Source organism: Lacerta agilis, chromosome 10 (assembly GCF_009819535.1).
Source record: "Lacerta agilis isolate rLacAgi1 chromosome 10, rLacAgi1.pri, whole genome shotgun sequence".
Taxonomy (NCBI): Eukaryota; Metazoa; Chordata; class Lepidosauria; order Squamata; family Lacertidae; genus Lacerta; species Lacerta agilis.
In genome coordinates, this window is record NC_046321.1 from 42165164 (window position 1) to 42453521 (window position 288358).

Here is a 288358-nt window from a genome sequence, read left to right on the forward strand (position 1 = left end):
AAATACTCTACTGCGCACATAAAATGCTTGCTGATGCCTTTAGAAGCTCCCAGACCTGCTATCGCACTTATCGAGTGTCTAACATATTTCTGTGAAAGTAACTTACACCAGTTCTACTGAAACTTTAAAAAAAAAAATCACAACTAAGATCTAAAGATAAATATACATACATGCATACATACATACACATGGAAGCCACACCATGTAATGCTCTCATTTCCAGAAGCAACACATGTAAATATTCATTAAATTGTGTGAAGTTCTCAGTATCATAAAATGTATTCATTTAAAAAAATACTCAAAAGCATATTCTATGCTCTGTGTACAACATAATGCAAATGCCAAAGCTCTATGGAGGGAACAAGGGCAAGTGATTCAAAAATTATTTCCTGTAAGCAGGAAATGAAGCCTACAGCTGCTGGCCTTGAATTGTTGGCATTTGCAGAATGGGCTCTTTAGTTATTAACTGATAAAGATAAGCACGCCGGTGATATTAAAGCCAAGGACTGAAGAGATTTCACCTTCTGATTTATGTGCTCATAACTGAAAGTTGCGTCAGTTCTTTCATGTTAATGCAGCAACAACTCACCTTTCTCTTCTAAAGTGACCAAGTCCATATATACAACATTTGCTTTTAACTCATTTTGGATTTTGGTTCCACCCCCCCGCCCCCAGAAATAGACTTCTGAGAAAAACAATCCTTCAAGCAATTTCTGGCAATTCCCCACAGAAACGTGAACAACCCTAAATCTGTTCCAGGGCCCCCAACCCTCTGAACATAATTTTGAAGAGTTGTGGGTTGCTGTAGATTCCCCCACATGCTGATGAATTCACCTATGGAGAGAACTGTCACCCTTAACATAATACATTCCTTCCACCCCTCCTGCAGCTACCCTGATTAGCCAAATTTACAGGTCACACCAAGCCAAAACATGACTTGGCAAACACAGGGGAATTCCTAGAGAGTTCATTCACGGTTTGGCTTGTATGCTGTCTGCACCAGGGCTGTGATCTCCCCAGGAACCCTCAGTTACCGGTAATACTTAAGATTAGGCGACTGCCTTGTAAAGATGACTTTCAGCAGGAACCCACATTGCCAAACATGATGCAATTCTATTGAAATCACTGAAATGGAAGTGCTTGGTTGCGTACACAGTTCCACTGATTTCAAGGGGACAAGACGATTCAACTCTCCTCATTTTTGCCACCTGTCAACTCCAGTGGTTCTGCCAGAGGAAAGTTAGATAGCTCTTCACTGTATGCAAATCAATGAATCGAGTGTGCAAATCACTGAAATTGAGGAAGGCTTTTCCCCACATAAGATTCTCTTAATTGTTTTAAATGAAAAACATTAAGTATTTTTTTGCATTTTATTTCATACTATGTACAATGGTTTCAGGAACAATACAACTGAATCTATGTCAGATCCCACATTACTATAAAAATGGAAAGAATGGTATCATATAAGCGTAGTTTTCTCATATGCAAGTCATTTATTAAGGACAATGGGCACAATCCACCATAGAATCTTCGGTTCTATCTGTGCCCTCCACGGGAGCTTATGCAGAACTACATGAGGGAAACACACCCAACATAATTAGTATTTTGCATTTATTTTAACTGCTTTTATTTAATCAAGCAGTCTAGCTAGGCAGCTGATGCTGTGTTTTTTTTTAATCATTACTATACTATTCAGCAAAGAAACATTATTCATTAAGTAAGCGAGAAAGCCATTGTAAAAGTAATTCAGAACCTGAATATAGCCTTAAAAAAAAGATTTTTCAAAAATAGGAAGGTTTACAGTTATGTATTAAATTTGGTCAAAATTGCCTGAATGAAAAGCCAAGTTTACTTAGTCAAAAATAGATTTATCCTTTAATACTCACAAGTTTGAATATGTAACTAATTTATACATACATATGTATAAGTGTAGAGGTGTTAAAATGTAAAAATGTACTGTTCAGCCAACCCCCTGGATTACAAAATTCAAGATCAGGGAACTGCACAAATGTAAATCTTCATTGCAAATCTACATTCAACAACCACAAATACTTAACAAGTGTTTTTGTAAACATTGAGAAAGGACATAATCCTTTCATTTACAAGCACTGTTTATGAAGTTAGCATCTTTTCACATAGGAAATAGTATAGAAGACTTTTGAATCTTATGGTATCCAAGAACCATCCATGCTCAAGACTTCTCAAAGTAAAAGTGATACAGATGCATTATTTCCATGCCATTCACATTCATCTGATTTCCATTTTACCAAAAAGGGGAAAAATGCACTTTGGCTACAAAAGTATTAAGGAATGTTATCTGGGGGCGGGGGGGGAAGGCTACTTTGGTAGAAGAAACTACAAAAATAATTAGGTTGTTGTAAAGCTTTGATGTAAGAGTATTACAGTACATGATCTGTTTTCCAAAACTTTAAAGCTTAATCAAAACAAAAACTTAAATATCCACCTCAGTGCTTGAAAGAAACAAAACAGGTATAATAAAGTGTCTCTTCAAAAATGCAGAAAAATAATTGCGCAAGATTCAATCTGTCAGCACAGTGGGGGTCACTTGTTCAATACTTTCACTTGTTCCATTGGCAGCAGCAACAGGCTTGGAGATATTTGGATAGGCTGACATGGAGTGACTTATTCCACCAGCAGTTTCATCTTCCCCAGTGTCTGAATCTGGTGTTGTTGCAGCACTGTTCTCTAATCCCAAGATCTCACAGACTGCTTGGGGCAATTCCTATGAAAAAAAAAATGTGGCACAGGTTGCTCTGTTAAGTTGTTGCTGCTGTTCGTTAAAGTTAACATGCTAAGTACAAAAGAAGCATATCCTTAAATGTATGTAAGTTTGAGCTAAAATATGGCTTTTATTAATTCTTGAAGGAAAAGATGTTCAATAGCAGTTGTAGGATGACTAGAAAATCCTTATCTTTTAAAATTGGTATAGGTAGATTTCACTTTATCTCTGGGCACAGTACCATTTTGAGTATTGCAAGAGTTTATGACATCATTATTTACTTCTTAAATTTGCATACCACCCTTCATTTGAAGGCATCATAGCCTACACACACCGTAAGGGTTTGTTTCAATAATTATCAACCTGGTTAAATCTCATTTGTTTATGCAAAGCTCATGAAGTATGCTCGACCTTTACCTTGCAATTTATCATCTGCATAGAAACGGCTTCTGCTTTGCAAAGTACGTCTTCAACATCCATTTTCATAGACAGTTCATTGATATGCTAAACGGAATAAAAGAATGACGAAATGCAACCAAGGATTGGGGTGGGGGGTGTCACGCTAAATGCACAGCTTTCTGAGCAACAGAACTTTGGCTCCTCGTGTTAGCATAACCTTAAGTAAAGAAATGCTAACTTGATTAATACACGTGCATAATTAGCATCTGGTTAAGATTGCAATATGTAAATTATGTCTGCTACTTGGATTTGTAGTTCCTCAGCACTGCACCTCCCCAGGCTCAGGGGCAGCCACCCAACAAAACCACCATCTCTATGCAGCGATGCTGAGAAGAGTAGAAAAAGTCTGGAAGGGACTGCCATCTTCCTGCACAATCTCCAGTAGTCTAGGATAGTTTTGCCTTGAATTGTGGGTTGTTGTGTGTTTCTGTGTGTCGCCTCTCCTCACACCATAACCTGAAGACAAGTCACTAGGTCCAACTAGAGCTTCCTATTTCTACTGGAATCATCGGACCTAGGGTAGCTCACCAATTAAGCACTTAAAACAGCCTCAGTATAAACAGTAAGTCCTCTTAGCTCTGAAAATCAAACAACCAGTCTATATGCTGTATGAAAGCTCTGCTTCATATTACTTTCTCTCAACTTGTTGAGTTAATAAATTACTAAGATCTACTAACTAAGCTACATTAAGCATCTTTCATCAAAGTAGAAATGTGGCCGAGAATTAACATTGTTCCATCTCACATAGGATTGCACAATGAAATGCTAATAGTATTCAAATACAGGAAACAAAGGATAGAACATAATTTGGATCTAGAGTAACATGCAACAGATACCTTCAGTATTTCATTGAAGCCATAATGCTTCTCCATAATTGCTTCTTTTCGGATTCAAGGATAGCGCAACAGATGAGAAGGTGGAAGTTCTGACAAGGCAAGTCTGTCCACATTACCTAGCAGAATATTTAAGATGCTGATGAATCAAGAACTTGAACATGATGCCACAAGTGTAAGTGTAAGGACGTTCAGTGGTTGCTCATGAGAAATCAGGTGAACGCAGAACTTCTAAAAACTATTTTTTTATTGTGCAGATATTTACAGTGGAGCAAAAGTTCAAAATGTCCATCTTATCCCTCTGCAGAGTCCAGGAATGAACCCTTCCGGTTCTTGGTCCAGCAAAAGAGGCGCGGGATCCTGAACCCCCGCCTCCCCCTTCCACGTCTTTCCTGTCTGCAAACTCGGGGCGCAGGAAACTGTCCCTGTTCCCCGCTTCCCCCTTGGTGCTCAGGCTCGGCGATCCTTTCAGAGCCCCTGCGCTGACTTCCTGTCTCCAACTCCCCCTCCCCACTGGAGGAATGGTCACTTCCTCCTGAGGAGGGGATGACGAACTGGTGAACAAAGGAGGTGGTTCCCTGTACTGCAAGCTCTCCCGGGATATTACCTGCCTTGGGGAGGGGGGTTTCCTGACAGTAAGGTACTAAAAGAATGGAACAGTTTTAACAGTCTCCCCAAACACTTATTTTTTCTGGCAACTTAAAATTACACCAGAGGGAAAAATTAGTTTTGCCAGCTAATTAAACTATTATCTAGACAGAAAAACATAATAGCTTGCTTAATAACTATCTATAATTAATTTCATGCTACATTCTGAAGATCTTGACAAGGGCAAATGGTAGAGCTATGTCCTGATAGCATCTGTCACCCTCCATGAATGTCAGATATTCTGGGTGGATCCGTAGGGTCTTTATGCCTCACTGAAATCAGGATCAGAAAACCAGCAGTATTCAAAGTGCAGTGGAATAAATGGGTTGATTGACTTAACAGAATTATTCAGGAATAAGTAAGTTTCAGGACTCTTAAAACTGGAATATGGATATACACTCTATAATTCAGGGAAAAAAGGAAATACAAACTCTGCCTACAGTGACTGGGTTGTATTTGCCAGGAAACTGTGTCTGATGCCACCAGCTGATATTCTGGGCAAATCACCTTCTTAGTAGTAGCAAAAGTGACAGAACCATGCAGTAGCAGATCAGGGGGTATTGGAGCAATTAAGTGGGTCCTCAGATGGTTATTCAGTGCTAAAGCCAGGTGTGGCTAGTCTTCTTTGGGCTAAGGGCTGCACTGATCCATAATCAACCCACAAGAGTGGGCAGCAATAAATATTTTTTAAAAAAATATTTAATGGACAAATTTGGGGAACAGCCAAAAACCTTTTGTCTTAACAGTATCGTAGCAGGGACTTATAATTTTAAACATTACTTGTAATTTAATTTTTTTTAATGGAAACATTTGAGGGGGCTTTGGGGGACCTACAAAATTATTATATTTTAAAGGTAACAAATGGGGGGTGATTCTTGAGATGCCACGGGGAGCATACATATGGCCCATGGGTTAGCCACCCTGTTGTAAGCAGAGACATTTCCTTTCACCCTGGTATGCTTTGTGCATTTTTACAAGTTTACATGGTGCTGATAGTAATGAGAACTTGGGAACTATTATACAATGTGCACCTTATAAAACAGTGTGCATGCAGGAGAAAATCCTGAATAGGAATAAAAACATAACAGTTGTGAGGAATAAGGTGCTAACTTCAAACTGCTCTCCCTCTCTGGAGGTATTCAAGCAGAGATAGGGCAACCATCTGTCAGGTGGCTCTTTAATTTTTTAATTAAACTTTAATTTAAATTAAACTTTGGAGTTTCTGCACCAAGCAGGGATTAGAATAGATCAGGAGTCAGCAAACGTTTTCGGCAGGGTCCACTGTCCCTCAGACCTCTGTGCGGGGCCGGACTATATTTGGGAGGGGGGATAGAGATCATTTACAAATGCTCCTCCAGTACTAACAGCAAACCAGAGGGGATAAGTCTCCCCTCTTGGTCAACTATGAACTTCCCCACCCACACAACCAGGTGGCAGACTCAAGGCCCAATAGGCACAGTCTTGCCACTGTTTATACATTGCTTTAACATGATGCAGTTTAGCTAAATTGTATGTATTTTCCTCCAGACCCATCTTTTCAGCATTTTAGGCGTTAGGTGCTAAATAAAAGCTATTTCTTACCTCCCATAAGCGAAGAATATCTTGAAAACTAAATTCTCTTTTAAATCTTATTAGAAGCCACCGGAAGCAAAAAATAAAGGTATCCTGAATCTTGAGATTCTAAACAGTTTTTAAAAAAGAACATGAACAAATAAATCATTGACAGAAATGCTGGTTGTGAATCGCTGAATTATGTTTAATATATTAATACATCTAACGCTTTTGCTGGCTACAATTGCTTACAAAAGTTAGTTGTTCTAGAGTTTATTGGGGTGGAAAACTGAGGAAAATAAGGACCGTAATTTTATTTGTTTGCTTCACTTATAAACCCACTTCCTTCTCCAAAGAGCTCAAAGTGGCACATATGGTTCCCTCCCTCCTCACTGAATCCCTACAACAACTCTGTGATGTAGGTTAGGCTGAGAGATTGTGGTCCTAGTCAAGTCTCTCTTTGAACATCAATTGTTAGTGGGTGTCTAATCATTGCTACCTAAAGGGCTCTGAAAATAAGGGTTAAAAACTGAGGACAGGCAAGACTGAAACAGTATCTAAATAGCACAGAACTCTCTTTACAACAATTGAGAAAGCAATTGGTGTAGGAAAAGTATTTAAGCAACTGGCTATGTTTGAATGTCCCAAGTCAGACTTTTTTGCTTACTGTGTTGACCAGGAATAGGAAGCTCTGGTTTACTGGAAATGCACACTGCCTGTTTGCTCCCATTCCTCTTCTGGCTTAAGTGTGATGAACAAACCAGGAAGCCAATACATCTGAACCATGATCATGAGCCAATCTGAAGAAATTGTTTGTTGTTGGCTTGCTGATCATGGATCCCTGGTTCGGATATAATGTGAAACCAATGCTTCCTGGTTTGTTTATTCTGGTCATGCCAGAGGCGTGAAGTGGGAGCAACTGGGCAGCATGCTCATGCTGCTCATTCTCAATAAACCACAACAAGCCAGAAAGTCTGACTTAACAGGGCATGCCAACATGGCCACTGTCTAGATTCTAGATAAGAACAGTGGTAAGTTTTCTCCTGGTGAAAGGTGGTTGGGGGGAGGGGAGAGAGACCCTTTGGCGATGCGGGAGCTCTTTAGGAACTCCAGTTCAGCTCTGGAGTTTTTGAGGAGACGTGGACCCAACACTCCCCCCCCCACCTCCATGACAGCCTGATTCCCTCGGAAGGAGCGCAACGAGCTGCAGCTTTCCCTTCGCAAGGCAAAACCAGAAGCCAGTATGACAACTAAATAAGAAACCAATAGGATAAACAGATGAGAAGTGAGTGGGGGTACTTGGGGGGAGGAATATTTACAGAAATATGACGTAAAATATAAATTCCCAGGTAACTTTGTGACCAACAGCTGACAAGATTAAAGACAGAGAGCGTGGAAAATAAGGTGGGGGAAAATAATGTATATACAGCCAATCAAGATGTAAAAAAGAACTGTCATGGAATGCTTGGTGGGAAGTCAAAAAAGAACTACTGTATAAGAATGGGAAAGGTGTAAATGAAAAACATAATATAATAATAATAATAATAATAATAATAATAATAATCAGTGGTAAGTTGTTATGAGCTGTCATACATACCCAAGTAACTGCAAAATTCACTATCTAGCAAGCGAAGTAAAGTACTCAGTTGAATTAGCTGTGTCTTCATACCCTGCATTTGCTCTTCAAAATTCTGGTGCTTAATGGGAAACAAATTGAAACAGCATCTAGAATATTTTTATTCTACATGAGGGCCAAGGTGAGTATTAAATCAAAACAAATACATAATAACAAAACTAAACAGGAATGTGATTTTGGTCCTGTTGGGATGCTAACAGCATTCCATGCAGCTCACTTTCAAGATCAGATATGGGTTGATAATTTTAATTTATTGAATTAAGCAAATTAGAATAATTTGGAGTCCAATGAGACTGGACACCTTCATTTGCCCCACCTGCAATAAAATAGGTCTCTTTCATATTGATCTCTACAGCCACAGCAGGCACAGTAATTCTTCAACAGTTTGACTTTACCCCCGAAGGCACACTCTTCCATTGTCTCTCGAGACAGTCAGATGCCAATAATAATAATAATTATTATTACCTACCCTTCACCCTAGGTCCCAGCGCAGGTTACAACATTGAAACACAGCATTATCTTTATAATTATGGAACATACATTTCTTGCTTATATATCTGTTGCCACGCTGCAATAGAAATGCTACATAAATTGCTAACAAAAGTTTAATGATAAACGGAAGTTACAGAAATAAGTTACACTCAAACAGTAGCTGAAGTTAACAACAGGAATGGGGATGAAAAGACTTACCATTTGATCCATGTACAATGCAAAGCACCAAAAGGCATCAACTTCATTCTCCATCACATATAAAATCGGAGAAAGCAGGTCACTCATTCCCTGAACATAGCCTTGTATTAAAGAGAGAGAGAACTTGTGATATGTGGCAAACTGTACCCAAAAGATTGAAAAGCAACTATTTAGTTTCTCCCATCCTCTTCCTAAACTACCGTATTTTTCCGTGTATAAGACTAGGGTTTTGGTTTTTTTTAAACCAAAAAAAGGTTTAAAATTGGAGCTTGTCATATACACGGGTAGTGCTGAGAGTGTTTTCTTAATTTGGAGTCCCAAAAATAGGGGGGCGTCTTATACACGGGAAAGTATGGTATTTTTATTCAAATAAGCATACCAGCAATGGAAACTTTTTGATACATTTATTTGATCTCCAAAATAAGGAGTACACAAGTACCGAAACTAAACAAGTTTGTTGCAGGTCCCACTTCTTGCAACCAATGGTAAAACACATAATTAATTCAGGCGTCTAAGACAGAATGTACATTGAATCTTCTCTGAAGGGTAATACAATAAATTACACTAGATCAGATACAGTAGTGCACATACATAAGTAGAATCCTACTTACCCAAATCAAAGTCATACATGCAATAGGTCATCAAGATGTCATGAAGCAATATCAGCCCAGGATTATCTTGACCTTCATAAAACTTGTTTGTTCGGTCTGTTCTGTTTACATCTTTTTCTGAAAAACAGTACATAGATGTAATACATTTTCAAAACAGCTTCTGCTAAGCCTATATCTAAAAAATGCAGGATGCTCTTCAAATTTCCAATTTCTCAAACACTGTGCTGAGCTTTGAAGTGCTTAGTAAAGACAACTAAATTCAGAGGATGTCATTTAAAATGCATTAAAGCAGCTTTTAAGAGTATTTAAGACAAATTCTTCCTGTCTCAAATAAGATGATTCTTATAAGCAGATTTCCAAACACTTAGAAAACGGTATACTTTTTATAGAAACCTCCTGATTAAAATGTAAAACATTTTCATTGAATTAACACACAGCAGAGTCTATTTGAGATATTTAAATGTAAAATGTCACTCAAATGTACTAGATATGTGGTGTTACATTAAATTTAATGGTGAGGAGTTGATATGTAATCAAGCCTTCAAGGTTTAATTGCTTGGTTTAGCATGAGAATGGTTTATTAGGACACTCCATTTCCCCATGTTTCTTTAATGGTTACTGAAGTTAGTTTATCTCAGGAGTCGGCAAAGTTTTTGTGGCTTGGGTCGGTTCACGGTCCTGCAGATGCCCTGGTGAGCTGGAGTGTGTGCACACATGCACACATGCGCAAACGCTATTTCTGGCGCTCCTTCCGGCACGGAGGAGGCATGTGCAGCTTCCCATTGGCTGCAGGAGCTTCGTGCAGCCAATGGGGAGCTGGCCAGTGCCATGGGAGGCGGTCCCCACTCTGCTCTGGGCCGGTTTAGCGCGGCGCATGGGAGGCCGACCGAGTGAGTGGCGGGGGTCCATGGGCCGGTCAAATGACCCCCATGGGCCACTTGTGGCCCATGGGCCTTGGGTTGCCGACCCCTGGTTTATCTGCTCAGTCTCTGAGCATATACTGTATAGTTTTACGCTACTGTAACATTCCACACACTATTAGAATTTGATTAAAACGCATTGACTAAGCTTGTTGTGTAAATCAAACCTAGCTATGCTTTACCAAACTGCAGAAGCATGTGAGGACACAGAGAGCATCTTGAAGCCGTTTTGCTCCTCTCTTGCCCTTTGTGCTGCTGCACTGTGCTGAGCTAAACCAGGACTTTTAGAGTTTGTGGTAAGTAAATGTGCTCAACCACAAGTCCTGCCTTAGACTACATGCTAAGCCTAACCCTGGTTTAGCTCAGCACCAGAGCAAAAAGGACTGGACAGGAGCAAAGTACCCTACTGTGCAAACTATAAGATTATAGTAAAGCTATGGGAGAATAAAGCTTCTTGTCTACATTCAACTCTGACACTTCTTATACGTTTTGTGTTATATTAAAAGGCAAAAAATAAAAAGCCTTCAAATGCCAAAAGCAAGAACATTAACTATTTCTCCTCTCAAAAGCGCATGGCCAAGTCAAATTTCAGTATTCTGAATGTGTGGTCAGCTTTCAATAGCAAAATACATGCTAGTCAGTAGGAAAAAAGTGGCTAAAGGAAAGAAATTTGGAAAAGCAGCAAGAAGGGAAAAGGTTAGATGCTCCTCCCTTTTTGCTGCTTTTAAACTAAAAATCTTACTCTCCTTACACTGGTGTGACTGCATGCCTGCTGTGATGCACATTAAACATACAACTTAGCTTTCTGGTCTCAAACTTTCCCTCTTGCCTTTAAGAGTTATTGCTAATGTTATAAAGCATTTAAAATGTTTGCCATTGCTAGTTAGAGCAGAGAATAATAAAGTTTGATGTTAGTTTTAGTTTATACAGGCTACTAAAACATATGGTCAGCAACCTGTAGAAACTTATTTAAAGTGAAATCAAGTTCAGCACACACTCAGCTTTCCTTTATTTCAGTCAGCAGCAAAATAAAATTGCATCAACTACAAGGATCGGAAAAGAAATGGCTGCACAGCATGCATGCTGACTTCAAGAGGAAATTAAAAACATTCCTGTTTATCCAGGCATTTGGTGACTGAAATACACTGTTTCATGGCAGCCCTTAGATCACTGGTTGAAAGAATGTTGAGTTTGTTTGTTTGTTTGGCTCATTTTTATTCATTATTAATCCCTTTATTATGATATTTGTCTTCTGTTCACAGTGGAGGACATGGAAGAGAAAGAAGCCATGAATTCTAACACACCGAACCTAACAGGTCATAATTTGTTACAGAAACAATGTCTAACAAACATGGCAGATAATTGAGATCACCTCAATTTTTTAAAAAGGAGTAAAAGTTTATCACTAACGTATCTCTTTGCCTTCTACGTTTCTTAAAATTACTGTCAGGGAACTATCCCCGACTCAGTGCAGAGTGGTGCAAGGGCTCTCAGGATGTTACAGAGAGGCCCCAGTCCCACCTTGCCAGCAGTACCTCCTCTAGCAGCGGGAGGAGTGGTGAGGCATCCAGCGAGGAGGGGGAGGTCTCTCCAAGGGAAAGGAGCAGAGGCTATGGGGATGCACGAGAGACCCAGCACTCACACAGTTCAGTGGGTGATACAGGGGGTGTGCAACTTCCGTCGCCCCAAAGGCGTCGTGGGGTGAAACGAAAAGATGGGAGGCAGGGTTTTCATATCCCTAAGCTCTTTTGTTGGGGTCAGAACCGGAAGCGACCATTCCCGGATTCTGACACCGCTCGATACAGACATGAACTTTTTAGCTCTGCACTGTACATAGTTTGCACAATAAAAACCTTAAAGGAAACAGCGGAGTTCTGGCTGCTTACTCATGAGCAACTAACTGAGAACCTTACAATTACCTATAAGACTCCTGTAGTCCCTCAGTCTATAGTTTCTTTTTTCTTGTTCTTCACTGACAGATTTCCACTGAAGCTTCATCCTGAAATACTCATCTCTGAAGAAAAAATGATAGTAGTAATGATATTCGTAAGCAGTTGTCTTGCAAGAATGCAAAGTTTACTCCACATTATGACATTGTTTTAAAGGAGCCATACTTACATTTTCCTTTTCTGTACATTTGTTCTTTCTTCCCTAGTACTGTGCCAAGGGTAATAACCCAAAAGAAACTTCCAGACTTCCTTTCTCAAAGCATGACAAAGGCCCTAAGCAGAACATAATAAAATAGCAATGGCAACATCAGGCGCTTTAATAAGAACAACTTTATTCAAATCCTGTAGCTGTGCAGGAGGTAACATTATCTAATTTTATTGCTACTGTTTCCTATGTTTGATTTCCTCTGGTCATTTGGGGGGGGGGTGTTCTTTCCCGTGCTGTGAGATCACGTAGTTTCTTCAACTTCTTTTTAGGATGCAGATTAAGACCTAACCTTTTATGTTTGTCTCCCCACCTTAATATTTTTCTGCATTTGTTTATAAACGAAGCATTGAAAAAAATGAAGTTATCAATCTGGAGGTTAACTAAATTACATGTTTTTCCACATCATTCCGCTTTCTAAACTCCCTGCCTCCTTCCCTCTCATGTCACATATTATTGACATGTAGATTCATAGGTCTTTGGACAGAAACCTACATTTTCTAAATTTATCTGAAAGCTTTAAGTGTAAATACTGAAACCATTTGCCTTTTAAAGCTATTACTCCGAAATATCTATAACACACTGTTCAGGTTAAATTGAAGTCACTGTGGGAAAGCAAATCTTAAAACATTACAAATAATTTCCAACAAGTTCTAAAGGTAGTCCTATTTGGCTTTACCTAGAGCCATCCAGAAAAGATTTAGGACAAGTGGCACTGTGCACAAGGATGCAATGTCTAGGTGTTGCTGGACTCCAACTCCCATAAGCCCCAGGCAGCATGGTCAAAAAAGAGTAGAGCTGTACTTCTACAGCACCCCTGAGGGTCATGAGTTCCCCATCTCAGCTTTAGGACAAACTCCTTCAAGACACTCGTGTTCTATCAATAACCATGGAATAAAAAGCTAATGCCGTAGTGAACTTAATTTAAACCTTGAACCAAGGCTGGCACATCCTAAATTCTGTCCTGAAAGATCTGGATTCTTTATTTCCTAAATTCTTATTTATGCATTGTTCACTCCCAACATATTTTCACAAAACTCTGCATTATTCAGTATCGGCTACTCAAGGACCAGTCCTGCAATTGGCAATATCGACACACATGAAAAGTAGTGAGCTTCTCCAAACATGGCATTAGAAATCCACAGTGTGAAATTACTGGTTTTGAAACAGACTTAAAGGTTTATATTCAAGCATGCTAGCTGTGTGGTTGGACTAAAACTCCTATCATCCATGGTTATGGGCCATGCTGGCTTAGGTGGATGAGGGTCAGGATCCAACAACTTCCGAGGAACACAGTTTAGCTACCTCTGATTTGATGGTAAGCCGCTTCGGAGTATTGCTATTTGCATGATTCAGAATTTCAGTTCATTTCAATAAGGAATCCAATACTGTATTGGCCAGAATATAAGCCACACTTCCCCCCCCCCAAATTCCGACTGTGAAAGTTAAAGTGCGGCTTAAATTCATGACCTTACAAAAATGGGCTTTTACATATTGCTGCTGAAACAGACATACTGTAAAACGGAAAAGGTGTGAGTGCTGTGGAATTTTAAAAGAGTGGCTTATATTGGGGTATTGTCTTTTTCTTTTTCCCTCTCAAATTTTAAAGGTGTGGCTTATATTTGGGTACAACTTATATTCGGTGCCAATACGTACAATTTTTTAAAGAGATATTCTAAGATATTACCCCTCTGAATATCATTTGTTTCATGGAGTCAGCATTATGATTCTCCCTTCAGAATCCATATTCTTAGTCCATTCTTCAACCGACACTGGCTGTCTTCTGTTCACTTCGGGTCGCTTTCCTAAATCGATCTAAAATATGCATCAGAAAAGCTGTTAAATTATTACCAATGCACTAATTTTTATCTTGGGACACAGGTAGCACCTTGGTCTAAACCACAGAGCCTAGGCTTGCCGATCAGAAGGTCGGCAGTTCGAATCCCCACAACGGGTGAGCTCCCGTAGCTCAGTCCCTGCTCCTGCCAACCTAGCAATTCGAAAGCACGTCAAAGTGCAAGTAGATAAATAGGTACCGCTCCGGCGGGAAGGTAAAGGCTGTTTCCCGTGCGCTGTTCTGGTTTGCCAGAAGCCGCTTAGTCATGCTGGCCACATGACCCGAAGCTGTACGCCACTCCCTCGGCCAATAAGAAGAGAAGAAGAGAAGAGTTTTGGATTTGATATCTCGCTTTTCACTACCCGAAGGAGTCTCAAAGCGGCTAACATTCTCCTTTCCCTTCCTCCCCCACAACAAACACTCTGTGAGGTGAGTGGGGCTGAGAGACTTCAGAGAAGTGTGACTAGCCCAAGGTCACCCAGCAGCTGCATGTGGAGGAGTGCAGACACGAACCCGGTTTCCCCAGATTACGAGTCTGCCCGCTCTTACCACTACACCAAACTGGCAAAGTGAGCGCTGCAAACCCCAGAGTCATCCACGACTGGACCCAACAGCCAGGGGACCCCTTTACCTTTAATTTTTATCTTAAAACCACTCTCTCTATCAAGAACACTTACCCGTGTAATGACTTCAAATCCTGGTTCTTCCTGTTGATTTATTTTTAAGCCTGGTATAGCATCGCTAAGAAGTCTGCCATTTCTGACGGAGGCCGCTGCTGAGTTGCTGGGTCACTTCCTCGTAAACTATCAAATATATAGTTGGTCACTTTCGAAAATCTTCCCATTGTTGCTGTGTAAGGATCAGTCTTCAATTTCTGAGAACAGCACAGGGGTAAACAAATTCTGAAACGGCTCACACAAATTTGTAAAAAATAAAATAAATTCTGATAGTACAAACATTCATTTTCAAAAGCAAGCTGTCCAAAGAGTAATAACTGATACAAGCTGTATCCAAAAGGCTACAGGAAGCTGAAAAAAATGCATCTCCAAAAGAACACATTACAGCCTCTTTCACCAATTCAGTGTTCCCACTGGGAAGAAGGGCAGGATACTAATAAGGACATTTTAAAAAGAAATCAAATACATACTTCATTTTGTACAGCAAAGAAAAATAAGGATCTGCCAGCATGAAAATTCCCAGGGTTGAAATTTGGTTTCCTTCAAGAATTGGGCATTTTAAAATCTTGAATAATAAACTGAATATTTAACAAATAGGAAATCACACAAACCTCTAATAAACCATAGGTTGGTTCATCAAGGAGATTTTCAAAGGACTGTGAAATACTCTGGCAGTTCACAAGAATTCTCTTGTCCTGATGGAGATCTGTGAACAAAAACAAACCGTTTCCCCTTCTAGAATCACAGTCTTTCTTTGGGAAATTCAACAATATAGCCATCACATTTGAGAAAAGCGTGAATTCATTGTGCAATATTTTAAGAGGATTATATGTGTGCATGTGCACACAGAAATATACAGAAAGAAGACATCACTATTTTAAAAGTTGAAAGTATTTGATTGCCACCGTCAGGCTTATTCAGGAAATTAGCTGGTTGGATTCACTATTACTAGCTTCTGAAACAAAACACCATTAGATTTATTCATTGTACCTGGAACACCTACCACCTATTCTGTTATTAAAGCCTTAGATAAGACTTTTAATAAATGCTATCGCTTCCCAGTGCTGGCATGGAAGGATGCAGCATTTGTGCCAGAGGATATGAAATTCAACAACAGATTGCATCTTAAAGTCAGAAAAGGTGATATAATCAGTCTTGATGACACGGCTGTTAATAAACCAGAACTGAGGTTTGCTAATACAGCCCAGAAAGCAAAGGTTGTGATGCGTCATACTTAGCTAACCCATCAGAATAAGAAAACCTCTTAAAGAATACTTCCATTTTAATTAAACTCATCCTAGTAATAATTAGCATCACTTTATTTGCTCTGAGCCGTTATTTACGATATTGTACCAAGGAAATATGGATTTTTCAGGTAACATTAAACTGAATTCAGAGTCCTTCAAAAGAAACGTTTGAAATCCTATTTACTCTCTTGTATACTTCCTTTCTCTAATTAAGCATTACTTCCTTGAAAACTAATAAAAGCTTCTGACAGATTGAGGGCCAACCAAAAATGCCTACTCATTTAGAGTATATTTTTAAGAGAATTTAGAAGATGTCCAGTCATTAGGGTCTGGGACTAAATACAAGATGTGGGCAACAATTTCAGTCAGTCAGATATTATTGTTAGTAGCCAATGGCCTAGGTTTGTATTTGTTCAGTGCAGCACAGAAATTCCCTCTTTCTCTCATATCTCTGACTAGTTGTACTGTGATCTTAGTTTATATACTACTGGAGAGCTTATCATAGGTGAACTGTTTATTACCAGTCTCCAAAAGAATTATTTATTTCTTATGACCTGGATCACTCATTTTGATCCAGCAGAGCCAACAGAGAAAAATCATTGAAGAGATTAGACCTGAAAGCGGGAAGGGTCAGATCTAGGAAATGCAAGGGGTAAGAGAGGGAAGACTTTAGGGGGGCCAGGTCAATTGCAAAAAGTTCTCCCAAATTCAAGGCTAGCACAGCTACAGGGCTGGCTTACTCTACCAGATATTTTTTACAATAAGGATGTTTTGTTTACAGAAACCTGGCCACCAGCATCTGAAGAAGTGTCTCTGAACTAAGCTGCCATTCTTGGAAAACTAAGAAGTGCTGCATTTGGATTTCCTAGAAGCTTTTCTGCTAGCTACTGCCACTGGGCAGAGGGAGAAAGAATGCTGGTGTGTTCTATTTTGCATCCCACCGTCTCCCTACTATAGACAGCCAGCAAGGGAAGGAGAATTCAGTATTTCAGGAGATTCTGTACCTGCCACTCCTTTCTCCCATCTGTAGTGTTACCTGCTTGCTATAGCTTGGGCTGACATCTTAAAATCATCTATGTATGAGTTTCTGTGCAAAAATGTCAACTAAAAATGCACCTTTTTTACCCTGGCTTTTAATACTTGAGGTGTATCTTTTTAATACTGTAACCTGCCCAGGGACCTTAGGGTGAAGGGCAGGCAATAAATAAATAAATAAATAAATAAATGCATCCTGTAGTAACATTACAGGTTCTTCGCAAAGTTGTGCTTGATATTACAATTAGTATTTCTTTTAAAACTCACAACTTGAGCCTATTGATGTGTTTAAAAACTATGACTAGAAGCATTATTTATTTACTGGCTGGGTTAAAAAAAAAAAAAAAGTTGATCAACTCATTATGATAGCTATGCAAACAGTAAAGCTAGAATACCTGACTAAATAGACTCCTCACAATGAATACTTACTCACAGAGCACCACATATTTCTAAGGGAATGAATCAATAAGGCGCTGTCTCCATGATGGAAGTGAAGAGCTGGGAGGACAACATCATCCTTTAAGCAGAATACCAAATAGGACCATCCCATTCCTTCTTTGTTTTGCTTAATGGACTTTAGATCTGCTAAACTGAACAGGAAGGACCACTTGTTCTCGTCCATTTGTGTGAACAGCAGCATCTAATGGGGAAAAGAATACGTTAGTTTCTTGGTTTAAAGCCAATATGCAAGCCATAGCATTGGAGATATATTAAAACGACCTCCAAGAATAAGTGCACTTAACATCATGGCAGCACACATTTCAACCAATGCCTTCAGAAAGCACCAGGCTTATTCTCTGGTAAAAAAAATTTGAAGTGGGAAGGCTGAGCAAATCCCCTGCCAAACATCTTGGGGAATCATGTCCATTACTGTCTATCTCAAGGGACATGGATGGAGCAATGGTCTGACAGTAAAACACAGTTGATATATTCCTATGTAACTTGACTAGGATCTGCAAATTCTGATGTATTTATTCATTCAACTCTTCTCGCCAAACCAATAGCATATACCTTATCACATACCGGAAGAACTGTCATTAGAAAAGCACCACAACTAATTTAGTTCCTATTATAACATTAACACCCAAAAGACAAAAAAGAAGAAGTATACTACATGCACAGCTGGCTTTGGTGCCGACTGACTATTCTCAGATAAGTTCCACCCTCTATTGTGTGGGCAGGGCGATCCTCCCCTTACCTGGCCAAATCTCCTGGCAACGCCTCCCCAGGCCGGGATAGGATAACTGGCAGAGGTAGGTGGAGACCTCCAGGTGTCCGGCTGAGGGGGGGGGGCGAAGCCAGGCTGTACTGTCGGGTCCAGGGGGGGCTGCGCGCAACCACACAAAAGGTGCCCCCATTTGATGTGGGGAGTGGTCATTACCTGCTACAGATGGAATATTTTTAAGAGTGCATTATTTTACAACAAATTCACCCAGCTTCAGAGCATTAAAGCCCACCTTTCCACCACAGACAGGTGATCAGCACTATCAGATGAGAGGAGCTCAACAAGCACAGCAATAGGTTTGCAGCTTTCAGCTGTGCAAGGAAAGGGGGCCAACCCAGCGGTCTCTTTCACATGTCGAAACTTCAGTGTCTGGGATCATCTATTGGAATAGCTTATATATTTTTATACACAGTATTCTTTATTTACCTCCATTTGACTGTGGTTTTTTTTTAAAAGAGACTGTGTTGACCATATCCCATTCTGCCTCGTAACTGTTTGGATGTTCTGTCCCTCGCGGAGTCTTCTCTTTAGGAGTCCTGTGCCCACTCAACAACAGAACTGGAATCCTAAATAAGATATCAAAACCATCAAAATAGTTTCACTTGCAGCTAGTGATTAATACAAATACCCCCCCCCAATATTCCTGTTGGGTTTTTTTTATTTTTAAAAAAAATCCCTTAAAAATGAGTATAGGTACATGTGCTTTTAAATTTGTTCATAAATGTTCTAGTATTAAGGGTGAGTAGTGTAGTAGCCAAGCTTGCCAATGATAGCAACTTGTTCAGGGTGGTTAAAAAGGAATTATGAAGAGCTCCAAAAGGATCTCTCTAAACTGGGTGAATGGTGAAAAAAATGGCAAAATGCAATTCAATGTAAGTATGTGTAAAGTAATGCACATTGGGGCAGACAATCTATGTTTCACATATACAGTGGTACCTCAGGTTAAGAACTTAATTCATTCCGGAGGTCCATTCTTAACCTGAAACTGTTCTTAACCTGAAGCACCACTTTAGCCAATGGTGCCTCCCGTTGCTGCTGCACCGCTGCCACCCAATTTCTGTTCTCATCCTGAAGCAAAGTTCTTAACCTGAGGTACTATTTCTGGGTTAGCGGAGTCTGTAACCTGAAGCGTCTGTAACCCGAGGTACCACTGTATGCCCATGGGGTCTTAACTGGTAGCAACTAACCAGGAATGAGACCTTGTGTTCATGGTGATAGCTCAATGAAGATGATGAGCCATAATCCAGCAGCTGTGAGAAAGGCAAATTACATGCTAGGGATCATTAGGTAAAACTGTCAATACTGTCATACACATCTATGGTATAACCACACCTGGAACACTGTGTACAGTTTTTATCTCCTCACCTCAAAAAGGATAACAGAGTTGGGAAAAGATTCCAAAAAGGCCAACCAAAGTGATTGAGAGAATGGAGCAACTACACTTCTGGGAAAGGTTGGGATTTTTTAGTTTAGAGATAAGATCAGCAAGAGATGAAATGATAGATGTAATGTATACAGATTCTTAAGTTAGAAGGGGGAAGTCATAGTATCATATAATTAAAGAACTTTAAAAGGGCATACTCCTTGCCTTGACAGTTCTATTAAATTAAATTTAAAAACAAGAACCACCATCATATTCACCCTTCCTTATTACGAGAGGAATATTGGGACAAAATAACAGTATTTCTGGCGGAGTCAAGGAACATGAGTTTGTAATTTAAAGTAACAGATTTCGATTGGTTATCTTTCACTGATCACTAACTAGAGAACATACAACATATTACTCAAATATTTTTATACTAGAAAATGTATAAAAGTACTGTACATGTCATAACCTACCTTCCATTCTTACTGATGGTCCCCATTAAGGCCATTTGAAACAAATAAATGTCTCATCCCCATTTCTCAGTTATGTATATTTTCCATCTGCAATAGATGGATCTCAACCAATACACTCAGTTTTATGTACCAATATTAATAATAGCATTTTAAAAAGCATCCATCACATAAACAGATCAAAGATCTATGGATCCTATACCCCACAATCAGATAGTACAATTAGGCCTTTGTGTTACTTTATCATGTAACAGCTATGGTTTCTCAGAATCAAAGGAAGATTTTTACTTTTTTAAAATCAATTTTCCAAACCTTTCAAAAAAGATTGCTGCAAGTAATCAACATACCTTTCTAGCATATAGTATATTAGACGAATCTAATGAATCATCCAGTGATCTCCAATCTACTATCACCTCAGTATCCTACAACACAAATTATGCAATTATTAAAATGACTCAATGCCATTAAGGTTTACTTTTTTCTATTTACAAAAATAGCCTCCATTTACTTTGCACACTATGTATTTTGGTCAGTAACACAGTATCTTTGCAGGATAGAAAGCAGAAGGTAAAGTCACAAGAAACATAATACACAAAATATTGATTTAATACCTTCTCTATGACTCTCAGTATCCCAGATAACAAACAATCCTGATCATCACTGTTTCCACTGGAGGAGTGAATGAAAACTCCTTCCTGTTCATATACAACCTAAAAAAAAAAAAAAAGTTAAGCAAAGTTGTTAAAAGCTTTTCTGACAATTTGATATCCTGAACTGGTTCTGGGGGCAGGTCCAACCCAACCTGGGGACTTTCAATAGGACAGAGGTAGGGAACCTGTGGCCCTCTATATGTTGTTGGACTCCTACTACAGCTACAGTCAGTACTGATGATAGTCAGTGTGGTGGATGTTTTGGTGCAACAACATCTGAAGTGCCACAGGTTCCCCACTTCTGAATTAGTGTGACAAGACCTAATCTTCTCAATATGTGACACAACCATTCAAGAAACTTGGTAGGATTTCTGTTACAAGAGGCTATGGTCGTGCCTCCTCATATGCTGATCCAGACAGGAAAATAAACAGAATTACGTGTTTGCAATGAATGCTGCATTAGAACTCAGAAACGGAGAAATAAATATCAAAATATTAATGCATTAATAACTACATCAGCTTCAATTACCTTCATTCACAAAGGGAGAAACCAATATTGGATAAATGGCAGGCAAAGTGTGGGTGAACTAACCTATGGTAAATGGTCCTTTTTCAGACAAACTATAGATTTAGTGTTATATGTAGAAGCAGCAACAAGCCTTGGCCTCAAACTCCTGTTTCAAATTCCCCTCTTCCTCTAGCTCAGTCAATCATGACATCAGAAGCATCCACTTCTACAATAATCATTTTTCATTATGTTCAAACTGCAGGGAACTCCAATTAGGTATAAGCTATGATTTGTTCAAACAACAAATTACAGGATCAAACCACATTTTATTGTCCTGGCCTGTTAAAACACCCGTAATGTAAACCTGGGGCTATGAGAAAAATTGCAACTCTCAAATTAACTTCATCCAGACTGCAAAGATGGGGTGGCAGAGAAACTGTACAATCTTCCAAATTCCACTCAATTTGGCTCTGGCACTACCCAGTATTGGCTATAGTCCTCCTGGTCAACTGGCCTTCATACAAAATGTCCCACAAGCTCTGAATAGATTAAAATAATAAGCAGATGCTTCTGATCTCCTCATGACCACACTGGAGGAGACAGCGTAGGGAAGTGCTTGAGTCGAAGGGTCACTATTGCTTGTGCATACAACACTGGACCATTGCTTATATCTGAACCAGGAAACCAACAACTAAAGATGATGTGGTGGTGGGGATAATGAAGGAAGGCAGGTGAGTGACTACTGAGTGTGTGAGTGACTAAGACAGAAAAGAAATAATTTTGCAGAAGCAAACTGAACAGAAGAAGCTTGTAACAAAAATTAATGCAACTCTTCCTGAATAAACAAATGCAAAAAAATCAAGAATACAATGTATATTTATTTATATTATTAAATTTGTATCCCATTCTTTTTCTTTCTAAGGAGCTACATCTATCCTATGTGGAAAAGCATCCAAAAGAGAGCCTGTTGGGCCATTGCAAAAAGCCCTAGCTTTCTGCCTACTTCAAACAAACACACACGCACACAAAATTTCAGCCTAGGAAGAAATCTGCATAACTCAGAAACTTGCTTATTGCCTGCATGTGACTTGGCAGTTGGTCCTATAAAGTTATTAACATACATACTGTTAACTTTGAATGTACAGGAAGGCTCAAATGCATGCTGAACCATGAAGGTCACTTTGACCAATCACTATCTCTGAGCCCAACTCATTCAAGGCAAGAATAAAATACATTTGGGAGTGAAAGACCACATATGCCACTCCAAACTCCTTTCAGGAAAAGGATAAAAATGTAACAAATCAAAAATAACAAACAGAGCAAATTAAAAACACAAATTCTACAAATTTTGAAGCAGGCAGCCTCAGCTTTCACTGTTACCATAATCTGTCACAACTGTTTTCAAAAGTATCTTTATTCTCCTTGGAAAGCATTAAACTGATACTTTGTGTAACAAAACAGAACAAAATGAATCACTGCAACAATCCAGAATGGCAGTTTCAATGTAACAGTGATAGAAGGAAAAGCCAGCTTCTCCTGCCCTCTCAAAATAGACAAATTATTAATTTAGTGTTCTTATTAATTCACTTGCATCTCTGCTCAGGTAGGTACACTGTCAAAGCACTTGTAGGATGGGTGCATATGAACAATTATATCATCTAATTAAACTATTCATGCAGTAAACAGGAATTAAGTTTTGCTTAAACTATCCGTTATTAGGAGAGTGGGACCAACAAAGAAAATGTAGCAGACTAGTTTTTAATTTCATTCTCTAGCACAAGGCACCAATCAGTTAATATACACAAGATTCCGGCAGAGATTGCAAGATAATTGAGAGTGAAAGCATGCATGCCTCAAGGAATTTAGAAGGGAAAAAGGTGTACGTACAAAGAGCTAGCAAAGGTAATGTAAAATTAAAGTCCAATACAAAATTGCCCTTGGGGCAGCAAACTAGATTATACATATCCCTGTGCCTTCCCCGTGTTTTTCAGTCTTGCTGCCCTGAGGAAAATGAACTTTTCTGTTATAATTTCCCTCGTGCTAAAATAGGTATGGCAATGGTCCAATATAACATCCTGGATAATGGTTTTTCACTAGGAAACATGTACAATCCTTTCTATCCTCTGTGTGTCTTAAAGAGTTAGGTCACTCATAGCTGGTTCATTAAGGCAACGGGCACTGCCCCACCAAACTCAATCTGTTCTTAGCCAGCCCTACCTGGCTACCTTGCGACTTGCGACTGGTTCAGCTTATTCATTGGCATTGGTTATCAGCTTCATTCTCCTTAGCTTCAGTGTTGCCCTTAGAGCAGTGGTTCCCAATTAGGGGTCCAGGGACCCCTGGGGGTCCACGGCACCATCCCCTGCCAAGGACTCACTTATCTTGTTAATTGCACAGTGAAAGCCAGTGCCTGCTTGCTGGCAGGGAAAAACTTGTGAAAGAGTTGCTGGATGGCAAGTGAGCTGGGTTTGGACAAAAACCTCGGACACAGTTTCTTCGGGCTCTTGCAATTAGAGGGGGGGGGGAGAGCGCGTGCAAATGGCTTGCTCCACAGGGCAGGTTGACATGCTTATCATTTAAAAAATGTAAGTGATCCCTTCCCCTTGCTCTCTACTTTTTAACAGAAAAGAAATTCTAACTGCAAATTTTATGGTCTTCTTTTTTACCTAAAATTCTTTGCTTATTAGGGGCCATCCCAAATTTTCTTCAAAAGATTGCTTTGCACAGGTAACTACCATAGAGTTCTCAAAATTTTCAAAAGTAGTGGGTCCGTGGCTTGGCTTTTGAAAAATAGGGAGTCCTCAGTAATTAGCTAATTGGGAACCACTGCTTTAGGGAATTCAGCAGGAAGGATAGGGCAAAACTAGAATTTGCTTTGCCAGCCATTGGCTCTGGCTCCACCTACAGTCAATCTCCCTGCTTTCCATCCCACCAATGCCATGGGCACCAGCCACCCCTGGGTTATGTACAAAAATACATAGCTTTATCAATCTACAGCTACAAAAATCCAATTGAATTTCAAGTGACTGACCAAGAAAGAGATCCAGGGTTAGTGATGGATAGCTCACCGGAAATAAAAACTCATTGTGCAGCAGTAGGCTTTTTTTAAAAAAAAATGTTCATGCTACAGATAAGAAAGGAAGTGAAAATAAAACAGCCATATCTCAATACCTTATACAGACCTATAGCACAGCCACATTTAGAATACTGTATCCTTTTTTGAGACCACAACTGCATACAATAATAACTGAAAAAGTGCAGAACATGGCAACCAAAATTTTCAAGAGCCTGAAGCAGTTTCCCATCAAAATGGCTAAAGAATTTGGAGCTTTTTAAGTCTTGGGAGAAATGTGAATAATGGGGGACATTATAAAAGTCTATAAAATAATGCAGGGTATGGAGGAAGTGAAGATATATTTATCTCACTTTTATAATACCAGAACTTACAAGTCATACAATGAAGTGAATTAAGTAGATTTATGATAAATAAAAGAAAGTACCTCTCCATATAATATGCAATTAATATATGGAAGCCACTGTGCTGAAGTCTCAATGCTGTCTTGGAAATGCAACACCAAATGTGTCTAAGTCACTTCTCCAAATCACACTGTTAAAGCAATCATTGTGAAAAGTACACCACGGTAGTGAAAGATTACCTAAATGCCCCTGCTCCTTCAGTGTTTCACATCCTGACATTAAAATCACCAGATCATCAACCTGCCATATTTCTCAGCTGCACTCTTAACTGCCCTGCCTCTTAAGAGTATTTCACTTTACAAGACAGCCAGTTAACCTCATGAATCATCCTAACAGAAAATAATGACACTCTTGACAGTAAATTTTAGCAATGCAACAGCTGGTTCCTGATAACAGTAGTTCAAGAGCCTTTAATGACACAAGACAGATTTAGTTTGGCTTCCTAATAGGCTTTAAAAAACAAACCAAACAAAAAACCCTCTTTTGGACACTGAGTACAAGAAGTGAGAAAGCAGCAAAAGGGGTTAGGTTTGGACAGGTTCCCTCTCCAGGAATGCTGGTGTAAAGCGGCTATCTTGTAAAACAGGATTAATAATTGAAAAGTGTAAAAGGAGGAATGGCAGTGAAGGCTGTGTAAATTATTCAGCCTTAGGAGATGTTTTCTTCCGAGGAAACCCGGGTTGCCTGCCACCTCCAGCCTGGAGGGCTTCACGCAGCCTCAGCGGAGCAGCACAACCCCCTGGCCTTACCAATTCCACGTGTAAGAACCTTACCTCTCTCAGCCAATCAGGTTAAGAAACAGCCCGCCTCCCGCCAAAGACCCCCCCCCCTTCCTAACGGCCCACCGCCAGCCAAGCCAAAGGCCTTTCCCCTCACCGCCAGACAGGAGCACCGAGTCATTCCCATCTTCTCTCCCCACCGCCCCCGTCAACTATGCAGTATCTGAGGGTCAGCGAAGGGGAAAGCAGCCTCTCCCACCCCCGGAGCCCCTCAGGGAACCCTCCCAGCCGCCACTGCCTCCCCACAGAGGGTCAAACGATCCCTTCATCCTCCCTTCCTCTTACCTTTCCGCTCCCAGGAGCCGCCATGTTGGCTACGAGTGTTTATGATGACGTTGCTCTCTTCACGTGCTCCCTAGCAGCTCCACAACAACTCCCCGCCCGGCCCCGCCTCGAAGGGACGCATGCGCACCGCGGCGGGAAGGTGAGTTGGGAAAGCGGCGGGGTGGAGGCTGAAAGGAAAGGAGAAGAGGATTCTGCGCAGTAGGTGTTGGCGGAAACTGACGGAAGTTGCCGAGATGCAAAAGCGGCTATATTGTAGTAGAGGCTCGGTGCGAATCCGGCGGCGTAGGGAGGCTTCGATTGGATGACGTCGTGTGTGGGCGTTCCCTCTTAAGGCGGATCTAAAGTGTGGCTCCTATTAAGGCGGCGATCTTAGTACGCGCGCTTTGGAAGGATTTCCGTGCTTACTATGAGACATAGCTCCATACACATTCTCCAGTAACAGTGAGGTGATCCCTGCCCATTACTGGGATTTTATTCTGATTACTCGGGTTGCCTCTTTGTTTCCAGGCTCAGTTTAAAAGTAATGGTTTTCCTCTTTAAATTGATTAATGGCCTGGGTCCATGCTGCCTTCAAAGGACACCTGCATCATCCATATGAACCTGAAGATAAGTTTCGGAGGTTTTGCTTCCTGGCCTCCACATCGCCACTGGAACTAGGGTTGGCAGGTGCCAGGGACAGGTGGCTATGTAGCAAAGATGGAAAGGGAGAGAAAAGAGGGCAGTTCACTCAAGAAAACCTACAAACTCTAGGCATCTAGGGCGCCCTGAACAACAAATACATTCAGCTCACTTTCTGTCTGCCTTGTGCTAAATATTAGCAGCACCTTGTCTCCTAAAGATTTGCTCAGTGTGCTGACTGAGCCAGTATGACAACGCAAACCGTGTCACATGCTACTATCCTTTTCAGTGTGAGACCCTCATAATCTCTTAAATCTCCTTTTATATGGTTTACTCTGCACTTTCTTCCTGCTGCACACAGCCACCACAACCACACACCTCAGTTTGGCTATTCAGTAGTCCTGGTGAGACCCAAAAGCACTGTAAGGTAAAGGGACCCCTGACCGTTAAGTCCAGTCATGGACAACTGTGGGGTTGTGGCACTCATCTCGCTTTATTGGCCAAGGGAGCCGGCGTACAGCTTCCGGGTCATGTGGCCACTTCTGGCGAACCAGAGCAGCGCACAGAAACGCACGGAAAAGCACTGTACCTACCAGTAAATCAATGAACACATATTAACATAACTTCTTAAGATCAGCATCCCAAGATCCAGATTTGCATACAGAGCACCTATTGTGTGTGTGTTGCAGTGAAGTTGCACATGAGTGGGAAAATCCATACCACCTTCTTGGAAAATGTACATCTAAACAACCCCTTTATTAATCACAAGTGCTAGAAGTGCAGGGGTCTTGCAGAATCTTGCATGGAGTATTAGTGAATTTGACACTGCTAACGTGTTATTTTTCAACTTCTAGAAAATAATTACAGCTCTTAGCTGATAATAACTTGAAGTAATTATTCTGTCATTTATAGCAGCCATTCGGGTAACCTTTTTTAAACTTTTTTTTTTAACACAACTATAGTATGGATGTCCAGAGTTCAATCAGCCAAGCACTCTGGCTGATAAGGTCAATAGCTGTGGCCATGGCATTTATCTCTATTTCCTAAATGGGAGAGATCTCTTCTAGAATATGGTTTCAACTTTCATGGGTCCATATTAGCATGTCTGATGGACTTATAGTTCATGCACTTTCACACTAGAGTGTGCAGTGAAGAAGAGACTCAAATTAATATCAGAACAGACAGCAATTGACAAAATCAAGTAGGAACATAACCACTTCTATTAGGACCTGCCCCAATTTACAAGGCAGTGCTTAATAATTCAAGTTTCACAACTCTGTATCAGTGTATAGAGGTGGGAAAGTTCACCTGAGAAAATACAAGTGACTCATTTCACTTCAGCCCCGCCACTAGGACACTAATATACCATCCTCTACTCAATTACCCACACAAGCATGCATGACAGACCTCTTTATGCCTTCTATTTTTCCTTCCAACTGTAGTATGTTACGAATCTGCACAAGTGAACTATTTTTACAGTGACAAATACCACCACACCCCCTGACTACTATGTACAAACACAAGAGAACAAAACAAAAAATACAAAATGAAAAGTTAACATGGAGAAAACATTTGAACTGGCAGTAACTAGATTAATCTGAACTGGTGTATGTGCCTTCTCAATGGTGGATCCCCATTTATGGAATGCTTTCCCCAAGGAGGCACTCTTGGCACCATCATTATGTTTTTGACACCAGACAAAACAGCTTTTTTATCACCTTTGCCAACACGAGAACAGGTGGTGATGAAGCGGGGGGGGGGGGGGGGAGAAAGGAGGAAACCACTAATGAAATTAGAGAAGCACTTAATCGCTCATTCCCTTCTTGGTAGTCGCACCTGACCTGTGGAATGCTGTCCCTTCAGATGTCAAGGAAATAAACAACTGACTTTTATAAAACATCTGAAGGCAGTCCTGTATCATGAAGTTTTTAATGTTTGATGTTTTACTGTGGTTTTATAATTAGCTGGAAGCCACCCAGAGTAGCTGGGGCAACCCAGTCAGATGGGAACCATAATAAATTATTATTATTATTATTATTATTATTATTATTATTATTATTATTATTTATTGAAATAAAGTGTTACTGTGCATTCCTACTGGAAGCCCTACTGCTTAACAAGTATGTAAAATGAAAAAAATCTACTGGTAATCAATCTAACCATTAAATGAACCCACAACTTCGTCTTACCCAATGTTCATCTATGTTTAGAGTTTGGAAGGTCTGGCACTTGTCAAAACATAGAAGGGAATGGTGGTTTCTAAACTCATGCAACACTCCTGTGGAAGAATGTGATGAGCTTTGACAAGTGCTTCTGAATGAAACTTGCACCACCAACCAGCTGAAGGAGAGCAAGAATGCAGTAACTAGGATCAAGGTGCATTTATGTTAGGTGGCTCAGAATCGTACCTATAAGAAATCAGATTTCTGAAGATGGGTTCTGCTTCTACCTACCTTCAGGATTACAAAGACTTCCCAAACCCCAGTCCAAATTAAGTGACTGGTGAAGCAGGAAGGTGCTGCTTGAATCATCTGGAATTATTCTTCCACCATAGGATTTTCAGACTGATACACTAATTTCTTGTCCTACTTTGCAGTTTGGTTTGAGATAGTTACAAGGGCCAAAGACTAATTTTTAGAGTCATTAACTTTAATGCAAGTAAAGAACTGGCAGAAAGAAGCCTTACCTTCTCAATCAACTTCAGATCCCTCTCTGTTTGAGCCTATGTCCATTTTGTTACTACCATGCTACACAGTATCCACTAGAGAAAAGTAGTTGTAAGTAAAAGGTACTAAATATGAATATTTAATGAATATAGAGTAGCTTACAGCAGCACATGGTTTAAGTCACAGTAACCAAACTAAACAGATGCACTTTAACAGATCATCTAACTTACAATTAAGGTCAAGGGTACAGAGCACAATGTACATATTAAATAGATTATAGCCATGTGTGGCAGCTAGTTTCTTCTCATAAGCCTCACCTGATTTTCATACAACTTGTGAAAGATAATAAATCCATGCAATGTTTTAGAAGACTATTACCCTTAAAGCTTATGTGCCAGGTTTGGGAGAGTGAAGTTAATAAGGTTGGTATCAAGTTCTCAGTGCACCTTTATTTTTAGGTTTGAACGTGAATATCGATCACTGCACTACTGAAAATTCAAAGCACCACGTGACATTAGTATGAGGATCACACAAGCCCGTTTTCTAAGGCTAAACCATGTACTCCATTTCCACACCAACATATACCCATTTACCAAATAACACCTTCAGTGAAATTTCCCTTAGCATTCTACTTTAGCTTTACTCTTCTAGTTCCAATACAAGAACAGTTCCAGGTTATTTTCCAAATCTCTGTTCCTTCAGAAGATACTTTCTATATTCTTATTTGTAAAACCAAGTGGATTTCAACAAAGCTGATACAAAACACATTGTGTTCCTTCCAATCTGAATGGCCTATTAAAAAAACAACCCAAAGACAACTGTTGCAGCCAAGTTATTTTTCACTTATTTTCATTTCTTTAACTGGAAGAAAAGCTTGACAGGAAGAAGCAAGGATAAAAGAACAGATGTTTCGTGGTCAGGTCTTGCTTAGTGATTATCAGATGGAAGCAGCCAAGTTTGTAAGATTCAATTCTTGTGTGACAAAAGCAGCTATAAAGCAGTTCAATATTTCAGGCATGTCAAACTTCTGTTAGAAGAAACAAGTGTAGAAGCAATTCACAACATTCCAACTAGATGTTTAGACCTTATGTGTTATAGAGACCTTTACTTGCCAGAAAGTTTCTCCCAAAATATGTGAAATTCAGAGCAAGCAAAAATAATGGACATAACCTAGCAAGGATAAAAGTGAGCAGTTAATAATGAATTTGTTTCTTTTTCACCAGCTGTTACTCACTTCACAATCACTGACAAGACTAATGTACATATTTCTGCACCTGCACTTGTAAAAGCAGATAAAATATTTAATATGTAATTTACAATTTATTTTTACCAGCATGGAGTACAGAATGAATATATCAAAGTAGTCAACACAGTTATAGGTTGACACCAACCCTGCAAAAATAGTATTCAGTATCTGCTAATTAAAAAGAAATCAATTTGCAATTTTGAAGTGATAACAGTTCAATCTACCACAAAATACAAAGGGCTGCAAAAAAATGTCTCATTCCAATAGTGTATATAAGTTATTAAATAATGATCTCATTTAAAATATAAATGAAGCCATAAGTCTTTCCCACATGCATTATTATTCATTATTGAAGAACTATGTAAAAAGGCCATTGGTTTGCTTTGTTAACCATTGTAGAAAATGCCAATTCTCTGGTCACATACTCCACTAGTTTAGCACTTAATGGTACTGAATTGTTAGAAATGATTTTGAATACTGTTAATTCCAATTCTCCACTGATAAAGAATGAGACTTTGAATACGGCAGTCTTCACTAAGGGGCAAGATACACAGTCTTATACAATTATCCAGATGAGCAGCAGCCTCCACTGGTCTGAGCTGCTGGTTCATCATCAATTATCTGTACTCCCCGCCTTCCAGTTCCTGACTGACTGGAACCATTGCCTCGTGCTCTCTCATCGACTTGCGCTGTTTCTATCATTCCTAGAATTGAAGGATATTGTATTAGGTTAGGTTAGTCACTCACTCATAAAAGCAATTTAAGTCACACTGGTTCAGTTTAGCATATTCATAATGTTTTACAAAAGAAGCAGCAGCAAGAGACTTCTGACAGATTTGCAAGCTAGCCATCCTAATGTTTATAAATGGAAGGCTAATGTCAAATGCCCAGTACGTTCTTAGGCCAAGATATAGGGTTGGATTCAGATTAACTCATGCTTACAGAAGGTCCACTGAAATGAACGGGACAACTTAATCAGGACTATCTACTACAAAAGCATAACCAATTCTAAATCCAACCCATAAGGTTCAGTAGCTAGGCTGCTGGAGGTTGTACAAGTTCAGTTGCAGTAATAGCTCACAAGTTTACCTACATATTTATTCAATAAAAAATGCATTTTGTTACCCGTGGCTAACCTGAGATAGTAAATGGGACTGGTAAATTACTATTTTACTGGAGATCACTAGCCACAGATAATTCAACACCAGCAGTCCCACCTGTCAGTGAGTATAGCAACAACTTTTCAGTATTGTTGGTTGTACAAAAGATCCTCAGGCTTTGACTTGGATGTCCATTGGGCATTACTTACGATACCATACCAGAGGAAAATTTCACCATCCAACTGGGACACAGTAACTCAAATATGGATGTTCTATGATGCAGAATGTAAAGTGTAGTAGCCCAGTGCAATTTTACCCAGGAAGTTGCCAACCTCCACTTTTGAAAAACTTGACTATCCAGCACAATTTAAAAAATAAATAAATCCTGGGCCAAGAGATGACAACACAACTTAAGTCTCAATATTTTAACATAGATGTAGTTTTCATTGAAATGCAAGAATCCAGCTAAGTAGGGTCCTTTACCATAACCTTTTAGGAATTTAGATGTATAGATTAAGCAGTACAGCCATATCAGCAAGTGTTATTTAAGAGAAAGATGGCCAATTCAATGTAGTAAGAGTTTAACATGCAATAAAATCCTACAATGTGCAGAAGTATTCAAAACTGCATACAGTAGTGATTAACATTCATGTAGCGCAAGGGTAGGGAATCTTTTCTGGCCAGATCCTTATTTCCACATTCCTGGAGGCAGATTATTAGCAGATAGGCAGGTTTGACCCAGTGGTGGGCCAAGCTTAGCCTGTGTGCTGGAGGTTCCCCACCCCTGATGTAGAGCAAAAACATCCATCTGGACAGAAATGCTGTGCCAGCTGCATCTAAATAGATTAAATGTTTATGAAACACATGTTATACCAGGTAGCCCTTTTTAATACTGGTTGCACTTGGGCTGCAATTAAAATTTCCCAATTTCACAGCAGTAATATAACTAGCAACTCAACACAAAATAACCTACTTTTACACAGGTCAAGAAAGAGTTCTTCTATGCCTTTGTTCTGTTTGGCTGATGTGTGATAGTGTTTTGCTCCCACTGATTCTGCATACCTGGAAATAAGGAAAGCCTTTAGCTCCCAAATAGAAAACAATAGCAATCTTCAAACATCATTCTACATTTTAAGGGAATGTTGTAGTTAAGTATAAAACTTAGATTCCCTTCAGCATCCAGCATAGAGGAAATAGATGAAATATATGTACAGTACATTAGTAGCCTTGCATGACATATTTAGGAGAAGAAAAGACGAAAGAGTAAACCCTACACAAATCCAACATGGAGTCCCTAAGATGGTTGGATGGCATCTTGTATGCCTCATTCCAGTATCTCCTGCAGCCAAGCTGGTGCCAAATATATTGCTCGGCTTTCCTTTGGACCACATCAGCAAGATGGGGTGGGGGGAGTGTCTTGTCGTCTGGGCACCCTAGGACCTTTATATATACTGCCCAGGATTGCGCTCCAGAGATGTCACTACAAAGCTGCTATTGCAGCAAAAACAACATGGGAGGCAGCAGTTACATGTTACTGGTTTCTGCAACCACAGCGGGTGCTGTGATTCTCCGACAGCTTGACCTCACCCCCAGAAACAAAGTCCATTGTCTCTCGAGACAGAAAATGCCAACACGGTAGTACATTGGGAGCCAATATGATGTAATGCTCAGACTGATAGACTAACAGCTGGAAGGTTGCAGTTCTAATCCCCACTCCGTCATAAAACTCACTGGGTGGACCTTGGGCCAGTCACTGTCCCTCGGCCTAACCTACCTCAACAGGCTGTTGTTGAGGATAAAATGAGGAGAGGGAGAAGTACACCACCTTGGAAGAATGGTGGGATATAAATGCAGTAGGTGCTATGTTTGAAGTTGCAGTTAATTAATATGGAGGCTATTTGTTAAACTGTCTTTCCACCAGATGGTTCTCAAAGTGACTTAACAGTAAGCTACAAAGGCTGGAACCCAACCAGCCCATGCAATGGAACTTCCCTTTCAAACCTCCTCCCCAATCAGTTTTGAACCCACCCCCAATCATATAAAGCAGATTTTGGAAGGCAGGCAGAATAAAGAAGGGGGAAGTCCCACTGCATGAGCCAAAGTCCCAAAGTCATTGTGTAGTCACCACTGGCTTCAACCTAAAGAAAAATACATATAGCAAAATGCAAAGATCAGGTAAAAACACATCAATAAAACTGATTAAGAACTAAAAGCAGTTGAACAAATCACAGCATGTGGCTACACAAGTCAGCTTATGTAGGCCCATGGCCGCTCTAAAAATGGTTTTGCCTTTTGGCAGAAAGTCACAAAAGGGACAAGATAGCCCTCTGTTGGCAAGGAAATCCAGAACCTGGAGCAGCCACACATGGGCAAGGGCTAAACTGCTAGAAGCTTAGCAAAGAAAAGGCACCCTTATGTATTATGAAGGGAGAGAGTAGTCTCAAGAATGAGGAATCCTTATGGTCAATATCATTTGCTGAGAAATTAACATGTCAGATCAGAGAGGCAAAGGGCAAAACAATTCCTGTTTGTTTTATAACATATGGCAAATGTTTACTGAAAACATAAATTATCCATACTGTGGCAGGAATCCATCCAACACTCATGGGAAAATATGGTATGATCTTTTAAAGTAATCCATGCTTTGTCATGCTTTATTACATAGCATGACAAAAGTTTGTAATTTTATTGGGACAAGTTGCTTGCTGTTTGCTATTGTAACTATTGTTACTCAAAATGTATCTTCTGTGCCATGAAAAGTAAATAAGAAACTTATTAAAAAATTTTAAAAAGAACTAGGGAGCTTCATCCCATGTTTCTATAAAGGAATATAAGCCAGCACTTCTCTCCCATGCCTGGGCAGAGAAAACCAGGATTGTCATTTGTCCAGTTTTAACTTTATTTGAATTAATTTTGGGATGCATTTTAATTGATTTTATTGTTTTTATGTATATTTTATTATTTATATGATGTTAGCCACTCTGAGCCTGGCTCTGGTAGGGGAGGGCGGGGTACAAATAAAAATTTATTATTATTTAATTCAATGGGGTTCATTTCTCAGGTACTTGCAGTTTGGATTGCAGCATTCTGTTGTAAAAATTGATGATGCACCACAACCAGCAACATATTTAAAATATATATATCATGGAATGCAGAAATTTAAATGAGAAAAATAGGAGTCACACTACCATGAAGAATACACTGTGCAAAGTTCAGGCAGAATTATTATTAACAAATGTAGTACAGCTGGGAAAAGAATGATAATATCTTCAAAGTGCTATTAAAACTGAGACTTCAACTTACGTTTCTGCTTCTTGAATAGAGACATGCCTTTCCTTGTCCAAATCTATTTTGTTACCTGTCAGGAATTCAAAGTTTCTTAGTGCCCAAAAAATGAGAAAGCACATCTGCTCAATATTTCCAATATTTCTAGTCTCTTTTTTCCCATTTCCAAGCCCATGAGACATTAGCTCCTTTGCTGCTACATCCACCCAATTGTTAGCCAGTTAACAACTTTAGCTCAACAACCTCACACCATACAAGATTGTTTATGAGATTGCTATGCAGTGAGAGTAGACAGAAATATTTCAAGACCTTTCTGTAGCCCCTTACACTGCCGCTAAAAAAAGCAAAAAGCACATTCCTCCACTCTGAACAGTTTGTAGAAGCAAGAACTCTTCAAGATGTGCTCACTTTTGCAATTCCACAGGAAACTGTGGTTAATGCAACAGTGGTTGGCAGTTTTAAGGAGATACTGAAGTTATTTACATGAAATGTCAGTATCACCTGTAGTATAATCCTACTTTTGGAAATCCTTCACCAATCTAAACAATTGCAATACTAAGTAAATTGTATCTTGTTCCCAAAGAGGTTTTGCATTGTTTTCTTCGACACGGGTATCTAGGAAACAATTCCCTATCAGGATTACAAAATGTTTAGAAATGTGTCATCTTTTGCTCAAGGAAGCTTTTCACATTATTGCTACCACCATTTAACCTTCTGCTTCACTATCACTTCACTTTTAAGGTGCACAAATATAGTTTCTTTTTACTGTGCACCAGTGAACACAACTGTGTACCCTTATGAAGCTGTAGAGAAGCACTTTGATCAGTTTTGCACAATAATTTAAAAGACAATTAGCACTTAAACTGAACAAGATTCCCTAGTCATTAAGCAAGGTGTGGAAAACCAAAAGCTTACCAACTATGCATAGACAAATTTCATTTCCCAACATTTTTCTTAATTCTTTGACCCAATTTTTTACCTGCAAGAGTGAAAAGAAATCTCTATTATTTCACTTCAGGATTATAGTAAGCACTAGGACAGAAAAGAATCTAGCATAAATCTATCTAACATTAAAATACAAGCAGGTAGAAATTCCCATCTTGCCTGGTTTCCTACATTGAAAGCAATCCTATCCCTGTCTACTCAGCACATATGCAAGTGTATAGGACTGCAGTTCAAAGAGATTTTAGGTATGTTGCACAACCATTACATGAAACCAAGTTGGTACCAAAGTTCTTCAAGTCTTACACCCATTTCCATAGCAAAAATAAAAATAAAAATATTAGTTTCAAGAAAATCTGGTCAACATGGGAGCTTTTGAGTTTACTTCTTCAATAGAAGGGGTATAGTTACCTTCTGGAAAGAGTCTTCATCTGTTATATCATACACTAAAATAGCTCCATTAGAGTCTCTGTAGTAAATAGGACCCAGTGCATGAAATCTTTCTTGCCCTGCTGTATCCTGCATGAAGCAAATACATTTATGTTAGTTGCTTTTTAAGCTAGTAAAATTAAAGTCAGTGCTATTTTGATACGCCTTGATAATTTGGTATGATAAACAAGAGTTCTATCTTTAGACACACAAGAAATGTAATCAATAAACACATACCCATATTGCAAGGTTTACTCTTTTCCCTCCAATATTTAGCTTCTTTGTTAGAAAAGATGCCTACAATAAAGAACATATGAACATTAAATACCTTATGCCAAAGTTAAACTGATTCATGATGTGTTGAAGAAATTCAGCAGTGTTACAGTCATAAAAGTGCACTCAATGCATTATCTACAATGAGATAAAGATATCTATCTACTGCGAAAATAGAATATACTGTAGTGAACAAGAGGCATATGTTTAAGGCAAGGCAAACAATACCAGTTTTTGGTGCTTGGTAAAAACTTACTTTTTCTTCCAGGCCTTTGCTTATCATTAATACCAGCAAGTTTGTCCCAACCTGGTTGCTGCTCTTTTTATTTTTATTTTATTTTTTATGTTTCATTGTTAACATCCATAATATACTTTTATGGAAGTCAATATAGGTATTTAAAGAAGTAAGCAGTTTTCTTACAAATAGTCAATTATGAAACCGTCATACCATGAAGACAGGTAAAAGCACAGAAAATCAGCTCAAATGGTAAAACCTCTTTTAACATTTTGTAGCACAGTACAGCTATCCAAGAACAAAATGCAATCAGGAGCATCAATTTTAAGAGCAATACATGCATTTAAAAGCTAGGTTTCTCCACAATATACTTAGAAGCAACTCCAAAGACTGAACAAAATGTACTTGATAAATGCCCAAAGTTCACAATTGACTCCATAGGCCTTTCCAAACTTGGGGCCTCAACACATGTATGTACGCATGATGTATCCTGCTAGAGCTGTGATGGTAAAAATGTTTCCCCATCTCATTCTCTGCCCCCTCCCCATCTCCAAAAAGCTATTTTCTTCCATTTTTCCAGAAAGAAATTGCTGCGTGATATAATAATTTTTATATAGCTTGCAGCAGTTTGTATTTTTTTTTAAAAAAAAATAATTAATTACAGTTCCTCTCTATTGTAGACTGATAGTACTTTTGCTTTATATATTTATATCCTGCTTTTTTGGGTGGTCTCATATATATTCAGACTATACCCTGGGCCTTAATTGTATAAGTTATTGTTTGGTGTGTAAAGTGCTGTGGCAGGTATTACTGTGCCTCTAGAGATAATATTACTTAAGCCCAAATATAAGTTTTCTTTTGTTGACCACACCATGACTCCTTTTCTCCAAATGGAAAAACCCAATAGTAGTGTGTTGAGGCAGGTCTGTGCAGAACTTATCTGAGGCACGGGGCACGAGTTCCCGGTCAACTGGGAGACACAGAGTGTTCTTGGCGTGACAGTGTAAGTCTGGCAGGGCCCTCTGGCCAGCTTAGCCCTTCAAGGCCCAGGCCAATTGTACCCCATTCCCCCACCCCTCTGCACAGGCCTTGAGGTAACTTGCTATTTCATCCTTGGTACAGCCGTACCTTGGTTCTTGAACAGAATGCATTCCGGGAGTCTGTTCCACTCCCGGAACTGTTCAGAAACAAAGGTGCAGCTTCCAATTGGCTGCAGGAATGTCCTGCAGCCAATCAGAAGCCGCACCAGATGTTCGGCTTCCGAAAATCATTTGAAAACTTTAACACTCACTTCTGGGTTTTGATCATTCGATTTGTTCGGGAGCCAAGGCGTTTGAGATCCAAGGTACGACTGTATTTTTAAACTGAAGGTTACCAGGGCAGTGTACAAACATTCCAATAAAAAAACCACATATCAATTAACACTAAACCGTTACTCAAAATTACAACAGAACATAGTTCCTGCAGTAGGCAGACCTGCCCTAAGCTCATTTATCCTGAAATGTCAGAAGCAACAGGTATGTTTTTACAGGCATCAGATGGATGTCCACATTGTTGTGCCTTTAGTGAAAGAAAGTTGCAACATAAGACAGTTGCACAACTTAGGTACCATAAATGAGATGGCCTGCACTGCATCACCACAGAACAGACCACAGCCACTTATGGTAAAACCACCAGCAGGGTCTTTCTTGCTCAGCTTACAACATGGGCCAACAGATGATTAAACACTCCAACACCAGGCATATTTACAATTATTGTTTCACTAAAATCATGACATTTACATTTAGTAACTATAGTACACAGTGCAGCTTTATATGCCAAGTTATACATAGATCATTTTAGGTTCTTAAATTGATGAAGTAACAACAGTAAGAAAATAAATAGCGTGTCTCTTTCAATTTCCTATGTTCTCCCTACCTATGTCTTCACTAGCAAACACAGCTGTTGAACTACAATAATTAATGTATGATCCCAAATTAAATCATATTAGGTCAAAGGAGAGTGCAAAAGATGCATTTCCCTAGCCAGAGAAACTAAGCTATCCTGGCCACTCATCTCTCCCCTGCTCCTAGTATTAATCACAGAGTAATATGAGACTACGTGGTCACATAATACTGGATTGATAGATGTTCTCTTGCTTGGGAAATAGCACTGAATCATGACACAGCTGCCTGTCCCTCTTCCCTCAATCCCTCCCTCCCAGCCTTACCAACAGGAAACACAGAAGGCACCGTACCTTACATACCTGCAAGACTGTGTTGGAAGGAGCATTTAAGCAAATATAAATAGTTTTGTTTCCCTGCTACTCACCACAAGTAGCACACTACGAAGTTACAGTACTACCTTTGGATATTGCTTTTAAAAGAAGGAGGGCACAAGTTAGTTCTAAGAAGTAAGCATCAAAAACCACCACTGTCAGTATGGTGGATCTTGTGATAACTCATGACTTCACAGTAATTTAAGTGACAGTTTTGATCTTGCATTAATTGTACTGTAACTAAGTTACCACGAACTAATGAGTCAATGTACAAGATGCAAAATGTTTAAATTCAAAGGAACACAGAATTCTGGTGAACACTACACTTGGGACTATGATTCAGCAAGTTTTCCTGCCCCTATTAAAACGAGTGATTTTTAAAGAATCAATAAACTTCTAATCAGATTTAAACTTTCTGAAACGGATGTGTTCGTTTCAGAACAACAATTTCATTGACCCCCCCCCCTTCCTTTTAACTATTTGATTTTCTGCTCTCACTTGCCCCAAATACTTGTAACAAGATAATATGCAGGAACAGTTACTAAATCTTTTTGTTGGGTGTTGTTGTTTTTTTACACAAAAGTCACTTTTGTTCAAAGAAACTGGAAAAGCACATTATGAACCATGGAGAACACATTTCACATGTTTGGTGCACTTATGATTTACAGATGCTCTTCATATGACATGTGAAATCAGTTCTAGAAGTGACTCTGGAAGTGTATGGGGTACTCAGCCACCAAGTAAGCAGCCTTGTTCAGTGTCCCTTGGCTACATATATTCTTTAAAATCCAATGTAACCTATATGAAGACTAGATTTAAATAGGTTCAACTATACATACAATGCTCCTAGATTTCACAACACACTGCTCTATATATAGTTAGTATATATATAGATAGAGCATGCAATGTGTTATATTCCAGAAAGATAGCCATGCCAGTTGTTTGCACCACAGAAACACATGCTCTTGTGGGGCACCTTAAAGACTAAGGGACGTATTGTGGCATAAGCTTTTGTGAAGCAGAATCCACTTATCAAATATACTTCTAGTATCTTTAAACAAAGAGGACTCCACAAAGGCTAATGTGCCCATAAAGCTTGTCAAGCATGAAGGTCCACACACACAATAAAAAAAAAAAACTTTTATGCTTCCATGTGTTCTCACTCAAATTTTAGCATCACAAGGGATAACGCAAAAGACTGTACCCTTCAGAGGAGAGAGGGCCATCCTCTGAATCAACACCCCCCCCCCTAAATTGTTTACTAGCTATTTGGCACTAGAGCTTTGAGCTAGATGTGGTAGGAAAAGAGTCGCGGCTTGTTCTGTGACACTTTCACGCTCTAAAAGTCTAAAAGCACTCCTCACTTCGGGGAAAAAATGAGATTGAAGTCCTGTATAACCGAGAAGTGACAGCCCCGCCGAGGCGTACACACCCTTAGGACTCATCAAACCAAACCTCGACCCGGCAGCCTGCGAGAACTCTGCCCGTGTTCGTATGCCTGGAAAAGTGGAGCAGCAGCGTCACCGCGCGCACCCTTCTCGCGCATTCAGACGAGCGTGTCGGGGTCAAGCCCCCGAAGCGGCCTCTCGCCGCCGCCGCCGCCGCCCCTGCTGCCGCTGCCGGGCTACCTACCTGTAGGGTGGTGATGTGCTTGTCATTGAACTTGTTCTCGCAGTAGCGGAGGACCAGCGAGGTCTTCCCCACGCAGCCTTCGCCCAGCAAGACTACCTTGAAGGAAAAGCTTCTCCCGCCGCCGGCAGCGCCGCCTCCCGCGCCAGAGGTCGCCGCCGACGCCGCCATCCGCAGCGAAGTGGCCGCCGACGCCGCGGCCTCACATCCGCAGCCCCGCTCCTCTCCTGGCAGGGGGGTGGCGTGGCGCCGGAGGGAAGCGGCGAAGGGAAGGGAGGCCCCGCGCAGAAGGAGACGGGGACACCGGAGGAAAGAGACACCCACTTCCCGGTTACCGGAGGGGGGGGGGGCGCCTCAGCCTGCCTCCCTCTAATGGCGTCTTCTTCCTCCTACGTCACGCGACGTGTGGTCACGCGACGCGACGCTCGCCGTTGATGCCACGGCCCTAAGAAGCCCCGCCCATTATGGGTGGGGCGAAGCAGCCGGGGGCGGGGTCAGAGAAGAGCTTCTTGGGGTTCTGGCAGGCTCCGCGGACGGGGACTTCCATGGGGGGGGTGCGGTACATCGCCCCATCGTCCTGGCAGAGCTGCTCTTCAATCATGTAAATTTAAAATAATAATGGTAATATATAAATGTAGTAGTAGTAGTAGTAGTAGTAGTAATAATAATAATAATAATAATAATAATAATAATAATAATAATAATAATAAAAAAAAAAATAAAGTGCCACCGGCAGCAGTTGCTGGGAAAGAGAAAGAGACTGGACCGTTGCGGAAGCCTGATGTTTCGCTATACGCTGTGCCGATCGTCAAGCCTCTGAACTGCATTGTAAACTTCGCTGGGCGTCTGGCCTGGGGGAAATGGTGGGGAGGAGGTGTGTTTGTGTGTTGCATTTATGAAACCTGGTCCGTGCTACACGCTTGCTCCGTGTAAGTCCCGCTGATTGTAACGAGGCGCAGTTGTAAGTACGGGTGCGCAGGATTGAGGCCCTTGAAGCTTTATTTCATTTTTTTTTTTTTTTTTAAAAATGTTTGCACCGCTTGACTGTAAAGAGAACCTCCAAGCGGTTTACAGGAGAAAATACACAATAAAATATAGAAAAAATTTAAAACTTTACAGATTAAAACTCGCATCAACTATTGAGAAAGGTGTCCTGATAATAAATGAAGTTAGTAGATGAAGCAAGGAGTCCCGTCCCGATGCGGACGTTGATTCCAGCACTAATTTGAATTGATGTCGGCGATTGGAGGGAAAGCTCTCGTGATCCATCGTTATAGCTTCAGAAGCGACTTTTGGGATTTCGATCCTGAGGACACCCCCCCCCCCGCGCAGCTAATTCAAACGGAGATGCTGCTGCTGGAACCTGATTACTAACGTGTGGGCAGTTACGATTTGCCTAGGGCTTGCTTTCGAAGGCACAAGCAAAATCCTTCATCTGTACTGCTCCCATCTGCTGCTATTTCCTACACTCCCCAAGATCTCTGCACTTGGCAAAGGGAGGACTTCAAGCCGAATTTGGTCCAGAATCCACCTGTTGTCACCCACCTTTGTGATAAATGGCGCAATCCTGTGATAAATTTTGTAGAAGCCCTCTAGCACAGTGTTTTTCAACCTTTTTTGGGCAAGGGCACACTTGTTTTATGAAAAAAATCACGAGGCACACCACCATTAGAAAATGTTAAAAAAATTAACTCTGTGCCTATATTGACAGTTGAAAAACACTGCTCTAGCATAGGAGCCAACTCTTAGAAGGGGCTTCCTCCTACCAATAAAATATTTGAGAGGGCCAGGCCTCCCCAAAGATTATGGGCATTGCCATTCAAATAGTGTGCCTACACCTCGTCGTGGGATCAATTATGTGGGGTGGGGTTTACCTGCCCCCCATATTTTATTCAAGTTGGCACACATGCCCTGTAGAAATGCATGTGATGTAAAACTGCCTTAATATTATATGCTGGGGAGTGGATTGGGGTGGGGGTGGAGTGCAATTCTTATTAATTCTGGACCTCTCAGCAGCACTGTGCCCTCCTAGGTCATGTAGCTGGATTGAGTTTACCGTACTTTTCCGTGTAGAAGACTATTTTTCAGTTAAAAAACAAACAAACAAATGTTTAAAAGGGGGTTAGTCTTATGCACGGGGCAATCTCCCCCCATTTTCTTAATTTTGAGTTCCCCAAAATAGGGGGGGTGTTTTACACAGGGGTGTGTTATACATAGAAAAATACAGTAAGTAGCATGGCATTGCAGTGGCTCTTGTCTTTAAAAGTATGATCCTAGAGGAGGAGACTTTTGCTTTGTTCCATGGTTTTTGGGCTGCCATAGGGCTCTGTTTTGGACCCAATGCTATTTAATGTCTGCCTGAAACTGCTGGGGAAAACAGTGCTGATGACATGCATCTTGATCTCTCATTCGCATCTAAAAGTCCCAGGGAGGCAGTGATCTGGATCAAAGGATACAACAGATATTGGATGGAATTATACTCCCCCGAAGGAGGACCATGCATGCACACAGCTTGAGGCAGGAGGTGTACCTGACATGCCCTAAGTAGTTTAGGGACAGATTTTTCAAGGAGTGCCTTCACCCATGTTAACCTGGCTGTGTCTTAAGGGGGAGGTTGGAGGCAGTGCTTGCTTGCTCACCCTTAAGATCAGTTAAGTTGGTAGACATGAAAGGCAGTGTAGGAGATTTGAATCTGGCTAGTACAAAGCTGCTTTTATTGGGGGAAGAGGTGGGACTGAATTTGCTTGTAGAACTAGCATTGCCTGCCTCTGTGCTTGCCTCACTAGTACATTTCTTCCAACCATTTTTAGACTACTTTGTACATTCTGCTATAAATTCCAGTATGATTCACTCCTGAGTTAAGACCTGGCTTTTGGATTACGTACTAATGTTCAGGTTTATCAGACCTTAACTTCGCACAGCTTTAACACACAGCTTTTAAGCAGTTGCATCTGCTTGCTCACAGCGACTCATCTTTCTAGAGCAATATATCTATACTCACGCTTATAGAAACAAAGGAAACAGTTATATCAGGCCCATCTATTTTAAATGAAAGTCATTCATCACAGAACCATTTTCAAAGCTTAAGGACCAGAAACAGATTGCGAAGAATCCATTTTTAGGAATGACCTTTAAATAATATGGTTAGATAGAACAGCCAGGTGCTCTGTCAGCTGAAGAAGCAAATTGATTTATATTGTTGCCTTTGCGCTGCATTGTTGCTAATGCGTTTTGAGAAGCAATCTAAAATGTTCCCTTTGCTACATATGGACAAATTGCTACTGAAAGAGACACTGCATTTTATAATTAAAGCTCTAATTTAAAAAATGCATTAACAAACAAGGAAAGTGCTCAAATGCCACCTGTAGATCTTTAAAAAGCCACTTATTTTATTTAAAGCATTTTTATCTGCTCTTTAGTCAAACACAGGCGACCAGAGCAGTTTGCAACCATGTGTAGTAAGATAGTCCCTGCTCTCAGATACATAATCTAAAAGACGGGACACAAAAGGGAAAGGGGTTGATAAGGAAGAGGAAATAAGCAAATTCACTCAGTCAGGTGACAATATCTGGAGGGTGACAGGTTCCCCACCACTGCTCTACATCTCTTGGGGGTGGAGGTGGGGGTGGGGTACTGGGTATGTAAAGACTAAATGGCTATGAAGTGGGGAAATGTGTCCTCAGCACACCCAGACCAAGGACAAATGGCTGTTAGTTTAATTCTTTATGAACAAAGCATACACTTAACAGTAGCTCCTAAGATGCACAGAACATACACACACTTCTGATGCCTAAGTAGCTGGCATCCAAGCTGGATTGTTGAAGCAACAGCAGAACCATGCCTCCACCCAAACTTAAGTACCCTTGTCTGACAGGGCAAGTGTAAGCAACCTGCAACATCTACATGGAAGTTGCCGCTGTGCCTGTCACTTCAAGCTTCCCCTCCCAGTCCTGGGGGAAAGAGGAGATTCTGCTGAGCCTCCCCTTAGGCACCACCATTTCCTCTACTTCTGGGCGTTCTGCCTTCTTCCTGCCCTGGCTGCTGCCCCCCCCCCCATCCTCCATCTCCTCCTGCTCAGACTCTCTGCCTCCCCCCAGCTCTGGTTCCTGCCTCACAGGAGGCACAAACCCCCACAAATTACTGCCCCCTCCCGTGGGTCAGCCTCTGTCCCCACAGCCTCTACCACCCTCTCCTCAGTACCCTGACAGTCCCTGACAAAGGGGGGAATCATATACAAGCAGAACATCCTAGGGTTGTTCAGCTTAGGGGGCGCAGTGTTCACAGTTTCTTAGGTCTGCAGTTTGAGAGGCAGGTTCTGTTCCAGGTACGTGAAATGGTACCAGGTTCTGTTCCAGATGAAATGGCTAAACACCTGGAATTTGAACCTTGAATGCTGTCGCTTTGGCCCGGGCATCGGAAAATATAGTAGCTGGTTTTCTAAGAACCCTCTTTGCCAGAATCTTTAACATGTGCTCCAGCTCATCCTGTGTATCAGGGATAACAGAACCATGCCATGTGCCCTTGTGGCTGTCTGGTGGATCATCAGAGATCATTACATGGCAGGTTGCCATACCTCAGATGCTCCCAGCCTCTCCCATCCACATGTAGGCCAGATTCTAGAAATCTTCTATGTGTATGTAAGCTTCCCTCTGCATTTGTGACCATCCACAAATATGTCGGAATCACAGCATATATCAGTTTGCATTCCTGAAGCAGAGAACGAAGTGTGGTACACTACTAGATGCTGACAAATAGGGCTTTAAAATAAATCTGATCACATTTTGCTCTGCCTAGATGGGTCAAATAACTTTTATTTATTGGTTGAGAACCTGAAATGTAGCAATTTCTGCTTATGAATATTGGGGGGGGGGTTCAATTCAATCTGCATTTAAAGGTGAGCCGACCTAATTCTTACTTTCCAAAGCAGTATGAAAACTGAAATGTAGCCATCCTTGCAAATCCACGCTTCGTCAAATTTTGCAATGCATTTCTCCAGCCAAGTAATGTGTACAAAAGTGCACATACAGTGAGGTAAAGTGCATGTATTAGTGAAAATAATGTACAAAAACACATTAGTATAGGGGAAATTGCTTGGTGAAAATGTGCATATTAGGCAAATTTGCATACAAACAAACATTAGGAGAAATTAGTATTTAAATACTGGATAATTTTCATGATAATTATTTTTTTTAAATTGCAAACTGATGTAGGGAACTGAATTGAAGATTGGGGGAAATGAGAAGATGAGAGAAACTCAAACTGACAGATCTGTACATCCCTAGTAATGAGAGAAGCAGAAGCATACCTGCTTTTATTTTCCTGCCAGTCAGCTTTATCCAAGAACACAACAAAGGACCAAAGTCCTGCAAATAAGGAAGTTTCCCTGAGCAGTCGAGAAACACAGCTATCAGACGTAGACCGGCAATGACACACAATGCCATAAATTGCTTTAGAATCCTAGGGGTTTCAGTTTAAAATACCTATGGTATCTATCACCTCAGCACTATTGTTCATCTTTATGGGAATGGGAGTCTCTGCAGATAGGCGGAAAATGTTTTGGAGGTGAAAATAGTTGGTAATTTCAGATAAACTGTATCATGGTTGCTATCTGCAAATTACAACACATAGCAGAACAAGAAGCAACTCCCAGTAAGAACACATTTGGGAGTGCCGGGGTGGGGAACCATTCATTTTAAAAACTCCAACTAATCAAAAGCAATTTCCAAATTCTATCCAAAAATAACTGCTTCCCAGTCTGAAGTATAGATCCAAAGTCACGCTAAGGTGGAAAAGGAAAAACTCCCTATCAGAAACAAGATGTGCTCAAGAATGTCTAATCTCCACAGCTTTTGACTGAGAAATTACGGTAATCTACAAAACCCAGAAAATATGACTGTACCTCTCTCTCCAAGTTGCTAATTATGTTATTTTGAACATTTTCACTTAAGTGCAGTTAATAATGCAGTCCTACATATGTACTGCTCAGAAACACCATTGTTTTTCAATGGGCTTACTTCCAGGCAAATGCACGCGGGGCTTGAGCATAAAATTCTTTATAAAAAGTAAATCCTTCTGATATAAAATATAAAAGTGATGCGTACTTGGGCCGGTCCAGCTCCTGGTGGCACGAGGAATCCAGCTCAGGTCCCATGGCAGCCCCGGAGCTTTTTCCCTCATCCCCGCTCTTGCTGGGCCAGGTGGAGTCTGGCTCTCCAGAGCCCGCCATGACCTAGGTGCTTCCTTGGTGTCTTGGAGGAAGGACAGTCCAAGCTGTAAGGTGAAGTTCATGACAGCATGCACTGCTCACCGTAAAGCTGTTTCTCAGAACGTTGCCTTACCGTGAGTGCTGTATCCCAGAGCATGCTGCAGTTGGGCCAATGTGCTCCCTTGAGCCCCAAAGAGAGAGACACGCTCACTGGGGAAATGGCGATGTTCGTTCCATGGTGGAGCTCTGCCCAGCATTGGTAGAGAGTGATGGCAAACTCTGTGCTCAGGTTCTGTATACCTGAAGGAGCGTCTCCACCCCCCACCATTCAGCCCAGACACTGAGATCCAGCGCCGAGGGCCTTCTGGCGGTTCCCTCGTTGCAAGAAGTGAGGTCACAGGGAACCAGACAGAGGGCCTTTTTGGTAGTGACACCCACCCTGTGAAATGCCCTCCCATCAGATGTCAAGGAAATAAGCAGCTATCCTATTTTTAAAATACATCTGAAGGCAGCCCTGTTTAGGGAAGATTTTAATATTTAATGCTGTATTGTTTTTAACACTTGATTGGGAGCCGCCCAGAGTGGCTGGGGAAACTCAGCCAGCTGGGCGGTGTGTGTATTATTATTATTATTATTATTATTATTATTATTATGTGGTTCATTGTGTCAGTATAAAAGTTGTCCTGCCCCTGCTCTCTATCCAGGTCTTCAAATATTATGTCATCTAAATGGAAAAGAAGAGAAGGCTAGCAATTATAACTGTTTTAGGGACTTTCTTATATACCCTGAACATATCCTTGGAAATAGACATTACCTTCACGTTTTCTTTGTTCTTTCTTCCTTCTGCCATCTTTCTCCAGATCAGGATGGCAAGAGATCTGCAGAGCCTACAGGGAAACAAAGAGCCACATGGGATATGTTTATTTTCTAAACCTCGAAATAGGCTTCAGACAGTTACAGAGAGACCTTTCCTAAGAAACCTTAGGGACTAAAATTACTCTGGAAGCAATATCTATATGCTGACGGGTCTTGCCTTTGTGTCCTCTCAAAGAGGGGTCCACAGGCGGAGGGGGAGGTTGTGGGCGAGGGGAAGGTCTCAGGGAGAGGGAATTTTTTTATTTTTTCTTCCCAGACAGGAAAACTTTTCTCAGCCTTAAAAAACTAGAAAAGAGAGAAATGGGGCTCACAGTTAGTACTCTCTAATGCCTCTAAGCTTGAGGAATTCAGTATCATCACAGAATGCAGATGCTGAGAGAAATCCTACTTACATGTCTATATTCTTCCTGTAATAAACGCGAAATGGTCCAACCATAGCTCACTACACCTTTAGTGACCAGTAAACCAGCAGAGGGAGGTGTCACAATGGCTTCTTTAAATGTGGGGCTGGTCCCTGGAAAATAGGGACACTTGGCAGGTCTCCTGAGGTGCCCAGATGGGAGACCACCAGGGAACCCATGATATGGTGCTTAGAATTATACAGACAAAAAGTACTATGTAAATACATACATACATACATACATACATACATACATACATACATACATATGTAAAAAGCCCCACACTCCCAGCATGCAATCTGCACTCTCATGCTGATCTGCTGAACAGCAGGCCTGGGAGAATTACAATGCAAAGCAAACAGATTTTTTATAGCTTCGTGTATCTTTTCTTTTTAAAATTTATTTTTATTAAAGATTTTCTTGGTTTACAAAAGTACACCCCTTGTCTCTTTTTTTAGGTTGTAGTCTTTCTTACAAATCAGTTACATTTGTTGTGAGACATAATGTTAAGTACAGTACAGTAGTACCTCAGGTTAAGTACACTTCAGGTTAAGTATGCTTCAGGTTAAGAACTCCGCTTAAGAACAGAAATTGTGCTCTGTCGGCGCAGCAGCAGCAGGAGGTCCCATTCGCTAAAGTGGTGCTTCAGGTTAAGTACGCTTCAGGTTAAGAACGGATCTCCAGAACGAATTAAGTACTTAACCCGAGGTACCACTGTATAAGGTTTCTTTGATCAAATTAGATTTAACGCCTCGGTTTTCCAGCTCCAGACCTGCCAGGAAATACATGAGAAAACCAGTAGGTGGCACTCCCCACTCTGAATCATTATAGAATTAATGTCTTTTTACACTTTTTAAACAAAAGCATTCAATTCAACACACAAAAAAAGGGCTTAAAGCAGACCAGGGCATACAGGAAAATCCGCAATTATCAATATTGCCGATTTTAACACTCTTTTTATACGAGCAAATAAAATAATGAAAGTGGTTTCGGTTTCCTTGGATCCTGTTTTCATTGAAGGAATGTGGCCTCTAGAACAAGTGAAATAATAAGGAAGAGGGTGGTGCCCCAGAATAAGAGAACAGCTGGTGTTCTTCCTTGGAATCATTTGCCTCCAAGATATTGCCTCTCCTCTCCTTCATCTTATGCATATTTTCTCTGTTGTTCTCTCTTCCATCTCTGTCTGGTTTGTGTGGGTGTTGTTTTCCCTTAGGTAGAACATGCAGCAGGTGTGCAGTGAGCACAGAGCAATCACAAAGAGACATGTCGAGACAGGCATGCACAACCCGGGATTCAGAAAACTAGGCACAGACCACTAGCCAAGGATTTTGGCTTGCCACATATACCAGTAATATGCTATTTCCCATAGTTAAAGTGGAAAATGTGCAGTCTTCCAAAATAATACTGGGAATGAGAGGAGACAGAAGAGAAGCAACTCTGCATTGTGGATACTAACTGGTTCCCAAAATGGGTGCAAGAAAATGCTTGTCTCTATTGCAGCAATCCTATTTCTGCTGCTGAAAGGCATTTTCAACTTGCCCTCCTGATATTTGCTGAAGTGCAACAGAAACCTGTAAAGCCAGTTTAACATTCTTCCTCCCTGACTGGTTTTGCTGTACCTCTTCTGAATGAGCATTGCTTTTAAGGGTTATATTGAAGCAGGTTTTCAAAACTCAATGGATTCCACATAGGGCATAAGCCTACAAAAGCACAAAAAACCCAAATCCGTATCATAAGCTGACCTCATACAGTGACCTCTCTTAAATGGCATGCTGGAAACATTTCACCACTATTTAGCATTCACATGAGAGTTCACAAAGTTGCATGTATTCAGACTTTGCACCTACTGGCAGGAGCATCCCCTGAGCAGTTTTATTTTCAGACAAAGCTTCCCTTAGCAGATTCCCCTTGCTCCCAAGCCCCCCCCCCCCACCTGCCAAAACTTTGGTCCGGACAGTTCCTCCAGAATAGTGTGGAACATGACACCAGCAAGTGTCCCTTCCATTGGTGGGACCAAAATTCTCCCACAGGCAAGAGTGCTTCCACTAGCGGACAATGAAGTCTGGATTTAACATAACGTTACACCTAGGTTAGTATTACAAACAGCATGTTCACAAAATGAACACAAGGGTGAAGAAAACCTTCAATGCAAGATGATCCCAGCTTCTTCACGACTCAGCACTTTTTCAAATAAAAGGTGAGTGTATTAAGAGTCAAAATCTGATTCATTTGCGAAGCATGTTGCCCCTGCCTAGCTTCTGAAAGGCAGCCTGTTTATTTTTTAAAAACCCAGATGCCCATTTATCAATTCTTTAACTTACTGGCTTCTTGGTGACCTCATAAGCTACTTGCCAATCAGTACTGGGGGCAGCCATCTTCTGCAGCAAAGTAACAGAACTGTTGTGTCCTCCGCATGTCTTTACCCAGACTGAAGTGCCTTCCAGTGTAACGTCGTGGTATTCTTTCCATGAAGACATGCATACAGAAAATGTTATAATACTGAATTCGAAATGCACGTGACAGAACAGCTTAAGGCTCACTATACATGACATGTACAAACCTGGACTGATTTTTGTATAGATATTTTCCACTATTTATTTTGACTGTACACTGATGCAGAGTGCAAGAGAAAAATATTTTACAGACTTTAAAATGTGTATCACAATTATCCATCCTTCAGAAGATAATTTGCTTTGCTTTTCAATAATAATTTCAGGATAATGAAGAGCTGCCTTAAAAAAAAAACACCTGGTGCTAGCTAAGGCAGAAACATTAGGATAAAAGTAACTGATGCTGTCATATAATGATGTCTGAGTGTTCTCAAAGCAATTTGTCTTCAATTTGGTTTTAATTATTTTTCTAAAGTTGTTACAATGGCTAAACAATAAAAACAAAAAACAGATTTCATTTTTAAGTCAGATTTATTCAAATAGGTATAATTTTATAAAACAAGCTCTCATCTGGAAAAGAAATTATATGCACTTTCAATACAAATAGCCCTATAGATCTCAAAGGAAGAGGCCTGAGGCAAAGAATATTAAAATGTATGTTCCCTCTTACGTAAAAAAAGAAAAAGAAAAAATCATTCAGTGTTAAATCTCAGCCCACTTACCCTCTCTCTCTCTCCGCCCCCCTTCCTTTACAACTTACTCACACTTTCCTGTGTTCTCACTCTTCTGACAATGGCTAAAATGTGTTCATCATCAGAGAGAGCTTTTCTCTGCCAGCTCTTTTTCCAGTTCCATCAATTTCTTCTTGCCTTATTCCAAGTTCCAACTTTTAAACCCCCCTTTTTATATCTTTGCCATCTTCCCACAAAGGAACCACTTTAAACTTTAGACATCAATTATGTTGCAGTATTAGAACTATCTCATGGCAATTACAACAAAAACAGCACAGATATTTTCTAAAGTGGACTTTTGTTGATGCATTCTACTATAAAAAACAATAAATGTTTTTATCTAAGGTACCACTTTTTGCCTTCCTTTGTTGTCTCCTTTTTTATACCTTTTCCATGTTCCCATAAAGCACAAACTTTTCACAATGGTTCTGTAACATTAGTGCAATTTACATGCTGCTTTGGGGTGTTATATTCACTTTATTGTGTCCAGTGTAATCCTACCTACACTATAAAATTCTTTCTACAATGAATGTTGCACAAAGTCAAATGTATGATTACTGTGTGAATGAGTGAAATTCAAGGCATCCTGTGTTTTGCTGTCCAACTTTTGAAATATTTTTGTGATCTGCCTTGTAAGGCCATGACCCCTATTTTACCTTACAAGATCATGATCCCATTGACAAGTTAAATTTGTAACTACCAACTTGAAAATATTGACAACTCTGTATGGATACAGTCTTAAAAGTAGTTTGTGGGTCATAACAATAACATCCTACAGATTTTCTTAAGTATTATATGCCAGATTGAAAGTGTTAGCATCTCTGACCAATATAAAACTGCTGTAAAACAACAAATATAAGAGTACAGAAAACACATCTGTTTGCAAACAAACTAGATAAATCAAAAGTATATTAGAGCATATTTTATAATCATACTATTTGAAAGGTTTTCATTAGCACAAGAGAAATTTCACATCCTGAGAAGAGTTGCATTTAGTTATACAGAAGTACAACTTTTACCACAGTTCATTTACTCTTTCTGTGTAAAGATGAGGTTTCTGAAAGCTCAGAAATCCAGTTTCAGATTGTGCACCTTGCATGGTCAAGCAAAGAAACCTGCATTTATTGATGACTAAAGTGAATCTGCAGGCTGCTACCTCCTTCAGGTTTAAAAAGCAAAACACACATCATGAAACACAGAAGTAAATGAAATGAATGTAAAGAATTCTGTTTGTTCAATATGCTCAGATAAAACCATAGCTAATAAGAATAGCTAAAGATATGGGCCAAAACAAGTATTCTGCCGATTTTTAAACTTTAGACACCAATAGTTTAGTGTAATTAGAATGATCACATCTTAGTTCTAAGAGAAACAACACAGATTCCTTCAAAGGCTGGTTTTTCTGGATGTGTTCTACTAAAAGAAAGAAAGAAAAAGGTTTTGATCTTATGAAGTCATTCAAACATTCGTGTCCTAACTGCCTCAACGCCTTTTGATGGTGTACAGAGAAAACCACCTCAAAAGTGTTTTCCACATCCTACAATACAATAAGAAGCTAGGAGATGTATAATGTTAAGTCCATTGCTTTGATTGTGAACACAGCTGTACTCAGTGACAGGTTAACACCTTAGTTTCCCATTTCCTTCAATAAATTACTAGGTGGTAGAGAATGAATTGAGATCAAGCATACAACCTTGTAAGCAGCAGATGAAGAAACTTCAGGCAGAACTGTATTCCATTACCAAAGCGATGTCAAATCAATACTGCCTCTTTCCAGTCTACTTTTCCTACAATAACAGCAGTTGCTACAGAAGTGTAGCTTCAATAGCCTGATGATTCCTTGTGGCCTGTGTAGCAGTTGTAGGAAAAGATTCGAGTCCAGAGTGCACTGTATACTCATAGGTCATTCATAGGTTGTTTTAATAAAATATATGGGAGTCAATGCTTTCACTTCAGCCTCTTGGCCAAAATCCCCATGCTGCTCCCGGCAACAACAAAGCAATGACTACAGAGGAGAAGAGATTCACCGCATTGTTGTCTAGGATAGGTTTTCCAGATATGTGTTTTGCGTCTTTTGTCTGATGGTTGACAACCATTCCAGTACGTGTGTCTAAGCCTGAAGAATGAAATACAATATAGAAAATAATTGGATGGAGAGGTCCTTTTCACCCAATAACGAGCATGTGTGTCATCAAATGAACGTCCACCAGCACCCATAGATTTTAACTATTTGTGAACAATTATACACAACTTAAGACTGCAACCCTACATACAATTTTTTGTCCCTATTTATCTCAATGACGCAAATTGGTTCTGAGGTCATTCTGCTTCCAACAAAAAATATGTTACTCTTTTTAGGATTCAAGCAGCATGTGTAGGAGTGAGTGGAACATGTTCCTTCTGGCCATGCAATTTGATTGTTTACATTTCCATTCCTCTCTGCCAAGTCAACAAAGGTCTACAGAATACAATTCCCCACAATATTTAATATTTCCACTGCTTATTTGTGGAATGGCAATTTTTCCAGTACTATCGTTAAATGATCTCAATTCAACTTAAAGCTGCAGAGATGAGGCAAAATAAACACACATAGAACAAGATTCTCAAAGTATGCCAAGTAATCAGAAATAGTTGAAGTCAATGAGAATGATGACATGCTTTGAAGTAAGCCTATGCTATCATTACCAAGAGCCATACCCACCCAATAGGGAGATTACATCACTTTCATACAAATCTCAAAATAATTTATTGGGGGGGACCTTACCGCTGTATTGCATGGTTGCTCCTAAATAAGAATCAGTAATGGATCCCAGTAAACCAGCCATTCCACCAAACACAATAATGGGCCATTGTGGAGCAGATATATCCAGATCATTCACAAACATCAACTGGGAAATGAAGTAAGCTACACCTACTGATGTGCCACCAAGCAAACTTGAGATTAGGCCCACTAAAGTAATGCCACCATTGGTACCTAAAAACAAAATTAAAAATCCAACGTAACTGGCATTCTAAACTTGTTAGAACATACATTTAATGAAGACTACAAAAACTAATGGTAGATTTATTATACACTTTTGGACTATGAGGAGAAATCTCCCCTTTTGCTTAAAATAAATAAAACTGACTTAGATATAATTTATCTTACACTATTTTTGCAGCAGTGTTTCCAGTGTTAAAGAAACATGGGAAACCACTATGTTCTACAATCTGTTTAAATTGCACTTCTTAAAGTCGTCATCAAACAAACTGCATTAAGTGCAGACACAACCATTGGGTTTTTTTAGTTGACAGCATTAAGAGATTGGGAACTGGTCACAGGCTTGCAAGATCTCTCCCCATAAATTCTTCTCTGCTTTTCCTTGTTAGCATTAACTTGAATGTCGCATTATATCACCACCAATGTTGACACTAACCATGGTCAGTGTCAGCTTCTAACTCTGGTTAAAAGCCAACCCTGGTCATCACTGCTAAAGGAAGGATGGAATTCACATGAGGGGAGGAGGAAGCATGCATACCAGCAAACCCACTCTTGATCTCTTGCTATCATTATGAAACCAAGAATGTCAAGTTTGTCCCAGCATTTATTCTGATGACACGTTGAGTGTTGTAACCTTAAAGAATCCAAACATGGACAATTTGTCTGAAGAAATAAGGGTAACTAAAATATAACTACCAAAATTCAGGGTAGATCTATTACAATTTTGAACACAAGGGAAGGTATCAGGCTAGATGGAGTAGACAACAGGGCTCGCTCCATATAAAACATGGCCCTTTTTAATGAAAAAGTTAAGCAACTTTTGTTAGAGAGGAAGAAATCAATACTGATGTCAACATTACTGTCTGTGCGACTGAACTACTGGACCCAAGTTCAGTGCCTCCCTCAACTGTAATCTCAACAAACCGGCTACTGGCATTTTCAAAAGCAGGATTTTTCAAAGCAACCCACTCTAGAATATATAATATATGCATACACAATAAGTTCCAGTCAAGCTTAAGGAAGGACATTATTCACTTTTGGAATATGAGCATAAGCTTCAGACTGTTCTTTTCTATCAAAAATTTCAAAATATTTCCTTCTCCTAGCAGAGATGAATTTTGAATACAGTAGTATTTCTAGTAAGGTTCTGATAAAAGATTAATGTGTTTTTCTGCAACAGGTTGCATAAAATCATGCCCAAATGGGACAGAATGACTCACAGGATGCCGTAACTCTTATCATTTTTGGACAGTTTGACCAGTTACACTCGGCTGTCACTGAATCAAATGTAGAAGAATACGATAACAAAGGGCCAAGCTACAGATGAGCTAACACAAAGCAGCCTTTTCAGGCCTAATTTAAGGCTACGTAAGCTATATTAAATGTACACCTCCAAGGTTTCCCAGGCCACAAAAATGAATTTAGCAGGCTGCCCACAAACCATCCTTAAACTATGGTACTATTTAAAAAAAACAAAAGGAGAACTTTCCTTACCTACTGGAACTTTTTCCCAGGTTGTTATCAATCGGGGTTCACTACTCATGACAGTGCCAATCTCTGAAGCCCACGTGTCTCCAGCACAGCTGGCTAAAGCACCCAGTAGCGACAGGCACATCCAGGATGCTGTATATTGTTTGGAAAAGTCTATAGGAATTTCGCCTGGACCACTTTCAATCATGTACAGCAGAGCCAATTCTGCAGGTACACCACCATTGCAGAATACTTGTACCCAGGTTCTCTGCCCACCTATGTACAGAAAGGGAAAACACAAGTTCTTAAGAGGAATTTCAATATGCAATATCCTTGGAAGCACACAGAAAAAGAATAAAAGCTAGACAGTAAAGTGTTTTATATTTCAATCATCATGGTTTCCCTTTGTAACTAGAAGTAAAGATCATTACTAGTGCAAAGTACTTTGTTCAGGTACTTGCAAGTCACCCACCAGAAAGAAGAGGGAGGCGAAAAATAAATTACATAGCGCATAGTCCGTACTGTGCACATCTTTATCGCCTTAATTAAAAGTCAAAATGCATTTTTTGTAATCAATTGGCTTTAAAATTGATGTTTAATTCTCACCTTCTTTGTATTCAGAATCTATTTGCTTCTTTACTTCTCCTTTCCACTTGGTGAGTTTGGAGGAAGTAATAAAAAACATGAACATGGCAGCGCAAAAGCTGTAATTCGCCACAGTGAGGATAAATCCAACTACTAAACCTAAAAGAGGGAAGAGATGGTGCCACAAGTTATGTACTCTGGAAAAATTAGTTCTAAACCAGCCTAGACTATGATGAAAATGTAAAGATAATATTGTTCTGTCTAAAGATTAAAGCAGCAGAAAATCCCAAAGATATTGCATCTTCTGTTTACCTATGCAATTGGTGAGATAATAAAATGCACTATAAAATAAAGTTCCTAGCATACATGTGAAGATTGCAACAAACTGTTGCAATGTGTCTTGTGCCTTTCCAGTATTCTAGCCCAGTGTTTTTCAACCTTTTTTGGGCAAGGGCACACTTGTTTTATGAAAAAAATCACGAGGCACACCACCATTAGAAAATGTTAAAAAATTTAACTCTGTGCCTATATTGACTATATATAAAGTAATTCTCTTGAATAGGAATCAAATAAACACAATTTTTCCCACGGCACACCAGGCAACATCTCGCGGCACACTAGTGTGCCACGGAACAGTGGTTGAAAAACACTGTTCTAGCCAGTCATGATAGATTACTCCATTCCATTTCCCTTCCTGCTGCCACTGAACTTGCTTTAGGGGTGGGGTGCAGAATTGTCCCTTTGCTTTCTTTGCCTTAATTTTTTCCCCCTATTTCTGCAATTCCCCGAAGCATGCCAGTATCTTCCTCTTGTTTTTCAATAGCCTTATTTTGGTTACACAGATAATAAACCTGAGCTCACTTTTAGTACACATGAGTCCATAACTACTTCATCATCTTTGGGCAGCAGCAGGAGTTCTCCCAGAGAGAGCACTTTTTGCTTTTTTAAAAATAGTAAAGTTCTGTTCACGTCCTTTCTTCCAACTGTTCATTTCCAATTTTTTTTTCTCATTTACCTTCCTTCACTTCTCCCTTTCTGGCACTGAACATACTGGTCATATGAGCCTCCCTCTGCCAAACCAACATCTACATTAAATTTCATTTCAGTTTTGATCTTCACAAGTCTTCATGCATGTCCCATCTATCAAATGTTTTTTTTTTCTTGCCTCATCGCAATATTCATTTTTCTACTTGCATAATAAATGCTGAATTGGAACAGCAGGTGAATAAATTAGATCCCATTCATTCCTACTCCCTTCAGAAATCTTGAAGGATAATAAAATAGACAGTTTTAGCTTCTGCTAGTTGAAATTATTATAAATAATCACAGGACTACAGGTGCTGATTCCCCTATTGGGAGTGAATCAATGAACACAAGCCTCTCCCCATCAACATATTTTCCAGCTAATATAATCGGCAAGTATTCTCCTTGGAAACCACACCTCATCAACGTTATACACCACACCTAGTCCATTGTAGGCAATAAATATACCATTTACATTAGCAAGGTTATGGTTGCTTTAAGTCAATTGGACGACATTTACATCATTTTGTGAATGAATCTTCCCTGCAATGGAAATAACTTCAGAATGTGGTAGAGACACTACATTATTTGCAAAATAGCTTATACAAAAAAGTAAGATGAAGTAGCACAAGAATATTAAAGCCAAAATGATGAATGGCAATACTGAAGATTCCACTGAAGGGTGGGGAAAAAAATCAAGAAATTTCTAAAACTATATGTAAGCACAACCAAACTTAAAGCAGAAAAACATACCTCCTATTGCTCCACTATGATCAAGACTTTTTTTCCTAAATCCTCGTGAGGCTATTAACAGGGGAATTAAGATTGAAACAAGCCAACGCCATGGAGAAATAGGCCGCAAAGTACCTACAGAGTAGTTTAAAAACAGCACTATGTCAGAATAGCAAGATGTCTTTATACATTTTTTAGCATTCTTTTACTACATGTGATATTATTGTCTCTTGTTTCCTTATGTACACAACTGGACTGAGTTTTCTCTAGGCTTTTCTTTCTGCACAAATATGGGTTAGGATTGAAGGGTGAATAAGTAGCTGTGAGTCTTTATGCTCCACTCCCATAGAATTCCTTGCCAACATTGGGGAGCCCTTCAGAGCAACAGCCTGTAAAGCATCAATCGGAAGGAACTTTTACACTCTGAATTTTACATGTAAATACAGTGCTACCTCGGGTTACAGATGCTTCAGGTTACAAATTCTGCTAACCCAGAAATAGTACCTTGGGTTAAGAACTTTGCTTCAGGATGAGAACAAATCGGGCGGCCCCATTAGCTAAAGTGGTGCTTTAGGTTAAGAACAGTTTCAGGTTAAGAACGGACCTCCAGAACGAATTAAGTTCTTAACCAGAGGTACCACTGTATGCATTTCTTATCTGCAGAGCCGTCTCATCCATTGGGGCTGGTGGCGCGGCGCGCCAGGGCGCAATGGCCTGGAGGGCGCCTCCGTCCTCCAGCCCCGCTGGCAGCGCCTGCCGGCAGCGCCCTCTGACTCCCGGCAAGGGAGCTGGCCGGCCACGCCACGCCCTCTGGCTGCCCAGCAGAGCACAGGAGCACAGCTCTGCGCGCCCTTCCAGCGCTTCCGGGACGGGAGGCGAGGGCAGCCGGCTCGCGCTCCCGCGCGCAGCCGGGTGGCGCGGCGCAGCCGGCCGCCCACCCAATGGAGCACAAGCTGCTCAGCCACGCCATCCGGATGCGCGCGGGAGCGCGAGCCGGCCGCCCTCGCCTCCCGTCCCGGAAGCGCTGGAAGGGCGCGCAGAGCCCCGCGCCGTTCCAGCGCCACGCCCCTCATCCCCCGCTCGCCCACCCCCCTCCCAAGGGGCGGCAAGCGCGGGAAGGAGGCGGCGGAGAGGCGGCATGGCGGGGGCGCCGGAGGGATAGCCGCGCCAGGGCGGCAGATCCCCTTAAGACGTCTCTGCTTATCTGTCACATGAAGTTATTTTTAGTTACGGAAATATATGTTAGGCAACACTTTAATTTGCTTGTACTCTTTGAAAATGAAATATTAAGAAAATATTAGGATTAGTAGCCAAGGTTAATAAAAGACTTTGTATGAGAGCTGTAAACTAAAATGTATCATGCATTAGTAGCAATCTAGACTTTACCATAATAGGTGCTTGCAGTCATAGACACAATCCAAAAAGATAAAGAAATGCAAATAAGTACACTCAGTATGATAATATTTGTCATCATTTTGAAATAATCTTTGTTGGAGTCGTCCCAGGAAAACAATATCATGGAAAGTCCAAGGCTGATCACCTGTGTATAGAAGAAACAAGAACAAGCTTTCAGATAATTGTTTTTGTTTTTTTTAAGTGCAAATTAAACAATGTGGGGAAAGGTAGCTTCCTCATTCAATAAAGGCGGAAGAAGCTATAGTTAAATCAGCCAGCTTCATAAGCCAGTTTGACGTTGGCTTCTTTGTCAAGCACCCATTGTTGGTTATATACTTAGGTTCCCATTTCAAATTCAATGGTAAGCCAAAATTCTTTGAAACGCAAAGTAATCATGACAGGCATCCTCTTCCCAGTTATGCAGGGGTAGAACAAAGGACAGAGCATGTAAGCCTAACATTTTGTTTGAGCTCATGGAGGCTCATCCATGTAATGCTGAACCTATGGTTCGTACTAGTCCAGCATCATGTTCTCGTGGTAGTAAACCAAATGTCCTTGGGAAGGAAGGCCACAAGCACTCTCTCCACTTGTGATTCCCAGCATCCGGTATTCAGAGGCATATTGCCTCTAGCAGCAAAGGTAGAACATAGCCTTATTCCCATAATCGGAGAACCTTTTCAGAATGGAAGGCTAGAACCTTAATTCCCCCACTGCCAGCCAACCACCTGTCCATCACCTGGTGTCACCATGACATCAGGTGACCCGTTTCCCCTTTGCAGCTTACCTTGACTGCAAAACACATTACAAAGGAAGAGCCCAGCTGATGCTAGCATGACTTGAAGTCACTACCAATCAGCTGATCAATGCTGACTTCGAGCTCTACTTTCAGCAGAGATTGGCTCCCCTCAGGAACTACAGCTGGCAGCTGGGGAACCAATCCCAGTGGGGCTTACATTTGAAAGGCATTAAATACAAGCCCCGCCTGCCAAGGAATAATCAGGACCATATTTTAAAGCTCCTGATTGTTCCTCAGCAACCGTGTCTTTACTTGCTTCATGCCCTAATGTCTTGTATGATGGTAGGTGTTGCATGGCTTAGGGAAACAACATTATGGGCCAGATTAGAATCCCTGTTGGGCCAAAGGTGCCCCATCACTGCCACTGGCCCTTTGTATGCTGAGAACCATAACAGCTAGCAGTTTCAAACCACAAATCTAGTGTCACTTTAATCAGATTATTGTGGCATAAACATGGAGTATACTCCACACTTTGTGTTGATTTATTTCATTGATTTGCACCCCACCTTTTGGGGTACAAATCCTTCCAAGGGATCTCACAAGTAAAATGAAAATGAATATAAAATCACAATTAGGAAGTATCCAACACATAACAATTCAGAAACATTGGCCCCGTGGGACAGTATGTGGTTCCTAGCCCTGTCTCTCTTGTCCTCCTTTTCCGGCTCTGGAGCCAGTGTGGTGTAGCGAGAGGCAGTGTTGTGTAGTGGTTAGAGTGCAAGAATAAGACTTGGGAGTCCACAGCTCAAATCTCCAAATCAGCCATGAAGCTCACAGGGTGACATTGGACCAGTCACTCATACTAACCCAACCTGCCTTACAGGGTGGTTGTGAGGACAAGCAGGGCTTTTTTCCCCAGCTGGAGCTCAACTCCAGCACCTCTCAGGTGGGCCCCATTGCCATTCTAAGAGAACAAAGGAGAAATTCATGGAGAACTCTGGCACTCTTTTTCTAGAAAAATAGCACTGAGGAAAAATGTAGGCCACCTTGAGCTCCTTGGAGAAAAAGGTGGGAATCACAGAATCGTAGAGTGGGAGGAGACCCCCAAAAGCAATCTAGTCCAACCCTTGGATTAAAAATTGGGATGGAAAGGTAGAGAAATAAACAATAGCCCACCCACTCTTGTGTGACGACTAAAAAGGTGGCGTGGCTATATATTTAGTGCTTTTATACCCCGCCTTTCTCCATCCTGGAACCCAAGGCTGCTTACATGGGAGGCTCCCTGGTGGTCTCCCCTCCAAGCACAGTTGTCACGTTTCGTGTTTTCGGACCACCGGCCAGGACTCAGCAAACCCCTAAGACTTTGGGGTCATGCAGGGCAAGCGCTTTCAGCCCGTCTACACGCATTACAAACAAGGAAGGGGCGAGGACCTCAACCTCGGCGGGCGAAGCATCCCGCTCTCCCTTGCGCGAAAACCGGACACAAAATGGCGAGCCGGGCACGTCGGAGAGGAGCCGCGGGAGTTTCTAAGCCTTGTGCCCAGACCGGGGTGCTCCACCGGGGCTTTCTACGCACCTCAGCACCGCCGGGGCCTCGCCTGCCTTTTGCTGACCGCGCTGGGGATGTAGGAACCGCCGCATCTTCCTCACCCGCGCGCTGCCAAGACGCAGAACAGCAGCAGCGTTGGCCGCCGCGCTTGGAAGTCCCATGGCCGCCTCAGAACAGCTCCCCCCGCCCCGCGCAAAGGACGTTTTGTCGCTTGAAACCAGTGGCCGTAGACTGACAATTTATAGACTCATACACGTTTTCAAGGTTCCAGGTTGGCACTGGACTGGCATTCTCTACCCGCGGCTCGCAGAAAGCAGTGGGCAAATCCAGGAAGGAGCTTAGCTTTGTGCTTAGCTGTATCCTTACAGAAACCAGTCCTGCACCCACTTACTTTGAATGAGCCCCATTTAAGTCAGTGGGACTTCCTTCCGAATGGATCCGCCTAGGGTTAATGCATTGTTTGGGGTGCGGGGGGGGGGGATGCAACTTGCTCTTGGAAGCTCCAGGCCTCTGCATACAAATAAAATGAGCTGGGAAGGATTAAGGCTGAAGCGGACATGTCTTTGCTGTATCCGCAGTTGCAAATCCAAACTAGCCTCGGTCCTGCTTTTAACCAGAAACATTGCCGATGGACTAAATTCCAGGCTGGTCGTAAGGCACAAACCCTCTTCACTTTGCCGCAACGGGATAGTTAACATGCGAATGGCAGTTTTGCCCCCGGAGGATGAAAGGGAGGGACATCGAAAGGAACCAGGAAGTTCTGTCTCTAGGCAAAAAAACGTATTGTCACTCTAAGCTTCTTCTATCTCTTTGTCCTCGAGTTCGCCACTTGTATATCTTATCTCTGTCATTTAGCTAGCTCCTCTCTATCTTTCTATCTCTGAGGCCTAGGGCAATTAGGCGTCTTCTAGCGCGCATGCGCAACTGCTTGAGGGTTGAAGGCGAACCATATTTTTGCTGCCCCGTGACCAAGGGCGTGGAGGCAACCGCGAGAAGCTTCTGCGTTGGCGACTGAGCTTTGCTTTTTCCTGCCCTTGCTACAGCCTAAGGCACGAGTAATTAATTACACGTTCTTCCTTCATCCGCAAGCGACACCCCTCCGCCCGTGCTTTGAACTCCTGCAGTGCTAACAGCTGCTTCTTGCCCACCTCAGCCGTTTCACCAGTGGACGTTTGCAGATGAGCTGCTTATTGAGCATTCAACCCGATTTCTTCACAGGGAGAGAGTAGACGACGTTGGCTGTTGGAGCTTTTCGCTCGTTCGCAAAGAGGCTAGAGGACGTGCTGTCAACACAAGCGTTGTCCTGCACTTTCCACTGCATTTTCTCATCGATTTCCTTATCCGATAAAGGACAATTTTGAGAGGAAGCGTGATTGCTGCGCAAGAGCTCCAAGTTGGCTTTAATTGTGCACGCTGGATTTGCCAGAATCTGATTGGTTCACACCTCACAATACTAATGGCCTGTAAGCGTCCAGAGATGTCACAGAACATAGCTGCAGAAAAGTACCCCCAAGGGGTCCTTGGACTGGTGGACCATTCACACATCAGTTTTATTAGTTCTGTGATGCTTCCCCAGCAGGACAAAAACTATCTGGAACATTTGTAGTATTAAAAGTTGCAAGATTTCTGCAGGAGGTTATGGGACTTGCGTTGATTGAGAACAAAGCAGTATGTCCACCCCAAAACCTTTGCACATACTAAGTAATTGAAAGCAGGATTGTGTATAACTGCCCCATAACATCATGAGCACAAATAATCATGAAAGCACACTGAAAAAAGACATGGAAGGACCTGCAGATGACACCTGGAATTAGTCCCCCCCACCAAACAAGAAAAATCCCCGCTTCCTCCACAAGCAGAAATCAAATTTATTTCATGCTCTCAATGAGATTCTCCCAAGCAATTGTGTGGTAAAGAATTGCCTTTCCTGCTCCCCACTTAAATATGAAAAAGCTTTGTATGTCTTAATTTTATTTGTATTTTGGAATCTTTAGATTATCTGTGTGATCCAACACAATGTGCAATATCATGTATCGTATCTAAGAAAATTGACAATCCTGTACTTATTTACCAGTGTGTAACTCAATGCGACTTAACAGTGCCTACCTTCTGTATAGTATATGCACTTGCACTTTTATTAAAAGAATTAGTATGTCTACTCAGAAGTAAGTTTCTTTGTGTTTCATGGGGTTACTTCCAGGTAAGTGCATACAGGATAGCAGTTTACGGTTTATGGTGAAAAACAAGGTTTGTGTGCTTTGTAACAGGTTAAGTTAGCTGGCAGAAATTCAACAGGTTAAGTATTTGCTATTATGGCAAATAATAGGAAAGCTTCACCATGGCTGTACACTTTCTAATTTTGTATTATGCTGCATCCCCCATGGCATCTACTTTGTACCTGGTGCCCCCAGTACTCTCCCAAAATACAAAATATGCCTTATAACTGTGCACTCTTTCATGTCTATGGCAATAATGGTGGACAAGTATGGTGTCATAGGTTTTTTTTGGGGGGGGGGGCTAAACCCTACAAATTAACAAACGGTAGGATTTTGATTATTTGGGATATGAAGGGAGAAATACTGCAGAGGAATTCCTGAGCTAGCCTAGCCAAACAAAAACAACAACAACAAAACGACCTGGTCATTAAGAAACAATACAGGGCCATTGAGGGTCATTGGCAATGCAAGAGCACCTCTTGAGGTGTGAACAGAGACTGGAGATTTGGAAAGTTGCCAAGGTAACTGGGTGTGAGGTGACAAGTGTGCTGGGAGGGGATTTTCCCTTCAACCCCTCTGGTGAAAGAAAATAAGAAAAGGAGAAGGGTCAAGGTGTGAATGAGGGACAAATGGTATGGTACTGCAGATGAGAGGCAAGGCCTTCACTTGTACTATGATTTTCCCCTCTTGGTACAGAATATAAGACTTCCAAGTATAATAGTGGAGGATTAGAGGAAGGGATTTTGAATGTGAATTTATTCCTTTTATGAATTGCTGCTTAAAGCTATGTTTATATGGCTGTCAAAGTTATCTCCCCTGGACTCCCCATGATTTGGAGTGTTGAATATTTATTTGTACTGCACTCTGCTATTGTGCACTCTATATTTTAATGTGCTCTGTGGAAATTATTGTAGAAGCAATGTTTTATTTATTTAACAACATTTGCATATTGCTTACTTGATAAAAAAAACCTATAAGGTTTTTATTTATTTTTGCCATGATAGTTGTTATTGCAGTTATGAAATGAATGGCTTTGAAACTTTGCAGTCATATTATGCACTATTTGTATTGGTAGTATTACTAATTATTGAGTTAGTATTTATATTTGAATTATTGTATTGATGGATGTTGAATGGTTGCCATGAAATAGTTATTGGATTTGTTTGAAATACTGCTTTAGAGCAATATTTGAACTATTTATATAGTGCTTGATACAATAGTCTCTAAGCAATATGCAACAAGGCTACAAAAAAAACCCACATCCCTCCATTACAATTACCATGAAGACATAAAGCTTACTTAAAATGTTGGCTGAAATGTCTTCACCAAGCATCAGAAGTTCAGTAGGGAAGGTCCCTGTCTGATCTCAGTCAGGAGGAAGTTTCACAGAATTGGGCCCACAATACTGAATGCACAGCTCCTGGTGGATTCAAGCCATGTGACTGAGCCCTGGGGAACCACTAACATAAACTCTCCATAATACTTCAATGATGGGACAGGAATAGAAGCATAAGGTGGTCCTTAAGGGATCTTGGGCCAAAATCAGTAATACATAAATTAATACACGAACCTTGAAGTTGCATATTGGTAGCCAGTACAAGTTTTTGAGTATGGGAGTTTGTGCTCGGGTTGTTTGTCCTTCTCAGCACTCTAGACTAGTCAAGGTATTTTTAACCAACTGGTGCTTCCAGCCAAGTCCTAAGTGTAGCACCACGTAGAGCAAATTGTGTGCCACTGCTTTAGATAGGATGCCGTTTTTACTTTAGCTATGATGTGCTCGAAGCTACTAACATGAGTTTGGCCAAACTGCGAGAGGCAGTGAAGGATAGGCGTGCCTGGCGTGCTCTGGTCCATGGGGTCACGAAGAGTCGGACACGACTGAACGACTGAACAACAACATGATGTGCTTACATTTGTTGTAAAATGCAGCAACACTGAGTGCGACTGTACTGCGAAAAAGCAGAATAGAAATAAACTGATTGACTTGAGAAATGCTAGAAATAAACCCCACTCATCATTTAATTTATGCTGAGCCTCAGAAAAACTGTATTATATGTAGGAAGGAATCACGGCATCAGCAGAAAACTGAAAATAAAGAAAACCACGAGTGTGGGACTGATATCTCCAAATATTCTTTTTGGGAATGGAGAACATGGTTTAGCACCGAGAGCAGAGGCTCCATATGACGGCAGATTATACCAGTCTGTCAACCTCAACAAGAATGTGACAAAATAGTATATTACAGTGTCAGCAAAGCAGCCAATAAAAAGTGTATTTCAGAGAGGTATACATGAATTGCAGACCAGAAAATTACTAGGGAGTGCATTTTAATCATCGGGATGAGGTGTGGTTTAAAGACTTCAAGATGGGGTAGGAGATGAGGTTCTGTTTTTCCAAAGCATTTTTATAATTTCCAGGTAACCCTGCACCCTTGACACACCGCTTACAAAATATGCAGGTAAGTTTAGCTCTCAAGACTGCGGCTTAAGTCTTCAGAACCATTTTTTAAATTAATACAGTGCTATTGTTTTTGCTTTTGCTGTATTTATTTGTCTGTTCTTTTAAATAGCAATTAATCTACTGGCTTATTTTGTGCGTCATTTATCAGTTCTTACGTTGTTTACTTTAACCGTTTTAAAGTTAATAGTTTTGACAAGAGAATTTGCAACCCAACCTGAAAGTCATTGTAGTGGAAATGTGGTATTAAAACCTTAAGCAAAAGAAAGTATTAAATAGTAAGCATGTCATCTCATGTGTTCTGAACATCTTCTAACTTTTTAAGGCATTCAGAAATTACTATCTATAAATATTACTCTCCTATTTTTCAATATATATCCTGGAAGTCCCGTTGATTTTTGAATGAACTTTCAGAAGATGTGGTTAAGATCCATAACCTTGATGAAGTCCTCAGAAATCACAGCAAACTAAATTTAATGCAAATAATAAGTGATAATCAACCAAGGCACTTTACATTTCAAGTACTGTAGCATAAAGCTACTTTAAACAGACATGGCTTCCCCCAAAGAATCCTGGGGGCTGTAGTTTGTTAAGCGTGCTGAGAGTTGTCAAGAGACTGCTGAGCCCATCAGAGAGCTACAATTTCTACAATTTTCAGAATGGTTTAACTCTCAATCCTTCTTCCGAGGGAACTCTGAGACTTGAGGGGAATAGTACACTAAATACTGTACATAGTACTAACATACCCAAAATAGACCCACTGAAATCAGTGGAATTAAATATGTATAACATTGGATATAACTCAAACTGACTGTGAGTTAATGATGGAATGTCTACTCTCATGAAATGCCTTCACATTGCTTTGAACACAGGTGTAGGAGTGCATTCCTATGCACATTTGCCAGGTGGGAAGCCCCACTGAAGTCTGCAAGACTTCTATCTAAATAAATAGCAATGTTCAATGGAGCTTCAGACTTTCAAAAGGCATGCACTGGAGCAGATTAAGCACTATGATCAGAACCCTTAAGAAAGCACACTTGTTATAAAACTCTCCCATTCTGTTCCCCACTCCTTGCTCACTTTCCCAATTGGATAACAAGGGAGAACGCATCCTGCTTCTCATGCTAGTCCTTACACTCAACTGAAGACCATTGCACTCTGTTTTCATGTTAAATAAAAAGCTGCAAAGCCCCATCAGCTCTTGCCTTTTAGTTCCTTCAGTACAGGGAGATTATGTAGGGATATTTTAGAAATGTCCACTATTTATTTATTACATTTTTACCCTGCCCTTCTTTTGGGGAGTTTGGATATGCATGGTCCTCCGCACTCCCATGATTCAACCTTCCAGGATTGTTGTGAAGATTAGTTAAACTGAGAGAAAGTTTAGATGGGAGGGAGGAATTTTAACTTTAGTTCTCTTGGTCTTTGTATGACATCCTTACCACAGTTTTTCCTAATGTAGGAAAAAGAAAGAAGTGTTTCCAAGTATAGGAAAAAAGAGAGGTTTCATTATCAGGCTATTGAAAATAGTCTGTCCTATTACTCTTTAGCCCTACTATTTGACCTTTGTATTAAGGATGAAATTTTTTTTTGAGCTGAATATATTATTTTTATTATATAAACAAAATTTCATTTTTTGTTTTTTAATTATACTGTACTCTCAGTCTGCATTTCACCCAATGGTCCCAGGATAGGTTACAAAAATGTCACAATTAAAACAAATGTAATTTATATTAAAAAGATAAAACAAAATAGCAAAACCAGTGACAAAATAACAGGACAGCAGTACATAGGAACGCAGGAGAAGGGAATACATCAATTCAGCAAAAGGCCTGGATAAGGAAACACATATTGACCAATCATTGAAAAGCATACAAGATGCATCTCAGAGGGGAAGTAATTCCACAACCTGATTGTTTAAATTACATGCTAGGATTTACTGCTTTATCGCATTTGTGATCTTAAGCACATTCCCTCAAAAAAAGGGGGCGGGACCAAAATCCTCAAAATCAGTGGGACTTACAAGAAACACATTCAGAATGGAAAGTGTAGTATTTTAAAATATTTTATTGATGAGCCCCTTAAAAAGATAGATGTTGTTCAGAACACATGTGATTACAGGCCCATCCCAAAGATCGGAATGTTGACCTGAAATATCCTGAATTAACACAACTCCATAAAACAGAGAGCAAGCTTCAAAGAACCTATGCTCTGTTAAAATATGCTGATGAAAGGAAGCCAGTTAAAGCTTACTAAGAAGTATCCTATGTACCTACGCGTAATACTCACAATTAATATTTTCCCACATTATTTTTTGTCTGCCAAGCAAAAGACATTTACAGTCTGATTCTATCAAAAATACTCTGAAAAAAGGCACACGGAATTCAGTGGAACTTGCTCCTAACTGTACATAACATTGCAACCGCTTCCAGTTTCATTTAAAAACACAGGTGCAAATAGGAAAAAAGAGTCTAGCTACTTTAAAATACTTCAGGAATACAGTGGTACCTCGGTTTAAGAACAGCCCTGTTTACGAACTATTCAGGTTATGAACTCCACAAAACCAGAAGTAGTGTCCCTGTTTGTGAAGTTTACCTCGGTCTAAGAACAGAAACCGAACGGTGGAAGGGCACCGTCGGCGGGAGGCCTCATTAGGGAAAGCGCCCCTCGGTTTAAGAACGGTTTCGGTTTTAGAACGGACTTCTGGAACGGATTAAGTTTGTAAACCAAGGTACCACTGTATTGGGTTAAAATGCTGCAACTGGGTACAAAATATCTTACTTCGGCCAGGAAGCTTTTTATTTTTAAAACAATTTGGCTTTCATGCCTACCTTGATGTTTCCTGATGTTAGAATGTCCAATCCCCCCGCCTCCCAGCAGAATTACTTCTACACTTGTAGAATTACCATTTCTGAAATAACATCTTTGGATTTTATTACTTCGTTGTCTTTTCAAGACCGGGAACTCAGTGACTGTCAGTATCTTAACCAGCAGCCTATTTCTGAGTGTCTTTAATATAAATCAGTCACTATGTTTGTTTAAGCAGTAGAGCGAGAAATATTATATGGAAGAATGGGTTTAAGAACAGAGCTACAAAGCTGACAAGGATTCCTCCAAATTAACCTGAGCGAGATAAGGGAAACCTGGATTGCTTTGTAGGCATCCTCTGTTAAAGGGATTTATTGTGCATATGAACTTCTATTTAATAAAAGAGTTCACTTATTCATAAAACTGTCCTGCTCTTGTAAAACTGATTAATCCTTATAGCACATCATGCGTGTACTGAACCATTAAAATTAATTGGGGGAGGGTGCATTTATATCAGTTGGGTATTATATGAATTCCATGGACTAGTAATATTGATGGCAGTTCTAATATTTAAGGGAACAACGCCCAAACATTTTATGTAGTTGGTCAAACTAAATTTGACCCATCCCATCCAGTTGTTATTTGCTCCACAAAGGGAAAGGATGCGATCTTCAAGCTCCCTCCCACCCATGGCTATTATTGATTCATAAAAAGTGAGAGATCCTGATCATCTAACATAATATGTGCTCCTTATTATATTTTGAAGTCTTTTAGTGAGCTCCCACAGACTATCTGCTTCTGATCATGCTTCCATGTTGTTATCTGATTCTAATCAGGCTTACTTAGAAATAGGCCCTAAAATATTTAACTCAGACTTACTTTGAAGAAAGAGTAAACATTGGGGAGATGTGATTCTACTCATGTACCATTCATTCTCTATAAAAATGTGGGCCTAGAGCTTAGATATTTAATAGCAGCCATTTTTTGCACTTCATGCACTTTTAAAATATTTAATATAAACTACATCAGACAATTTGCCACATTACAGGGCAGAGATATGCCGTGCATACTAATGAACGACTAAGTACAAATGGTGACTCACTGCTTTCCACCCAAAGTCAGCAAGATATAAACACATGATTGACCATCAAGTGACTAAGATTTGAACAGATGGGGGGGGTGAAGGTCCATTTAAGAATATATTAAGAAGAGCTGCATTGCTGGTTTAGAATGTAATTCTGTACTGTCATGGACTGGGTGGATGCAGAGGAGTGGTGCGAGGCACCAGCCAGGAAACACCCTAGGGAACCCCAAGGGGAGGAAGGCTCAGAGCCTGGAGATTGGTGGTGAGACAACGATGAGTGGTCAGAGGGAGAAGGAGCTGGCTGGGGGGGGAGGTGTCAGCCGCAGGAGAGGTGACAGGGTTTAGTGAAGATGAAGAGGCTGTGGCAGAGTGCAGTTCAGACTTTGAGGCTGAAGCAGAGGCTGGAGGGGGGTTGTCAAGAGGTTGCTGAAGAATCTAGGGAGTCTCCGTCCCCTGGGTTCCAAAAATGCACAGAAAAATGAAAAGAACAGAAAAGAGCTCAGTTGTGTGCACAGTTTGACAATGTGTGGGAGAAACTTTGGAGAGGAGCCTTAGAGAGGGGTGGGAAGGCGGGGACCTTCAGACCTAGCAACAGCTTCAATGGGGCAAGACCAAGGAAGATTAGCTTCACTGGCCTCAGGTGCTTTGTTGATGCTGCTGATCTACACCTGACTCAAGTCCTGACGTGTACGCATTTGCATTGGAGTAAGTTCAGTTGAACTCAGTTTGGACTTGTTTTCAAGCAGACATGCATAAGATTGCACTGTTAAGACTGTTCTAGTTTTTTGAACATTACTTTATTCTGTTTTGCTCTAGGTTTTATAGTGGTTGCTTCCTCTGTGATTTAACATCATACATCACTGTCCATAGGCTGTCACTAATTACTCTGATACTGCTTCTTGCTTTCCTGGATGGAGGATAGGGAAGTTGTGTCAGGCTGTGAACAGTGGCAGAGCATGTTCCCATGGTGCCTGGGACAGGTGAAGGAGCCTACTTTGCCTCACCAGCCGGAACACTTGGGGAGAGCAGAATGAGTAATGTGAAACAGCTATGCGCCCTTCAATCCCAGTATTGAAAGGTGCGTGGTGCGGAGGGCAAACGGAGCTGTGGCTAGCTTCAGTGGTGAGAGCTGGCCTGGCACAGTGGGCTCCATTTGCCCTCTGTGCCCCACCATGTAAACACTCCTCGCAAAGCCACTCGGGGGGGACGAGTAAGAAGAACACAACAGCCACACACCCTTCAATCCCAGCCTTGGCAAGGCTGGAGTCCTTCTCTTGCTGCCCTCCCCGAGCAGCTTTGCGAGGCTGGGAATCTGATCAGATCCACTCTCACAAACACATGCAGGGCTGGCTTGGGGAAGGTGGCATGAGCAGCATGTCCCCTGCCCAAAATGCGTCCGGGGCAATTGCCCCGGCTGCACCCCCCTAGCTACACCCCTGGCTGTCTACACACCATACCTTTAAAGCATATTCAAAGCATACCCCCGCACCAAGAATCCTGGGAACTGTAGTTTGTTAAGGGTGCTGGGAATTGTGGCTCTGAGGGAAACCATAGTTCTCAATATTATTTGGGGTGCATTTAAAGGCATGGTGTGTACACAGCCTCAGTGGAAGAAACCTAATATATCAAGGTAAAATTCTCAGTTGTTGGTCTGCACTTTTGGGGCCTCTGGCTGCGCCTATGACTGGCATTGGAAAGTTGTCTCTCAGAAGGTGCTGCTTGAGCTGAACATGGTCCCCTGCCCCTGCTCTGCAGGTTTTGTTTTGAACAAAGCCTTTGTTACTGGTGCAGTGGTACCTTGGGTTACATACGCTTCATGTTACATACTCCGCTAACCCAGAAATAACGCTTCAGGTTAAGAATTTTGCTTCAGGATAAGAACTGAAATCGCGCTCTGGCGGCACAGCAGCAGCGGGAGGCCCCATTAGCTAAAGTGGTGCTTCAGGTTAAGAATGGACCTCCGGAATGAATTAAGTACGTAACCAGAGGTACCACTGTACTTGTAAGTGGTATTGTAAGCATACAGGACAAAATGGGGATTGTATTGGTACACTGTCCATCTGGCTGCCTAACTTATATCAGGTTGGATGTAGGGGACTTCAGCTTCCCATGGCAGCTTTGGCTCAGGGCTTCATGGCCTTCCTAAGTGCCATGTGGCTGTCCCAGCGAGTTTTAAGCAAGGTACACACTTTGACTGGGATGGTTTCTTTGTTTGCCCTCAGGGAGATTGATGGTGATCTGGGAGTGGAGTATATGTCAATGGTTCATTTGCCAAACGCCATCATGTTTGTGTGTAAGTTGTTCTCTTGAAATGAAATAGTGTCTAGTCATATTCTCAGCAGTCTTACCGTATTTTGAAATCATAGCTCTTTTAAGGCACTGGAGGGGGTGAGAGACCCGTGAACCTTCAGATATTCCTGAGACACAACTCCCATAATTCCTGACCACTTCTGGCTGGTGGTGATGGGAGCTGGAGTCCAGTAATATCGCAGGCTCCCTACCCCAGTGCTAAGGCAAGAACCACAGAAAGCAAGCATGTTGCTTGTATAACAAGGCAGGGGGCAGCCCACGGGTTCCGTGTCAAAGTACTATTGCAGCCCACTTGGTATGAAAAGCGGGCCGCCCTGACCTATACATTCGTAATCATTTAAATAAATGAAGTTAATATCCTCCCATGCATATAAATCAAATGGAAAATCTCCATTGACTGGATTCAAGTCACTTGAAGTATATTGTATTTGAAATTGAGTATCTCTTCCAATAAGAATTCCACAGCAAAAGGCATCCTAGCATTGTTTTTGAAACGCTTACCAGGGATAAGCTTTTAGTAGATTAGCTCTGATCTTCCTTTGAAGCAGATTTGAGCATGCTAATTGTGATGCATAATGCAACACTCTTTTAAATTGGCACTGAATTTGATCCAATGACATTATTATCTAGATAGACATCTCCCTAAATTGCAAAGGAAATGATTTGCTGTCCTGAGCACCTAAGAGAAACATTTTATTGATAACTGCTTTAAGTAAGCAGTTTTAAGTAGGGGTGCCAACTTGAATAAAAAAAGTGGGGGGGGGGTTTAGGGGCCACATGCAGCTCCTCAGCTGGTTGTCCACAAGTGCTTTATAGCAGGTGTGGGGACCCGTTTGTGCACTAGATGTTGCTGAACTACAACTCTCATCAACCAGCCAGTATGGCCAATGGCCAGGGATGATGGGAGTTGCAGTTTGGCAACATGTGGAGGTTCAAAGTTTCCTAAAGCCTGCATTATAGGATAGGATACTCTAGGAACCAACGCCAGTCCTGCTGACTAGCAAGGTGAAGCTATCTGGTTCAGATGGGGCACATAGAGAAAAGTGGAAACTGGTGTTTTTAAATGGATTAGCCCTAGGGAAAATGCTGGTGGAGACATCTGAGCCCTGCTTTAGGCAGCAAAAGACCTTGGGACAGTGCAGCACTACCAGGGACTTCAATGGACAGTCAAACCTGAACCAAAACTCTATGCAAGAATGTTTCCAACATTCTAAGGCTGAGTAACCAGGCAAACCAGCCTTTGCCTACCAGATGCCCACCAGAAGCTCTGCACTACAACTTCCATCATCCTTGACCATACTGACTGGTGCTGATGGGAGATGCAGTCCAAAATTTCTGGATGGCACTAGATTGGCAAAGGCTGAGGTAATCCAAGTGGCTTCCCAACAGCAACAACAAAAGCAAGTCTGAAAAGCAGTGCTGGCCTACAGACTTCATCCCAAAATACATGAGCAGAGTTTCTAGGAAGCTTCCTAAATAGTCTGAGCCAGGGGCGTAGCGAGGGGGTGGGTGGGGGAAGGCTTGCCGCCCCAGGCAGCGCCTGGGCGGGGGTGACACTTGGGGTGGGGGGCACCGCCCTCCGCAATCGGCGCCACCGCGCTTGATGGCTTAGCCAGCCACTGGTGCCTGCTTTCCTTTTTTTTTCTCCCCGCTGCGGGGGCAGAGCTGCCGGGGCGGCCAGCGAGGAGGAGGGGTGTCACGCTTGTCACAAGGGTGATACCCCCCATCCTCGCTGGCCCGCCCCGCCCCTCGCGCTTGTGGACAGCTCCGCCTGGCAGCGGGGAGAGAAGCCCTTTTAAAAAAAGAAAAGGCAAGGCAAGCAGGCTGCTTGCCTTGCCTTTTCTTTTTTTAAAGGACTTTTCTCCCCGCTGCCGGGGCGGCCAGCGAGGAGGAGTGTCACAAGGGTGACACCCCCCATCCTCGCTGGCCCCCCCCTGCCCCTGCGGGTGGCTCCGCCCGGCAGCAGGGAGAAAAGCCCTTTTTAAAAAAAGAAAAGCCAAGGCAAGCAGGCTGCTTGCCTTGGCATTGCTTTTTTTTAAAGGGCTTTTTTCCCACTGCTGGGGCTGGAGCCGCAGTGACGTTGCGTCGTGACGTCACGATGCCCCGCCCCCAGGGGTGTCTCCGGTCGCCGCCCCGGGTACTGAGGAGCCTTCCTATGCCCCTGGTCTGAGCAACCTACCTACCAGGCTGCAGTTGGTCTGCAAGCAACAGGCACAGATGAGGATTAAAAGAACATCAAGGGAGTTAATCTGGTAATTGCTTCCCCCAGAAGGCTAGCAGCAACATTGTGTTGTCTTTCATTACTACTGCTGGATTTTGCAGATGTTTCTGGGTACTGTAGTTTACAAAGGGCTGCTAGGAATTGTAACTCTCTGAGGGGAACTACAGTGCCCAGAATTCACTGAGGGAAAGAATGTGCTCCCAATGTACTGTATAGTGTGTACACAGCTTGTGTTAGAAGGATTGTTTTCAAAGGATTCCACAGAATGTATTAAAATAATATACTTAAAAACAAAATATAACCAGCAAAAAATTAATAAGCCACTACACTGAAAGTGTGGGAATTAATCAGTATTCCTTACCTGTTCCAGAGAATGAATTCAGGGAGAGATGAAGGTAAAATAAGTAACTCAAAACCACAGGTTGAAATCCTGAGAAAATATCAAAAGTAGCATATTAACTAAGCAGCCAGCAGCAGCATCTTGATGGAGTAGTGGGATAGGTTTTCCTGCTCATTCTTTTCACTCACAGAAAATTTGTTCTGTTCCCCTTGTTTCAGCTATCATGTGCCACAGAACTTAAATTTTCTCATGGCTCATTTTGTTGGGGGACGGGACAGCACTGGGAAATGCAAGAAATCAGGGCGTGCTTAAGCCTCAGGCTTCACAGCAAAGCCCTGCCTGTGCAGGCATTCTCCTCCTCCAACCTCAGAGAGCCACCCAGTGTCTTTTCATTAGCAATGAAATAGCAGGCATGTCCAACAGGTAGATCATGATCTACCGGTAGATCACTGGATGTCTGTAGCAGATCACTGGTAGATCAGTGGCTCCCCCCAAAGAAACTAAAAAATTTTGGCTGCCCTAAAAAAACTCAACATCTTTGCCTTGCACCCCTAAAATGACCTGAACCACCAAAAACAGGGCTTTCCTTCCTAAAAAAAAGCTCAATGTCACTTTCCTCCTCCCTAAAGAAGCTCAACAAGTTTTACATGAACCCCCCAAAGCAGTGCTTTCACTTTGACCTGAACCCCCTCCCCAAAATGGGTAGATCACTGTCAGTTTTTAATTCTGTGAGTAGATCGCAGTCTCTTGGAAGTTGGCCACCCCTGAAATATAGGAAGGTGCCAACCAATATCACAGTTCGCTTAATATTTATAAGACAGATTCTACACATGCTTATTCAGAAATAAGCACCACTGTGTTTAATGCAGGGCCAACCCACCCATGAGGCTAGATGAGGCAGTCACCACCTCAGGCAGCAGGCTGGGATCAGCTGGGAGGGGCAGCGGATCCAGGCCTTGAGCATGCCATTCACTGCTTCCTGTGCTTGTCACCCACCACAGCCCCCTCTTCCTCCATTCACCCCTCCACTACTGCCTGCTCCTCTCCAGCCTCCTTTTTCCTCCCCAGCCTCATTCAACATACTGGAGCTTTCCTGGGTTGCCTCGTTGCAGACCCTCCGAGTGTCCCTATTTTCCAGGGACAGTCCCAGATTTACAGAAGCCATCTCAGTTTCTGATTTGATCCCGGAATGTCCCACTTTTCCTTAGGATGTCCCTATTTTCATCGGGGAAATGTTGCATGGTATGGAGCTATGCGACCCCTAAGCCAAGGAAATAAGCGACTATACAACCTTTAGAACATATACATACAGATATCTGTATAGGGATTTTTTTTAAAGTTTTTATATACATATGTTGGAAGCTGCCCAGAGAGGCTGGGGCAACCCAGTCAGTTGGGCAAGGTATAAATAAAACAAATTATGATTATTATTGAATAGGATGTCCCTATTTTTATTGGAGAAATGTTGGGGGGTATACATTCGCCACAGGTGGTAGTGACAGAGGGTGTGTATGCCATTTTCTGTTTCGCCTCAAACAGCAAAACATCCTGGGCCGGCCCTGGTTTCATGGGACATAACTCTGTCCTAAGTACAGACATGCAGCATTAAACTAAGAAGGGTTTTCCAGATATAAGTCCCAGTGAAATGTACTAAGCAGGTTAGAACTACATTTGTGATTTTCTGAAGTTTAAAATTGTCCTTGCCACTGTATCTAAACGTATCCCATTCAGGAGGCACACAGTACCTTGCTACTTAATTGTCACTATACAGTACTTCAATATTTCCTCTGAGCAAACACTTTCCTTTTCTCTATTAGATAATGCTGTGAAGCAGAAACTGATACTAACTGATAACAAATGAAAAGAGAGCTATCATAAGATCTGGGTACATTTTAGACATCTCTGCTGCAGAGTGTCCAGTATGTGGTATGACATTCTTTCAGACATAGGATTGCTCTAGTTAAAAAGTTATTATATGTCTCATAAGCATTCTCCTAAAAACAAGGAGAAACTTGTTCCTCAGTTTTGTAAAATAAAGTAAATCATTAATCAGGTTCCCACAGTCCAATCAGTATCTAGAAAGATATACCAAAAGGATACCAATTGTACATTTTAGGAGAACAGTAAAAAGATTCTGCTGCAGGTTTCAGTTCTAAGAATTTTTTTTATTTGCATATCCCAGGATAAAAAGGACAACTCTTAGAAAATGAAATTAAATTACAAGCTCATAGGATGCACGTTTACTCAAAAGTATGTCAAACTGTGTTCAGTGGAATGTACTGTTTGTGGAGCATGAATAGCATTGCAGTGTTTCCAAAACATTACTCTAGCTATCCAGTCACTAGAGACTGATGCTCACTGTCAACTTCAGCTTTCAGAGGGCACTTGAACAAGACATTCTCCATGGGCCCCCTCCCTTGGTGAGTCTACCACTTTGCTGTAGCAGATCCAGGGGGCTCTTGTTGAAGGGCCCCTTGCTGGGCTGTGAATCCTCAGCAGGTGCCTGACCTTGCTGACCCTTGATGCCAGCCCTGTTGACGCTGTACCTTTAAGTTGTCCAGTGAAGCATGAGACACTCAACCAGCCTCATCTTCCATCTCCTGTTCTTTAGTACACTCAACTTAAACTCAACTGCTTCAAATCCAGACTGCGTGCTGAGAAATATTTTTTTCTGTACAGTATTTTGTAATGCAATAATTTTCTACCTGTGTTCTTGCTGCTGCATGGAATAATGCATGAATCTGATCTTTGGAGTTGTTAAGTAAAGTATTTAAACTTATTAGCAGTATGTTCTGTTCATTGAGAGAGGAGGGAAGCAAAAGGTCTAACAGCCTATATTCCTCATGCTTCACTGTGTTGCGTGATTTTGTGGTTTTAAACTCTGCTGGGGGCTCTCTCCTGTTGATGAGTGAGTTTAGCTCACACTTTGGATCTAGGGATCCAGCCTGCTTATAATCTATCAAGGCAATGTGGGTAGGTAGTGATCCCCCTCCTGCTTCTACCAAAGTGAATGGAAGGCATTTTCCTTAGACCAGCATTATGGGCTGTGTAAATTCTGCCATCAATGTCTGCTCCTCCCTGTCCTGCAAATGTCTCCACAGTTTGGCTGCTACACTGGAGTTGTGTCAACATAGCGCCGTTGCATTGGTGTATCTGCGCAGTTGTGTCAGCATATCTCATATAGCAGTAGCATCAAAGGGCTTCTGCCATGTAAGCCACTTAGCCGAGTGACTGAAGCATGGGGTCCTTCCCCATACAGTATTTGCTAAAGTGCCACAAAACTCGCGTGTATTTGGAAAATGACAAAAAATAGTATGAGCTACACTGAGGTCTTGTAGCTTGACAGCTGACACCTTTTAATTATTCCAGATGACTTCATACGCCTCTTGAAAATAACAACTTCAGAACTTTTTCAGATGGGTGGGGTATAAATAATAAAGTATTATTATTATCACCATCACCATCATAGGTAGCCAGCTCACTGGAGAATGACAACCATTTCTCCAGAGTGCTTTATCCTAAACACAAAAAAATCTACTGGATTACACCAAAGCCTGCGTAGCCTGGAATCCCATTTCCTGCAGTGGGGAGCCGGATGTTATGGGGATGCCCTACCATCAAGCGATGAGGGCAACAACAGCTCTCACCTAGTGTTCTTTCTGTTATTTAATTATTATGATTAAGTTTGATTACCTGGCCTTCAGCAGCAGTTCCCAGGGCAGGCTGCAACCATTTAAATTAAAAAATACAACAACAACAGTTAAGTAACAGTAGGGTGGATCCCGAAAAAAAAACGGTGTCAAAGGTCAGGGAAAGGAGGCGCGTCTTCAGCCTTCTCCGAAAGCGGGTCAACGGAAAGGGGCCTCGGATCTTGGAGGCAGCCTAGAGCCATCTTTGCCTCGTTCCCTATCGAAAACTTCACTCTCAGTGAATCTGATACCACATCTCACGGCAGCGGATTCGCTTGGGGCCCCTAGATTCACTCTAAGCGTCGCGAGCGGAGTTTGTGTCGACCCTGCTGCTGTGTCTGAATCTGCTGCGCCCCAAAGGAGTCGCCTCAGTGTCCACTGAAACGGCCGCTCTGAGGGGATACAATTCCAGAACCGGCCCTTTCCCTTTAAACTTCTACTGTTAAAGCACCGTTATTTATTCTTCCTTCCCACGGACTGCTGTGTAGAACTTGCTGGTGAACAAGCAGGCGACCCCCCCCCCCCACCGCTGCCCATTGCCAACGCACAGCGGAGCACTACAACTCCCATCATGCCGTTCGACGTCCCCTTTGTGATGTTTTCGCTGCCCCTTCCCGGAGGAAAGAGAACCGCGGTGGTGGGGAGGGGGGCAGGAGAGAGCGAGCGAGAGAAGCCGGAGCTGAGCTCTCGCGAGAGCAGGCACCAGCAAACGGGGAAAGGGTGGTGTCGCGCGTACAAGTTTGGGGTCTGACTGGGCCGCGGCCGCACTCGGCCAAGGAACCGAAAGTGAACGGCGCGCTCGCTCGCGGTGGACGTCAGCTCGAAGTCGCTCCCTGCCGCGTTGGTGAGCGGCCGAGTAAACCCCCCACTATGGCGGCTCCTGCGCCTGAGGGGAAGGCGGCGGCGGCGGCCTCGAGCGACCTCTCTCCGCGAGAGGAAGGGGAGCTGGAGGACGGGGAAATCAGCGACGACGACAACAACGACGACGGGCCTCCGGAGCCCAGCAGCAGAGATGGCGGCAGAGGCGGCACCACCACCAAGGGCCCTTACGCCAGGCGTAGGCCGCCTCCCGACCTGCGGAACAGCCTCCTCCTCTCCTCGTCTCGCCGCTTCTCCCACTTGCGCCACCAGCCTCCCCCTGAGCTCGGACACCTCCATGGCCGAGGCGGCGGAGGCGGCTACCGACTCAAGGAACCTTTCCGGCCGCACCCGCAGCAGCCGCCTCCGTCGTCTTCGTGCTCGCGGCTGCCGCCCGGCTCTCACCAAGACCCCGGCCCCAGGCTCTCGTTCTGGGAGCGCAGCCACAACGCCCTGGACCGCTTCCGTTTCCGAGGAAGACCTTACCGGGGCGGAGGCCGATGGGGCAGGAGCCGAGGAGGAAACCCCCCGGGAAGACCCCCCGGGGGAGGTGGGGGAGGGGGCTACGGCGGGAACCAGGGCTGGAGGGAACCCTCTCCTCGGAAATGTATCCTTGCCATTAAGGAGAGGCAACTTGGCCTTTCTCTACTGCTTCTCGCAGGAAATGGGGTGGGGTGGGGGGTTGCCTGTCCTGGTCCCTTATAACACGGAGTAGTTTCGCCCCAGAGTGGATTGGCCTGTTTTGTTTTATCTGGTCTGGGTGGAGGCCGTAGTGACGACAGCAAAAAGGGCAAAACGGAAATGAATGCAGAGGGAGAGTGTGTGTGCGTGTGTGAGAGAGATTTAAGGTTCTGCGGAAGTGAAGTATGTGATCCGAGACAGAAGATGTCATCTTGTAACTTGGGAGGAGCCTCATTGACTTTCAGATGTGATGCCTGAAATACTTGAAACACTTAATGAGTGTTGATTTTACATTTAAGCAAGTTTGCTGGCCACGCAGCTGGCCTTTAGTTGTGTAACCGAAGATGGCGGGGAATATTCTAACCAAGGAATGCTTAAAGTTTGTCCTCGACCAAGAATATGTTTTTAATTTTTGTCTTTCTGTTTTTAGGATGAGAAATGTAAATTTCCTTGAAATGTTGAAGGCATAGGGGGAATAGTTCCCCCTTTATTTTGAGGGTGAGGAACGGAAACATGCAATTCTTGCATCAGTTAGTATATAGTACAGTGGTACCTCGGGTTACATTCGCTTCAGGTTACATACTCCACTAACCCAAAAATAACGTTTCAGGTTAAGAACTTTGCTTCAAGATAAGAACAGAAATTGTGCTCTAGCGGCGCAGCAGCAGCGGGAGGTTCCATTAGCTAAAGTGGTGCTTCAGGTTAAGAACAGTTTCAGGTTAAGAATGGACCTCCGGAGTGAATTAAGTATGTAACCAGAAAATAGTTTATTTACCTTGTGCCAGAATGACAATAAAGATGCTAGGCCTGCATGAGCCTCTCTGGATAGAGTGTTCTACAGTTCATGGTTGCTGCCTAACTGAGGCGGCTGGGAAATGGAAGCCACCCACATCTGGAGGGCCACAAGTTTGCCATGTCTGGTCTAATATTTAAAAACAACACTTTGAGCCCAGAAACTTGACTGGGAAACAGTACAGCTGATAAAACAATAACATAATTAACGTAACATATCCCAGTCAAAAGCTTTGCTGTCCTGTTTTGGACCAGCTGCGGTTTCCAGACCCTTTTCAATTGCAGTAATGTAAATGGGAGGTTACTAGAGCATGTGTAACTATTCCCAGGCTGTTTCCATCTAGGTATGGCTGCAGGTAACATAACAGTATAAGTTGATAAAAGCTTTTAGTATCTCCAGACAAGACCGTATGGAGGCAAGCGGAACTTACAAGCAATGAATGTACTGTATGCTCTTGTCAGAGCTGCAGTTAGGTGGCAGAAATTGGAGATTGCTTATGTTTGTCATTAAATTTAAATGTATATTCAAGGACTCTGTTGCTTGAGTAGCTTATCATTGTCAGAAATTCCAACAGTGATTAATATCTTGCACATTTATTATTTGAACAAGTAACTTTTGCTAGAGTCATATTTTTTAGTTACACATTGTCCAGGACGTAGTTCTTGTCCGGTTTACTAGTTTCAGTTTTGCCCATGAAATGAAAGAATAAAAAAGGCATATTGTGGGGGCATACAAAGAACTGTTTAGTTTGTTCTGTGTGAGCTGCATGTAGTAGTTTCCTCGTATGTATCTCTGTGTCTTTGTGGAATTATGTAAATAGAGAATAGGATAAAAGCTGAGGCTTCTCAATTGGTGATGCTGTATATTTTTACTCTTCTCCCAGTTTTATTCTTCTAAAGATGACACAAGAAGTTGCTTTTGCTTCTCTTTGGTTGCATTCTATTTAGAAGCAGATAGCTTGCTTCAATGCCAAATTAAGCTTGTGGTATGGTAGATAGAGTGGTGGACTTGGAATGTTGACACTTGGGTTAGAATCACTGCTTATTCCAGATAGTTCTGATGGTGAGTTGCTGTCTTTTCAGCTTTGCCTGAAAGTGGTTGTGAGAATAAAACAAGACAACCAAATGTATTTCTTGTTGTGATCACTGGAGGAAAGAAACTTAGGAAAAAGAAAATCGGTTTTGCCTTCAAGTCTCTGCATGTAACTCAGTCATTACAAGCTGAGTTCAACATGTTGCAATTGAAGCCTATGACTGGCTCAGTGTGGAAGTCTGTTTTGGCTAGCTTTCCCCCCTTGACTGCTATGAGTTTTCTGTTAGATCAGCATTGCCCAACCTGGGACTCTTCTTTTGGACTATAACTCCTATTAGCTCCTCACTGCATAGCTGGCTTAACACATGAGTAAGCTTCTGTTTTTGAAAAACCATCGGATTGTGTTACAACGTATTTTAGGATGCTTCCCAATCAGAGGCAGTTGTTCAAAAGAACCACTGTAATGAAGTAGTGTGTAGGCAGCTAATTAAAACCCTGAAGCCCTAGTTCTAGGGGAATGAAGAAAGTACATAAAATGATCACTGGCCACAGAATTGAGCTCCCGGAGTATATGGAGTTTCATTTAACAGAAACAACTTTCTGGTCTCTTATCGTTGTGAAGACATATTTGAAAGTAGGCAACATCTAGTGAAATCAGGCCTGTGATAGCTTAATACTGCTAGTAGTTAGAGGTGAGCAGCTGTGCCTGCACTACTGGTTGCCCATATTTAGGGAAAACCAGAACGTAGTAGAGCAGTAGTAGAATAAAGTATAAAAAGAAGAGGTCTATATATACACATATCCAAATAATTTTATATATACAACAATTGGACTCAATTTTTAGCACAGAGTGTAAACAGCCTTAAGGTATATCTGTGTCATAAATGAGGGCAATTTATTTCCCTTCAGACTCTGCACTAGACGCTGTCATGGGTTGCAAGCAGAGGTAGAGAAAGCTCTGTTGCACATCCAGAAGTCCTTGTGCTAGCAGAATGGTTTAGTTGGAGACTGCCTAAAATATCAAAGTTCACCAAACTAAGTTTTTTTGACCCCTTAAACTTAAGTAGATCTGCCACCAGCTTATTTAAATATGAAAGAGGCCAGCCAGAAGTAGTTGTCTATTGATAACATTTAAGATTGTGATGATAAATACTTTAGGGGAGGAAATCATCTGAGATGTGTACAATGAGAGTTGGCGTGTCCCAGGAGGGAAAGAAACCAAACTGGTTGTGGCAGTGGAATTGAGGTCAGGAAACCTCTTCAAAGGGGTGGTTTCATCCCTGGCATCAGATGTTTGGAAAGAGGACAAGAGAATGCCGGTTCACTTACTGCAGAATCTTGTAAGGAAGCACTGTGTGAGTAAACATGGAAGTTGTATGTATTATCTCCTGCATGTTGAAACATGATTGAATTGCTGTTTGGAATGAAAGGTTTCAGAATATATTTTAAACATGGGGTTACAGTAAATCACCCAGGAGCAGAAATTAGATTTCAGTGGCTACATGGTTTTGATCACTTCCTTACAATGGTGCAAGTGACAAATGTACTCTAGACCATTTTCTTAATAAATAAATTAGCCAAAAGCTTTGGAAAATCTCCATCTAGAAAGCAGAACTATTCATCTAAGAATGATAACTCTGTTGAAGAGAGTTTTGAGGATCTGTTGTTGAAATATAAGCAGATTCAACTAGAACTTGAATATATTAATAAAGATGAGAAACTGACTCTGAATAACAAAGAGGAAACTGCTCAGCAAGGCAATGATGAAATGGCCAGTCCTGAGGACCAAGTATCTACAGAAAATATCAGTATTACAAAGGATGCTGTAAATGAAGTGTCTCCTGAGGAGAAGAATAAAGTGTTAACCTTTCAGGCATTTGAACTGAAGCCTCTCAGGCAAAAACTGCCAACCCTAGCTGAGAGGAGCAAGTTGAAAAAAGTGAAAGATGGAGTAAAACAAGTGTCACATAAATCTGAATTACTGGATGCCAGTCAAGGTAATTGTTCTTTATGAGGATAAACTCATGGTTTTATCCTTTCTGTAATTTTTTAAAGTGCTTCTGCTTGTGACAGAGTAGCTCTCATTTTTAGAGACATTGTAATGTTGGCACAGATTACAGTTTGTTGTTTTTATTTAACTTTTACTACTGGTAAACAAGTGTTTTGAAAATGTGACATTTCTTAAGAATGTTTATATCTTGTTTTACTAACAGAATATCACTTAAGTAAAGGCAGCCAAGAGAATCAAACAACAATCTAACATATATTAAAAATACATTGTAAATCTACCGACAGCATACAAATCAATATGGCTAACCTGATCAAAAACACTCATCCACCCCACTCACACAGAAAACCAAAGACCACCACAGCCAACCACAAATGAACAACCACACCCTACGCCAACCCCGACCTCTCTCACCACCAAAGGAGCACAAGCGAACAACAGAGAACCTGCACAAATGATGCTGACACCAAACCCTACATATATTAAGTAAAGTAGAAACATCACCGCCCAACCCCACCCATCTCTCCATCCCGCCCACCTCTCCCCCCTTTTCTCCCTAATGTCTCAACAAACGAAACTGATGTGTAAAAATGTTACATGAAAAAATATGACAGAGACATTGTATATACCTTTGTAAAACAATAAAATCCTTAATAAAAATATTTTAAAAAATAAAATAAAAATACATTGTAGAAATAATGTGTAGGGGGAATTCCATGCCCTCATTTGTTTGATAACTTTGGCATGCACTTCTGTTTTATCTTTCCATTCCTGGACCATTGTTTCCCTGGGAACTTGGAACAGATTTAATCTAGACTGCTGTTTAGTACTGGAGGAAAATAGAGTAGTATCCTCTGGCACCTCCTGTTTTGTTTGAGATGTTTGTCTATTTTTCTACCTTTTTGCTGTTGGAAATGCTGCATGTTTCATTTGAGGGCATAGCAGGCATTCTTTACAATACTAGTGTGGACAAACCAAGCCTGGACCTGACTGTAAGAGTAGATAGTTTGGAATCTATAGTTTTGCTCTATGACGTGAGGTCTTGAGCTGATCTTGATATTGAGTTTGGGGGTGCCTGGGACTCTGCTTGAGTTTCTCTCATTGTGATGCTGATGCTTCTAGACCTTCAGACCTTCACAGAATTAGTGGAAGTATTACAGTGACCAGGGAGCATGAGTTTCCCCCAGTATGAAGTACAACTCTTGTGTGATGTAATAATAAAATAAGAGAAGACAAGAACTTAGGGGAATGTGTGCTTGCTTTTGCACACAGGGCAAGTATAAATTGGGACCATGGCAAGATTAAAAGAACCAGGCATATAGATTTTGCAGCATATTCTGCTTAATATACATGTTAGAAATTTATATGTAATATGACTGTTCCTTTACATGCTTAATTGCATTTACTTTGTCATTGTGCTTGATAAAATATATTATTTATATTTTTAAGCAGCAGATGAAAAAGAGCAAGGAGAACAAAATCTTAGTCCATCAGATGCTGCAGTAGAGAAGGTAAGTGAAGCCACTTGTTTTTTCCAGCCGCAAAAAAGTCACTTAAAATTTAGCTCTAGCCTAATGTATACTTACAGTGCAATCCTATGTATTGTTGTTTCAAAGCAAGTCCTACAATGTTAAATGTGGCTGACGCCTGAGTAAAATGTGTTTTAGGATTCTGTATGTAAGGTTTGAAAACCATCCTTCTGTGGGTACTGTAACTAGTATTTTGCATAGAGTGAATTTTTTAGTCAAAACCTTTTTAAAAATAACAGTTTAATGATGAATAAAGACCTGAAGTGTGTTTGTGCTTTTCATTTCACAAAAGAAATTGCTTGATGAAGAGGAGGAAGTGTCAGAGTTGCAGCTAAGACTACTAGCTTTGCAGTCTGCCAGTAAAAAGTGGCAACAGAAAGAGCAACAAGTGATGAAAGAAAGCAAGGAAAAACTTACAAAGGCAAAAAATGTACCACAAAAGATCAAAACCAGCACAAAATCACATTCGGCCAAAAAAACCAGCACTGCAGGTAAATGGTTAAATTGGTGAGCAGTGGCTTTCCAAGTTGAGATCTGTAATGTTTAATATTTGACAGCTTACTTTCTCCATAGATTTGTTCTGTGTCTTTGGAAAAATAAGTGTAATTAATCAATACTCTTATTTAAAGCTAAACAAGCACTGAGGAAACAGCAAACAAAAGTGTGGAAAAAACTGCAACAACAGAAGGAACAAGAAAGGCGTCAGAAGGAAGAGGAACAACGGAAACAAGAGGAGGAGGAAGAGAGAAGGAAAAGGGAAGAGGAAATAAGAAAAATCCGTGATCTTTCAAATCAAGAAGAACAGTATAATAGGTTTATGAAACTGGTTGGAAGCAAGGCAAGATCAAGAAGCAAGGTAAATTGACAGACATGGATTATGGCTTTAACACAGAGTGGAAGTACTTGTGTGTAATTAATGTTGCTGTTGGGAGTGGGGTGGGGTTTGCTCATCTTGGTAACCCATGATCTGATAGGATTAGATTAGATTAGGACCTGAGGGTCTTAGCTGAAGTCTCCTTGGATATGGACATATTGGTCCTGGACAACCTGCTGTCTTTCAGCCTGTTTTCAGCTGGGCTTTATGAAATAAGGGTTGTAAAACCTTTGGTAGTGCTAGGTAAGCAAAAAATGCTGAGCATTCTGGAAAATCAGAACTTTTAAATTCAAGTATATTATACACATTAAAAAACTGAAAGTCTTTAACATTGGGTGTTTTTTCTCAACCTGATGGTTTTCAAAGGAATTACAAATGGAAATTGATACAGATGAGTAGGAAGACCAAATTAGGCATAAAATTCTCACTAAGTAGTGAGGCCTTAAAGATTAGTGGCAACACTGCTGGGGCACTGTAAATATTAAACTCATTTTGTTGGTCATGTTTTTAAGTTGATTAGGAATGGTGGTGTAAATATCCATGATTTGAGAATTTTCTGTTGTGAGCAATGCCACAACCTCTTGTGTAAAATGGCATCCTGGAAGCACAAGGGATTATTTCCACTTGTGTTTTCATTGGGGAATAAAAGCAGCGACTGGATGTGCAAGGTGTTGTAACAGTGAGAAATTGCAGAAATTACTGAGTCCCTCCCAACTATATTTCTAACTGTAGCACATTCTTCCCCAGAGGAGAATCTGAAGTAGTTTTAAGTTCATTTTGAGTCCATAATACGTATTCATGGCTGATGGTGGAGTTCAAGTCCTACAACTAGGTTTTCGCAGGGTCAGCTCCAGGTTTGAAAGAGCTCTCTGCCAGATGCCCTCTGTACACCCCACCATAGCTGTCAGCTTTTTCCTTTTTTTAAGGGAAATTCCCTTATTCCGAATAGGATTCTTCGCAAGAAAAGGGAAAAGTTGACAGCTATGGACCCCACTCCCTTGGCAACACTAGATTGAGGATGAGGAACCGTCACCTATGTTGTTGTGGGCACCAGTAGAAAAGGAATGCCTTCTCTGGGGCCTGTTCTTTTAATTTTCTTTATTTCCTGGTGCTTCATTGAGTGTTTGGAAAGAGAATTTAATTTTGAGGGATTGGGGACCCTAGAGGAACACAGATAGCAGTGCTTCCCCTGCCACTACTGGCTGACCACCTTGACAACTTCTCTCCCTACCCAGAATACCATAGTTAGTCACCTGGATTAGGGAAGCAGCAGTGGCCAGCCAGCAACAGAAGAGAAGCACTGCACTCTACTACTCAGGGCTTCCTGGCCTATTTCCACCTGCCTAGGATTGTAAAGGCATTTCTCTGTCCGTGGCTCACTCTCTTTTTCTTGCAATGCTTCCAGTTGGGCCTCACACCTGATGTACACCCCAGGGAAGGGAAGGAACCCGGGGTCATTGGAGACAAGGATAATTACAGTAGCAGCAGCTGTAGCTGCTTCAATCAGCACTCAGTAATTTTTAAAAAAGAGGCTGACATTAGCCTTGTGATAGGCCATGCCATATGCTGACGCCAACTGTACCATTCTGTTGTCATGACCTAGGGGATCATGATTATTCACTTTTTTACAGGTTGGAAATGGTTGAGAGATTTGCCTTCCCACACACTTAAAAATAATTACAGTATGACGATAGCTTTGAAAAATGCAGTGTTTTGTAAAAACAAACTATTCTGCTGCTTGCTGTCCCATACTGAAACCACATTTGTTACGAGAGAAGATCCAGCAAATAGGGGTCAGTATTTTGCCACTGCTATTTTCCCCGTAGCTTTTCTTCCTGCATGTGGGCAGCTATTTGAGGCAAAATTGGCAACATTGCATGTGTTTAAGAAAGGAAATAAAATATATCTGAGCCTAACAAAACTTTTTTTGTGTAGTCTTCAGATAAAGACTTGAGACGATCATTAGATAAGCAATCTACTGAGAGTGCAGGAGGAATCTATCAATATGATAATTACGATGAAGTTGCCATGGACACAGAAAGTGAAACCAACTCTCCTGGTAAGTGTTAACTTACCTAATGTGTGGATTACAACATTTTATTTTTGCTAATTTCCTAATGAAGCCATAATTAAAGCTTGTGTACTACTGTTTTGATTTACTTATTTACCTAATGTTATGGCTGCTACATGAAAAATAAAAAATTCAATAGCTGACCCAGCATAAGAGCAGGAGCAGTATGCAATGAGAGAAATTACTGCTTACTCTATTGTTTGGATCTTGATGATTTTCATGAATTGAAGTACAGTCATACCTTGGTTTTTGAATAGCTTAGTTCTCGGAATGTTTTGGCTCCTGAACACCACAAACCCAGAAGTGACTGTTCTGGTTTGTGAACCATTTTTGGAAGCCGAACATCTAACGGGGCTTCTGCTGCTTCCGATTGGCTGCAGGAGTTTCCTGCAGCCAATCAGAAGCCACACTTTGGTTTTGACAGTTGAATGGACTTCTGGAACGGATTCCGTTCGACTCCAACATACAACTGTATCTAAAGTTACATTTGCGTAGGTTATATAAATAAAATCTTGCCTATTGTAACCTTTTATTTTTTGCTTTCCATAATCCTTTTGTAGCATCATCTCCAGTGCAGCATCCGTATTTTGAATGCCCTGCTGGATACTTTTCTCCTACCATTCCACAAATAACACTGCCTCTTGCAGCACAGACTTCAGTAAGTGATTTTTCAAGATGGACGTTTTGAAGTAGAAACATTTGAAACCAGAAATATTGTTAGGCCAGCCTATCTTTAAATTATGATGAGCTGATCTTCTGTGTGCATCCCTTCAGGCTGTCTTGCAAGTTATTTCTTCTGGTGTCTATTGAAATGGGACTTGGCCTGGATCAAAATTATTTCTAGTCCCACTCTTATTACTGATTAATGTCAGTACTAATACTCACTGAGCTTCTATATGCTGTGCTACCTATTTCTTCTACTGGAACTATAAATAAAAAATCCTGAGGGGATAGCTCCCCAGTCAGTATATAGCTAGTTAACTACTAAACTGTTGAGCGTTTTGTAGATTTGTGGCTCTTAAATGTTATTTAAGGAACTAAAATGGATCTTATAATTACTTACCTGGGAGTAAGACCAACTGCTTAGTGCAATCCAGTACTGGTGATTAATAGTTTTGAATAAGCAAGTCATTCTCTGTTAGTTTCTGTCTTGGAAAATGTTGATTTTTCAACTGCAGTATCTTGGCTTTTGGAGTTGCTGATGTTCTGTATTGAAGTGTAGCATGAGCCAGATGTGCTTGGTGCACTATTTGGGAAGGTCAAGTAGTAATTAAGCTATTTCCCTTTTCCTCTCCGACATTTTAAGGCTTTGCCACCAGGTAGCCAGTTGTATGTGGAAGGCATTTCAAGTGCTTCTCTTGAGCCACTTCCACCCCTTCCTCCACTTCCACCTGAAGAACCTGAACAGCCACCCAAACCGCCATTTGCAGATGAGGAGGAAGAGGAAGAAATGTTGCTACGAGAAGAGCTACTTAAATCTCTAGCAAACAAACGAGCTTTCAAACCAGAGGTATTTATCACTTCTGAATATAGCCACTAGATGTCAGCCCTGGTGTATTATGATGTGCATTACACCAGAAACGTTTCTTGTGTTAGTTTGGAAAAACAAGTGTGACTGGACAACTTGAAGGTGGCATGCAGTTCTTTAACCAGTGTAATCTGTTCTTTAACCTTAAAAGGAGTTTAAAGCTCTCTTAAGGTAAAGGGATCCCTGACCATTAGGTCCAGTCGCGGTTTAACCCACAGCGCCACCCACGTCCCTTATAAAGCTCTCTTGGTTAGGGTTAAATTTACTGTAAACTGAAGAAGTTGCCTCCCACTTGTTTGGTATTGTCCTAGCTATTTCAGCTGGATAATTAGTAGGATTATGACATTTCACATGGCTGAAATCTGAGTGAAGATTACTTTACTTAACGCCAATGGTGGCCATTTCCATGCTCAGTGGCTTCTATTGTCATTAAAAAATCTATGCCTTCTAAAATGGCAGCTTCTAACAGGTTGAGCAGGCTATATTTGTGTTACTTTTTTGCAATATCTGTGTATTTAAATGTTTAAAAGCCTTTCACAGTGGATTTTCTGATTATTTATTTATTTATAGGAGAACTCAAGTAATAGTGGTCCACCTTCACCACCTTTCCCCAATAACTCCCATGCCGTGCCAAGAAGTAATCTTTCAGCCGTCAGTATTAACACTGTTTCTCAACCTCGTGTAAAGAACACGAAGATTATTAGAGTACCAAGACTCCCACGAACAGTGATTACGGTAATGAAATATTTTTTACTTGGCTTCATATAGGAAGGCGCATCATGCTTGAGGTTAACATTGCCAAAGTAGGGCAAGAAACTAACATGCAAAATCCTAGGTAGTTGGTTTGTGCTGATTCAGCAGCTGGGAACAGTAGCATTGGAGGTGGGTTAGGTTGGTTCCTGTGTACTGTTTCTTTCAAAGAAGAGCAAGGCCACTATTCTTAAGAGTATTGCTCACTCAAAAATTATTTAACCTTTTATTTCTTTAGCTTCCAAAGCACAAGTCAGTCGTGGTTACACTGAATGATTCAGATGACAGTGAATCAGATGCAGAACAACCCATCTCAGCTGCTAGTGTGTTTGGTGGCCTAGAATCTATGATCAAAGAAGCTCGAAGGACTGTAGAGGTAAATAAAATGGATGTGGAAATGACATTCTTTGAAAAGAGCACATGAAACCTAGTTTTTAAAATCTTTATCTCCATTTGCTGTATACTGCAATGGCCAGCTGTTTAAATGAGACTTCCTTGTCTATAGGTAGGAGAACAGGAAGGACAGACCCTCCAAGTGTCCCTATTTTCTGCTTTTCCTTAGGACGCCCCTATTTCATGGAGAAATGCTGGATGGTATGGTGTTATCTGACCCCCGAGCCATCTGAAGGCAATCTTGTATATAGGGAGGGTTTTTTTTAAAAAAATGTTTTATTATGTTTTTATATATGTTGGAAGCAGCCCAGAGTGGCTGGGACAACCCAGTAAGATGTGTGGGATATAAATAGTAAAATTATCATTATGGAATGGGACACCCCTATTTTTATTGGAGAAATGTTGGAAGGTATGAGTAGACTTAATTGGTTCAGAAGTCAGGAGAAAATTTATTCCTTTCAGAGAAGAGTTCATCCCAGTCCTTGGGCCTGCCTTCTGACAAGGAGTGAAAGTCATTGCCAGCCTTTTATCTTTAAGTACATTTTCCTCCCTGCTCCTGATGTGAAAGCAGGAGCTTAGTACTTGTTCGCACTGATCCCTTTGGGTAGCCATACAATAAGCAGATCACTTGTCAGAGCTCCAGGTGTCCTTTCTCATGTTCTCATTCAGTGAAGGAGGTCCTGTTTCACACTCTTGCTGGTGAAGACTGTTAGATGAGCACAGGAATCGGCAGCACTGCACTGCTTTCTTGTCCTGGCCCTCATTTTTTCTTGGGGATATGAGGTAGTCAATGTGTATTTACTTTGGGCTCCAGCAGTGTGGCAGCAGTGTGCCTCTTTCAGTAGGTGTGTGCCACAGCAGGTTTTCCAGGGAATTGCCCATAATAGTCTGTTTACTCTGGAATCCATTGCAGAATGTGGTTCTGCTTCAGAGTATCCTTGTTCTACCTGGTCTTCTACCATTAAATGAAAAAGAGAAGTTGGACATAACTTTACAGAAGGAATCTTCATAGCTAGGTAGGAGAGCATGTAAGATCTTGCCAGCACTAGAGAAGGATTTGACTTTTGGGTGGCTGTGGGGGCAATTTGTTAGGGTATCCCATTAAAATAAGCTATAACTTGGACTCCTAATATCCTGTTGAAAGTGCCTTTTTGCTACTTATTTTTTATATTTCCCCGGCTATTCCAGTTCCATTGTGGATGTCTCATTCTTTCCTCAAGTCTTACACTTAGTTTGTTCTTACTCAAGGTTTTTTTCTTTCCAAAACTGGAAAGGAACTCTCCTTTTAAAAGAGACATAGTTGGTTGACCCCGCTTTCTGAATCAGTAGAGTTAATCCTGTTCTCTAGATAGAAAGGACCTTTGTGGTAAATCTAATTTCCCTTTCTTCAATAATTTCAGTTTTTTATTTCGGTTCGTATATAATATATAACAGTGTTGGATTCTTCTGTTATAGGCATCAAAACCCAAAGCACCTTTAAAATCTGAAAAAGAAAACAATCCTGTAAGAACCCCAGAGGCCTTACCAGAAGATAAAAAGATTGAATACAGACTCCTAAAAGAAGAGATTGCCAGGTATTTGGGCTTCACACAGTGAAAATCAAGAAAAGCACTTGAGTTGTTAGCAAAAAAACTGACTGATTTAAAAATCAGTGGCCTGATGTACTCAACCATATTTTTTAATTATTCTGTTTTGTTTATTTATAGCCTTGGTTTTATTTATAAATTATCTTGAGCTGTTCTAATTCAAAGTGGTTAGTGATAACAAATCTGATTTTACTTTCTTGAAAAATAAGTTTCAGATTTTTGTCTGAAAACTAAAGTTTTGAAAATGATGTGTCTTGAATTTTTTAGCAGGGAGAAACAACGCCTGATAATATCTGAACCCTTGAAGAAAAGTTCATCACCAGCAAACTCTGACGTTGAAGTTGATGGGGTTGGTAGGATAGCAATAGTAACAAAACAAGTTACAGATGCAGAGGCAAAACTCAAAAAACACAAGTAAGTCTCCTCATTTTAATGGCAATCCTCCGTAGCAATGGTTAGTATATGTTGTTTGTGTGTTTGGGACACTTCACTTTTAACTACATGCAGGTCCCACTATCTGCCCACTCGTTACGTAAAAATTCCCTTATCTGAACATGAGAACTTTGTACCCGTTCTATGCTACACATACTAGCTGATTTAGATATTGAAACAGCTGGACCTGCCTATAAACAAAACACTATGAGAGAATGACTTTCCTTAATCTCAGTGAAAACAAAACAACAGCTTTAAAGAAGCTCATTTAGTCCTCTTCTTACTTGTTTGCCTTTTGCTGGTTGGGGGAAGCCTGTTTGGGTGCTGTGCTCACTGATCCTGGCTCCTTAGTTTTCATTCCAGATGCCTCTCCCCAGCAGCCATCCTCGCTCTGCCCTTGTCTCCGATCCTCCCCTTAACGTGTGTGCAGAGAAGTTGCTCATGAAGGAGCAGCACCATGCATGATTGGAACTTCCTGCTAAGCAGAAGGATTGGATCTTGAATGGTGCTACTGCTTCACAAGCAGCTTGTCTGCTGGGAAACTGAATGGTGATCTCCCCACCAACCATGCCAGCTCTCCGCTTCTCTGTGTTTTTCTGCCAGTGCCTTCCCATCCTAGTGTAATGTTCCCTGCAGCTTCACAGCATTAAAAATCCCCCAACAATAACCTTAATATAAACTGTATTCTTAAATAATACCTAGATACTTGGAACAGTTTAGATGGTGGCTCTAATTTCACAACAGCTTTTGTATATAGAAATGAGTATAGGTGAAATTTGAACTCCATTTTCTTTTCTTTAGACTTCTCTTGATGAAGGATGAATCTGTGTTGAAACATCTATTACAGCAAGAGGCAAAGAAGAAAGAATCTGTTCGTCTTGCTGAAAGCAAGATTGCAAAACTTAATGAGCAGCTGCAAGCAGCAGAGAAGATACTAAATGCTAATAAAGTGTTCTTGAAGAAGCTTCAGGAACAAGTAAGTTGTCTTTTTCTATAGCACTATAAAATATGGTTGTTAAAGCGTAGTGTTGTAGGACAGTCACTTTTTACTAGACATATTTCAGACTAATTTGTTAGCTTATTTGGTTTATATCCGTGCTTGGGTTCAAATGTGACATCTGAAGAATGCATAAATATTTCAGATCCACAGAGTACAGCAACGAGTAACAGCAAAAAAAGCGCTAGCATTAAAATACGGAGAAGAGCTTGCTCGAGCGAAAGCACTGGCTAGCAAAGAACTTGGAAAACGAAAACTTGAATATGATCATTTTGGAGTAAGTATAGCCTTGAAAACTTAGTGTTAAAGAAGCGATCATTGTATTTAATGGACTTCCATTGTTACAGATTGTAGACCAGAAAACAAGAATATTAACTGAGAGCTGAAGTGAACCTCCAAACACACCTGTGCTTTATAATACCAGTTTTCAGTTCTTGGAGAAAACAAAAGGGATTGTTGTATTATGAACATTGGCCACAATCCAAGTAGCATTCAACTTTTTCTGCTTGCTAAGGAGGGTTTAGAGTTGTTTCTCAAAGGGCACCCATCCTTGCCACATGGAATTTGAAAGTGAGATTTTCAAATATGCTCATTTATTATCCTTACTATTAAAAAGTCAAAAATCCCATGGAATGCGCCTCAACTGTTGGGTCCATTCTGGGAAATCATAGCTTTCAGAGATCATGTTGAATATTAAAACTTGCGTCACTGTACCTAAAAGCTTGTTAACACTTCACTTTGTGCCAAGCCTCTGAAATGCAGCATTGCAGCATGATGTCAGAGACAACCCCCCTCTGCCCATTTCAGACCTAAGATTGGAACTGGGGAAGGCAGTGTGAGGGATTCTGTACAATGTGAAACATGCCCCTGCTCTCTAGGTAGTACTGAGCTCAGCAGGGTAAAGGCTTGCCTAGTAAGTGCAAAGAGAAAGCTGTCATTATGTATTCAAGGCTACACACTTCTTTCTGCCAGCTCAGATGGACAATAGGAGGCAGAGCTGGAGGCTTGACTTAAGAGTTTGTCAGGTGCTCGGAATATCCCATTAGAACAGAGACAAACTCCATCTGCTCCCACCAGCTTGGAGCTGCATGGAGGATGCAGAAACTGGCTTAGTCTGTGCCCTTGTTGGGAACCTGAAGTGGTCAGGAAGCAAGCAGACCAGTTTGGAGGTTGTATCTATTTGCAGACCAAGTGCACATGTTCCAAACACCTGACATGCGTAGAGTCAAAACAAATTCCAGACTGGGCTTTGGATTATCCATCCCCTCTCCACACTAGTCTCCTGGGGTTTGCCACCTTTGCTAAGGACTGAATGAGCTCTTCCCATGGAGAGCAAAATTGTGGTTTCTTTGAAATATACGTGAAATGACATAGATTAATTGAAACCCTAATAGTTATACCACTGGTAAATTATGGTGTGTTCTGTTTTTCCCATTTGTATGTGTGAATTGTCTGGTAAGAATTTAAACTACAAAGCTAGTCAGAAGTGTGTTTTTATTTATTTATATTGTCTGTAAATGTGAGGTATTAAAATTTTTGACTGTGTTTATTGCCAGCCAAACAAAATGTTGAAATTGGAGAAATCTCCTTCATCGAGCCCCAAGAAACATTCAGCAGAGCTGATAGCACTGGAGAAAAAAAGATTACAGCAACTACAGTATGAATATGCTCTAAAAATTCAGCAGCTGAAGGAGGCCCATGCACATCAGACTAAGGACCGATCAAATATTCTTCCCGTTACAGAAGAGGAACCTGAATTTGCACTACCTCAACCTTCCCTTCATGATCTGACACAAGACAAACTGACATTAGATTCAGAAGAGAATTATTGTGATGATGAAATTTTGTCCAATTCCACCAGAGAACGAAGGAGGTCTTTCAGAGAATCAAATTCTTCTACTAAACCTAACCTTAAGCACGTTGACACCCCCAAGCAAGAAACTTCAAGCAAACTTTCTAAAAAGGCACTAGAACAACCCGAGCTCTTTTTGGGTCTGAATATTGATGAACTGAAAAAACTTTATGGGAAAGCTGATGGCTTAAAAGATCTCTTGAGAGAAAATACCATGCTTATGGTTTCTAATGAAGAAAACTTGCAAGGGCAGGTAATTCAGTGTACTAATTAATTCTAAAATATCAAGATTTTTTAAATGAATTACTGTGGCTTGAGTCTCTGTATGGTTATATATTGCATCTTTCCCCTAGGAAATAAAAGTGGATGTAGACCCTTTCACAGCTCCAAGTAAACAAACAGAAGGGAAGCCATATCCGTTTGGACCTTATCATAGCCCGCTTCTTGTTTTTAAATCTTACAGGTATGAATACTGAGTTGATTAAGGATGCTATGTTGCATAGTGGCTTTGGGTATGGTTGGGGATTTCTGTTGTAAACTCCTTTATATGAAAGGATGGTGAGCTTTGGAGTAGCACTGGAGAACAGAGCTGTACAACTATAGCTACATTCATGATCCTTGAAGAGGAAGAACTCTGCAGATGTGAGAAATTAGAGCTTGGTAGCAAATGTTGCTAAATCGCTCTTGCATTTGTAATTGTTGCACTTTCATTTAGAACAGCAAACACCAAAATGTAGGCAATTTAAATGCATTACATGAAGAGGACACATACATATGTAAACAAAAAAACAAAGACAGCTACAAAATACATACAGAATACAGAGTTATTTCTTAAAAGTGGGTGGTAAGAGTTAAGAACTACCAGCTGACTTGGTCTTAAAGACTTTTGTGGATGAAAGAAAAACAAGCTTCTATTCCCTTTTGGGATGAACAGCAGGTGGTGCTACATATCTGCTTATGGTTATGATTATCTTTGAAAAGTGAAGTGATATAGGATTCAATTTTAGTACCGTTAGTACATGTTTGTGTGTTAACCATGAGCTAATTTTATTGGCCTGGAAATATTAAAATCTCATGTTGTTACTTTGCTTAGGTTTAGTCCCTATTTTCGAACAAAAGAAAAGCTTTACCTCAGTTCGGTATCCTACAGCAATATGATTGAGCCTAAACAGTGTTTCTGCCGTTTTGATCTAACGGGTACATGCAACGATGATGATTGTCGATGGTGAGTAATTCTCCCCTTCACCTCATTTTTTTAAATTGAATGATCTCTACCGCAGAGGTTATTGCCTTGGGATTCCAAGCAAATTTGTCATTTGATTAAGAAAGATTTTTGTCTGCTGCAAACCTAATTGCTTATGTTAAAAGAAAAGGAGCATTCACTTTTGTATCCTGGAAAGGATGGGAATGAGGGGAAAGGTACACAGATGGCTTTTTTGGCTGTGACAGTGGAGGGAATCCCTGCCCTTTGCTCTATAAACAGATCCAGGAAGAGGAGTACCAAAGTGCCTTTTGCATAGTTTTGAAGGCCTCGTGATACAAACTATTGGGGGGGGGATTCTGCCACCATTTTCTTGAGCATCCCTTGAATATACTGTTCCAAGAAAAATAGGTCATTTTCTGCCCACAGCAGGAGGGATTTAGCTTCTATATGAAGGCATCAGAACTTGCCTGTTCAGGTGTGGTTTTGCTGTAGTGTGTTTGTGTCCTGCTCTTTGCGTAAAAATAAATGAACCTGGAGTACATTTAAAGAAATCAGTACAGTGGTACCTCTGGTTACGAACGCTTCAGGTTACGAGCTCCGCTAACCTGGAAGTAGCTGCTTCTGGTTGCGAACTTTGCCCCAGGACGTGAACGGAAATGGCGCGCCGGAGGTGTGCGCACAGCGGGAGGCCCCATTAGCGAAAGCGCGCCTCAGGATAAGAACAGTTTCAACTTAAGAACGGACCTCCGGAACAAATTAAGTTCATAACCATAGGTACCACTGTAATGGTAAGAACATATATACCCAGGAGCAATGGCCAGTATTCTGAACTGCCAACAGCCAAAGCTCCAAAGCACGTTCTCATTCACCCAGCCAAGAAATAATATGCATGGTTAAATGCCCAGCGATCCTTTCTCCCACAGATAGGGTTTTGAAGCAAGGCTCTTGGAGAAGCCTTAATCAATGAAGTGGAGTGGGGTGGGGACACCTACAGGAAAAGAAAGCCATTGCTATTTGTGTGTGTTTTATACAGCACTTCTAATTTGCAGTCCTTTAGAAGTGTTAGAATAACCCATTTAGTCTCCTCATCAATTCTCATTTTATACACATTCTTCAATTTTGATGTTGCATGGTATTTGAAATCTATTATTATTATTATTCCTTTTCACTGAATTGAGTTGAGAATTACAAATTGGTTGCCTGAATGGCTGGACCCTGCCCTCAAAACACTTGTATTCAGCTGCTAGTAGCTGTATCATATTGACATATCTGTGTGACTTTCTTTAAACTTCTCAGATGACAGCTAACATTTGAATGTGAGGTACATTATGTCGGAGATGCTCTTCAAAGTTCACTTCACTTTTGAGTGATAAAAGGTTTGAGAAGATTACTGAAGTAGTCCCTATGAGTAATAGTGGCACCTGAGTATTAGGTGGAGTGCATATGTAAACTATCCTGTCTTTTATACCCTTGTCCTGCAGCTGCACACTTCTTAGAGTTTCTGGAAATGTTTTAAATGCTGTTTGAAAATAACATTCACTTTAGGCATGATGTTCACAGAGTCTTTGGTAGATTTTTAAGTGGGGTTATTTTCTATTTCAGGCAACACATGAAAGATTGCACTCTCAGCCGAAGACAGCTGTTTGAGGATGTTCTTTCGTACAATTTAGCTCTGATAGGCTGTTCAGAAAAAAGCACTGATGAAGAGATAAGCACTGCAACAGGTATGTTGCTTGTTGGTCTTGCCAGCAAAGGAATTCAGTTCTGCAATTAGGTACCTATTCTAGTTTCATAGCCAAAAGTTAAGGAAGCAAGCTGCTTCCTAATGCATGCTTCCACCCTGCACTGTATTAATATTAAACAAAAGGTGATTCAATCTGTAGTTGCTTTTTACTTTTCACCTGTGTGAGCTTTCAGCAAAGGATCATAAAAGTGGAAAGTATTTGCAGTTGTATTGATGGACATTGATGCCACCATTTTGAAACAATTTGTAGTGTTAAAAGTTTCATCAGAGTTCTTTGGATTTGGTCATGGATATGCAGTATGAATGTATATAGTTGAAAATTACTGATAATGATATGTGTCTTAGATATTGCTACCATCTTATTTCAGAAAAATATGTTGAAAAACTATTTGGTGTAAACAAAGATCGCATGGCAATGGATCAAATGGCTGTTCTTCTTGCTAGTAATGTCAATGAAAGCAAAGGTCACAGTAAGTAACTTTTTTAATATCTCAAGATCCAATCTACAGCAATATTCAGTGGGGTTTTTTAAAAAAAATTGTTGTAGCTGGATAAACAATATTTGCTTTGATGATAAAACATGATGTAAAGAATTTAATGTATACTTCAATTTATATCTCTCTTACAAATAGCCCCTCCGTTTACAACTTGGAAAGACAAAAGAAAATGGAGACCTAAGCACTGGGAAAAAACTCATTTGGACAGTGATATCAGCAGTGAAGAGGAACAGTCTTCTGGACCTATTAAATATGGTACCATTAATTATAATGCAATTAAATTTGGAATAAAAACAAAATAAAATAAAATAAATCCTTCCAGTAGCACCTTAGAGACCAACTAAGTTTGTTCTTGGTATGAGCTTTGGTGTGCATGCACACTTCCTCAGATACTCTGAAACAGAAGTCACCTACTGTAACTAAATCTGGAATGTTAAGAGTAATTTTGAAAAAGGGCAAAAAAATGTACTTGAATACATTTACTTTTCTCCCCTCTTTATTTGCCCTGTAATGATAAAACTGATATAGGCATATAAAACTGGTGTCACAGGTAGGTGGCACCATTTCCACACAGACCCAGTGAAACAGGTTTGAAAAAAAAAAACATTCTATTGGCTACAATGGAATACTTCTTTGATGCCTAATTTCAGCAGGGGGTGGGTTGTTCTAGGATCCTGCTGGAGCTAGGAAAGGCCTCTGAAAGTATATGTGTGCCTGTAGGTAGGCACTGTGTTGGCTTAGTGGTCAGGAGTCCTGTGCCTGAGTCAGTCAGTTGTGTTAGTTGAAAGAAAGTGTCCTGAATGTCTTGCACTGCTGTCACTCAAGATTCAGCACTGACACGTAACAATCAGTGTGCACATACATACTACTGTTTATGAGTGTATTGGGCTTTTAGTAGATTGCTTTTTTTCACACTGAAGTAATAACTTGCTGCAACTTAAAATGAAAGTTGGATTTCAAAACACGAAAGTTGTGACAGTCCTTTAAAAAAGAGAATTGTTTTTATTTTCAGCTCCTGCAGTACAAAACAGAATAAATCTTCCTGCTCTGGATGCTGTTGTGACTCCTGATGATGTTAGGTATTTTACAAATGAGACTGATGACATTTCAAACCTGGAAGCAAGTGTACTTGAGAACCCATATAATGTTCAGCTTTGGATCAAATTGGCCTACAAATATCTGAATCAAAACGAAGGGTGGGTAATTCTTTCTTTGCAAACAAATCAGTTGCACTTTTTGTCTCAAGCTTCTCACCTGTGCTGTTGGAAGCAAGCTTTGCCACAAGCATCAAAGGACTTTGTTTCTTTGGCCAATGTACAAATAGGTTATTGTTTTAAAGCAATGGTGGAGGGAATTGATTTGCTCTTTTATTGTGCACAGTCCAGAGTAAGCATAATAAATTATTATTATGCTTTAAAGTGTTTCATTTCAGCATGGAAATAGTAAAAAGAGGTTTCATTTTAATACAAATGAAGGATACAATTGATTGGATTTCTAATGTTAGTTTTCTTAATTCATAATGATAAAACGGAAGACTCCTTAAGCAAGATGGTAGAAGTCATTTCCAGATGTTTTACGTTTACATCAGGAACCAGCAGGTGTCTGAAAGTATTGACAATAAACTGCAGTTGTAGTATACCATCCACAAGTGCCTTAGAGTTACCTTGCAAGTTCCCTGTTCAGCAGCTTTTTCCCTTTTCTCTCTTCCTCTCACGGCTGCATTTCAAATCCCTCAAACTGTTTTAAATACAGAAGAGAAAAAGGCCATGTATGAAGTGCGGGGAGCTTCTGAAAGGGTAATGCATGTGCATGACTTGGCATTGTACCATGAAACAGAATGTAAAAATGAATGTATTGCTTTCCTTTCTTATTGAAGATCATCCTCAGAACGCTTGGATTCTGCTTTAAATGTCCTGGCTCGAGCACTAGAAAATAACAAAGAAAATTCTGAAGTCTGGTGTCATTACCTCAAGCTATTTTCAAAAAGAGGAATTAAGGAAGAGGTGCAAGAAATGTGTGAGACTGCAGTGGAATATGCTCCCACTTACAAGATTTGGTGGACAGTAAGTTTGATCACTGGAAAAGCTATATGTAGTAATTTTGAAGTTAGTACACTACATCTCACTTCCATGTATGTTTAATTTGAAGGCTTCCACTAAATTGCTTTTAAAGCTCAAAAAGAACTTTTACAAAAACTTTAAATTTAGGATTTCCTTTTTTCTGCCACAGGGAATATAGAATCCTATAAAATGTACCAGACAAATGGGATGCCCGCTTGGGGTTCCTTTCACATTACCTTACATCCAAACTTCTGCCACAATGTCATGCCTCCAGGATAATATGTGATATAGATGTGATACAGTGCAATTGGCTGTAGTTGAAAGCAAACATCTGGAATGTCTCTGTGCATACACAGAAGTGCTTTAGACAGTTGCACACAGCTCTTTAGATCCCAAAACAAAATAAGATGAATCCTCAAATGTTTTATCTTTCTTAACTGCCATTCAGTTTCTAAATCTGGAAAACTCATTTGATGGAAAGGATTATGTGTGTGGGAGAATGCTACAGTTCCTAATGGAGAGTCCAAAATGTGAAGAGAATCTGGATCTTCGGTCCTTTCACTTGCTGGAGATGTTGCTGTATAGAGTTCACCTAAGCCTCTTCACTGGGAAATATCAAAATGCTGTTGCATTATTCCAGGTACTTGCTTAGTTATATCATGTTACGGTGGTTATATTTTCATCAAAGTGATTTTTGGCTTTGGCGTCCACTGCTGTTTTGTCCTATATATCTGGTTTGAAGGTAATATCCCTGCTGCACTATTCAATAGCAGATGAGAGCAATTTCATATGGACCAGAGTGTGCTTCCCTACAGTTGTGAAAAAATGCTTGTAAATACATCAGATTACAAAATCTCCACTATTTTTACTGGGTGTTCTGGGGAGCAGGGACTTCAGTCTATACTACTGTCTGTGATTAAATGTTCCTCTGTCACATGGCCTACCAGTGTAATATATGACCGTTGCATACAGTTTTCAACATTTGTGTCTTCTGCTATCTCAGTCCTTCTAGAAATAGTTTTAACTGCAAATTTATTTATTTCACAACATTTATATGCTGCTTAATTGTAATAAAACCTTACAGGGTTTTTTTTTATGTGAGTCTTGCATACAGAACAAATCAGGGCAGGCAAATTTCTAAAACCTGGAATTCCCCAATTGTGACCATGGGATCGGTTTAGTGAAACAAAACATTCAAGCTTGATTGCTAGAATATATTTCTATGACTAGGCATAATATAGCAAGGTTGCCCGTTATTTACGTTGTCAGATTTAATCATCATATAACTTTCTTCTCCGCAGAATGCACTGAAGTCAGAAAGTGAACCGGTTTTGGTGCAACATCTCACCATAAGTGACCGCTGCTTAGCTTGGTTATCCTATATACATCTGATTGAGTTTGGCGATCTCCCCATCAAGTTCTATGATCCTGCCAATAGCAACCCTTCAAAAATAATGAAGAAGGAGCCTTTTTTAATACCTTGGAAAACAATTGGAGATGTGAAAGCTGATCCTGATACTTTGTTAGCTGTGTTTGAAGGTGAGGTTACCCATTTAAATTCAGCTGTGGTTTATTTCTTGAATTAATATTTATAGAATATCTAAAATAATTGTGCTATGGTTTACATATGCAGTGGACTGTGGCTTTTCATTGTTTAGTCTCTCGTGCTCTTCATTAATTCAGAGGAAGTCTGCTTATGTATAGGAAAAGCCATGACTTCTGTCCTGTACAAATCATTTGGGACCAATCCCATGGAGCTTGCTTCTGAGTAGAATCCATATATTTTGCAGCGAGACAGTTTATTGTAGTGGATCATGCAGACTGGCTTGAGAATTTCTTCCTATAGGTTTAAAAAATGTAATGTTTGCAGCATTGACAGCCATAAAAACAGCAGCACGAGGAACAGCAGGCTGGTTGGGGTGAGCTGTTGAATGGATGCTGGGAGGCAAGGAGGCAAGTTTAGCATGCTGTTGGGGGAAGTTCCTTCTCCACCTCCCTTAAATACCCTGGCAGATAGGTTTAAAGGAAAGGGCCCTTTACCTTGTTTTTTAGCAAGCAGCTGGGTGAAGGGCCTCCCCCTCCTTCAAAAGGGGTGGGGCTTGGGTGAACTATGGAAGGATAGGTGGGGTGTGTGTGTGTGTGAGAAGGGATAAAGGGAGGGGGGTTGATCAAGAATGTGGGAAGGGCAAAAGGGGCTTGTGAGCACAGCAAGTAGGGAAGGCAGTAGTAAATAAGAGTAAGAGGAATCTGTTTACAACGAGTAACTGAACTGAGAGACAGCTTCCTAATGTGATCCTGCATGTTTAGTAATGCACATGTATGTACGCAAAGGAAATTCTTTAAATGTCCATAAAAAATAATTTTGCTTTGGGAATAATCAGTGATGATTGGAAGACTGGCTTTGTTGCTTTCTTAACAGTTTGAAAGAGAACTCAGATCTTACTTTATTTCTTCCAGTTTTTAAAATTATTTATTTATTATTATTATTAGTTGGTATTTTTGTACAGTGGTATCCTTCGGGATATGTACGCAGCAAACCCGGAAGTATTTTTCCAGGTTTGCCACATGTGCATGCGCAGAAGCAGAAACCTTGGGATCTGACCCGTCAGCTTGAATAATTTACATCTTCACCTCTTAAAGACACTGAAACTATTTCATACCTAACTAAAAACAATGATTGAAATGAAGTGCATGACTACATTGTCTTTCCCCCCCCACAAAAAAACCCTACCAAAATTCAGGTGTATTTATACATTAACTTAAATGCTTTTTCTGAGGTAAAGCTTTGTATTTGTGAATGTGTAATCTTACTTGATGTTTGCTTGTTTTTAGATGCCATCCAGTCATGTACCAGTGAGAATTCTGCAGCTGATGAAAAAGTAGTTCTCTGTCTTCCGCTATATAGAAACATGGTTATTTTGCAGCAGCTGTTAGAAAGGTAAGTCACTGCTGCAAAATTGCTATCTTTTATATGCTGTGTTAAGCATTATGGGTTATATTCAACTAGGCTTTTGCTGCAAATTAGCCAAGGCAATTAATTTAAATGGGTCCACTCTGAGTAAAATTTAGTTGAATACAATCCTTTGTACAGAAATGCATGGTGAGTGACAATTTCCCATTTTTTGGTAATTACACAGATGAATATAGCAGCAATAAGAAAGGAGGTTCATGCCCAATGTTATGATTAAAAAAGAATAGGTAATAGGAAAGAGTGTAATAGTTCACAAGATTGTCTTGGAAGTTCTTCTTCTAGGTCACTGTCTTTTTTAAAATAAGAAAAGTAATTGATTGCTTGCTCAGTTAAAAAAACATTATTTTTTTTACTGTTTTCATTCAAGGTGGGAAGCTGCTATTGAGCTTTGTAAATCACTCTTGAAATTAAACCCCATTGACTGTCGGCTGCTAGAAGCACTAGTTGGTTTGTACTTGCAGACAGGCCAGGTGGAAAAAGCATGTGACGTGTGGCTTTCAGCATTTGAGAAAAACCCTCAAAATGCCCAGGTTTTCTACTTTATGTGCAAATTCTTCATTCTGCAGGTAAAACACCAATGACTTTATTCAGCTTTTTATAACAGGTTGGAGAGAGACCCAAGTTTCTTTAATACAAAATGGTGACTTTCAGTGAAAGGATTTGACCAGGAGTTTGATTTTCAGACTTTAAATTTTTGTTTTGCCTAAAGTTGTTGTTGCCCACAAATGCTAAAAAAACAAAAAACAAAAAACAAGCTGGAATGTGAATCTGAAGGGAGTGGTTTGTTGGACGATGTAGAACAGCCTTCTCCAGATGTTTGGGACTCTAACTGTCATCAGCTCCAGCTTGGGTTGGTGAGAGCTGTAGAGGAAAACATCCGGTTGGGGCATGCTGGAGTTAGAATGTGACACAGATGTTGCAACAGTTGTGTGAGACTCACATTTCTTTATCCTTCTTTCGTAATCTGCAAAAGGGTGAGCTGATGCATCTAATCTATGGAGAGATAAAAAAGTTCATCCTTGAATGTTAACCATTTGAAGCACTGCAGAAAATTAGGTAGCATTCTGCTTTTGGGTAATGGCTGCCCACCCTCCGCATCATTCCTACAGCAGCCTTGGTTTTGAAAGAGCCATTAAAATGTCTTACACAGAAGTTTGATTTGTTCTTCACATTTTGTAACTTTAGTCCAATGTCACTTACTCTCTCATGACAGAATAGATCAGATAGTATTCCTCCACTGTTGCAAGCCTTCGTTGCAGCATTCTTTGAGTGTGTGACTCGAGACAACAGTCCTGTGGATCTGTTACGGTAAGTCTGGCAAGCAAACTAATCATTCCATGCTGCTATGAGCTCGGTTTATGTGACGCGTTGTTCAGTTCCATTTATAAAATTTCTGTATGGTTACTTGTAAAAACGCTTACGTTACACATTGCCATTTTGCACAAACCTTAGTTGCATGCAGAACTTTATGGCAATGCTGTCCTTAGATTTCTCAGTACAGTGAAAAGCAATTCACATGTTATTTTATTATTTGTCAGTTTGTGTGTTGAGTGTAAGGCAACTTGGGCTTGTGATCTAAAAGTAGACAAATATTTTTAGAAAAGTGGTGCACAGCTAAGTCGAGAGAGGCTATTATTTCTTGAGATATTATTCCAGAATCTTTTAGCACCCTGTAATTATTGGCACAAACCCCATTGTACATATAAGGTAAAGCCAGGTTAAGTAGCTGAAACTGATGCTGCAAACAGGAAGATAGATTTCTGCAACACCTCGGGCTTTTGAAATAAGCCTTGCAGCACCCTAAGTTGGGGCTGATATGGGAGCCTGTGTTACCATATGAGTTTCTGTAACTTAATGAAAGCACTCCAATTGAGGTAAAAAGTGTGTTAGTGGATTGCACATAGTGCAAGGCTTCTTTACTTGCTATGTTTATATAGATATGTATATGTCCAGACACTTAAAATACAAGTTTTGAAAGGAAAACAAGCAAATAAGCATATAATAATTGCATAATTTTCAAAAAAATACATCTGATTATGACTAAATTTTAAATGTTAATGTTATAATTCAGAATATGAATAAACGAATAAGGAAAAAAGAAAAGGAAAACACAGGGGGGAAACCCAACATACTTAATATATTTAATATAGTCAATAAGGGGGGGTATTTAGATATTGATAATATCTTGCTTAAGAGACATTTTTTATTAGTAGTAGTAGTAGTATACCTGCAGGTGTCAGGGCGGATCACACATATTCATATGTTCTCATAAGATTGTGAAAGGATTATAACAAAGCCTTCTTCAGACATCTCTATAAAAGCATATTAATCATATCTTAAATACATTTCTTTGGTATCTCCTTCACTGTTTTGTTTTCACTTGGAATCAAACTAGATGCCACAGTAATCATGGCGCAAGGGAATGCAGAAAATCATGATTTTGAAACGCAGCTATGCTCTACGCTACAGATGGGGAAAGTAGTTAAGCTGCTACCATTTTCAGTGGCTGCCATACGCTTCTTCCAAATTCTAGTCTGGCTCTTACTCACTTGGAGATATGCATAGGTGGTGTGTCCACTCTTTGCTCAGATTGCTTTAGGTTAGGATTGTTTCGGTGTAGTGAACATTTGTCACACTGAATGAGGACTCTTTGTTCTAGATATTTTTTGAATTTCCCAATGCCAATTGAATTCACACCGCCTATGTATAAGGGAAGCTTTACAGAAGAGCTTTTAAACCAGCAAATTCCTTACTTGTGGCAAATATACTGGTGAGTTTTTCCAAAGTCTGATAATTTTTTTACTATTGCAACACTTTTAAAGTGAGGAACTACAGATTGTTGAGGAGGCAGCTAATCTTGTGTTACAGTATATAATAAAGAGCAAATATAAGGAGTGCCATGGTTGTCCTAGTTTCTGCCAGTATCCTTTAGACTTTTGGTATTTCTGTCATGAACATACACCATGCACTGCTTTACTTGCCCTTCCTTATGCCATTTAGCTTTGCAGTTTGGTGTTACAAACATCTGTTGTGATTTTTTTTTTTTACTTAAACACAACCAACTTCATGGTGTTTTAAGTTTAAAATCAGAAGACAGATGTGCGACTTGAGCCCTGTGTCCCACACTTTAGTTTTGAATTATATATAAATGGGAGAGAGAACTTCTTAGAAGTACTTAGGCAGCTGGCAAAAAAAAAAAACCCTTTCTTCAAATGCTTAGATTCATAAAGTGTAAGGAATTTCTACTACTTAAGTACTCCCATCATCTGCCTTGTTGGCAGCAGTATTTTTCTTGCAGACATTCAGTCAAAAAGAGATGGACAGCTGTTTTGCTGACTTACATTAACTACATTAATTTCAATATTAATTATTGCCTGTTAACCACTGGGAAGAGTTAAAGTGTTGAAACGCTTTTAAAGCTAGGAAACATTTTGTACCTCTGATCATTTTTTTTGGCTTATACTTGCGTATAATGTCAAGCTTCTCCATTGCCCTTTTCTTTTACAAAAGGCATGTAACCGTTTCAGAAAAGCTTACGCTGTTTTCTTTCAATGAAAAATAGCTTATACCAGTCTCTTCATGGAAGTTCTGGAGATGCAGTGGATGCTTATGAGGCAGCTCTGGGAGCAGTTATGCAAGAGGAAATAGTTCAGCAGATTTGGATAGAGTAAGTTTAAATGATGAGACATTATAACTGTAAAAGTAATGCATTTGGAAGTGTTAACACCTGGGTTTCACTCTTCTTTTTCAGTTACCTTGTTTTCATCAATGGCAAGGTTGTCAGATCTAACAATCAAGTTCAAGAATTCAAGCTTTTTACAGATCTTGTGAACAGATGTCTTGTTACAGTCCCCTCCCGTTACCCTATTCCATTTAGCACTGCTGATTACTGGACCAACTATGAATTCCACAACAAGGTATAAGTATTTTGGTAATTCAAACACAGGACGCTGTATATAAAACTCATTATGCTGAAATACATGTCGGGTTTCCTTAGCATTTTGTTCAACACAACAAGCTAAAATACCAGTCCTGTAAGGGAAATGAGAACTGAAAACATATACAAAAGCTCCTTGCTGCAGAGTGTGTGTGCACATCTGCACAGTGGCTAAATTTGTAGAGTATCAGCTTCTCTAAAATGTTTTGTAGGCTGGGGATTGGCGAACTGTAGAAACCTAGTGTTGCTGTATAGGGACGGGTTGTCTGTTACACTTTCCTTTCGGAGCTGACTTCCTTTAGGTTTCTTAGGCAGTTTGGAGATCATCCTTGTCTGACACCTCTGAAATGCTGTGTCACCTGGTGCTGTCTCTTCCGCCAGCCCTCCCTCCTTTTTTGAAGGACTCCAGCATTTGCTAGAGAAGTCTAAATTCCCTTGTGTTCTTCTTGCTGTGGTTCATCTTTGGGGCCACTGGTACCTGGAAGAGCTGTTTGTAGGTGCTACTACTAACTCAGTCCCGCTGTCTTCATCATCATATTCAAAAGAGAGTGCACATCAGTGTTGGATTTGTGAACAAGTAGGCAGCTTGAATTACCTAACTTCTTGAAAATTAACCTTTACAGGTCATTTTCTTTTATCTGAGTTGTATTCCGAAGTCTCAGCATTCCAAAGCATTGGAAAGATTTTGCTCTACCATGCCTGCTAATCCTGGACTTGCATTCAGGTAAGATAATATCAGCGGAAGCATTTAGAAGCAAGTATCTGTTTCCCCCGGTGCCCTTTAAATTTTTTACAGTACTTGCCATCTTCTAAGCTGGATGGCTGAGTGGGGCTTTCTTTGAAGGAAAAAAAAAACAATTTACAAAGTTTAGATCTGGAAATAAAATAGTCTAGAGCAGGGCTTGGGTCTCCAGCTGCTTTTGAACTACAGTTCCCATCATCCCTGGCCACTGGTCCTGCCAATTATGGATGATGGGAGTTATAATCCAAAAACAGCTTGGAGACCCAGGTTTGGCAAACCCTGGTATAGAGCAAAGAGAACTAATACATAACATGTATTATTTAAGCCTGTAGGAAGGCTTAGAAATCATATTAACAAAAAAAGGTGAGGAGAGGAATTCATTGTTGCTCTAAGGCAGAGCTTTCCAAACTGTGTGTTTTAATGCTCCTCCCGGGGCTAGAAAGGGGTTAGTTTGCTAGTAAAACTGAATTACTGTGTCACAAAATGATGCATGTCTAAAATGTGTGTCACCAACATGAAAAATTTAGAATGCCTTGCTCTAAGGTGATCATTACATTAGGGCAAGCATTTTGGTTTGCCAGATAGAACAGTCTCCCCCCCCCCCGGCATTACGTCTGGGTGTTTGTGGGACTCATTCTTAGACCAAGTATTCTACAGTAGGTTTATAAGAACACTGGACGAAGAGGCTCCACCTGTTATTCCAAAGTAGTATTATTATTATTATTATTATTACAACTACTATTGTTCTGAAAGTCATACAGAAAACGATTACTTCAAGTTATTGCTGCTAAAGGTGGTTCTTCAAGCTATTGAGTGATAAGGTGTACTTAGTTTTTCACGCATGGCTTCTCCATTTGGACTTTATTTTTGTTAAATAAACCATGATACAATATGATGTCCTGATGTGTACAACCGCAACAGAGGGTGTACTTTCTTTTTCCCATGACTGTACTCTCACTTGCACCTCTTCTCCCACCTCTCCCCACCCCCGTTCAAGCTTTTAAAAGAGCTTAGTATTATTGCTTTACATTCTTATTCAGCACTGCATGTTTCCCTTTGCTCCTTTGTCACTGCAGGCTGCTTCAACAACACTGGGAAGAGAGCAATGTCCAGATTCTGAAACTACAAGCCAAGATGTTTACATATAATATCCCAACATGCCTGGCCATCTGGAAAATGTAATTCAACAGTCATACACCTGTTAACAATAGATATATATATTTTTAAAAGGTTTGCTTCATAAAGCTACATTTGAAGTAGGCCTTCAAATTTGGTTTTATGCTAGAAAGCTTTTTCGTTATTGCAGTCTTTCCACAAACTTTGGTTTAGACAGATTCCTGGCACTAATGTCGTAAAATGAGGACTGTTGCTTCCTATACAAAAAATATTTCAGAAGTAAGTATGCCTTGTGTGTCTAAGTAAGGAAAATGTGTTGATGAATTTTATTGTTGCTGCTTTGGAATGTTTACCATTAAATTATTGACTTCTGTTTCCCTCCTCCTTTCTACCCTCCCCTTTATATATCATAATAGCAATATCCAGTGGTGATGAACTGATCATTGTCTGCAGTGTTTGTACATAATGGGAACAACTGAAATGTCTTGCTCATGTAAGATTGTTTATGAAATGTATCTTTTTTGTCTCTTCACTATAGATTATCATCATTGGGAGTTAGTCTGTTACTTTCCAGGACTTTTATAGTTCCATCCCATACTCTGTGTTCTTCCCATAAAGATATTTGGTATTCTGCAAAAAAATAAGTCATTTTTATTTCTTCCCTTCAGAGCCATTGCTGCTGAGTGCTTTCTAAAGGGACAGAGAGAGGTATGTAAGAAAAGCTTATTGAAATAGCCAGTTGCAAAGATACTTAACTAGCCTCACCCCTGGGTTTAATGAACTAGTCTACACCTTAAAAAGAAGAAGCAGCAGCTTGAGAACAGTGTTCTTGCTAAGCTAGCTTTAGAGTAAAAGGTCTGCTGTCTGCTCCTCAGAAATTGTGTCTTCTATCAGATGAAGGCGAGGAGGAAAAAAGATTATGGCTAAATCTTTTTTCCTTTTAGGTTACCCTATTTTTCCGTCTGTAATGTATAAGACGCTCCCTATTTTGGGGGACTCAGATTTAAGAAAATGGGGGGAGATGTATCCGTGTATAAGATGCTCCCTAATTTTTGACATTTTTTTAGGGGGGAAACCTAGTCTTATACATAGGAAAAATGTGGTAATTCTGTCAGGGGCTCGATGTGCTAGAGCCAGACTTGGTTGAAACACACTTTTTGCATTCCTGCAGCTTTCAAACACGGTAGTTTGCCAACACAAGGACACTTAGGATGTTAATTTAACATACTTAATTCTTCCCACTTGGTCACATAATGCTCATTTACTTTGCACATGTCAGAAGCAAAACCTGATTATTTGAATGAGACTTAGGTCCCAAATAGCTGTCTCCTTCCCTACGGACTAGAGAAGTGTCCAAGGAGTGCCAATTTATTTGGCAGTCCCTGAGCTAGAGAAGTGTGTCTGACATCTTCATTCTGTAATTTTTCACATGCTGATGAAGGCACACCCCTTTACTCTGTCCTTTGACGCCTAAGATATGTATTTGGGACCCATCTTGTTCCTTTCAGTATAATCTGTTTTTTAGTGGATTTCAATATTGTATTTTTAAAGTATTACACCCTGGGTCCTCACTGTGAAGGGTGGATAAGAAATCAGAACAATTAATTCCTCAGTAAGTGGGTGTAGGATTGCAGAGCCTTTAAATAACAAAAGAAGCTTAAATCCAACAAAAAAAGTCTTCAGTGACTTGATCAGTACAAACTTTTAAATATATGGCACACAGAAACTTGTTGATGTAGTAAACCAATTCAGTCAATTTGAAATAGGGACGGATAGGACTCTCTTAACTTGCTTCTAAGCATTTACAATGTGATCATCAGGCTTCCATGTCTCCTCTACAGCCTTAAAACTAAGCACTTTTTGAAGAATGTAAAGCTCTTAAATCTAGCAGTAGCCCTCAAGCCCTGCCATAGCTTCACCATTCCTAACCTGTGTTACAGCCACATAAGACAGAAAAAGTGCATGTTTTGCAACAAACATAACAGTTTTGTTGGGATAAGATTAGATTGATTCTTGTCTCTTCTTTACAGGTCCATCACTTATATCAGAGAGCCTTTCAGAAGCTACCTCTTTGCGCAACCCTGTGGAAAGATGTAATGTTTTCTCCTTATGTTTCCGTTTAAGGTTTCATTTCAATTTTCTGCATATCCCATGTCCATTGATGTGGTGATATTCCAGCTAAATCTTATGTCTGCTTCACCATCTCTTACAGCAGCTCCTGTTTGAAGCATCAGGAGGAGGTAAAACTGATAACCTGAGAAAACTAGTTTCCAAGTGCCAAGAGGTTGGAGTCAGCCTAGATGAGCTTTTAAATTTAAACACTTACAGAACAGAAAGCACGAATCGCTGAACACTGGGTGCAGTCAGTGCTAAGTCCTATTAAATGCCAAAATCATTTGAATGATTCTCCAGGCTGATCTCTGGCTTTAGGCCTCTGAAAAGCAGATGCGCAAAGCTGAGCATATCAAGTCTCTCTCTGGCCTGCTTTCCTTGAACCTGGAAACAATTGACATGATCGCCTCCTTGGATAAATGAATGTCCTCTATGGCCTGCTTCTGGGCCCTGCCAGACTCTCATAACATCATGTACGTAAGTATAGTTCATCCCAATGACAGACTTTAAATGTGTTAATTTTTTAAATTTTATTTTCGATTTTTCATTTTCTTTTGTGCGGTTCCTGATTTCACTTGACGCTCGCACTGATGCCTGAGAGATCTGTGTTTGGGGCTAATAATACGGGCTGAGTTTACAACAAAAAGAATTGGTCCACTTTGTTTTCCTCCCAACCCCACCCCACCCTCTTTCCAAATCCCTTTTTGTTTCGTTTTGGAGATTTGTTTTCATTGCAGGATATAAAAAACAAAAGCAGCCGCTCTTAAGGAAAGTAACTGCCATGGCCACAAGTATGCTTTTTGCACTTGAAGGCTCAATGAGGGTGGTTTCCTGCCCTTTCTGCATTCTGGACTTGTGGCAGAGACTTAAACTTGAAGATTAAAGATACAGTTGCAAATGCCAGTGCATCAGAACCTAAGAGTGGTCAATTTATTATGTGCAATTTTTTGTAAAAAAATTTTAATTTATAATAAAAGTTTAACAGTTAATAATATTGAACTGATTTGTATTAAAATACTACTCTGTAGTATTGCCATTGTTTATACAAAGATATTTTGAATATAAGTTTAAAAAAAAAATCTCCTGTTTCCATTGTCTTAATTAAGCTGGTGCAAATGTGGGGGTCGGTTGGTTTTGCTTGTCAATACATGCACAATAACTGTAGGCCACTGGACACATTTCCCATTAATTTCCCCCCATGGGTAGGAGCATTGATGGTTAAAATTAAAAATAAATACACGGGAGAACTGTAGCTAACTCCTGTCTGCTGCACACCCTGGAGCCACAAAGTGAAACAACTTGCATGGGCTAATCCGCAACCACAGTCACAGATTGGGAAGGGGCAGAACATTTTGTTAATAACAAGAGAGCATGCTGAATCAAGCCACTGGCCCTTCTAGTCCAGCATCTTGTTCTCACAGTGGCCAACCAGATGCTTATGGGAAAGCGCCAAAGCAGGACCCAGGCACAAGAACACACACTCCTCCTGCCGTTTCCGGCAGCAGGTATTCAAAAGCCTCCAGCCTCCAACCTCGGAGGCAAAGCATAGCCATGAATGGCTAGTTGCCATCGATTTACCTTCCACATATTTCTCTATTTTAAAGCTATCCAAGTTGGTGGCCATCCCTGCTTCCTGTGGCAGCAAGTTCCACAGTTTAATTACCCGCTGCATAAAGAAGTACTTTTTTTCTGTCCTGGGTCTTTCAACATGCAGATTCATTGGATGCCCATGATGCCTATGAATTCTTGTGTTATGAGAGACTGAGGAAAAACCTTTTATCCACTTCATGGCATGCAAGATTTTATACACTGAGATCATGTTGCCCCTTACCCTTTCTCCAGGGTAAGAGTTGCAAATGTTGCCGCCCTTTTCCTATGGGAGATGGGGTGCAAGTTGTTAATCAGTACCCCCACTCCCCAGTTGGACTGTGCATGCAGTTTGCTGGTTTTCCTGTCGCATCACTTTCAAATTAAAGAGAAATTGAACTACCCTATGGTCCAAATACTGTTCTTTGATAGCAACACCATGCCTGCCCTGCCTATTTAGGCCATTATTCTCTTAAACTAGATTAGAGAAGCTGAGGCTAAGGGGAAATGGTGTGTCCTGAGGTCAAACGCTGGGTCTGGCAGCAAACCTCTCTTTGAGGGATAGCACATGAAGTGAGGACAAAGCAAGTGGATACCAGAGAATCTTCATTTCATGCCTAAATAGAAAGAAAACAATCTGCCACCAGCAATTGAGAACCAGCTATGGACAAAAACCATGCAGTGTTCATCTGGCTGCTACAAACTTGTTACTCAGTCTTGTACAATTCTCTGCTGCGATTCTTCATAAGTGGGAATAAACCCTTTCATCCTATGTGGTGTTTCAGGGCAAACACCAATAATACCAATCACTTTTTGCATGTTACTCAAGCTGTATGTGGAGTGAAGACAACTGCAATAGTAGGGTATTTTATTTTTATAAACGCAAGCATAGCTTAGTTATTTTATAGACTTTCCATGGGGTAAATATCATTGAATCCACTGACAAGAAGTAGAGTGTGTTTGCTTAAGTAAGGGGTGCCTTTTTAGTCCTGAGGTGGGGTGAAATAAATTAAGCAAAGTTATATATTTTACTGAGTACACAGTAATACACAGCAGACACAGGTGTGGACTCTTCTCTATCCAAAAAAGGTTCTTCCATTTTGCAAGTAGCTCCCTGACTGGAAAAAGTTATGCTGATGCAACCTTTTCACATCAGGAGCATTCCTGTGACTTGATTCAGCTGCAAACTATTACTGGGAGTTTTTATTCCCCCTATACATATTTCTGGACACCCCTTCTTCTGGGGAGAGATTGGAGAGGTGTGAATTTGTGGTTCTTTTATTATTTTTTCTTAGTCTCTTGCACCTAAAAGGTTGCAGAGTGACTTGTGTTCAAAAAACATACACGAAAATGCATTGTTAACTATAAGGGGGGGGGGAAGTCATACAAAACATTAACAGTTCATACAACTTGTAAAAATGAAAACAGGCCTTCACATGCAGTAACAGTGATGGAGGTTTGGCAACCACACTAAAAGCAGACAATACAGTCTTTCAAAGGCTTGGAGAAAAAGTTACGTTTCTACCTGGTACTGAAAAGGTGTGCAGAGACACCAGGCAGACCTCACTGGGGAGAGCATTCTGCATGATTGTATTTCAATGGTTGAATACATGCTTTGCATGTGAAAAGTTTATGAGCTTTCCCCCTGCTTTCAGGCATTTTGGTTCCTTCTAATTTGGTGCTGGAGAAAGTCCTTTAAAAACAGATACTAGTATTTATACTGGAATACACACAGTTTAAAAACACAGCGATGCTAAATGGTCACAACCAGATTTCCTGTGTCAAAAAAAGTCATCTATTCCAGACTTAAAAGTTGAAAGCGAAGATGGTATTTCGATTAATTGGTGTAACTCATGAAGGTATTTCAGCTAAAGCAACAGTGATGCTAAGAAAGGAAGTTGTGACTGCAGATGAGGCTCTTCAATTGCATTGATAGCCTCTTTTCTCTATGTTTATATGTTTGCAGTAGAACTTCTGCCAGAAGTAATCTTAACGGTCCTGCCTGGCTGTCGGGCACAATAAAGACTTATTGCAACTGAAATCAAAGCTTGTGAAATTGCTGGCATGGAATGCTGAGATTTATTTGCTTTTCCGTTAAAGAGGAGTGTACTCCTGGATCATAAAAAGTTTTTTCACACTTGCACCTGTCGGTTCAGAACAGTCCCGGGCGAGAAGAAAGGGCAGCTTAAGGCCTTTCCTGTATAGGTAGAAAGAGGTCAAAGGAGGGCAAGCAGGATTATTATATTTTTAGCTGCCTTTCTAAGATGTGTGTGCATCTGAGCCTTCCATGCTGTTCACAGGTCGCTGCTTCCAGTATTTTTATATTAACAATTTGTGTGCTTTATTTGAGTGCTGTATTTCCATCTGAAGATGAAGTAGATGAGCTGATAGCTCGCTCCTCTGAAGCACATCCCCTCCCCTGTGTTGTATCCATGACATGGGTGTAGCCAGGATTTTTTTTGGGGGGGGGGTTGGCCAAAGTTGTTGAAAAATCAAAGTTGGGAAATCATGGGGGTAAATACCCCATGAAGAAGACATAGAGGGCAGGCTTCTGCTGCGGGGAGAACCTCAAATAATTGAGTCATTTCAATGATTTCCAATAATATTTGTGGATCTGTGATCCATGGGGCTGGCTTCCTCCTCACTTCTGAACTATGATTATTAAATCAGTTTTCCTCACTGGCATTTATTTGCACACACAAAATCTAATTTAAGTTCTCGTTTTATTTTTACACACACACTGTTGGAGTTTAGAGTTTAAAGAAAAAAAATGTGGAAGTATAGAATTCAGTACATTGCCACTTCAATATTATTTTACAATGCACCAGCAAGATTTAAGAATCATACTTTTAAAAAAGTACCCATACAGTTTGGATAGCGTAGCTGCCCTGAAATCATGTGGCCTCAAAGCAGGGGTAGGAATTTAACCAGCACAGCTATCAAAGGCATAAATCCCAAACATATTGCACTCTCTCCACAGTAATACTTTTTTTGACCCTTGCCCTGATCCATCCCATGTGGAATGGTGTCTGATGTAGTGCATGGGAACTGTAGCAAAAGTACAGAGCCCTGCAGTGCACCTGAATATTACCATGCATACTGTGGCGGTTCGCTCAACCTGCACAGGACCCCCAGACGTTTAACGGTCCGTTGATACCTGCGCTCACCACTTTGTCAATTAACCGCTACCACCAACCAGTCTGCCTGGTATTTACTTCACTCTGTTCAGTCAAGGAGAATATTGGAACAAAACTATTTTATTTGAAGTTTAGTACATAAGCATGCGGTTTCTGAATAAACAGTTCTTTCTTGGTTGTGTTCTTGTTAACAACAGTGCCCAATGATTTATCCCGCCCTTGTTCCTACTCCTTCCCTTGCCACCCTCCTTCCAACCTCTCAATACCCACAACAAGCCCCCAGACAAAGACCAAGACCCCAACAAAAGACAAGACCCAAGATCCTTCCCTGGGAGGGGTTTATATAGCCCACATAACTCCGCCCCCTAAAGGTTCTTACTGGTTATTCCTTTTAACTCCTTCTATGCCAATCCTAAGTTTGGGTGATTGTCACACATACTTATTCATTAAAATATTTATATGCTGCAATTTCATTGGGGGGGGGAATCAATGGGATACAATGAAAACTAAGAACACACACCACCAGCTAATCATAAAATTAAAAGTGTCTTCTTCCTTTGTATAAGCCTGGCATCATAGAAAGGTTTTCAGCAAAATTTAGAAATCTGTATTGAATGTTCCTCCTGAGTCTATTGGAAGAACATTGCACCAGAATGGGCTGATCAGGTGTGCCAACTTGAATATAATATTGGGGGCCAGGTGAGTTCCGTCCCACATAATCGATGTGAAACACACACACCATTTGAATGGCAATGCACATCAACTTTGGGGAGGCCCAGCCCCCTCAAATATTTAATGGGGAGGGAGCGAAGATACCTCCGCCCCTAGGAGTTGACTCCTGTGGGACTGATAACACTGAAAACTTGGTTTCGTGTTGTCATCGATGGGGCTCACAAGTATGAGGAACTATTAAGGATGCTTCTACAGGTCACCTGTATCATTGAGCTGGGGTATAAGAGTCCAGGTGGTTCCTGAGAGAACCCTGGACTCAAGTTGTTTAGGGCTTTGTCACTTAATAAAAGAGCTTTGAACCTGGACTTGGTGACAGAGGGGCAGCCAACGTAGTGGCTTCAACCATGGTGTCACATATGGATATCTGCCCCCATCAGCAGTCCAGTCATCACATTCTGCACCAGTTGGAGGTTGTGGTCTAGACTCAAGACCCACTTCTGTAAGAGCAGAACACAATTTAAATGTGAATGTATATTGGGAGAGAAACATGTTTCAGTTATTTTTTTAAGGTGCCACACTACATAAAATGTCTTGAGCACTATTTTACCAGTACCTCACCTCTACGATATAAAAGAATGGCATTTGCATACCACCATTTTGGCAAAAATTTCCCAGGTGCTCCTATTTTATGAGCAAATAGGCAGCCCTTATGGAGAAATGGCATGAGGGGACAGTTGTACACAGGCCCAGACCTGAGTGAGATGCCACTTCCTGCCATCAACCCCATTCACAACTACATAGGCTGATAAACAAGAAAAGGAACAAACATCACTTGTGCTGGGTGGGTCCTTTGCCTCTCTTCCGTAGTCCTGGGCCTAGGGGGCCCGACAGAGAACTAATCCCTGTTTCTTAGTAGGCTATACGCGACTGAAGGTCTTTTCCAATTGCTAATGAGATGCCTGAGTCAAGATGTACCATTACTCTGTTCCTCTAGAGCCGTGGTTCCCAACGTGCGGCACACGCCCCACAGGGGGGCAATTTGATTTTTAAGGGGAGGGGAATTCGGGAATCAGTTGGACCAAGTTAATGGCCTTTTAGGCTTCCTCCACGTGAATAGGAGTTCACTTTTTGAATATTAAGAATTATATGTCACATCTTGGGATCAGGATTTTAGGATTTAAGAGATGCTTAGGTGGGGCATGGCCAAAAAAAGTCAAGGACATGCAATACTATCCATCCCAGGATAGTACAGGCTGATAATAGGCTGATTATTTTCATTGTAGGAAAAGATAGCTGAGAGGACTACCTGTTTTTTTGGGGGGAGGGGCCACTTCATAAAATGTGTCTAAATATTCTGATTCTTAAAATCTGGTGGAATTGGGGTGTCAGAAGGGCCTTAGCTATTTGTACTCTTAATATATTGAGGCGTGCAGATCATGGTGCTTTTGTAGCATTTTCAACAACCCCAGCAGTAAAGTATGTACGGTATGTATGCATGCAAGTACAGTAATACATTTATATACCACTTTTATCTTCCAAGGATTTCAAGGTGGTGTATGTGGTTTTCCGCCTCCCCATTTCATTCTCACAACAACCCTGTGAAGTAGGTTAGTCTAAGAGATGGTGACTGGGCCAAGGTCACCCAGTGAGATTCAAGGCTGAATGGGGATCGGAACCCTGCTCTCCCACGTCCTAATCCAAAACCCTAACCATTACGCCACAGTGGCAACTTCAGAGCTGATATTAGTCTCTTTTTGGTGCTTTCTGCTGGAAGGAGATATTTGCTATGATCTGAATGGAATATTGGAGCCTTAGAATGTATTGATTGTAAAAAAACAAACAAACAAAAAACAAACAAAAAAACACCCCTGTGTCAAGATTTGTGGACTCATACTGCAGAAAATGGAATATCCCTTGGACACATTCCAAGATATAAACAACAACTTAATTCATAGAGCCTACACGAGTCAGTTGAGGACTATAAAATCCAAACTGGCACATTAAACACATGTTTATATCCCCTGTTCAGGGACATCATCAAGGAGCCTCACAGTTAGCAGCTTTTTGTCAGGGTTTATCAGGTCAATTTAGATCAAAGTGTAGGTTGCATCTACAGAAATCCAGCTGTTGACTAACTTCATCTAAGGATTGTCCTGATTTTTCCACGAAATTGTGTTGAATCTTTCTGAAGTCTTACCTATTTGAAAAGTGAGGCTTACTAATATTTCTGCCACTTATTTTAATCTTGTAACTAGCAGTGTGATTGGAAGTTCCAGCTTCCAGCATCCAATCGAGGTGACAATCCTGCCTGCCATTAAAGAAACCCAAAGATTATTCCTGCCTTAGTTAAATGAACTCACATATTATTGTACTTAATATAAGCTGGACTGACATGAGAAGATGAACAAAACCTGATCACTATGCATATGCATTTAAGGAACCGGATAATTGCATAAATGGCCCACACCCCCAAGGGACTTTGCATCCTTCCCACAATGTGATGGCAACTCTGTAGTATTCAACAGTATATTTTTGATGTTGCATACGCATTCTGTCCTTGAAAAGCACACACATTTACTGATCAATGTGTGTAATACATATTCCAGTTTGACTTCATTTGCTCGGTATAAGTAGGTTCCTTGTATTCTCCGAAAAAGTGCATTTTCTCCATGAACCCCAGTGGTTGTTTCATTCACATTCAACCCAATATATTGTTAAATTTGGTTCAGATGCCGTGGAAGTGCCAGGGGCACCACTTGCCTGAGTTTGGCTTGCTTTGGAAACAGCAGTCACCCAAGACTTGAGGATTTTATGCCAATTTTGAGTTCATTTTCTAAAATACAGGTTATGTAGCTAAGCTCCTACAATTAATACAAACTCTAAAATGAATACAAATTAGGAGCCCCAAAAAAGACATTTTCCAGAGCTGCAAGCCTGCATTTCTTCCTCTGCCTCAAAACCGCTACTTCCCTCGCTCTCTGGCCCCACCTACCACTTGCATGCGGCCACTGGAAGGGAAATCACGAGGGACAAAGTCCTCCATCCTTGTTTGTTAGTGCTTTTTATTGTTTCCAAATAGTGCCTTTAATGACTAAAAAGTGTTCCCTGAATGATTAGGGATATGCTTAGGTTCCTGCATACAAGTCTGCTTGTATAGGACAGAGATAATGAATGGAAGAGAAAATTTTCTAGGAAGGAGATTGGCCATGAATTTAACCCACAGTTAAATTTACATCCACTGTACTTCCAAGAAATATTGAGTAGGAATTACTGGTATACTCTAATTGCAAGAGTTCTATCATCTGTCATATACATTCTGTTTCCAGTCATGTTACACTTACCCAAGTTCCCTAGGGACAAATATGCCCTTTGTGCATTTAATAACTGAAAGAGGATGTGATTAAAATAAATAAATAAATATGTAACATACTTCTTGAAAAGCCTTAGAACCAGGCATAAGAATATATTGATTTTGGGGGTAGTGGTGGTATGATGATGAAGATCTAATTGTTAGAAAACATTCTCTGAGGTTCTTTTGCTAGCCAGTTAAGGTCACCCTTGGCTGGTGCACGGTTTAAAATCATAAATGTTAAATGTTTCTAAATGTCTTCCGTATGCCAGAGGAATTTTGGATGGAAAACTGGAAGCAGAGGGTTGCCAGGGAATTTAACTGGGCAATCTAGAACGGGATAATAATTTCCTAATTACTCTAATGACTTTCATTATCAAGAATTCCCAGTGTGTCCCCCAGGAAAATAAAAATGATGGAGTGTTTAATTTCAATTGTGTCTGTGCCCCGTATTTTTCTCAATGGGCCATGGCTTCTGAGCAGTGAGTCTCCGGTCTGCCTATCTAGCTGCATTGCTTTGATCATCTTTCACCAACGCAAGGTGAGCAGTTTACAGGAGACACAATAACTCACATCAACTGCCTGTTGGGGTCAACTCAGCTGGCAGAATTATTTGGCTGCCCTCAGCCTGATCTCGGTGATGGTGGCCATCTGGATTGGTTTGGGATAAGAGAACAAAGCTATGTCGAAATTACGATTTACTCTGGCTCCAGTGCACTCCCAACACCTGCATCAGGTAAAAGACACCCCCACCCCTACATAGCCCAAGTTAGGAACACTGTGGGAGGCTTTCTTCCAAATGTCTAAAATTGCTGGATTTTTAAAATTACGTTGCTGGACTCAAGGGCACCCACAGTAGTTTTTCCAGGGGAGGTGAGAAAAGTAAGGGGGAGTTGGGTGAAGCAGGCTCGTGGGAAGACATTGATGTCCACATTTTGTCTCATTTCTCCGTTTCGCCTCTCTCATGTTCTATTCTCTCTCTCTCTCTCAGTGAAAGCTGGGAATCTGGGGGCTATGTTTAGTTGGGGGGAAGGAAATTGCCCCCGTTGTACTCATCACATGGACCACCTTGGTTGGACAACAGTTCAAACTCTTGCACGATTTCTCTGCTCCTTCTGTATGCACACAACACAAAGTCTGAATGGAAACTTTTCCGTCTGGTTCCTGCTGATCTCCAGACAACTAAGGCAAGGGAGGGGAGTCTTTTTACAAGGAACCAAGCAGAGGGCCTTCTCGGTAGTGGCGCCCGCACTGTCGAATGCCCTCCCATTGGATGTCAAGGAAATAAACAACTATAGTATCTGACTTTTCGAAGACACCTGAAGGCAGCCCTGTTTAGGGAAGTTTTTAATGTTTGATGTTTTATTGTGTTTTTAATATTCTGTTGGGAGCCGTCCAGAGTGGCCAGGGAAACCCAGCCAGATGGGGAACTACAAGGACATAGATTAGAGCAAGTTTCCAACTATAAATATCTCGGAATGGCAGTACAGGCCACAGGAGCAAATAAAATGCATATAAATTCTGTTGGAAGCTCAGCCGAAAAATCCGCAAACTGTATTCTCAAATTCTACAGAACACAGGGGGGCTTCTTCGTTCCGGCGGCCCTTAAGTTATTTAAGGCCAAAGCGCTGGCTCAGCTCCTCTACGGAACCTTTCTAGGCCCGTCCTCCTCCTCTTTCTCTCCCTTGGAACGTGTACAATCTAAATTTCTCAGAGCCCTCCTGCACGTCCCCAAATGCGTATCCAACGCATGGATCAGACTCGAAACGGGAATGATGAGTGTGGAGGCTTCAATACGCCTAACATCAATTTATAAATGGCTGGCTCTAAATCTGAAACCCCAAGGGATTGCACCACTGATCCTTTGCGATCAGTTTCAGTCCGGGTGGCAGTTAGCGGTCCTGAATTCTCTCCAGAATATGGGCCTTTCCCCCCAAGCCTTCTTAAAGATGGATCCAAGGCAAGCTAAAGTAACAGTCAGACAACGACTCAGTGACATTGAAAGACAACAGGACTGTTCAAGATGCCCTGAATACAGAACAGGAGAAATCGAGAGATACATAGCTGCCCCGGCACCTTACCTCTCCTTTCTCCTGTCAAAAAACTCAAGAAGGGCGTTTACTCTTGCCAGAAGCGCGGCATTGCCCACGCCAGTGCTGGAGGGGCTCTATAAAAAAATCCCATACGCCCAAAGACTCTGCGTATGCCCACTAGGGGAAATAGGAAGCCCTGAACACTCGTTCTTCAGATGCCCTCTATATGAAGAAGCTCGAAGGGAGATCATGGACCCTATACTGGTGAGGTTTGCAAGCCTCCCAGAAAAGCAGTTATACAACCTGCTCTTGTTAGGTAAAGACCCGATGATTACCAGGGCGGTTGCCAGATTTTGTGTCCAAATTTGCAGATATAGACCTTCTTCTCAGCCCATCTAAGTTTCTCCTCAATGGAATCTTGAGCGAGCCGGGCTCAGCCTTCTGCAGCCACTATTTTAAATCTTTAACATTGTAATGCAATTAATAATTTTCTTTTAAATCTTGTTCAAAGAGTTTTATATATGTAACATCCCCGGAAAGTGTTTCGTCAAAGGGATCCGCTGTATTTATTTATTTTTATTTTTACTTTACCTCCTTTTTAAGAGCTGGTCTTTGACCGTAATAAAGAATGATTTGATTTGACCCAGCCAGATGGGCAGGGTATTAATAAACAACAACAACAACAACAACAACAACAACAACAACAACAACAACATCCACCTCCTGCAACCCAAATGCTCTCCTACAGGAATCTACATACCATCATTTATTTATTTGAAAACCTTACACCTCACAAAGAAATTCAAAGCAGCTTAAAGCAATGAAATATACATGCAATAAAAAACTAACAAAGTAAAATTCTTTACAGGCTCATACAGATCAGTCCTTTATTATAAACTGACACTATCAACATTCCCATGGCTCAACTACTCCAAGCAATAGGGTTCACTTGTAAATTCACACAATCTGATTGACTTCCTATTCCTCTGCCTATAGATCTCTCCTCTCCTCCCCTGACAGATAAGAGACATATTGAAAACAATAGAGAAACCTAGGATCTTAGCATAGCTGTGATTGGGCGGCAGGATGACACCAACCAAACAGGGAAGCAGCAGAGACTGGAGGTTTTGGCTTTGACTTCACACAATGGGATGAGTTACTTTGGTACTGTATTTCTTATCTCCCTTACTCATTCTGGAAGCTCTCAGAGTGGTGTGTGTGTGTGTCAAAGTAGTTTACAGTAAAGCAAATTAACAAATAATAGTACAAAACACACAACATAAAATGAAAGGCAGCAAAACACAACACACCCAGCAGCCATAATAAAGCAATATTCAGACTAACAAATGGGTAGCCCAAAGCAAAACCAACAGGTAAGGCAGCAGAACCAACCATCAGCCTCATTCAAAGTTTTGCCTGAGTAGCCAAACTTTCACTAGGGGTCAAAATGATAGCATAGGGCTGTGTGGGTTTTCTCCAGAGGGCGTACCTTACAATCCATCCCATAACTAAAACAATCTCCCTGGTCTTTGTACCCACCTACCTGGATCAGGTGCTTGGCTGTTGATTGAAGCATGGTGTGGTATGTACAGAGAAGACAGTACTTTACGTACCTGCATTCCAAAATGTTTTAGGCTTTAGCTAGCAAGGATAGAGAAAGCTGTGGCCTCTCAATTATTGCGGGACTCCAATCCTGTCAGCCCCAGCCAGTGTAGCTAATGATCAGGAATGAGAGGAGATATAATCTAGCAACACCTGGAGGTCTACAGATTCCCACCTGAACTCGTTGTGGGATAACCAGCTTATGTAGCCAACATGCTGAAGTCTAATTAATACATGAAGGGGTTAATACCATAGAGTAAGCCAGGCATAGGCAAACTTGGTCCTCCAGATGGTTTGGGACTACAACTCCCATCATCCCTAGCTAACAGGACCAGTGGTCAGGGATGATGGGAATTGTAGTCTCAAAACATCTGGAAGGCTGAGTTTGCCTATGCCTGGAGTAAGCAGTCCTACCTACTTCTGCCTCACCTTGAGAGGAATGAGATAGTCAAGCCTTTGGTCTCCTTCAGTCTGCCTGAGCAGCTCAACGTGTAAAGAGGTTTGAGCTAGTTGCTACAACTCAGACTGCATGATTTTCACAAGCCACTCTTGAGTTCCTATACCAATAATTTAGGAGCATTCACCACTCTGTCACTAAGTTTTACTGCCTGTGCAAGTTTTCTGAATGCTGTATTGAAAAGCACATGACTCTGACCTTTGGTGAGTTTGTAAGTAAAGCATTTTAAACTTACTTTTGAACTTAAAGGGCATATTTTAAAAGTTCAACAGCCTATATTTCCACACTTTGCTGCATGCTTTGTAATGATAAATATCTGTTGGGGTTCTCTCACCAAAGAGTACTTGCCCAAACTTGGATCTTGGCATTCAATAATTCTCCTTTCTATATATATTATTTTTCTTCAAATCAACACTAGGAACTTAAATTGTGTCTAGAAATGAGCATGCAATCTCATGCTCATATAGCACCTCAGAAATAAACTCTAGCCAACCTCAGACAAAAAAAAATGTGGTATTTTGCACTAATTTGATTTTCTGGATGCTTTTCAAGTGCAGTTTCACATACAGCATGATAATCTTGGTGGTGGAAAAATATTAATGGCATTCCTTCTTGTTTCCATGCATGAGTATACCTAAATGGGAAGAAATATATTTAGTACACCCCCCCAACAAATTGGCATTTTTCTCTTAAAGCGGGGTATCATGAAAAGCAGCACAAAATCTCTCATAATGTGAAGTCAGATTTGTTCAAACATAATGCAGAGTCAGCTTTTATTTAGACAAGACTGGAGGTTTTAAAAAACTTTTTACATGCTAGATCAGTCTGTATCTCAAAAGGAAGTTGCATTACTGTTGGCTAAATTGCTGGTCTACACCCATCAATGGATGTTTATTGCCCAAGGTCAAATACCCAATAATAGGTTACTACAAACAAATGTAAGTGTTGGTGAGTGTGGAACAGTTTTCTTAAGCTTTCTCTGATTACATTCCTCCTCACTACCTCTATTCTTTACCTCTTGGGGAGCCTTTGTGTTGGTAACTGCAATTCACCATTACTGGCTTATTCTAAAATTATAGCCCTTCATGCAATTCTTCATGAGAATTTTGTTAGGGTGACACAAACTTCCAACATGAAAAGCTATAGGCATGTGACATGAAAATCCCTGGATTATAATGCCAATATAGTGGTACCTCGGGTTAAGAACTTAATTCGTTCTGGAGGTTCTTTCTTAACCTGAAACTGTTCTTAACCTGAGGTACCACTTTAGCTAACGGGGCCTCCTGCTGCCGCTGCGCAATTTCTGTTCTCATCCTGAGGTAAAGTTCTTGACCTGAGGTACTATTTCTGGATTAGTGGAGTCTGTAACCTGAAGCGTCTGTAACCTGAGGTACCACGGTACCTCTTATATGTGAGAAACATTAGATTAGATAAATTTAAATGAGGGCAGGACGCAGGTGGCGCTGTGGGTTAAACCACAGAGCCTAGGGCTTGCTGATCAGAAGGTTGGCGGTTCGAATCCCCACGACGGGGTGAGCTCCCGTTGCTTGGTCCCAGCTCCTGCCAACCTAGCAGTTCAAAAGCACGTCAAAGTGCAAGCAGATAAATAGGTACTGCTCTGGCGGGAAGGTAAACGGCGTTTCTGTGCGCGGCTCTGGTTTGCCAGAAGTAGCTTTGTCATGCTGGCCACATGACCCGGAAGCTGTATGCCGGCTCCCTCGGTGAGTAAAGCGAGATGAGCGGCGCAACCCCAGAGTTGGACACGACTGGACCTAATGGTCAGGGGTCCCTTTACCTGTACCTAAATGTTATGAGAGAAAGAATTTTAGGTTTATGTTTTTGTCCTCTGTGAAAAAGGTAAAAATGTTCTGGAAATATTTGGAACTGCTGCCTATCTTCTGCGCATGTACGATACTGAGACACTCTTTCTGCTTAGCTGCAGGTTTTATTACAAATTCCATATATTTGAAACACCAGTAGAAAAGAAAGCACATCCTCTATTTACAATCACTACACATTTACATATATTATGTACAGATAGTGAATTTAGTCAAATATATGAGAAGAAAATAGAAATCTAGGAAATATATCAGTACAAAACTGTACATGGCTTATTCTCATTTTTAGTATGATTTTACTGTAATAATAAATACAGTTCTATATTTACAAATCTTTTTTTAAAAAGCTTCTCAAATGATTTTTATTATTTTCCCATTAAAATATCTCAATTATAGCTTTCAAACTTGCTTATGAAAATAGTATGCATAGTGGCCTGTTTTTGTTCTGAAGTTCATCTAACCTAAATTTATAATATAAAAGAATCTTTATTGAGCCAGTCTTCAGACTTATTCTTTTACTTCTTGTATACAAAAGAATATATATTCATGTGAGGAACAATTTCACTGACATTAAGCAGCACTCCATAACTGAACCACAGTAAAAGTAAAGCTAAATAAACATTGTAGTATGTATTGTGCCATGGTCAGATGATCTCTTGTTTAATCCAAAGTAGTTTTAAGAACAGAGCTCCAGTTGCACGCTGCATTGCTTCAAAATCCAAGGAGACAAAGGAATATGATAACCGTGCAGCCGGTGTTTGGGTGCATACTTTCCGCATTTGTTCATTTTCTTTCCCAAGGATGCATGTGTCAGCTCAGAAAAGTGATGCTGGATAAATCTGAAAACAATTCGGGCCTCCCAACCTATAGTATTCAATGTGGTTCTTCCAAAGCAGGTCTGCTATTGCTAATGGGACTTCTTAATGTAAAGTTCTAACTCAAATGCCTATAAGCTGTGCCATGTTCAACCTCTTTAACCAGTTAAGAGCGGCTCTTCACTTTCACACTTAGTTAAACAAGAACACTGAGGCCAGTTCATGTGTAAATATGTATTGTGCAACTAGGAGTGGTACATTTTTCATAAATACTTCCAAGATAATCTCATTTTCTTAATATTTGAAGTCCCATTAAAAAAAAGATCAGCTTAGTGGAAGTTTCATTGTGACCATTAAAAGATTCATGAATGGATAGTGAGAAATGTTGATCTATTTTGAATCAACAGAGCCAGTGCTGTAAACATCAATGGTTTTTGGATTTTTTCTTGAGTCTGAACCTCAACTGATTCAAGAGTAGTTGTCTGTAAACCAGACTGAGACGGTATCTGTTAGGCTTTAGGATGCCAATTTTCATTGCCACCAAGCCTTTGGCACCCAATAGTAGTAAGACAATTATTTCCCTCTTACTGCATGTGAAATGCACCCATTTAATAAACGTGTGATTGATAATTTTTAAACACAGGTGACTGAGACGAAGCTAATGACACGGAACAAACGTTACTGAGGACAGGTTACAGCTTTCACTCATTCGATATGATGATGGCACTAGTGAATTGTTGGTGGGAATATCATATGATATTCTGGTGCTTGCAAAGGTTACGAGAGCCTGAGTTGAATCACATGACTGTTTTTCTGCATCCTCTGAATTAACAGAGACCAGGCTGGCATGCTTGGGTGCTTTCCATGAAAAAGTCTGCTTTCGAAGACTTCCCAGGTCTTCCTTGAAGTGTGGGTTGAAAAGTATATAGAGAAGTGGGTTTAGACATGCAGGTAGGGGGACAATTACTAAAAGTATTGGTTTAATTACTTCTGGGCTAATAAAAGTAAGATTTAACAAGGAAGAAAATGATAAGATAGCCACAGGACAATAAAGAATGCAGTTAGTAAAAAGTAGCAAGGCAATATGCTTGACCATGGAACAGTCCCAAACATTATCCAATTCTCTCTTATCCAAACTACAGTAGAGCTTTGTATAAGCTATTGTCATTATAAGAAAACAGAGAGAGTTCAGCAAGACCAGTGCTACCATGTAACCCACAGCAGTTGGTTTCCCCAAAGGCAAAGGTATGCACAGAGGGGAAACCCCATACTCACTTCCCCCAAGTACTGGAATCACTGCAATGATTAAGGCCAAGACAAAGCAAAACAAGATGGCTATCCTCATGCTAGCAAGAGTGGCGCTGGTCTCAAACTTTGTGGCATGTTTCACGGAAAAGCCGCGCTCAAGAGCTGCTAGCGTGAGCAAGAAAACAGAAGCCTCTGAAGCAAAGATGGAGAGAAGTCCAATGGACTGGCAACCAAGTCCACCTTCCCACCAAGCTCCATACTGAGCAAAGACTCCAAAAGTTAATGCATCCATGCTGGCAAGCACACTACTGGAGACACCCATGAGTGTGTTCACAATGGCGATTAGTCCGATCAACAGCTTTATGGAGGAAATGAAGAGTGGGAATCTGAAGATCGTCGCAACCACCAACGCATTGCAAACAAAGGCCAAAACCACGATGGTCCAGACTCCAATTCGGATTAGCCAGCTCCCAAAGAGGTAGTCACAAGGCTTGAAGGGTCCTGCAAAGGCGAGACAGAAAAGATGAGTGCTTTTAGCTGCCGTGGCAAAAACACAGGCCTTCTCTTGGCCACTTTGCCCAGAGTGCCTAAGTCAGACACCATTTCCTCTGCCAGCCCTTTCGCAGAGCCCAGGAGAGGTGGTGATGCCGTTCGCATCCAGAGGTACCACTGTATTATTATTATTATTATTGGGAAAAGGAAAAGGGGGTTGTGGTGGTGCTGGTGCCTCTAAAAGAAGAATGGGGCACAGGAGTTTCTAGCAGCAGGGCGTTGACAGAGGCTCCATAAAGCATGGCCCTGGGTTACATGCATTTTGTCTGTTGTTTGAGAGAGGTGGTGGTTTTGAGCATTGCCTATTTTGTTCTGTGTAATGGGTTTTTTGTGGTGCTCACAACAGCTATTTAGATTTACCGGTACAAATGTGCCCCCAGGCCCCTAAAGGTTGGGCAGTGGCTCTCCAGGGCTTCAGGCAAGAGTCTTGCATAGCCCTACATAGCAAAACCAGGAATTGTATCTGGGATCTTTTGCATACAAAGCATGCACTGAGTTGCAGTCATGCACACCATGGAGCACTGCACTTTTTCATAGCTCCTTTTTCTAGAATATAGGGCGGAGTCTGCCAAGAGAGGAAGTGAAGGAGTTTTGAAACCAACCAACCAACAGATGGAAAGTAGCTAGATCAATCAATACCTGGAGAGGGAGAGCATTGCACTGAATGATGAGCTTTCAAATCTTCATCAAAGTCAAGAAGAAAATCCTCAAAGTCACGGTCATCTGTAAAAAGATGAGAACAAGGTCGGTGCCAGTCTTGTCTCACTTGGATAGCAGTTCCATAGCCTGGGGGCAGCCACTGAGAAGGCCCTCTCCCTCGTCCCCACTAAACATGCCTGTAAGGATGGTGCTACTGAGATGCACTTCCTCTGAAGATCTCAGAGCAAGTATATGGTTCTTCAAATAGCCTGGACCTAAGCCATATATATATCATTAACCTCTTAAGAGTTCAGAGAAAGTGTGGTAGCTTATCCATTACTTCAGTATTTCCAGAAGATGCCTTACTGTAACTTAGCCTGTAACTACCGGTAACTCTAAGGACACCTAACTCAAATAAAGAACAAATTCTATCCCACTTTACACATACTTCCCTCCCTTTCGTCTGGGTTGAATTTTAGATAATACACTTATTGGGCAGACATTTGTCCTCTTGGAGTCTGTAAAGAACAGAGGCAATGCTAGATTAAAAAAAACCAGTAAGACATTTTGTGTTAAATTCAGGAAATTGATTTTAATGACAGTAGCAACCATTAGACTCTAAGGCAGAGCTGGATCTACAAATTTTGTCACAGAAGGCAAAAGTCTGCATTGCTGCCCTTGCTCTCTTGCAGATGTGTCCCCCCATCCCACACCCCTGCCCGTTGGAGTGGAGAAACCTTGCTGGAGCTGGGAGTGAGAATCAAGAAGAATTCTAGATCCCCAACTCACCAAGCCCAGGATCCCTCTCCTTCACCACAAAAGAACTTGAATTCTACAGCTCCTCACCACCAGTGTCTGCCTACACAAAGCTGGGGGAAAAGAACCCAAGAGGAGGTAAAATTCGAAAACATTACTTTACAAGGGCAAAATAGGCATCTTATTGGAGGCTCATTTGTACTGGCATTTTACTTTAAAGGCTGAAATCAGAAAGACATATATTCATTTGATTATTAGTAGTCACATTCCAGTCAACAGTAAGTGGCATCTTTTAAAACTGATTCTTATTATTTACCATGTGTATGGAAAACGCCAACATCTTTCCTTTGAAATTCCTCAGCACTGCTGTTCTCATCCTTGTTCCACTGGTTTTGGATTTTGTAGTGGCCATCGCAAGCTCCAAATGCACAGCACTGATAAGCATAAGGCATTTCAATCACCCTTTAGAATTAACAGACAAGATTATGAGCATTAAAACGCCTCAGTGTACTCAACCTACATCCTTTGCAAAGTCAAGGCAAATGGCATTAGCATCAAACTGAAGCAACAGAAATGCAGGGCTCTGACTCATTAAACAAATGTCAAAAATTAAGGGAAAGCACATTCTTCCCATATCCCTGTACATTTCAGAACATTGTACACATGCCATAATTCCTTCTATTTTCAATGTTCAGGCTGTGAGCTCTGTTGCTTATGCAGCCACACAGCACTGCTGATGAACAAGAAGGAATTATCAGCAGATGTGTGTGTAAATCCCAAGGTTTGCAGAGTTACATTTAAAAAAACCCAGAAAAACTCTAAACGGAAAGGAAACTGAACAATATCCACATGAGGACTATTCAGTAACCATGAAATAATGTCTGCAGGGGGTGGGAATCAGAAAACCAGTGGAGAGTCAGATTGGAGTGGAGTGGTTATGAACATAGTAATGATTTATATGACCTGAACAGGAAATATAACTTGGATATTTCAAATGTGACACCAAACTACAGGTTGTTGTTGTTTGTTTGTTTGTTTTTTAAAAAGCTTGCATAATCCTTAGCTCAATTACATTGCTTATTAAATTGCACCTCACACTTTTGATCTTGTAGACTTATGCGAAAGGCTGGACTGGATGAATCCCCAACCGGAATTAAGATTGCCGGAAAAAATATCAACAACCTCAGATATGCTGATGATACTACCTTGATGGCAGAAAGTGAGGAGGAATTAAAGAACCTTTTAATGAGGGTGAAAGAGGAGAGCGCAAAATATGGTCTGAAGCTCAACATCAAAAAAACTAAGATCATGGCCACTGGTCCCATCACATCCTGGCAAATAGAAGGGGAAGAAATGGAGGCAGTGAGAGATTTCACTTTCTTGGGTTCCATGATCACTGCAGATGGTGACAGCAGTCACGAAATTAGAAGACGCCTGCTTCTTGGGAGAAAAGCAATGACAAACCTAGATAGCATCTTAAAAAGCAAAGACATCACCTTGCCGACAAAGGTCCGTATAGTTAAAGCTATGGTTTTCCCAGTAGTAATGTACGGAAGTGAGAGCTGGACCATAAAGAAGGCTAATCGTCGAAGAATTGATGCTTTTGAATTATGGTGCTGGAGGAGACTCTTGAGAGTCCCATGGACTGCAAGAAGATCAAACATATCCATTCTCAAAGAAATCAGCCATGAGTGCTCACTAGAAGGACAGATCCTGAAGTTGAGGCTCCAGTACTTTGGCCACCTCATGAGAAGAGAAGACTCCCTAGAAAAGACCCTGATGCTGGGAAAGATGGAGGGCACAAGGAGAAGGGGATGACAGAGGATGAGATGGTTGGACAGTGTTCTCGAAGCTACTAACATGAGTTTGGCCAAACTGCGAGAGGCAGTGAAGGATAGGCGTGCCTGGCGTGCTCTGGTCCATGGGGTCACGAAGAGTCGGACACGACTGAACGACTGAACAACAACACAACAGACTTATGTAGATACAGAAGCACAGAATGGCTTATGCTGACATACTGACTTTTTGTGCTACCTCCAGGCTGCAGTTCTATGATGGCAATCAACACTCTGGGCTGGACCAGGATACTGGTGCATTGCATCAAATTGTGATGCTGTTCCTGTTTGGCATTGGTTGAGCCTGACTGGTATCTTTTTACATGCTAGCTCCACCTCTCAAAAGAACAGACCATCAATAGCTCTTCCTCAGATGTTCTGGTTACAGTATTTTTGCATTAAGTCAATATGGCAAAGTATTTTACTGCCACCCTCAAACTACGTGCTTGATTCAATTCTTTTCTTTTTGTTTGCAGCTATATATTCCCTACATTTTTCAAAATGGGGGGTAGTTTATAAAGCAATGGTCAAGTGCTTGCTTTGGCAGGACAAATACTAAAACAAAGCAATGGTCAAATGAAGGGAGCTAGCCACTCTAAAACACAAATTAGAAATTTTTAACAGAGGCTGTTTATTTGGTGGGGGGGGGGAATATTGCTGAGAAGCAGATGTGTTTCAAAGTGAGCAGCTACCAGGGTGTCCAAAATCAATCATATTTTCTTGAGATAAAAAAGATGTAATAAGTCTATAATTTTTACCATGTATATCTTTGTTTCAGTGCTGTGGTTCAAAGCCTCTGAATAGGAAGTAACTCACATTATACAGTGACACCCCTCCCATTGCACATGAGCACAAGTGTGCCTTATTAGTTTTAATGAGGTACTCACTTGAGCTCTGGAAAGTTTTCAGATGATATCAAACTTTGTAGTGCATGATTTCCTGTTAATTTTAGATGAGTTAAACCATATAGGCCAGTTACAGGAAAAGAGGACAAAAGGTTGGATGACAGATCCCTGCAAAATTAAAGGGGGAAAAACAGTTTACTATTCCAGAAGGGTGGGGTTTTTTTTTCTTTTTTTGCCTGAGGGTATTTGTTATTGTCGCAGAGTATTAAATTCTGCAAACGATAAAACATAAAGACGATTCAGCTGACAAAAGATGCACCTTGGGTCACTGGTAATAAATCTGCTGATTCACCTCAGAGCCCAATGCACTTGGAAGGTCTCTTGTACAAGCCACAGGGAAAGGAATAGGACTGCAATAACATGTTATTGGATTATTCCCTTCGTTTTTATTGTTGGCAGCTCTTTGTGCTGAAGGGCCTTTACTGAAGTTATGTGTACTTGGATGTCAGTGTGCTTGCAACCTAACCAGATTGTCTTGCTTGGATTCTGCAAAATTAGTCAGCATCTGGGATATTAGCAACAGCAACCACAGAATTAAAAAACCAGCCATTGTTACTTATACTGATGCCTTCTAGCACAGGGTTGTGTCCAACTTTAGTCCTCCTCTAATGTTGATCTAGAGCAGTCCTAGAGTAGATCTACTGGAATTAAGGGACTCGACTAACTTAGGGTCATTAATTTTACTCTGAGTAAAACAACCCACAGTTTTTAAAGAGCAGGCAAACTTTTTCATGGTATGTTATTTGTATGTAATCATCGTTGACCTGGTTTGCACGACACACTAAGCCAAACTATGGCTTACCAGGAGAATGTGAATCTGCAGGCTCCTGGAGACCAGCTCCCAGAACCTTTGGTTCTCCCTGGTCTTTCTTTAAATTATTTTTTTATTCCTGTGCTGTGTTGAACCTGGGTTCATCGAAACTGACTCTCATGGTTAAACTCTCCCCTCATTAACCGAAAGTTGTAGCCAAGGTTTGCTCTTAGCTTTGGCTTATCGTGTTGTGCAAACCAGCCACTGTTGTGTCAAAAGCCAGAGCATAAAGTGAGAGAGAAAAACTTGCATCCTGGGAGTCATACTGCTTACTCTACATAGTAGAGCCTGCCCCACTCCTGATATCTATGTATGCTGCCAAGAACATGCACAGTGGCACCTACTGATGGGATGCTATGGTTCCAAGCACCTGTGCAGTGCCTATAGTCACTTGAAGGACTCATGCCACAGGCCATGTAAGTCCTCCTTGCCACTTTAGTAAACTAGGGAACATGTGGGACAACATGGAGGGCTCTAGTTAAATACTGTGGTAGGCAGGAGTTGAATCTAATTAGATTTAGAGCCAGGATCCAGAGTGATCTGGGTCTGATCCAAATTTAATCATGTGGTGCTAGACATTAGGCATCTGCTGCCCAAGCTCTCCTGTTCTGCATTCTCTCCATCACTAATTGGTCCCATAAAACAATGCAGAAATGCAAGGCCACTATGGCTGGCCAAACAAAGGCCAAAGCTACTTTGTTTTGCATTTTGTTGTTCATTAAATTGTCGTTCTATTTTACTCTGCACTGAATAGAGATTTTTTGCCACTGGGTATTTGAATGATCATAGTAGGACAGCACCAGACATAAAAAAGCAGAATACTTACAGTTTAATCAGAGACAATAAAGAGGAGAATGCATTGGCATGAATGACTGATATTTTGTTCCAAGCTAAATCCCTGCAGAAAGGGAAAAAAATTATATATGCTTAAAAATGCACAGAGATTTACTTTGAATCTTTTAAATTAAGCAACTGTTAACTGCATGAAATCATTCCAGTAGGCTAATTTTAGACCCGTGTTTGGACATTATGATAAGCCACAAGTCATGGCTTACTGTGAATGAGGAGCATGCTACTGCACACAGCCAGATTGCTTCTCCCTTTGTTGCCTTGGACCAACAAACCACTAGTCTAGGCTTAGTGTGCTTTATGAACCAGTGCTCACAGTTTGTTTGCCTCCAAGGTTTGTTCTTGGCTTACCTACTACGGTTTGTTTGGAAGAAACAAACCATAAGCACTGGTTCACACATCACACTAACAAGGCTCATAGTTTTTTGCCCTTGGCTCAAGAAAGGGAACACAGCAAGAGCACATTTTATGGCTCACTGAAATGTACAAATGTTTTGGGTTGCAAATTTGAATGCACACATCTCTTCCCCTTGATCCAGGATCTAGCTAACTAATAAGCAAATTATGGGATGATCTCTGGACTGGTTGAGATTCACTACTGCTGTTTGAACAAACCATGGTTTATTGGGGGGAGTGTTGGGTTCTTCTCTCACTCCCTTCACTCCTCAGTTACATTCAGATTGACACCCAACTACTAAATCACCATGACAACTGAACCAGGAAATGTAGGCAGTTTTAAGTTTACAATCAGCATCAAACCCTGATATGTAATCCTGGTTCACAGGCTATATTTAAACCATAGCTATCCAGTTCAAATGTTACAGGAAACTGATTTTATAAATCAGAAAGTGTCTCCTCAAGCTAGGCTTGTGAAAGGATGGCAGAAGGGGGGGGAGACTGCTCTAACAAACCATGGTTTGTGGAAGTGCTAAACCTGAACTGAACCTTTCTCTATTATCTTCTCAATAGACCCTCTTCCTCTTTCACATCTGCCACTTCTCTCATATGCCCATTTCTCTGTCTTTCCATTCTTTCTCCCACATTTTCCCTTTCATATCTCCTGGATGCATGTTGTTTTTTGCACCAATGCTTCATCATAATAAGAACATATATAAGAAAAGTCTGATGCCTGTGGAAAACCCAACATAGGATAATACAACACTGAATAGAATATTATAGAAATGGATCAATTATTACTCCCATTACATGAAGTGTGGCCGTCAATTTACACATTCTGCTCCTTGCTCTTTCATATTGCAATCTGTATACAATTCACTCAGCTTTTCCATTCAGCAGTGGATTTTGAAGTGTACCCACATAAGAGACTTCTACTGTATATGAGTTAAATCAAACTTCCTATTTCTTCATAGAAGTCTACAAGCGGAAGCTATTTCAGGGTTATAGTTTTTTTTTTTTTGTTCACGGCTGTGTGAATTCATTGCTGGAAATTTTCAACGTCAGAATGTTTGTTTTGCTTTGGCAAATCTAACCTGGCAAGCTGAATGATCAAAGGGGGGAAATGGAAAGCAGAATATGTAGGAGCAGGCAGAGGAAAGGAATGTGAGCTTCCATGTTTCTCAGTACCAAGGTAAATAGCTCTTTTATGGCTATACTCACAGTGAACGTAGGGCAACCAGCTGCTGAAACGTGCCCACTTTGATTTCATATATTTCATTGTGGTGTAAATCACTGTAATGGCAAAAAAATGGCTTTAGAGAAAACAACTTCTAGAGAACTTCAAATGCTGCCCAGGATCCCAGAACTACTTCAGATGTCCCAACAGTTTGAGCATAATCTAGTGAGACTTTGACTGCCTCCTCCTGCCCCTGATTTTCCAGTCCCCGTACCACATCACAAACTCATCTCTCAGATGCAAAAGTTGCTTGGTTTATAGTACTTGGGGCTGGTTATCAGGAAGCACAAGTACAAAGCCCCCTTTGGTTGAGTGTGCAGAACTAGTTGTATGTTTATTTGAATCCTCCTGGCCATTGTTTAGATTTCTTTTAGAGCTACATGTTACACGAAAAACAGAATTTCCAGTCTTCTCATGCATAAGAAACAACTTGCACTCCACAAATATGTATCCTATTCATCCTGTCTCTTTATTCAAAAGGCTTAAGGAGCTGCGAAGGCATCGTAAGAAGCAAGCTAGAAGAGAAGAGCATCATATCCTGGATCAAAGTTTAGAGCTTATCCACTCCACTGAAAACTTCATGGACAGAGTCATCTAAAAAACTGAATCATCAATCCTCCCCACCATCAAAAGCCCCTTATAGTTACACTTTTTTAAATTTTTTTGTAACCTTACATTTTCTGAAGGTTTTCACAAGCAGTAAAATGAGGCAAGTCACCCAGCTGGTTATATGAGAGGTCTCTGAAATACAAATACAGGAAAAAATATAAGGTGCCTAATTCTGTTAAATAGTAAAAATATATTTAGGGTTATTGCTTCTTTCTGGATTCAGTTTTCCTTCAAAACACAACTCTTCTTTTAATTGCTTAAAATAATCTACTAGATACTTGGTTTTAAACCATTTTTCTAGGTGGATCTGATCTTTCGAACTACAATCACAGTGAAATTTAATTAGCTTCCCAGACTACACTTTAAATTAAATAATCTTGCCTCTGACCTTTAGAACTGCCATATCTTTAACTGAGGAAAGTGGTTTGAGGAACTAGAACTAACTTTGAAATCAATCACTACGGGGGGGGGGGGGAGGGGGAGAGAAAGCCCTTCAAATGATTTGAGCCAAAACTCAACAAATTGCAGAATAACTGAAACATCTGGACTCATTTATAGTATAATATAGCTAATCAAAAACAAGCCATGGTAATTTGCAGAAATTGTAAAAAGAAGAAAGAAAAAAGGGAAATAGATTTGCATCCTGTACTCCTTTGTGCAGGGGAAACTCCCATCAGGCTTAATATGACTTTTGCCTCTGTAAAGAAAGAAATGAGAGTGGACACAGGGACATGTCCCTTGGTTCTTTTTTTTTAACCTTAGATGGTAAGGTTTTGTCCCTGGGCTAATATTCTTTAAAATTAACTTATGAAGTTAATTTTAAAGTTCTCCTCCTATGGGTGCGATGGGGAAGCGCCCCCCCCCCGCCTAAAGAGCATTTACTTCTCGTAGGATTCATCTCTACTCAATGGGAGAAGGGTATCAATGCCAAAGATAAAAGGGCACGCTCATTTAGCAGGAAGTAAAACACAAGAGGTGCACTTGTAACCTCATCAGGTGTAAGTTGCAGAGGCACAAAAACAGTAAAGTTATAAGTGGGTCATTTTGGCTACCAGAGAGATGTGTGTGTGTGTGAGTGTGTGTGTGTGTGTGTTAGAGTGGAAATTCTATCCCAAGGGTAAAGTAAAGTAACTGTAAAAATGGTCAATACTGTACAACGAAACCACAAAAAGCAGAAACATTGGAGGAAAGAACTGTTGGGCCACCCCGTGGATTAGGAATACAGTAGTAATCTTTGCATGTCAGATTCCCTGGTCTTAAGGACTGGTTGCTTCAGATATTGAGAAAAGATTCTCATGGAAGCATATGACCCAGGGCACACATTGCACATTTTAAGCTGTAGACAATTATCTTCCCTACTCAGATACGGTTCTACACTACAAGGAGAGCCTGCAAGGAAACTCCCACCTAGAGGCATTCTCTCTCCCGCCCACCCCAAAACAACAGGTGGGCAGTAGAAGCAGGGGTGGAGGGGACACAATGCCAGGGCTGGAATCAGCAGGCAGGCAGCTATTCTCTCCGCTTGCGTGATGGTTAATTGCATGAGAGGAATGCCGAAATAGAAACAAATGTGAAACTTGCAATCTGGACAAAGAAAAATATTCCGTAAGTTGAGCCAACATTTCTGAATGATTTTGTTTATACGTAGGCCTTTTCTGCATTTAAAATAAAATTGTCAATGCTTCCCCCCGTTTTTCTTTTTAAGAAACCCCACAAATATGAATTTAAATCAGATAATTCTATATATATATACAGTTGATCTGTGATGGTAACAATGCTGTCAGTTGAAACACATTTACTGAGTTTAGTCCTCTTCTATGCTTTGCAGGAAAAGATACTTCATTTTGCTCCCAAAGTCAGATGAGCAAAAGGTAGGCTCATAACCAGCAATATTTAATGTTACTGTGATAGAATTAGTACACAACTTTCTAAGAAGTGCCCACAAGAGCCACTTTGGCACTATGACTGTATGTTTTTAGCTAGTGTTATTAGAACGTTGGCTAAGCAAACTAATGCCAGATACATTCATCATGATGTAATCATTAAAGGAAAGTGCAGTTGGCCCATTCACAAAGAAGTAGACAGAATGATTACTTTTGATAGTGATTAAACTAACACTGCAGCATTCTTGTAAGCTACAATAATGTATTGGTTAATCATTATAAGGAAACAGGTCTCCCATACATCTCGGGAATAGTGTTCAAAAATCCAATTGAATAAATATGCCTTGGAGAGAAAATAAAGGTATGGAACATTAAGGTATAAGTGAGGATGGAGTCTGTCCCCATTTTGGTGATTATCAGAAAAAGAAAAACCTTTAACAAAATGGAAACTGGGCTTCCCTGGCCCCTTATGTATGCTTTCTGGACACGGGTGAATTTTAAAAATTATTTGAAAAGTAGGAAGAAGCTTGCTTAATTCCATACATTCTATCAATCCTATACATTCTCAATTTTCTCTCTCTTATGGTCACTGCAATCAGTTAACTGAGCATACTCTGACTCGTGATATTGCTTGCTCTTCTCATTTTACCAGGCAATCACTCCCACCATGTTTTACTTTTTTGCATTATAAAGCCATTGTCTCTGCACCACAATCCTGTGTATCGAGTATAGACTGTAGGCACTGCAAGCAGAGGCCATGCAGCATTTATGTTCTGCACTCTGCTTAGCTCTGGATCAGTGCTGGATAACAATAGTATTCATTTTATTTTATCTTGCCCTTTCTGCAAGGAACGTAACATGGCATACAGTTCTTATCCCACCTGCCCAAGAGCTGTGAGAGATGGGTTATAATGAGAGACAGCAACAGGTCCTGGGTCACCTAACGAGCTTTGTGGCTCAGTGGGGACTTAAGCTCAGTCTCACCAGCCCTGGACTCGCCATGCTCAATCTAGTGCTAGTACTAAATCTTTACATGACGCTGCAATATTGTTGCTAGGCTCTTTGCTATGCATCTGTTTAGGCTCTTGAATTACGAGAGCTAAATATGTGAATTTCCATGGTGATGATATAACACATTTCTGAGAATGCTGTATCTTCAAAGTTCCTAGGATTTAATGTAAATATGTCTTTTATACTTACAGTACTTGGAGGTTGGGTAGCTGATCACAGATTGTTTCAGGAAGGTATGTGATCCGAGCTCCTGTAAGAGTCCTGTTAAGAAATTACGCACATCTCCTTAGAGTGATTCATGCCAATGCCCACCAGGGGGGAGGGACTGAGAGAAGATCCTGTGAATGAGGCTTATGTGAGAATGGGCTTCTGAAAGGAGTATGGAGCATAGGAAGGGGTGTTCAGTTGTTTCTCCACCACGCAAAGAGTAAGATCGTAGTGTCAATGGGATCAAACTAGCTCAAATCCATGAAATGTGAATTGATCAAGGTTGCAGACTAGATTGAACATGATTGGTTGAAGGACAGCTTTTTTTAAGCAAGTCAGCATCTGCAATAATTAATGCCATCTGCTTTCAGCAGTAACATGAACTATCTGTCTGATACTTACAGGCTTTCTAGACTTGTTGTCCCGGTCAGGTCGGGAAACTCTGTTATCTGTGAAGCACCATTTAGTGTCCTAAAGTTACAAACACAATGTAATTAGTGGGATTTTTATTTTTTATTTTTTATTAGAAAGAGCAAAGGAGCTGTTGTTTTAGTGGTGAAGAGATTTTAAACTTATGGATACGTACAAGGTTCTGAGTTCAGGTAAGTGCTGAAAAGCAGACTTTTCCACAATCTGAATAGGGTTGTCATAAAAATGGCTGTGAGGAAGAAGAAGAGGACATATTTAACACTTAAGATTTATAGCTTTAAATACTTTTCTTGGGGGGGACGGGGGACGGGGACGTTTCTCATTAAAGCTTTGAAAAGCTAGCTTGCAATCTATGCATTACCCCTTCTCCTCTGGAGTTACTTCTTTCTCCCTTGCTTTTTGAATTTGCTCCCCAGATTACAATTATATGCTTATTTTGATTTAGACTAACTGTATGATTATACCTTAGTGTGCATTACTGACAAAATGTGTGGCCTAGGGACATCAGAGTGAAGGGCAGGAAATAAATTAATAAACAAACAAACAAACAAACAAACAAACAAAGGCAGGGGTGGAATTGAACACACCTTACACATTCAGAGTAAGAAATGAATAGGAAGATAGTGTTCATACTAGCCTAGCGAAACTCTCCCATCTTGTTTCCACACTAACATATCTCAGTTTATTAAGTAGAGATATGCACAAGCCTTGTGCCAACTTGCTCTGTTTTCCAAATGTGGAAACTAGGGTTATCAGGTTACGGAAAAAACAGGATCTGGAACCAACGTCAACCTGTTAAACACACTTTCCTGGTCTGGATATACAGCCATACCTTGTGTTGCGTTCCGCTCTTGTTACGGACTTTCAGCTTACAATCGCGGCAAATCCAGAAGTGTCTACTTCCGGGTTCGCTGCCTGCACATGCGCAAAGCAATCTGCACACTTCACGCATGCGCAGAAGCCCTTGATCATGTCACGCACATGCGCAGAAGAGGCGCTCTAGTTGCGGACATTTCGTGGTGTAAACGGCACCCCGAAACCAATTAAATCTGCAACTAGAGGTACCAGTGTAAAGAGAACTATGTAAGGCCTTTTAGAAAAGTAACTCTTTATAAAATGGCATTTTATTTGCTTTTTCATCTTCCAAAATGCCATTGTATCATGTATGTGTCTGCTGGGAGCTGGAGTCCAACAGTACTTGGATTCCCTAACCTTGATTTTAATGTGTACAAAAGTGGGGCGAGATTTCATAAAGTTTGAGAAGCAATGGCCTGCTCACAGAAAGTAGAGAAGCAAGATATACAACAAAATTTAGTAATTAATTTCACATTTTCTATTAAAAGTGAACTGATACTACTTACATTGCTATAAGGGATGGATTGCCCACAAATGCCTGTCCAGGTATTGACTTGATATTATTACTGTGAAACCCCCTGGAAAGGAAACAGAAAGCATGATAGACATACACACAATATGTGAAAGAAATATGTGAAAGGCACAGATCTGTAGAATGCTAGCAGGTGTAATATTGGAGGTCTTCTGTTTTCTAGACATTACGGCAGTAAATGGGGATGGGTGGATGGGCAGTCAGGATGGGGGGGGGGATTTTGTAACACCACCAGCAATTTTCTCGTCTTTCTTTTTATTCCTAAAAGCTGCAGGAAGTGAACTTGCCCATTCCCTCTAGTAAATAAACAGGACCAGCTCCCAAGAAAATGTGTTTCAGATCAGGGTGCTAATGAATGCGAATATACATAAAATCCCAGGGCATCCTGTACATTTTAGGCTTTCACAGTTTCTTTATGAAAAGTATTTTAGATGAACAAGCTAGAAAGGACAAGCTAAACAATGTAATTGCTGCCATTTAAGAAGGAAGCAAATTGTCTCCAAATTAATTACAGCATTTTATTCACATGAGTAATAATCTATTGTCAGAAACAAAGGCAGCAATGAAGTGTTCAGCAGGAACAGTAATGATTTGTGTGGGAAATGTTCATTTGTTCAATCAGGTATGAACAAAGCTTCCCAGATTTAAAATGAAGCATGACTTGGGCAAGACCATCAGCTGCTGCTATTAGTAGGAGGGCTCAGAATACTGGCTGCACAAGAAAATTATCTCTAGAGGAGAACCCTGAACAATTAAGGTTGAGGCAGAGCACAACACTAATTATTAATATTTTTTTAAAAAAGATTTCTAAGTTACATATAAAAACCCAGACATTTCCACAGTGCTTTATCATCTGCAACATCATATCATTGGGGGGATGGGGGGGATGTAAAGGAGAGTTTTTCAAGATTCAGGCAGTGAGCATGCCTACTGTAGAAGTTAACTATTTGTTCAACAGTGCAAAATTAATGTTATTTCAACATACAGTAACAACCTTACACTAAATTTCTGCCTACCATGAGAATTTTGAATGTGCAGTTGCATGGCCAGGTGAAAAAAGAACAGGCGTCCTCTTGAATATTTAAGTTGTGTAGAAGAGGTCCTTTTTAGCAGATGGAGTTTTTTTCTGATTTCCCTACGTGCAGGATGGAATGGTACAGACCAGATGCAGAAGCATCGAGTCAGCCTCCTGATTGCGTGTTTGAACCTTAAACAGGTGGGGGGAATAGCTTAAGAAAAGGGTTGCAGCTATCCCATGCTGTAATACAGTAAAGGCACATACCCCTTACCCCATTAGAAATCTCTTGGTGAGGAAAGTTATTAGTATCCATGATCCCCAAAGGAAGTCAACACATAGCACAGCGCTTTTCCCAGCACTGTGGCTGAGTATCTCATCCTGTGAGCATACTAGATCTGAGAAAGTCAGATTCTTATTGGGTTAGACACTGGCTTCCTCTATGTCAGCCTCCCCATCTCTTGGGGACAGAACATAAAAATGTATCATTTTGAACATGGTGTTTTGCCTTGATCACATGAAAATTACTGAATATATCCTAGAGGCGCCAGCCATTTAGAATCAGTATTACTGTTATCTTATATTTTCAGTGCAACCTCCGTTTCATGTATTCCCTGATCCAAAGACTTTACTAAAAACGCTTCCAACCATAAGCGTGGCATTGACTGACTTAGGACCTGCCTTACCCACAAGTTTAATTTGTGCTACAGATTAACTAAAGAGGGGAATGTGGGAATATACAAAGTTGAGTCTGGCTGGCAGTGACCATCAGGCCTGAGAAGCATTGATACCCTATTCTTAAAAAAAAATATGTTGTAGATCTCAACAATCTCCTGGCTTATGAGCAGGGGTACAAAATGGGAGGGGGTGGTGGCAACTAATATTTACAGAGGTTCCGCTCCCCTGAGACTGCATGGACACAAACACACCAGATATAGCAGTGGCAAAAGGTTATATTCAGGAGGGCAGATGAACTTTTTTTACTGTGATGTTCACAAGGGGGGTCCGCTGTTCGTTTATTTTATTCAGTTATTTCCAGCATTTCTGTTTTTCTCTCTCTTTCTTTCACTCTCTCTCTCTTCAAGCCAGTTCCCTAATGTGTATGGTACACAAAAGCATGCTACTAAAAACAGATAATATGGTCCCCTTGCACACAGCTTGAACAGTTGGGAGTTTTTAGTCAGAGGGGAAAGATGAAAGGAGAACTTTAACAGTCAAAGATGGAAGTTTTTAAATCTCAGGCAGAGCACCACAGAGTTCAGTATATGGAGGAGAAATGAAACAAAAGGTATCCTAAGAGCAAAAATGAGTTTAGCAGGCTTGGCTGGGGAGATGTCATGGAGGGAAGGATGAGAAGAAAAGGCTTTGCTGGCATCATCTTGTACAATTTGTGTTATAGTTTTATATTTAATCTGTACAGGAAACTCGAGCCTTTTGTTTAAGCTAGGAGTGGCTAAAGTGTGGTCCTCCAGATGTTGTTAGCTTCCAACTCCCATCAGCTCCAGTCAACATGGTCAGTGCCCAGGTCTTGCAGAATTTGGACTTCAGCAACATCTGGAGGGTTACTAGTGACCCAGCCCTGGTTTAAGCACTAGCCTAGTAGCCAGAGGCTACAAGGGATTGCATGTGGGCAAGTGAGTGAACTGATGGAAGATGGGCCGAGAGCAGAAATATAGTTGGGTGCTGTGGGAGGGCCAGAACTCTCCCAACCAGGTGAGTATTTTTTATTTATTTTTGTGGATTAGTAACCTTCCAGACTGTATTTAAAACACCGTGATAGTTCAAATGCTGTCTGCAAAGCTTTGGCAACATTTTCAATTGCTAGCAATTGTCATACTAGAGACATGCCACTCTGGAAAGAACCTGCTCTCTCTTTTCTTTGGCTATTACTTATGAATCACCATGTAAATAAATGAAGTCATTGCTGAGGATTTTTGGATTATAGCTCTGTGTGTGTGTTGCCTGGATTTTGGGATCTGAGAGCTGCTTGCTGAACAGGGGGAAATGTCGTGTGTGTGAAGCGGCCCTAACCTCATTGGCAGCCCTTCCAGATGATATCACAATTTATGTTCAAAGGCCTCGGGATTGATAAGGTCTGTTACAAGCGCAAATATCATTCATCTTGATTATAATGATTTCTTTTTGATGTCTACAAGATGCACTTTTGGCCATTCTGGTAGCATCTGGAAATACATACTTCTTGTGGCAGTAATGGGCAAAATTCAGATGAATTTTGGTCCAAATAATTTTTAATATGGAAAATGTTCCCATATGCTAAATGACACCCATACTGTTCATGGAGGTACATATAATGGGGGTGGGGGAATCAGTACTGGAAATCTGCTTGTGGGATGTGCCTTTGTGGAGTCAAAGCAGCAGTCAGTCAAACAACCAGGGAAAGAACTGCAGGAAAGCTTTGATGCCAATGGCTGCCTTCTGACTCTGGAATGCTTTGATATGGCTTTCAACCAAATGCAGGAACATACAGTTCAATTCTGATTATGTCTACTTAGAAATAAGTCCTATTGAATTCAGTGGAGCTTACGAGGTAAGTGGGGTTAGAATCGTTGCCTCAGGCAGCAATGCGAAACATACATGCTAAGGAGTAAGGAGTAAAGCCTATTAAATAAAGGGAAATTATTTCTGAGTAAATGCGTAAGATTGTGCTGCGATGGTATGGCAAAACACCATGTATACAATTGGGCAAAAGTTAGCCTTGACTACTTTCCACTGAAATCAACGGAACCAAAAGTAGTTGTGACCATTCAATTCTGTTTCATTCAATAGTGCTAAATTCTTAAGCGGGGAGAAGCCAGCTTACTTCATACCTGGACTTCCTCAAAACAAGGTTTTGTAGCCTACCGGTAATTCCTATGCTTTTAATTTTGCTGCCTATTATGGTATTTTGAAACCCTGTTCAATTCAAACATGTGGGTGCCTGGAGGGGTAAATTGCAACAAATAAATCCCCTCCTACCCGTTAAAACCCATCCCACAAGTTCAAAAGGTTAGACATGATGACTTGGAAAATACCCCTATACCCATTTAATTGTTCTGTGTATTTTGCCACAAGGAAACGAGGTGAATCAGTCTCATTCCAGACCCCTTTTCACCTCACATTATGAATTCCCAGAATTTAGGACGTTACCGTGCTGTTTTCACTGAAGTTCTTTCAATGGCATTATAAACAAGGGAATCAAGAATCCTTGTTAAACCACAAAAAATGGTCAATTCTTTTTTTTAAATAGCCAGTGAAAATAGCAAAATATTTTCATTATCAATATAGGCCTTGTGATATGGTTCCAATTGACCTCCAGATCTGGAAGAAATTCTGTGGGTAATTTATAAGTCTGATGGATGATGTTTCAAGGCTAAAACTGCAGACACCTCACCGGAATAATGCAATTTATTTAATGTAGTGGCTTGGCTGAATAAGGCTGAAACACTTGACAACCTTTTAAATAAAATAAACTGCTGTGCAAGAGCTGAAGATCAGTCCCCCCATCCCATACCAAAACAAATTTGATCACCACAGAAATCTGCTCAGGTTGTAGCTATTTTTTGCAGCAGGTGCAAGAAAGACTACCACCACTCCCAGGGTTTCCCTACCTGAATTCCTAAGGCATCTGGACCACAGACCCAACCGAGGAACATAGGTCTTCCTAGGTTGGAAGTACAGGCAAGATGGACCTCACTTTTCAGTGAAAAAGCTGTGTGTGTAACACTACGGAGGTAAGTGGGGTTTTCCCCACACTAAAATACTTGTCCTCTCTTAATAGGTTGGCACCATTTATTATCGGTTGTACCAGGAAGCCACATTTATCTTTCCTATACTCCAAGTTGATGTTAAGAAGGCGAAAAAACCAGACATGGTCAATAAAGCCAACTTATCAAGAAATGATTCTTATTGGATTTGCTTGAGTACATTTTATACAAACTTTTGGGAAGTGTATTGGCACCTCCAGAAATCACAACACAATACAGAATGCCTTGAAAGCATATCTTGCCTATTGTATCTGCTTTTTGATGGGACCAATATTAGTGCCATGCCATCGCAATGTAAAGAATCATATTCCCCAATCTTCCACCCAAATACAACAGAAACAAAATCTGCATGTTAGTTCCAGAAAAACCTCATAACTATGAGGATCAAAAAAATAACAATGTCAGGAATTACATTAGAAGTATACTAGAAAGTAGAATGTCTCCACTGGGTATGAATAATGTCATTATTTACATACTGCCTATGTTCTGTACAATCAATTCAGTCTTGCCCCAAGCTCTACTCAACAGTAGACCAATTAATGGTCATTCATTCATTTCAGTGAGTCTACTTTGGGTAAATGTTGGATACAACTCAACCAATATACCAAAGTTCAGGTCTTCTGTTTGGCTGCTATGACTCTCAGAATGGCCATTTCGCAATCTCCCAGAGTAGACTAGTTAGTTCGTACTGGCTTGGCTACATAGCTGCCCTAGTTTAATCTTCAGAAGTATGCAGAGGAGGGTCCAGTAATAATGCAGAAGTGTTTAGGATTCCATCTTTCACCTTTCTTTCACTGTGATGTGGTCAAGTCAAGCTAAGTGAGGCTCCAAGTCACTGGCGTAGGAAGGGCGGGGCGCCCCGGGCAGCGCGATCCCAGTAGGGTTCCATCTCGGCTCCCCCCCCCACCCGCATGAAGCTCTGCCACTGCTCCAAGTCCTGGCCATGAGGAGAAGAAGCTTCTGTAGAGCTTCTGTAATACTACCAGCTAAGGCAACAAAAGGTGCACTTGAAGCTGGAAAGCCAGAATGATTCCCACCCCCACCCCCCAGGTATGAACGATGTGTTGCTAGTCCTGGCACTTCTAGCAAACATGGATATACAGTTATGCTAGCAAAGCAATTAGTATTTGAAACAAAGCAATCTACAGGAGGAAAAGGGGATTCTAAGAAACTTTGCATTAAGTACTTACAGTTCTTTCAGGTTTCTGAGTGCCCTGACAGAGACAGGGAATTCATCCAGGTTATTGTAATTTAAATCCCTAGATGTTAAAAAAAATCAAATCACAATAGCTATATTAGATATATGAATGAATTATAGAGTATTCATTCATATTTGCAAGGAAATATTTTATCTGCATTGTATTTATAGGTCTATAACTTCATAGAACTTCAAGAGTAGGAGATGAGTAGGAAATGTTTATGAGCATTTGTAAACACTCCATCCACAGTATTTATTATGATGTTGTGCTTAGTTAATTTATTCCCAAGAAATAATCTTAGGTCCACTTCCCCAATTGAGTATGCCAGAGTGACAGCTGAGTTCTACAAGCTTTATAAAACAGTTTCCTAACTTACTCTTACTGGAAAACACACACTTTAAAAAAAAGCATTGTCTACTAATAGGAAAAAACAATTAAAAAATTTAGACACCAAAATTTACTTTTATAGTGTCATCACAAATGTTCATCCTGAACCTGTAGTAATCCCAAAATAATGTTTGCCTTTTATTTTTTTATTTTTGCATAATGTCAGTGAAAACACTGAAAACAAAGCACAACAAATAAAAGGTCAACTCACAAAGTCTCTAGGTTGTGGAGGCCATCAAAGCATTTCTTTCCCAGGGAGTAGATTCTATTGTTATGGAGATGCCTGCATTAGAACATTAAGAACACAAGTCAGAAAAACAAGCAACATGCAGTACTGTAGACATAAAAGAAAACATTTTGATGCTTAAAAATCTGAAAGTCCTGTTCTTACAAAGGTAGGAAATGAGAGGGAATGCTTTCCACTTCCCATCTTTCCACTAGCTTTCACTTGGCCTTTGCCTTTAAAAGCTAATTTAAAATTCTTCCTAATGTCTCAACAAATGAAACTGATCTGCAAAAAAATGTTACTTGAAGAAAAAAAGAGAAACATTGCACATACTTTTGTAAACCAAGAGAATCTTCAATAAAAATAAATTTTAAAAAGCTGATTTAAAAATTACGGACTCAATTGGTATAGTTGCAATAGTTGCAAAACCAATATTTAAGTGTCTGGTTTATGTATACTGCAACTAGGCAGGTTATGTTTGTAATTTAAAACAAACTTCTAGAGCACACGTATCTAAAAAAATGTTTAGGTTGGGAGAGAAGGAATTAAAAAAATTAAGCATATATGACACAAGGAATGTGCATGTAGACCTGCAAGAATGCTTGGATAAATTAATCAGCTATTTGTTTGTACACAGTGCAGTTTATCACAGTTAAAATTTATGCCAAGTTAGGTTCCACGGTTTACAATGTCTTTGTATCTGGGAGGTTCCTCTGCCTGCTGTTGAATTGGAACTGCAGCTACACACTCAAGCTGTCTTGAGCCAAGCCAGCTATACCCAAGTTTTGTTTATGTCCCCCCCCCCCCGCCTTCTCCTAGCCTCGTTTCCAGCTGAAAGTGGGGTGGCGCAAAAGTTTTGCTTTTCAAGATCTTCTCTGTTATCATTCTATATGTGCTGCTGAAGTGAGCACATTTTGCTTTTCTATAATAGGCGATTGTGTTTTTCGTTACTACAAATTCCATGGGTTACTACAAATTCCGCATAGCTATACAAAATTTTCAGAAAAAATGTAAACCCGAGTAAAACTACTGAAACCTAACAAACCACACCCACCACAACCTTGATGGAAAATAGGCCTGTCTCCCATATTAAACATATCCTCTCCCCCAAAACAGCATTGCCAAAAGCTACTATTACATTTACATTTTTATTGACAGTAGGCCCAGTTTTTCTCCCATTGAAGATGGTATCAGATTTCATGTTGACCTGAAGTGTTACATAACTTGCTGAGTTATGCAGGCTTAAACTGCAAAGTAACAGGGCAAGGGGGAATTCAGCAATAGCTCTTTCAGACAGGGTTCTGTGGGGGGATTATATGTGAATTATACATATGAAAGGATAGTGTCAAAAGCATGTATAGTATTTGGGTATATGACACAAAAAGAACAATATATTCTTTTTTTCTTTTTCTTTTAAATAACTATTAGCATAATCACAGCCCATGAATTTTGCATGTTGGCCATACCCATTCTGTATTTTGGAGAGAGAAAGGGGGGTAACCAGTGCTTTGCAGAGCCTCACGCCCCTCCCCTCCATTGCAGGAGCGGCAGAGAGTGTGTTGCCTCAGATCAGAGGCGTAGGAAGGTCAGGTGGTACCCGGTGCGAAAAATTTCTTGTCACCCCCCCCCCCCCGCAAAAATGGTTTTACATTATTTTTATATTTTCTTACAAAGGAATAATAACAAGTAATAATATTAATAAACTTTTATTTATATCCCACCCTCCCTGGCCGAAGTCGGGCTCAGGGTGGCTAACATCAGATACATAACATTGGTATAAAATCAAACAATAATTAAATTACCTCCTAAAAACAACTCAAAATCAAATTAAAGTCTAATTAGATGGCTTTCCACAGGGTTAGGGTTGGGAACAGTAAGTGCTCTACTGAACTGAAATTTCAGCCCTCATGACATAGGAAAACAGCCAAGTAAACAGCTATTTTGGTGGAGGAGGGTCAAGATATTAACCGATATGCATGAAATATAATCCCTAGTATAGTAAGGTAAGACCTTTGGAGCAGGCTTAAAAAAAAAGTTATTAACTGCCCTAGTAGGGCAGTAATTGTTCCTTGATAATCTGTCATCCCCTCCATGATGGAACTTGGGGCGGGTCGCCCCCTACGCCCCCCTTGCTACACCCCTGCCTCACATGCCCAAATGCCTTGGGCTTTAATCTATGAACAACGAGAGCATCAGAATCATGCTTTCCCATCACCCCCTGGTGTGCCTGCTATTCTCCCCAACACTACATCTTGAATTAGCACATCCATATAGCAGCCTATGTACATGGAATCCAACACATGTAGGCTGAGGCTAAATGTTTTGCTGCACTATGACGCTGTGGTATCAAGATTGCACATCTGGGCCTACACATGATGGAATGTCACAATTCCTTAGAGGCCTGCATGTAGTTATTGGGTGATGGGACATGTAGACCAGGGAAGACCAGACTCGGAAAGCTCAGTCTGGATCTTTTCACCGCATGTAGACTCAAATATCTACATATGGATAATAATTTGTATCATTCCATTTTGTGCTTCTATAGGTGACGGGAGAGATCTTTTTGAAACCCATAATAAATTGTTTTTAAAGTGATCCAGTCAAGTGACAGACATTGCATCTCAAGTGTCTATCTGTTCTACTGAAACAGCAAGTGCAATCAAAGCTTATTCACCAGCATTTTTTTCAGTACTGCAAATGGCAATGAATTCGAATTTTGTATCTTTTTACATGGGCAAAAGAAGCCATATTATTCAAGAGTGTGTGTGTGTGTGTGTGTGTGTGTGTGTGTGTGTGTTAGGATTCAGGAACAAAGTGAAGAATGAAGTATTTACAATCTCAACATCTATTTCATTCAACTAGCCACATTAACCAACTGTTAACCAATTTTTGGCTCTATCAATCATGTCACATTTTTGCTGCTCGCATCTACTGAAAGCACATTCTTTCTCTCTTATTCAGTTTATATTAAACCAACTACTTCAAGATGCAAATAACAAAGTTCAAATGTTACACTTTGAAATGCAATGAAAACTTACAGAACCACCAAACTGGAGAGGTTTCCAAAAGCGTAATCTGGAATGTGGTATATTTTGTTCAGAGCCAGTGTCATTGCCTGAAGCGCTGGCAAACTCCTGAAAGCTTGCACTGGAATTTCTGTCAGAGAGTTGTCATCTAACCACAGGTGTCTCAGTGAAACCAAGCCGCTGAAGCAGTTGGGGGGCACGAGGCTGATATGGTTAGCATCAAGGCGTCTAAAAAAAACAAACCAGAAACGTTGTTATTATTATTATTTTGCAGGAGAAAAATCTGCAAATGAATGAATCTAACAGGGAGCAAGCAGCAAGTTTCTGCTTTTGAGAATAATAATATCCCAGTTTTTCAATACTTTCTTTTATCTTCCCTTTTGTGTGCTGCAAACAACTGTAAACATTTAATCACACATTGATTAACGTCTGTTGTGGGCCAGATATGGAAGAGAATTGCTTCATGGACCAGATTCAGCTTTGTGGGCTTCCAACCGGCCATTTCTATCTTGAAAGCACACGGGTTAAGAATCATAAACCATTTTGTAAGCTAGAAAGGGCTACAATAAAAATGTGACTTGCCATTCTTAGCACTATTATAAATTGCCTCACTGAATCAATGTTTTAAATATAAAGGTGATGGCCCATTCTCCATGTGTGGTACTGGGCAGCTCTACCGGTGGTAACAGAAACGTAAATGTGTGACAGAATGGAGGGGTACTGAATCATCCTTCCTCATATGTTTTCCAAATCCAACTTTCAATTAAAGGTCCCTTTTCAGTTAGCAAATTCTTTATTTTACCTTAACTCAATGTTCTTCCTGAGGTGAATCTAAAGGCACGAAAGAACTCCTAATTGCTGGCTCTGGTTGTTGCACCAGGTTGTCCACCAGGGTGGACTTTAGTAATACACCATTTTTGTATTACTAATACAAAAATGTAATACACATTTTTGGCACCCTCCCTCCTCTTGCCTTCTGCTTTGCACATTCTCTCAAGTGCACTGCATCATAGTTTTGCGCCTCCTCAGCTTGGCACCCTGTGGGGGGGGGGGGAACCACCTGCACCGCCCCTAAATCCAGTGCTGAGACCACTTAACTAATCTAATTGTAGAATCCTGAAGAAAAGCAACAGGGTTTATTCCACAATGCCATAGTGCAGGTGTCACCAGTTTCCTTCAACAAACAATGCAGGCTTATAGCAAAACCACAAAAGTCCTCAATGCACACAGTCTATTTGCTACTGCATAAGGTAGTCAGCACAGCAGATGTAATTTCTCAGCACTGTTTAGCAGCTAAGATAGATTCTTTGGTGGTTTTTGAAACGAAGGTTCCAGCACAGTGTGATCAGCAGATCCTGTTACCTCACTTGCTCCTAGTTCCATTGCTTTTGCATCCAAACATTTAACAGTCTTTCGCTTTCCTGCACTTGCAGGGATGGAAAAAGGAGGACAGGGACATAAATCCAGGGCTCATCCCTTTAAACCTGGCATAGAGAACCTGTGGCACTCTATTGTTGCTGCTGCTGTCTGGGCCTGATGGGAGTTGGGAGTCCAACAGCATCTGGAGGGTCAGAGGTCATATCCCTCTTTAAAGGAAAGCAGGACTTAAAAAATAAATAAATCTATAGTCTATCCAGTATCTGCATCAATATTCCTTTTACTGGATTTCATAGATGTATTGAATTACATTGCTTGGAGAGCGAAAAAGGTGTTATAGCACAACCCAAGGACCCAAAACCAAAATGCATAAGGAACAATATTTGATACAACATTACAGTTGGAAGTAACTGCTCCTTTTAAAAGTATGTAGTAGTTTTCTTTCATAGAGTCATGAAATTGTAGAGTTAGAAAGGACCCCAAGGGTCATCTGATCCAGCTGCCTGCAATGCAGGAATCCTGCCCACAGCCATCCCCATAGCTGTCAACTTTTCCCTTTTCTTGCGAGGAATCCTATTCGGAATAAGGGAATTTCCCTTAAAAAGGGGGGAAAGTTGACAGCTATGGCCATCCCTGGGTGGGCTTGAACCACCAACCTTCCGATTAACAGCCGGACCTATTGCACCATTGGGGGCTTTGTTCTTTAGATTAGCGGTCTCAGAAATGAACCACAAGAAATGGTTAAGCCCAATAGGAATGAAATGCCTTCAATGAATCAACTAAAAAAGTCACAAAAGAGTTAGTTACCTTCTGAGCTTCATAGAATTGAAGCCTTCCTGGGCAAGGATGAAGGAACCCAGAGCTGATTTTTTTTTCTATCAGGTACTTGTTTACATAGGAATTATTACTGGATTTTTTGTGGTTTTGAGACTGGATTTAATTTGGTTATTATATTTGAAATATTGTTAGAGTACTTTTACATGCTAGCAACTTTGAGTTCCTCAGAAAGTAAGGGAATAATAAACTAGGCAGAGAAAGAGGAAAACACAGCACTGGGAGGTGGGGTATTTCTGGGAGCAACTGCAAGTTTTGCTTCCATTTTTTTATCAACAGCAGTTTAGTGTTGCATTCTAACTTTACACTGTGGTTAAAGCCCATGGGCTGAAGTTGCCTTTTGTCAAACAAGGCTTAGTTGAGATTAACCACACGTCATCTGCTTCAGAAAAAAATGACAAGCTGCAGTTAATAAAATAATGAAAGCAAAAGCTTTTGGTCTTCTTCTTGCAGCCATACTGGTGGGAGGTAGGTTGTTGGTACACAAGCCCAAGGCTCATTCTGAGTCATTCCCATCTCAACCATGGTTTACAGTGATGCCCAAACTAGCTCTCTTCTCAAGTATGGTTTAGGTTTACAGAGAAGTCCAAACCAGCTCCGTTGTTTAGGAAATACTTTGCAGGCTAAATAGGTTATGTCCAGATAAATGATACAAAAAAAGAAAGAAAGATGAAGTAAAAATATGCTTAAATGTTTTCTTTTTTCACTGAACTAAAAAAAAATGCAAGCAGACCAAGTAATCTTGTACAAGGCACAGCTAGCTCATTTGAAAGAAACTGGGCTTTATGGCAGGCCTGTTAATCTCTTTATTTAAAGCTGCTTCTTCATTTTCGTTCATGTAAAATGTCAGGTCCTTTCTATCTACTTGTTCACAGTATTTCTACCTACTGCACGAGAACAAATAACAATTTCTGTGGCTTTATGCCAGGCTGGCAAATAACTGAGACAAGGTCAGTTGGAACAAATTTATAAAAGTTCAGTGTCAAAGCCCTTTTACAATTAAATTTTCAATATGAAAACTGACATGGCAGGCTGCAGGGACAAAGCTTCCAAAACAGCTCACAAGGTCTGTCAACAAATGGGTAAAGCTGGAAATGTTTAGAAATTCCCCCTCTGCAAAGGCAACAAGAATATTTTGTGCTACGTTTCCAAGTAAGATATACTTTGAATGGAAATACAAAGTTTCTTTGCATTTAGTCAGAAAGGCATTTCTTGTCTGTGTGACGTTTCTGTCTAAGCCAAGGACTTTAGAGTTCACCAGCTTGACAGTTACACTGATTAAAGCTTCATTTTAAAAACCTTTTCTTTAATCAATTCGCACGTGTGTGTTTTTCTCTAGCAGGGCTAACATCCTGCCTTATATATGACCTATCTCTTTCTTCTAGCACTGCTGCTTATATTACCGGTAGTTGGGATTGCAGGACATTAGGCATAAGCCTGCATGATATGCATGAGCAGCGGGCATACTTTGTACCAAGGCACCAATAAAATCAAGATTTAACCCTCTTAAATTAAACAATAAATGATGGGCTGTCTGCATTTTACAATAATTTACTTCAGGGCCAGCTCCAGTGTCATCTGCAGTGCCATCAAGTGTCATCTTGCTGAACGGAATGGTCCTTAATGTGCACAGGAGTGATGGGTGAAAGGAGGCACCACTGCACACCTGACCTCCTGGCAGCAACGTCTTGCCACTTGCTAGGAGAAGGTGAGGTGGTCAGTGCTGTGTGAGTGCATCAATGTGCCTACACAACATCCATCACAGCACCCCTTTCTCTCCTGGTAAGCATCAGAGGCCAGGTGTGTGATGCAGTCCCTCCTCACTGACTACTCCTAAATGTGCACAGACCTGTGCACCGTCTCCACTGAAATATTCAAAGTAATGACTTGCAGAGCAATCCAAACCCTTCTTACACCAGACTTGTTGGGGGCGGGTGGGTGTTGGATGGAGTGGAGGCACCTTTTGGCTAAGCTCTACCAGCTGAGCCAGCTTCTTGTTAGCCTCTGCCAGGAAGTGACCCAAGCGATGCTCCGTGGGTGGTGCTGACCTCCTCCATCCACATGCTGGAGTATCAGCAGAGTCCACCACAAATGGAACATTCCGAGGGAGGGGCAGAGGCAGGGCTGAGCTATTCAAAGATTCGCTGGATCCTGAGCTGGTCTCTTTGCTGTCAGGAGATACCATTGGGCCAATCTTGACCCAACAGCTGTGCCTGCCTAGAGCTGTTGCAGGGCTGGGCCCAATTGTCCCCTCCCTACTTTCTTGGCAACAGCAACTTTGGATTGTGCCCTAAATTGTTCTATTGGTGGCAGAGGTATAGTTGGTAAGAGCACCAGTGGTCAGCGCAGCAATTGGTTGTAAGCAGCTACAAGCCATCTTACATTTTCATTTCCCACAGTGAATAATAGAATCAGTAGAGTTGAAAGGGACCCTGAGGAACATCAACCCTCTGCAATGCAGGAATATGCAGCTGTCCCATATGGGGATTGAACCTGCAACCTTGGCATTACAGTGGTACCTCGGGTTACATACGCTTCAGGTTACATACACTTCAGGTTACATACTCCTCTAACCCAGAAATAATGCTTCTGGTTAAGAACTTTGCTTCAGGATAAGAACAGAAATCGTGCTCTGGCGGTGCAGTGGCAGAGGGAGGTCCCATTAGCTAAAGTGGTGCTTCAGGTTAAGAACAGTTTCAGGTTAAGGACAGACCTCTGGAACGAATTAAGTATGTAACCAGAGGTACCACTGTATTGGCTCCCCACACTAACCAATTGTGTTATCCAGACTGTGCCTCAACATTGCAGGAACCACTTCTACCATAAAGTTTCAAGGTGATTTATATATTGGAACAGAAAACATAATAAAAATAAAAGTAGGTAGGATCAAAAAGAATCTCTGACTAAAAGTAATCCTATATAAATTCAAGACAAATAAAACATCCAACTGCCACTGCAAACATTAGTATAAGCACTATTAAACAGCCACTAACAAAGCCATCAAACCTCACAAAATAAAAATTAACAGCTAAATGCCTGGGTGTGGAAGTACATTTTGACCTGGTACTGAAAATATATCAATGTTGACAACAGGCAGGTCTCCCTAGAGAGAGCATCCCACAGTTTTTTGGAGGGTGGGCACTCTGCATGCCCTTTGGAGTCATTCATCTTTTTTTTTTTTAAAGAGTTTAGTTATGCGTATTAAGTTTAAACCTTTAAATGTTACAGGATATATACCTAAGCTTACGGCAAGCATGCTGTACACATCTATACAGAAGTAACTGTACTAATTTCCCATTCAAATCCAGCAAAGTTAATTTTTAACATGCCAAGCTAAGAAGCTACTGTAGCATGTACTACTACAGAAAATGCAACCCAGTTAAAGAGTTCACAAAGCAGTCTTAAAACCTACCGCCACAAATGTTCCTTTGTTATCTAATCTTTTCTTTTATTCCTAAGTACCATTTTTCTAGTTACAGATAATAAAACTTTTCATTAGTGATTGTGCTTCCTGTCATAATGTAAATAATGCATGCTGATCTATAAAACATGCAATGAAAACCTTAACGTTTTCATTCAGTTGTTTTAGTTGTGCTGATCAAAGTTTTGGCACTTTCAAAGCTAAATCCATTAGCTCATAAACTGTACCTTATTTATAATTTAAAATATATGGCTAACATGTGGAAAGTTTAAAAGCAGCTATTGTGCTCAAAAGAGGGCCAATTTAGGGATACTTTTTTATTATTTCCTACTATAGATAGCATATAAGCAAGAATATAACATGAAATTGATCATGAACTCACTTAAAATGTCCAAATCTTGCAAGGAGAATTCACGAAGCATAAGGAATGCAATCTAGTGTCACTTTTAATAACAAATTGTGCGTGCTCTGGCCATATGCTCTGCAGCTTATGTAGAAAATATTATACTTTAAGAGTTATGACAATCAGTCTTTCTCATTTATTCTCGTTATATCTAGGAATAAAATACTGATTCCTTATGCTACTACAGTGCAATTTCTGGGCTACAGCCATGAAGTACATTCACCTCAGAGAAAATACAGGATCTGAGAAGCCATAAAGGGCATTGAAGGAGGAAGTAAGGAATGAGAACTAAAGATGCTCAGAGGCTATTCTTAGCTTTCATCTAAGGCCTAGATGTCAGTTTGGGGCATTCCAAAGAGATGTATAGAGGTAGGATTTCCTCACGATCACCTTCATAGGTGATTTTTTTTTAAAAAAAACCTTTCATATTATTTGTGAATTCTTAAAGAGATGCTATACAAAATCTGCGCATGTGCACCTGACACTAGAAAAATTTCCACCATGAATCACATGGAAAATATTCCAGGAAATAGCCTTATTAGTCTGTTGCAGTTTGAGGATAAATCAAATGCTCTATCGTGCTGAACTTTCATGTGCAACCGTCTGCTCAATGAAGTCGAATATAGTTTTGTTTAGGCACGCACTAAGAACCAGAGGAGTAGATAAAGTGGCAGAACTAAAAGCAGTGTTTTCCATTACAAAGTGGTGCCTTGGTTCTTGAACGGCTTGGCTCCCAAACAAATCGGCTCTCCAACGCCGCAAACCCGGAAGTAAGTGTTCTGGTTTGCGAATGTTTTTTGGAAGCTGAATGTCCAATGCAGCTTCTGCTTGAATGCAGGAAGCTCCTGCAGCTAATCGGAAGCCAAGCCTTGGTTTTCGAACCATTTTGGGAGTCAAATGGACTTCCAGAACAGATTAAGTTCAGGAACCAAGGTACCACTGTACACATAATTCTGGATGTCTCTCACATTCCTGATTGAATAACACTGTTGTTACCTGTGAGGAAGAGTTCCATGTGGACAGCTAAATACCGGTACATAGGCATATGTTGCATCAAAATTTAAAAATATTGAATTGATTTCAAAATCACTGTTGAGCTTGCAGGAAGAGTTTTTTGTTTTTGTTTTTTGTAAATTACCCCACAGTCCAAAGAGCATGAACACCAGTCTGCCTCCACACACACAGGTGGAATCTAGACATATATAAAAAATGTTCTGAAAATGCTTCTTGAAAAATATATTGAATTTGCCATATCTCACCATCACGATCTAGTGTCACATTTCTATCATGCACTTTACAACACACTTAAAACATTTTATTTGCAGCTGTGTAGCTGAGTACACAGACTGCTTAGAAGTTTCCCCAGAATTCTTCCTTTTGAGTAAATCAAAAAGCCCAGTTCCTGATCCTTGGGATTTTTTTTTTACACAGTTCCCAGTGCATCTCAATTAATTCACAGGTTTAGTCTTTCTGGGGCTCTCATATTTCTTCTGGGTCTATCCCCTGGTTGTGGGTCCGAAACCCGCTTCTGCAGCTGCTTCCAGACACAATTTCAGGATCCCAGCTGTTTCCTCTCTGGCACATGGGGAATCAAGCATCCCTAATGCACAGTGCTCCCTTTTAACAGGATGCAACTTCAAGCAGCTCATGAACTAAGAGGCCACCCCTACTCCCTGCTGCTGCTGCTGCTGCTGCTGCTGCTGCTACAGCAGCAGCAGCAACAACAACAGGTCAATAGATTTTCATGGCTGGTACAAGCAAAGTCAGGATGGGCAATGAAGAGATGGGCTTGCAACCATGGGAACCCAGTGTCACATTTGGGAACCCAGTGTTCCTAAATGTTGTGGGGCAGGCAGTCCCAGCATTTCAGCACTTGCAGAGGAAGTTATATACAAATCAGCATAAGGATGCAGTTAGTAGAGGGCTTTCAAGTGAAGGCGGAACAGAGCTTGAAAACTTGACCCACCTTGCCTTATGCAGAATCTCATTGCAGCACGTGGCTGGAGCAGAGGCTACAGATTGATGGACCAATGGTCAGCCTTGGTATAAGGCAGCTTCCCATGTTCCCAAGAGATATTTAAAAAATCAGTACCTTCATGCAAATTCTGTTTTATGAGACCTGCCAGCCAGGAAACGTTCCCTACCCCTGATCTAAATAAGCACTGGCCATTAATATCTAGGTCATAAATGCCTGGTGGTTTAAAGGAATAGGCTACTTATCCTACTCATCCTAGTCCAAAATGCCTATCATCCTCTCAGACACTGGTAAAAGGAGGGATGGGAAGAAAACCTGTTTGCCCCATGGTGATCTAGTAAATTAATTCTGCATTTGGGAGTAGAATGTGTCTTTTCAGGGGGCCAAATGGATCTGTTTGTGCTAGATGGAAGAATAGGCATAGCTGTAGAATTCCGGGTAACCTGTAGACAAGCAATAAGATTGGCATATGAGCAAACTGGGGCAAAGCCATCAGAATTCAAACAAAACACCTTCAAATGAACTAACTTCTAAACCATGTCATACCTTAAAAGAAAGCTCCCATTTTGTAGAAGCTCCTAGTTGGATTTTAAGGCTTTCAACTCCTTTTTTAAAAAAGAAAAGAAAAGGTTTCCCCGGTTTTGAATAGTTTCAAAGGAATCCTCATTGTAAATCGGAAACCAAGACGCAAATCACCTTATGGTTAGAAAATTACTAGGCTGTATGAAACGAGAAACTGAATCTATGCACACCTTTATCAGACAGGCACTAACTCATTTTGGAAGAAACAAATAATCCTGGTTTTCTTTTCTTCAAAAAGGTCACATTTGCCAACGATCCTCTTTCAACTGATAGTAGCCTCCTCTGTACATGTACTTATCATTCCTATCTGCTGTCTGCTCCACAGCTGTTTAAAGTTCCTACTGACCACTCTCATTCTCTTTTTATTTTAATTTTGTCACCAAACACCCTTACACAGTCAACACAACCTCTCGGTTTTCTCTCCTTCTTTCTCCTTCGCCTCCTCTTTTCTATCTTCTGGAAAGGCATTTGCAACAAAGAACGAGAGATAGTGAGATAGTTTATTTAGAAACTCTGTTGAAAATTCGACTCTCTTTCAACACCACAAAGAACCCTTTGTTTATATGGCTTATCATATAAATAAACACTTACTATTTAGGTTGTTGGAGGAAGCAACACAGGTTAGCCTGAAGCACAGACTTAAAAATCACTAAAATTGGAATGAAAGTTTCTTTCCGAAATGCATTTCTGCTGTAGTATTCGTTGGGTCTCGTTTGTCAGATTTATTTCAGCAATCACGTGGACCGTAGGCTTACTTTCATTTAAAGTAAAATATTGGATAAGACAGAATTCTAAGTTGACACACAGGTGCAATACATTGCTCAACCCTTGTTTTGCAGTCTTTGAAACACAAGAGGAAGAGAGATTATGCCTTTGTGGCATAAAATACTAATTGTACATTTATTATTTTAATATATATTGAATGGGACACTCTCAATGGAGGGCTTTAGTACATCTGAATCTGTTCTATCTGAAAGAGAGACCAAAATGCTCAGGGAAGCAATTCTTTATTCAACTATTTTTTTTGTTTAAGCAGTAAGAATTATACTTTGAAAAAAGTTGTGATCTTGTGCTTCATTTGTATACTATTATTTCTGCCATGTAGTGTCACTTTGTACTTCAGATTATGCTATTTTTTATAATTAATGAGAGCAGAGGTTATACAATGACATACTTTGGCATAATCACCATTAACAACCATGTAGTGTATTATAGGGTATATGTATATACTTACAGAGACTGGAGAGAGTGCAGGTTCTGGAGTGCTTCAGCAGGAACTTGCTTTAGCAAATTATTCTGAAGCATTCTGCGTTTGTATAGAGAGAGAGAGAGAGTTAAACAATTTTAGCCTACAAACCAGAGGTCAGTGTTTAGTATATTACACTGGTATAACCCGCCTAGAAGGAAAATGGTTAGTAACATGGATGTGAGATCTGGTCTCCAAAACAGAGTGTACCACCTGCTAGTTACCCATATTCTGAAAGCAAGGTATAGAGATAAAACCAATACTTTGTATAATTTGAGAGCCAGTGTAGCATTGTGGGGATAGCTGGGAGACTCTCTCTTAGCCTAAACTATCTTACAGGGTTGTTTTTAGGATAAAATGGGTAGGGGAGAGAAATACATGGAGGAAGGTAAGATATTAATGAGATAAATTAATAAAATGTAAGTGTGTGCCTCTTCTCATCATTTAAAGAGCTGTCCAGATTTCCCACTTGGATGGTTGTTTTCAGAAGGTGATGCTTGAGGTTTACTCTTATGCCCCGTGGAGTCTTCAATGCGGGGTTCCTCATATTTCAGTTTTATTCCCTATGCTGTTTAACATCTAAATGAAACCACTGAGCGGGATCACCTGGAATTCTGGAGTAGATTGTCAGCAATATGCTGATGACACCCAGCTCTACTTCTCCTTTACATCCGCAGGTGAGGCACTTGTCTTGTCTCTGCAATGGACTGGATGAGAGCCGACAAACTGAAGCTTAAGCTGGATAAGACTGAGGCTCTTGATGGGGTTACTTTCTCTCTGAGGGAGCAGGTATGCAGCTTGGGGATTACTTTTAGATCCTTTGCTGTCGCTTGAGGCCTTGGGGGTGCAGAGTGCCTTCCATCACCTTTGGCTAGTGGCCCAGCAGCATCCCTACCTGGACAGGAATAGCCTAACTTTTGTTGTCTATGCTCTGATAACCTCTAGGTTAAATCATTGCAACACATTATACATGGTGCTGCCCTTGAAGACAGTGCACAATTCAGCAGCCACTTTCATCACCAGGACAAGATGATTTGAGCATTTAATGCTAATCCTGGCTTGAACGCACTGGCTGCCAATTAGTTTCTGGACCCAATTCAAAGAGCTGGTCTTGACCTATAAGGCCTTAAATGGCTCAGGACCACAATACCTTAAGGACCACCTCCCCCCCCATATTAATTTACCTGAACCCTGTGGTCATCATCTGAAGCCCTGTGCCAGCTACATTACATATATTTAGGCACCAGGTGAAAACACTCCTCTTCTCCTTTGGCTAACTAAACAATATATGGCCTTTTGGACTGTGTTATGTTTGTAGGGTTATTGTTTTTGTTTGTTACTATAGCATGTGTTTTGTGTTTTTATATTGTAAACTGCCCTGTGATTCTCAGATGAAGGGCGGTATAGAAATCTAATAAATATTAAATACATAAGAACACAGAGAATAAAATGCAGCTTAGAAAAAACAACCTAGAAAAATAAGAACGAAAACTGGAATTACACATCTGCAGAGCCCTTGCTAAATAAGTATGTTTCAAGGAGGTGTAAGAATATAGTCAAAGGCAGAGCTGCTTAACTTCAGAAGGAAGATGATTCCACACAATGGGTGCAATCATGGATAAGGTACTCCGCTTCTCAAAAGGAATATGTTTCAGCCAAAAGCTAAAACCTGCTTGGTTTCATAAAGACCTGCTTGGAATGTACTTCACAGTTTAACAAAGTTAAGTTTGTTAACAGTTAAGTTTATCCTTATCTGACTACATCTACCAAGAAATAACATAAGATATGGGCGTTACGTTTCTTAAATACTATGGTATTTGCAGTAATTAATCTACTCATTTTGTCCATCTTCCTCCCCATATAAATAGAAATAAAAGTGACCTCCTTTTTTCCATCCTCATTGGAAATGTCTCTGAACTTTGAGAACTAAAACCTGCCCTTCTGTAGGAAGTTAAAGAAACAATTACAAAATGAGATCTTTATTTGATATTATACAGAGACATGAACTTTATGAGTGAACTCATTTTGGGACATCACCCATCTTTCAAAGTTTCAAAGTTTAATAGAATGAAGCAAATGCCTTATTTTTTCTAAAAGCATTAACCATCTTTTTCTGATCATACTCTGATCAAAATGAACAATTCAGGGCTTTAGTATTAGGCCCTGAGATCTTTTATACAAAGCACACAGAAATGTTGGTTTACTTACAGTACTTTAAGGCTGAAAAGCCCAGAAAATGCTCCTTTGGGGATGTGTGTCAAGCCATTTCCTGCCAGACGTCTGCAGGGTTAGAACAAAAAAAGATAGATTTTATTTTATGTGGAATTAATTTGGATGTTAAAATACACAGGACAGTTATATTGGAAGCACCAGGGCTAGAAGGAGTTGTTTAAGAGCCCAGTTTTGTCATCATTAACATTCCGTGTGAAACATTTTGTAACTACACAGTCCATTTACCGTCAGCTGAGCAAACGCATTTGCTTCAATAAACCTGGCTTGCAGTGCATGCCTAATTGTCCAACCTGTTCTGCTTCAGTAGCAAACAATGCAAAATTACAGAATGCAGATTGGCTACTATTTTCATAACTTTACATTTGCCCCAGTAGACATGAATTTCCCCCCGTAGACATAGAAAGCACACAGATAAATTGACAAGCTTCATTAGCTACAAGAGAGCACATGGTTACAAAAATTGTGCACGTTCCTTCACAGTGTTGTGCTTTAAAAAGCCAACTGGTCATGAAGGGATAGAAATTACATGTGGAAATGAGTTGATGATCATTTGCCTTTCTGTGTTACACACGTGCTTCTTAAAATAATGTTAACTGCTGCTGGGGGAAAGTATCAGAGGAATTTGATAAATGTCATGTCAACTTTCATTTCAAATACGGTACATCACTGACAGTAGCGGGGTAGCAAGGAAGAGGCACTGCCCACCTGCTCTCTTAAGGGAGAAGCATGGGCTGTTTCAAACAGTAGTTTTGAAAAACACCTTAAGCACCTGAAGACAGCCTCCAGCACTCAGCAGTATCACCCCTGACCTGCCACTAGCTAATGCAATGTGGTGCACCCACATTATGGCCATTTTTCCCACCAGGTTTTTTCCCCACCATTTCCCCCACCTTTTAATTCAGCCAGCACTTTTAATTTTAATTATTTGCTTTGGTGCATTTAAATGTGCACCCAAATTGCTTTCCCTTAAAAAGAGATAGATAGATAGATAGATAGATAGATAGATAGATAGAGAAGATAAATAGATAGCAAGGGCTGATCTGGTTTGGGGGAGGGGTGTAGGATACTTTATATTCTAGGTTCTGTGTTTTTATGACATCTGTATTTATAATTATCGAACCACATCTGTGTGTTTTACTGATTTTTGTGAATGTCCAGAGAATTTTGGTCTACAGTAGTCAAGAAAAGTTAACACCAATTTTATTCCATGCATTGTTCACTTTAGTATAATTTGTGTCAGTGGGACAAAAGAAAGTTTCAACCATGGGTTGGCCTGGTTTTATGTGGTCATTATTTTATTTTAAATCGCTGCTACCCATCTGGTATAGTGAATAATGAATGAACTAGTTCAGGTTGCAGTTGAGGTTCTCCTTGGAAGAGCCAGGATTGCCTGTACTTCTCATTGCCTTAGGTTTTGAATCTCACGATTTAATTGATTTTCAGTAAAAGCAAAGCATATTTACTCAGAAGCAAGTTCCCACTGTCATGAGAATTACAAGGTCCAAGATACAAAATAAATGTTCATAAATGTACCAGGTAAACACATACATAAATATATAAACCACGTGTCTGAAGCAGTACAGGAAAACAGTCCTAAAGCCATTTTGACTCTTTCAGCGACCTCAAATATTCCTCTGCAGTCTGGATGGAAATGGGAAACGCCTCCCCATTGTCTGTGTGCTCAGAAATCCTGCCTTAAGGGTACATTTGGGTATGAATACGGTGAACCTGTGACCTGGACTCAGAAATTAAGTATTTATCATCACAAAAGAATGGCCAGGTAAACCCATTGACAGGTTTCCTGCCAGACAGGATTCTGCTGTAGACCGCCCCTTCTGTGATGTATGTATGATGTATGGGGGGGGGGGGGGTCTTGAGCTATAGGGTGGCAATTTCAAAAGTCTATATAAGGGCTTGCACACCTTTGTTCTGAGTTCCTCATCCCTCCTGCATGGAGGGGGGCTGGTGAGCACCCTGTTGCAAGATCAGACTTACTAGCTGCTTTGCTTCTTAGTATTCTCTGGTTCGCCTCTGTTATTTTCTCCTACCGATAGAGAACCTACATAAGGATTCTATACAGGCTCTTAGGCACCCCATAAGGGAAAAGGAGCAGTTTTTTCTTATAACACACTGGTATCAGTGTGAATTACTCTATAAGTAGACAAACCCATTTCTAACGTACCTTTCAGGGTACAGGGCTGTTTGCAGATTTATTTAAAACAAACAAACAAAGCCAAACACATACAACCATCATAAATGTATGCTGCAGAACAATTCCTGACAGAAGTTAGCCCTTGCAAGCCTATAACACCTGTGCTCAGAGATGTGCACAGATTTACTACTGGGCCAAGCTCTAGGCATATAAAGCTCGTAACAACTTGGGACCAGTTTACCTATGAGATCGCTTTACCCCACATGCGCTCACTTGACTGCATCGATCAGTGTAATTGGCACCACTACAGGTGCTACATAATACCAGTTCCGCATTTGTCAGTTGTTTAGTGTGACAGCACCTGAACTCTGGAACTCCCTGCCCATTGAGATCAAGCAGGTGCCTTCACTGTATTATTTTCTGGACATGCTAAAAAGATTATTGTTTTCAACAAGCCTAGCCATATGCTTAGGAAGATGAGGGAACTTTAATATGTTTTAGTATTTTAACTCCTGTGTGTTTAAAAGTGGGGTTGCTTTTTTATTGTTTTATCTTTTTGTAAACCACACTAAAATTTTTAATCAAGCAGTGTATAAATCTTATAAAACAAACAATAAACGCAATTTCAAAACAATGCAAATTCCCAAGTTGCATCGATTTTTGTATACTCACGATAGCCACTCTGACTAACACAACTTCTACTAGTTAAAAATATAATAAATTCTATTGATTTTTAACATTTGGTAGTGGCAACATTGTTCCCCAAAGTGCTATACTAGCAGCAGCGGAAAACTATTGGTATGAATGCTTTAGCACATGTCCAAACTGAAGCAATGCTTCCATTTTTAAATAAGCAACACGACAGAAATCTAAACCATAACCTACATTTTATTTGCTTGGCTGCATCTCGTTGTCTGAGACAACGGAGGAGCAAATGGACTGTAAACAGGAACCTCGGTTAAATTAACTAAAGGACTGGCCACTGAAGAGGCTGAGTCAGATTTTACAGCTGTCTGAACAGCCTTACGCATGAGAATTCAAATGCATTTGGATATCCAGTTTATTATTGCTTTGAAAATAGTTAGCTTTTATAATAGTTATTGTTGCTAGAATAATCCTCTGTCAGAAAGAGCGAATGCATGAAACTAAGAAAAAAAATACTTTTTGGCTATTAACCCAAACAGTTATATGAGAAAATACATCAATTTTTAAATGCTGTGTTCTGTTGAGCAGGGCTTTTCTATTTTAACTAATATTGTGGAGTTCTTACTTCATACCAATCCTGTCTCGTGATGGTGGAATTTACTGCTAGGGGTAAAAAGGTAAAGGGACCCCTGACCATTAGGTCCAGTTGTGTCCGACTCTGGGGTTGCGGCGCTCATCTTGCATTAATGGCCGAGGGAGCCGGCGTACAGCTTCTGGGTCATGTGGCCAGCATGACTAAGCCATTTCTGGCGAACCAGAGCAGCTCACGGAAATGCCGTTTACCTTCCCGCCAGAGCGGTACTTATTTATCTACTTGCACTTTTATGTGCTTTCGAACTACTAGGTGGGCAGGAGCTGGGACCGAGCAACGGGAGCTCATCCCGTTGCGGGGATTCGAACTGCCAATCTTCTGATCAGCAAGCCCTAGGCTCTGTGGTTTAACCCACAGCGTCACCCACGTCCCTCTGCTAGGGGTAAGAGCTAGTATTTAATCTACCCTGCTCCTTAAGTCCCGCCTTCCAGGTGAATATAGAGGAAGTACTGCTTCATCCCCTCTCAGAGCACCATAACTGCAAGCGAGTTTTACAGGTTGGCTTCAAAGGACATCTTTACCCTGCCAGCAGGTCCAATGGTTCTGAAAGGTATTGCGTCTACTCCCTTTACCTTTAAAGGTACCCAAGAGTGGTCACTGAACCTTAACTGCCTATTAACTTCCTGCCAATGTTGCCAATTAACCTGTTTAAAAGCAACCATCCAAAAAGGACATCTGCTGGAAACCTAGTACAGAACAGGTGAAATAAACCAGCCAGCAAAGCCAACCAGCTGACATGCAGAAGGTTTCTACTCGCCCCCCTGAAAAACAACCAGCTAATGTCCATACTGGATAAAGGGTGGGAGGGAACCGCAAAACTGCAGAAGTTTTGCAGTGCAGCGTGCATGGGCACATAAGAGGCACAATGTCAGTTGCCCCTCCCTAAGTGGCTGCAAATGCCACCTGATGCAACTGCTTCAGGCACAGTGCCATTGTTCGACTTCTACTGTTAAAAAACCCCAGCATTTTTGTTCTGAAAATTGTAATTGCATTCTTTTACACTTGTGCTGTGTCTTTGTGCTTCATTATGGAATTACCAAATAGTCCAGGAAAGAATGTTCTCACTAATGCCCCCCACCAATTGATTAACAAAACTGAAATCACACAAGAGTCACACATATTCGTCATTAAAAATAAAAAGGCATGAGGCTTAGTTTGTTGGTTTGTACCTGTGACTGAGACAGAGCTAACTTTTAAGGCAGCTTTGTCACCTGGTTGGCAAAATGGTTGTCACCCGAAACTAATTCTCAAATCATTCTGTTGAAAGGGAGAGGGGAAACCAAACAGACAACCCAAGTGAACTTATCTGTGCATTATTCTCCTAAGGGCACCTGCTGTAAAGTTGTTGAGCAGTGTACTAAAAACTTCTTGGAGCTTTGCCCACACTGCTTTTGTTTGTAAAGCCCAATTTTTCAGTCTTAGAAAGGAAACTAGATATGTCTTATTCAATGATGCTGTAACTAGCCCCAGCAGCCTTCTGGCTTTCTCCTTTAGAGATGTAAAAGTGGCTGCAGGTTCTACATAGTTTGTGTAATTCACTCAGTCATAGGCAGCTGAAGGAGACTGGCTGGCGAGACTGTAAAACAGAACAATGCATTGGCATTCAGAGCACTGATGCTGCAGTCAATAGCTTAGGATTCCCAACAGGACGTCCTCACACGAAGCGGCATTATGCATCCCAGTGCAAGTTTGGACCCTTTTCTAGACAGAAAGTGTGTTATAATGAGAATAGAGGCCATCCCAGTATCAACTGATCAGGTCTCACATTTGGAGGGAGATCCCTAGATACAATCCCCCTTGCCCCCATGATTATAGACAGTAGCTCATATTGCATGACACTACTAAGTCAGGAAAACTTTGGGTATTCAGGAAGAGGAAGTGATACATTGATTTGCATCAACAAAACTGCAGCTGTCCACGATATGTGGGTTTTTGTGGCTTGCCACTAATTAGATGCCACAAGCTGAGTGTCAGAGGGAGAAGCAGAGGTACAAACACTTTGCTTTTAGTGAACCTCGCCAGGATACCTGTGCCTTGAGTTACTGTTGATGTAAAGAATGAAAATCCAAAGCATTCTCAAATTCTTAGTTTTGTGGTCACTTTGTTACATGCAATCATATGTGCATAGAGTGGTTTCCTCTTCTGCCTGGCCATCATCACTGCTGATCAACATTCCACTTGTGATCCTGTGTTTGATTAACTAGTTTTTACAGCATAGTGTTTTTTCTTTTTTTAAAAAAAACAACAACAACAGAAAACACCAAATAGAACAAATAAAGCTACGCAGGGTTCTGTGTTTCATAGTCAGCCTTGAGGGATGCTAAAAGCTAAAGAGTAAGGAAACAGTAATTAAAAGTGATTACAACAAGACGACTTAGTACCATGAAATGTGAATGCAAGTGTCCTTGACACAGGCAGAACCAGACAGCAGGTTTTGGTTTTGATTATAACTTCACTTGCTATTTTAATAAACATGAGCTGGTATTCAAACTTTTAATATCCTGCTGCTTAACTATTTCCAAATAGCAATCCAGCTTTTTTAAACAACCCTTAAAAAAATTAATTTCTACAGCCTTGTCTCTGCTTAGAAAAGTTGTAGCCTCGTGGTAACTCTTTAGGTTTTTTTTTTTGTAAGTTTATTTCTAGAATCACAAGCAATTGGTGTTTTCCCCCCCAAGCTAAGTGTTTCCGCATGTGCCAAACGTGTCAGAGCTCACAGCTTTTTCTGTGCTGTGTTATCTGGTTCCCAGAGAAGTGCCTAAGAATGTTCTCTCAACTATGTCAGTCAAAGATACAAAGATACATACAGCTCTTCCAGGAAGCGGAGATTGTGCAGCGGGTTTGAGGACAGTCTAGAGATGTTGTTCATACTGAGATCGCTGAGGAAGGAAAGAGACAAGAGTCTTAATACAGCACACGTAACTGCAGTATACAGCTTATGTACATTTTAAAGTAGCACATTAACAAAACAACAAACAAAAATAGGTCCCTTTCAAAGTCAGATGAACTAACCAGAAGTATTTAAGCCATTTATTGCAGATGATCCCACAAATTTCTATGGCATTGCTTTGAAGCAAATGGTTTTAGAACAGCAGGTGTGGCTTATTAAATACAATTTTTAAAACTACTACCACATATTTTTGGTTGAGCTACTGATTTCAATACACCACAGTAAGAAATTAAAATAGTTGACACAATCAGGTTGCTTCTTGCTTTCTTACAAGAAAATTGATTCCTGTGGTAGATAAGCTGCAACACGATAAAACAATATTTAAATATACTTTAAAACAATGTAGTAACCTGTATTTCACTCTTGTTAGTTGCAGATTGCAAAACAAAGGAATTGTGCCCTATATTACTGCCCTAATACTATAATAGCAAATATTTTGACTCACAGAAAACCAAGCACCCCCTACATTTCTCTTTTTAATGGGCTCCCTTTGCAGATTCTCAAGTTGCATTAAATAAGTGAAATGAACCACAAAACAAGGGTGCAATCTGATCCTGCTTGTAGCACACTTCCTGGTGGGGTTCCACAGTAGTTCCTGGCACAGGAAACCAACAGGTTTTCCTAAGTCACATCAACCTCACTTTTATGCAGTATTCCGTTTAATTATACTTTTTTTAAAAAAGCCTGTCCCCCCCCCCCCCTCATGCTAGTACAGGGTAATTACCGTTGCTTCACTGGGAAGGCTCCACTAAAATACATGGGAGCTATACAAGACATTAAAAAGGTTTGTGCCCACTGTGGGGCTTTCCTGCACAAGCCACTTATGAATGGGAGCTATCCAAGCAAATGGACCTGTGTTATTTTTTTTTTTAATGAATCACTTCCCATAAAGCATCCTGAAGCAATTTGAAACATCAACAGTAATACATACACACACACACACACACACACAGAGAGAGAGAAATCTTTCATGGGTGGGGAGAGAAGTGAAGGGAGGACTCCCCCCCCCAAGCAGTCCAATGAAGACTGAGCATCCTCAGTGGCCATGGAATGCTGACTGGTTGCTTGAAGTGGGGTTGCGGGGGAAACAGAAAATACCCCACTGAAGGGGAGAATGGAACGGAGTATTACAGAACAATGCATGGCTGACTGGCCTGAACCCTGAACAGCAGCACTCTACTCAGCACCACGTTTTGCACTTGTATAACTCATTTATTTTATTATATTTCTATATCACCTTTCTGCAAACCACCAAAGCTGTGCGCAACAGATCAAAACCAATTAAAAACGTTAAATGAACAATAAAGAATAAAAACATTGCAAACAGCAACACTATTTTTTTTAAAAAAGACCAAATTAAGAAGTGTATAATCATTAACTAGTATAGCATAAGTATTGCTACACCCAAAATCAGCATATTAAAAATACAAAAATTGCTCTAATCGCCATTTTTATTCTTAAGAAAGTGGCAATTGCCCTGATACACTAACAGTGTGGGCTGTAATCCAGCTACAAGGGAACACAAGTTTGAGCCACTGATTGTATTGGAGGAAGTCAGCCTGAAACTTAGAACATTTTGCTTCAGCTGACTCAGGTTGTAGACCTGGCAGCTAATGATACTTAGTACAGAACATCTTTCATTTTGTGGGAAATGTTATATTAAGCAGGTGTTGTGGGTGTGCATTTTAAGCTCTTATCATGCTGATTATTCAGACCAGAGGCTAACACTGTTTTTAGCCAACATTTTAATGCAGAAATACATTTTTACATATAGTTTACAACTATTAATTTGACAGCATACAGTTACACAGGGCAAACTTGGGAATAAATGAGTTTTATTGTTAAGAAATATTAATAATTACCCATTTTCAGCTCAATGTGTTGTTTAGCAGTCACTTCAAAAGCTAATTTATTAAACAACACCAGAGTAGTTATTAAATCCCCTCTTTTGTTGTAATATTTAATCATGCCTTTATTTCTCTGGCTACTACCCCCTTTGTTTTGGCAAAGGAACAAAAGATTTTCTTTGGCAAAGGAACAAAAGTACAGCAAATGAAATCCCAGTCAAATTAATTATATTTTAATGGACAATAAGATAAAGCCTTCGGGTGATGACGTATTTTGTACATATACCAGCAACAGTGCTTTTAAAAAAATGAATACTACACATTTGAAGGGAAATGTTCTTAATAGGGCCGATTTCTGCAAAAACAAAGACCCTACAAATTTGTACTGTGACAAATATTGATACATGCCTAAGGAATTAGTTCCAGTTACAGGTGGGTAGCCGTGTTGGTCTGCCATAGTCAAAACAAAATAAAAAATTCTTTCCAGTAGCACCTTAAGAGACCAACTACCGGTAAGTTTGTTCTTGGTATGAGCTTTCGTGTGCATGCACACTTCTTCAAATAAGGAATTAGTGTCCAGTTTGCAGATTTTCATATAAAAATCAGATCGGGCTAAGGTAAACAAAACAAAAAGCCACCCAGTTGCAAAAATCACACCTGGGAACAACTGTCACAATCTCACTGCTGCTGTGCCCCAAGTTGCCTGTGGGTGGCCTTTGGAACCAATTTGGGAAGGCGAAGTCCTGGCATCTGGCCTCATGCATGCACTTGCATCCTGCTATGGTTGGATGCTGCACTACTTAAGCCCACCCCATCTTCCCCTCAGGACCAGACTTTCTCCCATCACCTGTTGTCATTCTCAGAGAGGATTCTTCTTTTCTGGAAGCCCCCTCTACTTCTGGCAACCTGCCTTCACCAACATACCAGACCTAGAAGTTGTGGAGATTAGGAGACTTTCCAGCACTGCTGTAGCGCAGCCCTCAGAAACTCAGTGCTATCCTCTTTGACTGGCAGGTGACCTCCATTAGGAAGCTGGGTCCCAAGTACTCAAACCTGATATACAGTGGCATATCAGCATTCAGTAGGCTTCTGACCAGTGCAGCAACACTCTGACCTACTCGAGGGTTGAGCTACATGATGACAAAGCTTTTCTTTTCTGCTAAGTGTACTTAAACTGGCTACTTTTACAGTGAATAACAAGCAGATTTTGGATGTCAGTCTAGAACGTCCCCAGTCTGGTTCCCCGCCCTGCACTCCAATTTGCCCTAAATGTGCTGTTACACCTTTGGGGGACAAATAGCTGTTTTCAGCAGGGTAACATACTCCAGATCAGGGCTCCAAGCATGTTTTTTTCTTCAAAACAAATCATAGTTTATGTATACCTTTTTTTTTTTAAAGGAATGTTGTTAAAACATGTAGTTTCGCTCTTAGCCTCACTTGCTAGCTTTTTAACTTTGTCTACCGGGTTTATTGTGTACTCTCCAGGGTCCTGATGCTGTGGGCACCATTGCAGTTGCCTGACTAGTATTGTATGTTCATTTCTGCCATTCTCATAGCATTTTACCCACGTTAACCTGGTGCAGATGTAACACTTCTCTTAGCCATAGTTAAGAAATCAAGGAAAGGGTCTCAGGGTTCTGAATTCTTTGTTTCTATCCTGCATGAAATCTTCCCTCCTTCTTTCAGCAGTGAATATGGTACAGTGCTATGCCTAATTGTGGTTGTAATGATAGGTCAAAACCTTATAGCTGAAACTGGTTTGCAAACCATGATTTATGTTAACTATAGGATTGCAGAGCTGGAAGGGATCCCAGGGGTCATCTAGTCCAACCCCCTTCAATGCAGGAATCTTTTGCCCAACATCGGCCTCAAATCCATGACCCTGTGATTAAGAATCTCATGGTTTGCACTTATCAATTGGTTTGCACTAGTACAAATGCAATGTGGTCTTGTGCCTTTAGCAGCTGTGGGGTAGGCAAAAATTTAACAGAGTAAACCCTTTCTAGATGTTGTCAAAGGCCTTCTCAGCACAGTGGTAGGAGTATTCTAATCTTATTAGGTATACTGACACAATGTCACCAATGTGGTGAGCAATATATTATCAGGGCAGCTTCAAAAAAACGCCCCCACAAATTCATATTTTTTTTTGCTAATAGTTTTCAAGATATAAATACCAAACAATTACTTTATAGTAATGAGAAAGGACGATGAAGTGACTGGTTATCATTAAATCTAATGTTTCTAATATTATTTACATTATAGACCAGGGGTGATTCTGTCCCCAGAAAAAGGACAGTACAATAGGGTTTGGATAGGCACAGATACTAGCAACTTCTGATTGCACTGATCCTTGAAATACCTCCAGGTAGCCTACCTGTCTTCTCGCACAGGTTACTATTGCCAGGGTAAGACTGTTCAGCAAAAGTCTGGTAGTATCAAGAGCCAGTTGCACACATGTACAGAGAGGGTAGTCTGTACTGCTAGACAACGTCTGCTGGGCTATAAACAAAATGAGACCAGGACACTGGTGCTACTATGAACTTAAGAGGTGAGAAGCGGGGAGAGGCAGGCAGTTAGGGAAAGGGGGAAAATGAGAATAGGAGAAACAAATGATGGGCCTTTCCTACCTCACCTGGCTGCTGCCATGTCATCCAGGATGGAGAACAACAGGCCTACAGGGGTGGCGTATGTGAAAGTTGTGAGTGTTTGGCTGGAAGCTGGAGAGACAGTGACTTGTCTTGCTATGTGCTAGATTTGGTGCTCCCCTGGAAACCGAATGGGGAAATAAGATCTGTTGGAGGGGTAAAACTGCGAGCTCCTCCATCCTATGCTCAGGTTATATATATGTGTGTGTGTGCAACTAAAGCTTATTTATCCTAAAGATACCACAGTTTCTTTGACCACAGTACCCTGGGCCAATATAGGAACCTCTGAAGCATCTCACTGCTTAGAGACTGGGGTTGTGTGTAACACATCCATAAAAGCAACCAAGGCTATTTCAATGCTGAAACCTAGCCATACTCTAATAAAGATAATCAGAAACATGAATTAATACTTGTCTCAATATCCCCAGATATTATTAAATTAATTATATTTTTATTCTCCATACAACTCACAAGAGTAAATGTTTTTTGGGGTTGTTTTTTTTAAAATGAATTTATGAATAGTTTGTAAGTGCTTTTCTTCCTCTTTTCTACACCAAAATGTTAACTTGTTTGTATGGGTGATATTTGCAGAAACGCATCTGAAAAGGGCATACACCACATACATATAAATTGGAGTTTGACTAGTTGTTAAGAAAGTTGAAAGGGAAACAAGCTTCTCGAACTTTACACAGGTTGGGATAAAGGTTTTGGACAAGGTTTCAGATTCGACAAAATTCTTGACAAAATTTATTCCGCCACTCCCATCTCCCACATTAAAAAACTATTAGCAGAAAGGCTATTGAAAGGCTGCCCATGATCCCAGAGACTTTTCTGGAAACAGTTCTGTTTAATTCTCATGCCTGCACAATAGCAGTTTGGCACAATCAGTTATACACAAATGTCTCTAAAAGGGGCCTTACCTCCTCTTTTCCAAGGCCACTTGTTTCAAGGGCTCCAAACAGCAAAGCAAGTCAGTGGAGGGTATGTAGGGAATGCTTGCGGTGGGGGGAAGAGAAGGAGCTTCTGCTGAGATATTTCAGAGTCAGGTCTCTTTCTATAGTGGGAGGGTTTCCCTTTAAATCTTTTTCAATAGGTTATTGATGGCTTTGAAACTTAAATGGCATTTGTCAACCATCAGTAAATCTTTAAAACTTTTTCTGCAAATAGCCCAACTCTAGGTCTCAGCTTTTCCCATTAATCTGTATGTAAGGCCACTGAAGGCTTTTTCAGAGTTTAGATAATGCCTAGATTAAAAGGTCCATTCAGAAGGGAAAGCTTTAGCATTCACCTTGTGTACATAGCCATTTCACCAGTGGTATTCATGGGTTGTTATTTCAACTCTGCATTTGTCTTGCAAACAAGACATATGCCACAAAAGGCTTGGTAGAGACATTCTTTAGTGAATTATTGAAATCTATTTGCCTATTTGTCATGGCTTGTTATTTTTATTATGTATAAGCAGTTTGAATCCGGGAACTTTAAACTGACAATTGTTCAATTATGTTGCTATTTTAAAAATGAAAGGTACAATTCAGCAATGATGCTGATAAAGGACAAATAGGGTGGTTTGACTTACATTTCTTTTATTGTTCCCAGATGAGTTCCAACATCTTAGATGTTGCATTTGATGCAATTAAAAAGAACTTTGGAAAAATTGTTTTAGTATGTTTTGTCTTTTCCTTGTTTTATAGACTTCCATTGTTTATTCATTTTGTTCCTTTCATAAAAAGGATGCAAGAGGCGAAAGATTAAGACATTTTTAAATAGCTGGAAGCATCTTCTTCCTGCTCTCCAAATCACATAAACTGAAAATATTTCAAGATTGAAAGATTTGCAGCACTATTTGAGACGCCCTTAGAGTTAGCCCCACAGTTCCATGTGAAGGTGCTACTGCTCAACATCTTTAAGTGGACTTTAAAGACCTTTTTATTGCTGCTTTTAAAGGTTAGAATGAGTTTGTGTTTAGTTTTCTGGCATGGCCATGCTAGTCCATGCTGGTTTTAGTAACATTTTGCACTGTTCAAAATTTAATAATGTCTTTTTAATCTCTCTTAACAATTGTACAGCTTAAGCCATGACACCTGAGGGACAACTGCTGCTGGAGAGGCAGCCCAGTTCCTCAGATAATGTTGAGCAGAGAAAAAGAGATCCCCACCACCACCAGCTATCAAATCATTTCATGATTCTAGGATTGTGATTAATAAAGTTGTAGCAAACCCAAGTTTGGCATCTGCCTCATTATTATTCCACAGGAGACAATAGGAAGAAAATGGAGCAGGGCACCCAAAGCAAATGGGGGTCATGATCAGGGCCGTCTTAAGCAGTGGCGGAGTAAGGCTCCGCGGTACCCGGGGCGGCAAAGGAAACGCCCCGGGGGCGGGGAGTCGTGACATCACATTGTGACGTCATGACGCTCCGCCCCCAGGGCGTTTCCGGGGGTGCCGGCGCCGCTTCTGCAGCCCTCTTTTAAGCCGAAGAGCTCGCTTTTAAGCTCTCCGGCTCAAAAGGAGGCTGTGGAAGCGGCGATCCGATGACAGAGTGCGCCTGCGCGCGCAGGCGCACTCCGTCGTCGGGCCGTGCGCTGCCGCTCCCAGGGTGACGGAGGGAGCGGCAGCGCGTGGGAATGGTGGGAGGGGCTGCCTCCTGCCACCCCCACGTGCCGCCGTTCGCTCCGTTGCCCCAGGAGCAGCAGCACCGCACACACCGTGCGCTGCTGCTCCCGGGGGGACGGAGCCAGCGGCAGCGCGTGGGGCTGACAAGCGCCGGCCCCTCCTGCCACTCCCCACGCTGCCGGTCACCCCGGGAGCAGCAGCGCTGCACGGACGGGGTGCTCCCTCGGCCGTGCGCTGTTGCTCCTGGGGTGACGGAGGGAGCGGCAGCGCTTGGGAATGGCGGGAGGGGCTGCCGCTTGTCACCCCCATGCGCCGCCGCTCGCTCCGGTCGCCCCAGGAGCAACAGCGCACGGCCGAGGGAGCACCCCATCCGTGCAGCGCTGCTGCTCCCGGGGTGACCGGCGTTGCCTGGGGAGTGGCGGGAGGGGCGCCGCTTGTCGCCCCCACCTGCCGCTTGTCGCCCCCACCCGCCGCTTGTGGCCCCTGTCGCCCGGGGGCGTACCGCCCCCAGCGCCCCCCCTAGCGACGCCCCTGGTCTTAAGCATATCCAGCGCCGTGGTGCAAAGCTCCCTCCAGCGCGCCTGACCCGTTTCCCAGAGGTTTTTTTTTAGGGAGGATGGCGCTGCTGGTGGGGCTGGAGGAGGCGGGCAGCAGCTGGAGGGCGGCTCCTCCGGCGGGGAAGAGGCGGAGGATGGACACAGTGCCTCCTGGCTCAGCTGGATGCTTTGTTCCATGGTCGCCATGGCAGACGGAGGCTCCAGATGCGGCTCTGCTTTGGTGCGGCATGGCGGAGGTGGGCGAGGGCGGCGAGCTGATGCTGGGAGGTGCTGCATCCAGCCTCCGCCTCTTCCCTGGAGCCCCCCAGAACTAGCCTCTATGGGTCAGGATAGGGGGGGGGAGCACAAAATGGGAAAGTTGAAATGAGGCAGAGGAAAGCAGAGACTTGGTAGATAGAGGTTAACAGAATCACAGAGAAAGGGGAATCAGGGAAATAAAGAAGAGGAAGCTAATGGGCTGAAGAAGAACAAGTATCTTATTCCATTTCCATATTTATGTTTCACCTTTTTTCATGTCAGGTGTCTAACAATAAAACAAACTACAGTACTTAAACCTCTGCATGCAACTAATCTAGGTGGGTCCAGTCATTAAGTCCCCAAAGTACTTGACAACCTAGAACTATTCAGTTTGATACATGACCTCAGAAGGAAAGAACCATCAAGAAGGACTGAGTCAATTTGTATAAGGCAATAAAAGCTAAGCATATTTCCCTGTGTGTGTGTGTATCAAAATTTAAATATGACTACGATGAGTAAATGGTATAAATTAACAAATGTATTTCTTAAATAAAATACTAACTATGGCTGATTAGTAGCACATTATCCATATTCCAATCACTGGTAATAAATTTAAGGAACTTAGGAAAATACAATGTCATATTCCAACCAAGACACTTTTAATATTTAAATACAGATAGCAGAACCTGTATTCAGTAATACAGATAATAATTTAGTTTCATAATCTTATTCTTCCCAATTTGAAACAGAATTGTTAGTTAAAACCTATCCTATGTCAGCATCACAGTTTGAAATAATGTATTCTCTGATGATCTGAAAAGTTATACAGTACTATGCTCCCAAAAGTTACAGTGTCTGCTGTTCCATTCCATATTCAACACGATACTATTGGCTTGCTAATTACTTTTATCCAGAGGGATATTAGTTTTATCTTCTGAAGCAAAACAAATTAGACAGATCATGGCTGATTAGAATGCAACAGTAAAATCTCCTTATACTTTCTATTCCACTCCATTTCTCTCCAAAATAGGGGTGATGTCAAATTCATAGGTATTTCCCACGCCAGTCTGGACTCTGTTTCTAATAAGTGCTGTGGCTGGAACAATGGTTCTTACACAGTGACTGAAGTTCTTTAGTTCGGTCATTGTGCACAAAAAGAACAGAGAACTCCTTAGCAAGCATTTGATGAAACATCTAGATTTCCATATTTCCCTAATTGCATTTTCTAAATGTGTGTGCATCTTATCTGACCAGAGTTTAAATGTTCTCATTATTTCACTGCTATGGCAAAATAAGAATGTGAAGGGCTGGAATGATAATGATGTCTCAATTTATACACTTGAGGAGGAAAAATGATTTAAAAATAAACAAAAGTGGGTGACAGGAGTCCTGATATTGTGTATGCCATAAATGTGTTATTTGAAATAGTGGCTTTCTAAAATGCTTCAAAAGTTCTGCTTTAACTCTAAATGTTTCACCCTGTTAATGGGTTGCACTCTCATTTTTTTCTGTTCACAGAATTTTGCAAGTGTGTTTGTTTCTTCGTGAAAAGTTTTCCTAAAGTTTGTGTGCCACAGACAAAACAGATGGAAGTTGGCTGTGCTATTCCTTTATTTATTGTCAATTACTATATGTTAACAGTAGGTCTTGTATTTAGATCCATTTAAACTTCACTATGCAGCTGCCCATTTGAAAATAAAATGGTTGCCTTCTTCACTTCAGTGGGCGCAATACAAAACATCCATTGAGCTTTCCCTTTATTGCAGCTGCCAATGCCCAGCCCGACTTTTAACAAACCAACCAAGCGGAATAACAATGCGGCTGTAACATTTTATGGTATTTCTGTTAGTTCTCTCTTTTGAGACCGAAGGTGTTAATTAGGAATCAAAGAATACTACCCTGCCAGCCTTCTTTCACAATCTATATACTGGTCACTGCAGTTTTCAGAAGAGAAAAATAAATCTAATAAAGGGACAAAAATGTTGTTTGCCACACCAGTAACATGTACTTAATATGCTTTGATCCTGAATACTCATTCTCAAGTCTGAAATGTCTGGGTGGGAGAGAAGAAACTTTAATAAGAGTTTAATTTGCTGGTGAAAATTGATGTTCTTGTTACAAGAACATTATCAACAGCTCTTCTGTTCTTCTATTAAAACATAAACTGTTTTTAACGAAACATAGTTCTCTCTCTGCCAGGTATTGAAACTAAGTCTCAGGCTTTCTGGCATTACCTATCAGGTATGATTCAAAAATTTGGAGAAGATACTGCTTAACAGATGTCAAGAGTTCCGCTTCAAATAAATACAAAAAGTCTTATGTGGTAGAGTAATATGTAAAACTTCCTTGTTCATATTCCTAGTTAGAAAGGCAGCTTTTGCACTACAGATTTGATAATGGTGTTCATGTATTCCACACTCAAAGATATCAGCATGAAGTCATTACCTTTAATCTTCCATCAAACTTAAAACCTTGAAATAAAACTTTATGAAGTCAGCACTGCTGGGAATTAGTCAAGCTTCCTAGCTCTCCCAGCAAGAGCTTTTACTGTTAGATGTCCCAATCATGCCAAAATCCATTAATCCTGCTGGAGGAAGACAGAAAGAAGCTCAAGTTGTTGATTTAATGTTAATGGATTGAATGGACTTCCAAGGCAGCCTACTGGGTTGTCTAAATTATAAAGCAAACAAAGCAATTTAATTTAACTTATATTTGAAATGTTAAAAACAAATTCATAGTGTAGCTTTGGGAATTAAAATTTTTATGAAACATGTTGACCAGTACATCATTTGAACAGGTTGATTGCAAATCCTGTGGCCATATCTAGTAAGCTGAGATGACAAAGCAGCAAGGATACTTCTAGGAGACATGGGAAAAGGTAAACAAAATTAAGACAAAGTGTGACAAAATGAAGAATAAAGCAAGCCATTAGGCTGGTCCAAAAACAAGGGCCAGCTTTCGAAACACTTTCGGTCTGTGACAGATATGTAGTTCAGCAAGGACATGTTAGCTTCCAGTTGCGCAACCAGAAGTTGATGTGACCATGAAACGGCTGGATTCAGTTATTGGATTGGCATGCAAAACAACACCACCACCACACTCACTCACTCCATGGTGGTACAGCCTATGTCAACATAGCAGAAGGACATATGGACAGAAACCACAGCTGCCATGGATTCAAAAGGCAGAGTGATAAGATCCTAATTCAGTGTTGCACCCCAGGTAAGTTACTGGATTTGCACATGGCAGAACTGGGTTCAAACTATATACTCTACCACAAGCTCATGGGGGACCCTGGGCAAGTCGCTATATCTGAGCCTCAGTTTCTTCACATCACATGTTTGCCTATCTTTCAAAGCTATTGATGGATGGGATAAATAATCTATAATACTTTACAGAGGGAAAAGTGGGGTGTGAAGTTGCCACCCATAAACTGGTAGGTGGTGAGACTCAAAGCTCTGTTTCCTGCAGGGGCGGCTGCATGACCTTAGGTAGTACAGCTGACATAGCAGGCTTGAAGTCACCACCTGTCCTCTGACAGCTGGTGATATAAATCCTTTGCACTTTAAGGGTCTTGATTGTGCCTTGGAAGCTTTATCTATACTTACCCCACTCCTGACATCACATAAGATGTCAGATGTGGGGTAGGTGGCATGGTTTGGGGGAAAATGGCCTCATGACCCAAAATGAGATCTATGGCAGTTCATCATCCCTGATCTATATACATATAGTCCGCCCCCCATTATTATTTTTTAATGAATATATTCAATTACTTCAAAGATAACACAATAAGAACTTTGGAGCTCTAAGTCTTTAATCTTCATCAGTTTAAGAAGTAGCAAGGAAATATTTGGTCGAATGTGTTAAGAATAGAAAACCAAGCTACTCATGTACCATGATCTTTGGAATTGCTGCTAGCAAAGGGACCACGTGCAAATTCTTCAAGCCAAGTACCGGTAGTTTAACCAACTAAGTTTCTTTAAAAAGAAAAAAGAAAAAAATCATAAACACTTCCTCTCTAAAGCAAACAAAACTGGAGAACTGCTTCAACTAACATTTCCTGTATTTCATGGTATTTCACTTGTCTTTAGTAAATGTAGCTGAGTCCCCAAAGATATGAACAGTAGTTGCTCGGTCCCAGCTCCTGCCCACCTAGCAGTTCGAAAGCACGTCAAAGTACAGTACAAGTATGTATGGGAACCAATAGGAGCTGTTCAACCACCTTACAGGGTCCGCCTCCTGGCGCGACCTAGCCAATTACAGACGAGCTTGGTGGGTGAACACTCCTATCGGAAACAAGTTAACTAACAGAGTTTAGCAGCAGCTAGTCAGTCTGGCTCGGGCAGGCTCATAGGCAACATGGCTGTTCTTGAAGTCTAGTTCTGTTTTCAATAATAAAGGACTTTTGGAACCTACACAGCCTCTGCCTCTTGTTCTAGCTTAGTATGTAACAAAGTAGATAAATAGGTACCGCTCCGGCAGAAAGGTAAACGGCGTTTCCGTGCGCTGCTCTGGTTCGCCAGAAGCGGCTTTGTCATGCTGGCCACATGACCCGGAAGCTGTACGCCGGCTCCCTCGGCCAGTAACGCAAGATGAGTGCCGCAACCCCAGAGTCGGACACGACTGGACCTAATGGTCAGGGGTCCCTTTACCTTTACAGTGGTAGCGTTCCAGAGGTCCGGCTGGATCCCGAGGTTTTCGCAACTGGAGAGACTGCTTCTGCGCATGCGCGCGTGGCAAAAACCCGGAAATATATTTCCGGGTTTGCTACTTACATATCCCAACGTTTAAGTAACCGGAGGGATACTTAAGTGGCGGTACGACTGTACCTACACTTTGTAACTCCCTTTTCATTCAGATAAGCCTATGTAGACACGTAGAAGCTGACACATGGCATCTTCGTTACATATCTTTAGGCACCAGGCAAAAACATTATTCTTCTCCCAAGCCTTTGGCTAATTAAACCATCTATGGACTGTGTGTGTGTGTGTGTGTGTGTGTGGTGGGGTATTATTGTTTGTTACTTTGCTATCTATTTTTGTGTTTTTATAGCGTAAACCACCCTGTGATCATCAGATTAAGAGGGGTATAGACATTTAATGAATAAATAACAAATAGCCTGTTTTTAGCTTTACTGTTGATTTTAATTACGTTATGAATTTTTAAACTTGGCCTTCTATTGACTTTAATTTTTGCTTTATTTTTGTAGACTACTTAGAGGTTTTGTTTACAATCAAGCTGCAATATAAATGTTGTTAAATAACTAAAATGAAAGGAGTCCCAAACTATCCATATTTATTTATTTAAAATAATTCTATATTGTCTCTCCTGCATTTGAGGCACCTTAAAATATTAAAACACAATAAAGACAATTACAAAACATTACGACCAGATAATTCCACAGCAGCATCTTCACACTTAAATTTCCACCAGCTCCGAAAGGCTGCCTTTCAAATATAGGTCTTATAACCCTATTTTAAAAAGTTGTGTAATGACTCTGAACTGAGCTTGAAAAAGACCGCCAGGGGTAAAGCTCTCAACTTGTCTGGTCCTGCTTAACAATCTTGATGCCCTGTCCTGAACTAACTGAGGTATCTGGACCATTTTCAGTTGTGGTTCCACATATACTGAACTGCACATATACTGAACTGCACAGACTTCAACTGCCATGCCATGAACAGCCAGGGTTGCTATAAATTAGGGTGAGGGAATCTCAGCCCTATGGATGGATGAGGCCCTGCAGGCTTGTCTGTCCGGCCCTCTGAACTGTACCCAGGCCATGTACCCCTCCACAATCCATACTTCCAGGACCCTGCTCTGCACTGTCTAAAAGTATTTTGGCCCATTTTGAAAGTATCCCTTAAATATTGTAAAGCCTCATGCTTACCTAGATGAAGATAAGTTTCTGTATGCACACATGCATATTGGGGTCCAGACCCTCTACCACTTAAGCTCACTGCATTGTTACTGAAGGGGGTTAATCATCCAGACCTTATCTGTTTCATGATCAGTAGTCCACACTCAAGCTTTCTCAGTTACCATAATCCCAAACCCAAAGAATTCTGCTCTGTTTGGCAACAATGGAACTCGCCTCAAGACCTCAGCAATCACGATAATACTATTCCTTAAATTAACAACAAGGAAACATAAATGGTATTTTTAAATGCCTGCAAACAATTAACAACCCCACCCCCATCCTATTCACTTGGATACAAATCCCACTGATTTCGGTGGAAATGATTACAATTGCAGTCTTTAAACAATAATGGGCAGAGGCTGCCGAGAGTATAAAAAGAAAGCTTTCCAAGCTGCTCCAAATCTGAGTTGCAATTTTAATGGTAAGCATTTGAAAGACAAACTCCACTGGGGGGAAAAAGGCCAAGTTAACAAGGGAACACTTGAAGGAAGTCTAATCTCAGTTGGCATGTTGACTGGGAAGGTCAGCTTCATGCACGCGTTCACAGCTGGAGTCGGGCTCCCTCTGTCAGGCCAATTGTCCTCTGCACTCCAGATACTAAGCCAAACTGAAGGTGCCTTCACTCTGCCAGACCCTTGCATTTTACTAGTTTAAAGGGAGTTTCCTTCCCCCACCACACCACCCTGTCAGTTTACATATCATTTCCACAGAGCAGTCACCACAAAAAAAGGAGCACCGGGTGTATGCTATGCAATGACTTTTTCAGTCTCCCCTTAAAGTCACACAACCCTGACAATGCATATAAAAATTCCTTTCCAGTAGCACCTTAGAGACCAACTAAGTTTGTTCTTGGTATGAGCTTTCGTGTGCATGCACACTTCTTCAGATTCTCATACCAAGAACAAACTTAGTTGGTCTCTAAGGTGCTACTGGAAGGAATTTTTTTTTATTTTTTATTTTGTTTTGACTATGGCATACCAACACGGCTACCTACCTGTAAATGCATACAGATTAAGCAAACAGGGAATGCAGCATGTTAGTTTAGTTGTGCTTTATTTAAGTACAAGATGGCCCAGTATTTAAAAGCAGCATAGTTTGCCAATTTATACATGTCAAGGAAAACAGAATTGACTAAAATGTATTTCTATAATGCTAGCATCCTTGAGCTTAGCCACCATGATCTCAATAACCTTACCATGCATCATAAACATTTATGACACATGGTGAATTTATTTACTTACCTTATACTATTAAACTTTTGTTGTGTGGTGGTCTCGTGACTAGATACAAATAAACAAATCTGATCTATCATGATTTATTAATTGTAAACTAGCCAAAACAGTGAATTGTACAGAGATGTTAATCAGATGTAGAAACTCCTCACTTTACTGCACCTTTTTGATATTTTTTTCACACAGCCAGAATTTTCCTTAGATTGCACATTATTCTTTCACTGGCTTTTTATATTTTTGTTTTCAATGGTCCAGATAACAATCTACTTTTTAAATCGTACTTAAAACGTTTTTAGAGAAGAATAAATGTTTAAACGAAAATGAGAAGAAGTAAAATCTCCCATCACACTTGCTTTTTTCAGCTATGCTTAGGACTGAAAAGTGTATGGAAATGGGTTCCCCACCCCACCTCAGAAGGATATATATTGTCATCCTAAGGACAGCACTTAAATTCATCTCAGAAAAGTTCAGTCTAACAATAAAAATATTTTGGAATGGTTCTTTCTATAAGCAAAATATAATTAAATACAGTATATATTTAATTATATGGTTTGCTTGGTATTCAACTCTGAGCAGACAATCTGAAGTTAATGGCTATGGCTTACAGGGTAGATCTACACACAGGGGAAAAAACGCCATGTAAAAATTGCACGTATTTTTTCCCCTCTCCTGAGCCATCTGGTGTTGCAGGTTTATAACACATTAAAACATTGGTTTTTTACTAATGTAGCTGAGTCCTTAGTTTCATTTATTTCCGTGGGTCTACTCTGAATAGGACTTAGTTGATTACAAACCTTGCTCTCCCTTTTCCACTGCCCTTGATATAGCTCAAATTAGTCTGCTCATTGGCAACAGCAAAACACACACTTTTGTTATATATCCAGTGTCTTTTGGGGGGGGGTGCAGTGGTACGCATACCCCTAAACATTTTTTGAATCTTTGTACTTTTGTCCATTTACTGTATTTATTTTTCTCAATTTGAACTATAAAATGGTGATTCTCTTGAGTCAAAATGAGAGTAGCCCTAAACTATTCTGGGTTGCTAGAACTAGGATCACAACCACAGTTAGCCACAAAACCATAATGGAAACCTTCTTTAACTGTGATTTGGCATGTACTCTGAATGAGCTACACCACTGATGCTTAATGTTATTTGGAACACTTGAGACCAGATAGCAATCAAAGCAATCCGAAATACTATGGGGATATGATTGACTGTGGGCTATTTCTTATCACACCTTCATGCACAGTATTTTAGTATTCCAAAGGTACCAGCATCACATTTTTAAATGCTTGAGCAACAAGATGTTCAGGAGTTTTCTAACCCTACATTGTGTCTTTTAGTCATCAATGAGAGTTGGCAAATGGATTAGAGCTATGCCACTACATAATTAGGCAAACTTCAGTTTAATCACAACATCATGCAAATAGCAAAGGGTTATGTCACTGGATCCTGTTATTAAGTACCGGTATTGTGCAGGATGACTGAAATAATGCAGACAACCTATCTTGTAGGGCATTTCCTACCTCAATTTTTTCAACTCTTCAAAAGAAAAAACATACACTTCAGAATCAGCTATGCTTTAATATAGCTACCGGTAATTACTAGAAAGCCAATTTTCAAAAGTAAGTGGCGCAGTTCATAACTCCAGCTTTCCCCATCCTCTGGTTTTTAACAGTTCAGTCCTGGCCTACAAATTCTATGTTACTAATGCCAAAATCCTATGACACTTTTGTTGTTGTTGTTGTTGTTGTTGTTGTTCAGTCATTCAGTCGTGTCCGACTCTTCATGACCCCATGGACTAGAGCACGCCAGGCACCCCTATCCTCCACTGCCTCCCGCAGTTTGGCCAAAATTAGTTGGGTGTAAATCCTATTGAACTTAGCAAGACCTCAATAACCTTAGCAATACATTATTTGCTTAATGTATATGCACACCATTCTTCAAACAACTGGTCCCCGGGGTAGCTATAGGTTGATCCTATTTTAATTTACTTCTGACTACATATGTATAGTTCCAACCTATACATTCACTATCCTTGATTCCAAACAGCACAGATGAAACACTTTACAATAAATGTGTTTTGCCATGTTCTACAGCAGGGGTGGCCAACTTCCAAGAGAATGCGATCTACTCACAGAGTTAAAAACTGGCAGTGATCTACCCCCTTTTGGGGGGTTCAGGTCAAGGTTGTTGAGCTTCTTTTTAGAAAGGAAAGCCATCCAAGTTTTTGGGGGGTTCAGGTCAAAGTTGAGCTTTTTTTTTTTTTGAAGGAAAGCCCTGTTTGGGGGGCTTTTTTTAGGGGAGCCAAAGTTGCTGAGCTTTTTTTGGGGGGGAGCCAGTGATCTACCAGTGATCTACCACAGATGTCCAGTGATCTACCAGTAGATCACGATCTACCTGTTGGACATGCCTATTCACATGAAAGAAAGCAGTGTTTTTATATACCGTACATTATCCATCAAGTCTCATCTGTAGGCTGGATAGGCTGATGACAGATGTCTGAGGCACTACAGTGGTACCTTGGTTTCTCGAACTTAATCCATTCCGGGAGTCTGTTTGACTCCAGAAACCGTTCAAAAACCAAGGCATGGCTTCCGATTGGCTGCAGGAGCTTCCTGCACTCAATCAGAAGCTGCAGAAGCCTCATCGGAAGTTTGGCTTCCGAAAAACGTTTACAAACTGGAACACTTACTTCTGGGTTTGCGACATTCGGGAGCCAATTTGTTTGACAACTAAGCTGTTTGGGAACCAAGGTTAACACTGCACCTGAATCCTCAACTTTCAGGAAGGCAGAAACCTTTGCCACTTGGCTGCTATGTCACATTTTGACTGTGTCCTCCTGCCTGTCCCTGTGGTGTACAGCATCAAAAAATTTCCAGAGGAGCAGTTGTGTTTGTTGGTTTCAGCAAAACAATCAGTCTTGTGGCAACTTATAACTAACAAATTTATTCTGGCATATATATTTTGCCACTCTTGTTTCCAGTGAGGAATTGTTACATAGAATGAAGTTCTTAGTCAATAGCTTTATTTGGTTAACAACAAACAAAAACATTCAGCTAGGAACATTAATTTGTACCAACAGTGGAAAATAAGGAGGTGAGACACAAGGTTGTGTGAAATAGGCCACGTTTATTCATTTAAAATGGACCAGCGGTGGGAGGAAATGGTGTGGATAGTAGCTGCATATGGCAACTGTGGTCAAGTCAGCCCTGCTAAGAATGAGGAATAGCATTTCATCCCCTTTCCTTATGCCCTATCCTGCTTCATAGGTTGGCCCCAAAGATGTTCCCTAACCACAGCCTCAAAGACAAATCTGTTACTCTTAAAGATGCCTAAGGAGGCTCAGCAAACCTTATTATTTTTGGCCTATGTGGCCAATTAACCTATTCAATGGCTGCCACCTGCTAAGAGCACCAGCCACCAAATCAGTACAGTGTAGGCCAAAAAGTAAATCAGCAAAGCCAAAAAAATCCTACTTGGTCCCAGAAGGCAACTAGCAATGCCTACAGGTATACTGAACAAAGAGCAAGGGGTGGGTGCCAAGGAATGGAAGAGGCTGTAGGAAGGAGAGGTAGGCTTAAATAGTCCAACCTTAGCCCACCATCTCCTTTAGCATTAACACGTGCTAGGACTCTTGAAGCTTCCCCTTCTCTAAAGGGCTGCAAAGGTTATTCAGCACCACTTCAGCCTTCAGGCAAGGAGATTTGTTATAATGGTTTGAAATAGCATTATTTTCTCTATGAAGTTGACCTCAATAGTAAAGTAAAAAGATACTGGGTTAAATGGAGAAATTTCACTACCAAGAATTACTACGATGACCGATAAAGCAAAGCATTGTTCCAAACAATGGTTGAAGTTGAGAAAGAAAAAGGGTGGTAATCACAAAGTTTCACCCAATTAAACAGTCCTTGATGTCATGTTAATAGCAACAAATTGATGTCTTTTCTATTCACTTTCATGAAAAGTAGCACTTTTCTCAAAGTCCTACAATTATTTTAAAAGCGCAGCAATAAACCTTTATCCCGTTGTATCATGCCAAAACCTATACAAATGGAATTTGCACACTTTTTCAAGCATTAAACTGGTGGATATAAATGTGACCTAAAATCCACAAGACTGAGGTGCAGCATCGCCTCCTGGGTTTGGAAGAAGAGTTTTCACATATCAAGGGGGCCTCCAGTATAAAAGTCTCATACTCTACTGTGTCCAAATCTGTTTTGTCTTGAGGAAAAAAAAGATACCCATCATGTTCAATGCCTTTGACCTTCTACCCAGTAGCCACACCAGAGAATATTAGGGGTGGGAATCCAATGTCAGATCAAAGTAAAAACACTCACCAGGTTTGATAAGCAGCATATAGACAGGGGTGGGGGACCTTTTCCAGCCTGAGGTCCACATTCCCTCATAGGAAAACTTATGGAGGTCACACACCTATAGAGGGTGGAACACTGAATGCAGAAGGCTACATTGCTGCCCACATGCAGAAGTCAGAGATTTCTTCACACACAAGCACATCTCTCCATCCCAGCAAGCAAGAGCAACTTCCACAGTTGAAGGATGTATTACAGCCAGGCAGAGGCACTCAAGAAGGAAGCAGAGCAGAGCCAGAGAGCAGTGTGGCCTGGGCAGGGCAGGGCACAGCTTGGAAAGCATCCCAAGAGCCGGACAGCATGCCTGAATGGCCACACCCACCCTCAAGTCAAAGCTTCCTTATCTCTGATATGGAGACTACAATTTCCTTGGCTAGACCGAGTAGTAGATCCAAAACGAAGCATTGATCTGCCTTCCTGGGCACCTGCTCTGGTCTTAGGCAGAGATCAGTTAAAGATTAAATAAATACTGCACTTCAAGCCATGCCTTGGGGAGAGGAGGAGAAGCGAAGGTAAAGACTCAGTGTATCCAGTCAGTGCTACCAAGTTTATGTTCTTGCTTCTTATTTTTAACACTCATAACAATGCATCATTATTATACAGTGGATTGGTATAAGTACCAAAAGAACATAAGATAGGGTTGCCATATTTCAAAGAGTAAAAACCAAACACCCCAAAAGTTGTTGAGCCTGGTGAATCAGGCCAGTGGCCCATCAAATCATACAAAATACTTATATATGTACCTTGCACCTATTTTGAATGGACAGAATAATGCATTTAAATGGCTTATATCCTATTTCTAATAAACAGATGTTTAAGGCCGTATCTTGTATAACCTTTCTTGGAGTAAGCCCCATTGAACTGATTAGGATTGCACTGTAAAGCAACATCTACACAGGTGCTTTGGCAAGAAATTGATTGTTTTTCTAGGATGCCCCTTGTAGTATGGTTTCTAAATACATACATCCCCTATGTGCATGGATTTGGCTTTGAAGTGGTGTCTCTGTGCCACCTCAAGGTATAGTAGAGTGAAGTGAGATCATCCAGTACACCTGTATTGCAATGCCCTAGACAGCAGATTCTCAGTGAATGTACAACAATAAAACAAAGCACGCAAGATAATTACAGGCTGCAGTTGTAGCTTAATTCCTATATAAAAGCACTTTTCATGTATAAATTTTGATATCTGAAAGCGTATTCTCTCAACCATACTTTTTTCTACTCAGGCTCCATAATCTACAATTGACACATACATATTTTACCTCTTTGTGCCAAACAAAAGAAATGCTGTACTCTGACAGCACAACAAGATACTAATATAAACATACAGCACACACACACACACACGGCACTGAGCCTTTGGGCTTGCTGATCAGAAGGTCGGTAGTAACGAATCCATGCAATGGGGTGAGCTCCCATTGCTCTGTCCCAGCTTCTGCCAACCTAGCAGTTTGAAAGCACACCGGTGAAAGTATATATAGGTAATGCTGCAGCGGAAGGTAACAGCGTTTCTGTGCACTGGCACTCATCACAGGTGTTCTGTTGCACCAGAGCAGTTTAGTCATGTTGGCCACATGACCCAGAACGTTGTCTGTGGACAAGTGCTGGCTCCCTCAGCCTGAAAAGCAAGATGAGCACTGCACCCCCACAGTTGCCTTTGACTGGACTTAACCATCCAGGGGTCCTTACCTTTACCTTACATGTACTGTAAATCCTGACTGTCTCTGCTAAGAAGTAACCCACTGAGTTCAACCATACATACTACCAGGCATGTTTCTATAGGTACAGCCTTAAACATATTTCAAACTCTACCATTTTCCGTCTCTTGGACCTTTCCAGCTCGAATGTGCAAACCAAAGAGTACCAAGTGTTGGAGAGCTGTAGCAAGTACCACGCTCACTTAGTTTGCAGTAGCCCCGCTGAATGTAATAGAATGCATGACTGCAGCCTACAGATTTGAAAGCGACATGGATCATACTGAATCCTAATGGTGTATTTTTACAAATATTTTATGCCATAGCTCATGATGCTGGTTGCAATGCTGAATCAGATTTTTTAGCTCTTGAGGGTGTCTCAAGACTGCAGGCTCCATGGTGAATTTGGAATTTTGTTGTCTATTGGTGGTGGGAAACAGGCACACATCTGTCTAAAACGGGAGTGCCTCAAGTTTGGGAATTACACAGCGCTGCCCATCTCCGTTATATCTATGCAATCAAGTGGTGGACAGACACGAGGCTGTCAGATATCTCCACTTTTAAAGAACTGCCTTCTGATTCCATGTCATGTTAGGGTGGGTTCCACAAAGTGCAAATGGGTTGTTGGCAACAGTAAAATCTATTGGGTTTTCAATGGAAAGGTTAAATCCTTAAATGCATAGGCTGGCAATTTTTATGCTATTGACATCCTGAGGTGTTGTGAAGGAATTGCATAAGTGGGAGTGCTGATCCCCAACACCCATATGGTAACAAACCTATTGAGACGGACACCTTTCTGTGAAACTCCACTGCTCCTAAAACAAACTCAAACTCCACAATGTCCTTAATTGTTTTTAGCGCTACGCAACAGTCTCTCAGAACAGCTCATCTGCATTTTTTAAAGCAACTAACTGTGGATCCGGATCACAGAAACAAACAAACAAAAAACAACAACAACATTTTCACAAAGTTCCCTTTGAGAGGGACAAACCTAAACCAGTAGACACACCACAGGGTTTTGCTTAGGTTACTAGATCGCTTTAAGCAGAATGTCTTATTTCGGATACCGCTGTCCCCTGCTTAATCCAGGACATCACGTCCTCAACAGAACATGCTCTGGCACGCGACCATCGCGCAAAGGACTGAGATAGACGATCCTTGATCCTCCCCTATTTTCTTATACCTTATTCTAACTAAAGAAGCCAAAGTCTGCCAATTGAAATAGAATAATAGATCCCTCTCTTGGCATGTTCCCCCCCTTCCTCCGTGTTTCAGTGGGTCTTAGATTGTAAACCCTCGAGGTAGGACCTGTCTTATCCTGTTCTTCGTAAAATAGCACACGCGATGGCGTAATCATAACATCACCCCCTATACCTAGCCTCACCAACGACTAAGGTAGCGGCTTTCTCATTGCCCCTGCCCCCCCTCTTCGTTCCCACAGCTGCCAAAAAAAAAAAGGGCGCCTGCCCCGCGCGCCAAAGTCACTTACAGGTAAGAGGTGAAGACGCTGATGGTTTTGCGGGCACGCCGGCCAGCCCAGGTCCGAGCATTCCACTCTCACGAGCATCCCTCTTCCTCGCAGTGGCAAGCGGCCGGGCAGCTCCTCTGGCGGCCTCCCAACGGGCGTCCCTCCGCCGGCAAGCGGCACCACCGTCGCCGAGGCCCCCGATGAGCAGGAGCGAGGAGCAGCGCGCGGGGGGGGCACGGCGGCGGAGCACCGTCGCGGCGCACTAGGAGGTGTCCATGGTGCCAAGCAGCGCTGAGGGGGGTGAGAAGAACGCGAAACGGCGGCTGCCTTTCCTTAGAAGCGGAGGGAGCCGCTGACATTCCCCCCTCTGTACGACCGGGGGCTGCCGCGCTCAGAGGCGCGCGCTCGGCTTTGAGGTGGAAGGCGACTCTCGCTCTTCTGTGATATTATAGCCTCAAAGTCGGCGAGGGAGAGGTGACGCTTAGAATAGCTGGCAGCTCAGGAAACTGCAGTTGGAGGGACTGCGGTGGCCGTGACTGCAGCGGCGGCGGCGGCGGCTGCTGCTTCCATAAGCCCGAGCCGCTCTTTGTAGGAGCATCTCAGTTTACACGCTGTTTTTTTAAAGAGCTGGAGTCTGAACCGCGCGCGCCCGCTGACGTCGCCCGCGACGTCGCCCCTCCGCCGCGCTCCCGCTCCTGCCAGCGCCGGAGAGCGGCGGGGGGGCGTGGTTGCGTGAGCGACAGAAAGCTCGCGAGGGGGGTGGGGCTTGTGCGCTCTCTTGCCAGAGCCCGGCGGGAACAGAAGCTGGCCAAGGCAAATGCAAACGCCTAGTGGGAGTTTAGGCGCGCTTTCCTCCCCAGCTCCTTTCCCGCCCCTTCTTCTTGCTGCTGTGCCAAGCGGGAAAAGGCCAGCTTGGCAGCGCCTGAGAGCTGCGAAGCATAGTCGTTGACGCAACTAAAGCCCGGGACGACCGTAGTTTTCCCCTCGTCGTACACAAACCCGCGCGCAACTGAAGCCGCCCCTCGTCGTCAAATGTCAGCGGGAACTTGTAACCATTCCCGCCCGCCCCCGAGTATTTCACCTCTCAACCGCTCCATTGGTGGGGGATAAAGCAGGTGCAGCTTTTCTTTTCTGACCAACCTTGCAGCTGTTAAAGAAACAGGAGATCAACACGTGTGAAGCGTCACTTCCCAAGAGCGTTTTATTTAAGCAGCCTGCTGATTGCATATAAATATAAGTTCAAGGCATTCGCAGGAAGATCTATCTGGTGGCATAGCGGGGGGGGGCGGCAGTGGGTAGGGTTACTTGCTAACTCACCGGGGTATCACGGAGCTGCTGTTTCAGATATTTATCCCATTGTGATGGCGACCAGATCGACATTATTTCCTTATACGCAGGACTATGGTTTTGTCTCTCACATCTACCTTCCCCAAGTGTAAGACAGGCTTTTTCACACAGTCCAAAAACTTAAGAGTTGATGGGGGAAAACAACCACAGTAGAACAAAGTCTACTTGTTAATTATCAATTTATATAGGAATATATATAACGTTCAAATAGCACTTCCGCCCTGATGGGCAAGTTGTGCATCAATTGCAATCTGTTATGGAGGACGATTTGAGCCTGCAAACCCTGATTCATCTCAATTGTTTGGCACTGGATGAAGTTTTAGCCTATTCCTTGGCCAAATAGGAGGATTTGACCTCCCCCCCCAACTATAAACAAATAACGCTGTGTATTTTTGTGGGTCCGGTATAGGTTCTTGGATAGGAATGCAGGAATCTGAAGGGAAGTAATCAAGCAAAAGAAAGAAAGAAAGAAAAAGAATCTCTTGCTCTGTACCACATTTATATTTATATTGAATATATATTTCCCTTTCCTCAGGATGGCATACACAGCCCCTGTCTCCTACACTAGTTTTATCCTCACAACAACCCTGTGAGGTAGGTTAGGCTGAGAAAAAGCGACAGGCCAAAGGTCACCAAGGGAGTTTCATGACTCGGTGGGGATTTGAACGCTCGTCTCCCCAATCCTAGATAGACACACTTATCAACCACAGAGAAATGGCAAGTGGCATATGGGGGAAAACCTGACTCAGATGTCCCAGTTATCACAAGCAGATATAAATCAAATGACCTTCAGAAGGAATATGCACCACTGCAAAGTAGTCTTCAGTTGAAACTGGGAATTTCTGAAAATCCTCAGTAACTTGGAGTAAACAGGACACTTGCATTAATTTCTAAAATGGCAGTTGCCTGAATAACTGCACTTCATCTTAGGCAAGATAGCAGCCTCATTCATTGTGTGTTCCAACAGTCATCAATGTACTTTACCAAAGAATACCACCACACCTGCATAGTTTTAGTCAACTGATAAGCAAATATTTTTCAAACATATGGTTAAACACTATTTGCATTCTTTGCTGGGTTGTTACAGGCATATTTAATTTGTTCCAAAAGAGTATAATGTCTGCTGTTTACCTTGCTCTTTTCATGCTGAGGAAATAATGCTTTAGGCTTGATATCTCTACTTCCTTTTGATAAATGCAGTTTGATTAATAATTGAGGGAGGGGAAATGATATTTTGCTTGGGTATTATTTATTTTTTATGCATATGTTTGATTATCTAATAGGCCAGTGTGCAATATTAACATACCTTTATTTAGTTGCTGCTAATACAAATATTAACCTCTGAATAAGTCTAGTGTTGGGGTGGGGTTTTTGTCCTTATTGGAAGCAGGATGTGATTGGATTGGAATTCTTTTATTTTGTGCTGCATGCCAAATATTTGTACTATAATCTGACCATATGCATCATTTGAAGTTCTATTTATGTAGACCCCCCCCTCCACAATTCCACATGTATGAAATTACACTATTTCCACTCTCATATAAGACATTATATGTGGGAGATGCTCTCTTGGGGTTGCTAGCAGTGTGATTTACTAATCTTTCTGGAGTAGACTTTTTATGTGCATGGAAGACACATTACTAGATTGCTTCCTCTGACCAAGCCAGCCATGGAACCCCTTTGTGGGTTATTCCACTATCGGAGGTGAGGGGAGGACACTGGGGATAAAGGTTCCCCTTTGGTAATGCTAAAGCTTTGCAACTGACACCCAAGAAAGTTTGCTTGGTATTGAGTCTGTTGTCTTTTTGGTGCCAGGTAAGTCCTTTTACATTTTCCCAGAACAATTAGATCTGTTGATTTCTAACTCTGCTTTTGCTGTTACTGTTGGGGTTTTTACTTACTGATTTTATCATTATTGTTAAAATTTTGAATTTTACTCCACTTTTGGTTGGATTTGGGAAGAGGGGTAGCCAGTTAATCAAGAATAAATGCAGAAGAGTATTATTATATGGTTGGGGTAGATATATAAACGGATCATATGACTGGGATGTAACATGCAAGTGTATCTCTAGCCAATGAACTTTCTACAAACCTAAGGAATTTGCCTTGCCCAGGAAAATACTGAATGATTGCTTCGTTAGCAGTTCATTTTGATTCCTGTTTTCATTTAACATTTCCTATAACGTTTCCTGTGAAAATTGACATATTGATGCCCAGAGATACGCTTTCCATCCTGTGTGATTCTTTGTAATTCTATGGTCAGGGGAAATGGTCAATAAATATATCAAGTTAAACTTTATTTATTAATCTAAAAAATGCACACCCTGCCCTTCTGGCACCACTCAGGGTGACTAACAACAATTAAAACCAACCATGCAATGTATAATACAACAACCCCTCCCCTAAAATACAATATAGAGAACAGAGCAGGGAGGTTGTTTTTACCAAATGGAAGGTTTTCCTTTCACATGAGTGCATTTGGTCTGATGATTCCCATCACATTGTGTTAGGGGGAAATAGTAATTATTCCTGAGTTAAACCTGATGTGCAGCTGAGTAGAGTTACCCTACAATGGTGAAGCGCAGTACCACAGAACAAATAACCACCAGCTTAGTGATACCTTTGCACTGGTAGGATTCTTTCACCAGCTACATCATGGCATGGGCAGAGTACTAACATGATGGTGCGGCGGCAGGAGCATAGCAAGGGAGAAATGCAAGTTCAGGAGAGTGCAAGGGTTCCCACTCACTGCAGTGGTGTGACATATGCCTGAAAACAGGTATCAAAACATTACTATAGAAGTCAACGGATTGCCTTCCTCCGCATTCTTCTCCCTTCTCCAGTCACAACAGGGAATAGGATTCTGTTACAGCCAGTCTCAGGAGTATACATGACCCACTCGAGGAATCCTGATCTCATATATTCAGGATTGTGTTGCATGATCTTTCTTCATCTGTTTCTCATGTCTATAGAACCTAGAGCAGGGGTCAGCAAACTTTTTCAGCAGGGGGCTGGTCCACTGTCCCTCAGACCTTGTGGGGGGCCAAACTATATTTTAATAAAATAATAATAATAATAATAATAATAATATAATAATAAAGAATTCCTATGTCCCACAAATAACCCAGAGATGCATTTTAAATAAAATGACACATTCTACTCATGCAAAAACATGCCGATTCCTGGACCGTCCGCAGAACAGATTTAGAAAGCGATTCGGCCAGATCTGGCCCCCGGGCCTTAGTTTGCCTACTTATGACTTAGAGCATGCAAGGGAGAGCTTTAGTGATGCGTATGCCAGTGAAAGCACATGGTTTCAACAAAATGGGAAGCTTCCAACAAAATGGGAAAGCCTTCCTGCCCATGTCTGTCTCTTCTGTGCCCTTTCAAGGACTACACACTCATACCAGGCACCCCAAAACTATTGCTTTAACTGACTAGGGCCAGAAAGACAAGGTAATTCAACATGATGCGGAATGGGATGGGGGATGCTGTGGTGTAAGCGCCTTGTGAATAAAATGCCACTTTATTGGTGCCCCCTTTAGTTTTGCCACTCTTGAGAGACCAATGCCCCATATAAAATGCACCTGCAGTCCTCCAGACCACACACAGGTATAGTTAAGCTCAATTCACTTTTTTTTCTAATGCTGAATAATATAAACCTATCAGCAAATTCCAGTGGGCGATAAATGCCACGCCTTGAGAATTTGATACACTGATATCCAAAAGCCCGATACATTTGAGCCTATACTTGCATTACTCTTATAAAACTATCACGTCTGATTCTTCGAATCAGGCTCTTTGAAACAGTGTGTTTTAATCAGATTAATCGGTGAGTCATTCCAGCTCCTCCTCAAGCAAGAAGCTGGGGGTGGGCCAGGGGAGTGGCCAGATACAATACGAATTGTACTGTAAGAAGTTGGGCACTGATATACAAGTATTTGTTCCAGTACATTTCCTTGGTTGAAATGCAGAGCATTCACCTTAAAAAAGCATTTGTAGTTTAAATTTTAAAATGTTTTACATTTAAATTATTACAACTTGCCCTTTGCAGTACTAGAAGTGGAAGGAAAAGGAAATGGGATGGGTTCATTCCAACTTCACGTAATTAATTAAAAAACAAACCAACAAGTTATTTGCTATCATTATGGTTGGATACGTCTCATCACCCTATCTACCAGAACATTATTATTCTAACAAATTCAGAGGTATGCCACCACTGCAATAAAGTTGCATATCCCTCATCCGCATGAAAGCACCGAAAGAAAATACAAGTGCTAATTTGCAAATAAACTTTCAAAACTGTGGCAAGGGCTTGAGGTTTCCCCACCCTCCCCTAAGCTAGTTCTGAGATGATTTCTCCAAGTAAGCTACAGTGCTCCAAATTGCAACAGCTAGGTGAGAGTTCTCACTGTGCTCAAGTGGAACCCCTTAGCTCAAGTGAAGAAAGTTCAATCTGATTGGGGAGTCATTTTTCACAGAACAAGGAGCCTTTCATATCTATTCTTCTTCCTAGTTATCTAGAATGCATATTATTTTCTTAGGAAACATACCAAGGTTCAATAATGATAATAATGGCTTGTTAAATTTTGTTCAGATTGCATAATGGTGATTTTTTTTTAAAAGAAGCTGGAGAAAAGAACTCTAATCTCGATTTGGGACCTTCATTAATGCTTCTTTGGGACACACTCTGTACTTGCTTTTATACTCTTCTACTTCCTTCTCAACCTATATTTCTCTGCAGTTAGTATAGGTGTTTCTGTACTCTCTGTTCACTAACAAAACTGAGGCTGTAAATGCCACCCTGAAAATTTCACGAATATTTAAGCTGTTTAGTTTTTAATTCAGAGCTAGAGCCATCCAATATATTACCAGTTTTACAAGCTATATATTTAACTTCTACACTATGCAAGACGTATGTGTGTCCAGATTAAAAAAACAACCAACACGAATAATTTAAAAGGATTTTTTTAAAAAAATGAATTCTTGAATTTGCATGTGAGAAAAAGGAAAAAAAAGTTAAAAGCATGAGCTCCCTCTGCTGGCCAAATAGAAATTCTGAGTTACATATTGTAGTATGAAATCAGCCTACTCCAAAGCCTACTCTGGAGTAGGCCCTCAAAATTAAGAACATGATTTGGAGCAGGGGTGGCCAACTCCCAAGAGGCTGTGATCTACTTTCTGAAGTAAAATCTATCCCCATTTTTTTTTGGGGGGGGGGTTCAGCTCAGAGTTGTTGAGCCTTTTTTAGGGAGAAGGAACGCCCCCCTTTTTAGGGGTTCAGCTCAAAGTTGTTGAGCTTCTGTGGGGGGAACCAGTGATCTACCAGTGATCTACCCACAGACATCCAGTGATCTACCGTTAGATCAAGATCTACCTGTTGGACGTGCCTGATTTAGAGAAAGAGGGTGATGGGTTTAGACTGTTCAGTTTTTACTGGTGTCATTGTAAAGGTGGCCTATAACATTCATGTAACATTCATATTACTAGTGGGGATATTTAAAATCTGAAATGCTATTTTTTGTGTAAGAGTGCTGAAATAAATAAACAAAACCCCAATAAAACCTATATCTTCACACAAAAACTACATTTTCTTTATCCCTAACATGGAAAGAAGACTTTGCAGAAGTCTCCACTTAAAAAAAAAAAAGAAGACAAAATATCCCCACCTCATAGTTTGTTCCAAGTGTGAGATGATTCTAGCAAAATGAAAAATATGGATCTTTTAAGATGATTCACACACAATCTTTGAGGAGGAAAACTAAGCCTTCTTTCCTTTTCTCCTAAAATCTACTAAAATATTTTTATGATTTTGTGTTATGTTGTCATAGGCATTACTTCTATATGGACATAATCCCAGAGAGTTGAACATGAAATAATATTACTTTTTGTGCCTTGTTGGTAAAGGTAAAGGTAAAGGGACCGCTGACCATTAGGTCCAGTCGTGTCCGACTCTGGGGTTGCTATGCTCATCTCGTGTTACTGGCCGAGGGAGCCGGCGTACAGCTTCCGAGTCATGTGGCCAGCATGACAAAGCCACTTCTGGCGAACCAGAGCAGCACATGGAAATGCCGTTTACCTTCCTGCTGGAGTGGTACCTATTTATCTACTTGCTTTGACGTGCTTTTGAACTGTTGGGTGGGCAGGAGCAGGGACCGAGCAACGGGAGCTCACCCCATCGCGGGCGGGGATTCGAACTGCCGTACTTCTGATCGCAAGCCCTAGGCTCTGTGGTTTAACCCATAGCGCCACCCGCCCCATACCTGAGGCCAAAAATGTTGCTGCAACTTTGTAAGTGCCATGAGAAATGTTTCTCGCCTCAACCCTCTGCATTTCAGCAGATGCAAGCAAAACATATAGGCAAAGAGGCAGAAAGTGCTGTTGCTTCGCAGTTTAGGGAAGTTTTTAATCTGTGATATTTTAATGTATTTTAATATTTGTTGGAAGCTGCCCAGAGTGGCTGGGTGACCCAGCCAGATGGGCAGGGTACAAATAAATTATTATTATTATTATTATTATTATTATTATTATTATTATTATTTGCAAGCGCTCTCTCTCTCTCTCTCTCTCTCTCTCTCTCTCTGTGCTTTTGTTTTGATCATCTTTGTCTTAAAGTCATGGACAGCAGTGGCAGACAGCAGCATATTAAGCATACTGGGAATTGCAGCTCTGTGGGGTAAACTAAAGTTCCCCCAGGAAATTTTGGGGGAAGTCATGTGCTTTACATGTATGGTGCAGATGTTGACCACAGTGGGTTCCACCAACATTGTGGCTTGAGCTTCTCCATGCAGTGTGGCATACAGCCTGTCTTTCAAGCATGGTGGCACATCAATGGGGCAGCAATTTGCTGCAGAAACTGTTCACATAAGAAGGCAGCTGTGTGGGAGATGGGGCAACTTGATCGAGACAAGCAGCCAAGCTGCTTCTCAGCTCCCACTGCAACTTCTTCCTACTTCTTTATGTACTGGGAGGCTGGGACTGATCAGGGTAGGGTGCAGACAGGTAAGATTGGTTTGGTTAACTACTTAGATAAATTACTGTGAGCATGGTAAAAGCAATGGAAGGTGATGATTTCATTTATTGCACTCTAAAGCAATGCAGGGAGGGAAGAGGCAGAGGTCCTTGAGGCCACTGCTGAACCAGTGGTAGGGAATAAGCTGGGGAGGCAGGGGAAGAGGGGACAGAGGCCACCATTGCCATTAAAGGGTGCTGCTGTGGAAGTAATCCATGATGAAGCACCACAAAGGGGAGAAGGGACAGCAGAGACGGGGCAGATGAGGACACTGGGGGCATCCACACAGTGCAATTTGTCCTGGGGCTGACACCTCCTTAGGGGATGGTACCTTCAAACGAATGCTCATTATGGGAAAGACTAATAAAAAAATACATGGGGTTGATTCATTGCTTAGTCACACTTGGACAATGTTGCCTAAAACATTTCTGCTTTAACTTCTTCTTTTCCCCCCTAGAGGAATGCATTCTACTAAGTAATGCAATATTAAGGCCTGCAGAAAATGCTTAGTGTGTATATTTTTTTACAAACATAGTTTAAAAATATCATCTGTTGCTTGTGGGGCATGTTGCCATTACCTTTTGCATAAAGCAGACATTGATTGCTTTGACCTCAAAATATTAGAAAAAGTATGATGGTCTTCACTGCTTAAACTACAGAATGCCGCATTACCCTTATGCACTATTCAGGAATGAGTTTTAATATCATCCATGCCCACTTGGAAAATGAGAGTTACTGGTAAATGTTGAGCTAGAGAGCTAGAGTATGATGAATTGAATGAAAACTCAATGGGAACAGAAATCCAAGATTCAATAACTCAATTTGTTTTCCAAGGCAACTCACTCTGAATGTTTAAAAGGCAGAGTAAGATCTAATTTACTCTGCCTTTTGAATGTTCAGAGAGAATTACCTAGAGAACAAATTGAGTTATTGAATCTGGAATATCTCTTCTCTCAGAGCTTTCAGTCAGTTCTAGGCCATTATATTTCTGTGCATTGCATTTCTAAGCATGTTCCCCCCCTCAGAAATACATGTTCTCAGGGCTAGCCCAAGATATTACATTGTCTTGGGTCAAGGACAAGATGATACATCCTGCCCCCACCCCATTTCAGTTATAGAAGCCAACTGGGCTGACAGCTGAATCTTCAATCTTCAATCTTCATTGTCAGCAGCAGATAGACTTAAGGATCACTGGGCTGGCTGTATGACACACACACACAACTCTCCTCCAACGCTTCATTGCCCCCCTTCCAGCATGTCACTCTAGCACACACAACTGTCCACCACCTTGTCTGCCTAATGGCAGGGCTGGCCCTGGATGTTCTTAGTTGTCAGGGAAGATTTGTGATCCCTCACCTGTACAAACATATCAGCATATACAGAAATTGCATGCTGCATTCACTTGTCGATTGTCTCAGCTATGCCCTAGCACTGATGGAACAATCTTCTCTTCCCCCTCACTTTTTGAGGACTCTAATGCATGATACGATCTATGAAGCAACATATTATTTCCAATCTGCTCTCTCTCTCTTAGACTGAAGTAAAGAATGGGCACTGCTGTGTTAGCCCCCTTGTAGTGTGGCTCCTTGCCATGGTGCAAAGATACTGTCAGAAATGCTTGGTAATGTGGGGGGAGTTCACAGCTTCCAAGGCCAGCACTTACCTTCCTGGGAACTAGCGTGGGAGGGAGTTGTATTATAGACTTCTGCTTCCCAAACCAGGGCTTTCAAGCAAAAATTGACCACAGACCAAGGCTCAGATCATGACTTCCCCCAGTTTTTGGTAAACCAGGGACTACAACAAGCTAAGACTTCCTTTGTAAAGACTTTGCTTTATGCTACTGGAATAATAATGACCATACTGTTCGTTTGTTTGTTTCTACTCTTGATGTGTTTCTAGTATTTCATTGATAATCTTTGGCTTATTGTCATTGCTTTATTGTTATTAGTCACTTTGAGATCTACAGCAAAATGTAGGTTATAAATCTTTTTAAATACTTAAATAAATTGCTGGCTGCTGTTGGGTTATCTCGCCAATGCTAGGATGCATAAGTTTGATTCTGTGAGCTGCTATATCTGCCTGGATGAAGGCTCATAGCACTGTGATGGAAAGTACCTAAAGCCAGGTGCTATATAGGTTTTCTCAGTAGGAAATGGCTTTCTCACAACAGACCTCCAGATATTGAATTATATTGTACTTATACACAATAGGGAAACTGAAGAGTAGAGGTGATCTTCCTACAATCATGCTGCATTGCTTAGATGCAACAGTTATTTTTTAAAAATGTGTTGAAATAAAGAAAAGAAGAAGCAGAGCAAATGTATGAGCACAGAGTAAATATACAAAAATCTGTGCTATCCGAAATGTGCTCCTGTTCAGCAAAGGACATTACAATTACTGTTCAGATGCAGGCTTTCATTTTTCGACAAAGGGTATATTAGTATTAAGAAATGCATTTGATAACATTCACAGCCCAACACATGTGTTGCACTAAGGTCCTTGGAAAACATTTCCTAAACTTACTGACAATTCAAACAAAGTGAAGGTGCATTGCCAAATCTGATAAAAATATCAAACGGATATAGAAGTCTAAAAGCATTACTGATCACTTTCCAAGGTGCAGTTGGTCTAGCATTCTTCCACCAGATGTACTTAGACTTGTGTGTGTGCCTTGTAGTTGGTAAGTGGGTTAGAGATATTAAGTGTGTTCCATTACCAGTTGGTTTTTATCTTCTCAAATGGGAATTACCATTGGAAAAATAAATTTCACTGCTTCCCTCCCCCCTGCCTTCCCTCAGTCCTCCATTCTTTTCTATAATGCGATTATAGAAGCTAATGTCCAACTTCATCCTATAAAATAATTTTGGAGATTGACTGTTAATTCCTACATGCATGCTCTGGGGTCTAGTAATTAGTACACTGGTGGTTTGGAAGGTATTTCCTCTGAAGTCAGACAGACTGGAAATTCAGGGGGTGGTTGTTTGAATTTTACCAGAGGAATTTACGGGAAAGCAACTGGTTCAGTTGCACTAGGCGCGGAGCTTGGGGGTCTCTGCAGGGGGTGCCACAACTATGATACAGTATAGAATTGAAAGCGACATGCGGGGGTGAAGACTTTTGGTGTCACACAGGGCACCACTGAAACCTGAGACCTCGAGGTCCACCACTGCTTTCACCTTGCTTGAGCATTCTGAAAAGCCACTCTTCGTGCTGTATTCAGGTGCAGCCCTGTGTACAGTGCATTGTGCTTCCTGTTTTCCACTTGCACATCAATATATAAACAGGAGCAACAACAAAAAGTTGCAGTGTGGAGTGCTTTGTTCACTGTTCCTGTGAGTCAACCATGCCTCCTTTGTGATACTCCATTCCATCCCTCCTCCCACTGATTTCCCCACCCTCCCCTACAATCAGTATTCTGTGACCCATGTGCACAATCAGTCCTCTCTGGACTGGTTTTTAAAGACGTACTTTCCCATTTACACCCCCCCCCCATTTTATTTTATTTTTAAACTACTGCAAACTTTAGGATTTCCTCCAGTCTGCTGACATGCCCCTTCTGTGCAGTGCCATGCGGTTCCATAAGAATCCATGCTCACCTCTGAACTTTGAAAACAGAGGAACGTGCCTTTGTCATGTGGCATGGGGCAGGAGAAAAACACCTCATTCTTTATTTTCATTTCGCACCTGCTCTGGGCACATTCAGTGGAATTTAGTTGCTGCCGCTGCCTTGTTAAAAAAACCAACATCCTTAGTTATTTCAGCAGGAGAGAGCTTGTGCTTAATTCTCTCACTAGAAAATGTCAGCTGAGATGCTTAACTGGGTTGTGGTGATACGTTTATTGTATGGTTTAACAGTGCAATCCTAGCCATGTCTACTCAGAAGTAAGTCCTTTTGAATTCAATGGGACTTATTCCCGGGCAAAAGCAGGCAGCATGACCAATTGAGTTTTAGTCCAACTAGACCTGGAGAGTCACAGGTTTCCGTGCCCTGTTTTCTTCCATTTCTTTTACATTCCATTGCCATTTAATTCCAGTGTTCCTGTTTCCCCCCTTTTACATATATGTTTTCTCTTTACATCCATATATGCCTGACACAACTGAGGACCACACTCCATACATCTGAAGTGGGCTCTAGTCCATGAGTGCTTATCCCATAATAAAATTGGTTGGTCTTTAAGTTGTCACAAATTTTCTTTACTTCCCCCATTTTCAAAGACTTAATACATCAACCTGATTTGTTAGTAGTTTGTTTCCACCTCTGAAAATGGATTGTCCAAATGTCAAAGGATGTAGCAGATGCTGTTTGAAATACAATTACTTCATTATTTACAAGTTCAAAGAGATTCAACCACCAGAAATTTCTCCTAGCTTCCTCCATAGGTATAATTTTTCCAACTTCTTCTTTAAAAAAAAAGCATTTCAAGTTTCATGTCGGATAATGGGATTTGCAGCCATACATAAGAAATAGGAATGGATATAAAGATCCAAGTTTTTGAAAGCAGAAAATTTTAATCCTTTGTAATCCTACATAGAGCCAAATTTTGTATGCTACTCAGTTTCACTTTTAATAACAATGGGGACTACAAAGTATTATGCCCACAACTCCTGTGTCTTTTATAAAAAGAATAATGCAAGCTGGAAAAAATATGCCTAAAATACCCTTATAGGGGGAAAGGATGCTGGCAGTAGTTTAAACTCCATTGTTGTTAACTAGAAAAAGACATAATTTAATCACTTGCTCTCTAGTCAATCCCTGTTTGCCACTTGCTAGCAGATGGAAATTTAATCAACCCCAGCATTTAGTATGGCAGAAGACCTTGGCAGCGTGCAGTATCTCAGCGTGCCTTGCCTAATCTAGAATGGTGGTGTTCCAGAAAGAGTTTTATATTTTTTTGCATAAATAAAATCAATTTAATTCTTGTTGGCCTCTAGAGGTCACAAATGTAACAGGATCTGATCTTTTTCCACTCATTTCCAAAACAAAGGAAAGATTATTTTTTAGCAGGGCATCACATTGTGTTTAGAAGATATTTTGGTATGTTTAGCTCTCCAGAAGTTGTTAGGCACCCATTTTCCTTCATCATTGGCCATGCTAGCTAGGGCTGATGGGAACTGTAGTCCACAACAGCTGAAGGGCCACAGATGCCCCAGCCCTGATTTAGTAAAAGGGCACCAGTATTTGATAACTTTTCACATGAAGGTGAATTGAATACCTACTTACCTGGTAGGAACTCACTGGAGCTTACGTCTCAGTAGATACAGATAGATTGCGCTAGCAATCTGTTTTGATATTGTTAATGTTTATAGCTCACTTTCCTGGACCAAATCCACCCAAGGCAGAAACCAACAATGTAACAATAAAATGCAATGCAAAACAATAATGTGACATAGTGTAACATGTGTGGTCAAAGTTATGCAACAAGAAAATGCCATTAGAAGTAAAATGAAAATGGTCAAGGGGCAGCCCTGCTTCTGCCTGGCCAGTTGAATGATTCACTTTGACACAAACACTTTAGTTATGCCAGCTTGACTATATAAAATGTTTTATTCCTCCAGCTCCAATTCTTCTGCTACTTCTCATCTGCAGTAGATTGAAGGACATGCAACATTGCCAAATGAACCAAAACAATTTAACTATCTCTGCTGAGTATCCCATTGGACTGTTTATAGGCAGAGGGGAAAGCAAAGAGAAAACAGTTTCAGAGGAATGATGAATCTTATTTGTAAATTATCCAGGGATGTTATTGTAGATTTATGGCTTTGAATGAAATAGTTTACAGTAACTAGCATTAGTGAAATGTAGAAAGCCTTGATGCATTAGCAATGGATTGGCAGTTTAGAGGCTTCACAGTAAGCACATTGTGCCACTTGCTCAGGAAGCTTGTGGTAGTAATTATAAAGCTAAATAACAAACTAAGGATGACTTCTTTGTTTATTCGATGTTATCTATTTCTGTCAGTAAGCCAAGCTGACACACATGGACTCCATTCCATTACCACCACCCCAATCTTTAGCATTCAATGCCCTTGCACTGTGCTTGGACCTCATTGGGTATTGCTATTTAGCCTACATTAGGAGTGGTATTTGGAAAACTGAGTTTGGCGAATAGCGACTTGAAGATCTACTGCATAACACTGTCTCGAGAAATTGAAACACTCCCCCATTGTTTTCAGAGCACCGCCATTTTAAATAACTAGTTTGATCCCAGAGAAAGACTTCAACAAGAAACCTCATGTTAGCAAATTTGACACCTTGGCGTTGGTCTCAACAAATCCTAGGACTGCCAAGCTCACTGAAGGAGGTAATTGTCTCTCTGTTTACACTTTTATTCTTGCTATGCCCATTAATCACCAGCACTCTCTATCAAAGAGTGACTTACACCTGACCAGCAGATCTGGTGTTTGAATTCTCTGCTTGTCCGGGCTCGGCAAAGCACTATGGCACACCTATGTTTATCTCTAGCATTGATTGAAATGCCAGATTCACTTTGTAAGCAAACCACTCTGTACTCAGGATGCGTATATACTGTATCTACCCATGTAGGTGACCACTTCATGTATCTTCTTCCCCTTAGATACCACAAGACTTGTATTTGATGCAACATACTATCACAGCTACTCTTTGGAGGCTAAGGAACACCTTCCCTTCATAAATGAATACAAAAGACAATTAGATGCCCTTGGCTACCACTACACAGACTGGCTACCACCCCAAAGGAGCTTGAGCCACAATTGACAGGACCTTCTATAGGCCTCCTCATTTATGTTAGGACCCAAATGTCATGATAGCTGGGGAATGCTAGCTGCTATGAGAAGTCTCATGTTGTCTGGGAATCTCCTCGAAGTCTTTCATGAACTGTGCAATCAGAATGCCTCCCAGGAATGCAGGAAGACACTGTCACATTCATTGGCCACTGTAACTCTTCCTTTCCCTAGCCAGCAGTGTCACAGAAAAGGGGCTCTGTCTCCTGAGTACACAGAGGTAGGTATCAAGTGGAACTTGGTCAATCCACACTGATGTGAGACTGAGGCCAGTAGCTGTATGGTAGGTGAATTGGGTGGCAAAGGATTGGCAAAGAAAACCTCTTGACCATGGATAGGCAAACTATGGCACGGGGGCCAGATCTGGTCCAATCGCCTTCTAAATCCAGCTCATGGACGTCCAGGAATCAGCGTGTTTTACATGAGTAGACCGTGTCCTTTTATTTAAAATGCATCTCTGGGTTATTTGTGGGGCATAGGAATTCGTTCATTCCCCCCCCCCAAAAAAATAGTCCGGCCCCCCACAAGGTCTGAGGGACTGTGGACCAGCCCCCTGCTGAAAAAGTTTGCTGACCCCTGCTCTTGACTGTTAGCTTGCCAAATGGCTCAGTGCAATGGCCACTTATACCTGCCAGCAAACCTATGAGTCTCAGAATATACAGAAAAAGAGGGATGGAGGCATCTTAAAACATTGAGTTAAAATAGAGGTATCGCTGGCAAGCAGGGATACTTTGCTACAGTGGCAACATGTGTGGTACCCTCCAGATGTTTTGAACTCCAACTCCATTCATCCCGAGAGAGGATCACCTATGGAAGTTTTAGACCAGCAACGTCTGGTAGGGACCCATCAGCCACCCCTGCTTTAGTAGCATGCTTATGATGTCAGTAAAGGTAAATCAAGTATCTGTCTCGTCTGTAGCTGGATTTGTAGTCCTGTCCCCCACAATTTATCAGTCTCAGATGAGATGTGGAATCTACTCCAGGTTCCCCTTTCTGCAAGAGAGAACTAGGTATTTTAGTGCTGTCTCATATCCTCCAGGGTTCATTTGCGGAACCTAAAAAATGTGTCAAAACATTCAGTTGGTAAATCCTCAAGGTAACAAGATCCAAAGGTGTTCTAAGTTGTTGGGGTTTTTTTTTTGGTTCCCTGAAATCCATTCCTATATGCATAAACAAAGAAATCAACTGGAAATATTAAGTAGATGTACAGTATATTCAAAGTACTGCATTCATCTGTGGTTAATAAATAACTACAGATCTCATTTCAGTATTCTCTCTGATCATCATATGAAATAGCATGATTCGTAGTAACAAGTTCAGACAGCTGTGGTTTTGTTGAGCAGAACACTGCGGAGATTCACCACATGAAGTTAGGTAAGCCTTTCTCTTTCAGTAATACTAATGGTCCAAATGCTTGCCCTTTCTTTTTCCAAGAAACCACTTCCAGGAAATGTTTCCTTTGCTTTTAAAATGAAAAACGATACAGCAAAAAAAAAAGTAACTTAGAAATAATAGGCTGGCTGGCACCAGGTACTGTAGGAATTAATATATTCACTTGACTTAAAAATTGGCTTATTTATTATTAGCTGCTGTCCAAAAATACTCTGGAAATGATTGCTGATGTTAAATAGAAAAGTATTAAACAGTTTATCACTGTCAGAGCAATTCAGTTTAGACATCCTCGCTATGAAAGTACTCTCCTCCTGCCAGGGAATATCTGTCATAATATACATGGGAAACAATAGTTTTTAATGATCGGAGGAAGGGCAGAGAAGTAGTACAGGAATGTTCCATAGATTTTTCCATTGCATTTTTGCATTCCAATTGTTTTCTTTGCCATAATATTAAAGATAATGCCACTGAATTCTGTCCAGATGTGCTTGTATACTTTTACTTCTGGATGCATGCAGGTGAAAAAGCCACTGTTTACATGAGCGGGGAATCCTAACATTTGTTAGCCCACACATCATTTTCAGTCTCACAACTTGCAGTAAGTTCTCACTCACCAAAAACCTGGTCTTCTTTCTTCTTTCTTTTTTCTTTCTTTCTTTCTTTTCTTTCTTTCTTTCTTTGTCTTTCTTTCTTTCTACTTTCTTTCTGTACAGTTGATTGCTGTGAGGTTGCATTTAATTGTTAAAGTGCAAGTTACTTTAATTATGAAGATGAACTTGAGGACAAGGGCTAATCTTTCAGCTTTGAACCCCATAAACTGGTAGTTTTCTCAGAACAGCTGAATTGGTTAAATAAGCCTTCCGTAATGATCATGGAAAATGCTGCTATCTGGCTCCTTTCCCCAGTCCTGGGAGTTAGGATGTGTTCCGAGAAGCTCAGTTCAGCTTGAACTCTGTACATTCCCTGGAACTTAGCGTGTGATTTGACTTTATTCTGAGCAACAAGTTGTCACTGCAGTAAACAGGGAGAGCCCCTATGGTGTGCGCCAGAACTGCTTTCAGCACTTATCAGATACAAACATGAGGTTTGTATGCCTAATTGATTCCCTGAAGTCTATTGCCATTCCTGCAAAGCTTCTAATTCAACCATTAATCATCCCTGCTGGAAAAAGAAGCTTTTCATTTGCTTTGTACAAAATCTTCTGAATAAATTAAAAAGGACATCCATTCAATAGTTTTCTCTACTTCTCGACTTAGGAAAAACAAGTTATGTAGCTTTTGCACAATGCCCAAGTGAAATTTGGTTAGTAACAAAATCATAAGACAAGTGCTTATGAAGTAGCAACAGGAAAATACAAGCGTTTTTGGAAAAGAGGAAGCCTCTTATCATGCTGACGATAAGTTAACATTGTATATTATTAGGGAGATATTTTTCAATTGACTGAAACACAATTTATTCATCAGCAAGCAGTTCCACATCTTTGTTTTTTTTTTTTAAATGAAATGGTTTCATGCTTCCCTCAGGTTTAATCATTTAAAGTATACTGAGAAAACCAGAGTGTAAAATATCCCAGCTTGACTTTCATAACTTGTCTTCGTTCTACTTTTGTGTTCCTCTTCCTCCTGAAGTAATTGCCTTCTCCCTAATGATCAAATGCATTATGTGATTTCAAGGATAGTTCTGAATATACAGTGGAAATGTTTATTCTTACATGTGCGTTTTAGAGATCTGGGACAGTATGTGCCTAGGAAAATATTCTTTTTGGGAAAAAGCCACAGCAGCCCATACATTTCCCTATATCTATAACCTACTTTCACACATTCAGAAAAAGTAGGAGCGAAAATGGAATCTACATGGGTGGTTTGATTAGGATGTATAGTAAAAAGCCTCACTGAGGCTGTTACACAAGCAAAATACACTGATAATTTATTTCCTTGGTCTATTGTTTTATGAGAACTAGCTCACAAAAAGTCTAAAATAAAAGTAAAATACAGAGCACAGAGTCGCTTGGTTTCCATTAATATCAGCCAAGCTTCTTTTATGAATGTATAGCTTAGAAGACTGTAAATTATCTTTGAGTAATGTGGATTTTAAAAATTACCTAAAATGAACAATAATTTGTGCATATACAGTGCTGACTTCAATACAGTTGAGAGTATGATGCAATTTTCTGGTGTGGGTTAGAAATCTCATTTATTATTATTATTATTATTTATTATTATTATTATTATTGAAATTTCCATACCGTCATTCATCCGAGGATCACAGGGTTATAAGATTTGACTATTACAAAAATTACGCAGATATGATTGTGGATTATTGCCAAGGTGCTAGTGAAGCTAATACTTGCATGCTGTGAAAATCATCAAGAAAAGGAAAGTCATTTCACTCCATATGTACTGCCAAACTCTTTAAAGATGTTGGCAGCTATCAAACTAGTCTTATTGTTTGTCTTTTGTTGCTGGGGTGAAGTCAGCTGTAGGGCCTGAACCTTGAAGATGCCAGTCAGTAATTCAGCCTGTGTGCAACCATTGAGCTTTGGTCAAAGCTGAGATTTGCAAGATAACTAGCGACATCTACCAGAATTACTTTGTCCCTGAAAGTCATGTGCTACTTGAATAAAGACAAGAACTTCCAGGCAAGATCTCCTTCGTTGGTCTGAGCACTAAAGGGCCTCAGCTTGCTATTGATCTTCAGAGACCATCTTGCCCAGCCTCATTTCAGAAGAATGTAAGAGGAACCCTGGTGGATCATATAAAAGGTCCATCTAATCCATCACCCTGTTCTCACAGTGGCCAAGTAGATGTCATGGCAAGTCCGCAAGATGGACATGAACACAACAGCACTCTCCCCAGTTGCACTTTCAGCAACTAGTATTAAGGGGCATACTGCCTCCCCTACTTGTAGTAGCACAAAGCCATCATGAGTAGTAACTATTGACAGCCTTATCCTCTCTGAATTTTTCTAAACCCTTTTAATAGATACCCAAATTGGTGGCCATCAACACATCCTGTTGTGTGTTCTATAATGTTCCCCTTATTCACTTCTATCCAAACTACAGGTAACCCCACCCAAGGGTTGTAAACTTTCCCCAGAAAGGAGTTGCTTGAGGTGTTTCACTATTGGGTTGTATAATGGCATTATGATACTCGAAGCTTTATTTTCAATCCCTTTCCGAATGATCCCTAACATATAATTTGCCTTTCCATAGCTGCCACAGCCTGTATTGACATTGACTATGATCCAAATATACATTTTCTGGCCACTTCAGGCTTTGCTACCATACAGAACCTTTGGCATTTTGACCAGGTCTTGACACATTGCATTTCCTAAGAACTTGAATGAAGAAAAGCCAGGCCAATAAAATTGGGGTGGGGGGATCTTGCAATATATCTGAAAATGTTTAGGACAGGCCCATTGCCAGAAATGTTATGGTGCAAGTGGCAACAGGTACACTGGGGGCAGACATAATCAGTCAAAGTGAAAAAGCATATATGCACAAGTATATTTAAAATTGCTTAATTTATTCATTTAAACTGAATGACATTTAAAGTACCATGTAGTACTCAATTGCTTATCTATGCATTAGGTTCCAGGGTGACCACTTGCAGAGTTCAAATATCTTATTAATATATCTGAAAAAGGTCTAGGACCAGAACACAAATGAATTTGCCTAGTTGTTGAGATCATCTAGGGAAAACCAACTCTGGGTCTGTGAACCTTTTTGTTGGTTTTTGGTTTAACAAACCAAAGTTCACCCAAATAATTTTGACTCAGACCTTCCCAAATTGTCAGCCTATTCAAAATAAACACAGATCTAAAAAAAAAAAGGGGGGGTCTTACCACAGCTGAATAAAAATTTCCAGTAAGAAAAAACTTCACAGTTAAGTAAAAGCCCAGTTATTTCTGTAAGTACATTTATATTAGTACTTATTTCATAAGAGAATTCGTGTCTCAGAAATGGCCTTCATAATGATGCTTTCTTTAATTTATTAAAAACCGTCCCCTCTAAATTGGCTTTCAGTGTTTTCCGGTGATCCAAACTATTAGGAAATAATTCTGTGCTCTCTGTTGCGCTGCCTTCTAATCAGTTACAGTTTCAGACATTGCATCTTTGCCATCAGCAAAAAAATTGCAATTCCACCCTAAAAGGATGCATTTTCCTTGGTAAATTTTTTTTTTGCACATCTTTCATTTCCCCCAATTATGCAAGAGAATCTTGAATTTCAACCACTGTCCAGAATGTTGCAGTATTAACAAATATTTTCCATTGCAATGACAAAGCTTTAGAAAGTTTTCAGTTTAGTTTCTTTACTTTTTTAAAGGGTGGAGAAGTCATGGTATGTTTAAGTTGGGAAAAATCCTTCAAGGAGAATATCAGTTATGTGTTTTTAAAACTGGCCTGAAAAACAATAGTTTTCACTACAAAACTGCAAGTAGAAATGTGAACTACTATCCGCCAATGTTTAAATTTGCCCATATAATGTAAACACTTGATTTTGGCAGGTCTGATACTATGGAAGGGTCGTGGAATAAGTGCCAAGAGGATAGAAACAACGAGGAAGCAGAAGATGAACTGAATCTCCCACTGAAATCAGTGGGAAACAAAAACAAATGGAAACAATGTCAATGAACAATATTAGATAGGAAACAAATGTGATAAAAAGTTTTAAAACCCCAGTTAAACAGAGGGCCAGGAAGAGAGTGAGACAAGAAGATGCTCTGGCTCTTTGCCCCCTTCGACCGAGAGGAGGTTTCTTTGCAAGCACTTTCCTTGCAGGGAAGTCCCCCAGAAGCCTTCAGAGAAAAACCTTTGCATACCAGCTGTTGCGCTGAGGATCCAGTCATTTGGGGTGCTGCTTCAGGGGGTAAGCATGAGGAGGGAAAGAGAGGCCAGGTGGGAAAACTGCTGGAAAAGAAGCATCTTACAGTCCACATCCAAAGGCCTACCCCCATCTCTACCTTCTCCTGGAAGACACAGCCAGTCAGGTAAGCCTCTCCTACTCTCTTCGGCTTTTTGTTGCTTCTCCTTCTTCCTGTCCAACACCTACCTCTCCTTTCTGACCAATGTGCCACTCCAGACACCCATGGATTATTTGGGCTGCCTGACCCAACCTGTGGTGATCTGGGGCTGTTTCAACCAGACTCTAGCAATTCCTGGTCCCCCCTGAATTGGCTCGATTCAGTTTGGGACTCAGGCTTCAGCCGGATCAGGTGCACAGCCCTCGCTTTAACATATAAGCACCAGAGAGTGTTAGGTGAGCAGTTTGTCTATATCCAAATGTTATTATGGAATACACAGTGGAGAACGATGAGATAATTCATAGCAAGGGATTGAGTTAAAATTGTATATCTGGGAAAAAGCAGCTAGTGTTCATAATGCTATTTCCAGCTGAAGATTTGAGATGGCATTCTACGAAAATGGATGAGCTAAAACAGAAAGATGACAACTGGTTTTATCTGAAAGTTAATTGTTTTAAGGAGGTTCCCCCGCCCTCTCTGAACAGCAGGTTCTCATTCTCATAAGCTTACACTTCTCTTTAAACAAACAAAACAAAAAAAACCCTGTTGTTTGAACTGTGCCCATTTTATAATTCAGCCTTGTAGTACACCATGCTTAACATAAATAAGGATTCTTCCAGCTATTTAATGACATATTTTTGGAAAACACCAACATGTGTCTTGCAGATTTGTGATCTGCAAAAATTCCCTTCCATGCCAGCACTCTGGAGATCATGTTATTGGTCATGGTTCAAGACTGCTGGTTCCCTCAATTTCTTTACCTTTTCAGCAGAAACAAAGAATCTGAAAACATAATTAAACCAAACTTGGACATGGATACAAACAGCCTTATCAGTTGTGCTGTTCAACATAGTACAGTTAGGCTTCTTATTACAAAATTTTCAAACCACTAATGAAATCACCTTAACTGAGCAAACAAAAATGAGTGTGGCGTTAAAACTACAACACTTTGAAGACAATGGGTGTCTGTTATTTGTGACCTCTTTCCCTTTAGGTACTTTCCAGAGGATTAAAAAAAAACCAAAACTACGTGTTGCTCATAATGCACTGCCATCAAGTACCTACATTTTTATGAGGAAAAAAGGTCAATGAAAGAGTGGCTTATGGGGAAGAAGACTTGCTTTCTCATCATTAATGATATTACAAGTGTTTGGAACCCGAACGTCCGTCGTGGCTTCTGTGGCTCCTGCAGCCAATCGGAAGCCACAGAAGCCACGACGGACGTTCGGGTTCCAAACAACATTCGCAAACCAAACACTCACTTCTGGGTTTGCAGCATTGAGGAGCCAAAACATTCGACTTGCAAGGTGTTTGACTTCCGAGGTGCAACTGTATAGCATTTATACAACAATTACATTAGATTAGTCAAATGTGCTGTATGTGGGGCTGCCTTTAAGACTGACCTGGAAGCTGCAATTAGTGCAAAATGTGGTGGCTTGACTACTCAATGGGGTGGACTATTGCTGCTGAAAGAATAGTACCGGCTGCCAACTAGCTACTGGGATAGATGTTCATGGTGTAAAAAGGTGTACTGGTATACAAAAGCAGAGAGCTTGGAACCAAAACACCCAAAATATCTTATCCCCTATTATCTTATTACCCAACTGAGGAACACATTCTGCAGGAGACAGCATCCTGCAGACACCATCCTACCAGAGGTCCATTCTGTATGGTCAGAATGGAATCTTAAGTGTGACAACACCTACCTTTTGGAACTCCCTCCAATTATATATCAGAGAGGCTCTTTCCCTATTGTCGTTGTGTATCTGCTACTGACATTCCTCTTTCAACAAGCCTTCTACCTGAAGCTCTTTATCCCATTTAGTGCCTGTATTGCTCTTTAATTGTTTAAAGCAATGACAGCACACACACAAAAATCCCTCTCTCTCTCTGTGCTATATATGCAATTGTTCAAATTGATTTTATACCGGTATGTAACAGCATATATAGCACACACATATATGCTATTATATTGTAAGTCACTTTGGGATGCCTCATGGTAAGCAATTCATAAATGAAACAAATAATAATGATATTCTGTCCCTAGTAATAGAAGAGTGGTTATTGCAGAGGACATATTTTTGGAACCTGAAGTATAAAACCCAAAGAAGGACCTCTTGTAGTAAAAACCTGCTGAGGACCTCTGTGGTTTAGCCTTGGGAGTTTTCTAAGTCAACTGGGAAAGCATGGGGGTAGGAAGACTGAAAATTAGTTCCTGAGCCTAGTTGAGTGCTCAGAACACCCGCATCATATCCAATATTAGCCTGGTCATGTAATTCACAGCAACCGATGACTGTTTGAGAGCAAAGGCTTAACATTAAAGAAGTTCTGTGCATCTGCCTACAAAGCAGTGCGGCCAGCTTGACAGCACATGTGCAGAACCTTATATGCTGAGCTAGGGAAGAATTTCTGGAGAAAATGGCAATTTATAATTCAGCCAGGCATTATGAGCTAGACAAATTTGTTTTCCAAATGAACTTTATGAACTCCAGCTCTAGCTCAAGCGCTAAGTTGTAAATATTATATTTTTTTAAAAAAATGCAGTAAATTTATGCATGCACTAAAATTATACTCATTTTCATAAAGGAAGGAAAATGAAAAACTGAGATTTGATGAAGTGCAATTTATATAATAAAATAACCCATCACGTGTAAGAAGTGTAAGAAGGGCCTTTATAATATCCTGTGATATTCTTTCACAACCATGTGTTTGTTTATATGTTGCAATGTAGTTAGGCATCTGTGAAGAATTTTTCATATGAATAACCGGGGGAAACACACATCTGTAACACAGACTATATAAAGTCTTTGGTATACCAGCAGGCAGGAAAATGAACAGTCGGGAAGGGGAAAGAGAAATGGCAACAGGTGCCAGGAAGTGGCACAGCTAGCTGCTCAGGCACCTGGAGCGTCATGTGCCCATTCCGCCCAGGGGCTGGGCAAGCCACCCATTGGGCGGGGCGAGCTGGTGCAGGGCGCACTGCATCGAGCCTCACCACTGCCCGCCCCCCAGCTGTAGGATGGCTGAGGGAGAGGTGGCAGGAGATGCAAGCCCCATGCTGCCATTTTGGGCGGCATGGAGCCTGCAGGTGCCGAAGCCACAGCGTCACTCCCAGGAGAGACATGTGGCTTGGGCATGCTGCAGGCCCCGCGGTTGCCGATCCCCATGGTGTGGCACCTAGTGTCCCCTGCCCACCTGCCCCCTAGCTATGCCTTTGCTCTTGATTGATTCCAGCAATATAGTTTGTTGTTCTGTTAGGCATTCATTTTGGGCTGATTGCTTCTATGAATTAACCTGACAGTTAAAAATGCCGCCCACAGACTCACATAGCCCATAGCCACTTTATCACCCCTCACTAGTGATTACACCTGGGGACCTGCATCCACCGCAACCCCCTTCCTACGCCATTGGTGCCAGGGAACAGTTGCCAGGGACAAGAAGGCAGGGTAGAAAATGCTTGGAAAGGGGTAATGAAAAAACTAGGTGGGAAAAAGAGCGTTCTCTCTCTAAAGTAGAGTGACCAGACAGCTTTAGAGTTGAAAGACTGCTTCTGAAATCCACCTGATCATTGTGGGGCAGAATGGCTATGAGGACAAGTGAGAGTGGGTCATCCTGCTTATGTGAAAGTTCCAATCACAGCCAGCAATTGAAGTATATTGTTGCATGCCACCCCAATCTCCAAGTGATATGACGTTCCAGGCGTTTACCCAGGGTTCGGCTTCCTTCAGAATGAGGCACAGCAGAGGCTGTGGTGTCTTTATGATACATGGTTTATTTCCACATATCTACAACCTGAGCCTATGATGGAGGGGCTCACAGCATTAACACCCCAAGGGGGTGTGCTCCATAGCCAAAACCTTGGATTCAAACAGGGGTTAGGCATGGCTATGTCTCCAAGCTGCCCAACCTGCAGCCTTGCTTATCGCTTCAACTTCACACAGACATTGACTCTGGCCTTTGTGTGGTGTAGTGGTTAAGAGCGGTAGACTCGTTATCTGGGGAACCGGGTTTGCGTCTCCACTCCTCCACATGCAGCTGCTCGGTGACCTTGGGCTAGTCACACTTCTCTGAAGTCTCTCAGCCCCACTCACCTCACAGAGTGTTTGTTGTGGGGGAGGAAGGGAAAGGAGAATGTTAGCCGCTTTGAGACTCCTTCGGGTAGTGAAAAGCGGGATATCAAATCCAAACTCCTCTTCTTCTTCTTCTTCTTCTTCTTTCTTCTCTTCTTCTTCTTCTTCTTCTTCTTGCTAACTAACTAACTAACTAACTAACTAACTGATGGCTTAGGGAGGGAAGCCCATCCTTTTGTCTTCTGGTACAGAGCCACTTCTTTTGTTACATTAATGACCCATACTGGGGAGTGGAGGCATTATCAAGAAACATGTCTGGCTAGTCCAGCAATTGAATCCTTGTTGGATCCAGGAATTGGGAGGGACTCAGGGATACAGCCTAACCGCCACCCCAACCCCCAGGCCCGTCTCATCCATTGGGGCTGGTGGCGCGGCGCACCAGGGCGCAATGGCCTGGAGGGCGCCTCCGCCCTCCAGCCTCGCTGGCAGCGCCTGCCAGCAGTGCCCTCCGACTGCCGGCGAAGCAAGGGAGCTTGCCGGCCACGCCACGCCCTCTGGCTGCCCGGCAGAGCACAGGAGCGCAAGCTGGCCAGCCGTGCCGCACCCTCCGGCTGCTCGCGGAGCGCGAGCAGCCCGGCTGCGCCGCGCCATCCGGCTGCCCGGCACAGCGTGGGAGCGCGAGCTGGCTGCCCTCGCCTCCCGTCCTGGAAGCGCTGGAAGGGCGCCAGAGCCCCGCGCCACTCCAGCGCCACGCCCCTCATCCCCCGCTCACCCACCCCCCCTCCCAAGGGGCGGCAAGCGCGGGAGGGAGGTGGCGGAGAGGCGGCATGGCGGGGGCGCCGGAGGGATAGCCGCACCAGGGCGGCCGATCTCCTTAAGACGGCCCTGCCAACCCCCATAATACTACCTCCCTATAAGAGCAAGATAAATGTCTCCAGATGTACAAACAACCAGTTTGCTAGTTTCCTATTGTAGTGTATAGGACAAAATCTTCTGGTTTTGAATCTTGGGGAAAATCAAGTGATGCTATCTGCTGTTGTCCATGTTGTATTATAATCTGTCACAAATTATCACTGTCAGTTAGTAGCGGCCAGTTAGTAGCGGCACTGAAGTTCAAGTCAGACACAATACCATCTTATTTGCTGACTTTGCAGTAATCTTTTATCTTAGAGTTTATATCATCTGTAGTAGGAGCACCACATTCAACTTCCTCAGTGCTAGTTTCAAGAAGAGTGCAGTCATATTCTTGTCTTCAGTTACTTTTGGTGTACAGACGTCTTTCAGGAAGAACCCCTCTAGCTTTACTTTCTCCTTAGCTTTTACCGCCTTTCGTTGTGGTACTGGGCTCCAGAGGGTTGTTGTTGTTTTATCATCCATCACTCACTAGAAAAATGAATACATTTTCTAAATAAGATTAAGATGTGACTGTAAGACTTAAAAAATTAAGTGTATTTTACATAACCTCCAGTCAACTTGGTCTATTTCATGTACACATAAAAAAAACAAGTCTAATGTATGAGTTACCGTATTTTTTCGTGCATAACACCCCCCCCCCGTGTATATCTCCTATTTTGGAGGACTCAAAATTAAGAAAATGGAGGGAAATTGCCCCTGTGTATAAGACTACCCCCCCCTTTTAGTAAAAAAAAAACCCTAGTCTTATACACTGAAAAGTACGGTATTTCAAAAATGATAAAATTCTTCAAAAAGAAAGTATAATATTATCCAAAATCTATAAGATATAACAAAAGCTAATCTGTATAAAACTGTGCCCCTCTGAGGCCTGCATAGTTGACCTAATGATAACACTATGTGGTTGTATTGGTCAAACATTCTTAAACATAATTTTTTATGGTCTTCAAGTAATCTGCAGATTGAAGGTAAAATAAGGTTACCAGATTTTTGTCAATGAATCTGGGGACACTTTTCAAATTCCTACTAAATACTGTACATGGATTTTGTCAGGGGACTGACTTGTAAATCCGGGGACTGTCCCCGGAAAATGGGGGTGTCTGGTAACCTTAAGGTAAAAGGCAGATAGAGCTAATGGCAGGCAGGCAGCTTCAACATCCCACTGAAGATTTAAATAACAGGAACACTGATTATTTTATTTTATTACCTGCCCTTCACCCCAAGGTCCCAAGGCAGGTCACAACAATTTAAAATGCAACATTAATGAACAGTTTAAAGCAAACTACAACCACAAGAATAGGGCGGGTCCTAAGAATATACATCTCAAGTGTCAAAGGTCAGGCTGAAGAGATGTGTCTTCAGCATTCAACAAAAGCTGTACAGTGAAGGTGCCAGATTCACCTGTGTGATGAGTTGGTAGAATTCAGCAAAAGTTAACTAATACAGCTTGGCTGCACTGAATATAGATATATGGAACCAGAACTGAAAGCAAAACGAATAGCCTGAGATGCAGAGGTTTAAAATCTGTTTCTGATGTGGTCTCTGTTGTTGCTAGCACAATTTCATGGTCAAAAATATTTCATGGTCTAAAATGAAGGCTGCTAGATCATGTAAACAATATTTAGGAAATGAATAACCTCAGAGTTAGTTCAACAATAACATGTGTCCCAAAGCTAGTCAGAACCCCTGTTTCAGTACCAAGAAGTTTTAAGCAATCAGAGTTTAAACATAAAGCCCCTGCTTGCTGAGAGAGAGAGGAGAGAGAGAGAGAGAGAGAGAGAGAGAGAGATGTATGTATTAAGGACATTTGTATTAATTAGCAACAGCCAGTTTAATTGCTTTGGAAATGGAGCTTAGCCCAAGAATGTTGTGCATTTTATTTTCCTCGGCAGGAGGCTGTGCATACATTGTGTACTGTGAGGATGGGATTAACACACAGTACAAGAAATTCCTTCCAAGATACTTATCTGTTTTATAATACTCTCAACATACGTATATAAGTCCTGCGTGCTGCATGTTACAAATGTTACCTCACTCAAGGCGTTCTTTGCCCGTGCGCCATCTTTCACATCTTCTGGAAGAATTCCCTTAAGTTTGTTTTACGCTCCTTTCCAGCTCCTTTCTGCGCTTTGCCTCCCACCTTTTACCTTCTCAGAAAAGCTTCTCGTTTGCAGCGGAGACTGGAGAAATTTTTAAAGTCCTGGGAAGCTTTGCCGCTTATCCTGAGGAGCTCGAGGCTTCGCTCTGGAGGTAAGAGTGCTCCCCGCGTTCGCGTCTCTATCCTGCGCCTCCCGAACCTTCAAAGAAAAGCGGTCCGGTGTTTCGCTAGGAGAGTCGCTTTCGAACGCCAACGGGAATTCCAGGTCCCAAAGATTCTCCTCTCTGGGTTTGAGGCTCGTGGCGCCTTCACCAGCCTCTTTTTTACCTCTCAGAGCTCAGAATCTCTCCAGAGGGAAGGATCCTGTGCTCCTTCCCGGGTGGCGGCAAAACCAGAAGTCTCTCCATTCGCATGTTACAAATGAATGAGACAATAAAATGATGTGGGTCTCCAGTTATCTGTCCAGCAGTGGATCCATCTTGAAAAGGTCATTCCATTAACAAATATGTCCACTCCCCTTCCCCGAGGGGATGGCATTGTGGGAGGGCATCCAGGACCTCCCAGTGACCTAGCTGGGTGGAGAGATGCCGCTCACATCATAGGGACTCCCAGCCGCGTCACACCCCCTTGCCATGTACCGGTAAGTCCCTATCCACAGCTAAACCCCTAGCGCAGCTATTATATGGGGCTCAGATTTAGACTGGCACTTACCTTGGATCTACGGAAGCGGTCCAATCAAAGTTCTTAAGGCAATTTTTTTTCTGTACCACCCTGTGTCCCAAACGCATCATTGCACCTAGAAGCCAATCTCCCCTCGGTAGAATTACGGATCTGGCGCAGGACACTTAACTTCTGGCTTTGCCTAAACTCAAATCCCCCCGGTCTAATATCCCTAGTGTGCAACAAGACTGTCATAAGAGTACCTGGTCTAAAATTGTCTATTAAAAACTGCACTCTTGTGGTTTATCCCCACAACAGCTACTCACCGTGGGTCATAGTAAAGCAAACACTAATTTGTCCAATTTGTCGACGCCTAAATGATATTGAGCATCAGAACAACTTGGTCACAACAAAGAAATTTTGCCCATGGTATGACCATTTCCCATCCTCCCACTTTGATTCTCTGGCACCCTATCTGTATAATCTAGCAATTCCAAAATATAGGCATGCCTTTACCCTCGCAAGACTGAATGTATTGCCCTCGATGTACTTGAGGGATGATTCCAACAGATTCCACACAAAAAATGCCTATGTCCCTGCAGAGATGACAGCGCCCAATCAGTGGGGCATGTCCTCCTGACGTGCACTCTTTACAAAGACCTGAGGAACGAGATTATCACCCCTCTTTTATTGTCCATTCCGGGTTGCCCAACCACTGCCACAGTGTCTTTTCTCCTGGCAGATCAAGAGGAGCAGATGACTTGCAAAGGTTGCAAGGTTTCTAGCTGGGGCAATTGGAATAAGGTCAACTATTTGACTGCTGATTCAGGACCCTAAACTGTGTTTTTATATCAACTTTTTATTTCATTCTGTGTATATGGCAATGTTCTTTTGTTGCTATGGCCAATGGCTGATGCAAATAAAGTTTCATTCATTCCCTATCCACAGAATAACTGGATACTATTGGAGTGGAAGGCAGGAAGAGATTTCTCCTGTGTTGCAAAAAGTCATAGAAACGAATGCGCTTTTTATCTTTTTTAAAAAAAAGAACACCAGGAATTTATTGTGAGAGAATAAACCTGAAAACCATGCAGTCCAATTGGATGCCTGCTGGTTGATGCTGGAGTTCTGATTGCTTTACTCACAGACTTCTCTTTATTCCCCCAAATGGAGAAGATTGCTTATATTTCCCCATGTTTCTGTGAAGACTACACCTTTCCCCACACTCAACCCTCAGGTTTAAAAGCCCAGCTAATTCCAACAGGAAAGCCTCCTAGTATAAGATTAATGATTTGTTTTGGTTTAGAATTGGGCTGAACAAATCAAGCAATTCCCCCAAACAAGCAGAAATTAGCCTGGTTTATTCCAATGCACTTGGGAGCTCTGTTTGGCCCATGCATGCTCCAATCACTAGGAGTGTGACGGGGTTTGAGCTCCTACCCTCAGTGCCCCCAAACCACAACACCCACTTGCCACTACAGAGCCACCAAATAAATAATGACAGCAGGGTAGGAAATATCCAAACTGCGACTGAACACAATATGTTGCTGTAGATTGTATGGAAAGGAATTGTGCGTTTCTGCCTTTGACTTACTTCCAACCTTGAGCCTCACTTTTATTCTTGCACAAAGATTCAGAAATTGCAGAGGAACATTTTAGCCCAAACAAAGGTGGGGATTCTTAGTTTGCTTCCTCCCATCTCATGAAATCCACCCATGTTTTGTAAGCAGAGGCTCCTTCAAAAGGAGCACATAGGGCCAAGTCCCAAATGTTCATAGCCACGCCTAACTCTTATTGACGTCAATGGGAATGTTGCTGCCGTACAAACACAGACCTGTGTTTTTCCTAGTGTGAGGTCCTCTCAGACTGGTGCCAACATTGTGGAAAGAGAGGATAGCCAAATGAACTTTGGAGGTTCACACCAAGCCTTTCAAAATGCTGGAATCCAGCATATTTGTTGTAAAATGGGGGAGGGGAGGCGCATCTGATTTCATAGATGGAATAGCCTTGCCAAGTATTGAACAGGTACCTGCTATGTGGCGCTGAAGTGAGCAGAGCGCATCTGCCTGTGTCAGTAGAAAGCCTTTCATCTTCCAAGAGTGCATTTCAAATCAGCATCTGGCTATAGCTTGTAAACAATAGGAACATTAATAAAAAAAAAAGTCATAACGTGAGAGTCTGTCCACAATATGAACATTTTGCCCCAGCTCCAGCAAAGTAAATGTTATCAATTTTCACAATAAAACATTTTAGCCAAAGTCTCTTAAGCATATAACTTTACAACTTTCATAAAAGGGACATAAGAGAGAGAGAGACATAAAAGTGAAAAATGTGTTTTGCAATGCATCTGCCACTGATATGGGTGTTCAATTAAATGGACCATGCAAGAAAGGAGGGAAAATTTGTTACTGGGATGTTGCCAGTGATATCCTTTGACACTTCGGCAGTCTCATGTGGTCTTGATCAAGCAGCTTAGAGCTTTGGAAAATCCCAAACCAATAAAGGCTGAAAGTAGAACAATCTGAGTGCACTTGATACACTGGGGGCTTATTAGTCTGGTTGTTACGTTCGAAGGGCTAGCCCTAAATTATGGTGTTAAAAGCTGCTGCATTCCAGACAGGGCCACTGTGTGGCAAATTTGCATTCATAGGACTGGACCAGTGTCCACCGTGTGCTTGCAGTGAGATTCAGGTATGTCCCAGAATGCTGGTTTCCTTACTGATCTAATTCAAAGGCAGCGGGCAGCAAATCCTCACCTCACCTCACCTTCATCCTATACAAAGACAGCAAAGTAGTAGAGACAGGCATGTTCAGGACCACCCTCAGGTGACTGAAGTTTCATCCTAGGTGAGGAAACCTAGTTTGCTGAGGGCTTCTCTCAATATTACGGTTTTTAGTTGTTTGTTGGTGGAGTAATGGATGGGGAATGTGGAAAAGTGTAGCACTGGGAAATTTTCTCAGAGCAGAAGCGATAATTTCCTGTGTCAGAGCACCAAGGTACCTGAAGATACCTCCTTCTTAGTGATGTGAAATGATAATGAGGCTTTCATGTTTTACTGTTGTTTGTAGCAGATTAGCGCAGTGGAAGTGTGCACATATAAATCTTTTAAGAAACAACAGTGGTGTAGTGGTAACTTTTAACTGCAGGAAACAATATTTTTGGATATATATATATATATATATATATATATATAAATACACACACACACCACACACACACAACTGCCTGCACTTTTGAACTGTTCTTGGAGATGGTGCTGTGGAGCTGTCATGATGAGCTCTTGCAGATAATAATAATAATAATAATAATAATAATAATAATAATAATAAAATATTTATACCCCACCCATCTGGCTGGGTTTCCTCAGCCACTTTGGGCGGCTCCCAAAAGAATATTAAAAACATGATAAAACATCAAACATTAAAAACTTCCTTAAACAGGGCTGCCTTCAGATGTTTTCTAAAAGTCAGGTAGTTGTTTATTTCCTTCACATCTGATGGGAGGGCGTTCCACAGGGCGGGTGCCACTACCGAGAAGGCCCTCTGCCTAGTACCACTACACTACTGTTGCTTCCTAAAGAGTTGGGTAAGGAATGATGAAGGAAAACCCACCTTAAACACACCTTGGTCAACGCCAGAGAGTCTATGTGGGGCCGAAGACATGTATCCTTCTGATCCATGCTGGAGTTGTACAGAACGTTTAGATGCTGCAAAAATGTGCATCTTGAGCATTTCCTCCTTTAAGATTTGAACGCAGAAAAAAGCTCTCGTGTGTGCAAGCTGTGGATGCTGGCCTGCCTTCTTCCACCCGGTTAGCAGAACCATCGATTTAAAAGCCAAAGCTCTCTAAAAACAATATAAAAATTGCAGGGTGATGAAAAGCTGCTGCGAGAGATGAATCATACGGGACTTCAGAGACTGAAGAAGTTTCTTTCTAATCACTGATTTGCACAAATAACTTCATACTAGCCTCTTTGTGTTCAGGACCACCTCCCCTTCCCAGGTTGACTTTCAGAGACTTCCATGGATGGCTCAGTGAGAGTTGCACGGAGCGAACACAATGAAAGAAATCATGCTTCGGTGAAGTCAGTGGAAACAATTGAGTGGGGACAGGATTCCTTCCAAAATTCTTGCTGGCAGCCGCACAGCTTCAACAGCCTCTTTCTGCGTGTGGGATGTCAAGAACATCACACCCTTTTGCCAGACGATGAAATGATGGATTTCAAGGCCTGTGCTACATCCATGATAGATAACTATTGGACTGAAGCATGGATGGTCCTCTAGCTGGTGTTGGACAAGCATGGCCAGTGGTGAATGGTGATGAGAGTTGGACTAAGAAGAAATTGCCACAATGATCAAGGGTCAATCTTTTCCTCTTCCCCGGGCAACAATAATCCCTGGCACGCAAATGAGACTTTCTGAACAGGTAAAAGATACCGGTGACACATCTCTGACTCAGGCTATGCACCCATTATCAGCTTAAATTGTGGTGAGGTCATTTCCCCCTGCTGTGTTTCTAGTAACGTTTGCATATTGCTGTTCATGCCAGAGAGGGGTAGGGATATTTTCACCTGGTGTGCATTACCTGTTTGATTTCCCTATACACACCTCAGCTTAACTGCAAAGGAATGTGTCTTGTTTTTTCAAAGCTCATCAGTTAGCAGCAGTGCAGTTATTCCCAAAAAATAAAGGTGCCGGAACTCACCATGAATGCCTTCCTTCTTCTCTTATAATCGCAATGGCGCCCACATGAGAGGTGCCAGAACTGAGTTCCGGCGAGTTCCGGCTGAAGAATAAAAGCCCTGATTAGCAGTATTCGTTATGAAACAACAGGATAAATACGGATTGTGGCTAATGTCATGCATACTCGGCTTCAAACACCAGCGGTGAGAGCACCCTCAGAAGGTGCCCCCTCCTTTGAGACCTGACACATATTGTGGTAATATTTCCACTCTTGAAGTCCAGGCGGTACTTTCTATAAAGCGAGAGGCTTTGTAAATCCGGCATCCTTACTAAACTCATGAGGAAAAAGCAAAAATTTAAAATAAAATGGACAAATACTAATTGTGACCAGAGATGCAAGAGATGTTTGAATGAGATCCGTGCTAGAGATTGCGAGAGATCTGTGGCAATTTAAAAAGAAAATAACACGAGAGGAATGTTGCGGAATGTTAATCCTCCCGTATCCATCTTAGGCATGTCTATGCAGAAGCCGAGGCAGCCTGGGTGGCAGGGCAGAGCTGAGGAGCCTCTCTCCTGATGTTGGTAACCCTAACACTAACCTGGGCAGGGTGACAGCAGGGCAGGGCTAAGGTTGAAATTGTGCAGGTGCTGGATTGGCTCTGCTGGTGTATGCACACAGCTATGCTAGGTTGCCCTGCTCTAACCCTGCCCCAGTAAATCCCCTTTTCAATTTCTTATTCTATTTAATAATCACGATGAAATGTTTTCCCCAACAGTAAGCAAGCAATCCATGGTCACATAACAAAACAACCAACACCAAACTGGGATAGCACCACTAATAGTCAAAAAACGAGGAAGAACTCCAAGTTTTAGAAATTTTGTCTATTAGAAATTTAATTTATTACAATAAAATAATTTATTTGCACCTGGAGTTCGTCTTATTCTTTTGTTTTGTTTTGTACATATGAAAATACACATTTTTCTTAGCATGCTTGTTAACGCAGAATAAAAAGGTAAAGGACCCCTGACATTAAAGTCCAGTCAGAGATGACTCTGGGGTTGTGGCGCTTATCTCGCTTTACAGGCCGAGGGAGCCAGTGTTTGTCCGCAGACAGATTTCCGGGTCATGTGGCCAGCATAACTAAGCCGCTTCTGGTGCAACCGAACACCAAAACCAGAGCAGCACACAGAAACGCCATTTACCTTCCCGCCAGAGCGGCCCCTATTTATCTACTTGGCTTTAGCAGAGGTAGAAACCTAACTTCTGTTAGCCTTATCTAGGCTGCCACAGCTTTCCCTCAGCCTGTACAGTTCCTGTATTTCTGTTGTGTGACTCACTTTCCACAGGTCTTGACACCTGCTTTCTGGTACCTATAACCGTTTTTCTCAAGCCACAATGACACATTTTTTTTACAGAAGGTTCCAGGTCACAGCACCGTGTGGGACAGGAATTTCCCTTCTAAATAATCAGTGTGAATAATAATGTATTTTTACAATTTTAGGGGGTCCAGAATTCAGCAAAATTCTTGATTCTGGAAAAAAAATCCATTATAGTTTCAACAGAAACACGCTGACTTCCTAGCTTTGGTTTTAATCAGGTTCAATCCACCTTTATTAAAATCTGTTGTTTTTTTTCTCTCTGACAGGAAAGTGGAAATCCTATATTCAAAAGACTATCATATTGCTGGAACCCTGGGTACAGTGGGATGAAAGTCTGGTTAACCAGGCTGCCAAGATATCAAGCCACTTGGCAATAATGATGCACAAAGGATCTCATTTTGTGATTTTTTTTTTTTACCTCTGCTTTAAAACTAAACAGATGGCACAATGGCAGGAGCTGTGAGGGAAAGCTGAACAAGAGACTTTTCTGAACTCAGACCAGTATTACAGCCAAGATCAAATGTGCCCTTTAAGGAACAATGGCAAGAATTTGTTCTGGCTGGCTGGAAAATATGGAATCCTCATCCCACTAAATGCAATTGTGTCATGAGAGAAATTGCTCTCCCATAAGGTAGGGAACTTTGTTCACTGCACTGGTTTCTAGCTAGGTTCCTGTGCTCAATTCAAGGTGCTGATGGTTATCTACCAAGCATTTAAGTATCTGAACTGCAATTTCTGAGGGACTGTCTTCTCCAAGCTTAAACCTTCCTCTCCAGGTTCTTAGGGCCCCTCTCAGAATCCCCAAGCCCCACTAACCAAGAAGCAAGGCTTCCTCTACCTTACACATCACAATCAAAGAGGCCAAAGGAGGACAGAGGTTTACATAAAATGTGCATAGGTTAATTTATATGTATAGATGCAAATTTAGAATTTACAACTATAATTTAAATAGAAGGGGAAGACTATGGCTGCCCAGTTTGCTACCGAGGTGCTAACCGTTGATGGTCAACTTCAGGGCCACTGCGCTACCTTTTTATTTTTTATTTTTTAAACTTTTTTTTTAACCCTGGACACGCCCTTCAAATCAGGACTCCTTCAGATAGAGGAACTATTCACTGGCAGCTCTCCAAATGTAAAATGGGACTCCCTAATTACCAGCCAAAGTCTGTGCTCTGATTCTTGAAGGTTTGGCAATCGGAGGTGTACCTAGGCTGCCTTCTGCCCTTGGAAAGAAGTTGTATTGGTGGACCCATCCGTCTCTCGCACCATTTGCAGGGAGCAGCATCAGTGTCTGAAGCCAGGAGAGACCATGGGCCCAGAAACTCAAAAAGTTTGCTTTTTGTTGCTCTGTGACTTCCTCTGTGTCCACTGATGTTGGATCTGCTGCTCTGCCCCCTCCTCCTGGATAGCTCAGTTGGTTAGACCCTGGTGCTGATAATGCCAAGGTTGCAGGTTTGATCCCCGTATGGGACAACTGCATATCCCTGCATTGCAGGGGGTTGGACTAGAATCAGAGCCTCTTACCCATAGGCGCTAGGGGTGCGGGGCACCCGGACTCTCAGGGGTGCCAGGCTGAGAGTCTGGGGTCCAAGAGAAGAGCCTGTCCATCGGTTGGAGCACTGCAGTGGGCTCTTCTGCTGCGGATGGCTCTGTGCCACGAGTTCAGGGGTGAATGAGGCAGCGAGGCGCTGAGGCAGCTGGTCGGCTCCGCCTCCTGTGCACCTGGGACTGGGCAATTTGGGGGCGGCAGCGCCGAACAGATCTTTTACCCCGGCGCTGCATATGCTTAAGACAGCCCTGACTAGAATGATTCCTCTGTCCGTCCATCTTCCTGTCTCCCTCTGCTCATGCTTTTCCTTCTGCCTCCTCCCTCCCCTCCCTCCCTCCTGCAACTCTCACCCTCTCTGTCTTTCTTCCCTCTGAGCTCTACTGGACATTCCACTCACACTTCTATTAGCACTGCTGGCTGAGTGAGGAGGGTACCCTGCAGGGCTTATGCAATGGCCCACACCAGTGACCAATTCTTCTCCTGATGTGCCCAGGGAGCTTGTGCATCTCGTCTGGCTGCCCAGAGGAGCAGAGGCACAGCCTGGGGAGCACATGGATGGGTGGGCTTCTAACTATTCTGAACCAACATGGAGAAGTAAGATTTTTGCACTCCCTTGGGCCTGCACCCTTGGCGGGGGGCCAACCTAACCAACCCATAGGTACACCCCTGATGGCTGTGTGTATGTGTGCAGCATATTTTTCAAAACCAAAGTGCCGGTACTCATATATTGATAAAAGGACTGTGGGTGCCAGCAAATGGCTTAGGGTGATATTCTCTCTGATTAGGATGATCTATTCCCCCCCCCTGCACTTGATATTGTAAATACTGAGGTTGGTGAGGATATATCATGATCTGGTGCTTGACATTAATGGGAATCATCTTCTCATGATGTCAGCTGCCTAGATCAAACATGGAGTTCTAAATGTTAATATGGGTGAGTTTGGGATATCTGGGGGAAAAAACTTTGGAAGTTTTAATTCATTTTGTACTTTCAGTTAGGAGAAGAAAGCAAAACAGACTGCTTTGTGGTATTTTTATTGGCCTCTCTGAATCAAAGAAGGATTATTTTTCTCATGGGAGAACTTAATTTTGCAAGTTTTCCAGATATCTCAAGAGCCAAAGGTTGACATAGATTAGATATCTTTCCGAAACAATAGTCCAACTTTTAAAAGGTATTTCCCCACTTTACTACCACATGGATTCAGCTGATCCATATATATGGTATGGCTATGTTTTATGGCAAAGCCCACTTCACCATTCTTGCTATAAATAGACACCCACCAAACCATGTAAAATCCTGACTATTTTCTTGCCCCATTCTCTGTAATGGTAAGGTTGGTGCATGAGTCAGTGGTGATCTCATTTATGACTAGCCACAAAGGGCAAGGCTAAACTCATGGACACTGCAGTTGCTTTCACCTATGCCACAGCAGCGATGGGGAACTTGTGGCCTTCGAAATATTGATGGACCACAGCTCCCATCATCCCACACCATTGGCCAAGTTGGCTGGGACTGATAGAAGCTGGAGTCCAGCAAAATCTGGAGGGCCACAGGTTCTCCAGCCCTGACTTTGAGTTGAGTTGCTGTGGGGACAAAGTAGCTGCTATTGCCTTCTCTGCTGTTGTTAACTCCATGGACTCTAATTCTCCTGCAGTTTGGGGGAAGGCCTGTGGGTCATTGGCAAGATACATGCTTTGCACACACAAGGTTCTAAGTTCAGTAACTGACACTCCTTATCACAGCTGCTCAGCTAGCAGACCTGGGAAAAGACCTCTGCCTGGGACCCTGGAGACCCACTGCCAGTCAGAAAGATGTACCAATAGTCTGACTTCATATGTTCATAGTCTCTAAAGTGAAAGTGAAGCATAGAAACGAATATTCTTCCTGAGATGTTCTTTGCGCTGCGTCCATAACAGCTACATATGGCAGCTGTAGTTGGATTCTGAGAGTGCTTCCAGACACTCACTATTTCTGAGTAGGACTCAATCACATTGGAGCTGTGGTGGCAGGGAGGAGAGTTCACACACCCGCACCACCATTCCCATTATCTGATGCAAATTAGCCTCATCGCCTGAGCTGCTACTTGCAGGCAGGGTGGTGTGGGATAGACAGAACCTGTATATTTTTCCCTCCGCAGTTAATAGTGCCACCAGGGGATAGTTTGCACTGGCCTGGGACCCCTTTCCCCTAGCTTATGTTCTCAGTCCAAATCACCCCTCTTCCTCGAAAACTTTAAAAAAACAACCCAGTAAAAAAAGAAAATACTGGGAGACCTAATCCCAGATCTTCCATTTCACATGTAGTTTGGCCCCCTAACATGTAGCACTGCATAATACAAATGTTACGGAAACATATGTTTTTATTAAGCAATGTGAAATTCATAACTGAAAGCTATATTGACAAATAAAGAAGAAGAAGATAACACACAAGCAGTTGTGGTTAGGGGTTATTGGTTTCAATATATTTCAAAGCACTGATGAATGGTGAGAAAAGGAAGAAGAAATTTGCATCCTTTGAAGAAGGCTTGAGAAGGTTCTGATAGGATTTACAAGCTGGGCGTTACTGAGGTCAAGCAAAGGTCTAAGAAAGGTAGTGGGAGTGGGGGAGAAAGCATTCTTGAAAATAAAAAAGAGAGAAAGAATAGGAGGGAAGAGGTGATTTGGAAGGTCAGGATGATCTGGCGAGCTTTCTCTTTATAAAAGTTACAAGGTCCTCACAAAAGAACAAAATGGAGACAGAAGTGGGAGGTATTTGTGACCTGAACTGAAAATGCAAAACAACCCAAAGTTTAAATGTGGATCTCTGGCGCACACACACCTTTCCCTCAAAAATCTGGCCAGTAAATTAAATGTCTTGTCATAATAAGTTCTTGAACGTTCTCAGCTGTGATTTTAAACCGTGCTCGACTATATGTTACAATAAATGTCAGAAACTCAACATTGATATTTCTGGTAGTTCTTCTCATTACTAGACCAGAGAGAGAGAGAGAGAGGAGGAGAGAGAGAGAGAGAGAGAGAGAGAGAGAGAGATTTTTTTAAAAATCTTCCATTTGCCAAGGCCAAGTACCGGTAGATGTTTTTGGCATAACTAATGTCCAAACTTCATCCTTATTTCTGTCAAGTCAACAATGATATTAAAGTTGGCAAGTACCCAAAAGAAATTTGGACATTTACTGGTACATTTCAAGAACCCCGCAACCTTCAAAAATCATCCAATTTCACCAGTAATCAATAAGTAATCAATTCAGACTATTGCAGTTTGAGGCAACAATGAATTCCAGACAAACAGTCCACAATTAGAGGTAAAAATCCTTTATTTAGTTTTAAACATTTTGTTTCATGGAATTACACCAGGATACCTGTTGTGCTGGTCTTTTGACACATAAGAAAGACAGTTCCCTTGTTCATTCCTCTGCACAATTCTTTTCCCCTTATGATATTATGGTCTTACTATTTATCTCCATGTTGGTCAACACCCTCTCAAGCACTGCAAGCCAATATATGCCCAGAAGCAAGAAAAGATGGATTTATATTGAACTACAAGTAATTTTTCAGGGTTCTGGGCAAGGTATGGTGATGGTTGCTCCAGGAATGCCAGTGGTAAATATCAAGCATTTTGCATCTCAGTTTGCTACAGTGGCACAACAATTGCAGGAAGTATTATGAGTACTGTACATTATTAAGAGGGTTGGACTATATGACCCTTGTGGTACCTCTATGATTACAAGAGACTGAACTTGTTAGACTCATTTTATAGTAAACCACACACTTTGTAAATTGTTTTGGGTTCGGTGGACGAGTGCACCTGTAGGGCATATGTGAATGTGTAAAACCTACTCACGTTCACTTGAAAAGACACCATCAAGTTGTTTCAGATCTGTTGTTCTTTAATCTCTACTATTTAATACTCCTTTGGAAAGTTAAAACTACTTTGCCTTATTCATTTTCCTCCGTACTCTTTCAAACCCTTTCTCCTGAAAGGCTTTCAAAGGGAAGCAAAATGAACAAATCCTTAGCTGATTAAAGGAGCAAACTTTTCAAAATGCCGCTGTTGAGACCTCTTCAACTGAAAGTGAAATTAACATCCAGCATAGTTGTCTGACAGCACATGAGCTACTCATACGCCGTAGCACAACTATAAATAGAGTTTCTCATTTTACATTCATATAAAATTGTGCCAGTTTTCTATGAAGAGGCACTATCGTGTCTTCAATCCTATTTAATATCTGTATGAAGCCAGAGTTGTCTGAAGTTATTTGGTCGGTCAGGGATGAGTGGGGCACGATGTGTCCCCAACCAAAAGTACTGCCCCTCCCCAACACCCCTTATGCCCTGAATCCAGGACTCAGCCACAGATCCTCCCTGCTTTCTTTATAAGCTGCTGGGATAGGTTTTTAGGATGGGGGGGGGCAAGGCGACAGATCTGCCGGTGACACTCAGCTCTATTTTTCCATAACATCTGAATTGGGAAAGGTCATGGAGTTCCTGGACCTGTCCTCAGATGCAGCAGTGAGATGGACTAGGAAAAACAAAATCGAAAATTCTTTCTAGTAGCACCTTAGAGACCAACTGAGTTTGTTCCTGGTATGAGCTTTCGTGTGCATGCACACTTCTTCAGATACACTGAAACAGAAGTCACCAGATCCTTAAATATAGTGGGGGAGTGGGGAGGGGTATTACTCAGAAGGGTGGTGGGAATGGGTGATAGGCTGATAAGTGTGGAAAACCTGTTGACGACTCTAAACGGCTGCAGTTAGTCTTGCAGGGAAATGCAAGGGGTGAGATGGCTAAAGATGGCTTTGTTATGTATAATGAGATAAGAATCCAATGTCTTTGTTCAAACCAGGTTTCTCCATGGTTTTAAGTTTGGTGATTAGTTGCAATTCAGCCACTTCTCTTCAGCCACTGAAGGAAAAACAAACTGACTTTGAATTCTGAACCACAGACTGAGGCATGAATCCAGAAGGTACGTATGATCTTCACAATGTTGGGCAATAAACTGAAGCTGTATTTGGAAAAGACAGAGGTGTTATGGGTCCCAAGTCCTCATGTCCAGGAGGTAGGGAGAAGGCCTTCTCCGGATGGGATTGGTTCTCATTTTGAAGGATCAGGTCCATAGTTTGGAGGTGCTCCTGGATTCAGTATTTTCACTGGAGGCTCAAGTGGCTAGGAATGCCCCCCCCAATTCTGGTTGGTTCACCAGCTACAGTTCCTATTGGAGAAAGATGAGTCTTGGCCACTGAACTCCATGCTCTTGGATTCTTGAACTGTAGATTGGATTATTGAAAAGCACTTGAAGATGACTCAAACACCTGAGTTGGTCCAAAATGCAGCACCCAGATTACTAGCTGGGGTTCCCATGTAAACATGTAAACTGTTTTAAAACAGGTGCCAGTTCATTTCTGGTCCCATTTCAAATTAGTATTTAAAGCCTTAACTATATCAGGCCCCAAATATATGGAAGAGTGCCTCCTTCCCTACAGGCCCTCTTGTGTGCTAGGATCAGCCGAAGGGGCCTGCTTGGTTGTTATGCCACCCTCCGAAAATCGGGGGAGGGGTGGCACAGGATAGAGCATTATCTGTGGTGGCCCTTCAGCTGCAGAACTGCCTTCACACAGAGGTATACATGGCACCTTTATTATACAGCTTTCGGTGGATGCTGAAGATATACATGGCTGTTGGCACTTGAAATGTATATTTTATGGATAGGGACCCACCTTAAATTTTGTAATTTGAAGTTATTTAAAACTGTTATTAATGTAATATAATATTGTGTTTCAGTATTAATATTGAATGAATGAATGAAATTTATTTATTGCTAAAAGCTATAAGCCATCACAAATCAACACAACTGGGCAGATGACCACAATGTATAGAATACAAATAATTGGTTTAAAACTGCACTGCAACAACAGAAGAACAGACATACAAAAACGCAAAAATCACACCTGCATAAGTTAAGAACTCCACAACCCACACTCCCCATTTTGGTACTTGTCTTGGTGCCTGGCTCTCAACTTACTTGCAGCCAAGGCAAATTTTGCAACCAATGCAGCAATAGATACATTATTGCCAGCCAACAAAATATAGATTTGCTCAAGGGGAGGTCGGCTGGAAAAAGAACGAAGGATGTAATCAAGGAATTTTTGACTGGGGGATATACAGTGGTACCTCAGGTTACATACACTTCAGGTTACATACTCCACCCACCCAGAAATAACGCTTCAGGTTAAGAACTTTGCTTCAGGATAAGAACAGAAATTGTGCTCTGGCGGTGCAGCGGCAGTGGGAGGTCCCATTAGCTAAAGTGGTGCTTCAGGTTAAGAACAGTTTCAGGTTAAGAATGGACCTCCAGAATGAATTAAGTACGTAACCAGAGGTACCACTGTATATATAAAGGGAATCGTAGCAAATAGTTTTGAAGTATTGATATTCTGTTTTAATTGTTGCAACCAAGCCTGGGACCTTGGGGGTAAAGGGTGTGTAACAAATTATAACAAAAAGTGCCATATATGTCTGTCTCTCTCTCTCTCTCTCTCTCTCTCTCTCTCTCTCTCTCTCTCTCTCTCTCTCTCTCTATATATATATATATATATATATATATCTTCTTCTTCTTCTTCTTCCTCTCTGGCAATCACTCATAGCTGAGTAAGATTGACTTACATGAACATGGTCTTAACATTGAGTCCATAAGTGACTGTGGAGGCCAATTCTGGATCCACACATCCTTCCACATAAGATCCAGTTACAGGTGGGTAGCCGTGTTGGTCTGCCATAGTCAAAACAAAATCGAAAATTCTTTCTAGTAGCACCTTAGAGACCAACTGAGTTTGTTCCTGGTATGAGCTTTCGTGTGCATGCACACTTCTTCAGATACACTGAAACAGAAGTCACCAGATCCTTAAATATAGTGGGGGAGTGGGGAGGGGTATTACTCAGAAGGGTGGTGGGAATGGGTGATAGGCTGATAAGTGTGGAAAACCTGTTGACGACTCTAAACGGCTGCAGTTAGTCTTGCAGGGAAATGCAAGGGGTGAGATGGCTAAAGATGGCTTTGTTATGTATAATGAGATAAGAATCCAATGTCTTTGTTCAAACCAGGTTTCTCCATGGTTTTAAGTTTGGTGATTAGTTGCAATTCAGCCACTTCTCTTCAGCCACTGAAGGAAAAACAAACTGACTTTGAATTCTGAACCACAGACTGAGGCATGAATCCAGAAGGTACGTATGATCTTCACAATGTTGGGCAATAAACTGAAGCTGTATTTGGAAAAGACAGAGGTGTTATGGGTCCCAAGTCCTCATGTCCAGGAGGTAGGGAGAAGGCCTTCTCCGGATGGGATTGGTTCTCATTTTGAAGGATCAGGTCCATAGTTTGGAGGTGCTCCTGGATTCAGTATTTTCACTGGAGGCTCAAGTGGCTAGGAATGCCCCCCCCCCAATTCTGGTTGGTTCACCAGCTACAGTTCCTATTGGAGAAAGATGAGTCTTGGCCACTGAACTCCATGCTCTTGGATTCTTGAACTGTAGATTGGATTATTGAAAAGCACTTGAAGATGACTCAAACACCTGAGTTGGTCCAAAATGCAGCACCCAGATTACTAGCTGGGGTTCCCATGTAAACATGTAAACTGTTTTAAAACAGGTGCCAGTTCATTTCTGGTCCCATTTCAAATTAGTATTTAAAGCCTTAACTATATCAGGCCCCAAATATATGGAAGAGTGCCTCCTTCCCTACAGGCCCTCTTGTGTGCTAGGATCAGCCGAAGGGGCCTGCTTGGTTGTTATGCCACCCTCTGAAAATCGGGGGAGGGGTGGCACAGGATAGAGCATTATCTGTGGTGGCCCTTCAGCTGCAGAACTGCCTTCACACAGAGGTATACATGGCACCTTTATTATACAGCTTTCGGTGGATGCTGAAGATATACATGGCTGTTGGCACTTGAAATGTATATTTTATGGATAGGGACCCACCTTAAATTTTGTAATTTGAAGTTATTTAAAACTGTTATTAATGTAATATAATATTGTGTTTCAGTATTAATATTGAATGAATGAATGAAATTTATTTATTGCTAAAAGCTATAAGCCATCACAAATCAACACAACTGGGCAGATGACCACAATGTATAGAATACAAATAATTGGTTTAAAACTGCACTGCAACAACAGAAGAACAGACATACAAAAACGCAAAAATCACACCTGCATAAGTTAAGAACTCCACAACCCACACTCCCCATTTTGGTACTTGTCTTGGTGCCTGGCTCTCAACTTACTTGCAGCCAAGGCAAATTTTGCAACCAATGCAGCAATAGATACATTATTGCCAGCCAACAAAATATAGATTTGCTCAAGGGGAGGTCGGCTGGAAAAAGAACGAAGGATGTAATCAAGGAATTTTTGACTGGGGGATATACAGTGGTACCTCAGGTTACATACACTTCAGGTTACATACTCCACCCACCCAGAAATAACGCTTCAGGTTAAGAACTTTGCTTCAGGATAAGAACAGAAATTGTGCTCTGGCGGTGCAGCGGCAGTGGGAGGTCCCATTAGCTAAAGTGGTGCTTCAGGTTAAGAACAGTTTCAGGTTAAGAATGGACCTCCAGAATGAATTAAGTACGTAACCAGAGGTACCACTGTATATATAAAGGGAATCGTAGCAAATAGTTTTGAAGTATTGATATTCTGTTTTAATTGTTGCAACCAAGCCTGGGACCTTGGGGGTAAAGGGTGTGTAACAAATTATAACAAAAAGTGCCATATATGTCTGTCTGTCTCTCTCTCTCTCTCTCTCTCTCTCTCTCTCTCTCTCTCTCTCTCTATATATATATATATATATATATATCTTCTTCTTCTTCCTCTCTGGCAATCACTCATAGCTGAGTAAGATTGACTTACATGAACATGGTCTTAACATTGAGTCCATAAGTGACTGTGGAGGCCAATTCTGGATCCACACATCCTTCCACATAAGATCCAGTTACAGGTGGGTAGCCGTGTTGGTCTGCCATAGTCAAAACAAAATCGAAAATTCTTTCTAGTAGCACCTTAGAGACCAACTGAGTTTGTTCCTGGTATGAGCTTTCGTGTGCATGCACACTTCTTCAGATACACTGAAACAGAAGTCACCAGATCCTTAAATATAGTGGGGGAGTGGGGAGGGGTATTACTCAGAAGGGTGGTGGGAATGGGTGATAGGCTGATAAGTGTGGAAAACCTGTTGACGACTCTAAACGGCTGCAGTTAGTCTTGCAGGGAAATGCAAGGGGTGAGATGGCTAAAGATGGCTTTGTTATGTATAATGAGATAAGAATCCAATGTCTTTGTTCAAACCAGGTTTCTCCATGGTTTTAAGTTTGGTGATTAGTTGCAATTCAGCCACTTCTCTTCAGCCACTGAAGGAAAAACAAACTGACTTTGAATTCTGAACCACAGACTGAGGCATGAATCCAGAAGGTACGTATGATCTTCACAATGTTGGGCAATAAACTGAAGCTGTATTTGGAAAAGACAGAGGTGTTATGGGTCCCAAGTCCTCATGTCCAGGAGGTAGGGAGAAGGCCTTCTCCGGATGGGATTGGTTCTCATTTTGAAGGATCAGGTCCATAGTTTGGAGGTGCTCCTGGATTCAGTATTTTCACTGGAGGCTCAAGTGGCTAGGAATGCCCCCCCCCCAATTCTGGTTGGTTCACCAGCTACAGTTCCTATTGGAGAAAGATGAGTCTTGGCCACTGAACTCCATGCTCTTGGATTCTTTTTTTTTTTTTTTATAAGAATTTATTGACATTTTTTCTATAACAACATATACCCACACCCACACTTACAATTAAACAAATGCAAAACAAATAAAACAAATACAAACAATGTCAAGTTTTCTTATTGCATCTTTCTAGAAAAAAAAAATTTTCTATTTCCATATCTTGACTATTGACTTCCCCTGCCTTTTCACCTTCGAGTTTATATCCTTAATTTATTTTATAACCATTTCTCCTAAAAAAGAAAAAAGAAATTAAATTCAGTTGTATAATTACAATCAATTATATCTTCAACATTTTACTAAAAATACATCATCATAATGGTACCTCGTCATAATTCTTCTTCATTTATTCTTATCGATTTCTTATCTTAATATACATCTTGATCTCAATCCTCTTAATCCATAAACTTATTCCACTTAAATTCACTTTACTTATACTCCACCTCACAGATCTTCACAACTCATTCGATCAAATCTATCCCTTCTATCCTTAAGATTGCTGCTAATAACATGATAACTTGAAATATCTCCTTTCATGTTCAATTAAAAAAAAATATAACAGAAAATTGTTGACAGTATTCACCCTCCGATTTCAGTTTACCATATCAGGCTACCTTAAGTTTTACTTAATGCTTCACCCCACACCCCCTCTGTCCATTATTCTTCTCCTGGTGGCTTCAGCACTAAACTTCCATGTAGCTTCCCTCTCCATACGTCCACAGATCCAGGCACAGTCCAAACCTCTCCTTGCCACGAGTTCAGAGGTATCCATCTCATCATCTCTCAGCTTCTTCGGTTCTTTGTAACATTCCTTTTCTTCTTGTAAATACCTTAATTCTCTGTCCCTGGCCCCCGAGCTCACACCTCGGGGACTGGATATAAAGAATCTTGACGTCGCCTTGGGGCTGCCACCCCCAGAAAGCGAATTTCTTCTCCGAAGTAGCTCACTCATTTCTCTCCAACTTTCCATCAACCCTCTCAGCTCCTTGGCAAGGCATTCTTCCAAAGTGCCAAAAGTTTTGAAAGCCTCCTCTGTGGGCAATTGGTTCCATTTCAGACCCCCACACAAGACTTTGACTTTTCTACAAAGCAGTTCCACCTTCAAGGCAGTGAGTCTCTGTTCATCCGTTAGTCCAGAGTTCAATACCAGTTCAAGGACGAAACCCAACATACTGGCAGAGGAGGAGGAAGTGGGTGTCATATTTCTACTCCCCTCTTTGTTCGTCGCCATTTTCCTGAGCTGGAGCGCAAATACCGCAACTTTAAATGGAGATATTTTCCTCTAGTTAGCTTCCCAAAAGATAAGTTTGCCAGTCTCATGTGTCAATTTTAAATACATTGTAGCCAGTTCTGTAGCAGTAATCACTCAAATTGGTTAGATTCTTGAGCTCGAAGGGAGGGAGGCAGGCTGCCCTTCTCCTTCCCCCCGGATCGTCTCAAAAACACGATTTCTACTCAAATTCTTTACTCACGACCACCGGGTTCCTTTAGCTCCATTCTTCACAGGTAGAACTTAGACGCTCACCGCGGGCTCTGTCGCCGCATTTGCATCCCGGTTGGGGCATGTCCCCGAAGCCCGGATCCGGTTGTCCCTTCACCCCCACTCCCCCTTTACAGGGGGAGCGAGGGAAGGGTTCGGAGCCTCCGCGGGCGCTGACCATGCTCTTGGATTCTTGAACTGTAGATTGGATTATTGAAAAGCACTTGAAGATGACTCAAACACCTGAGTTGGTCCAAAATGCAGCACCCAGATTACTAGCTGGGGTTCCCATGTAAACATGTAAACTGTTTTAAAACAGGTGCCAGTTCATTTCTGGTCCCATTTCAAATTAGTATTTAAAGCCTTAACTATATCAGGCCCCAAATATATGGAAGAGTGCCTCCTTCCCTACAGGCCCTCTTGTGTGCTAGGATCAGCCGAAGGGGCCTGCTTGGTTGTTATGCCACCCTCCGAAAATCGGGGGAGGGGTGGCACAGGATAGAGCATTATCTGTGGTGGCCCTTCAGCTGCAGAACTGCCTTCACACAGAGGTATACATGGCACCTTTATTATACAGCTTTCGGTGGATGCTGAAGATATACATGGCTGTTGGCACTTGAAATGTATATTTTATGGATAGGGACCCACCTTAAATTTTGTAATTTGAAGTTATTTAAAACTGTTATTAATGTAATATAATATTGTGTTTCAGTATTAATATTGAATGAATGAATGAAATTTATTTATTGCTAAAAGCTATAAGCCATCACAAATCAACACAACTGGGCAGATGACCACAATGTATAGAATACAAATAATTGGTTTAAAACTGCACTGCAACAACAGAAGAACAGACATACAAAAACGCAAAAATCACACCTGCATAAGTTAAGAACTCCACAACCCACACTCCCCATTTTGGTACTTGTCTTGGTGCCTGGCTCTCAACTTACTTGCAGCCAAGGCAAATTTTGCAACCAATGCAGCAATAGATACATTATTGCCAGCCAACAAAATATAGATTTGCTCAAGGGGAGGTCGGCTGGAAAAAGAACGAAGGATGTAATCAAGGAATTTTTGACTGGGGGATATACAGTGGTACCTCAGGTTACATACACTTCAGGTTACATACTCCACCCACCCAGAAATAACGCTTCAGGTTAAGAACTTTGCTTCAGGATAAGAACAGAAATTGTGCTCTGGCGGTGCAGCGGCAGTGGGAGGTCCCATTAGCTAAAGTGGTGCTTCAGGTTAAGAACAGTTTCAGGTTAAGAATGGACCTCCAGAATGAATTAAGTACGTAACCAGAGGTACCACTGTATATATAAAGGGAATCGTAGCAAATAGTTTTGAAGTATTGATATTCTGTTTTAATTGTTGCAACCAAGCCTGGGACCTTGGGGGTAAAGGGTGTGTAACAAATTATAACAAAAAGTGCCATGACTTCCGGCGGCGACGCCATCGCCGGGTGGTCGAAGGCTGCTTCGGGTCCGAAGCGCCTTGTCCATCCCGGGGGTTAGGAGCCGCGCTACCGCAGCGCGCGGCTCCGGTTGGGGTGCGGGAAGAGCGTCCCGCACCCTGGGCTCCCCGGCTGCGCCCGCGGAGGCTCCGAACCCTTCCTCTGCCCCCCTGTAAAGGGGGAGTGGGGGTGAAGGGACAACGGAGCCGGGCTTACGGGGATATGCCCCAACCGGGATGCAAATGCGGCGGCAAAGCCCGCGGTGAGCGTCTAAGTTCTACCTGTGAAGAATGGAGCTAAAGGAACCCGGTGGTCGTGAGTAAATAATCTTGGCAGAAATCGTGTTTTTGGAACGATCCGGGGGGAAGGAGAAAGGCAGCCTGCCTCCCTCCCTTCGAGCCTAAGAAATTAACCAATTTGAGGGATTGCTGCCACAGAACTGGTTATAAAGTATTTAAAATCGATACATGAGACTGGCAAACTTTTTTCTTGGGAAGCTAACTAGCGGAAAATATCTCTATTTAAAGTTGCGGTGTTTGCGCTCCAGCTTAGGAAAATGGCGACGAACAAAGAGACAGGAGAAGAAATATGATACCCACTTCCTCCTCCTCTGCCAGTATGCTGGGTTTCGTCCTTGAACTGGTATTGAACTGGTATTGAACTCTGGACTAACAGATGAACAAAGGCTCACTGCCTTGAAGGTGGAACTACTTTACAGAAAAGTTAAAGTCTTGTGTGGGGGTCTGAAATGGAACCAACTGCCCACAGAGGAGTCTTTCCCTGCAAGACTAACTGCAGCCGTTTAGAGTCGTCAACAGGTTTTCCACACTTATCAGCCTATCACCCATTCCCACCACCCTTCTGAGTAATACCCCTCCCCACTCCCCCACTATATTTAAGGATCTGGTGACTTCTGTTTCAGTGTATCTGAAGAAGTGTGCATGCACACGAAAGCTCATACCAGGAACAAACTCAGTTGGTCTCTAAGGTGCTACTAGAAAGAATTTTCGATTTTGTTTTGACTATGGCAGACCAACACGGCTACCCACCTGTAACTGGATCTTATGTGGAAGGATGTGTGGATCCAGAATTGGCCTCCACAGTCACTTATGGACTCAATGTTAAGACCATGTTCATGTAAGTCAATCTTACTCAGCTATGAGTGATTGCCAGAGAGGAAGAAGAAGAAGAAGAAGATATATATATATATATATATATATATATATAGAGAGAGAGAGAGAGAGAGAGAGAGACAGACAGACATATATGGCACTTTTTGTTATAATTTGTTACACACCCTTTACCCCCAAGGTCCCAGGCTTGGTTGCAACAATTAAAACAGAATATCAATACTTCAAAACTATTTGCTACGATTCCCTTTATATATACAGTGGTACCTCTGGTTACGTACTTAATTCATTCTGGAGGTCCATTCTTAACCTGAAACTGTTCTTAACCTGAAGCACCACTTTAGCTAATGGGACCTCCCACTGCCGCTGCACCGCCAGAGCACAATTTCTGTTCTTATCCTGAAGCAAAGTTCTTAACCTGAAGCGTTATTTCTGGGTGGGTGGAGTATGTAACCTGAGGTACCACTGTATATCCCCCAGTCAAAAATTCCTTGATTACATCCTTCGTTCTTTTTCCAGCCGACCTCCCCTTGAGCAAATCTATATTTTGTTGGCTGGCAATAATGTATCTATTGCTGCATTGGTTGCAAAATTTGCCTTGGCTGCAAGTAAGTTGAGAGCCAGGCACCAAGACAAGTACCAAAATGGGGAGTGTGGGTTGTGGAGTTCTTAACTTATGCAGGTGTGATTTTTGCGTTTTTGTATGTCTGTTCTTCTGTTGTTGCAGTGCAGTTTTAAACCAATTATTTGTATTCTATACATTGTGGTCATCTGCCCAGTTGTGTTGATTTGTGATGGCTTATAGCTTTTAGCAATAAATAAATTTCATTCATTCATTCAATATTAATACTGAAACACAATATTATATTACATTAATAACAGTTTTAAATAACTTCAAATTACAAAATTTAAGGTGGGTCCCTATCCATAAAATATACATTTCAAGTGCCAACAGCCATGTATATCTTCAGCATCCACCGAAAGCTGTATAATAAAGGTGCCATGTATACCTCTGTGTGAAGGCAGTTCTGCAGCTGAAGGGCCACCACAGATAATGCTCTATCCTGTGCCACCCCTCCCCCGATTTTCGGAGGGTGGCATAACAACCAAGCAGGCCCCTTCGGCTGATCCTAGCACACAAGAGGGCCTGTAGGGAAGGAGGCACTCTTCCATATATTTGGGGCCTGATATAGTTAAGGCTTTAAATACTAATTTGAAATGGGACCAGAAATGAACTGGCACCTGTTTTAAAACAGTTTACATGTTTACATGGGAACCCCAGCTAGTAATCTGGGTGCTGCATTTTGGACCAACTCAGGTGTTTGAGTCATCTTCAAGTGCTTTTCAATAATCCAATCTACAGTTCAAGAATCCAAGAGCATGGAGTTCAGTGGCCAAGACTCATCTTTCTCCAATAGGAACTGTAGCTGGTGAACCAACCAGAATTGGGGGGGGGGCATTCCTAGCCACTTGAGCCTCCAGTGAAAATACTGAATCCAGGAGCACCTCCAAACTATGGACCTGATCCTTCAAAATGAGAACCAATCCCATCCGGAGAAGGCCTTCTCCCTACCTCCTGGACATGAGGACTTGGGACCCATAACACCTCTGTCTTTTCCAAATACAGCTTCAGTTTATTGCCCAACATTGTGAAGATCATACGTACCTTCTGGATTCATGCCTCAGTCTGTGGTTCAGAATTCAAAGTCAGTTTGTTTTTCCTTCAGTGGCTGAAGAGAAGTGGCTGAATTGCAACTAATCACCAAACTTAAAACCATGGAGAAACCTGGTTTGAACAAAGACATTGGATTCTTATCTCATTATACATAACAAAGCCATCTTTAGCCATCTCACCCCTTGCATTTCCCTGCAAGACTAACTGCAGCCGTTTAGAGTCGTCAACAGGTTTTCCACACTTATCAGCCTATCACCCATTCCCACCACCCTTCTGAGTAATACCCCTCCCCACTCCCCCACTATATTTAAGGATCTGGTGACTTCTGTTTCAGTGTATCTGAAGAAGTGTGCATGCACACGAAAGCTCATACCAGGAACAAACTCAGTTGGTCTCTAAGGTGCTACTAGAAAGAATTTTCGATTTTGTTTTGACTATGGCAGACCAACACGGCTACCCACCTGTAACTGGATCTTATGTGGAAGGATGTGTGGATCCAGAATTGGCCTCCACAGTCACTTATGGACTCAATGTTAAGACCATGTTCATGTAAGTCAATCTTACTCAGCTATGAGTGATTGCCAGAGAGGAAGAAGAAGAAGAAGAAGATATATATATATATATATATATATATATATATATATATATATATATAGAGAGAGAGAGAGAGAGAGAGAGAGAGAGAGAGAGAGAGAGAGAGAGAGAGAGACAGACAGACATATATGGCACTTTTTGTTATAATTTGTTACACACCCTTTACCCCCAAGGTCCCAGGCTTGGTTGCAACAATTAAAACAGAATATCAATACTTCAAAACTATTTGCTACGATTCCCTTTATATATACAGTGGTACCTCTGGTTACGTACTTAATTCATTCTGGAGGTCCATTCTTAACCTGAAACTGTTCTTAACCTGAAGCACCACTTTAGCTAATGGGACCTCCCACTGCCGCTGCACCGCCAGAGCACAATTTCTGTTCTTATCCTGAAGCAAAGTTCTTAACCTGAAGCGTTATTTCTGGGTGGGTGGAGTATGTAACCTGAAGTGTATGTAACCTGAGGTACCACTGTATATCCCCCAGTCAAAAATTCCTTGATTACATCCTTCGTTCTTTTTCCAGCCGACCTCCCCTTGAGCAAATCTATATTTTGTTGGCTGGCAATAATGTATCTATTGCTGCATTGGTTGCAAAATTTGCCTTGGCTGCAAGTAAGTTGAGAGCCAGGCACCAAGACAAGTACCAAAATGGGGAGTGTGGGTTGTGGAGTTCTTAACTTATGCAGGTGTGATTTTTGCGTTTTTGTATGTCTGTTCTTCTGTTGTTGCAGTGCAGTTTTAAACCAATTATTTGTATTCTATACATTGTGGTCATCTGCCCAGTTGTGTTGATTTGTGATGGCTTATAGCTTTTAGCAATAAATAAATTTCATTCATTCATTCAATATTAATACTGAAACACAATATTATATTACATTAATAACAGTTTTAAATAACTTCAAATTACAAAATTTAAGGTGGGTCCCTATCCATAAAATATACATTTCAAGTGCCAACAGCCATGTATATCTTCAGCATCCACCGAAAGCTGTATAATAAAGGTGCCATGTATACCTCTGTGTGAAGGCAGTTCTGCAGCTGAAGGGCCACCACAGATAATGCTCTATCCTGTGCCACCCCTCCCCCGATTTTCGGAGGGTGGCATAACAACCAAGCAGGCCCCTTCGGCTGATCCTAGCACACAAGAGGGCCTGTAGGGAAGGAGGCACTCTTCCATATATTTGGGGCCTGATATAGTTAAGGCTTTAAATACTAATTTGAAATGGGACCAGAAATGAACTGGCACCTGTTTTAAAACAGTTTACATGTTTACATGGGAACCCCAGCTAGTAATCTGGGTGCTGCATTTTGGACCAACTCAGGTGTTTGAGTCATCTTCAAGTGCTTTTCAATAATCCAATCTACAGTTCAAGAATCCAAGAGCATGGAGTTCAGTGGCCAAGACTCATCTTTCTCCAATAGGAACTGTAGCTGGTGAACCAACCAGAATTGGGGGGGGGCATTCCTAGCCACTTGAGCCTCCAGTGAAAATACTGAATCCAGGAGCACCTCCAAACTATGGACCTGATCCTTCAAAATGAGAACCAATCCCATCCGGAGAAGGCCTTCTCCCTACCTCCTGGACATGAGGACTTGGGACCCATAACACCTCTGTCTTTTCCAAATACAGCTTCAGTTTATTGCCCAACATTGTGAAGATCATACGTACCTTCTGGATTCATGCCTCAGTCTGTGGTTCAGAATTCAAAGTCAGTTTGTTTTTCCTTCAGTGGCTGAAGAGAAGTGGCTGAATTGCAACTACCGTATATACTTGCGCATAAGCCGACTTTTTCAGCCCATTTTTTGGGCTGAAAAAGTCGCCCTCGGCTTATGCGCAAGTGAGGAGGGCGGTGGGGAAGGAAAAGCAGAGAGAAAGAGCTTCTCTCCGCTTCCCTCTCCCTCCCCCCACCCCACCGGGAAATGTGCAGGACGGGGGCATCTTCTCCGATCCCGTCCTGTGCGTTTGCAGCTGTCTGCGAGGTGGTTGGGTAGGAAAAGCAGAGAGAAAGAGTTTCTCTCCGCTTCCCCACCCCCCCCACCCCACCAGGAAATGCGCAGGATGGAGATCTGAGAAGCTCTTCTCCGATCCCGCAGGATCCCATCCCGTGCGTTTGCAGCTGTCTGCGAGGTCCTAGCGCCTCCAGACACAAGCTGGAAGGGTAAAGACGCCTCTGCCTCCACTCACCAGCAGAAAGGCACAGAATGGAGGATCGGAGAAGCACTGCACAATGCTTCCCTCTCTGTCAGTTGGGGGGGGGGAGAGAAGTGGAGAGAAGCTCTTTCCTGCAAAAGGCACAGGACAGGATCAGAGAAGCTGGGGGCACTGGCTTGCCAAGGGTTAAAAAGGATTGAGTGGGATTCCTAGAGAGGTCAGGAAATACCAAGCCCACCTACAAAAGGAGGAGGGGGCCTTTGTCTCTCTCTTCTGCATGTGCTGCATCCCTGGCGCCTCCTGAATCCAGTGAGTCTCTGCTCATCTTGCAAAGGGTCCATTGGGGAGAAGAGGGGGTCCCTGGGATGAAGGGGAGGGTGCAGGGAGGACCCCCAAGTCAAGGAACAGAGGCTCTTGCCCCCCTCCTCTCTGCAAAGCCCAGGAGGAGGCAAGGTGACAGGAGCTCTGCAACTCTTATCTTCCTTTGGATCCATTCACAGCTTGGCTGTTTGGGAAGGGAGGGTTCTTTGCGGAGGGAAGAAAAGGGCCTGAAAATAAACCCCCTCACACTCAGGAATCAGTCCCATTTATTGATAGAGGTTGTAGGGGGATGGAAATATTGGACATAAAATACACCAAAGAAATAAAAAGGAAAGCCTAACTGTTGGAAGAGGGGAGGGGGCAAATAAAAGAAAACGCTTATTCCTGTGGTGCAGAGTCAAGCCTATGGAACTCCTTGCCCCTGTTTTTCTTTGAAATAAATATTCAAAAACATTTAATCTACTGATGTCTCAATTAATGTAATTTTATTTATTTTTATTTTTGAAATTTACCAGTAGTTGCTGCATTTCCCACCCTCGGCTTATGCGCAAGTCAATAAGTTTTCCCAGTTTTTTGTGGTCAAATTAGGTGCCTCGGCTTATATTTGCGTCGGCTTATACTCGCGTATATACGGTAATCACCAAACTTAAAACCATGGAGAAACCTGGTTTGAACAAAGACATTGGATTCTTATCTCATTATACATAACAAAGCCATCTTTAGCCATCTCACCCCTTGCATTTCCCTGCAAGACTAACTGCAGCCGTTTAGAGTCGTCAACAGGTTTTCCACACTTATCAGCCTATCACCCATTCCCACCACCCTTCTGAGTAATACCCCTCCCCACTCCCCCACTATATTTAAGGATCTGGTGACTTCTGTTTCAGTGTATCTGAAGAAGTGTGCATGCACACGAAAGCTCATACCAGGAACAAACTCAGTTGGTCTCTAAGGTGCTACTAGAAAGAATTTTCGATTTTGTTTTGACTATGGCAGACCAACACGGCTACCCACCTGTAACTGGATCTTATGTGGAAGGATGTGTGGATCCAGAATTGGCCTCCACAGTCACTTATGGACTCAATGTTAAGACCATGTTCATGTAAGTCAATCTTACTCAGCTATGAGTGATTGCCAGAGAGGAAGAAGAAGAAGATATATATATATATATATATATATATATATATATATATATATATATATATATATATATATAGAGAGAGAGAGAGAGAGAGACAGAGAGAGAGAGAGAGAGAGAGAGAGAAACATATATGGCACTTTTTGTTATTTTTTTTTATAAGAATTTATTGACATTTTTACTTATAACCACATACAACCTTAACCACACCTACATTTATACACATACTAAACAAATACAATTACACATCTAATACAAAAATTGCCATGATTTTCCTTCTTAATCAGACATCTCAAAAAAAAAAATTTCTTTTTCCAATCTTGACAGTTGACTTCCCCTGCCTTTTCACCTTCGAGTTTATATCCATAATCTACTTTTTAACCTCTTCATTTAAAAAATTAAACTTAATTATATATATAAAGAAGAACATTCATCTTAATCTTCATCTTAATCTTAATCGTCTTAATCTATAAACTTAAACCACTTAAATCGACTTTATTTATACTACATCCTCATAAATCCTCACAGATCATCCTCATCAAATCTATCTCTTCTATCCTTTGAACTGCTGCTAATAACATAAAAACTTAAAATATCTCTTTTCATGTTCACACAGATAATAAAACAAACTATTGTTGACAGTGTTCACCCTCCAATTTCAAAGTACCATAACAGATTACTTTTAGATTTGCTTAATACATCACCCCACACCCCCTCTGTCCATTCTTCTTCTCCTGATGGCATCAACACTGAACTTCCATGCATCTTCCCTCTCCAAACGTCCACAGATCCAGGCATAGTCCAAAGCTCTCCTTGCCACGAGCTCCGAGGTGTCCAACTCTCCCTCTCTCAGCTTCTCCGGTTCTTTGTAGCATTCCTTTTCTTCTTGTAAATACCTTAATTCTCTGTCCCTGGCCCCCGAGCTCACACCTCGGGGACTGGATATAGCAAATCTTGACATCGCCTTGGGGCTGCCACCCCCAACAAGCGAATTTCTTCTCCGAAGTAGCTCACTCATTTCTTTCCATCTTTCCATCCATCCTCTCAGCTCTTTGACAAGATTTTCTTCCAAAGTGTCAAAAGTTTTGTTAGCCTCCTCTGTGGGCAGTTGGTTCCATTTCAGACCCCCACACAAGACTTTAACTTTTCTGTAAAGTAGTTCCACCTTCAAGGCAGTGAGCCTTTGTTCATCTGTTAGTCCAGAGTTCAATACCAGTTCAAGGACGAAACCCAGCATACTGGCAGAGGAGGAGGAAGTGGGTATCATATTTCTTCTCCTGTCTCTTTGTTCGTCGCCATTTTCCTAAGCTGGAGCGCAAACACCGCAACTTTAAATAGAGATATTTTCCGCTAGTTAGCTTCCCAAGAAAAAAGTTTGCCAGTCTCATGTATCGATTTTAAATACTTTATAACCAGTTCTGTGGCAGCAATCCCTCAAATTGGTTAATTTCTTAGGCTCGAAGGGAGGGAGGCAGGCTGCCTTTCTCCTTCCCCCCGGATCGTTCCAAAAACACGATTTCTGCCAAGATTATTTACTCACGACCACCGGGTTCCTTTAGCTCCATTCTTCACAGGTAGAACTTAGACGCTCACCGCGGGCTTTGCCGCCGCATTTGCATCCCGGTTGGGGCATATCCCCGTAAGCCCGGCTCCGTTGTCCCTTCACCCCCACTCCCCCTTTACAGGGGGGCAGAGGAAGGGTTCGGAGCCTCCGCGGGCGCAGCCGGGGAGCCCAGGGTGCGGGACGCTCTTCCCGCACCCCAACCGGAGCCGCGCGCTGCGGTAGCGCGGCTCCTAACCCCCGGGATGGACAAGGCGCTTCGGACCCGAAGCAGCCTTCGACCACCCGGCGATGGCGTCGCCGCCGGAAGTCATGGCACTTTTTGTTATAATTTGTTACACACCCTTTACCCCCAAGGTCCCAGGCTTGGTTGCAACAATTAAAACAGAATATCAATACTTCAAAACTATTTGCTACGATTCCCTTTATATATACAGTGGTACCTCTGGTTACGTACTTAATTCATTCTGGAGGTCCATTCTTAACCTGAAACTGTTCTTAACCTGAAGCACCACTTTAGCTAATGGGACCTCCCACTGCCGCTGCACCGCCAGAGCACAATTTCTGTTCTTATCCTGAAGCAAAGTTCTTAACCTGAAGCGTTATTTCTGGGTGGGTGGAGTATGTAACCTGAAGTGTATGTAACCTGAGGTACCACTGTATATCCCCCAGTCAAAAATTCCTTGATTACATCCTTCGTTCTTTTTCCAGCCGACCTCCCCTTGAGCAAATCTATATTTTGTTGGCTGGCAATAATGTATCTATTGCTGCATTGGTTGCAAAATTTGCCTTGGCTGCAAGTAAGTTGAGAGCCAGGCACCAAGACAAGTACCAAAATGGGGAGTGTGGGTTGTGGAGTTCTTAACTTATGCAGGTGTGATTTTTGCGTTTTTGTATGTCTGTTCTTCTGTTGTTGCAGTGCAGTTTTAAACCAATTATTTGTATTCTATACATTGTGGTCATCTGCCCAGTTGTGTTGATTTGTGATGGCTTATAGCTTTTAGCAATAAATAAATTTCATTCATTCATTCAATATTAATACTGAAACACAATATTATATTACATTAATAACAGTTTTAAATAACTTCAAATTACAAAATTTAAGGTGGGTCCCTATCCATAAAATATACATTTCAAGTGCCAACAGCCATGTATATCTTCAGCATCCACCGAAAGCTGTATAATAAAGGTGCCATGTATACCTCTGTGTGAAGGCAGTTCTGCAGCTGAAGGGCCACCACAGATAATGCTCTATCCTGTGCCACCCCTCCCCCGATTTTCGGAGGGTGGCATAACAACCAAGCAGGCCCCTTCGGCTGATCCTAGCACACAAGAGGGCCTGTAGGGAAGGAGGCACTCTTCCATATATTTGGGGCCTGATATAGTTAAGGCTTTAAATACTAATTTGAAATGGGACCAGAAATGAACTGGCACCTGTTTTAAAACAGTTTACATGTTTACATGGGAACCCCAGCTAGTAATCTGGGTGCTGCATTTTGGACCAACTCAGGTGTTTGAGTCATCTTCAAGTGCTTTTCAATAATCCAATCTACAGTTCAAGAATCCAAGAGCATGGTCAGCGCCCGCGGAGGCTCCGAACCCTTCCCTCGCTCCCCCTGTAAAGGGGGAGTGGGGGTGAAGGGACAACCGGATCCGGGCTTCGGGGACATGCCCCAACCGGGATGCAAATGCGGCGACAGAGCCCGCGGTGAGCGTCTAAGTTCTACCTGTGAAGAATGGAGCTAAAGGAACCCGGTGGTCGTGAGTAAAGAATTTGAGTAGAAATCGTGTTTTTGAGACGATCCGGGGGGAAGGAGAAGGGCAGCCTGCCTCCCTCCCTTCGAGCTCAAGAATCTAACCAATTTGAGTGATTACTGCTACAGAACTGGCTACAATGTATTTAAAATTGACACATGAGACTGGCAAACTTATCTTTTGGGAAGCTAACTAGAGGAAAATATCTCCATTTAAAGTTGCGGTATTTGCGCTCCAGCTCAGGAAAATGGCGACGAACAAAGAGGGGAGTAGAAATATGACACCCACTTCCTCCTCCTCTGCCAGTATGTTGGGTTTCGTCCTTGAACTGGTATTGAACTCTGGACTAACGGATGAACAGAGACTCACTGCCTTGAAGGTGGAACTGCTTTGTAGAAAAGTCAAAGTCTTGTGTGGGGGTCTGAAATGGAACCAATTGCCCACAGAGGAGGCTTTCAAAACTTTTGGCACTTTGGAAGAATGCCTTGCCAAGGAGCTGAGAGGGTTGATGGAAAGTTGGAGAGAAATGAGTGAGCTACTTCGGAGAAGAAATTCGCTTTCTGGGGGTGGCAGCCCCAAGGCGACGTCAAGATTCTTTATATCCAGTCCCCGAGGTGTGAGCTCGGGGGCCAGGGACAGAGAATTAAGGTATTTACAAGAAGAAAAGGAATGTTACAAAGAACCGAAGAAGCTGAGAGATGATGAGATGGATACCTCTGAACTCGTGGCAAGGAGAGGTTTGGACTGTGCCTGGATCTGTGGACGTATGGAGAGGGAAGCTACATGGAAGTTTAGTGCTGAAGCCACCAGGAGAAGAATAATGGACAGAGGGGGTGTGGGGTGAAGCATTAAGTAAAACTTAAGGTAGCCTGATATGGTAAACTGAAATCGGAGGGTGAATACTGTCAACAATTTTCTGTTATATTTTTTTTTAATTGAACATGAAAGGAGATATTTCAAGTTATCATGTTATTAGCAGCAATCTTAAGGATAGAAGGGATAGATTTGATCGAATGAGTTGTGAAGATCTGTGAGGTGGAGTATAAGTAAAGTGAATTTAAGTGGAATAAGTTTATGGATTAAGAGGATTGAGATCAAGATGTATATTAAGATAAGAAATCGATAAGAATAAATGAAGAAGAATTATGACGAGGTACCATTATGATGATGTATTTTTAGTAAAATGTTGAAGATATAATTGATTGTAATTATACAACTGAATTTAATTTCTTTTTTCTTTTTTAGGAGAAATGGTTATAAAATAAATTAAGGATATAAACTCGAAGGTGAAAAGGCAGGGGAAGTCAATAGTCAAGATATGGAAATAGAAATTTTTTTTTTTCTAGAAAGATGCAATAAGAAAACTTGACATTGTTTGTATTTGTTTTATTTGTTTTGCATTTGTTTAATTGTAAGTGTGGGTGTGGGTATATGTTGTTATAGAAAAAATGTCAATAAATTCTTATAAAAAAAAAAAAAAAGAATCCAAGAGCATGGAGTTCAGTGGCCAAGACTCATCTTTCTCCAATAGGAACTGTAGCTGGTGAACCAACCAGAATTGGGGGGGGGCATTCCTAGCCACTTGAGCCTCCAGTGAAAATACTGAATCCAGGAGCACCTCCAAACTATGGACCTGATCCTTCAAAATGAGAACCAATCCCATCCGGAGAAGGCCTTCTCCCTACCTCCTGGACATGAGGACTTGGGACCCATAACACCTCTGTCTTTTCCAAATACAGCTTCAGTTTATTGCCCAACATTGTGAAGATCATACGTACCTTCTGGATTCATGCCTCAGTCTGTGGTTCAGAATTCAAAGTCAGTTTGTTTTTCCTTCAGTGGCTGAAGAGAAGTGGCTGAATTGCAACTAATCACCAAACTTAAAACCATGGAGAAACCTGGTTTGAACAAAGACATTGGATTCTTATCTCATTATACATAACAAAGCCATCTTTAGCCATCTCACCCCTTGCATTTCCCTGCAAGACTAACTGCAGCCGTTTAGAGTCGTCAACAGGTTTTCCACACTTATCAGCCTATCACCCATTCCCACCACCCTTCTGAGTAATACCCCTCCCCACTCCCCCACTATATTTAAGGATCTGGTGACTTCTGTTTCAGTGTATCTGAAGAAGTGTGCATGCACACGAAAGCTCATACCAGGAACAAACTCAGTTGGTCTCTAAGGTGCTACTAGAAAGAATTTTCGATTTTGTTTTGACTATGGCAGACCAACACGGCTACCCACCTGTAACTGGATCTTATGTGGAAGGATGTGTGGATCCAGAATTGGCCTCCACAGTCACTTATGGACTCAATGTTAAGACCATGTTCATGTAAGTCAATCTTACTCAGCTATGAGTGATTGCCAGAGAGGAAGAAGAAGAAGATATATATATATATATATATATATATATATATATAGAGAGAGAGAGAGAGAGAGAGAGAGACAGACAGACATATATGGCACTTTTTGTTATAATTTGTTACACACCCTTTACCCCCAAGGTCCCAGGCTTGGTTGCAACAATTAAAACAGAATATCAATACTTCAAAACTATTTGCTACGATTCCCTTTATATATACAGTGGTACCTCTGGTTACGTACTTAATTCATTCTGGAGGTCCATTCTTAACCTGAAACTGTTCTTAACCTGAAGCACCACTTTAGCTAATGGGACCTCCCACTGCCGCTGCACCGCCAGAGCACAATTTCTGTTCTTATCCTGAAGCAAAGTTCTTAACCTGAAGCGTTATTTCTGGGTGGGTGGAGTATGTAACCTGAAGTGTATGTAACCTGAGGTACCACTGTATATCCCCCAGTCAAAAATTCCTTGATTACATCCTTCGTTCTTTTTCCAGCCGACCTCCCCTTGAGCAAATCTATATTTTGTTGGCTGGCAATAATGTATCTATTGCTGCATTGGTTGCAAAATTTGCCTTGGCTGCAAGTAAGTTGAGAGCCAGGCACCAAGACAAGTACCAAAATGGGGAGTGTGGGTTGTGGAGTTCTTAACTTATGCAGGTGTGATTTTTGCGTTTTTGTATGTCTGTTCTTCTGTTGTTGCAGTGCAGTTTTAAACCAATTATTTGTATTCTATACATTGTGGTCATCTGCCCAGTTGTGTTGATTTGTGATGGCTTATAGCTTTTAGCAATAAATAAATTTCATTCATTCATTCAATATTAATACTGAAACACAATATTATATTACATTAATAACAGTTTTAAATAACTTCAAATTACAAAATTTAAGGTGGGTCCCTATCCATAAAATATACATTTCAAGTGCCAACAGCCATGTATATCTTCAGCATCCACCGAAAGCTGTATAATAAAGGTGCCATGTATACCTCTGTGTGAAGGCAGTTCTGCAGCTGAAGGGCCACCACAGATAATGCTCTATCCTGTGCCACCCCTCCCCCGATTTTCGGAGGGTGGCATAACAACCAAGCAGGCCCCTTCGGCTGATCCTAGCACACAAGAGGGCCTGTAGGGAAGGAGGCACTCTTCCATATATTTGGGGCCTGATATAGTTAAGGCTTTAAATACTAATTTGAAATGGGACCAGAAATGAACTGGCACCTGTTTTAAAACAGTTTACATGTTTACATGGGAACCCCAGCTAGTAATCTGGGTGCTGCATTTTGGACCAACTCAGGTGTTTGAGTCATCTTCAAGTGCTTTTCAATAATCCAATCTACAGTTCAAGAATCCAAGAGCATGGAGTTCAGTGGCCAAGACTCATCTTTCTCCAATAGGAACTGTAGCTGGTGAACCAACCAGAATTGGGGGGGGGGCATTCCTAGCCACTTGAGCCTCCAGTGAAAATACTGAATCCAGGAGCACCTCCAAACTATGGACCTGATCCTTCAAAATGAGAACCAATCCCATCCGGAGAAGGCCTTCTCCCTACCTCCTGGACATGAGGACTTGGGACCCATAACACCTCTGTCTTTTCCAAATACAGCTTCAGTTTATTGCCCAACATTGTGAAGATCATACGTACCTTCTGGATTCATGCCTCAGTCTGTGGTTCAGAATTCAAAGTCAGTTTGTTTTTCCTTCAGTGGCTGAAGAGAAGTGGCTGAATTGCAACTAATCACCAAACTTAAAACCATGGAGAAACCTGGTTTGAACAAAGACATTGGATTCTTATCTCATTATACATAACAAAGCCATCTTTAGCCATCTCACCCCTTGCATTTCCCTGCAAGACTAACTGCAGCCGTTTAGAGTCGTCAACAGGTTTTCCACACTTATCAGCCTATCACCCATTCCCACCACCCTTCTGAGTAATACCCCTCCCCACTCCCCCACTATATTTAAGGATCTGGTGACTTCTGTTTCAGTGTATCTGAAGAAGTGTGCATGCACACGAAAGCTCATACCAGGAACAAACTCAGTTGGTCTCTAAGGTGCTACTAGAAAGAATTTTCGATTTTGTTTTGACTATGGCAGACCAACACGGCTACCCACCTGTAACTGGATCTTATGTGGAAGGATGTGTGGATCCAGAATTGGCCTCCACAGTCACTTATGGACTCAATGTTAAGACCATGTTCATGTAAGTCAATCTTACTCAGCTATGAGTGATTGCCAGAGAGGAAGAAGAAGAAGAAGAAGATATATATATATATATATATATATATAGAGAGAGAGAGAGAGAGAGAGAGAGAGAGAGAGAGACAGACAGACATATATGGCACTTTTTGTTATAATTTGTTACACACCCTTTACCCCCAAGGTCCCAGGCTTGGTTGCAACAATTAAAACAGAATATCAATACTTCAAAACTATTTGCTACGATTCCCTTTATATATACAGTGGTACCTCTGGTTACGTACTTAATTCATTCTGGAGGTCCATTCTTAACCTGAAACTGTTCTTAACCTGAAGCACCACTTTAGCTAATGGGACCTCCCACTGCCGCTGCACCGCCAGAGCACAATTTCTGTTCTTATCCTGAAGCAAAGTTCTTAACCTGAAGCGTTATTTCTGGGTGGGTGGAGTATGTAACCTGAAGTGTATGTAACCTGAGGTACCACTGTATATCCCCCAGTCAAAAATTCCTTGATTACATCCTTCGTTCTTTTTCCAGCCGACCTCCCCTTGAGCAAATCTATATTTTGTTGGCTGGCAATAATGTATCTATTGCTGCATTGGTTGCAAAATTTGCCTTGGCTGCAAGTAAGTTGAGAGCCAGGCACCAAGACAAGTACCAAAATGGGGAGTGTGGGTTGTGGAGTTCTTAACTTATGCAGGTGTGATTTTTGCGTTTTTGTATGTCTGTTCTTCTGTTGTTGCAGTGCAGTTTTAAACCAATTATTTGTATTCTATACATTGTGGTCATCTGCCCAGTTGTGTTGATTTGTGATGGCTTATAGCTTTTAGCAATAAATAAATTTCATTCATTCATTCAATATTAATACTGAAACACAATATTATATTACATTAATAACAGTTTTAAATAACTTCAAATTACAAAATTTAAGGTGGGTCCCTATCCATAAAATATACATTTCAAGTGCCAACAGCCATGTATATCTTCAGCATCCACCGAAAGCTGTATAATAAAGGTGCCATGTATACCTCTGTGTGAAGGCAGTTCTGCAGCTGAAGGGCCACCACAGATAATGCTCTATCCTGTGCCACCCCTCCCCCGATTTTCGGAGGGTGGCATAACAACCAAGCAGGCCCCTTCGGCTGATCCTAGCACACAAGAGGGCCTGTAGGGAAGGAGGCACTCTTCCATATATTTGGGGCCTGATATAGTTAAGGCTTTAAATACTAATTTGAAATGGGACCAGAAATGAACTGGCACCTGTTTTAAAACAGTTTACATGTTTACATGGGAACCCCAGCTAGTAATCTGGGTGCTGCATTTTGGACCAACTCAGGTGTTTGAGTCATCTTCAAGTGCTTTTCAATAATCCAATCTACAGTTCAAGAATCCAAGAGCATGGAGTTCAGTGGCCAAGACTCATCTTTCTCCAATAGGAACTGTAGCTGGTGAACCAACCAGAATTGGGGGGGGGGCATTCCTAGCCACTTGAGCCTCCAGTGAAAATACTGAATCCAGGAGCACCTCCAAACTATGGACCTGATCCTTCAAAATGAGAACCAATCCCATCCGGAGAAGGCCTTCTCCCTACCTCCTGGACATGAGGACTTGGGACCCATAACACCTCTGTCTTTTCCAAATACAGCTTCAGTTTATTGCCCAACATTGTGAAGATCATACGTACCTTCTGGATTCATGCCTCAGTCTGTGGTTCAGAATTCAAAGTCAGTTTGTTTTTCCTTCAGTGGCTGAAGAGAAGTGGCTGAATTGCAACTAATCACCAAACTTAAAACCATGGAGAAACCTGGTTTGAACAAAGACATTGGATTCTTATCTCATTATACATAACAAAGCCATCTTTAGCCATCTCACCCCTTGCATTTCCCTGCAAGACTAACTGCAGCCGTTTAGAGTCGTCAACAGGTTTTCCACACTTATCAGCCTATCACCCATTCCCACCACCCTTCTGAGTAATACCCCTCCCCACTCCCCCACTATATTTAAGGATCTGGTGACTTCTGTTTCAGTGTATCTGAAGAAGTGTGCATGCACACGAAAGCTCATACCAGGAACAAACTCAGTTGGTCTCTAAGGTGCTACTAGAAAGAATTTTCGATTTTGTTTCCACATAAGATATAATCTTTCAAATTTGCGCTATATATATATATGTATGTGTGTGTGTGTGTGTGTGTGTGTGTATATATATATATATATGTAAGTCATATAAACACTTTGACTTACACCCATTTTTTTTAACATGTATTTTACAATTTAGGAGAGGATAGCTTCTGGATTCATGCTTAAACTGAAGGACCCTAGGTTGCTGAATGCTGCTTTGAAGAAGCAGATGAGGAATCGCTTCCACTGCTCTTTTTTCGTTACCGTCCATCTTCGCAGTCACCAAATACCTGTTCCATTAGTACCCTTTTTGTGTTTTATTCTGCCATCTGCTGCATCTTAGTAGTACTGTCATCTGGCTTTTAAGACTGGAACACTTAAAAAAAAAAAAGTTTACTTCCACTGCCATCCAATCACACCACCCATGATTATAGCCCTTGCATCCAAACCTTTCAGAGTGGCTGGCAGAGCCTAGAAGCCTGTATGCTAAGAGCAGCAGGGCTTCTGTGCCTTTAAGATAGCTGAGGAAAGGCTTAAGTGTCATAGTGTGAGATAATGGGAGCAAGGCACCTTCTGAATTTTGCCGTCCCTCAGAGCTCTCAGAGGGACAAAAGCCCTGTTCTGCCTTGGCATATAAGCTCCCAAGCTCTCATTCTTTCACAAGATGATTATTAATACAGAGCCTTTTAAAAATGCATTGTGACAAGTGCTTATGAAAGGCTGAAGGGCTTGATGTATCTGCATACATTGTAAATGTGACCTTTGTGAACTTCCTATGTCCATGATTGACACACGTTTCTCACCATGAGGATGTTTGCAATTGTGCCATATTGATACTAGTTAACTTCTAGATTTCCTGGGTTCCTTTGCTTACATTACTTCCCCCCAAGCTCAGATGAGATGTGTGGGGCCTGGCACGATGGGAAATTACTAATCAATACATGCTCAGAGGCATTTTCTTCATTATTGTGACTTTACTTGGCAGGCCTAATGCCAGATATTCAAAACAATTTCCAGAGCTCCACCCTCATCCAGGTGAGGTAGTGGGTATTTGATAATAATTAACAGTTCAGTTCTTGATCTCTTGTTGTCTGTTCTCGTCAGGCATGGCACCAATGCCAAACTGCCTGCCATTTTAAACCTCCCAGTGTACTACTAAATTATGGGAAATAAAAATGGTGGGTACCTTCCCAGTAGGGATGGGAAATGAATTCAGTTCACATTTAAAGGCAAACCTATCTAATTCTGAAACAAAACGTAAACTGAAACAGGGTCATTCTTTGAAATTCTACCTTCTCTGAATTTTGCAATGCAGTTTTCCAGCCAAGTTAGATGTACAAAAATGCATGTTTGTGTGTGAAGTGTGCTGATAAATGCATACATTACTGAAAATAATATAATTGGTACTATATATGAGAAGACTGCTTGTGAAAATTTGCGAACTGTCCCCAGCACAGCGCGAGGTGGTGGAAGGGCTCTCGGGATGCTACAGAGAGCCCCGGCCCCACTTGGCCAGTAGCACCTCCTCTGCCAGTGGAGGAAGCAGCGAGGCTTCCAATGGGGAGGGGCAAGGCACTCAGGGGATGGAGTGTCAAGGCTCTGAGGATGTGGGAGAGACCCTGCACGGAAGGAGGCCCACAATTTCCGTCACCCCAAAAGCATAGAGGGATGAAAAGGAAGGAAGGAAGGTGGGGTTTCCGCATACCAAAACTCTTTTGTTGGGGTCAGAACTGGAAGGGGCCATTCCCGGATTCTGCCGGCGTTTGATACAGACATGAACTTTTAAGCTCTGCACTGTACATAGCATGCGCAATAAAGTCACTAAGAGAAAGGTCAGAGTTTTGCCTGGTTTCTCATGAGCAACTGACCAAGGACCTTACTATATCTATCTATCTATCATCTATCTATCTATCTATCTATCTATCTATCTATCTATCTATGGAGGTATTAGAACTACAAGGTTGATCAGTTTTCATGAGGCCTTTAGAAAAAGCAAAGTGATGGGGAAATGTGGAGAAGTGAACTTGAGATTAGAAAAAAAATGGAACCGAGAGAAACCAAAATTGGACATATTTGCACATCCCCATTCCCCTGTTACAGCTGCTGCTTCCAGATAAGGCAGGGGAAGTGAATAGGCAGATGATGGTGTGTGGTTGTGACACATGAGGGAGCCCACTTTGCTGTGGGATGCTTGGATCCTTCTGCCATAACCAGTCCTGGTTCTTGAGCAGTTTCTTTTTACTTGTGTTCATTTTCCTCACAACATTTTCCAGATTCTCCTGCCCCTTTCGAAATGCTTCTCTCTGCCTCACACCGAGGTGATTGATGATTCTTCTTTATTTCTGTGTTCTTGCTCTCTCACAAGTTTATTCACCACTTACAAGAGCCAACTCTTTGTTTAATTCCCCAAGATTAGCACTTTCCAATTCCAATTAGTTTACTTTTTGGAGGCTCGAGGAAGGAATGTGGGCTGCACAGTGTGTGCAGTGCATCTATGGGAGATTTTTTATAGCGATAAAAGTTTTCCATCAAATGCCTCAGCTTTTTATTCTTGCCACAATAGTTTAGCTAAGTGAGAAACACATTTTTCCAGCTGACTTCGTATTATTTTTATTTGTTGTTGCACATACCTAATCAACAGCTCCAGTTGGCAAAGCTCTTCCTGTCATAAATATGGAGACCAGACAAACTAAATAATCAATCATTGACTAAACAAAGTGTGTGTGGCTGGACAGAATGCCATTTATGCACGTTTATTTTGAATGGCAATTATTTCTTTCCCCATTACTCGAACATTTGCAACTTGTGAGGTTTTTCCTTCACTCACCACCCACCTCTGTTTATAAGGTGCTTGCCACTATTTTGCTCCTAGGCCCGATTGTGCTGCTTGCAATTCACAAGTGAGTTAAGCTGGAGTAATTTCACTGTGTCGTGACTTAGGGCCAGTTCACTCATTTGGGAAACTCATTTTTACATGCGTGGTTAAGTATGGACGTGGCCATCACTGTACATACATAGCTCAGTTGATTAGAGTATGGTGCTGGCAATGCCAAGGTTGACATTTCAATCCCCGTAAGGGACAGCTGCATATTCCTACATTGTAGATGGTTGGATTAGATGATGCTCAGGGTCCCTTCCAACTCTACGATTCTGTGCAGTTGGGGCACAGGCAGTGTGCCTGTAAACCCACATGTCCCATTATTGTGATGACTACCCTCGTGTCACATACTACTTCATATATATGGTGCATAGTGCAAGAACCAGCTCTTCATGTAACATATAAGACTGCCAGTTTCCCTAAGGTGTGAGCCAGATCCTAGATTATTTATTAGTAACTGCTATTTTTAGGGTGGGGTGGGGGGGGACTCTAAGCAGCTCCAGATTTAAATCCAGTGACTCATTGCTCCCTGAATCAGGCTAGTTTGCTGATCTTTCTCATCATTGTTTCTTGCTGTTATCTCAGCAGCACTATGTCATTGTGCACCTTTGGGAGGACAAAGTGCTGAGGGAACATGGTGGGCATGCCCTCTACAAAGAGCCTCCGGTGTGAGCCTCCAAGGGTCAGTCAGTAGTTTTTGCAGACTTATCTGTACCCATGAATCACTCTATGCAGACCAGGAAGCAGCACCCATGGATATTAGTGAAGGGATGAGTTATTTTCAGGCTTATAAATGGGCTTTGAAAATTGAGCTATAGTTTAAATTGTGGTTGTTACACACCTGATCATATAACTGACAACTGAATGCTGTCCGATTTCTCCCTCAATAAACCACTGAACCTCTCTCCTACTTCCTTCCACAAGCAACAATGAAAGGGAGAAGGTGTCTCTGCCTTTACCTATTCCTGCACCTAGCATACTGCTATGGCTGCCAGCCAAGTATCCGGGGTGTTGGCTTTCCAAGTGCTAAAACTTAAATTCCCATCTCTCCTGGGAATCTGTGATAGTCACAGTAGTGAACCTTATTTCCTTATCAGTTCTGTACCAAGTACTGAAGGCCACCCATTCATTATTAAGTTTCTTGAGGTGTGCTTGCAGATAATATGCAACACCAGCATTGGTAAAGGCTCTGCAAAACAACAATTGCTCAAAATCTCCATGTACAGAAATGCAGTGCCAGAATCAGTCCTCATTATGCCTCAGGAAATTCATTAACACTCCTTTCAAACATTCCTAAGATGTGGCTGTGTGTGGTTAAATATCCCTTGTGCCTCCCCTAGCATTTCCTTTCCTTAAGCTCTCCAGACCTTTAAAACAATAGATGCTTCTAAACAAAACCCCTTCTCTTCTGACTCATATGCACTGCGCTATATTACATTTTTTATATATCTCTATTAACAGTGGATATATTAGAATAATAGAATTTTTGACTTAGAAGGTACCTTGCAAGTTATCTAGTCTCACTTCCTGAACAACACCAACTACCTGTACAGTATTCCTGACAACCTCCAGCAAAAGAGATTCCACCACCTCCTGAAGCGCCATTGAACAGCACTTGGCAGTAGGATGTTTCTCCTAATGCAGTAGCCGCTGTCATGATGAAGTGATGGCTCTCACCTTACATTCCAAGAACTGAGTCACTGCTGCTTACCAGAAAGGTGGGACAAGAAAGCAGGGAGGTTGGCACAGTGCTAACACATTGGCAGGAACACTGAATTGGCTCAGCTAGTGTGTTTGCACTAGGCAGCAACCTCCCTGTCACTTTATCCCTCCTGTTGTCCTTCCTAGTAAGCAGCAGCAACTCAGCTGTTGGGAGGTCAGGTACGTGCTGCTACTCCTCCAAGCTGTCCACTACTATCCTCATGTTTAACCGAATGTTTTCCTGCAGAGGTTTCCCACTGGATCTACACCTGTCCTCTAGAGTGGGGTGGCCAACTCCCAAGAGACTGCAATCTACTCACAGAATTAAAAACTAGCAGTGATCTACCCCCATTTTTGGGGGGGGTTTCAGGTCAAAGTTGTTGAGCTTTTTTCAGACCAACAGATTGCTGGGGAAGCAAACAGCCTCACTGAGTAAACTCCATCTCCATCTTCCATTCTTCAGATCGTGCAACAATGGAGGCCAGGGCGATGTAGCGGGGCAGGCTTCTAATTTACCTATGCTGAGGAAAGGGAGCCAGCAATTGACCACGATCTAACAAAACCTCCAGGGGATCTACCAGTAGATCGTGATCGACCTCTTGGACATCCCTGTTCTAGAGGATTAATATAGAACAATCTACTCCATCTTCTGTGCTACAGTCCAAATTTTTGAAGACAGTTATCATGTATGCCTTATTTTTCTCTTCTTCATGCTAAACTCATATATTTCAACCATTTCTCATAAAACATACTCCCCTAACAACACTATATTTAATGCAGGGGTAGACAACATGGTGTCCTCTAAGTGTTGTTGGTTACATCTTCCATCAGCCCCAACCAGAATGGCTAATGACCAGAGATGATGAGACCTGTAGACTGGCAACATCCAGGGCACCACATTGGCTAATCCTACTTTAATATTTCTGGGTAACAGGGATGAGCACATGCACATTTTATTTCCATTGCTGATTTCCTATTGCTGTCCTACTTCCACTACTTGTGATGAAAACTTGAATTTTGTCTTGGTATCTGGCTGGCTCTTGTTTTTGAGAGGAAAGAAAGAACTGAGTTGATGGCACTGTTTGTGTGTGGAGTGTGTCCATGGGAGGAATTGGGAGGAAATGTTCCCTTTATGGTTTTGTTTACAATAAAAGGTTCAATAAAAATAAATCTAGCTGCTCTACTGTTTTGGCAATTGTAGTTAATATGGGTTTTTTTAAAAAACAAACAAAACAAAACAAAACATGGAAAATGTGTACAATTTAAATACAGACTTTTCATGTGTTCTTGAAAAAGAACTGCAGAAAACAGGGCAGAACAGGCCCATGACTGAATGTCAGGGAGAATGAAATGGGACATATTATTATTATTATTATTATTATTATTATTATTATTATCATTATACCGCCCTATACCCGGGGGTCTCAGGGCAGTTCACAGAATAAAATCAAGATATAAAACCACAAAATCTAAAATAAAAATAAAAACAACAACCCAATTAACCCCCCCCCCAAAAAAAACACATTTTAAAAGGGCATAAGATGTAAATCAGATCAACCAAAGGCCTGGTTTAAAAGGAGCATTTTTGCCTGGGGCCTAAAGGTGTATAATGAAGGCGCCAGGTGAACTTCCCTGGGGAGAGCATTCCACAGATGAGGGACAACTGCTGAGAAGGCCTGTTCTCATGTTGCCACCCTCTGAACCTCTCGATGAGGGGGTACATGACGGAGGGCCTCAGAAGATTATCTCAGGATCCAGGTAGGTTCATATGGAAAGAGGCAGTCCTTGAGATATTGTGGTCCTGATCCATTTAAAGCTTTATAGGTCAAAACCAGCACGTTGAATTGGGCCTGGAAACTAATTGGTAGCCAGTGTAGTTGGACCGGGATCAGTGTAATATGCTCAAACCGTCTTGCTCTGGTGAGCAACCTGGCCGCTGAATTCTGCACCAGGTGAAGTTTCTGAACTGTCTTCAGGGGCAGCCCTATGTATAACGCATTGCAGTAATCTAACCTTGAGGTTACCAGAGCATAGACAACAGTAGTTAGGCTATCCCTGCCCAGATAGGAGCATAGCTGGGCCACCAGCCGAAGCTGATGAAACTCACTTCAGGTCACTGAGGCCACCTGAGCCTCGAGTGACAGCAAAGGATCCAGGAGTACCCCCAAGCTATGAACCTGCTCCTTCAGGGGAGGTGTAACCCCATCAAGAGCAGGCGACCTCCCACCCATCTGGTCTAGGGAACCACCCACTAACAGTGCCTCAGTCTTATCTGGATTGAGCTTCAGTCGGTTGGCAGTACATCCCCAGTCCTTTCTTGGGAAAGTCAAAAAGAAAACCCTCACCAAAGCTTTATGAGGTTAGCAGGCTGCCTCACACCTTTATCTAGTGACTGACTGTACCTATAAGAGACAAAGGAATATGAGTCATATGGGTGGGAAGCCCAGAACAAGGAAGTTCTTAGACTTTGAACATGAATGTTACCTCTATTCAGACACAACTTCCTTACAAAACAAGATTGTGACTTTGATTAGTTTTATCCACTTGGAGTATTCAGTATACCACATTTTGTTTTCTCAGCTGCATTTGAGAAAGGTGCCCTAGGAAACTTTATATTTGACACATCACTTACTATTAGATGAGGACACCCCCACCCCAACCAGGGAGGAATTTATTCAGTCTGCAGACTCCCTCTTGGAACCGAGTCTACAGGCTGACCCTGTGGCTACAAGATTCTGCCTGCTTTTGTTTTTCTTTGTTTCTTCCTCATTCTTCTCCTTGCCTGCATCTTGCCTGATGAAAAGTACTGGAGAACTTGAAAGCTTGCCACATTTTTGTGAAATTTTGGTTAGCCCTATTTTTTTTTAATTGTCTAACTGCATTTTGATGTCCCCGCCCCCTTTACGGACCAACACCTTTGCTTTTTATGTAGTGCGGGGCAGCAGGAAACATTAGAACATGTCTTCTTCTACTGCAAGTATTATACGGACGTCCGAGCAAGGTTTATCCAACCCATTTTAGATAAGTCTCCTGGGCTTTCAGAACAACATAATATCTCATTGCTATTACAGGATGAAAGCCCAGAAATCACTTACGCTGTCGCCAGATTCTGTGCAGCCTTGATAGATATACGTCGAAAGATGGTCTGTGATGTAAATCAACTTTAAATAGTGGCCTAAAATATTGTTGGATCTATATTTTAGTGGCCTATCTCATAGAACCGATAACCCGAGTCTAAATTTTATTAGTTATATCTATGTTTAATCAATGATTTTAAGAACATGGTTTAAGTCGGGCTGGATATGTTGAATATGCCCTCATCATGTAATGAGTACCCATTTAAACATATATATTTTTACATTGTTTTTACTTGTTTTTATAAATGCAAATATTTTGTTTTATGCTGGTCTGTGACCGAATAAAGTACATTCAGTAGTTCATTCAGTTCATGTAGCAAGCATCTTGTGAATAACTCCTGAGGACAGTAAGGCATGCCGAGTTTTTATAACAATTTAAAAAAAAAAACAATGGGGCTTTACAATAGGGTGTGAAAGTAAATAACTCAACTGAAACTGGCAAAGGATTGGAATTTTTTTTTTTTTTTGGAGTTGCAGGGCGTGGTACCCTCTGTCCCTTATAATAAATGTTACTGTGTCTTTTGTATGACAGTTGAACAGGTTCAGGTTAATCATTTAGCTGAGAGGCTTTGGTTTCGCTGAAAGAGTCAATGTTGTAGCCTACCTGCAAATGGGCGAGTTCCTCTCTGGCTCACCTTGGAATGCTGTCAGGTTATCCCAAGATAATTATTGAGAAAAGAGAGCAAGCTTTTCCAACATTCTCCATAAAAGCTGAGAAAAGCCAAGCACTAGGAAGATTGCTTCCATCCCTCCTTCCAAAAGCAGAATCATTCCCCAGCCCTCCCATTTCAAGCAATCTTGACCTTGTGAAGAATGGACAGGAGTGGAACTGGGAGCAGGAAGGGGTCACTTAAAACAGAAGAGACCTGTAAAAACTGGCTTGGACACTCCTGAACATGCTCAGCAGTGTTGTTTCCTGTTGGGGTGCCCGTACACTACTTTTCTGTGCCCCTTGATTTAATGACTTGGACTGGGATGTATTATCTTACCTGTAAAAATGAAAGCAGTTCCTTCTGCTTTCTTCAGACTCCCAATAACCACAGGCCAAAATTAACTCTTTAGGAAGTGGTTCCCTCTGCACACTAACCTGGGAGTAAGCTCATCTGAACATAAGCAGGACTTAAGCATCTAAAACATGCAACAATTAGATCAGTTTAAGATTGGTTGAAGCATTGGAGGTGTACCAAATTAGGAGGGAGAGGGTAGAAAAACATGCCCTATATAGTACAAAGATGTATCGCTCTGGTTAAAGGAACGAAAATTTGATCCCCATGATACAGGCACTAAGTATAACTTTGTGGCCATTTTATATTTCCTTATATATCTTCACAACAGCCACGTGAGAAAGGTTGGACTGAGAGTTGGTGAGTGGTCCAAGGCAGAATGTGAAGAAAAACAGTGATGAGTTTAAAATGTGAAACTGCACATGCTCAGATTATTTTTTGTAGTCCACAAAACTTGTGCCTTATTACGTAAGATAACCTATTTTGTGGTTCCTTATTTCATGTGTTCCTTTTTTGAAAGAAAGGGACATTGTTTAAGGATTTGCTCCAGGACCCCTGGCCATCTTAATTTGACATTAATTTCGGAGGTATATGAAATAAACAGCCATAGCAAAAACCTGGTGTTCATTCAGAAACAACTCCTACCTTTGTGTGGAAAAAAAAGTCTTCAAGAGAGTTGAAACCATAAAATGGGACTACAAGCATGGGGGGCATATTCTGCAAAGACCTCCAAGTTCTCCCCTTGAAATATTGTTACATATAGATGTCTTTCATGTATCCCATTTCTAAAAGACCGAGCTAATAGTAAATATGGCTTCTATGCCAAAAGGAGGGTGAAAGGGGAAATCTTAAAACTGTTACATGTTCTTTTAAGTTTTTATTTTTCAAAACTGGTCTTAACACACTAGCCCTTTAAAGTTCTGCACTCTGATTCTCCCACCACCACCTTCACCAAACTCCAATAAGTACATTTACTTTTCTGGTGTTGGTCTAGTAAGACTATACATAGCTGTGATGTATGTTGCTGCTGTAAACCGAAAAAACACACACACAGGCGTTAGAGATAGCTCTGACTGGTGCTTTTAAAAATTGCCTGGTTAATATTTAGCTACAAGATATGCGTGGCTTGACTAATTGAACTTCTTTTCTCCTCAGAACTTCCTTTTCTGCTTTCGAAAGTAAGGAAGTGGTCTAGCCACGGAAGTTGTCTAGCTCGGATCAGAAATAGTTCAACGGGGGGAACTCTTCTAAGAAGTGCTACTTTTATATAATCACCCTTGATCTTGCTGAATTTTTCTTAAAAAATTAAAAATGGCTGGTGTCAGTAGCTGCATGAAGTACTCAATGTTCATCTTCAACTTTTTGTTCTGGGTAAGTCTAAATTGTTCAAAATGATTGTCACACGAAACAAAGCGAATTCAAGGGATACTTGAATTATTAAACAATAACGAGGTATTTGTAGAACAGCATTATTGCTGATATTTAACAGGTGCTTGCTATCTGGAAACAGTTGAAGACTCTTTCATTTCAACAAGCTTTTCTAGCCGGATGTAAAGGTGTTCATTTTGTGTTGTTTTCAAATCTATCCTTTGTCAGTGTTTTCAAAACTATTATTGTATGTTTTTATTGTATGTTAGTAGATTGCATTGAGACTCATGTGAAAGGCAATTCATTAATTAGTTTAGTGTTGTTGTTTTAAAAAGATTATGTTTGTAAATCACTTTGAGATACATGTGAAAGGCAATTCATAACTTAAAAATAAACACAATTGGGTGGGGAGTAGGGTGAAATTTCAAAGGCAAGCTCAGAACCCAGGGCTTTTTAATGCCCCCTACATTCATGTAACCAAAATGAATGCTATTTCAGTAGTTTGGTATAGCACATGGACAGCACACTAAAAGGGTGTTGGGGGAAAGAAAGGCATTATTTTAATGTTGCTTATAATACATTGACCGCCTGTTGGGTACCTGCATGTTGTCAGCCATCTGCCACCAACCCAAAGGAGCGTGAAACTTTTATCTCTCCTGATATTTCTAGTTGATTAGTGCTCAGATTTCTGAAGATCTTGGCCAAAATTAGGCCAATTAGGCCCAATTGTAATAGTGGCTTGGGAATGGAAAGGCACGGAGTTGGAATTGCAATCTTTTGTATGTCTATTGCATGGGCGTAGCCAGGATTTATGTTAGGGGAGGGCAGGACCTCAGGTGGTTAAGTATTTTTAATTGATTTTTATTGATGGGGGGCAGCTGCCCCCCTTGGCAACGACCATGGTCTATTGATTGGTGTTTACTGGAAAAAACCCGTAACATGTCTTCCTCAGAATCAATGACTTCCTCATTCTTTTCAAGTTACTTCAGTGAGAGAATGCAATTTTTTTTATTCATGATATCCCTGGATGACTTTGTGAACTGGAACTCTTCAGGTCGGAGCTGTTACTTGTATGAACCTTTGGGAGTAAATCCCATTCCCAAATTCTTAGCAAGACATATTGCAATACATACCTAGTCACAAAAATCATTTAGAGATCTTCCTGTGTCTAAAACATTTATCATGTAACTTCCTCCTCAGATTGAAACTATAATGTTTTGTTTTATTTTGACCTAAGCCTTCACTTTCAATGCACATAATCCTTCATCCTTCTCCTATTCTCTCTCCCTCCCCCCTCTTTCTCCTTATATCTGTGTTTTAGTCATGGCCTATTGGCTTTCCATCTATAACATTTCCAAAATTCATCCTTTTAAATCTATGAACTCTACTGATTCTCAGCGCTGGCCCACCCATGAGGCAGGGTGAAGCAACCGTCTCAGGCAACACCCACACAGGTGCCCCACTGCTTCATATTGCCACCACACAACCTAGGCAAGGGATGTGGCAGCAGCAGGGCAGGGCGAAAGAGGATGCATCCCCCCTACTGATTTTCATACAGACCTGTTTGCTAGTATATGCAATGTTTGTTCATCATCTTCCTCATCTTTCAGCGGAAACTTGTAACTATTATCTTCTACCTTTAATATTTTCATCACACTCATTGTTTCCCCACTTATGGTTGTGGAGAAGAACTGTCGCTCAGTGGCTTTGCATGCCAAAGGTCCCAAGTTCAAGCCCTAGCACCTAGCTCCTCTATGAATAGTAAATAAAAGAAAAGCTTGACTGGGGGAATATATATATATATATATATATATATATATATATATATATATAATCTTGGATTTTCTCTTCAGCTTTGTTGTTTCCGCTTTTTCTAGACACATGCCATCCCATCATCCTTCAGCACTAGCTTCTTGCTTCTGCTGCCCACAAGAACCAGAGGCTTAGGCAAGTTGTGCGTTTAGGCCCCTGTCTGTGTGGTGGGTACGGGGTCTACTACAGATCACTTGGCCAGGACCCACCAAAATCTGGAGCCAGCTTTGAATCGTTCAGAGGGACTAATACAGACACATACACACAGACACACACACAGACACACACAGAGAGAGAGAGAGCGCAAGAGGTCTATGCACAGTGCACACACCTTATGCTTCTAATCCATCTTGAACTCTGTTATGCTGATGGGCAGGTTAGCAGTATTTTAAATAAAGACAGCCACGGTCTTTCCACTATATGATAAGGCGACAGCCGCTGTGTTCTCAGCTGCAGAGAATTTTAATAGAACCTGATGAAAGGTATCTATTGATCAGCCATTCAAACAACTGCACAGACTGATGCTTCCAGTTGGTCTGCACTTAAGCACAGTTAATGATCCAGTCCTGCTTGTGGAAATCTGCCCTTGATCTGCCTGCGTATTGTAAGTTGTCAAAGCATGAGGATACCTCTAGATGTATAGAATTTATCTACCATATGATCTCACTCACTCACTCACTCACACTCACCCACCCCTGCAGTCTTTAAGCTGTATCTACACACCCCAAGATTTTGTGCAGCCCCTCTGTAAAAGTGGGTGGAGCAACAGATATGACTTGTATCTGTGTATTCTAGGCTGCATTCTAGCCACACAAAAGCCAGAGGTTTCTACACATATACACACACTCTAACCAGACAGGCAAGAGGCATTGGACAGTTCAGAACCATATTTTAGCCAGACAAAAGCACCTGAGGACAACATGGAACAGGGCTAAATAGGGCTGTGGCCTCGGGGGAGTCCTGAGGGCCAAACAGAGATGCCTAGTGGGCCACGTTTAGACTCAGGTTCCTCACTGCTGCTGAAGGACAACACGAGGTTGAGGCCTGGGGGCTGCCACCTCAGCACTACATAGTTGCCATTTTGAATTGATCTGCTTATCACCTTCTGGGCTAACACATGGAGTAGATTGCCATTACGATTCAGATTTTGCATGTCTCGTGAAGCACTGTATCTCTTCAGACCAAGAATCAGTGCTGGAACCCACGCCACACATAGCTGAGGGTTTTTCTCCACCTGCTGTATGTGAACAAGCAGTTATTGGTGGGGAGTGACCGTGAGATGGAAGAGAAGAGGTGTGTTGATGGGCAGCACAGTGGAGCGGCCATGCGGTCGGGTGGCAGTGGCCTTCCAACAGCAGTGTTGCTGCCACTTATTGGGATGGTACATATTTGGGACTGTAGGCAAACTGATGGGAGCACTAGTTTTGCCCCTGTTTGCTGTCCTGCCCCATACCACACCATCACGGTAAACGACAGTAACACTGCTGTTGGGAGAGGGGCCATTAGGTTTGCACCTATGCATATGTTCTAAGCCCAAAGGAAGATGTTAACTGGACACCTGGGAGAGGGCTGAAACCTGGGAAACTTGACTCTCTGTGTGTTCACGGTCCATGTGGTCAGATTTTTGACCAAATCATCCTCTAGCAGGCATGTCCAACAGCTGGATTGCGATCTAATGGTAGATTGTGGGGGTATTCCAGGTAGATTGTGGGATCTCTGGGGTGTTCATGATTGATGCCCCTGAAAAGCTCAACAACTCTGGGTCCCCCCAAAAAGCTTAACAACTCTGGGACAGTTCCCAGAAAACAGAGACTGGAGAGCTGGATTGTATGTACTAAACTTGCAAGCAGGCATCTGTTGAAAAGTGATTGTTTTACATTCTGTTTGCACTGCTGATCAATGTCTTTCCATAAACAGATGTGTGGATGTGCTATTCTGGCAGCATCTATTTACATGCGTGTGAACAAAGATGCTCAAGAAGTAAGTTTGTTTTTTACCATATTATTTATCCTTATTTTTCTATATTATTTCTCCATGCATTGTTGATCCCAAAATGGTCTGGGCATCCAGTCTTGTGCTTTCCAAGAAATTATGGGTGTTTTTTTTTTATAAAAAAATATTATTGTTTTTAAATTTTAGAAATATAATTTTAGAAATCCATAATTTGTCTTGACCTCCTTTTGATTCAAGACACATTTGAGAAAGAGAAAAGCTTGGTCCCATGTGTTGGGCTTCTGTGAAGAGAAACTTCCTTCATTTAAAGTGTGAGCCTTATCTCAGCTACCCACTGCCTCAAAAAATATATTTCATTTTAAGAAATATAATGAAAAACATCATTCAATGGATTTATTTGAGGAGTGGGGATGTAAGTAGCACCACTATGTTCATTGGGATTTACTCTCAAATAACTGTACATAGGATTGAAGGTTTAAACTGTTGAATAATCCAGAGATGCACTCAATTCGTATTAATTTGAATGCTCTTTTGACGAGAAAGAGAAAAAAAGGTGTGCTGAAGACATTTTATTTATGTGATCAAGGACAAGATATCTGATTTGCACTTTGAACATAATATAAGGAATGTAGATGAGTATATAATACGAATGCATGCTACATTTTAAGTAATATACATATACATTAAGCCAAATCTAATAATAATAATAATAATAATAATAATAATAATAATAATAATAATAATAATTTTATTTTATATACTGATAGTAATAATTTGAATGTGACTTGGCAGCAAATGGGCAACCAGTCTCACTAACTGCAGCTTTCACATCAAGAGAAGCCCCACATCTGCATTCAGGCACTCTTCTTGGGGTGGGAGACCCAGCAAAAGGCAGAGTCTACAATCACACACACACACACACACACACACACACACACTCATAGGATCTGTTCAACCTTCCACGGAATGTATGGAAGTCAGGCATGCAATGAGCAAGCACCTTCCTACTCCCCATTAGCCATGTGTACATATCGAGGGATATGCCATGTGAACAGGCCTTTGAAGCCGAAAGGGCCATGCAAAGTGTTTCCACACCCCCTGTGCTGCTTGTGCCCCTTCTCCACTCATACCGGAGCCATTGCATTGTAACAGTTAATCTGCCCTAAATTGCAACAATACTGCAGTGCCTTTTGGGTATTTGGGTGTAAGAGATATGCAGTGCCTCCACTCATGAAACTGCACTGGTGCAAATGCCTTTTCCCACTGATCCCATCCACAGTAGACTAGAGGAAAGAGTTGTTGACTGCCTTTCATATTGTTTTTGAAGAAGAATGTCCTTTCTCTGTTGACCATATTTGAGGTCTTTTGCTTCTGTCTCCACAGTCATTCAACAAAGACAGCGGCATGTTTGCCGGGATTGACCTCCTCATCGCTGTGGGCGCTATCATCATGGTGATGGGTTTCCTGGGCTGCTGTGGTGCCATGAAGGAAAGCCAATGCATGCTCCTCCTGGTAAGAGATTCAATAATGGGAACTTCAACACTAGCCTTTCCACACCAGTGTTTACATTGGTGTGCTCACTTCTTGTCTCCTTTCTTTGTCTGTGATTTGGAGCATTCTACAGTGGAACCTTAGTTTTCGAATGTAATGTGTTCTGGAGACTTCCAAAATGTTCGAAAACCAAGGTGCAAAGGGCGGCCTGCAAATTTACAGAGAAATCTGAGAAACATATAGTGGCACCTCAGTGGAAGCCATTCGACTGCTGAGCCATGTTTGAAAACGGAAGCGTTTCCTTCCAGGTTTTCGGCGTTTGAGTTCCGAAACATTCGTCAACGGAGACGTTCGAAAACCGAGGTACCACTGTATATTCAATGAAATGATTTCGTGTTTCTAAAAAGTTCCAAAGCAACAGGCAAGAATTCCCTTCTTTGCAACTGTGGACTATGAAGGAAACATGAGACAGAAAGATACAGTAGAGGAATTTGACTTGGATTATTATTGTTATTAATTGAATTATCATCATCATTTATTTATATAGCACCACCAGCACACATGACTCTATACAATTAAAATACGAAATTATACCCCAAGAGACTTACAATCTAAAACAACAAATATACACAATACAATAAAAACATATAGTTTAGCATGCGTAATTCACAAGCCATTACATAAGGGATAATGTATAAAGAGTGTGGCGTTTGCCCTTCCTAGGGTATACATATAGGAAAAGGAGTAAGTAAGGGGTTAAGTGGCTGGCCCTAGGCTAACCAATAAACAGAGGGGGGAGGAGCTAGGGGCAGCTGAAGGAGTCAGTTAGAGTTAGAGAGCGGGGAGTTAAGGGAGTTGATGAAGAGCAGTTGATCGAGGGAGTTGGTTGGTGGGTGGTTGTTGATTGTGAGGGTTGGTGGTGAGGTATAGTGGTGAGCGTAGGCAGGGTTGTAACCAATATCTTAAGTTGTTGAAGTTTTTAAATAAACACTTATTATTTTGTTTAAAATTGCACCCTGACTGTGAAAGTTATTACCAGGGAGGGGATCCTGGTTGGTGGCAGCAAAGCGCCGTGGTGGCACAGGGATCAATAGTCCGTCAAACGACCGGGGACCCTGTGTGATCGCCACAAAGAGTACCTCTTGCATCAATAAAAGACTGGGAAGTTTTTACATTTCTGAAGCCCCGTTTAGAAGTGTTTACATAGAGGCGATGAATCGGGGTCACACCCAATGACTCCACCACTCCTGATTACCACACTTTCAAGGGCCCAGTTTGGACACAGCTAGAGCATATACAACCTAAAAGCACACACAGCCTGTTGTCAGCCTCCTCTGGAGTAAAACTATGGGAGCCAGTTGCATGTCATCTATCCCTCACTTCTGAACTGAATTCAAGTCAGGCTCCTTGGAGTGCAGCAAGACCAGTACCAGAAACTTGGTTGGTTAAATTTTGTTTTGCTTCAGTATTTATGTACTTAAGCCGTGGTGGTGGTGGTGGTGGTAGTGGTGGTTGTTGTTTTGTTTTGTAATACTGAATTTATTCTGTTTGACTCACCCCCCCCCCCCTTTTGACACTTCTGAATTTACTGACACGTTCTGTGTTCCGTTCATGTGTCTTCCCATTGTTCTGTATTTGGATGTTTCTGAATGTTTCCTGTAAGCTGCTTTGGGCACAGCCCATTATGGGTGAAAGCGCCATATAAGTAAACTCAACCCATCCATCAATCGGTGTCAGGCCATACCTTCCATTTTTCTAGAGTATGGATTCCACATATGGGAGCCTATGCATGTAGGTGCTGTGCAAATGAATGATGACTGGAGTCAACATGTAGCAACACCAGTCTTCTCTTAATGCTTTTACTTCTACACATTTGAACACATGAACAGTGCTAGGTGCAGGTATAGTAGGACAAGTCTGGTGACAAGTACGGAATCAGCAGTGGTGTTTATTCTGGAGGGTGCATCATGGTAACACTCAAGATGGTAGACCAAGATCTATGTGCCATTTTATTTACATTAAAGGCTTGTATCTCACTTCCTCACACCCCCACACAAATGACTGACAACAGTAAACTATAAGTATGTGTCAGGGGGCTGCCCTCGCCTCAAGGCAAGGAGTTGCCAGGGCTTTATCGATATCGTGAGCCCCTGCCCCAACTGCTGAGCAATTCATCTTCCTCCAGTGAGGAAGGCAATGATTCCTCTAGTGGGGAGGGAGAGATGGGACTGGGAAGTAGGAGTCAGGGCTCTGACAGGGAAGGAGAGCCCACGCACCAAGCAGAGGCTGCAGGGGAGGCACCTCTTCAGTCTCCCCACTTGCGCAGGGGGAAAAGATGCAGAGGGGGTAGGCGGGGGTTCCGCATCCCGCGGCTTTTATGCTGGGCAAAGAACCAGAAGGGGTCATTCCCAGACTCTGGATGTCTTTTTATAGCTGCACTATACATATTTGCACAATAAAGAAACCTAGTTTCAGAAACCTCGGCGTCAGGCTGGTTACTCATGACCAGCCACTGAAAACCTTACAGTATACTTGAACCAAATCAATAAATGCCTTGATCAATCACCAAATATACCAACATCATAAAAACTTTAAAAAAAAACTATTTAAAAAAATCTAGGAAGAGGAGAACTGCAAAAGGAACAATGACAAAATTTGGAATAGCTTAACCAACCGTAAAATGGAGCCTACAAGCAACATATATATATATATATATATATATATATATATATATATATATATATATATATATATATATATATATATATGTTGCTTGTGTGTGTGTGTGTGTGTATATATATATATAAAACATTGGCATCTCACTTTAAAATATGTCATACAATGGCCAGATTCACAGAAATCTACTTTACCCTGACATGACCCGGAAAAACTGTCTGCGGACAAACGTCAGCTCCCTCAGCCAGTAAAGTGAGATGAGCGCCACAACCCCAGAGTTGTTCGCAACTGGACTTAACTGTCAGGGGTCCTTTTCCTTTAACTTTACTTTATCCAGCTTTTAGATAATTAATTGTTCTCTCTTTTGTCCCCCCCAACAGTTTTTCATTGGACTACTAATAATCCTGCTTCTTCAAATCGTAGCTGGTATTTTGGGAGGAGTGTATAAATCTAAGGTACCACATTTTTTAGTCATGCTTAATTGTTTCTTAAAAAAAAGTATATCAAATATGCTGATTGATGTTGTGTTCTTTTTTTCTAGGTCGATGAAATTGTTAACAAGACCTTAACTGAGGAGGCTCAAATGTTGCAGGATACTACAGAAAAAAATAAAGACTTCCAGGCCACTTTTCACAAATTTGAGCAAGTGGTAAATGATATTACTGATTTATTTGAGATAAAGGCAAATGAGGTTTTTTTAAAAGTTTTTTTTTTAAAAAAAAAAAACTGTTACAAGAACAGTGATAGCAAGAAATTGGAAAAAGAACACAACCCCTACTCTTTGTGAATAGATTGAAAAAGGTTGGTCTATTGTGACAATAATCATATTAACTTATTACAGAATACAAGTAAACCAACCCGATAAATCTAACCCAATAAGTGTAAATGCAGCCATATGCTATTTTTAATTAATAGTGATGTTATATATTTAAACATTAAAGATAAAATAAAAACAAACATGATATTAACATTAAAAAAAAATGCTAGAAGCTGAAATTCTTACTCATTGGTGCTTGGACTCATGGTAGGTCTAGACCCTTAATTCTTGGGGAACCAAGCTGTTTAATGGTTAAATCTATGTTTGTTACAAGCCTTGGATCTGAAACCTGGACCAGTTCCATGCATTAAGTCAGACCACTTCGAGACTATGGCTATTTTGTAGGTGGGAATCAGTCATGTGCCAGCACATTCAGATTGTAAAATTAAAGTGGATTTGGTGCACAAGAAGCCTGCTTCCTAAATAAGTAAATTAATCAGACTTTTTGTGGTAATAAAAGTGATGGGGAAAGGCAGTGGAAAGAGTAGAGTAATACTCATTTGTTGTGCGTATAACCTCCCTGCAAACAAATCGGAAGGAATGCTTGATAAACAGCCAACCTTGTATCTCCTGTTCACAAACTTGGTGCAAATGAATTAGGATAAATGTTCAATAAACCTAAGTGTGTTTGGGCCTTTAGAAATCTCACTCATTCGTACTCTCACCCAAGGCCAGTTCAAAGTTGGGAGGTGGGTAAGAGAGGGGCTTCTTCTACTGAGTGACTGGCTCAAGAGGCAGGTGGCCAGGAGACACTCATTGCTCCTCGTGGCCAAAGTGCTTCAAGGAGCCTATCATAAGAGAGACCTGGGTTTGTCACAATAGAGAACTGAATGCAGCAAATACATAGGCTTTGAAACTATCACAGTGTCTTTGTAAGAACTTATGGCAAGCATCTGTTTTAGCTTATGCCGGGATGACTGTTCCGCTTCTTGTTTATGTGGTGCCTGAAACATCTCCGTTTTGCTTTCTGCTGAAGGAACCAACTTTCTACTGAACAAAACTATGAAGGGGGGGGGGGCTAGAAGAATGTAGAGTTACAGAATGCAGACTCTTAACCTCATTTAGTTTAACTGTTTTCTCCACTGCTGGCTGGTATCCCTTCTACTTCAAAGAAAATGGCAATGGTATTTGGTATTTCATAATGGTATTTCCTAATGGCCATGTTTGGATGATAATATCTTGGTTTAATGAGCCAAGATAGGGAGACTTTGGGCTGCGCACACAGCCCCTTCTCTCTTCTCTTTGCACAAACAAGAAAATCAATCTGAAGCCTTCCGTTAATTAGTTTCCCATTTCATCTGAACTAGGAAACTATGGTCAATGGCTTCAAAACAAGGAAGCATAGTAAGCCAATCTCAAACCAATTTGGAAATGTTGGGAATAAACCATCTTAATCTAGTAATAAGGGTTTTATTCCTAAGGCAGTAGCTACGCTGGGGTTGAAAAGAAATGATTACCTCTTAGTTGCCCTCTACTTCTTAATCAATTGCCAGTGTATGAAATTATAAGGAGCTGCCTTCAGACATTCCCTAGAAATAGAGCTGCATCTAGGAAAGTCATCTCCTTCGTGCAAGGACTTCTGTCTGAACAATGATATTTCCTTTTCCACTTCTCTCCCTATGTGCCTTCCCAAATACTCCAGGAGTTTCCCCAATCCTCCAGATTTTAAAGCAGAGGTTGGATGGCCACCTGTCATGTATAATCTAGTTGAGATTCCTGCATTGCAGGGAGTTGGACTAGATTACCCTTGGGGTCACTTTCAGCTCTACAATTATATGATTCTGTGGTTCGGTTTTTGGGGAGGTGCATGCAGAGAAAAGAGTGGGAGGAAGTTCTGTTGCACAGGTGGAGGACTCTGCTAGATATGACCCATAGTTTATAAAAAATATAGTTGGGGAGAGAAATTTGCTTCAGCCTAATTTGCACTTCCCCAAACAATACCCAAACAAAAGCACACCTTTCCTGCAAAATTCACGCTTCTCCAAATTTTGTCATTCAGTTGTAAAGCCAAAAAATGTGTACAAGCTACATATACTGTGGGAGAGTGTGCATGAAAATTCATATGTAAGTAGAAACAACAAACAAAAGTGCATAATGTTAGGGAAAATGTTTTGCAAATGTGTATAGTTGCATACATTAGATTTTTTTGACCAACCAAATACAGGTTATAGCCAAACACACACACACACACACACACACACACACAGAGAGAGAGAGAGAGAGAGAGCAGACAGGTCTCAAAAACATATTAAAACACACAATTAAAACATTATTATACACATCACAGATATACACAAATGGTGGGAAATGGTGGAAAACTCAGGGAGCAAGACAGGACTCTCGGGTTTTCCTAAGTTGAGAATTTCTGTCACAAACTTTGCTGTGTTGCACTGAAAGGCTGATGAATTTTCATGAGGACTTTAAAAAAAAAGTTGAGCCTTGATTCTTGTAAAGAGTGGCACCAGCTGATTTTTTAAAATAAAGTTCAAAGTCAAAACCTTTCTCTCCTCATGAAAAGTGGACATTTGGATAAAATGGGACCAAAATTCTAAAAGAAATCTGCTTTAGTTTCGATAACTGAAAGAAAAATGTGATTTCTCTGGATCACACATATCTTACAAAAGGATAGTTAATATTCTGAGAAAGTTGCTTTTCTTGAGAATATCTATTTATTTGCTGCACTTAGTCCTTCCTGCTTCCCATTGATCAGTTAACTGCAACAGCAAGAACAGCCATTCAACTTGGTACCATTATTACTGTTTTTAATGTTTCTCCTTTTTTTTTCCTATATGCAAGTTTAGTCACATGGCTTGCTTTTCAAAAAATGTTCTCTGAGATCTTGACACATGCCATTTATCCTAGTTGGGAACTCTCATTGTCTCTTTATTTTCTCCTCTCCTATAGAATAAATGCTGTGGTTTGCTTAAGGGAGAGAGTGACTGGGGAAGTGCAATATCAAAATATAGTGGCTGTCAATGTGACACTCAAGATGTAGGGACCTCAGTTTGCAAAGATAACAAGTATACAACGGTAAGAAGAATGAAAATGTGTTTCATAATTTTCCTTGGAGCGTTATTGTTGTTTGGACTGCTTGAATATTCATGGTGACATGGCAAATTACATATTGGTAAAGGGTTGCTCTATTACTTGCCTCAAACACTTGTCACCACTTACCTCAAAATCTGAAAACTCATGTTTCTGTTGCCTTTCTTGCAGTCCTATTTATTGAACTAGTTAGAAGCCATGTGACATATCTGAAGAAGAGTAATGGCCCCATCACAAAATGTATGCGCATTGCACATTGTGTTCTGTCTACCTTGCGGTTAATGGAATGGGTTGCTTCTGGTGTGTGCATTTGGAATTCTCCTCCTAATCATTGCTGCTGTATTATGCATTACAACAAGTCATGTATTGCATTCCAGAATTAAATATAAACATACTGTAGCATCTCCCCTGTACTGTAGCCCACAGCGTGCTATCCAGAACCTGATGCGTTAATGGAGGGCTGAGAAGATGAACAAGGTCTGCAAAAAATTGAGAATGAAAATGCCACAAGCTGTTTAAAATTCTAAGTTGTACATGCCTTCACATTCATTGTCACTATGGACAGCTTTTAACAAATGTGATGTGTTTGTTGCATTTTGCTTGTATCCTGCATTTCTTCCTTGATGGAATTCCCAATACCTCCATTTTCTGAATGTTGAGAACTCCAACATCACAGTTATAAACTCAGGTACTTTCCTTGGAATGAAGGTCACCAAAGACTTCTGGCATTTCTGTGATGTATGGTCTATTTACACACACATGAACGTATATGTGTGTCCGTATGGGCTTAGTATGAGATTTCACTGCATTAACTTGAACAGATATTGGTTCCATACTCCTCAACCATCCTGACTTGAGTGGGACATCACAGAGTTACAGAAGCCATCCTGGTGCTCTGATATGAGTCAGCTGGGTCATGCTAGAACGCTGGACCAAAAGATGCTTTTTGCGGTCTCACACTCCTCTGCACATCAGCTGGCTCATGTGAGAGTTTGAGACCAAAAAACAAGTGTCCCGATTTTGATCAGTGGGATATTGTAGGGTATGATAGCATTAGTTTCACAGAGAAGAGTACCAGACCTCTCTGGGTTCTCTCCCCCCCCCCGCCCCGGTACTGCCAGTTTCAAAGAGGAGGAAAGAGGAACCTACCTGCATCACCTCCATCAACACACATGCATTCCCAACACCTGTTTGGAGATTATGTACATATAATAGCCAGAGAATGCAGAAAATTCACGTGTGGTATGCATATTCCTCAAGGCCTGTTGGAAATTGTGTATATATAGTTCCCTCTTCCTGGAAGGATGATGTTCACCTTCTCCATGAGGCCTGGTGAATGTGCACAGGGGTAGCTTGTTTTGCATATTAACCATTCAATTAAGATTAAACTTGCATATATGTTTTAAGACAATAGATATTTGTTGTGCACTGTTTTGCCTTTCTGGTGCCAAGCCCCAAATGGCTTATATTTGGCACAAGATGGGAGATTCCACTAGTTTAGTTCATTCCCATTAAGTGTTCATGTTAGAAGGCTATGAATTACCAGCGAACATTTCACTTGCATTAATCTTTGTCTCTTTTCTCTTTCAGCCTTGCAGAGAAGTAATAATGGAGTTCTTCAAGAATAACATGATCATCGTTATGGGGATAGCATTTGGGCTGGCATTCATTGAGGTATATCTACAGCTATTCTTGCTCTTTCTGTCTCACTCTTTCTCCAAGGAGCTCAGGGGAAATGTCCCACGTTTGTGCAGCACCTTAGGCTGACTAAGAAGCCCTAGGATGGCATTTGTGTAAATGTGTGTGGGTTTAAAATGAGGAGAGGCATCCTGGTGCATGCTGACTCCACTTCCAACCTCTGACCTGAAGAAGACTCCTCTGGGGGAGAAGGAGCCAAAGAACAGTTTGTCTCAGCTAGAGAGGAACCAATCTGTTAATTTCAGTTTCTCCCACTTAGTATTCCCTGCCCACCTTAAACACAGTTTACCATATTTCTGCACCAGTTTGTATTTTTGCCATTCCTGACTGGTGCAAATTGGTGGCCTTTGATCTGTGAATTCCACCAGCGTCAGCAGCCACAACAGATGGTCTTCTTTTGGAAGAGTGACCTTGCTGTCTCATGGAGCCACACAGAGTGGTTTAATCTGGCCACTATGCAATGCATGGTGCCCAGCAGTATCCACCCTGAGCCCAGATGTGGTCCTGTGTATGTTGTGAGCCCATGGACATCTCCCCCTTTGTCAGTATCCAAACACTGCTGCAAATCAGCTGTATTATCACTTAAACCACTGCTACTAAATTTCATCTGAAGCTGGAAGGAGCCGTGAAATGTAATAATATAAACGGCTGTTAATAAAAAGGAATAACAAACGTTTAACAAAATGAGCTGATGACAAATCATGTGATAATTGTGTGGTAATTAATGATGTGGGAAATATGTGGGCTGGGAGGTGAGGAATTACACGACTGCCCATTTGCTTCGCTACTAGAGGAGTCAGACACACAGCCTTTTTCTTACTAGCTAGGTTTGAAAAGAATTTCAGGTTTCTAATTAAAACTGATCCTGAGATGACCTTTTATCCATATCCGCACTGAACCTGAATGTGTGTGTCTTAAAGGAAATAGTATGTTTCGTTTTTTAAAAAAAAGCCTGTTTGCTGAATGGCTTTCATAAGAAGTAAGGGGACCCCCTGGAATGGTATGGAGAATGGTGCAAAGGGATCTGTTAGGTAAGGGGGAGATCTGCTAAAATTGAGTGCCCCCACCCTGCCTCAGTGTGAGAGCTTTCCTCTAGGGCAAAGCCACTATTAAACAAGTCATTAGAATAACATCGTGATTCATTTCTGATGAATCGAAGGGCTTCATTCTGGGATGGTTCTATCTCTGAGAGAGAAGTAGTATGCAAAACCAAAACCTTTATTAGCTACTATGAGATTTGATTCCCTTCCCACTTTACAGCAGAAAACAGCAGTACAAATTCCATAGAAGGCAATGTCTTCACCCAATAAGCAATCCATCTTTCAGAATAAATTTAAGTTTCCCATACTGTGGTGTATATGGGTTTAATTAAAATCCCACTATTCTCGAGTCATACTTCTAAAAATTACTTTGGAAATGGTCTTCAGCATAGCACATTTCATCTGTATGTAAATCCAAGAAATTTGCAAACAAAATGTTCTTGCTGCGCATTCGCCTGTATGTGGGGGATATTCCGAAGCTGCCAAATAATACCATAAACATATTTCTTTTCCAGGTTCTTGGTCTGGTGTTTTCAATGAGCCTTTACTGCCAAATCCAGAGAAAATGAAACCATGGAAGTGTCAGAAATATGCCACCAGCCAAATGAGAAACCTTTGTAGATTGAGAGATGGATGTTTGGTTTGGCACCCACAAATAAATGCCACAAGCAGCTGTGATGATAACAGCCGAAGCACCAATGGATGAATACTCTTCATGACTTATGAAATAAAATCTGTTTAAAATTAGAGAAACTAATGATCTGTCACTGGTTTCTTTGTAATGCAATACATACCTATGTGTACACTTCTTGCCACCTTCTTTTAATTTGAAGATGACTTGTCAACAAAACGAAGCGTTTTGACTTGACACATATTGTGTTGTCGCAGCGCACTGTTTTCTGGACTTCTAATAAGCAAGGAATACTTTTTCGTTCGGAATTAAAACTGGACACACACACTTCAGCTTCACAACTGGAAATGCTTTACTTATAACAGGGACGGGGGGGGGGCTGTGCTCCTCTGAATGTTGTTGAACTCTTAATACAAGGCCAATGCTGAGACATAATGGGAGCTGTAGTTCAGGAACATCGGGAGATGCTAGGTTAGTCCACTCAGCTATGAAAGCAAAATTACCCAGCCCAGAGGACTCATCCCACCTGTGTGGTGCACCTTCCGAAACAAATATCTTCTGTGAGGGTGCCCCATACAGCCAAATGATCTGGCCCACTAGAGATCAGCTTGAAAGGATACAAGGCTAGAATCATGTAGAATGAATAGATTGGTGTGTATTTTGGGCTCACATGAGATTTTTTAATTTTATTTTCAACAAGCCCTGTTAAGTTTCCCAACCCGCCCCCCCCCCCAAATCAAGCCCAGTATTCCTATCCCTTTTCCTCCTCTCCACTAATTTTTTCTAAAAGTACTTGAAAAAGAAGGAATGATGCTATAAAAGATTTGCCAAATCTAGTTTTTACTTCTTACTTTCCCAAACCTTAGTTAGGTGTTACAGGTGTGGGCCATCATAAAACATCCATATATATAAAAATTAAAATATATACAAATAAACAAACATGCAAAATATATAATGAGGATTTTCATTGGGATTTCTTCCCGCTAAATAGTGCTATTCACCACTCTAACAGATACTATTGGCAAAAATTCAGCCACCCTTGCAGTTACTTCTGGGTTAATGTCAGATAGATAGATTCTGATATTTTCATTGGGCTGTGATATTAGACTACCCCAAAAAAAGGGAATAACACACGTTTGTGTAACTGGTTTTTAAAACTCTGTGTGTACGTGGCTCAGTTTTAAAAGCCCCAGGTTAAGCAATTCAAAGGTAAGGTTGCTGGAAGCTCAAAGCACTTTTGAAGATCTGATCTAAGGTATCTTTCACTTCTTATCTGATATTTTAACTAATCAAGCATTCCATTAATTACACTGTGTGTCAGGGATACACACAGGGCAGGTTTATTTCAATTGCTGCCTTTTCAGAAATGGTTTGGGGAAAGTGTGTGTAGATTCAGGGATCTAGGAAAACAGAGAGACAAGGTATAAGGAGAACTTTGTTTTATTACAACAAATTCTGTATCAAACAAGCATTCTCTAGATTGAAGCCAATGTAACTAGAGTCTTCCATGGCTGCCTGACTGAATCGAGATTGTGCAGTGCATCCTTCATCAACTTAGTGCCCTTCAGATGTTTAGGAGTGCCATTGCCATCAGCTGTGCTGGGTGGGGTTGATGAGAGTTGTAGTTCAAAACATCTTGAAGGTGCACCAGGTTGATGTAGACCAGGGGCTGGCAACCTAAGGCCTGGAGGCTGGATGCGGCCCATTCGCCTTCTCAATCCGGCCCATGGATGGTCCAGGAATCAGCGTGTTTTTGCATGAGTAGAATGTGTCCTTTTATTTAATATGCATCTCTGGGTTATTTGTGGGGCCTGCCTGGTGTTTTTACATGAGTAGAACATGTGTGCTTTTATTTAATATGCATCTCTGGGTTATTTGTGGGGCCTGCCTGGTGTTTTTACATGAGTAGAACATGTGTGCTTTTATTTAAAATGCATCTCTGGGTTATTTGTGGGGCATAGGAATTCGTTCATCCCCCCCCCCCAAAAAAATAGTCCAGCCCCCCACAAGGTCTGAGGGACGGTGGACCAGCCCACAGCTGAAAAAGGTTGCTGACCCCTGATGGAGAGAGAGAGAGAGAGAGAGAGAGAGAGAGAGAGAGAGAGAGAGAGAGAGAGTTTGAACCCTAAAGCGTGAGCTGGAGGGGCTTCAGATTCTGATATGCAAGAAACATCAGAAGAACATGGAGTGGATTTCTAAACATTACAGTCTCCTAGACCATTTCTCCTGGCAAATAGAAGGGGAAGAAATGGAGGCAGTGAGAGATTTTACTTTCTTGGGATCCATGATCACTGCAGATGGTGACAGCAGTCACGAAATTAAAAGACGCCTGCTTCTTGGGAGGAAAGCAATGACAAACCTAGACAGCATCTTAAAAAGCAGAGACATCACCTTGCCGACAAAGGTCCGTATAGTTAAAGCTATGGTTTTCCCAGTAGTAATGTATGGAAGTGAGAGCTGGACCATAAAGAAGACTGATCGCCGAAGAATTGATGCTTTTGAATTATGGTGCTGGAGGAGACTCTTGAGAGTCCCATGGACTGCAAAAAGATCAAACTTATCCATCCTTAAAGAAATCAGCCCTGAGTGCTCACTGGAAGGACAGATCCTGAAGTTGAGACTCCAGTACTTTGGCCACCTCATGAGAAGAGAAGACTCCCTAGAAAAGACCCTGATGTTGGGAAAGATGGAGGGCACCTTGAGAAGGGGACGACAGAGGATGAGATGGTTGGACAGTGTTCTTGAAGCGACTAGCATGAGTTTGGCCAAACTGCGGGAGGCAGTGAAAGATAGGCGTGCCTGGCGTGCTCTGGTCCATGGGGTCACGAAGAGTCGGACACGACTGAACGACTGAACAACAACAAAGACCATTTCTCATAGCCAATCTCTTTGAATAGCAACAGTCAACTGGGTCTCTGCCATTCGTACTATACACTGTCAAGGAATGACATAGTCTTTTTATGACAATTATTCATTCCCACCTCTTGCAAGACAAGAGACCTAAACTCTGGGTGAATCCACTGCTGAACAGTCATATTTGTGTGGCATCTCTGAGGAAGACACGTTTTTCCAGGCCCTTCAAGATCTAATAGAGTTCCCCATTCCTCTGTTAGAATCAGGATTGGAGACACTGGACAGTTTCTATCAAACT

General features: G+C 41.4%; 6 protein-coding genes and 1 long non-coding RNA gene across 15 annotated transcripts; 2 read left to right on the forward strand and 5 right to left on the reverse strand.

The window, feature by feature from the left end:
• Positions 1–1847: 1847 nt before the first annotated feature.
• TBC1D15 (TBC1 domain family member 15) lies at positions 1848–25940 on the reverse strand. The gene is given in 25 exon segments (XM_033161585.1): positions 1848–2743; positions 3158–3244; positions 4036–4073; positions 4076–4151; positions 6262–6333; positions 6335–6360; positions 7829–7928; positions 8558–8658; positions 9169–9285; positions 12008–12102; positions 12207–12310; positions 13930–13967; positions 13970–14057; positions 14757–14824; positions 14827–14953; positions 15368–15451; positions 16489–16498; positions 17468–17489; positions 17492–17651; positions 17653–17678; positions 18690–18798; positions 18800–18829; positions 20447–20521; positions 20711–20809; positions 25799–25940. Coding segments are annotated over 25 exon segments (1980 nt in total). The 5' UTR covers positions 25823–25940; the 3' UTR covers positions 1848–2539.
• A 3258-nt stretch (positions 25941–29198) lies between these two features.
• Positions 29199–40862, reverse strand: RAB21 (RAB21, member RAS oncogene family). Its single transcript, XM_033161731.1, has 7 exons — positions 40482–40862; positions 36322–36381; positions 36067–36174; positions 35629–35692; positions 34732–34786; positions 32402–32490; positions 29199–31032 (listed from the first exon to the last, which is right to left on the reverse strand). Exons 1-7 carry the CDS (start codon positions 40647–40649, stop codon positions 30893–30895), a joined length of 684 nt encoding a protein of 227 aa, XP_033017622.1. The 5' UTR covers positions 40650–40862; the 3' UTR covers positions 29199–30892.
• A 10000-nt stretch (positions 40863–50862) lies between these two features.
• On the reverse strand, positions 50863–78918 carry TMEM19 (transmembrane protein 19). 6 transcript variants are annotated; one of them, XM_033161724.1, is made up of 8 exons: positions 78681–78918; positions 75009–75077; positions 59258–59411; positions 57893–58006; positions 56138–56275; positions 55556–55807; positions 53846–54055; positions 50863–53197 (listed from the first exon to the last, which is right to left on the reverse strand). In XM_033161724.1, the coding sequence occupies exons 3-8, from the start codon at positions 59388–59390 to the stop codon at positions 53034–53036; spliced, it is 1011 nt and encodes a 336-aa protein (XP_033017615.1). In that variant the 5' UTR covers positions 59391–59411; positions 75009–75077; positions 78681–78918; the 3' UTR covers positions 50863–53033. The 6 variants fall into 6 exon arrangements, with proteins under 6 accessions (XP_033017615.1, XP_033017617.1, XP_033017613.1 ...); XM_033161726.1 differs by lacking the exon at positions 75009–75077 and having other exon boundaries at positions 78681–78703; XM_033161722.1 differs by lacking the exons at positions 75009–75077; positions 78681–78918 and adding an exon at positions 61653–61727.
• Positions 78919–79363: 445 nt separating this feature from the next.
• Positions 79364–113432, forward strand: ZFC3H1 (zinc finger C3H1-type containing). 4 transcript variants are annotated; one of them, XR_004427476.1, is made up of 35 exons: positions 79364–80141; positions 83618–84037; positions 85498–85559; positions 85870–86068; positions 86207–86433; positions 88387–88510; positions 89083–89180; positions 89829–90032; positions 90621–90785; positions 91039–91176; positions 92649–92767; positions 93047–93193; positions 94013–94187; positions 94354–94485; positions 95765–96313; positions 96414–96523; positions 97154–97285; positions 98867–98988; positions 99377–99478; positions 99641–99760; positions 100518–100701; positions 101382–101568; positions 102014–102205; positions 102867–103104; positions 104398–104503; positions 104904–105102; positions 105750–105844; positions 107196–107306; positions 108099–108203; positions 108288–108453; positions 109097–109197; positions 110292–110393; positions 110748–110824; positions 111000–111039; positions 112362–112410. XR_004427476.1 is itself a non-coding variant. In XM_033163054.1 (35 exons), exons 1-35 carry the CDS (start codon positions 79547–79549, stop codon positions 112679–112681), a joined length of 5967 nt encoding a protein of 1988 aa, XP_033018945.1. In that variant the 5' UTR covers positions 79364–79546; the 3' UTR covers positions 112682–113432. The 4 variants fall into 4 exon arrangements, 2 of the variants coding, with proteins under 2 accessions (XP_033018945.1, XP_033018946.1); XM_033163054.1 differs by lacking the exon at positions 110748–110824 and adding an exon at positions 112544–113432 and having other exon boundaries at positions 112362–112424; XM_033163055.1 differs by lacking the exon at positions 110748–110824 and adding an exon at positions 112544–113432 and having other exon boundaries at positions 85501–85559; positions 112362–112424.
• LOC117054331 lies at positions 105296–125070 on the reverse strand. Its single transcript, XR_004427477.1, has 3 exons — positions 124765–125070; positions 105477–105529; positions 105296–105397 (listed from the first exon to the last, which is right to left on the reverse strand). It is a non-coding gene; the product is annotated as an uncharacterized LOC117054331 (long non-coding RNA).
• A 2135-nt stretch (positions 125071–127205) lies between these two features.
• Positions 127206–193447, reverse strand: LGR5 (leucine rich repeat containing G protein-coupled receptor 5). The gene is made up of 18 exons (XM_033161931.1): positions 193378–193447; positions 170631–170702; positions 164351–164422; positions 162131–162202; positions 152317–152532; positions 149264–149335; positions 148657–148725; positions 142662–142733; positions 141458–141529; positions 141274–141342; positions 140854–140925; positions 137837–137902; positions 137146–137217; positions 135506–135577; positions 133851–133976; positions 131445–131590; positions 130373–130456; positions 127206–129682 (listed from the first exon to the last, which is right to left on the reverse strand). Exons 2-18 carry the CDS (start codon positions 170690–170692, stop codon positions 128592–128594), a joined length of 2505 nt encoding a protein of 834 aa, XP_033017822.1. The 5' UTR covers positions 170693–170702; positions 193378–193447; the 3' UTR covers positions 127206–128591.
• Positions 193448–269714: 76267 nt separating this feature from the next.
• On the forward strand, positions 269715–285333 carry TSPAN8 (tetraspanin 8). Its single transcript, XM_033163050.1, has 8 exons — positions 269715–270047; positions 273774–273836; positions 275193–275321; positions 278357–278431; positions 278518–278625; positions 281698–281823; positions 283429–283512; positions 285092–285333. Exons 1-8 carry the CDS (start codon positions 269988–269990, stop codon positions 285143–285145), a joined length of 699 nt encoding a protein of 232 aa, XP_033018941.1. The 5' UTR covers positions 269715–269987; the 3' UTR covers positions 285146–285333.
• Positions 285334–288358: the final 3025 nt, after the last annotated feature.

Bases quoted from the DNA above. Each gene is read 5' to 3' on its own strand.
- RAB21 (XM_033161731.1), bottom strand. From the start codon at position 40,649: ATGGCGGCGTCGGCGGCGACCTCTGGCGCGGGAGGCGGCGCTGCCGGC. The intron at 36,175-36,321 runs GTATGTGTTTAT...TGCTTCATGCAG, and splicing joins GAGTAAACCTTGCAATATGG to GATACAGCAGGGCAAGAAAG. The intron at 34,787-35,628 runs GTAAGCTTTTGG...AATTCCTGACAG, and splicing joins AATTTGTCTATGCATAGTTG to GTAACAAAATAGATTTGGAC.
- TMEM19 (XM_033161722.1), bottom strand. From the start codon at position 61,712: ATGGGACTTCCAAGCGCGGCGGCCAACGCTGCTGCTGTTCTGCGTCTT. The intron at 58,007-59,257 runs GTAAAGTCTAGA...ACTACTCTGTAG, and splicing joins GACTGCAAGCACCTATTATG to GTACTTTGCGGCCTATTTCT. The intron at 55,808-56,137 runs GTGAGAATTAAA...TTCTGTACATAG, and splicing joins AGATTCTGAATACAAAGAAG to GTGGGCAGAGAACCTGGGTA.
- LGR5 (XM_033161931.1), bottom strand. From the start codon at position 170,692: ATGAACAACATCTCTAGACTGTCCTCAAACCCGCTGCACAATCTCCGC. The intron at 164,423-170,630 runs GTATGTATCTTT...CTAACCCTGCAG, and splicing joins CTCCGCTTCCTGGAAGAGCT to ACGTCTGGCAGGAAATGGCT. The intron at 131,591-133,850 runs GTGAGTACCTCA...TTAATTCTAAAG, and splicing joins GAAAACTTTCCAGAGCTCAA to GGTGATTGAAATGCCTTATG.
- ZFC3H1 (XM_033163054.1), top strand. From the start codon at position 79,547: ATGGCGGCTCCTGCGCCTGAGGGGAAGGCGGCGGCGGCGGCCTCGAGC. The intron at 96,314-96,413 runs GTAATTCAGTGT...TCTTTCCCCTAG, and splicing joins AAGAAAACTTGCAAGGGCAG to GAAATAAAAGTGGATGTAGA. The intron at 97,286-98,866 runs GTGAGTAATTCT...TTTCTATTTCAG, and splicing joins AACGATGATGATTGTCGATG to GCAACACATGAAAGATTGCA.
- TSPAN8 (XM_033163050.1), top strand. From the start codon at position 269,988: ATGGCTGGTGTCAGTAGCTGCATGAAGTACTCAATGTTCATCTTCAAC. The intron at 275,322-278,356 runs GTAAGAGATTCA...CCCCCCCAACAG, and splicing joins GCCAATGCATGCTCCTCCTG to TTTTTCATTGGACTACTAAT. The intron at 283,513-285,091 runs GTATATCTACAG...TTTCTTTTCCAG, and splicing joins TTGGGCTGGCATTCATTGAG to GTTCTTGGTCTGGTGTTTTC.